Raw genomic sequence first — 288,358 nt, forward strand, 5'->3', positions numbered from 1 at the left:
GGTCTGTATGTCTACAGTATATCTCTCTGTGTGTGTGTGTGTGTGTGTGTGTGAATGGGGGAGAGGGCTCTGGCAGGTTTAGGTCTGTATGTCTACAGTATATCTCTGTGTGTGTGTGTGTGTGAATGGGGGAGAGGGCTTTGGCAGGTTTAGGTCTGTATGTCTACAGTATATCTCTGTGTGTGTGTGTGTGTGTGTGTGTGTGTGTGTGTGTGAATGGGGGGAGAGGGCTTTGGCAGGTTTAGGTCTGTATGTCTACAGTATATCTCTCCGTGTGTGTGTGTGTGTGTGTGTGTGTGAATGGGGGGAGAGGGCTTTGGCAGGTTTAGGTCTATTTGTCTACAGTATATCTCTGTGTGTGTGTGTGTGTGTGTGTGTGTGAATGGGGGAGAGGGCTCTGGCAGGTTTAGTGTGTCTGTCTGTCTGTCTGTCTGTCTGTCTGTCTGTCTGTCTGTCTGTCTGTCTGTCTGTCTGTCTGTCTGTCTGTCTGTCTGTCTGTCTGTCTGTCTGTCTGTCTGTCTGTCTGTCTGTCTGTCTGTCTGTCTGTCTGTATCTCTCTCTCTCTCTCTCTCTCTCTCTCTCTCTGTGTGTGTTTGTGTGTGCGTCTGTCTTTGCACATGTGTGCATTTGTGTGTCCAAAATGGTTTTACTTGTTTATTTATTTTTCCTTTATTTAACTAGGCAAGTCAGTTAAGAATTCTTCAGTTAATAATATTTTTTTTCAATGACGGCCTAGGAACAGTGTGTTAACTGCCTTGTTCAGGGGCAGAACGACAGATTCTTACCTTGTCAGGTCAGGAATTCAATCTTGCAACCTTTTGGTTACTGTCCCAACGCTCTATCCACTAGACCACCTGCCACCCCATTTAAACTTGGAGCAGAGGAAAGGAGGGAGGATGAGTGATAATCATCTTTAATTGGCAGAGAAATATGATGATTCTAAATGTGTTGATGAGGAGATCCTTACCAGGTAAAGCTTGACTCAATCTGCTCCCCAATCAGTTGCAATTCTATTTACAATACATCTCTGTCATGCTGAGTTAACGGTATGCTTCCATCTACAATACAATCTCTACCATGATCCTATCATAATGAGTTCTGGATATATGCACAAACCGTGTATCAACAAACCAATGAAAAGCAAGGACATCAAAACAAAACATCAAAGCAATGTATTTCCATTTTATTAATAGTATTCATAATTGCTCAGACACATGTATATACAAATACAGACCTCTGATAATTTTGTCAGTTTCTCGTTATTGTTTATATACTGGAAAAAAGCAGGTCGGTCAATACTTCTGCCCCCCAAATAGGACCAGAGGAGAGGGGGAGAGCAGGGGGTGGGGGAGAGCAGGGGGTGGGGGTGAGGGGGTGGGCGGTGGTTAATAGCACAAGAGGAGTACGCAGAATGGGATTGGATGCACACACAAATGAGTGGTTCTCAAGACATGGCGATGCGTGGGGAGCTGGTGACAGGAGCAGGCAGAAGTTTGCCATGCTGTCTGATCTAAGACCAGTCAAGCCAGTGTTTAGCGTTTCCCCCCTAATGGTTTAGGTTTAGATAGGGTGAGGGTAAGCTGATCCTAGATCTGTGCCAATGGATAACTTCTACCCCGACCAAGTAGTGACTTAGCTAAGCTAACATACTATGTGGTCTGGCGGCTAGGCTATGGTGAGGAGGCTGGGGGTTCAGATTCCAAAACAGGCAGGGTAGCCTTTGTGCCGCCAGCACCCATTCCACGGCGGGGGAGGGTGACAGGGGATGTATTGAACCCAGATTGTTCTGGCATGGCAGAGGTTTCAGGACTAAGGCATGGGAAAACCGCTTGGTTGCCAAAGAAAGTTGCCGCGTCCCATTCAGTGCGACTATAGTAAATGACACACGAACTCTCTCTCTCACACACACACACACACACTGGAGTACTCGCTCACGCACATTTGATTATACACACTTACTCTCAAACATGCTTGTTTACACAAACATGCACACAAACGAGTTAGCACACATAACCTCTTCCTCTAACACAATGCTGGAAGCTCAATCTCTCTCTCTCTCACACACACACACACACACACACACACACACACACACACACACACACACACACACACACACACACACACACACACACACACACACACACACACACACACACACACACACACACACACACACACACACACACAGTTCCACACTCTCTCATACATACATAAACACACTCACATTAAAGAGGGCATGAATAGTCAGAATGGACCGTCTGTAGCTACTTGGTAGGAATACATAATAAGGTTACCAGAGGATTCATCCTCAAAGTTAGGAGAAAAAAACAATTATCTCAAACGCTAAAATCGCCCCCCCTCTGGAACCCAACCCCCTATGTAACCCCACCCCCCTATGTAACCCCACCCTCCTATGTAACCCCAGCCCCTATCTATAACTCCACCCCCTCTGTAACTCCTTAACAAGCGCTGGTGTTATGTACATGTCATCTGTTTCTGTAGCCACACAGCCTCACAACTGGATGACTTCATTTCAATGGGATGCAAAGCATACAACATGACAGTGGGGAAGAAAAAGACAGAATCCAACGTTCAACAAAGTTCAAAAGAAAAACAAAAGAGAAAAAGAAAAACACATTTTATGTTTCGTTATCAAGTCCATGCGCATGAAACTGGCAAGATCCTTCCAATAAAAAGCCAACCAACAGTCCATCCATGGCAAAACTCTGGGTTGGCCAACATGCTATCAAACATTGAAGGCGAAAAAGCACAAACACTGTTAATCTTGTCCACGTCTATTCTGTTCTCTCTGTCTGTTCTGTATGGATCCTTGTGATGAAGTGGTGACGGTGGCTGTGGATTGGTTGGTTGGAAACATAGTTATGTAACAGGTGAGGCCCCCATTGGCTTTCAGTCCAGCCTGCTGTACACAGGCACGCATAGATGCAAAGGTGAAATCAGGTACACACAAGCACAAGTACACACAGGTAAGCCCAGGTGTGTACAGGTTTCTCAAAGCATCAGTAGGCATTGAAAATGACAGTTCACAATGCACTGTTATTTGCGTGTACACTCCCAAATATCCAGAGATTCTACTGTGTTCATTATTTGTTTGTTTTTAGAAAAGACATACGAATCAAATTAATACTTTAATATCAAACACTATTTACATCAAGTTTTTGCTAATAATAATCACCATCATCATCATCATCATCGTCATCATAACAATAATAACAATAATACAGTTTTTAACAATGAAGTGTCTAATTTTTCCTTTGTCCACCAGAAAGGTAGAAAAACAGTAACTGATCTAACACTACATGTTATATGGTTGACTACCTCAGGATACACGGTATCCAGCTAACAAGTTAATCCTTATTTCCCAAGTTAACGTGTGTACAGAATAAACCATGGTAATAATAGTAGCAATAATGATAAAGAGTAGTACGGGTAATTATAATAAAATAGAATTGAAGCTGGACTTCCCCAAAAAGTGTTGGCTATAACGTTAAGTCGATGACAGGCGGCCATCTCGGATTGAACATGTCACCCATCCCCTGTGATGTTCTGGTGAAAATTAGTACCCCTTTAAATGGTGTCCTCTCCTGTTAACCCCAAAAGCTGAGCTGCTATTCTACTGTAATAGCATTGTTACCATAGTACGAAAACAAATATGGCCGAAAGCACACACAACCCTTCAGGAGAAGAATATACTGTAGAAGGCAGCTGCGAAAAAGCAACAACAAAAAATATATCAAAACAAAACAAAAAGATGCCTTTGGGAAGAATTATATTACTACAAGTAGGTGTGTACTCCATTTTTAGCTAGTGTTTTTAAAAAGGTTGCATTGGGTATTTTTTGTTAGGCACTCCAGTCATATATGCAACTTTTTTCCTCCTACACTTCTTTCTTTCAATCTCTTTCACTCTTTCTTTCTCTCTCCCCTATCTCCTTCACTCTTCAGCCCTCTATAACTGCAAGGTCACTGACGCTTTAAAACCCCCAGGCCTTCCACCATCTATTTTTAACAGCTGAAATAACTCCCCTAACTCCAAAACATGAGGTCTGCATGCCTGTCATTTTGAACCTCATTAAAGAGTCACAGTAGGACCGGTAACTAGATACGCAACCTCTCTCTCTCTCTCTCTCTCTCTCTCTCTCTCTCTCTCTCGCTCTCTCTCTCTCTCTCTCTCTCTCTCCCTCTCTCGCTCTCTCTCTCTCTCTCTCTCTCTCTCTCTCTCTCTCTCTCTCGCTCTCTCTCTCTCTCTCTCTCTCGCTCTCTCTCTCTCTCTCTCTCTCTCTCTCTCTCTCTCTCTCTCTCTCGCTCTCTCTCTCTCTCTCTCTCTCTCTCTCTCTCTCTCTCTCTCTCTCTCTCTCTCTCGCTCTCTCTCGCTCTCTCTCTCTCGCTCTCTCTCTCTCGCTCTCTCTCTCTCTCTCTCTCTCTCTGTCTCTCTCTCTGTCTCTCTCTCTGTCTCTCTCTCTCGCTCTCTCTCTCTGTCTCTCTCTCTCTGTCTCTCTGTCTCTCTCTGTCTCTCTCTGTCTCTCTCTGTCTCTCTCTGTCTCTCTCTGTCTCTCTCTCTCTCTCTCCTCTGAAAGGAGACCTGTATCAACACACCTAATTCATGTATCTGTCCATCCTACTCTGGGAAAGAAAGAACAAAATAACAGTATTTCCATTTACAAATCGCTCCAGCTATGTTAATCTACCATCTGATCCTGTGTGAGTCTAAGGAAGTTGAATGTCATTATACAGCAGTACAATGTATAAATAGGGGCCAATACAAAACGTGGCCAAACTAAACTACTCTGCGCTCCGCCTCGATGTTAAAGTAGATTTTCTCTATTAACATACTCATTGTGAGTTGATTATGATGAGATTGAATTATGCGGTAGTAAAATGAATGGGGAACAGGCAGCCTGCTATAATGGACTGTAGCTACAGCATTTGAATCCGAGGTTATAGTTGAAGCTGTGGTTATACATGAGTGGTAAAGACTTGTGGAAAAATACAGTAAAGCAACACTGTTTCCTAGATGGTGGTGCCTCCTTACTGAGTATGGTAGAAAGCTATGCTGAGGGACGATTCCATATGCCAAGCTCTACAGTACGTCTAAGTGAACTAATGATAAGCAATTGTAGGAAAAATATGTATTTGCCTTGTAGGGAAGTGGTATTATTTCATATTCAAAAAGGGCTGTTTTGTAACATGGTGAGAGAGGCAGCCTCTTCAAATGTTGGTACCTTTCACAGAGGTAGAGGAGCTTTCTTCTCTAAACTGTTGACATAACCTTTGAACAACACAAATCTTCCCCCACTTTGATACATAAATGTCTTTGCCATAATCATAGATGACATTTAAAATATCAGCAAGAGAAGGCAGAGTATGTAAGGTAAAATTCAGTGAAAAGGTTTTATAACAAACTGAATCAAAACTGCCATCAGTGAGGGTTCAGATTGTTATTACTGACAAAGCATTGTCTCACACTAAAGAGCAATTATAGATGAATTAAGTCAGTGAATAAAGTCCAAAATTACCTGCCTGTCTGCCGCTCATAAATTGAGTAATCTTTCAAATATTTGATCTTTCATCCACCAAATGGACTAAATGTTTTTATTTGTCTTTTCTTTGTGTCATGCCAAAAGTCTCCAACCATTCTCTCTACACACAAAGAGGGTACATGACAGCATACCTTAATCAAAGAGGCCAGGGGACTTAATACTTCAACCAACTCAGCTCACTCGTGCCCTTTTCTCTCCTACTAAACATGTTCTACACTGTATCTCAACTGATACCTACGTGGTGTTCCACTATCTGTTACACCCAACAAAGACCCAGCTATCTGTATCCACCTGATGTGGAAAGAGATGAGTCTGTAAAGACTAGGAGAGAGGTGTGAGTACTACCCATCTCTGTTCTATTTTTCTAGATAAGAGCTAAAACACCCCTGACCTGCTGTGTATTGCTGCTTTACAACCTACCAAAGAGCTATTGAAAAACTGTCAGTGTAAAAGTGTGTTTAGGTGTGTGTACCTATATATGTGTGTATGTGAGCGGTGCAATAAATCGGCATGACGTAAAGGGATGTCAGAAGGGAAAACAAGAATCACTAAGTGTCAAAAAATAGGGATTTGGCATCTTAGTTGACAGTTTTAAGGGGGAAACAGTTTCTTCTGCATCCAACATCAACTTTTTCAAACTCACTGACGGAGAAAGACCACTTAAATATCTGGAAAAAATTGTGTTCCGTAAGAAGCCCACTCTCAATACCCCCCCCCCCCCCCCCCCCCCCCCCGCCCATTCTCCCACCCTAGCCCCAGCCTCATCATTGGGTAGATTCAGGCCGCACAGGGTGTAATTCCCCTCCAGTACAGGGGGGCTGGAGGCGCTATAAGGTGAAGAGTGTTGCTAAGCAGATTAGCAGTGCAGCCAGCAGTGGACTGGCTATCCGCAGGTGTGAGGCTGCGCTTGTGGCGTCACTCCTGGACGGTTCGGCAGACTCATGACTTGTATCATCTAGAGGAGGGAGAGAAGATTTAGAAAATACATTTTTCTATCAATCATATAACGAGTTTATCAACACATACACAATGCAAAAAATGGTGATCTTTGGTGACATGTTTTGTCCTATTTTATTTGGAATGCTGATATTCCTATATCCCCATATCTTACAACTCAGAATAAAATGATGAAATAACAAGTTACTGCTACTGCTTCTGTTACATATCAGCCAACCAGCCAGCCAGGCAGCCAACCAGCCAACCAACCAGCGAGGCAGCCCGCAGGTCCCCTCTGCTTGGTGAGTCCCATCCTCTACACGCTTAGAATAAATGGTTCCAAAATGGTTATGCAGGCGTCCTCATAGGAGAACACTTTTTGGTTCCATGTATACCTATTTTGGATTCGAGGTAGAACCCTCTGTGGAAAAGATTCAACATGGAACCCAAAAAGGTTCCACCTGGAACAAAAACAGTTCTACCTTGAACCAAAAGGTGTTCTTCAGAGTGTTCTGCTATGGGGACAACTGAAGAACTCTTTTTTTGTTCTAGATAGCGCCTTTTTTGTAAGAGTGTAGAGCTCAGTGGCATGGCTAGCACCTCCCCAGGTTGACTGGCAGACAGTGTTATCAATGAGCAGCCATGGGCCTGTTTAACAGCACACAGAGGGAGCAAGCTAGGCCATGCACAGCCACACACACACACACACACACACACACACACACACACACACACACACACACACACACACACACACACACACACACACACACACACACACACACACACACACAAAAACACACACAAAAAGGTGGGAAATACGCAGACACAGATAAAAAAAGAGCGATAATGAGGATGGGGTGGGGCTGAGAGAGATAGAGGAAGAGAGTTAGACAGAAGGTAAAGATGCAAAGGTTTGGGATGGCAGGCAGGCAGACAGACAGATGGGAAGACAGGAAGGTGGAGACAGTCTAGGGCTCTGACCTTAATAAATCAAAATGCAACCCCCCCAAGCTTGAACTGCCAAGGAGGTGTGTGTTTGTGAGAGAGAGAAAGAGTGAAAGAGAGAGAGAAAGTGTGTCCGTGTATATATATATATATATGTGTGTGTGTGTGTGTGTGAGAGTGAGAGAGAGAGAGAGCACGTCTGTGTGTGAGAGAGAGAGAGAGCGAGAGAGTGTGTGTGTGTGTGTGTGTGTGTGAGTGAGTGAGTGAGAGAGAGAGAGAGCACGTCTGTGTGTGAGAGAGAGAGAGAGCGAGAGAGAGAGTGTGTGTGTGTGTGTGTGTGTGTGTGTGTGTGTGTGTGTGTGTGTGTGTGTGTGTGTGTGTGTGTGTGTGTGTGTGTGTGTGTGTGTGTGTGTGTGTGTGTGTGTGTGTGTGTGTGTGTGTGTGTGTGTGTGTATCAGATGGGGTGACAACTAGTGATAAATCCTGATCATCAGGGTATGGTGAACGGCTTCCATGAATAAATATGGAAAATGTAATATTCTCCAACTGCGAGACGTAAAGATTCATTTCAGAAAACTGTAATTGCTAATGCGATGACAAATATTATTCCTAAAACTCTGTTTGAAATGACTAATGTGTTACTCAGAGTCAGTGTATGTGTGTTTGGTCTCCTTGGTAAAACAGAGCAGGAATTAGACAGTAATGTAAGCATGAAAGAGAGGATGCAGCTAGTTGACATCGGGTTAGAATCATGAGCATGCTACAATAATATTGCCTATGTTCTGAAAAGGGTGGAATAAAGGGTAGAATAAAGGGTAGATTAAGGGTGGAATAAAGGGCAGAATAAGGGTGGAATAAAGGGTAGAATACGGGTAGAGATGGTGGAATAAAGGGTTGAATAAAGGATAGAATAACTGTGGAATAAGGGGTAAAATAAAGGGTAGAATAAAGGGTAGAATAAGGGTAGAATACGGGTGGAATAAAGGGTAGAATAAAGTGTAGAATAAAGGTTAGAATAAAGTGCAGAATAAGGGTGGAATAAAGGGTAAAATAAAGGGTAGAATAAAGGGTAGGAAAGGGTGGATTAAAGGGTACAATAAAGTGTAGAATAAATGGTAGAATAATGGTGGAATAAAGATTAGAATAAAGGGTAGGATAAAGTGCAGAATATGGGTAGCATAAAGGGTAGAATACAGGGTAGCATAAGGGTAGATCAAATGGTAGAATAAAGGTAGAATAAGGACAGAATAACGGTAGAATAAAGGGCAGAATTTGGGTAGGGTGGATGGTAGAATAAAGGGTATGATGAAAGGGTAGAATAAGGGTAGTTTTAGGGTAGGTTGAAGGGTATAATAAAGGATAGATTAACAGTAGAATAAATTGTAGAATAAGGGTAGAATAAAGGGTGGAATAAGGTTAGCATAACGGGTTGAGTAAGAGCAGAATAAGGTTAGAATAAAGGGCAGAATTAGGGTGGGATGAATGGTAGAATAAAGGGTATGAATAAAGGGTAGAATAAAGTGTAGAATTAAGGTAGGATGAAGGGTAGGATAAAGGGTAGATTAAAGGGTAGAAAAGGGTAGGGTAAAGGGTAGAATAAAGGGAAGAATAAGGGTTGGAAGAAGGATAGAATAAAGGGTAGGATAGAGTGCAGAATATGGGTAGAATAAATGGTAGAATACAGTGTAGAATACGGGTAGATCAAATGGTAGAATAAGGGTAGGAGGAAGGGTAGAATAAAGGATAGAAAATAGTCAATTGAAATGAAGACAAAATGAAAAGACACTAGAAGCAATGGTTTGAATTTCATTAGACTTCAGCATTAATGGGCTCTATTGACATATGTGAATGTAAAATATGTTTTTCAGAGTGAACCTATGTGTACGACAACCTATGTTATGAAACAGCCTACATTATATGTGGTATGAATAGAGAAATATATATTAAAGTAAATTGGAGGAGTACATTGAATCTAGCATCTATAGTAGAGCAGGCAAAAACATAATTTTTGTTCTGACACAAATAGCCTATGTTATATTCTGACATGAGACATGATGATTTAACCAGGTACGACTGCCATGTATGACGTATGACCAGGGCTTGACTTAGACTAAAATAGGTACCAGTACTCATTTTGGGTGGCGGTACAGTACAGGTGCATCACAATACTTTTGAGCTAATATTCTATAAGAGGAACAGGAGCTCAAGCAGTAGAAAATTTGAGGTGCCGGTACTCAGCTCCGGTGAGCTCCTGCCCAAGCCAAGCACTGCGTATGACACATGCAAACATAGACCACATCACCAGCAAAACACAACTAGCAACACAACACAACAACACGGCAGATGCAGCAAACGCATTCTAACATGACAGTCAACAATGCTGGGAGAGGACAGATGGGTCAATCAGTGGACAAACATAGATAAAGAGAGAGGGGGGAGGGATGTGTGTGTCCCAATGGGACAGACAGAGGTCAAGAGGGCATTTGTTAAAAAATAAGGTCATAAAATAATGCAGAAAGCCATACTAACCTCGGGGTTCTAATGAATTGTCTACTTTGTCGTTTACGTCAAAAACACGGTCATGTACACCTATAGTTTTCACACAGCTGTCTAGAGATAGAAATAGAAATGATAGGGATGATTAGAGATAATAAACTCCCCCAACCCCTTAAAACAAAGGTCCCAAGCCCCAAGCTCATGGCAACATTCACAAGACATGTGCAATTCACTTCTTTCAAATCGTTCATTCCTTCACTTGTCTTTGGATAGAAACAATGGTAGCCACTGGTTAACAATAGAGGTGTCATGAGATATGAAACTGACATGTTCAACAGAGAGCAAGAATCATTCAGAAGGCATTCAGCATTTAGCAGACACTCTTAGGCAGAGCAATTAGGGTTAGGTGCCTTGCTTAACGGCACATCAACAGATTTTTCACCTAATCGGGATTCAAACCAGAGACCTTTCGGTTACTGGGCCAATGCTCTAACCGCTTGGCTACCCACTGCCCTGCGTCACTGAGAGTAGTGAAAACACAACATCAGTGTTAAACAGGCTCAGTGTTTCCGTTGCAACTGGAGAGACTTACTTGATGGTCGGACAAAGACTTTGAGTTTCAGGCATGTTCTTCGTCCGTTCTCGGCGATGGTGGAGGCTGGAGAACAGAAACACAGAAACACGGGATCCTTAGACATACTACATCTTATTTTGATACATTTAAAAACACAAACACATCATTTTCCTTGTCTCAAATGACTGCCACATCAGTACAAGTTTGCATCATCACAGAAGAGTGTTACATTTCATCTTCGATTGTGTGTGTGTCTGTGTATGTGTGTGTGTCTGTGTGTGTGTGTTAGGGCACTTACGCAGGATGGCTTTATAAAATAGCCAGCTAGGAAAATGAGGACAATAATTGCAAATTGAAGCAAGAGTAAAACCTCAAGTAAAACTTGAGAAGCAGAGCTCTGATTCCACTAGCACCTGGTGAAGATTAGTACGGAACCGGATTTGCCCCTTAACAAAATATATTCTGAAAATCAAAAACAGTATGACAACTTCTGCTTTTATTAAGTGCTGATGCAGCGGAAGACCAGTGTGTGTGTGTGTGTGTGTGTGTGTGTGTGTGACTGTGTGTGACTGTGTGTGACTGTGTGAGACTGTGTGAGACTGTGTGTGTGCGTGTGTGTGACTGGATGGTGCGGTGTCTGTGCACCAGGTGGTTTCTCCTGTAAAAGGGTTAAACAGGGGTCGTGTCACAGTAACATCCATCACTACCACAAAATAGAGTTAAAAATACATTGTGTGTTCTCATGTCTCAACCCGATGTTGGAAAGAGAGCCTCTTTACCCTTTTAACACATTGCACCTCATATCTTATTACTTTTCTCCACAGAAGAAGAAAATCAAATATACTTCTCAAATGACAAAAGTCTTCCTGCCCAATTCCTTCCACCACAGCCTCCTGTGAGACCTCCAGTAATGGGTCCTCTGGGCAACATTTTGTGTCATCTGAGCATCATTCCCCAGCAGATGAGATGAAGTCAAGCGTATCCCTGGCCACCATTTGGGATCTGTCATCTCCTTACCCTGATCTATCGCTCTCTTTCTTACTATTTATACATTTATCTATCCCCCTCTCTAGATGTGGCCCCTCTCCTTTGCTGTTTTCCTCTCCTCTTTGAACACACAACACACACACACACACACACTAAAATGAGCATTTACACACACATTTCCTGGATCGGTCTCAAAGTCTTGGTCTGCAGTCGCTCTAATAACAATTTAGAGCAGAGCAGAACAGAGCAAAGCACGGAAGAGCAGAACAGGCCAGAATAGGGCAGAGCATGGCAAGGCAAAGCAGGGCAGAACAGGGTAGAGCATGGCAGGGCAGAAGAGGGCAGAGCAGGGCAGAACAGGGCAGAGCTGAGCAGAGCAGGGCAAAGCTGTGCAGGGTATATTCTCTCGAATAAGGGTTTCAAATTTGGGGAAATGACACTGTAATTGTTTTATATTTTTTACATTTTGTCAGGAAATGCAGCTCTATGTCAGGTTCTGCTGTTGTGCAGTGGTCGCACAGCCTTTCCTCTACAGGGAGGAAGGTTTTCCTGTGTCTACCCTTCTCAATGGCAAGGCTGTGCTCACTGAGCCTGTACTTTGTCAAGGTTTTCCTAAAGTTTTGATCAGTAACCATGGTCAAATAGTTAGCGACGGTGTACTGTCGATTTAGGGCCAGATAGCACTGCATTTTGCTTTGTGCTTGTGTTTCCCAATAAGCAATGTAGTTTTGTTTTGACTGTGTTGTAATTTGGTTTATTCTGATTGATTGGATGTTCTGGTCCTGAGGCTTCAGTGTGTTAGCAGAACAGGTTTGTGAACTCAGCTCCAGCACCAGCTGGATGAGGGGACTCTTCTTTGCTCAGCTCTTGGCATTGCAGGGCTCTGCAATGATATGAGAGGGGGTCACGGTATTTTAGATGTTTACAAAACTAAATTGCTCTTTTTTGAGTTTTTATTATTAGTGGATATTAGCCTAATTCTGCCCTGCATGCATTGTTTGTAGTTTTCCTCTGGACATGTACAGTAGGAGAATCTTACAGAAATCTTCATGCAGGGTTTCAATGGGGTGTTTGTCCCATTTAGTGAAATCTTGTTTTGCAAGTGGACACACTGCCATGAAGTGAAATTGGTTGAATGACACATTCAATTAATTTTAGCCAATTTTAATAAGTATTTCAGTTTGAATTTTGAATGGCGTAGAATGCCCTGCATGCTTTCTCTCTCAATACATTCACTGCATCATCAAGGTGTCCAGTTGAGCTTATTTTTAACCTCTCTTGGGTATATTCTAGAAAATATAGTATTTTCACGTCAGGATGAAAAGCATGCCCAGAGTAAACTGCCTGCTACTCAGGCCCAGATGCTAGGATATGCATATTATTAGTAGATTTGGATAGTAAACACTCTGAAGTTTGTAAAACTATTTGGATGATGTCTGTGAGTATGACAGAACTCATATGGCAGGCAAAAACCTGAGAAGAAATCCAACCAGGAAGTGGGAAATCTAAGGTTTTCAACTCTTTGCTTATCCAAGACACAGTGGAAATGGGTCATATTGCACTTCCTAAGGCTTCCACTAGATGTCAACAGTCTTTAGAACCTTGTTTGAGGCTTCTACTGTGAAGTGGGGGTGAATGAGAGGGGAATGAGTCAGAGGTCTGCCAGAGAGCCACGACCTGACCAGGCGCGTTCACGTGAGAGAGTTAGCTTGCATTCCATTGCATTTCTGAAGACAAAGGAATTCTCCGGTTGGAACATTATTGAAGATTTATGTTAAAATCATCCTAAAGATTGATTCTATACATCGTTTGACATGTTTCTACGGACTGTAACGGAACTTTTGACTTTTCGTCTGCACCTAGTGATCGCGCGTCATGAATTTTGATTACTGGGCTAAACGCGCAAACTAAAAGGAGGTATTTGGACATAAATGATGGACTTCATCGAACAAAACAAACATTTATTGTGGAACTGAGATTCCTGGGAGTGCATTCTGATGAAGATCATCAAAGGTAACTGAATATTTATAATGCTATTTCTGACTTCTGCTGACTACACAACATGGCGGATATCTGTTTGTGTTGTGTTGGTCTCTGAGCGCTGTACTCAGATTATTGCATGGTGTGCTTTTTCCGTAAAGTTTTTTTAAATCTGACACAGCGGTTGCATTAATTAAGGAGAAGTGGATCTAAAATTCCATGCATAACAGTTGTATCTATTCATAATGTTTATTATGAGTATTTCTGTAAATTGATGTGGCTCTCTGCAAAATCACCGGATGTTTTGGAACTACTGAACATATCGCGCCAATGTAAACTCAGATTTTAGGAAATAAATATGAACTTTACCGAACAAAACATACATGTATTGTGTAACATGAAGTCCTATGAGTGTCATCTGATGAAGATCATCAAAGGTTAGTGATTCATTTTATCTCTATTTCTGCTTTTTCTGACTCCTCTCTTTGGCTGGAAAAATGGCTGTGTTTTTCTGTGACTTGGCTCTGACCTAACATAATCGTTTGGTGTGCTTTCGTCGTAAAGCCTTTTTGAAATCGGACATTGTGGCTGGATTTACAACAAGTGTATCTTTAAAATTGTGTAAAATACTTGTATGTTTGAGGAATTTTAATTATGGGATTTCTGTTGTTTTGAATTTGGCACCCTGCAGTTTCACTGGCTGTTGACGAGGTACCGTACCACATACCCTAGAGGAGGTTAAACCTAAGTAATTTTAGTGTGCAGTACTCTATATATTTTGTACCAATTGAGAACTTTGGTCAAATTCCTTGAGGTCTGGATCTTCTCTGGAAAATCATAATTTTAGTGTTTTGGGGTTTTACTGCCAGGGCCCAGGTCTGGCAATACTGCTCTTCCAGGTCCAAGCTTTGCTGTAGGCCATGTGCTGTGGGTGACAGTGTCACGACTTCCGCCGAAGTCGGGTCCTCTCCTTGTTTGGGCGGCGCTCGTCGATCCACTTTTCATTTTCCATTTGTTTTGTCTTGTCTTTCCACACCTGGTTTCAATTCCTTCATTTACTTGTTGTGTATTTAACCCTCTTTCCCCCCCATGTCTTTGTGTGGAATTGTTGATTGTAGTGGTTGTGCACATTCCCCGTGAGCATACACAGGTTATTTTTTGTGCCTATTTATCTTGTTATTCTGGATGCCGTTGGTTTTCCTTAATAAATCTCCGGTTATTACCCAGTTCTGCTCTCCTGCGCCTGACTTCTCTGCCGCCAATTACGCACCCAGCTACAGACAGCAGGCATTGGTCATCTGCAAAGAGCAGGCATTTAACCTCTGAATTGTGGAGACTAACACCAGGGGCTGAGGATTTTTCTAGAAAAGTGGCCAATTCGTTGATGTAAATATTGAAGAGTGCAGGGCTCAGAATGCAACCCTGGTGAAGCCCCGCCCCTGGATAAAGAATTATGTTATTTTCTTATCCATTTTGATGCTGTACGTATTGCCAGTATACATTGATTTAATTATGTCATATGCTTTACTCCTACTCCTACTCTACTTTTTAGTGTTCAACTTTTTTTCCTTATAATTTTACAATCTGCATCAAACCAGTTGTCGTCTGTGGTCTTTTTTGTTTCGTTTTTTATTCATTTCAATTGTGCTTTTTTTGCGGTTTGCCTGAATATATTGGTCATGTTCTTTACTGCTAGATTGATGCTTTCTTTACTGTGAGTGAATGTGCTATCCAGAAAGTTATCTAAGAGTGTTTGGATATTTTGATTATTGGTTGCTTTCTGGTATTCTTCTGTAGTGTTTTGGGCCCATCTGTATGAATTTCTGATGTGGTACAGCTTACTGGGCTGTGAACGTGTGGTTGTTTCCATGTCTGTTCTTTTGAGGAACAACGTAATTTGGCTGTGATCAGACAGAGGTGATAGTGGCTTGACAGTGAATGAGCTGAGAGAGAAAGGTTCAATGTCTGTAATCATATAGTCTACTGTGCTGTAGATGAATCTCCTCAAAGAGTCCCCCCGTAACCTACCATTGACAAAGTACAGACCCAGGCTTTGACAGAGCTACAACAGATCACTTCCATTTTTGTTGATGTGGTCTCTCTCTCTCTCTCTTTAATCTGGTTTTGATGTTTTCAGCTCTCTGTTTCTCCTTCCTTCTTGTAGTGTGACACTGTCGGCTCATCAGCTGAATGTAAACGTGTGTAGGAGGAGAGCGGAACTCACATTGAGCCGATGAAGGAGGGAAGAAAATAAAATAAGCAGTGACACCTTACCGAACTTTGCCTGCTCTCCCTCGCCTGCTCACTGGCTCACTCCCTCTCTCTCAGACACACACACATGCATGAACACACACACACACAGCGCCCTGCTGACTCCAGATGTCTTATATTCATCATCATCCTTGTGGGTGGAGTTGAGTCAGGGCTATCCACACCAACCACTTAACTCACACTACAGATCAAACGTGATGAGCTTGATGAAAGTGGCAGAAAACACTGCATTTGGGATTTAAAAGCTATTTTCCACCCACACAAACAGAAAATAATAGAGAAAATATGCAGTACCATCTGTCCTAATACTGGAGATTACAAACAAATTACTTATTTACCTCTAACCACAGCTATGGAAGGATGGAGTTGACATAGTACTTTTTCATCTATCAAGACATTTCATAACTGCGATCCTGATAGAAAGTGGACAAGGAAAGGAAATGTCCTTGCCATGGTTTAGTGTTAAATATGTTTTGGTTGGAAAGGTGTGTGACATTTTAATAAAGGGAAGATTCAGCTGAACCACATTACTTCCTAGTAGCAGCTCTTCATTCTCTGGGCTTGGTGAGGACCCCTTAGCTCTCAGAGCCCGAACCGTCCGCGCCAGTACCCTGTTTATTTTGGGTCACCATGCAGGGCAGGGACAGCTTATTGTTTTTGTCAGGCACTAAAATCAACACCTGCTATTCCGGTGCCCATCAAGCCTAAGCCACGACTGGTGCCTTTGAAGGGCAGAGGCACTGGAAAGTATGCCCCAGAAACAGAGGGCCAGGTTGGGTTACTCCTCAGAGCGATGTCCCCTGGTTGGTAACGGCTGGTCCCCTCAGTACACTGCATAACGCAATGTAAAATTCAAAGGAACCAGAATCCAATTAGGCAAGAACAAACGGGTGGGTTCAGGGTGGATTAAATTAGACATTGACTAGCAACTGTAATGTTATCTGGAAAACATATTTCCTTTAGCGTTTACATTTGGTTGAGTTGTCAACTAACGTGAAGTTAATGTGACATCAACAAAAAATGTCACCATGTTATTGGATGTCGGAAAAAATGTGGGTGACATTATTTTAAAACTTATGTTGATTACTTTTTTCAAATCCAATCAGTTTTCCATGTTGATTCAAAGTCATGACATAGATTTTTGTTGTTGAAATTATATAGAAACAACATTGATTCAACCAGTTTTTGCCCAGTGGGTTACGCACAATACGACACACAACAATGGATGAAAACGTGGCAACATTGTCTTTGGAAAGTCAGGTAGCCCTTCACACTCGTACCATATACGGGCGGAAAATGGCAGATTTGGACAATGATAAATGCCTAAATTGTAACGCAGTGGCTATACAGTAACGTGCTATACATGACGTTAGATCTCTGGCTCTGCGCTTCACTGACAGCCGTTCTGAACTTGAACACATCGCACGACAACAAGTTGCCCCCATCCCCTCGGTAATTGGGAAACTTTTTGTTGTCTGAGTGAGGGAAAATCTGTAAATGAAGAGGACTCAGAGCGATGCATTTTGAAAGATGGAAAAACAATGTATTTTGAAAGACATTGAGGATTATTACTAAACACCACTCTGATATCATACAAGCAAGCCAAATGTGAGCTTCACAATTCCATATCATATAGTGTCAGCGTTTATGCTCACTATATTTGATGTACAATTATAAGATGGGTTGTTCTGTACAGAATGAGCCTGTTAGCTGAACAGTTACTAGATGACATGGTGTCATACCCTGGGTTGTTCTGTACAGAATGAGCCTGTTAGCTGAACAGTTACTAGATGACATGGTGTCATACCCTGGGTTGTTCTGTACAGAATGAGCCTGTTAGCTGAACAGTTATCAGATGACGGTGTCATACCCTGGGTTGTTCTGAACAGAATGAGCCTGTTAGATGTACAGTTACCAGATGACATGGTGTCATACCCTGGGTTGTTCTGAACAGAATGAGCCTGTTAGATGTACAGTTACCAGATGACATGGGGTCATACCCTGGGTTGTTCTGAACAGAATGAGCCTGTTAGATGTACAGTTACCAGATGACATGGGGTCATACCCTGGGTTGTTCTGAACAGAATGAGCCCATGTGTGCCCATTGTGAAGAAAATTTGCCGCGGCACACACATCTGAATGGACTCATGACTCCTTTTAATGCGCACTACAATTATGATCTGTTTCCCTGAATTGCATTGTGAAAGCCTAACACTGTAATGTCATATTTTATAACTTAGCTAGTCATGTTGGAAATATAACAGGCATTCAAATGATGCTTACCTGACCCAGATTGTGATTTATAATGGACAGTTTTTGTGATTTAGTTTTCAACAAATGAAGCAAAAAGCACAGTAAATGTAAAATGCACATACAATAAACAGTGTGTCACGGCCGTCGAATGAAGTAGACCAAGGCTCAGCGTGGTGAGCGTACATATTCCTTTATTTCAAAATGACGCCGACAAAAACAATAAACAATGCCAAACAACCGTGAAGCTTAAGGGCTATGTGCCACAAACAAAGTTAACCTCCCACAAAGACAGGTGGGAAAAAGAGCTACCTAAGTATGGTTCTCAATCAGAGACAATGATAGACAGCTGTCCCTGGTTGAGAACCCTATCTGGCCAAAACATAGAAATACAAATAATAGAACTAAATAACATAGAATACACACCCCAAATCACACCCTGACCAAACCAAATAGAGACATAAAAAGGGCGTGACACAGTGTAATGTTTTGATTCTGTCTTGTGTCAGGTAAACTGTTGTGTACTCTCCGTTGGTCTAATCCCTTTCCCATTATTTCCATTCTGTTCCGTTTCAATTCAAATGCTACCATGTTTATGCGTATGCTTTTCATATTTATTCTGTAAAAAAACATTTACATTTAGCCTTATCCATATTAGCCAATTCTCACGAGTGTAAAGGGTTAATATATTATTGGGTATTATTATGCAACATTATTATCATTACTTTTATGACATAGTTTCTGTATATGTAGCTGAAAAAAGAGTCAAAGCTGTGAGTAAAAGCCAGTCAAAGCGGCTTTGGCAATTATTTCCCTTTATTTCCCTCCTTTATTTCTATCGTAAATTCAAAGTCATTTGAAGGCTTCCATGGCCAGCTTTGGTACTTCCAAATCCTCATCAGAAGATGAACAAGCACAAGGCAGATGACAGGGTTAGAAATCCTATAACTAATATTTGTTTGACAATATTGTAGAGATTCGACATGGCAATAACGTAATTATTTAGACGTATTGCAGTTAGATTTACAGTATACAGCTCTTTTCATTACGTCTACTGTAAAATGATTTATAATGGTATGATCCTACTTCCCATCGACCTCCTACAGCTCTAACCTACAGGATGTGTTTGAACCACCTCTGTTCATTGTTTGGGAGAGAAAACATGCTTAGGGCCTCTGGTTGTTGTCATGCTTTGGTCAAGCACGACACAGCTAGTAATGACAGACTCACACATATGAATAAGGTTTCTGGTTCAGGACCCACTCTAGCTGTTCCCCCTCAATCGCTATACCAGCCTTGTATTAGCTAGCAAGCATCCTCATGTTGCATTAGCTAACTAGTGTCACATTAGCGGGTTAGACTCCTCAATCCTTGCATCGCATTACCATTTTGTTAGCATTTATAGCCAGTGTGTTGGGTCTCCAGCTGGCCTTAATGAGGTCATCCAGAGCCTTTGAATCCAGCTTGATTGTTAGGATGATGGGATGAATAACATCCAATGCTCTCTACAGAGCATTCCTGGCCAGCTAGCCCTGCTAACCCTGCTAGCCCGCTGAATAACTAACACCTCCCCAGAGCCATGTTGTTTCTAATTCGCTAGGATTACTCTGGTTTCCCCGTCTTCTGTGACCCAGTCTGAGTTTGCAGAAAATGGAGAGATAGCATGCACACACACACACACACACACACACACACACACACACACACACACACACACACACACACACACACACACACACACACACACACACACACACATGCCATCGCACACACTCACACACGCCGCAAGCACACACACACACTGTACACACACTGTACACACTGTACACACACACACAAAATAACAAGTAACTCAGCATTCCATGTTTCTTTCAGGAGAGAAAGAATAGAATAAAAACAGAAAGAGAAACACACAACCTGGAGAGGACCCATTAGACTGGCCTGGGAGAGGCCCCTTAGAATGGCCTGGGAGAGGACCCATTAGACTGGCCTGGGAGAGGCCCATTAGACTGGCCTGGGAGAGGACCCATTAGACTGGCCTGGGAGAGGACCCATTAGACTGGCCTGGGAGAGGACCCATTAGACTGGCCTGGGAGAGGCCCCTTAGACTGGCCTGGGAGAGGACCCATTAGACTGGCCTGGGAGAGGCCCCTTAGACTGGCCTGGGAGAGGTCCAATTAGACTGGCCTGGGAGAGGACCCATTAGACTGGCCTGGGAGAGGGCCCTTAGACTGGCCTGGGAGAGGCCCCTTAGACTGGCCTGGGAGAGGACCCATTAGACTGGCCTGGGAGAGGCCCCTTAGACTGGCCTGGGAGAGGACCCATTAGACTGGCCTGGGAGAGGACCCATTAGACTGGCCTGGGAGAGGCCCCTTAGACTGGCCTGGGAGAGGACCCATTAGACTGGCCTGGGAGAGGACCCATTAGACTGGCCTGGGAGAGGACCCATTAGACTGGCCTGGGAGAGGACCCATTACACTGGCCTGGGAGAGGACCCATTACACTGGCCTGGGAGAGGACCCATTAGACTGGCCTGGGAGAGGACCCATTAGACTGGCCTGGGAGAGGACCCATTAGACTGGCCTGGGAGAGGACCCCTTAGACTGGCCTGGGAGAGGCCCCTTAGACTGGCCTGGGAGAGTCCCCATTAGACTGGCCTGGGAGAGGCCCCTTAGACTGGCCCGGGAGAGGACCCATTAGACTGGCCTGGGAGAGGACCCATTAGACTGGCCTGGGAGAGGACCCATTAGACTGGCCCGGGAGAGGACCCATTAGACTGGCCTGGGAGAGGACCCATTAGACTGGCCCGGGAGAGGACCCATTAGACTTGCCCGGGAGAGGACCCATTAGACTGGCCTGGGAGAGGACCCATTAGACTGGCCCGGGAGAGGACAATTAGACTGCCCTGGGAGAGGACCCATTAGACTGGCCCGGGAGAGGACCCATTAGACTGGCCCAGGAGAGGTCCAATTAGACTGGCCTGGGAGAGGACCCATTAGACTGGCCTGGGAGAGGACCCATTAGACACTGGCCCAGGAGAGGTCCAATTAGACTGGCCTGGGAGAGGACCCATTAGACTGGCCCGGGAGAGGATCCATTAGACTGGCCTGGGAGAGGACCCATTAGACTGGCCCAGGAGAGGTCCAATTAGACTGGCCTGGGAGAGGACCCATTAGACTGGCCCGGGAGAGGACCCATTAGACTGGCCTGGGAGAGGACCCATTAGACTGGCCCAGGAGAGGACCAATTAGACTGGCCCGGGAGAGGACCCATTAGACTGGCCCGGGAGATGACCATTAGACTGGCCCGGGAGATGACCATTAGACTGGCCCGGGAGAGGACCCATTAGACTGGCCTGGGAGAGGACCCATTAGACTGGCCCAGGAGAGGTCCAATTAGACTGGCCTGGGAGAGGACCCATTAGACTGGCCCGGGAGAGGACCCATTAGACTGGCCTGGGAGAGGACCCATTAGACTGGCCCAGGAGAGGACCAATTAGACTGGCCCGGGAGAGGACCCATTAGACTGGCCCGGGAGATGACCATTAGACTGGCCCGGGAGATGACCATTAGACTGGCCCGGGAGAGGACCCATTAGACTGGCCTGGGAGAGGACCCATTAGACTGGCCCAGGAGAGGACCAATTAGACTGGCCCGGGAGAGGACCCATTAGACTGGCCTGGGAGAGGACCCATTAGACTGGCCTGGGAGAGGACCCATTAGACTGGCCCAGGAGAGGACCAATTAGACTGTTCCGGGAGAGGACCCATTAGACTGGCCCGGGAGATGACCATTAGACTGGCCCGGGAGATGACCATTAGACACTGGCCCTGGAGAAAACCATTAGACTGGCCTGAGAGAGAATCATTAGAGACTGGCCCCGGAGAGGCCTATTAGACTGTCCCGGGAGAGCACCATTAGAGACTGGCCCGGGATCATTAGAGACTGGCATGGGAGAGGACATTTAGACTGGCCCGAGAGAGAATCATTAGACACTGGTGTCATGATTAGCAAGTCCTGAGATGGAGATTGGGGGTGCCGGCTAGGAACTCCCCACCCACCCTCACCCTCTCCAGGCGGATCCTGGCTGGTATGGCTCTGGCGGATCCTGGCTGGCTGGCTCTGGCGGATCCTGGCTGGCGGATCCTGGCTGGCTGGCGGATCCTGGCTGGTTGGCTCTGGCGGATCCTGGCTGGCTGGCTCTGGCGGATCCTGGCTGGCGGATCCTGGCTGGCTGGCGGATCCTGGCTGGCTGGCTCTGGCGGATCCTGGCTGGCTGGCTCTGGCGGATCCTGGCTGGCTGACGGCTCTGGCTGGTCATGGCTGGCTGACGGCTCTGGCTGGTCATGGCTGGCTGACGGCTCTGGCTGGTCATGGCTGGCTGACGGCTCTGGCTGGCTGACGGCTGGCTGACGGCTCTGACTGGTCATGGCTGGCTGACGGCTCTGGCTGGTCATGGCTGGCTGACGGCTCAGGCTGGTCATGGCTGGCTGACGGCTCTGGCTGGTCATGGCTGGCGGACGGCTCCGGCTGATCCTGTCTGGCGGACGGCTCCGGCTGATCCTGTCTGGCGGACGGCTCCGGCTGATCCTGTCTGGCGGACGGCTCCGGCTGATCCTGTCTGGCGGACGGCTCTGGCTGATCCTGTCTGGCGGACGGTTCTGGCTGATCCTGTCTGGCGGACGGCTCTGGCTGATCCTGTCTGGCGGACGGCTCTAGCGGCTCGGGACAGACGGGCAGCTCTGACGGCTCGGGACAGACGGGCAGCTCTGACGGCTCGGGACAGACGGGCAGCTCTGACGGCTCGGGACAGACGGGCAGCTCTGACGGCTCGGGACAGACGGGCAGCTCTGACGGCTCGGGACAGACGGGCAGCACTGACGGCTCGGGACAGACGGGCAGCTCTGACGGCTCGGGATAGACGGGCAGCTCTGACGGCTCTGGGCAGACGGACAGTGCAGGCGGCACTGGGCAGACGGCAGACTCTGGCCGGCTGAGGCGCACAGTAGGCCTGGTGCGTGGTACCGGAACTGGAAGTACCGGGCTAAGGACACGCACCTCAAGGCTAGTGCGGGGAGCAGCAACAGGACACACAGGACTCTGGAGATGCACAGGAGGCTTGGTGCGTGGTGTAGGCACTGGTGGTAATGGGCTGGAGACACGCACCACAGGGCTAGTGCGTGGAGGAGGAACAGGGCTCTGGAGACGCACAGGAAGCCTGGTGCGTGGTGTAGGCACTGGTGGTACTGGGCTGGGGCGGGGAGGTGGCGCCGGAAATACCGGACCGTGCAGGCGTACTGGCTTTCTTGAGCACTGAGCCTGCCCAACCTTACCTGGTTGTATGCTCCCCGTCGCCCGACCAATGCGGGGAGGTGGAATAACCCACACTGGGCTGTGTAGGCGAACCGGGGACACCATGCGTAAGGCTGGTGCCATGTATGCCGGCCCGAGGAGACGCACTGGAGACCAGACGCGTTGAGCCGGCTTCATGGCACCTGGCTCAATACTCAATCTAGCCCGGCCGATACGAGGAGCTGGTATGTACCGCACCGGGCTATGCACACGTACAGGAGACACCATGCGCTCTACCGCATAACACGGTGTCTGCCCGTACTTTCGCGCTCCACGGTAAGCTCGGGGAGTTGGCGCAGGTCTCCTACCTGACTTCGCCACACTCCCTTGTAGCCTCCCCCCCAAGAATTTTTTTGGGCTGACTCACAGGCTTCCTACCGCGTCGTCGTGCTGCCTCCATTCGCCGGTATCCCTCCTCGCACTGTTCCAGAGAATCCCAGGCGGGCTCCGGCATTCGCCCTGGGTCGATCGCCCACCTGTCGATCTCCTCCCACGTAGTATAGTCCAGAACCTGCTCCCATTGCCATAAATCCTGTGTAGGTTGCTCCTGCTGCTGCTTCACACGCTGCTTGGTCCGAGTTTGGTGGGTAATTCTGTCACGATCGTCTTGAGGATAATGAGTGGACCAAGGCGCAGCGTGTGAAAAATACATATTTTATTAGGAAGACAAAAACGAACGAAAACAAAACAACAAACAGACGAACGTGAAGCTATGAAAGACTAAGTGCTAACATGCAACATAGACATAGACAATTACCCACGAAAGCCTACTGTCTATGGCTGCCTTAAATATGGCTCCCAATCAGAGACAATGAATGACAGCTGTCTCTGATTGAGAACCATTCAGGCAACCATAGACTTGCCTAGACAACTATACTAAACCCAACCCCATACACTCAACAAAACCCCCTATACAATACAACCACCCAAGACGAGACAAATACATACAAAACATCCCCCCTGTCACACCCTGACCTAACCAAAATATTACAGAAACAAAGAATACTAAGGCCAGGGTGTGACAAGGACGCTGGTCCCCACGTTGAAATGGTTACCACTCTATAGACCAAGCAGACTGAGGTGTCAGCCGAATGTTGTAAAACAATTATAAACTCTGAAACTATCGCTCACTACAGATGAAGCAAATCCTAGACGTCGTGTTATCAGTCTGCAGCTGAAAATGTACGTAACCTAGGATAAAAACACTGACAACCTCTGATGCATTCTAACGAGATCAACTCTAAGAACTACTGTAAAGGGTACGTCGAATGAACCATTCTTACCATGACCAGGAGCTCTACCTATGTCATGATCGTCTTCGTGAGAGAAAGTGGAACAAGGCGCAGCGCGTGAAAAATACATCTTCTTTAATGAAGGAAAAAACAACCACTTACAAAATGAACAAAACAAACGATCGTGAAGCTAAACAGAACTAAGTGCACACATGCAACATAGAACATAGACATAGACAACTACCCACAAAAGCCTACTGCCTATGGCTGCCTTAAATATGGCTCCCAATCAGAGACAAATGAATGACAGCTGTCTCTGATTGAGAACCAATCTAGGCAGCCATAGACATAACTAGACAACTATACTCTACTCTGCCCCATACACATACAACACCCCATAGACACTACAAAACACATACATTCCCCATGTCACACCCTGACCTAACTAAAAAACATAAAGAAAACAAAGAATACTAAGGCCAGGGCGTGACAGTACCCCCCCCCCAAAGGTGCGGACTCCGACCGCACAACCTGAACTAGAAAGGGGAGGGTACGGGGTGGGCCCCATCATGGCGGCGGCTCGGGTGCGGGACGTGGCCCCCACTCCACCATTGTCAATACCCGCTTTGGTAGCCTCCTCCAAATGGCCACCCTCCAAATTAACCCCACCGGACTAAGGGGCAGCACCGGACTAAGGGGCAGCACCAGAATGAGGGGCAGCTCCGGACTGAGGGGCAGCTCCGGACTGGCTGGCGGATCCTGGCTGGCTGGCTCTGGCGGATCCTGGCTGGCTGGCTCTGGCGGATCCTGGCTGGCTGGCTCTGGCGGATCCTGGCTGGCTGGCTCTGGCGGATCCTGGCTGGCTGGCTCTGGCGGATCCTGGCTGGATGACGGCTCAATGCTGGATGACGGCTCTGGCTGGTCATGGCTGGATGACGGCTCTGGCTGGTCATGGCTGGATGACGGCTCTGGCTGGTCATGGCTGGATGACGGCTCTGGCTGGTCATGGCTGGATGACGGCTCTGGCTGGTCATGGCTCGCTGACGGCTCTGGCTGGTCATGGCTCGCTGACGGCTCTGACTGGTCATGGCTCGCTGACGGCTCTGGCTGGTCATGGCTCGCTGACGGCTCTGGCTGGTCATGGCTCGCTGACGGCTCTGGCTGGTCATGGCTCGCTGACGGCTCTGGCTGGTCATGGCTGGCGGAAGGCTCTGACTGATCCTGTCTGGCGGAAGGCTCTGGCTGATCCTGTCTGGCGGAAGGCTCTGGCTGATCCTGTCTGGCGGAAGGCTCTGGCTGATCCTGTCTGGCGGAAGGCTCTGGCGGCTCCTGTCTGGCGGAAGGCTCTGGCGGCTCCTGTCTGGCGGAAGGCTCTAGCGGCTCCTGTCTGGCGGAAGGCTCTAGCGGCTCCTGTCTGGCGGACGGCTCTGAAGGCTCATGGCAGACGGGCGGCTTTGAAGGCTCAGTACAGACGGGCAGTTCATGCGGCGCTTGGCAGACGGACAGTTCAGACGGCGTTGGGCAGACGGGCAGTTCAGGCGTCGTTGGGCAGACGGGCAGTTCAGGCGCCGTTGGGCAGACGGGCAGTTCAGGCGCCGCTGGGCAGACGGCAGACTCTGGCCGGCTGAGACGCACTGTAGGCCTGGTACGTGGTACCGGAACTGGAGGTACCGGGCTAAAGACACGCACCTTCAGGCTAGTGCGGGGAACAACAACAGGGCACACTGGACTCTCAAGGCGTACTATAGGCCTAGTGCGTGGTACCGGCACTGGTGGTACCGGGCTGAGGGCACGCACATCAGGGCGAGTACGGGGAGAAGGAACAGTGCGTACAGGGCTCTGGAGACGCACAGGAGGCTTGATGCGTGGTGCCGGAACTGGAGGCACTGGGCTGGATACACGCACCACAGGGAGAGTGCGTGGAGGAGGAACAGGGCTCTGGAGACGCACTGGAAGCCTGGTGCGTGGTGTAGGCACTGGTGGTACTGGGCTGGAGCGGGGAGGTGGCGCCGGAAATACCGGACCGTGCAGGCGTACTGGCTCCCTTGAGCACTGAGCCTGCCCAACCTTACCTGGTTGTATACTCCCCGTCGCTCGACCAGTGCGGGGAGGTGGAATAACCCGCACCGGGCTATGTAGGCGAACCGGGGACACCATGCGTAAGGCTGGTGCCATGTAAGCCGGCCCGAGGAGACGCACTGGTGGCCAGATGCGTTGGGCCGGCTTTATGACATCCGGCTCAACGCTCAATCTAGCCCGGCCGATACGTGGAGCTGGAATGTACCGAACCGGGCTATGCACTTGTACAGGAGACACCATGCGCTCTACTGCGTAACACGGTGTCTGCCCGTACTCTCGCTCTCCACGGTAAGTACAGGGAGTAGGCGCAGGTCTCCTACCTGACTTCGCCACTCTCCCTTTAAGCCCCCCCCCAAGACATTTTTGGGGTTTACTCACAGGCTTCCTTGCTAATCGAGTACCCTCATAACTCCGGTTCCTCTCTCCGGTTGCCTCTGCTCTCCTAATCACCTCCAGCTGTTCCCATGGGAGGCGATCTCTTCCAGCTCGGATCTCCTCCCATGTGTAGCAACCCTTGCCGTCCAAAACATCCTCCCATGTCCACGAGTCCTGGTTTCTTTGCCGCTGTTGTTGGTTCCTCTCACGCTGCTTGATCCATGGTTGGTGGGTAGTTCTGTCACGATCGTCTTCGTGAGAGAAAGTGGACCAAGGCGCAGCGCGTGAAAAATACATCTTCTTTAATGAAGGAAAAAACAACCACTTACAAAATGAACAAAACAAACGATCGTGAAGCTAAACAGAACTAAGTGCACACATGCAACATAGAACATAGACATAGGCAACTACCCACAAAAGCCTACTGCCTATGGCTGCCTTAAATATGGCTCCCAATCAGAGACAAATGAATGACAGCTGTCTCTGATTGAGAACCAATCTAGGCAGCCATAGACATAACTAGACAACTATACTCTACTCTGCCCCATACACATACAACACCCCATAGACACTACAAAACACATACATTCCCCATGTCACACCCTGACCTAACTAAAAAACATAAAGAAAACAAAGAATACTAAGGCCAGGGCGTGACAACCTAAGGACATGGTGATCTCTGGTGGACGATCAAGGACAGCTCAATCGTAAATGTATAAATTGCATTCTCTTTTTCCGAATGAGCGGTTATTAGAGTGCTTAAGATTTTGTATTTTCGTGAGCGTAGCTTTCCAATGTCCAATAGAGTAACTCCTTTGTCTCCCTTCCTCCCCCCTACTCTCTCTGAATTCACCACCGTGTTATAACCAAACTTGTTTTGATGGTCTTCTAGAGACTATTTACTGTATAATGTTAGTGTGTAGTTGTGTATTCTGTAATTGTTTAATTAGAAAATAAATATTTGAGCCAATTTGTGTATTGCTGATTCATCAATAAAGTAGGGTTCGTGCAGACTACAAGAAATGACGACGTTCAGAATGACTGATGAGGTAATACTATAGTAATAAGTGACTGTAATTGATCAGTTCAATTTGGGAAATAGAAACTCTTTAAACAACATCTTCCCGTGGTTCCTAGTTATAGTCATGTTTACATGATTAGTTTAATTACGTAATAATTACACATAGAGAATTGTTGGATAATATAACAGTCTTCACATTAATGAATAGTCCACGTCACGACACTGGCCCGGGAGAGGGCCATTAGACTGGCCCGGGAGAGGACGATCAGAGACTGGCCCGGGAGAGGATCATTTGAGATTGGCCCGGTAGAGAACCATTATAGACTGTCCCAGGAGAGGAACATTAACCAAATGTTGTTATAGTCAACTCACAATGGGAGGTACTGGGGGATGGATGGAGGGAGGATGAGGGATGGAGGGAGGATGAGGGTTGGAGGAGAGAGGGTAGGAGGCAGGGTAAGGCATATAAACTCGCCCCCCGAGGTGGTAAATGGCCTTTCTCTCTTTCCTCACATAATTCAACCGGTGCCAAATATGAACCCAATTCATCACTCATGCTACTGGCTCAGAGGTGCTGAGGTTACGTACAGAGATGGCAGAGAGGGTGGAGGGATGAGAAGGTGGAGAGAGGAGAGAGGATGGGTGAGAAATAGAAAGAGAAAAATGAGAAAGCGAGAGTGAGGATGTATACTGAGCAAAAATATAAATATAACATGCAACAATTTCAACAATTTTACTGAGTTACAGTTCATATAAGGAAATCAGTCAATTGAAATAAATAAATTAGGCACAAATCTATGGATTTCACATGACTGTGCAGGGGAGCAGCCATGGGAGGGCCTAGGAGGGCACATGCTCACCCACTGGGGAGCAAGGCCTGGCCAATCAGAATGAGTTTATAAAGCCCACAAAATAGCTTTATTACAGACATAAATACTCCTCAGTTTCATCAGCTATCCTTCGGATGGCTGGTCTCAGAGGTCCTAGGCTGGCGTGGTTACACATGGACTGCAGTTGTGAGGCCGGTTGGACGTACTGCCAAATTCTCTAAAATGACGTTGGAGGCGGTTTATGGTAGAGAATTTAACATTACATTTACTGGCAACAAGTCTATTGGACATTTCTGCAGTCAGCATGCCAATTGCACACTCCCTCAAAACTTGAGACATCTGTAGCATTGTGTTGTGTGACAAAACTGTACATTTTAGAGTGGCCTTTATTGTTCCCAGCACAAGGTGCACCTGTGCAATGATCATGTTGTTTAATCAGCTTCTTGATATGCCACACCTGTCAGGTGGATGGATTATCTTGGCAAAGGAGAAATGCTCACTAAAAGGGATGTAAACAAATGTGTGCACAACATTTGAGAGAAATAAGCTTTTTGTGCATATGCACTTTTTCTGGGATCTTTTATTTCAGCTCCAGGAACAGGGGACCAACATGTTGCGTTTATATTTTTGTTGAATGTAGTTTTTTCCTTATTTCCTGATTCTGGTGGAAGTTTTGAAGAAGAAAAAACTATTATTTATTGGTGGTGAAATGCTAGTTTGTTGATTAGATATTTTCCTCCCCATCAACAAGTGTTCCATTACTTACCTCACCCCTTTGATTACCTAAGTCTGGCCAGCCTGACAGGCAGGCAGCTCACTGGACGACTGTTTCCTTTTCATTTTTTAAAACAGGGATTCTCACGACTGGGCCATTAGTGGATGTGTAGCAGCAGCCAGGAGAGACTGCAGCAGCCAGGAGAGACTGCAGCAGCCAGGAGAGACTGCAGCAGCCAGGAGAGACTGCAGCAGCCAGGAGAGACTGCAGCATCCAGGAGAGACTGCCCCCAGGGGAGCAGTTGGGTGGCGGCCATTCTCTGGTGGTGTTTGAGGGAGAGAGAGTGTAACGTGCTGTCTGGAGGGCAGGCTCAGCTCAATAGGCTAGTCTCCATGGATAGGAACAGTGACACATTGGGAGGTAAATGAAACAGGATCACAGTGAGAAGAGGAGAGGAGAGGAGAGGAGAGGAGAGGAGAGGAGAGGAGAGGAGAGGAGAGGAGAGGAGAGGAGAGGAGAGGAGAGGAGAGGGTGAAGGGAAATAATCAATCTATCAAAATTCTGATAATGTGTTTGAGTCCAAGGGTTTGTGTGTGTTGACTGTGGTTTCTGTCACATAATTTCATGTTGTTGGGTCATGCCCGAGTGCTGAAGAGGCTGAGTGATTACCAGGTTTCTTTCTAACCCTATGAATGGAACTGCAGCATCTCTGTCACTATTATAAATCCTCCCTGAGTTTAACAATATACACTGAGTGTACAAAACTTTATAAACACCTTCCTAATATTGAGTTGTACCCCCCCCCCCCCCTTTTCCCTCAGAATAGCCTCAATTCGCAGGGGGTATGGACTCTACAAGGTGTCGAACGCATTCCACAGGGATGCTGGCCCATGTTGACTCCAATGCTTCCACAGTTGTGTCAAGTTGGCTGGATGTCGTTTGGGTGGTGGACCATTCTTGATACACACGGGAAACTGTTGAGCATGAAAAACCCAGCAGCGTTGCAGTTCCTGACACAAACCGGTGCGCCTGGCACCTACTTCCATACCACGTTCAAAAGCACTTAAATATTTTGTCTTGCCCATTCACCCTCTCATACACAATCCATGTCTCATTTATCCCCTTCATGATTGAAGTGGATTTAACAGGTTACATCAATAAGGGATCATAGCTTTCACCTGGATTCACCTGGTCAGTCTATGTCATGGAAAGAGCAGGAGTTTATAATGTTTTGTACACTCAGTGAATGCATACTGTAAATTAACCCATATACCATCCATGCCTCAGTTTTATGATATACCTGCTGCCACAGCACAGTGCCTCTACCTACTGTATGAGCTGCATTATGCAAATGAAATATCATAGGATTCTTCAATCAAATGCATCCATCGTCAGACAAACCAAGACAATCCTCTCGAAATGGGTTGGTTTACCACGTATGATCAAGTCATGTCTCTTGTTTCACTTTATAGGTTGTGCTGTACCAAATTATTGTGACATTTGTAAGCATGGCTGATGTGTTTGACCATGGCCTGCTTCTTGCCAGGTCAATCAGACAGTAATAGATCTGTTCTGATCTGTGCTCTTAACCCAGCACCTGAGAACTAATTTCATCCTTGCCCATAGGATAGTAGTGATGGATCACGTTTTTCTGTGTAGTCCAACAAGTCATATGAGCAACATAACTTACTCCTCCCCCCACGTAGTACACACCCAGACCAATCTCCACCTGAGTTATGACACCAACCAGTTTCCCATTCGCCACACATCTCACCGACACACTCATCCCTCTCTCCTCCCTCCTCTCCCCTCCCTCTCTCCATCCCTCTCCACTCTTTCCTCTCCCCTCCCTCGCTTCTCTGATATTGGCTTTCATCCCTCCTCCTCTCAGATAAGAATCGTTCCACAGATTCTCTATATTCTAAAAATATGCTCCCTTCAGCGTTCTGTGATCTAGGGGGTTCACTTAAGACATTAATGCTGGCTGAACTCTGACCTAGGAACCACTCCCCATGCCCTTCTTCATCCCTTCCTTAGCAGCGTCTGTCAGAGCGTCCAACACGTCGCGGCCGTAACTCACTCACAGCTAATATACTATTCTGCTGAATTGCTTGCAGATGTGAGCAACATTAAATTGCTTCCTGCATTTTCCTGGGAGGGGTACATTTTGCATCTGAGGTACCTCTCTTTCTCTCTCTCGTTTATAGAAAGGAAGGAAGCAAGGGAAGAAAAAAGGGTAAAGAAGCTGGTTTTGGCCCAGATACAGTAGGAGATCATGATGTTGTGACTCTCACTCTCACACTGTCTCCCGCTCTCTCCCTCTCTCTCTCTCTCTTTCCATCTTTCTCCCTCGCTCTTTCCCTCTCTCTTTCTCTCTCTCTTTCCCTCTCTCTTTCCCTCTCTCTCCCTCTCTCTTTCCCTCTCTCTCTCCCTCTCCCACTCGCTCCCTCTCTCTCCCTCTTGCTCCCTCTCTCTATCCCTCTCTCTCTGTCTCTCTCTCTGTCTCTCTGTCTCTCTCCATTACCTGATGGGCAATTTAGCTCCTCTAAACTGCTCTCCTAGAGAGCTGCGGCTGACAGCAAAAAAATAGAAAAATGAAGAATTATGGTCTCGATTTGGGTTTATTCCCAGCGACCTGCTAGCGTTGATTAACCTGTTTGTGTTGTTGAAGCGCCTGACAGCAGAACTCTGTCTCCTCTTTGTAATTTTATAAGAGATACAACAAATCAAGCCCTCGCCCGCATTGAACTCAGAGGGCGAAAACACCATTAACAGGCGTTTCTCTGACAGAATATCATTTGACATCTTAATCTTCATCTACGGACCAGATAGTGAATCAATCAATGCTCTGCAGGCGTATTTTCATCCTTTTCTCCCTCAGGTCCTGGGGTTATAGAATGTTATGAGAGCCAAAATAACTATTCATTATCAAACTCAGTCTAAATCATGGTGGTTGCTTTGAGTTCCTCTGTCCATAGTAATGATTATAATACTAATATGAAAAATGATAATGCAAAAATGTGATTACGTTATTACAAATGTCCCAAAAATAAGTGGTAAACCACACATGATATCCCAAACCATATGTATTGTCCATATTTCCAATCCCTAACCACACAACATATCATGTCATGTCCCCTCGTAACGCTGGGCCCCCTATCTAGCTGCCTCTGCCTTCCTAGCTGCTTCCACCTGTTCCCATGGGAGGCGATCCCTTTCGGCCAGGATCTCCTCCCACGTCAAGGATCCTTTGCCGTCTAGGATGTCCCCCCATGTTCAGTCCTCCTTACCACGCTGCTTGGTCCGTTTGTGGTGGGATGTTCTGTAACGCTCGTCAGAAGGATGAGACCAAGGTGCAGCGTTGTACGTGTTCATGCTTCTTAATTTAAAAAAACGAACACCAAACAATACAACAAAAGAACAACGAACGTAATGTCTTGAAGGCTACACAGAGCTAACAAAAACAACATCCCACAACCTAAGGTGGCAAAACATGCTGCCTAAGTATGATTCCCAATCAGAGACAACGATAGACAGCTGTCCCTGATTGAGAACCATACCCGGCCAAAACATAGTAACACAAAACCTAGAAATAACGATCATAGAATGCCCACCCAAATCACACCCTGACCAAACCAAATAGAGACATAAAAAAGGCTCTCCAAGGTCAGGCGTGACAGCTGGAAGCAATATAATCTCTCGTGGAGAGACTACGTAAACATAAATGGGACCATAGATCTGTCTTTATACTATGGGCACCAATTGATAACAAGCAGCCATAGTTTTTGTAACTGGTTATTTGGACAAATCACGATTCTTCAGGTGTATAGCATTTTTCAAATTTCGGAAGGGGAGAGGACATTCAGCCCATAGACTTGCCTGTAACTTGTAAAGAGAGAGGACGGAGCTCCTCGTTTTCGGTTCCGCTCCTCGTTCTAGCATCTCTTAATCTCTTCTCTTAACACTTATGGACCCAGAACTTAAAAACTTCTTGCGACTACAGGGGGTGCTGTTCCGAATTAGCATTTTGTCGTCTCCAAATTAAACTGCCTAGTACTCAATTCTTGCTCGTACAATATGCATATTATTAATTCTATTGGATAGAAAACACTTTCTAGTTTCATACAAAGTTGGAATGATGTCTGTGGGTGACCCAGAACTCTTTCTACAGCGAAATCCATGACAGACAGTGAAAGGTCTGAGAGCGAAGCTCTGGTTTCAGATCAGTTTTTAAGGTCTCTGTCTATCCTATGGAACGACACGAACTGCACCCGCCTTCCCCTGGATGTCAGTAACCAATGAGAAGTGGAATGGGCCTTCTCCGTAGCTCTCAGAGGTTATAAAAGACCAAGGAGTGAGAGTAGCCCCCCTTTCGACGCTCGCCCTTACGCAGGAAGGGACCTCCGGATGCCATTTTCACAGGCTCGGTTATCAACTTGAAATGTATCCGTCTGTAATTTAATTCGATATAGGACTTAGAAACATCATAAGGTAGTTAATTTAAACCGTTTTATAGCAATTTATATCCGTTTAGTGCGATTTTGATGCATTTCTATGTGAAGCACCGGGCACATTTCGGGGTCCCGGTCGAACGTTAGCGGGCATTTAGACGGACAAAGGACATCTTTCGACCAAAAGAAGATTAAACCCAAGAAAGAATACATTGCCCAAGAATCTGATGGAAGAACAGCTCAAAGTAAGCAATATTTAATATGATAAATCGTTGTTCTGTCGAAATATTTTAAACGCATATTTCGCCATTTTGTTTGGTATAGCTTCACTTGGCGAACCCTGTATTGAAAAGTAAGGATAATTTTAAAAATGTAAGTCAGCGGTTGCATTAAGAACTAATTTGTCTTTCGATTCCTGTCAACTCTGTATTTTTTAGTCAAGTATATGATTAGCTTTGGATTAAACTAGATCACTCTGAAAGCTGACGTCCCTCATTTTGATGCTTGAGTTGTGACTATTTCCATTGTATAACCACGGTTTTGTATGGCTAAATATGCACCTTTTCGAACAAACTGTATATGTATGTTGTAAAATGATGTTACAGGAGTGTCATCGGAAGAATTCTGAGAAGGTTAGTGAAAAAATTAATATATTTTGGCGATGATAACGTTATAGCTCCCTTTGCCTTGAATTCATGCTCTACTAACGTTTGTACATGTGGTATGCTAACTTATCGATTTATTGTGTTTTCGCTGAAAAACGCTTAGAAAATCTGAAATATGGTCTGAAATCACAAGAACTGTGTCTTTCCATTGCTATGCTTTGTCTATTTTTATGAAATGTTTTATGATGAGTAAATTGGTCATACACGTTGCTCTATCTAGTAATTCTAGTCGATTTGTGATGGTCGGTGCAATTGTAAACTGTGATTTCTACCTGAAATATGCACTTTTTTCTAACAACACCTATCCTATACCATAAATATGTTATCAGACTGTCATCTGATGAGTTTTTTTCTTGGTTTGTTGCTATCAATATCTTAGTTTAGCCGAATTGGTGATAGCTAGTGGTGGAGAGAGAAAATGGTGGACAAAGAAAGATGGTGTATTTTGCTAACGTGGTTAGCTAATAGATTTACATATTGTGTCTTCCCTGTAAAACATTTTAAAAAACAGAAATGATGGGTTTATTCACAAGATCTGTATCTTTCATCTGGTGTCTTGGACTTGTGATTTAATGATATTTAGATGCTACTATTTACTTGTGAAGCTATGCTAGCGATGCTAATCAGTGTGGGGGGGGTGGGGGGTGATCCCGGATACGGGGTTGATACTCGTGAAAGGTTAATTGAGCAGCTGACCAATTATGCAAGACTTTAGTTCTGGGTTAACTGAGATTATGCTAAATGGTATACTGTATAGTTGAAAATGTCTATATCAAATCAAATCTTGCTTGTCACATGCGCCAAATACAACAGGTGAACATGCGCCGAATACAACCTTACAGTGAAATGCTATGTAATAGGTCTGTACCGTTGTACAGTAGTTACTGAACAGTAGTTACCCCTGTGTTGGCCCGTTTGTGCTGTATGGCAATCTGAAAGTAAGATGCAAGCATTTCTCTTTGTTACAGATGTTCAATCTGGATATTTAAACATCGGGAAATCAAGTCAGTCAACCTCATGGTGGATGACAATATCCGCAGCAGTGGCCAGAGAAGCTGGAATCACTTAGAGAGCAACGACACCGCAGGCCACTAAAGCAATATGCTGTTGTATAGCAGAATGGATGTGTACTGTGGACAACCTATCAGTTGGAGTGTAATTTAATTTAACCCTCTGGTCAGGAATCTTTCAGCAGGAAAAAGGTTGGAAATAAAGACTATGATGAAGGTGTTGCTGCTGCTGATGAGCACACGGAAAGAATTGACAGATTGGGTGGAGCTCCTCGTGTCTAACCTTTCCCTGAGCTTCATCTAACTTCAGTGGTGTGTATTCATGGATGCCAAGGGCAGCCAGGCTTCCCCAAAAAATGTAACAATAAAAAAACATATAAAACAATGTATATTTCGTCCCTCTGTGTTTTGATAATTTTCCCTCAATTTGCAAGAGGCTGAAGGCTTCTCACCAGAGAAAGCATCAGAGCAAGCGAAACAGCCACCCTCTGTCTCTGTATGCGTAGACCATATCTCTGATGCTGTCTGGTCAAAAAGACTATGACATTGTTGCCACCTGTAGCATTGAATGCAAGGGAAGCCAGCGAGTGTTTGGCCTCCCTTGATTAAAAAAAGTATAAAATAATAGCCAATCGGTGTTGAGCTAAACTGAGTTCAGCTGTGAATGGTCCTGGCGCACGGAAGACAGTTTGGATTTATCTTCACTCCTATCACATCACATTGAGAAAAATACGTAATTGACAGACAACTTGAATTGTTGCATCTCGTTCTGTTGTTGTCGTTAGGTGACTAGCTAACTAGCTAAAATTGGCGCTTTCCTAAATTAGCCATGGATGGAGATAGGGATTTTGACTTTTTATTTAATTCTCTGTACTGGCCAGTGATTATAATGGTAATTCTGATCCAACCATAAATGCATTCATTGTGCCCCTGGACTAAGATGATGGAAGTTCAATATGTAGCTAGCTGCAGAAGGCTAATGTTAACCAGCTAATGTTGCCCACAAAAGGAAGTTAGACTCGCTCAGGTAGCCAAGGACAACAACAAATACAAGTGTGTACTGTATGACAGAGTGATAGACTGTTTAGGCAACATGAAAGAGAGTAGGATGGCATTGTCATTTCTCAACATGTTGTTTCTATTTGCACGAACGCACTCACTCACACACACACACACACACACACACACACACACACACACACACACACACACACACACACACACACACACACACACACACACACACACACAAATCAGAACCATGGACAGCCACATCATATTTAGCTAACATTGATTGGACTAAATTGTTTTTGGTATCTTGTAGTTGTCACTGTATTAGACTAAGCATAGGGGATTTGATGATGTTGACATGTTAAAGTTGAAATGGTGCTTGTCACGAATCCCGCCGAGGATGGTGCCTCTTCCTGTTCGGGCGGCGCTCGGCGGTCGTCGTCACCGGCCTACTAGCTGCCATCGATTCTTTTCTTTTTGTTTCTGTTAGTTTGGGCTGATTGGGTGCACCTGTTTTGAGTTTAGTTTGGTGGGTAGGCTATTTAACCTGTTTGGGCTGCAGGGGCAGTATTGAGTAGCCAGATAAAAGGTGCCCATTTCAAACGGCCTCGTACTCAATTCTTGCTCGTACAATATGCATATTATTATTACTATTGGATAGAAAACACTCTCTAGTTTCTAAAACCGTTTGAATTATATCTGTGTCAAACAGAACTCATTTGGCACAAACTTCCTGACCAGGAAGTGGAAAGTCTGAAATCGAGGCTCTGTTCTACTTCCTGCCTATAAATGGGCATGATACGTATGAGTATACATGCATGTCATACACCTTCCCCTGGATGTCAAGAGGCGGTGAGAGAAGAAATTTTGTGTTTATCTTGGTCTGAAGTGGAATACAAGCTCTTTGTATGACGTGTCCCCCATTTCCGGTTTTCTGGAGAGCGCGAGGTGGTACCTGGATTTGCCTTCTGTTTAGCTGCCGTTATAGGCGACTACTATCTCCGGCTTTGATTTTATTTGATACATGTGACCATATCATCGTAAAGTATGTTTTTTCAATATAGTTTAACTTCTTATGGCTGCAGCCCGACACCGGTACACTTATGACAACAGCCAGCTCAAAGTGCAGGGCGCGAAATTCAAAAGATATATTTTTTTAAATATTTAACTTTCACACATTAACAAGTCCAATACAGCATATGAAAGGTACACATCTTGTGAATCAAGCCAACATGTCCGATTTTTAAAATGTTTTACAGGGAAGACACAATATGTAAATCTATTAGCTAACCACGTTAGCAAAAGACACCACTTTTTTTACTCCATCAGTTTTTTACTCCATCAGTAGCTATCACAAATTCGACCAAATAAAGATATAAATAGCCACTAACCAAGAAACAACTTCATCAGATGACAGTCTGATAACATATTTATTGTATAGCATATGTTTTGTTAGAAAATTGTGCATATTTCAGGTATAAATCATAGTTTACCATTGCAGCTACAGTCAGAAATTGCACCGAAAGCAGACAGAAAAATTACAGACACCAACGCCAAATAACTAAATACTCATCATAAAACATTTCTGAAAAATACATAGTGTACAGCAATTGAAAGACAGGCATCTTGTGATTCCAGACAATATTTCCGATTTATCAAGTGTTTTACAGCGAAAACACAATATAGCGTTATATTAGCTTAGCACAATAGCAAACATAACAACAGCATTGATTCAAGGCAAAAATAGCGATAACGTATAAACCACCTAAATATATTAATTTTTTCACTAACCTTCTCAGAATTCTTCAGATGACAGTCCTGTAACATCATATTACACAATGCATATAGAGTTTGTTCGAAAATGTGCATATTTAGCGGCACAAATCGTGCTTATACAATGAAAATAGTGTCCAAATACTCAAGCAATCTGTCCGGCGCCATCTTGGAAAGGCACCTATTCTTATCGAAAACTATTCATAAACTTGACTAAAAAAATACAGGTTGGACAGCAATTGAAAGACAAATTAGTTCTTAATGCAATCGCTGAATTACATTTTTAAAATTAACGTTACTGCGCAATACAGGGTGCGATAAAGCAAGGCTACACTGCAAGTAATGGCGTCTTATGCATTTCACCTTTTCCAACAGAACAATGAATTATCAGCATAAATAGTTCTTACTTTTTGATGAACTCCCATCAGAATCTTGGGAAAGGTGTCCTTTGTCCAAAAGAATCGTTGCTAGGTTGGAGAACGTCGTCTTCAACGTTGCAATTAGCAGTAAACAATAGCCATGTGGGCCAGAGATACCCAACTTCCTACAGCGCCAAGAAAATAAATACCCGAAAATCGCAATATACTGACATAAACTGATATAATTCGGTTTAAAATAACAACATTACGATGTCTTTAACACCTATATCGAATAAAAACAGAGCCGGATATAGCTAGGAGCTAAAACAGGAGCTTCTAACATGACATGCCAAGACCCTCCCTGCGTCAGAGCGAAGAGTGGAAAGATGGGACACTTCGATTCCAAGCAATTTATAACCTTTGGGAACTACGTAGAAACTCCATTTCAAGTCTCCCTATTCGCTGACACCCAGGGGAAGGCGTATGCAGTGCATCTCAACCAATAGAGGACAGGCAAATTAATACACAGGTCTCAGAACAGCCAGCAAAATTCTGCATTCTGACATACACATAGGAAAATTGCTCTAAGTCGAGTTCTGTTTCACCCACAGATATAATTCAAACGGTTTTAGAAACTAGAGAGTGTTTTCTATCCAATAGTAATAATAATATGCATATTGTACGAGCAAGAATTGAGTACGAGGCCTTTTTGAAATGGGCACCTTTTATCTGGCTACTCAATACTGCCCCTTGAGCCCAAACAGGTTAATCAGATTATTGAAATTTTTTCGGGAGTTTTGCCGTGTTCCGTTCTCTGACTTTGTTGACGATGGAGAGATTCGTGCCACTTGGCTAGTGTGCTTGCTAAATCGAGAGGGAAAGTGGCCGTTCTAAATCCAAACAACGATTGTTCCCGACAAAGGACCCCTTGTCCAACATTCTGATGAAAGTTCAGCAAAAGTAAGAAACATTTTATGATGCTATTTCATATATCTGTCGTACATGTGAATTAGTCGTCGGCGCCAAACCTTTGGGTACTCTAGCTATACCGAAGCTGGATGTCGTAATGAAGTTATTTTTTAGAATTCTAACACTGCGATTTCATTAAGAACTAATGGATCTATCATTTCCTATACAACATGTATTTTTTAGTTATGTTTATGAATAGCTATTTGGTCAGAATATGTGTGTCAGAAAAAGTGTCAGAAAAATATCCGGACGTTGTGGGAAATAGTAGCTACGTTAGCACAATGTGTAACCACTGATTTCAGCTCTAAATATGCACATTTTCGAACAAAACATAAGTGTATGTATAACCTGATGTTATAGGACTGTCATCCGATGAAGAATATCAAGGTTAGTCAAAAATTATATATCTTTTACTGGTTTGTCACGATCGCTAACTTTTACTGCTGGGGAAGGGCTTGTGTTTCTGGCTATTGTGGTAAGCTAATATAACGCTATATTGTGTTTTCGCTGTAAAACACTTAATAAATCGGAAATATTGGCTGGAATCACAAGATGCCTGTCTTTCATTTGCTGTACACTATGTATTTTTCAGAAATGTTTTATGATGAGTAATTAAGTATTTGACGTTGGTGTCTGTAATTATTCTGGCTGCTTTCGGTGCAATTTCTGATTGTAGCTGCAATGTAAACTATGATTTATACCTGAAATATGCACATTTTTCGAACAAAACATAGATTTATTGAATAACATGTTATAAGACTGTCATCTGATGAAGTTGTTTGTTGGTTAGTTTGGTTGGTTCTTGGTTAGTTAGGTTGGCTTTGTGCATGCTACCTGTGCTGTGAAAAATGTCTGTCCTTTTTTGTATTTGGTGGTGAGCTAACATAAATATACGTGGTGTTTTCGCTGTAAAACATCTTAAAAATCGGACATGTTGGCTGGATTCACAAGATGTGTGTAACGGTTGTCCTCCTCCTCTTCGGAAGAAGAGGAGGAGTAGGGATTGGACCAAAGCGCAGCGTTGTGATATGACATGATATTTATTAAACAAGACGAAAACTAAACACACTTGAGAATTTACAAAATAATAAACGAAGTCAACAGACCTGCACAAACGAACTTACATATACACGAAGAACGCATGAACAGGTACCGACGACACAAACGAACGAACAAACGAAACAGTCCCGTGTGGTGCACAGACACAGACACGGAAGACAACCACCCACAAACAAACAGTGTGAACAACCTACCTTAATATGGTTCTCAATCAGAGGAAACGTAAAACACCTGTCCCTGATTGAGAACCATATCAGGCTAAATGACAATGAACCTAAACATAGAAACACATAACATAGAATGCCTACCCCAACTCACGCCCTGACCAACTAAACACATACAAAAACAAGAGAAAACAGGTCAGGAACGTGACAATGTGTACCTTTCATATGCTGTATTGGACTTGTTAATGTGTGAAAGTTAAATATTTAAAAAAAATATCTTTTGAATTTCGCGCCCTGCACTTGAGCTGGCTGTTGTCATAAGTGTACCGACGCCGGGCTGCAGCCATAAGAAGTTAACTTCTTATGGCTGCAAGGCAGTGTTGAGTAGCCAGTGAAATCGTGCCCATTTCAAACGGCCTCCTACTCAAATCTTGCTCGTACAATATTAATATTATTATTCTTTTTGGATAGAAAACACTTTCTAGTTTCTAAAACAGTTGGAATTATTTCTCTGAGTGAAACAGAAGTCCTTCTGCAGCACTTTTCCTGACCAGGAAGTGAAATGTCAGAAATCAATGCTCTTTTCAACTTGATGCCTATACATGGTCTTGACACTTAGGAGTCTGCTGACACTCTATACGCCTTCCTATTGGTGTAAAGAGGATGTCAGAGAAGAAATTTTTGTGCTCATCTTGTTCTGTGGTGGAAAAAAACCTATTTCTTTGACTTGACCGTCCACTTCCGGTACTCTGAAGGAAGTGGGACTGACTTCTGTTTTGCCTTCGTAACGAACGGCTAACATCTCCGGCTCAAATTTTTTTTGATACATGTGACCATATCATCGTAATGTATGTTTTTTCAATATAGTTTAATCAGATTATTGAAACTTTATTCGGGAGTTTTGCCGTGTTCCGTCCTCTGACTGTGTTTACGTTGGAGAAATTTATGCCATCGGCTAGTGCCAATGCTAATTGAAGAGGGAAATTTGCCATTCTGAATCGAAACAACGACTCATCTGGACAGAGGACACCTTCTTCAACATTCTGATGAAAGATCAGCAAAAGTAAGACCCATTTTATGATGTTATTTCATATATCTGTCGTGCATGTGAACTGGCCGTGGGCGCCCAATTGTGTCTGTCTATTGTAGCTACGCTAATATAGCGATACATTTTGTTTTCGCTGTAAAACATTTAATAAATCGGAAATATTGTCTGGAATCACAAGATGCCTGTCTTTCAATTGCTGCAGACTATGTATTTTTCAGAAATGTTTTATGATGAGTAATTAGCTATTTGACGTTGGTGTCTGTAAATATTATGGCTGCTTTCGGTGCAATTTCGGATTGTAGCTGAAATGTAAACTATGGTTTATACATGAAATATGCAAATTTTTCGAACAAAACATATGCTATACAATAAATATGTTATCAGACTGTCATCTGATGAATTTGTTTCTTGGTTAGTGGCTATTTATATCTTTATTTGGTCGAATTTGTGATAGCACCTGATGGAGTAAGAAACTGATGGAGTTAGAAAAGTTGTGTCTTTTGCTGACGTGGTTAGCTAATAGATTTACATATTTTGTCTTCCCTGTAAAACATTTTAAAAATCGGACATGTTGGCTTGATTCACAAGATGTGCACCTTTTATCTGGTGTCTTGGACTTGTTAATGTGTGAAAGTTAAATATTTTAAAAAAATAGATTTTGAATTTCGCGCCCTGCACTTTGAGCTGGATGTTGTCATAAGTGTACCGGTGTCGGGCTGCCCCCGTAAAAGGTTAACGCCGTGCGTAATTGGCCGACTCCGACCACGGTAAAGGAGGTGCAGCGGATTTTAGGGTTTGCCAATTACTACCGGAGGTTTATCCGGGGTTTTGGCCAAGTGGCGGCGCCCATTACCTCACCGCTGAAGGGGGGACCGGTGCGTCTACGGTGGTCGGCCGAGGCAGATGGAGCCTTCAACCAGTTGAAGGCAAGGTTTACTGAGGCTCCCGTGTTGGCGCATCCGGACCCTTCGTTAGCGTTCATAGTGGAGGTGGATGCGTCCGAGGCTGGTGTTGGAGCCGTGCTATCACAGCGCTCGGGCACGCCACCGAAGCTCCGTCCCTGTGCTTTCTTCTCTAAGAAGCTGGAACCGGCGGAGCGGAACTATGATGTGGGGGACCGGGAGTTACTAGCTATGGTAAAAGCCCTGAAGGTGTGGAGACACTGGGTTGAGGGGGATAAATACCCTTTTCTCATCTGGATTGACCACCGCAATCTGGAGTATATCCGAGAGGCGAAGAGACTGAATCCGCGTCAAGCTAGGTGGGCCATGTTCTTTACTCGTTTTAGATTTACGATCTCTTACCGACCAGGTTCCCTCAACACTAAGGCCGACGCGCTGTCTCGTCTCTATGACACGGATGACCGGCCCATCGATCCGACTCCCATCCTTCCAGCCTCTTGTCTGGTAGCCCCGGTGGTATGGGAGGTGGACGCGGACATCGAGCGGGCGTTGAGGGTAGAACCTGTGCCGTCCCAGTGTCCGACTGGCCTTAGGTACGTACCGCTTGGTGTTCGTGATCGATTGATTCGGTGGGCTCATACACTACCTTCTTCGGGTCATCCGGGGATTGAGAGGACAGTGCGGGGTCTTAGGGGGAAATACTGGTGGCCCACCTTGGCTAAGGACGTGAGACTCTATGTCTCTTCCTGCTCGGTATGCGCATAGAGTAAGGCTCCTAGGCACCTGCCGAGAGGGAAGTTACAACCCCTCCCGGTTCCACAACGGCCATGGTCTCATTTATCGGTAGATTTCCTGACTGATCTTCCCCCGTCTCAGGGGAACACTACAGTTCTGGTCGTTGTGGATCGGTTTTCTAAGTCCTGTCGTCTCCTTCCATTGCCTGGTCTCCCTACGGCCCTACAGACTGCGGAGGCTCTATTTACCCACGTCTTCCGGCACTACGGGGTGCCGGAGGACATCGTATCTGATCGAGGTCCCCAGTTCACGTCCCGGGTGTGGAGGGCGTTTATGGAGCGTCTGGGGGTCTCGGTCAGCCTTACCTCTGGGTATCACCCCGAAAGTAATGGGCAGGTGGAAAGAGTGAACCAGGAAGTGGGTAGGTTTCTGAGGTCGTATTGCCAGGACCGGCCAGGAGAATGGGCGAGGTACGTCCCGTGGGCAGAGTTGGCCCAGAACTCAGTCCGCCACTCCTCAACTAACATGTCACCATTTGAATGCGTATTGGGGTACCAGCCGGTCCTGGCTCCGTGGCATCAGAGCCAGACCGAAGCTCCTGCGGTGGAGGAGTGGGTACAGCGCTCTAGAGAGACCTGGCGGGCAGTCCAGGACTCTCTCAGGCAGGCCAGTGAACGGCAGAAGAGGAGCGCTGACCGCCACCGCAGTGAGGCCCCTGTGTTCGCACCAGGGGACAGGGTTTGGCTCTCGTCCCGAAACCTGCCCCTCCGCCTGCCCTGCCGGAAGCTGGGGCCGCAGTGTGTGGGGCCATTTAAAGTCCTGAGGAGGATAAACGAGGTGTGTTATAGATTGCAACTCCCTTCTTACTATCGCATTAACCCCTCGTTTCATGTGTCTCTCCTCAGGCCGGTGGTAGCTGGTCCCCTTCAGGAAGGTGAGGTACCGGAGGTCCCTCCGCCCCCTCTGGATATCGAGGGGTCCCCGGCGTACACTGTACGAGCTATTCTGGACTCGAGACGCCGGGTGAGGGGCCTGCAGTACCTCGTTGACTGGGAGGGGTACGGTCCGGAGGAGAGGTGCTGGGTACCGGGGAGAGACATTTTAGATCCTTCCCTCTTGGTTGATTTCCACCGTCGCCACCCGGATTGTCCTGCGCCTCGCCCTCCGGGTCGTCCTCGAGGCCGGGGTCGGCGTGCTGCGGGAGCCGCGCGTCAGAGGGGGGGTACTGTCACGAATCCCGCCGAGGATGGTGCCTCTTCCTGTTCGGGCGGCGCTCGGCGGTCGTCGTCACCGGCCTACTAGCTGCCATCGATTCTTTTCTTTTTGTTTCTGTTAGTTTGGGCTGATTGGGTGCACCTGTTTTGAGTTTAGTTTGGTGGGTAGGCTATTTAAGGGCAGGTAACCCGCTGGCTTTTGTGCGGGCTTGTATTCTGTTATTTGGTGTTGGATTGTGATGTGGATTTTATTTATTTTCTCGGGACAGTTTAGTCCGGTGTTTTTGGACTCGTCTTTTCATGCGCCCGTATGTTTAGGGCATGATCGTTTTCCCTGTCTATTGGAAAATAAATCCACTTTCTTGAAACCCTGCTCTCTGCGCTTGACTCCTCCACCCAGTACTCCTAGCAGCTCTGACAGTGCTGGAATAGTGGAAGCAGCTCCGGATTTTTTTGTGACTAGCGTAACTATCTGTGGTTCTAAATCAATAGTTGTTTAGTAGTTTGAAAATAATGGAAACATTAACTTGGTTGACCATGCTGTACAGTTGCAAAAAAAAGTATGTGAACCTTTTGGAATTACCTGGATTTCTGCATAAATTGGTGAAGAAATGTGATTTGATCTTCCTCTAAGTCACAACAATAGACAAACACAGTGTGCTTAAACTAATAACACACAAATGATTGTATTTTTATCAAATCAAAGTTTATTTGTCACGTGCGCCGAATACAGCAGGTGTAGACCTTACAGTGAAATGCTTACTTACAGGCTCTAACCAATAGTGCAAAAAAGGTATTAAGTGAACAATAGGTAAGTAAAGAAATAAAACAACAGTAAAAAGACAAGCTATATACCGTAGCGAGGCTATAAAAGTAGCGAGGCTACATACAGACACCGGTTAGTCAGGCTGATTGAGGTAGTATGTACATGTAGATATGGTTAAAGTGACTATGCATATATGATGAACAGAGAGTAGCAGTAGCGCGCGTAAAAGAGGGGTTGGCGGGTGGTGGGTGGCGGGACACAATGCAGATAGCCTGGTTAGCCAATGTGCGGGAGCACTGGTTGGTCGGCCCAATTGAGGTAGTATGTACATGAATGTATAGTAAAAGTGACTATGCATATATGATAAACGGAGAATAGCAGCAGCGTAAAAAGAGGGGTTGGGGGCGGGGCACACAATGCAAATAGTCCGGGTAGCCATTTGATAACCTGTTGAGGAGTCTTATGGCTTGGGGGTAAAAACTGTTGAGAATCCTTTTTGTCCTAGACTTGGCACTCCGGTATCGCTTGCCATGCGGTAGTAGAGAGAACAGTCTATGACTGGGGTGGCTGGGGTCTTTGACATTTTTAAGGCCTTCCTCTGACACCGCCTAGTGTAGAGGACCTGGATGGCAGGCAGCTTAGCCCCGGTGATGTACGCACCACCCTCTGTAGTGAATTGCGGTCAGAGAACGTGCAAATGCCTCACCAGGCAGTGATGCAACCAGTCAGATGCTCTCGATGTTTCAGCTGCAAAACCTTTTGAGGATCTCAGGACCCATGCCAAATCTTTTTCGTTTCCTGAGGGGGAATAAGCTTTGTCGTGCCCTCTTCACGACTGTCTTGGTGTGTTCGGACCATTCTAGTTTGTTGTTCATGTGGACACCAAGGAACTTGAAGCTCTCAACCTGCTCCACTACAGCCCCATCGATGAGAATGGGGGCTGACTTGGTCATCCTTTTCCTGTAGTCCACAATCATCTCCTTAGTCTTGGTTACGTTGAGGGATAGGTTGTTATTCTGGCACCACCTGGCCAGGTCTCTGACCTCCTCCCTATAAGCTGTCTCTTCATTGTCGGTGATCAGGCCTACCACTTGTGTGTCGTCTGTAAACTTAACTTCTTGTCGATAGGGGGAGCTGTTAGCACTATTTTTTTCTTGATGTTCCCAAATTAAACTGCCTCGTACTCAATTCTTGCTCGTACAATATGCATATTATTATTACTATTGGATAGAAAACACTCTCTAGTTTCTAAAACCGTTTGAATTATGTCTGTAAGTGAAACAGAACTGGACTTAGAGCAATTTCCCTATGTGGAGTTGAGAATGCATATTTTTCCAACCTGTTCTCAGACCTGTGTATAACTTTGCCTGTCTTCTATTGGTTGAGATGCACTGCATACGCCTTCCCCTGGGTGTCAGCGAATAGAGGGCCTTGAAATGGAGTCTCTAGGCAGATCAGAAAGTCTATAAATTGATTGGAATCGATGTGTCCCTTCTTTTGCTTCTTCGCGTGACGCACTGAGGACCTTGGCATGTCGTTTTAGAAGCTCCCGTTTAAGCTTCTAGTTATATCCGGCTCTGTTTTTATTCAATATAGGCTTTAAAGACATCATAATCTTGTTATTTTGAACCAAATTATATCAGTTTATGTCAGTATATTGCGATTTTCGGGTATTTATTTTCTTGGCGCTGTAGGAAGTTGGGTATCTCTGGCCCACATGGCTAATGTTTACTGCTAATTGCAACGTGGAAGACGACATTCTACAACCTAGCAACGATTCTTTTGGACAAAGGACACCTATCCCAAGATTCTGATGGGAGGTCATCAAAAAGTAAGAACTATTTATGCTGATAATTCATTGTTCTGTTGAAAAAAATCAAATGCATAAGACGCCATTACGTGCAGTGTAGCCTTGCTTTATCGCACCCAGTATTGCGCAGTAACGTTAATTTTAAAAATGTAATTCAGCGATTGCATTAAGAACTAATTTGTCTTTCAATTGCTGTCCAACCTGTATTTTTTTAGTCAAGTTTATGAATAGTTTTCGATAAGAATAGGGGCCTTTCCAAGATGGCGCCGGACAGATTGCTTGAGTATTTGGACACTATTCTCAATGTATAAGCACGATTTGTGCAGCTAAATATGCACATTTTCGAACAAACTCTATATGCATTGTGTAATATGATGTTACAGGACTGTCATCTGAAGAATTCTGAGAAGGTTAGTGAAAAAATTAATATATTTTGGTGGTTTATACGTTATCGCTCTTTTTGCCTTGAATCAATGCTGGGGTGATGTTTGCTATTGTGGTAAGCAAATATAACGCTATATTGTGTTTTCGCTGTAAAACACTTAGAAAATCTAAAATATTGTCTGGATTCACACGATCTGTGTCTTTCATCTGCTGTACGCTGTGTATTTTTAAGAAATGTTTTATGATGAGTAATTAGCTAATACACGATGGTCTCTGTAGTTATACTAGTCGCTTTGGTGAGAGTTGTGATGGGGGCTGCAATGGTAAACTCTGATTTATACCTGAAATATGCACATTTTTCTAACAAAACCTATGCTATACAATAAATATGTTATCAGACTGTCATCTGATGAGGTTGTTTCTTGGTTAGTGGCTATTTATATCTTTATTTGGTCGAATTTGTGATAGCTGCTGATGGAGTAAAAAAAATGGTGGAGTATAGAAGTGGTGTCTTTTGCTAACGTGGTTAGCTAATAGATTTACATATTGTGTCTTCCCTGTAAAACATTTTAAAAATCAGAAATGATGGCTTGATTACCAAGATGTGTATCTTTCATCTGTTGTCTTGGACTTGTGATTTAATGATATTTAGATGCTACTATTTACTTGTGACGCTATGCTAGGCTATGCTAGTAGCTTTTCTACTGATGGGGGTGCTCCCGGATCCGGGTTTGGGAGGTGTTAGAGGTTAATGATGGTGTTGGACTCATGCCTGGCCATGCAGTCGTGGGTGAACAGGAAGTACAGGAGGGGACTGAGCACGCACCCCTGGGGAGCTCCAGTGTTGAGGATCAGCGTGGCAGATGTTTTGCTACCTACCCTCACCACCTGGGGCGGCCCATCAGGAAATCCAGGATCCAGTTGCAGAGGGAGGTGTTTAGTCCCAGGATCCTTAGCTTAGTGATGAGCTTTGAGGGTACTATGGTGTTGAACAATGAGCTGTAGTCAATGAATAGCACTCTCACATAAGTGTTCATTTTGTCCAGGTGGGAAAGGGCAGTGTGGAGTGCAATAGAGATTGCATCATCTGTGGATCTGTTTGGGCGGTATGCAAATTGGAGTGGGTCTAGGGTTTCTGGGATAATGGTGTTGATGTGAGACATTACCAACCTTTCAAAGCACTTCATGGCTATGGACGTGAGTGCTACAGGTCTGTAGTCATTTAGGCATGTTGCTTTTGTGTTCTTGGGCACAGGGACTATGGTAGTCTGCTTGAAACATGTTGGTATTACAGACTCAATCAGGGACATGTTGAAAATGTCAGTGAAGACACTTGCCAGTTGGTCAGCACATGCCCTGAGCACACGTCCTGGTAATCCATCTGGCTCCGCAGCCTTGTGTATTTTGACCTGTTTAAAGGGCTTACTCACGTCGGCTACGGAGAGCGTGATCACACAGTCGTCCAGAACAGCTGATGCGCTCATTCATGCCTCAGTGTTGCTTGCCTCGAAGTGAGCATAGAAGTGATTTAGCTCATCTGGTTGGCTCGTGTCACTGGGCAGCTCGCGACTGTGCTTCCCTTTGTAGTCTGTAATAGTTTGCAAGCCCTGCCACATAAGACGAGCGTCGGAGCCGGTGTAGTATGATTCAATCTTAAACCTGTGCTGACGCTTTGCCTGTTTGATGGTTCGTCGCAGGGCATAGCAGGATTCCTTGTAAGCTTCCGGGTTAGAGTCCCGCACCTTGAAAGAGGCAGCTCTACCCTTTAGCTCTGTGCGAATGTTGCCTGTAAACCATGGCTTCTGGTAGGGGTATGTACGTACAGTCACTGTGGGGACGACGTCCTCGATGCACTTATTGATAAAGCCAGTGACTGATGTGGTGTACTCCTCAATGCCATTGGAAGAATCCCGGAACATGTTCCAGTCTGTGATAGCAAAACAGTCCTGTAGTTTAGCATTTGCTTCATCTGACCACTTTTTCATAGACCGAGTCACTGGCGCTTCCTGCTTTGATTTTTGCTGTAAGCAGGAATCAGGAGGATAGAGTTGTGGTCGGATTTACAAAATGGAGGGCGAGGGAGAGCTTTGTACGCGTCTCTGTGTGTGGAGTACAGGTGATCTAGGATTTTTTCCCCTCTGGTTGCACATTTAACATGTTGATAGAAATGTGGTATAACTGATTTCAGTTTCCCTGCATTGAAGTGTTCGGCCACTAGGAGCGCCGCCTCTAGGTGAGTGGTTTCCTGTTTGCTTATTTCCTTATACAGTTGACTGAGTGCGGTCTTAGTGCCAGCATCTGTCAGTGGTGGTAAATAAACAGCCACGAAAAGTATAGCTGAAAACTCTCTAGGCAAGTAGTGTGGCCTGCAATTTATCACAATATATTCTACTTCAGGCGAGAAAAATCTAGAGACTTCCTTAGACCGCCCCACCTCGTCTTACCGGAGTGTGCTGTTCTATCTTGCCGGTGCAGCGTATATCCCGCTAGCTGAATATCCATGTCGTCATTCAGCCACGATTCCGTGGAACATAGGATACTACAGTTTTTGATGTCCCATTGGTAGGATATTCGTGATCGTACCTCGTCTAATTTATTGTCCAATGATTGCACGTTGGCAAGTAGTATTGACGGTAACGGCAGCTTCCCCACTCGTCTTCTCCGGGTCCTGACAAGGCATCCGGCTCTTTGTCCTCTGTACCTGCGTCGCTTCCTCATGCAAATAACGGGGATGTTGGCACTGTGGGGTGTTTGGAGAATGTCTTGTGCGTCCTCCTTGTTTTAGAAAAATGATTTGTCTAATCCGAGGTGAGTGATCGTTGTCCTGATATCCAGAAGCTCTTTTTTGTAATAAGTTACAAAAAACGTGAAAAACCCCCACATAATAACACAATTGGTAGGGCGCCCGGAAAACTGCTGCCATTTCTTCTGAAGCCATTTTTTTTTATATATTGTCTATGTTGAATACATATTTTAGACATTCACAGTGTAGGCTGGAATAAGTATGTGACTTCTCCAAAAGCTAATTGGAGTCAGGAGTCAGCTAACCTGGAGTCCAATCAATGACACGAGATTGGAGATGCTGGCTAGAGCTGCCCTGCAATGTAAAAAACACTCACAAAATATGATTTTGCTATTCACATGAAGTATTGCCTGATGTGAACCATGCCACGAACAAAAGAGATCTAAGAAGACCTAAGATTAAGAATTGTTGACTAGCATAAAGCTGGATAGGTTTACAAAAGTATCTCTAACAGACTTGATGTTCATCAGTCCACAGTAAGACAAATGTTCTATAAATTGAGAAAGTGCAGCACTGTTGCTACTCTCCCTAGGAGTGGCCGTCCTGCAAAGACGACTGCAAGAGCACAGCGCAGGAAGGCTCAATGAGGTTAAGAAGAATCCTAGAGTGTCAGCTAAAGAAATCTCTGGAACATGCTAACATCTCTGTTGACGAGTCTACGATATGTAAAACTCTAAACAAGAATGGTGTTCATGGGAGGACACCACGGAAGAAGTCACTGCTGTCCAAATACGCCTTCTGGAGTGGCCCAGTCAAAGTCCTGACCTCAACCCGATTGAGATGCTGTGGCATGACCTTGAGAACGGTTCACACCAGACATCCCAGGAATATTGCTGAACTGAAACAGTTTTGTAAAGAGGAATGGTCCAAAATTCCTCCTGACCGTTGTGCAGGTCTGATCCACAACTATAGAAAATGTTTGGTTGAGAATATTGCTGCCAAAGGAGGGTCAACCAGTTATTAAATCCAAGGGTTCACATACTTTTCCCACCCTGCACTGTGCATGTTTACACGGTGTGTTCAACAAAGACATAAAAACGTATACTTTTTGTGTGTTATTAGATTAAGCAGACTGTGTTTGTCTATTGTTGAAGATCAGATCAAATTATATGACACATTTATGCAGAAATCCAGGTAATTCCAAAGGGTTCACATACATTGTCTTGCCACTGTAGGTCATGTTTGTAACATGCAATATGCTTTGTTGACTTCACTAGACAGATGTTGCCCCCCAGTTTTGTGATGAAACAAAGGTGTGGTTGAATTTACTCTGCCAATGTGTCTTCTTATTGTCTCAGCCTTAGGCCTATATATGACGGTGCCAAGGCATATGAACTAACAGGTTATAGAGAAAATTATCACAATTATCACAACACATAGATTGTAATATGGCTTTTTTGGGGGGGGGGCTTGGCTTCCCCAGTGATTTTACCCACGCAACGCCACTGTCAACCTCCAACTTTGAAGACCCTTTTTCCTTCCCTCTCCCTTCAGCCGTTTCTCCTGTGATCTTCATCTCTATCAGGGCTGACAAGGCAAGCTGTAACAGAAAACTCTCCTAAGAAACTTCTGACCCACTGTCATTAGGCTTAATAACACTGTCATTTAAAAGGCATATGAGACATAAGAGCAATATATAAGAATGGCAGCTGGTGGAGGCCAATGACAACTACCATAAACAGGCAGGTCGTTATTTAGGCAAGAGTTTTTGGCAAGCAGTGTGCCTAACCAATTAGCTGGCTCAAACATTGGTTAGTGTCATGCTGACAATGGCCATCATTCAGGAGGTTTGGAAATGTTGTATTCCATTCACTCCACCTTGACTGAATCGGGAGGAAAGAAAGAAACAGGTGGCTAGAATAAAGGAGAGAGAGACGTCCCTGGTTGGCTGTCAGGTTAATAAAGGAGAGAGAGACGTTCCTGGTTGGCTGTCAGGTTAATAAAGGAGAGAGAGACGTCCCTGGTTGGCTGTCAGGTTAATAAAGGAGAGAGAGACGTTCCTGGTTGGCTGTCAGGTTAATAAAGGAGAGAGAGAAGTCGCTGGTTGGCTGTCAGGTTAATAAAGGAGAGAGAGACGTTCCTGGTTGGCTGTCAGGTTAATAAAGGAGAGAGAGACGTTCCTGGTTGGCTGTCAGGTTAATAAAGGAGAGAGAGATGTCCCTGGTTGGCTGTCAGGTTAATAAAGGAGAGAGAGACGTTCCTGGTTGGCTGTCAGGTTAATAAAGGAGAGAGAAACGTCCCTGGTTGACTGTCAGGTTAAGAAAGGAGAGACAGACGTTCCTGGTTGGCTGTCAGGTTAATAAAGGAGAGAGAGACGTTCCTGGTTGGCTGTCAGGTTAATAAAGGAGAGAGAGATGTCCCTGGTTGGCTGTCAGGTTAATAAAGGAGAGAGAGACGTTCCTGGTTGGCTGTCAGGTTAATAAAGGAGAGAGAGATGTCCCTGGTTGGCTGTCAGGTTAATAAAGGAGAGAGAGACGTTCCTGGTTGGCTGTCAGGTTAATAAAGGAGAGAGAGACGTTCCTGGTTGGCTGTCAGGTTAATAAAGGAGAGAGAGACGTTCCTGGTTGGCTGTCAGGTTAATAAAGGAGAGAGAGACGTTCCTGGTTGGCTGTCAGGTTAATAAAGGAGAGAGAGATGTCCCTGGTTGGCTGTCAGGTTAATAAAGGAGAGAGAGACGTTCCTGGTTGGCTGTCAGGTTAATAAAGGAGAGAGAGACGTTCCTGGTTGGCTGTCAGGTTAATAAAGGAGAGAGAGATGTCCCTGGTTGGCTGTCAGGTTAATAAAGGAGAGAGAGACGTTCCTGGTTGGCTGTCAGGTTAATAAAGGAGAGAGAGACGTCCCTGGTTGGCTGTCAGGTTAATAAAGGAGAGACAGACGTTCCTGGTTGGCTGTCAGGTTAATAAAGGAGAGAGAGAAGTCGCTGGTTGGCTGTCAGGTTAATAAAGGAGAGAGAGAAGTCACTGGTGGGTTTCAGGTTAAAAAAGGAGAGAGAAGTCACACTTCTTTGGGGTCCCTTCTTCTCAATTTCCCGCCTAAAGACATACCCTAATCTAACTGCCTGTAGCTCAGGCCCAGAAGCAAGGATATGCATATTCTTGGTATCATTTCAAAGGAAACACTCTGAATTTCGTGGAAATGTGAATTGAATGTAGTAGAATATAACACAATAGATCTGGTAGAAGAAAATACAAGGAAATAAACATACATTTTCTGTTTTTTATTGTTGCTGCATCATCTTTCAAATGACGAAGAACAGCCAAACATACAGATAGGATGCTGTGGATGATTTGAATGAAGAACATAAGATGGCAACAATAGCTGAGCAAAGTTTTAGACAGATAACTTAAAAAATGAGTGAGCTACATGACATTGAGCATGAAGTCACCCAGGTGTCCAACACAAATGTACCCAAATGTACCCAAGTGGCCGAATTGGTACAGTGATACATTTTGAAGGAAATAACTAAATACAAAATACATAAATGCTATTCTAACACACCCCCCCCCAAAAAAAAAATATATATATGAAAAAAATTATAAAATAAATAAATAATAATAAACAAACAAATAACAAGGGTAACTATTTACACATTTTCTATTTACAATATTGTGAAGACCCTCAGTCCCCTACACAATATTGTGCTGCTGGTGCCATGGCCCATAGCAGTCTCTTTCTGCTGTAAAGCAGAGGCTTACTGAACAGGTGGTGCAGGTGATGGGGCATTTCCTGTGACAAAGGGCTCAACGACATCTCCCTACTGTGCCCTTTTTGCCCTGAGGCACATTCATGCCTGCAGAGATGAATCTGGGCACGTGAACACCACTGGTTGGAGCAGAAGGTGCTGTAGTGGACTTGCTGTAGCTAGCAAGCTCCTGGATGAGCAGCTTCCTGAAGGCTAGCTGTGAGATGGGGGGCTGTCTCTATCAATTTCCTCTATAATTTGGGTTAAATCTGTATACCTAGACTTTGTTTGAGCTTTTCCTGATTTATTCGCCATCATTTAAATATATAAACTTGTTGAAAATGCTACTGAATATGTACTGCTATGCGTAACACTCGTGGCTCCGTCAAGTAGGATTGCAATGGCGAATGAACCTCTTTTACGCCAGAGTTTACGACAAAGGCTGGTCTTCGAACGTATAACCATTACATATTGCCATTTACCTCAGCTCATTGGCTATCTTCCAAGCTAGATTTCAAGACGATCAGTGGTCATTGGGCCAAAATACAGTCAATCAACGATAGACCGGTCCTACCATTGGTGCGCAATGAGGTCATTGATTGGTGTCTTCAAATCGGTTTGTTTCGGTCAATACGTCACGGGAAAAGAACCATCATGTATGGTTGTGTTAGTAACAACCAGAGGATTGCAATGAAACCAACCATTACTGGATAAACGTTTGTTTAGTGTGTATAATTACCACGAACGCTTCGTAAAAAGTTGAATGAGACGGAAATCACGACGCAACCGTTTTACAAATGTTTCGTGTTAGGCTATAAAAATAGATTTTATCAAACAAAACGAACATTCACTGTGTAGTTAGGACACTTGGCATTGCCACCAGAGGAAGATCTTCAATGGTAAGCAATTTATTTTATTGTTATTTCTGACTTTCGTGACGCTAATGCTTGGTTGGAAAATGCTAGTAATACTTGTGTGTGTGGGGCGCCGTCCTCAGAAAATCGCATGTTTGCTTTTGCAGTAAACCTTTTTGAAATCTGACACAGCGGCTGGATTAATAAGACGTTCATCTTTTAAATGATGTAAGATACATGTATTCACAAGAATGTTTAATACAACGAATGGTGTATTTAAAATGTTAGCTCTCTGCAGTTTCACCGGATGTTGGCCTGGTGGGACGTTAGCGTCTCACCTACCCTAGAGAAGTTAATAAAGGAGAGAGAGAGAAGTCACTGGTTGTCTGTCAGGCTAATAAAGGAGAGAAGTCACTGGTTGTCTGTCGGGTTAAAACCTTTTACTGCTGTGGGTTAAATCAAGGTCACACAGAGTGTTTCTTGGTTCTGATTTGTTTTACTTATAAAATAAAGTAAGTGCCTTACACTCGGGGCTCCCGGGTGGTACGTTGGTCTACGGCACTGCATCTCAGTGCCAGAAGCGTCACTACAGACCCTGGTTGAAGAAGAAGGCAGACGTGTTACGTGTCCCCAACCGATTGTGTTTTTTATGTTTGTTTATTTGCGTTGTTTGTAACTTATTTGTATACTTATTTTGTACATAATGTTGCCGTTACCGTCTCCTATGACCGAAAAAACACTTCTGGACATCAGGACTGCGATCCCTCAACAGGGACTTTCACGAGCATGACGAGCCAAACGTGAATGATATACTGCTTTCTCGTGAACAGGCCCAGATCCCTGTGATTTGCGTGAAGATGAGGTGGAGAAAAAGGGGCCAAAGGGCCTTCTGAAAATTCGTAGACAATCAAATAAACCCAACTTCCTTCCATTCTGCTAGCAAACGTGCAATCTTTGGAAAATTATATCGATGACCTACGCGCAAGATTAAACTACCAACGGGACATTCAAAACTGTAATATCTTATACTTCACAGTCATGGCTGAACAACGACACTATCAACATACAGCTGGCTGGTTATACACTGTACACGCAGGATAGAACAGCAGCGTCTGGTAAGACAAGGAGCGGCGGACTATGTATTTTTGTAAATAACCGCTAGTGCACAATATCTAAGGAAGTCTTGAGCTATTGCTCGCCCGAGGTAGAGTATCTCATGATAAGCTGTAGACCACACAATCTACCTAGAGAGTTTTCATCTGTATTTGTCGTAGCTGTTTACATACCACCACAGTCAGAGGCTGGCACTAAGACAGCATTGAATGAGCTGTAATCCGTCATAAGCAAACAAGAAAACGTACACCCAGAGGTGACGCTCAGAGTGGCCGGGGACTTCAATGAAGGGAAAATTAAATCTGTTTACCAAATGTCTATCAGCATGTTAAATGTGCAACCAGAGGGGAAAAAAAACTCTGGACCACCTTTACTCCACACACAAAGACGCATAAAAAGCTCTCACTTACCCTCCATTTGGCAAATCTGACCATAATTCTGTCCTCCTGATTCCTGCTTACGAGCAACAATTTAAACAGGAAGCACAAGTGACTAGATCAATAAAAAAGTGGTCAGATGAAGCAGATGCTACGCCACAGGACTGTCTTGCTATCACAGACTGGAATATGTTCCAGGATTCCTCAATAAGTGCATCGATGATGTCATCCCCACAGTAACTGTACGTACATACCCCAAGCAGAAGCCATGGATTACAGGCAACATCCGCACAGAGCTAAAGGCTAGAACTGCCACTTTCAAGAAGCGGGACTCTAACACGGAAGATTATAAGAAATCCCGCTATGTCCTCCGACGAACCATCAAACAGGCAAAGTGTCAATACAGGACTAAGTTCAAATCATACTACACTGGCTTTGATGCTTGTTGGATGTGGCAGGGCTTGCAAACCATTACAGACTACAAAGGGAAGCACAGCTGAGAGCTGCCCAGTGACACAAGCCTACCAGACGAGCTAAACTCCTTCTATACTCGCATCGAGGCAAATAACACTGAAACATGCATGAGAGCACCAGCTGTTCCGGAAGACTGTGTAATCACACTCTATGCAGCCGATGTGAGTAAGACTTTTAAACAGGTCAACATTCACAAGGCCAAAGGGCCAGACGGATTACCAGGACTTGTACTGCGAGCATGCGCTGACCAACTGGCAAGAGTCTTCACTGACATTTTCAACCTCTCCCTGTCCGAGTCTGTAATACCAACATGTTTTAAGCAGACCACCATAGTGCCTGTGTCCAAGAACACTAAGGCAACCTGCTTAAATGACTACCGAACCGTAGCACTCACATCTGTCACCATGAAGTGCTTTGAAAGGCTGGTCATGGCTCACATCAACACCATTATCCCAAAAACCCTAGACCCACTCCAATTTGCATACCGCACCAACAGATCCACAGAGGATGCAATCTCTATTGCACTCCACACTGCCCTTTCTCACCTGGACAAAAGGAACACTTATGTGAGAATGCTGTTCATTGACTACAGCTCAGCGTTCAACATCATAGTGCCCTCAAAGCTCATCAATAAGCTAAGGACCCTGGAACTAAACACCTCCCTCTGCAACTGGATCCTGGACTTGCTGATGATCCGCCCCCAGGTGGTAAGGGTAGGTAACGACACATCTGCCACGCTGATCCTCAACACAGGGGCCCCTCAGGGGTGCATGATCAGTCCCCTCCAGCACTTCCTGTTCACTCATGACTGCACAGCCAGGCACGACGCCAACACCATCATTAAGTTTTCCAATGACACAACAGTGGTAGGCCTTATCATCAACAACGATGAGACAGCATATAGGGAGGAGGTCAGAGACCTGGCCGGGTGGTGCCAGGACAACAACCTCTCCCTAAACGTGATCAAGACAAAGGAGAAATGTGTTAACTACAGGAAAAATAGAATCGAACACGCCCCCATTCTCATCGACGGGGCTGCGGTGGAGCAGGTTGGGAGCTTCAAGTTCCTTGGTGTCCACGTCACCAACAAACTAACATTGTCCAAGCACACCAAAACAGTTGTGAAGAAGGCACGACCAAACCTATTCCCCCTCAGGAGACTGAAAAGATTTGGCATGGGTCCTCAGATCCTCAAAAGGTTCTACAGCTGCACCATCGAGAGCAACCTGACTGGTTGCATCACTGCCTGGTATGGCAACTGCTCGGCCTCCGACCGCAAGGCACTACAGAGGGTAGTAAGAACAGCCCAGTACAGCACTGGGGCCAAGCTTCCTGCCATACAGGACCTCTGTACCAGGTGGTGTCAGAGGAAGGCACTAAAAATTGTAAAAGACTCCAGCCACCCTAGTCATAGACTATTCTTTCTGCTACTGCACGGCAAGCGGTACCGGAGCGCCAAGTCTAGGTCAAAGAGGATTCTTAACAGCTTCTACTCCCAAGCCATAACACTCCTGAGCACCTAATCAAATGGCTACCCAGACTATTTGTATTACCCCCCCCTTCCTCTCCCCCTCTTTTACACCGCTGCTACTCTCTGTTATCATATATGCATAGTAACTTTAATAACTCCACCTGCATGTACATATTACCTCAACTAACCGGTGCCCCCGCACATTGACTCTGTACCGGTACCCCCTGTATATAGTCTCGCTACTGTTATTTTACTGCTGCTCTTTAATTACTTGTTACTTTTTTTTCTTATTCTTATCCCAACATTTTTTAACTGCATTGTTAGTTAAGGGCTTGTAAGTAAGCATTTCACTGTAAGGTCTACACCTGTTGTATTCGGCGCATGTCACTAATAACATTTTATTTGCTTGATTTGGTTCGATTCCAGGCTGTATCACAACCGGACGTGATTGGGAGTCCCATAGTGCGGCGCACAATTGGCCCAGCGTCATCCGGGTTTGGCCGTCATTGTAAATAAGAATTTGTTCTTAACTGACTTACTTAGTTAAATAAAGGTTCAATAAAATAAATACAAATAAAATGGAGACACCTGTATCATGTCAGATATAGAGTTGAGAGAGAGGATCAACTCATACAGTATACTCTAACCACACACAAATGTTGAACCCATACAGAATCAACTCATACAGTACACAAACAATAGACTGAAGTGAAATGCAAGTCACTCCATCAACAGATACATTGGTGTCAGAGTATGTGGTTTCAGACACAACAGTGACCCAATGAGACTAACCAGAAGCATATTGCAGCAGAAGCAAAGGGACACTATCACCCAGCTTTGATAAAACTGATTTCCCTCGGGTGGCAGATTCAGATGAACTCTCACACACTCTGACACACACTCCTCTCCACTGCCACAGACATGAAACAGGCAACACCAGCACCTCCGGGCTGTTTAACCTCACATTGTAACATGAAGAGGGACCACTCTCTCTCTCTGTCATTCTTTATAAAATATGGGGTACTATTCTGCAGTGGGAAGACTTCTAATGTCCTCGCTGTCTTATTCGGCGTCCCAGAGGATCCCATTCCCTTTTTAGGGAAGAACATTCCAGGAGTGATATGTTCTAAATGATAAGCTGCAGTGAAACGTGAGTCTGCTAGTGTCTCCTCTAATCATCTCAATACCGCTCTGAAGGAGCAGAGGTAAGGTTGTAAAAACATGGGGTTATGGTCGGGGCTGTTACAGGCTGTTCTCTCCCAAACATACGCACAAACACACACCACATTTCCTGTGTGTTCTGTGTAACCATGCAGAAAATGGATAGAGGATATATCCTACAAGGCCCAAAGAGAAGATGGTCAGTCTAAGAGTTCTAGAGAATACTGTAGTGTGTTGTTTTTGAATGACTCGCTTTGCCAAGACTTCCAAACAACTGGATCAATTTGAAATATCCTATGTGACCGACTGGCTCGATTCGGTATTATGTAGTAAAATTGAAATTTTGTTTTTTTACATTGGATAAAAGTAGAGACTCAGAGCTAGAATATTGTATATCATACACTATAGTTGAGGAACAATGGGAAAGTAATTCTGCTTTGAATGTTGTTAAACTTGTAACCCCATTTTTGAGAAAATAGCCCTTGAACGTTTTGGTACACGTACTGGAGAGCTCTTCTTTGTCTTCACTAGGGCTGTTGCGTTGACCGTATTACAGCCACACCAGTGGTCACGAGTCAAGAAGGCAGTCAAATTCCTCATGACCATTTAGTCACGGTAATTAGGCTTCTCCAAGCTCTGATGCTGCTGATGGTTATTAGTAGCCTACAAAACTTGCTAACTGCCTGGTACTCAGTACTCTATTGTCCCTCTAATCACTCTGACATCATTGCAAATGTATTCAAAAATATAATCAAACACTTAATGAGAGCCCATGAGCTCATGTTGCGCAACATTTCAATAGGCTGTGCATTTGACCAGGAAAACAGAGTGACGGCCTGTACTAAAAAGAGGAGGACCAGCTTTCTATAGGCTAGGCCTACTATATACATTTTTTTACTTTTATTTTATTAATCACAATGCTTATATTTCCAACAGGAGTTTAGCCTACCTGCATGGCATGAAAATAAACCACAGGGAAAAGCATCCTCCTTTCGCTATTTAAGTAAATAGATGCCATGTCTTTTTTTCTGCCCCTGTTGCCTCTGTTTCCATACAGGTCCATTCTAAATCAAAACCAATTTCACACATATATTATTTAGTATATGTGAAGACAAGATTAAATCAAGAATAGTCGGATGGGTGACAATATTAGCCTATCACTTGTGAATTACATATTATCACTTGTGAATGATGCCCAGCATAAGAAACAATGCAATTTTTCTGACTTTTCAAGTTTGGGGAAGATAATTTTCACCCATAAAAATGCAGTTTTATAATAAAAGCATTACGTGCATAATTGCATTTGCGGTCACTTTTGATAATGGTGTTTTCTGCTAATGAAACATTTGCGCATATAGCCTACTACCATGTGCGCATTGTTGCGCGTATAATGTGAAGAAATAGCCTAATAGTTTATCAACATTTCAAGCTAAAAGTTCTGATCTGTCACGTCAGGCACAATGTTTAAAAAAGTATTTTTGATGCTAGTGGTTGTATTAATTTGGGATCTATCGCATCCCACAACTGTCTCAGACTATGTTTGAAATATTTATTTTTCGCACAGAATAGAATAGGTAAACTTTTGTACTATGGGGGATAGTAGATTGACATAGGCTAGTGCTTTTGCTGTTCGTTAGGCCTACTCATCTCGTTGGCTGAAGAAAAGTAAATGTGGACAGTTCTTCCAACATCTTCAATATACGCCTTGGAATTGGACAAGGACGCACGCAGTTGCGTCCCCGATGTGTCTGTCTTCACTTGTAGCCTGTGAGAAAGACTCGATCATATGATGGAGTGCACAGCACTCAGGGAGAAGGGCACACCGACCAGTGGCCGCAAAAGGCATGGATTTTTTTTGTGTGCATTACGGCCACACAAAGGGGATGCCACTGTGAAATTCTAGGCATTATCAAGTGCTTGTCAAATTGTGCATGACTGATGTAGTGTGTATTGCCTACGCAAGAAACAAAGCAGAGCTCATGCCTTTCAAGCTACCTTTTCAAATGATCATTAGAGTCACATCATGCTGCCTTACAATGTATTAAAAATCAAAACATACAGCCCAACGTTTGTAGAACAACTAAGGTTACATTAATAACTCTAAATTAAAACTTCTTAAGGCTAGAAGGCAGTATTTTGACGTCCGGATGAAAAGCGTGCCCAAAGTAAACTGCCTGGGTCAGCATCAGTGGCTTGTAGGCTATGTGTGGAAGTCAGGAGATGCTAAATGTGTTTACGTTAATTAACAGCGCCCCCCCTATTGACAAGAAGTTAACCTGTTGGGGATGAGGGCGCTGTTTAGGCTATTTATGCTAATTGGGTACTTTTTTTAAACGGCTTCCCACAAAATCCTTGATCGTACAATATGCATATTATTATTATTATTGGATAGAAAACAGTCTATAGTTTCTATAGGAGTTGAAATTTTGTCTCTAAGTGGAACAGAGCCCATTCTACAGCAATTTCCCTGACATGGATTCAGATTTCAGAAATGTTGGCCACTGTTCTGAAGTCAGTTAAAAGGGCACTGATTTTGCTATGACTATACGGACACTTCTTACGTCTTCCCCTGGATGCCTTTACGTGATGACGATTCCAATGGGGTCGATTGCGCGTTCACAGGCCCTACAAATGAAAAAACCCTGAAGCTAGTCATTCTTTTGGAGCTGCGTCATGCGCCTAGAGGACACCGGCCCGCACCTTTTCCAAGCATTAGTGAAGGGGGTAATATTACTCGGGTCATGTTTCTACTCGTTATGGGAGTTAAAAACATCATAAGGTAGTTAATTTAAAGCGTTTTATAGCAATTTATATCCGTTTAGTGCGATTTTGGGACATTTATTTTTGCAACGATGTGAATAGTTGGGCACGCTTTTCAGTTCATCCCGAACGCCGTTGGCATTTCCACATGGCAAGAGGACAGCTTTCCACCAAAAGACGATTTCTCCCAAGAAAGGATCCTTTGCCCAAGATACTGATGGAAGAACAGCTCAAGGTAGGACATTTTTATTATGATAAATCGTGTTTCTGTCGAAACATTTTAGTGGCTTAGGACGCCATGTTTTTTGACGTAGCTTCGCTTGGCGCAAACTGTATTGAAAAGTAAGGATAAATTAAAAAATGTAATAACGCAATTGTATTAAGAATTAAATTGTCTATCAATCCCTGTCCACCCTATATTTTTTAGTCACGTTTATGAGTATTTATGTATAAGAGTAGATCACTGTCTAAGTGGCGCAAGGAAATTTTCTGACCAGCTGAGCTAAATTTCACATTGTATAACCATGATTTTGGTGGCTAAATATAAACATTTGCGATCAAACTGTATATGCATGTTGTAATGTGATGTTACAGGAGTGTCATCGGAAGAATTCTGAGAAGGTTAGTGAAAAAATTAATATCTTTTGGCGATGTTGACTTTTATCGCTCACTTTGGCTAGAATCAATGCTGGGCTGCTATGTGGTATGTGCTATGCTAATATAACGATTTATTGTGTTTTCGCTGTAAGACACTTAGAAAATCTGAAATATTGTCTGTATTCACAGGATCTGTGTCTTTCGATTCGTGTATGCTGTGTATTTTTACGAAATGTTTGATGATTAGTAAGTAGGTAAACACGTTGCTCTAAGTAGTTTTTCTATTCCATTTGTGACGGTGGGTGCAATTGTAACCTATGCCATCTACCTGAAATATGCACTTTTTTCTAACAAAACCTATCCCATACCATAAATATGTTATCAGACTGTCATCTAATGAGTTTTTTTGTTGGTTAGGGGCTATAAATATCTTAGTTTAGCCGAATTGGTGATGGCTACTGGTGTTGGTGGACAAATAAAAGATGGTGGATTATGCTAATGTGTTTTTAGGTAATAGATGTACATCTTTACATATTGTGTCTTCCCTGTAAAACATTTTAAAAATCGGACATGTTGACTGGATTCACAAGATCTGTGTCTTTCATTAGCTGTATTGGACTTTAATGTGTGAAAGTTAAATATTTTAAAAAAATATTTTTTTTGAATTTCGCGGCACTGGTTTTTCAGTGGGGGGGGGGGGGAGTGCCGCTAGCGGCACACTCATCCTAGAAAGGTTAAGAACCAGTGTATCTTTCATTTGCATACAACAAGTATTTTTATGTAAAGTTTATGATGAGTTATTTGGTTAGATTAGGTGACTGTCCAAAATATCTCCGGACATTTTGGTGAATTGTTGCTACGTATTCACAATGTATAACCACGATTTGCAGCTCTAAATATGCACATTTTCGAACAAAACATAAATGTATTGTATAACATGATGTTATAAGACTGTCATCTGATGAAGTTGTTCAAGGTTAGTGATTAATTTTATCTCTATTTTGTCGGTTTTGTGCAAGCTATTTTGGCGGGGAGTAAATTGCGTTGTGTGTTTGGCTACTGTAGTGAGCTAATAGAAATATATATTGTGTTTTCGCTGTAAAACACTTAAAGAATCGGAAATATTGGCTGGATTCACAAGATGTTTATCTTTCATTTGCTGTACAAGATGTATTTTTCATAAATGTTTTATGATGAGTATTTAGGTATTTCACGTTGCTCTCTGTAATTATTCTGGCTGCTTTGGTGCTATTTGTGATGATGGCTGCAATGTAAAACTATGATTTATACCTCAAATATGCACATTTTCGAACAAAACATAAATGTATTGTATAACATGTTATAAGACTGTCATCTGATGAAGTTGTTCAAGGTTAGTGATTAATTTTATCTCTATTTTGTTGGTTTTGTGAAAGCTACCTATGCGGTGGAAACATGGTGAAAATGTGCCGTTGTGTGTTTGGCTATTGTGGTTAGCTAATAGAAATACATATTGTGTTTTCGCTGTAAAACATTTTAAAAATCGGAAATGATGGCTGGATTCACAAGATGTTTATCTTTCATTTGCTGTATTGGACTTGTGATTTCATGAAATTATATGATATCCCTGTCCCGTTAGGCTAGGCTATGCTAGTCAGCTTTTTTGATGAGGAGGATCCCGGATCCGGGAGAGAGAAGCGGTAGAGGTTAACGCAACCGCTGTGTTAGATTTTTTAAAATAACTTTACTACAACATACAGCATGCATTATTGTGAGACAGCGCTCACCTATTCTCCGCCGTGTTGGAGCCAACATATTACACAAAAATACGAAATAACATCATAAATATTCTCTTACTTTTGCTGATCTTCCATCAGAATGTTGTGCAAGGAGTCCTAGGTCCAGAATAAATCGTTGTTTGGTTTTAGAATGTCCATTTCTTCTGTCGAATTAGCAACTTTGGCTAGCCATGCGGAGCTCACGTGTCCAAGAAATCTTGGCGCATGGAACGAAAAATTCCAAAATTCCCAATAAACGTCGAATAAACTGGTCAAACTCGGTTGAAAATCATACTTTATGATGTTCTTCTCATATGTATCCAATAAAATCAGAGCCGGAGCAATTTGTAGTGTATACCGAACGCTTTTCAGAAGACAATGTGAGGTTCCCCCCCATATGCATATTGTATGATCTAGAACAGAGTACGAGGCCGTTTAATTTGGGCACGATTTTTTCCAAAGTGAAAACAGCGCCCCCCTATTAAGAAGAAGTTAACAGAACTCATATGGCAGGCAAAAACCTGAGAAGTTCCACTTCCTGTTTGTATTTTTTCTGGGGGTGCCATATTTTCAACCAAGCTCTTATTCAAAATACAGAGACATATGGATGAGTTTTCACTTCCTACGGCTTCCACTAGATGTCAGCAGTCAACAGAACTAAGTCTGATGACTCTCATGTGAAGGGGGGTCGAAGGAGACAGAATTTAGTATGAGGTCCCATGAGGTGACCATGCATTCAACACGCGCGTTCACGTGAGAGGCAGCTCCGTTCCATCTCTCAATTGAAGTCGATGTAGTTCTCCGGTTGGAACGTTATTCAAGATGTATGTTTTAACTTCATTCTAAAGATTGATTCAGTACATCGTTTGCCATGTTTCTACTGACTGTAACGGAACGTTTGGACATTTCGTCACGTTATAGTGGTCGCGCTTTGAGACTTTGGTTAGGGTTTTGGTAAACAATTCGAAAGTAGCTAATTTGACATAAATAACGGACATGAACGAACAAATCAAGCATTTATTGTGGACCTGGGATTCCTAGGACTGCATTCTGATGAATTCCTCAGAGGTAAGGAAACATTTATCATGTATTTTCTGGTTTCTGTTGAGTCCAACATGGTGGCTAATTTGGCTAATCACCTGAGCTCCGTCTCAGATTATTGCATGGTTTATATTTCCGTAAAGTTTTTTTTAAATCTGACACAGCGGTTGCATTAACCTGTCTGGCACCGGGGTTTCGCTAGCGGAACTCCTCCCACATTCCACTGAAAAGGCAGAGCGCGAAATTCCAAAAATATTTTTGAGAAATATTAAACTTTCACACATTAACAAGTCCAATACAGCAAATGAAAGATACACATCTTGTGAATCCAGTCAACATGTCCGATTTTTTAAATGTTTTACAGCGAAAACACCACATATATTTATGTTAGCTCACCACCAAATACAAAAAAGGACAGACATTTTTCACAGCACAGGTAGCATGCACAAAGCCAACCTAACTAACCAAGAACCAACCAAACTAACCAAGAAACAACTTCATCAGATGACAGTCTTATAACATGTTATACAATAAATCTATGTTTTGTTCGAAAAATGTGCATATTTGAGGTATAAATCAGTTTTACATTGCAGCTACCATCACAGCTACCGTCAGAAATAGCACTGAAGCAGCCAGAGTAATTACAGACACCAACGTCAAATACCTAAATACTCATAATAAAACATTTCTGAAAAATCGATGGTGTACAGCAAATTAAAGACAAACATCTTGTAATCCAGCAAATATTTCCGATTTTTTAAGTGTTTTACAGCGAAAACACAATATAGCATTATATTAGCTTACTACAATAGCCTACCACACTACCGCATTCATTCATCAAGGCACGTTAGCGATAGCAATAGGCACGTTAGCGATAGGGAATAAACCAGCAAAGGTTTTAATTTTCACTAACCTTCATAAACCTTCATCAGATGACAGTCCTATAACATCAGGTTATACATACACTTATGTTTTGTTCGAAAATGTGCATATTTAGAGCTGAAATCAGTGGTTATACATTGTGCTAACGAAGCATCTTTTTCCCAGAATGTGCAGATATTTTTATGACACTCAACTATTCTGACCAAATAACTATTCATAAACGTTACTAGAAAATACATGTTGTATAGGAAATGATAGATACACTAGTTCTTAATGCAATCGCCGTGTTAGAATTCTGAAAATAACTTCATTACGACATCCAGCTTAGTTATAGCGAGAGCGTGCCCAAAATCTGCGCGCAAACTACTAGTACAACATGTTCGACAGATATATGAAATAGCATCATAAAATGGGTCCTACTTTTGATGATCTTCCATCAGAATGTTGTACAAGGGGTCCTTTGTCCAGAACAATCGTTGTTTGGTTTTAGAATGTCCTCTTCTCCAGTCAATTAGCACGGAAAGCTAGCAAAGTAGCGCGAAGCTCTCCTTCCTGAACAAAGGCACACAACGCAACACGCCTAACGTCCCGAATAAATTTCAATAATCAATATATTCAATATAAAACTATATTGAAAAAACATACTTTACGATGATATTGTCACATTTATCAAATAAAATCAAAGCCGGAGATATTAGTCGTCTATAACGACAGCCTTTCAGAAGGCAATACCAGGTCCCTTCACGCACGCTCCAGAAAACAGGAAACTGGTGACACGTCATACAAAGAGCTTTTATTCGACCCCAGATCAAGTTATACACTCCATTTCTTCTCTCACTGCCTGTCGACATCTAGTGGAAGACGTATGAAGTGCATGTATACTAATAAATATCAAGGACATTTATAGGCAGGCCCTAGAACAGAGCATCGATTTCAGATTTTCCACTTCCTGTCAGGAAGTTTGCTGCAAAATGAGTTCTGTTTTACTCACAGATATAATTCAAACGGTTTTAGAAACTAGAGAGTGTTTTCTATCCAATAGTAATAATAATATGCATATTGTACGAGCAAGAATTGAGTACGAGGCCGTTTAAATTGGGCACGATTTTCCCCCAAAGTGAAAACAGCGCCCTCTGTCCTCAACAGGTTAAGGAGAGGTATATCTATAATTCCATGTGTATATATGTATTATCATCTATATTTATGATGAGTATTTCTGTTGAAACGATGTGGCTATGCAAAGTCACTTGATGTTTTTGCCACTAGTGAATCTAGTCGCCTCAATGTAAACTCAGATTTTTTGATATAAATATGAATTTAATCAAACAAAACATGCATGTATTGTGTAACATGAAGTCCTATGTGTGTCATCTGATGAAAATAATCGAAGGTTAGTGATTAATTTTATCTCTATTCTGGTTTTTGTGAAGCTATCTTTAGCTGGAAAAAATGGCTGTGATTATTGTGGTTTTGTGGTGACCTAACATAATCGTTTGTAGTGCTTTCGCTGAAAAGCCTATTTGAAATCGGACACTTTGGTGGGATTAACAACAAGATTACCTTTAAAATGATATAAGACACATGAATGTCTGAGGAATTTTAATTATGAGATTTCTGTTTTTTGAACTTCGACTGGCTGTTGTCATATCGATCCCGTTAACGGGACTTCAGCCATAAGAAGTTTTAAGCACTTCCCAATTGTTTGTGCAGTTCAAGACTGCAGACATTTGCGCATCTCCCGTCAGAACAGAATCTGCACACATGTGTTCACATTTTCTGTCTGTTGCCCGCATCGCAGTCATTGTTGTTTTCATTACTAATAATAACTTTGGAAATGTGTGCATTTCTATCAAAGTAAGTGCCTTATTACGTTATAAAAGTTCCTGTATGTCGTGTCATGTTGTTTCTACTGTAGCTCACTCTTTGTATGGAACATAATATATTTGTGTATATTCCTTATAACCGTGGACACGTGAGCTAACGTTACTAATTTCATAACCTTTATGGTGTTATATTCAATGATTAGGTAGCTAGCTACATTCTTCTATTAGCTCTGTAAAACAATGGTAATTGCGTCAGAGAAGTATTAGCTTGTGTTGTATTTTGAAGCTACCCTGGCCTTATGACTCCCAAGTGGCGCAGCGGTCTAAGGCACAGCATCTCGGTGCCAGAGACGTTACTACAGACACCCTGGTTCAAATCCAGGCTGCGTAAGTGCCTTGTTATGTTATAATAGTTTCTGTATGTGAACTGTATGTCCAACAAAACGTGTTCAGTAATCATCTCACCTGTTAGTTGGTGGCCATTGAGGGCAGTGTCGATCAGATGGATAAATATCTTGGTCGTTTTTCCGAGTGCATTCCACAAAGCTGTTTATTATCTCCGCCTTATCTATTGCCCCCATTATGAGGTTATAGTCAAGCACATAGTCTGGTTAGATTTTTCTCTCTCCCGTCAGGTGGTCCACCTTCCCTGTGGCTGACATGGTTGCTGTATGGACAGTGGAGAGGACATGGACGTCTCGTTTGTCATGTCATTTTACTGCCAGCTGTTGACCGTTCTCCTTGAACTTCACCTGCCCTCTCTGCATCTTCCTGCATCCGAATGCCGGAATCCCCTTCCTGTTCGACCTGACTGTGCCACAGGCCCCTGTGCTGTTGGAGAGCAGATGCTGGAAGAGTGTGGGACTGCTGTAACAATTGTCCACATACAAAGTGTGTCCCTTGCTGAGATGAGGAGCCAGCATGGTCATCACCACGGACCCGGACACCCCAAGCCCCTCGTAATGTTGGATGTCAGTGGTGGACCCTGTGTAAACTATAATGTCCTGGACAAATCCTGTCTTCACGTCGCACATGACAAAGAACTTGACCTCAAACCTGTGCCTTTTGGAGGGAATATATTGACGGAACACCAGCCTACCTTTCCATAACATCAGGGTCTAATCAATGCACAGGTCCTTGTATAGCACAAAGACCCGACCAAATGCTGATGTCAGGCTGGTTAGAACATTTCTTATTTTGTATAACCTAGGAAGTGGTCTTGGGAAAAGAGGGTGGCAAAGAAGGGAGTTGCAAACATTGGATCTGTGCTCCGGTACTCTCTTAGGGAGTTCTTCTTTACTATCCCCATGAGAAGTTATACATTTCACTAATTGTGGTTGTCACCCATTTAGCGAGTTTCTCCCTCACTCCTGGCTCTCTCTTCTCCTTTAGCTCCAAGGCATAGTGATTGGTCTCCTCTAATATGTCTCCCTCCAGCTCCGCTGTCGGAAACAACTTGAAGCTCTTTGCCTCAGATGGAAATGGTAAGGGGCGTTGCACTCCAGACTGGGACTCATCAAAGAAAACAGCAGGGCCAGGAGGGATGAAATGGCTGGCGGCCTTCCAGCTACCACAGAATTCCTGTACTTCATCCACTGTCGGTCTGCCTCCATCACCACCAGCAACTTCAAAGGGACCTGGGACTTCGTCAGTGGACAAGGAGTCCTCAGATTCAGGGTTCTCAATGGCTACAAGATTGGGGGGCAGCTCCTCACTGTCACTGTCAGAATCTGATTCCTGACTTTCATACTCAGACTCATTGTCAGAATTAAAAGAATCTCCAGAATTTCCACATTTGTGAGTGGTGTCCTTTTGAAAGACATTGCTAATGATACAGCTTATCTCACTAGCTACATACATAAACATACATAAATAACAACACTGAATAGCTCAGAGTGGGAGTGAGAGGTTACGTGATTGACTGCCGGCACGCGCCACTTGCATCAATAAATCACTATCAGAAAATGTTTTGTGTGGTAATTATTGATATATTTACTGTTTTATTCACATGTTTTCAAGCACTATTTACAAATCATGCATTCCGATTATTGCATACGTTTTTGAAGGTTGTACAAATTATGATGTGCTAAGCTAATTCCAGCTATGTGTGGAGCCCTTTTTGTTGACATACAATGCATCCTGGGTGTCACATAATCGTCTATCGGACCTAAGATTTTATAACAAAATGAGGTGAGTAAGGGTTCATTCATTTTTTGAGAACTTCCGGAAGTGATTGGTGGGATGTGAATGATGGTAGACGACACACCCCCTTCAACATGCATGCAATAAACAGACCAAACTCATCTTGTCTTCTCTTAATATCTTTAGTTTCTGTGAGAGAAAAAATAATGGCGGCATGCAGAAACTACCCATTGTCGGATTACTTTCGATTTCTAGAAAGTGTTTTACTCAATTATTTCGATCAATGGTGAGCTCGCCCGTGATGTGATTAATTATAATAGAAATTGCTATTAGCTAATTCATATTGTAGTTTATGTCAGCCGAGAGTTATACAAATATGACCGCTTGTGTTACGTCAATCTTTCCTCAGTTAGCGCTAGGACAAATGCAGCCAACATTTTTCCGGTTTGGATGATTGTGTTATGCTGTAGATACTTCTGTGAATGTCTGAACATTGCATCAAAAAATAAACTGCTCACATTCTGGACATTACTTTTTAAGGACTGTGTTTGTGCAAAATGTTTCTGAAAAAACATGTGTGGCCAGCTCAAATGCTGATTGTTGCGTCATTCAAAAATGGCTGTTCTAAATAAGCACTCTAAATAAGCGTTCTAATCACACAGGTTTGATGGTATGCTACATGGACCACTGTAGAATGATCACACCCATGTGTGTGAAAAGGTTAAATTAGCTGGCTAGCCAGTTCAAATAATGACCACATCATATAGCTGACAATGTCTTAACTTGAGCTAATTTGTATTCATTATTACAGGAAAATAAACTCACAACAAGATCATTATTTACAAGTTAATGGCAAGCTAATTATAGGAAAATACCTTACGGTTGTGAGTGTGACGAAATAAAAGCAGGGCATTCTAACTGAGATTTTTAGAACTTGGACATCGTCTCTTTGGCCTAACGTTCTATCCTAATTTTACTTTGGTGCAGATCATGTTGTTCTTCACATTACCGTCTCTGGTTAACAAATACTATACGAAATAAAAGCAATATTTATTCGTCATATTCTCAAGATACAGAAGGTGTAAACGGTAGTGAGAAATAGTACCTTGCATAGTGGAGTCTTTTGTTTAGACGTGTAGCTAGCTAGCTAGCTAGCTAAGCAATTAACTATAATCCCAACTCATAACGTTACTACCCTGTATGAATCAGCAGGCAGCTAACCAACTAGATTCAATGATAGCTAGCTAGTTAACATTAGGCTATAACTATCAATGCCAATGGCTCTGAGATACGAATGATATTACTACACAGATCATACACATAGCATCAGCTAGCGAGCCAGCCAGCTAACGTTGGCTACCTAGCTAACAGTACGCTTTAACTTGCAATGAAAATGACTTTCTGACAACATTTGAAATGTATAATATCTGAAAATGTAGCTAGCTAGACTCTCTTACCTGGATGAACATGGATGAACACTTCTCCCTCTCTGTCACATATGGCATGGTTGCCCTTAGTTTGAAGATGTAATCCGGAGACAGGTGTTTTATACAGCAGCCTTCTGTGTGTTTTATTTTTAACTCCCTCCGCATATTTGCAATCAAATGCCAGAATGTTCTCCATCTCCTTAGCTATCATACTCTGCTTCCACTGGGCATTCCACTGATTTAAAAACCCTGTCCTTCAGAAAGTGGAGAGCAACACTTTTGCAGTTATTTGTGATATCTTAAAAAAAAGAAAGAATACCTACACATACTGAGCAGCCATTGTTATAGACAGAAGCGTGCTACATGGCAGACCAATCTGAACTCATCTCTTGGCATGTCCAGCCCATCTTATCTCAGCCAATCATGCCTAGCGGGAAGGTTCATGCATTTTGATAAAAAATATATATTTGTTCAAATGCCTCTCCTGTGAAGTAGTGACGTGTGACATATGCCTAGTTTCCTGAAACGAGTCACATATTCTTCCAATGCAAACTTGGATGTGAAATGGTTGTTCTTCTGATGCAACTGAATACAATTATAAACATGTTAAGGGCTGCATCTGCCGTCCACTCTGACATCAGACTGACTTCAACACACATGACTTCAACACATAACAGTGCTCTCTATTACTCTCACATACAATATATGGTGATATACGTCAATACTCACAGATGTAGTAGTACTCTCTGCCCGGTCTGAACTCGAAGCCCAGAGAGAAGGGGGTGAAGAGCTGGAACTTCTCGGAGAACTTGAGTGGTCCATTGGGGGAGTGAGGCCTGTTACACTCCCAGCGTTTGAAGCCCTTGGCGGTGTGGTCACACGTACTGTAGCCGTCGTAGTTGACCATGTAGAGGACGTAACGCTCCGTCCGCTCCTCCGGCACCGTGTCTTCATAGTGGGGACAGAACACGTCCAGGTAGTCGTTTATACACACGTCAATGTGGTAGTCTCCACGGTGGAACCTGATTGGACAGAAGACAAGGAAGAGAACGTTAGTGTTTGGAAGACTGATGAAGGGCTTCAGTTACAGATGGAATGGAAGATAAAATCAGCTGTTAGTCAGAATGACTTGATTCCCCAATAACAGTCGTACACCATTGAAAGTGCCTCAAAAACTTTACGTTTAAAAAAATGTTTTAGGGAGAGGGAAGGAGGGAGGGATAGAAAAAGAGAGGGAAGGAGGGAGAGAAACAAAGAGTTTGAAAGTGCCTCAAAATCTTTACAATTATTTATCAATTACCAACAACAGTGCATTACATAACAGCCCCAAGAATTTAAAAAGGAAGTGATTTTACTCTGCACACCCTGATTTAGTAGTACCTTAAAAGTAAAAGTAACATTCATGGTCCTAAACACGTTTCTGCAGTACACAGTGTTCTGGACATTGAAGTCAATGTGACTTGATGAGTACACTCCCACTCCATGTCCACTTCAGTTCATATCAACAAGATCACTGAAGACAACTTAAACATCCTCAATTATAAAACTCACACACATCTGCATGTGTGAGTGCGCATGCGCACACACGACAGTCATGGTAACATTTTCTCAATGTTATACAGTATGTTGATTTATTTGTTTAGATGCTTATGAGCGCAGGTTGGATCTTTCAACATTCTTCAGATATCCCTCAGAAATGTGCAAGCAATCGTTGTTAACATTTGGCTTTAGTAAACGAGGAGGTTTGTCTATAAATCCATCCCAGGAAATGTATGCACACCACTTCTCTACAACATGATGTATCACACACTAAAGAATCCAACTTGGACAAAATACATCTCTTTTGGATGCCAGAAAGTGCTGCGAAAAAGTACTTTCTCCTTATTTACTTCTAGCATTTTGAAAACTCAGAGAAGAAAAATTCAGACATCAGACGGTTCCAGAGTCCACAGGGAGGTGTGAGATAGTTGAGGCTGTAAATGTCAAACGATACCAAAATACAGCGTGTGTTTTCCCCCAGAAGGCTGTGCATAGAGGCATGTTTATAACTCCACTGATCCACAACATACTACACAGGGTCATGATGTTCTAATTCCCTCATCTGAACATACACACACACACGCACAGGCACACGCATACACAGACACAAACAGACACACACAGAGTTGGGTAGGTTACTCTCTAAATGTAATATGTTACAGTTAATAGTTACCTGTCCAAAATTGTAATCAGTAACGTAACTTTTGGATTACCACAAACTCAGTAATGTAATCGGATTACTTTCAGTTACTTTGCGATTGCTTAAGTGGCATTGGAAGAAGACAAACATTTATATTACCAATTGAACTACTGCCAGATAAATCAATGTTAGAGCTCACATAATTGGCCATAAATGCATTTTACTTTATGGGTTAAGTAGGCTTCTAACCCATTGCATCCTACTTCTAATAGAGATAATACAATTATTGGGCTACATATGTACATTAAAAAACAAAGTTTGACAGATTTCCAGTCTTTCCAATTAGGTAAATACCCCTTGAACATCAAGAATAGGACAATAATCTGGAAATATACTGTATATTAGTCTATTTCTTTTACCTCAATATAACCCCAAAACAAAGGACATATTAGTCTGCTATGTTGTTTAGGTTGTTGTCATGGAGAGCTGATTGGGCTCATTGCTTCAAAACATGGTTGAAATATAAATGCTCCTCTAATGGAATGGCATTCTTCCAATTCTACCGAAATGTGCTATTTGCTTAACGTGAAATAATGAATTCTATAATACATACTATGGATAGGTCTATTGTTTACATTTTTGTTGATGATACCACATAATTAAGAACTAGAACACTAAATTCATTTCAAATAAGATTTATATGCGTGAAACTTTGATATCTCCATAATTTGCAGCTGTTGAAGTCTTTCAAAAGTGTACAAGTTTAAGCATATGTTCATTAGGCCTTTGGAATTGTTATTTTATCGGTACGAATAGGATTGAGCAATCAAAGCCCACTCATGGTCTTCATAAATTAAACTTGTTTTCGACAGTATGTGTGGAGGACCTCCCTCAAACTATTATTCCACAGGTTGGGATCCACTCTATGTAGCTGCAAGAGCACACTTCTCACTGGCTGTCCACGGGTCGCATAAACAGTGATTGATAGGCAGCTTAGCCTACACTTCTTAAATTCAATCATTTTTGGGGTATAATACACCTATACATTTGTGATCAGTCATCCACAACCATATAATTGAGAGAGCAGCAGCGTGATGCATATCATTGCTATGCAGATATCAATAATAGGCCCATAGACTACAACGCCCCTGTCGTCCTTACCTCCAAGCGTTTAATCAAGTTGGTCGTATAATCTTTGATGCCGACAGCAGTTATATCATTGGAAGACATGGGCTGGACTGTAGGGCACAAAAGCCTATTCCTGCTCTTTTCCCACGATCCATCAAACACATTTGTGTGTCATCATAGTGGTCTCTGATGTGGTCAGACTCACTCAGGCAGAACAAACTTAAACTTGCACCTTTTTTCAATGCTGAATTGAATGTCATTGAGAAAACAGAAAAGTGTCATTAAGTATTTTTTCGAAAACAATCTTTCTGAATTTCAAAGTAATCCAAGAAGTTATCATCTAGTTTTTCAAAAGTTACTGGTAATCTGATTACAATTTTTTATCTGGTAACGTAACAGATTACAGTTTGTAATCCGTTAATCCCCAACCCTGGACACACATGCACATGCACATACAACTACACAGGCACACACACACAAGCTTGCACACACACACACACACACTCACACACACACACACTAATGCACACATAGGCTCAGGTCCGAATTCCTCTTTGATTTGTCTGCTAACAACTGTCTGACCATGCCTCAGAGCAATTCGTGTGAATGTCGTTAGAGCAGTTGGCTGAGGGGTGGATCTGGGGCAAGCTGACTCTAACTTCAGGTTGCTGACCCTAACTCAACACTGAAAATCAAATCAAATCTAATTTATTTTTTCAAATCAAATCAAATGTATTTATATAGCCCTTCGTACATCAGCTAATATCTCAAAGTGCTGTACAGAAACCCAGCCTAAAACCCCAAACAGCAAGCAATGCAGGTGTAGAAGCAGAATGAAAGAGACTTTCATTCTCTACCTAACCTTTGCTATGTCTGGACCTGAGAAGAGGTCGATTTTTAATTGAAAACCTCTCTGCCTTGTACATGGGACTTAGACAGCACTTAGCACACTGCCCTTCCTCTCATCTATACTTCATCCTCTCCTCCTCATCTCTCCTTTTTCCAATTATTCTTCTCCCCTCCCCACACAAACTCTCTCTCTCTCTCTTTCCCCTTGTCTCTCTTCTTTTTTAACTTTACCTCACTCCCTCTCTCCTCCCTCTCTCCTTTTTCCCTCTCTCCCCTACCTACTTATCTCCTCCTTCCTCCCTCTCTCCTCCCTCCTTCCTTCTCTCCTCTCTCCCTCTCTCTCATCCCTCCTTCTCTCCTCCCTCCCTCCCTCCCTCCTCCAACATTCTCTCCTCCCTCTGACAGAGTTGGCTCTGCAGCCAAGGAAAGCAGACCGCCTATGATGTTACGATGATAAAGGTGGTCTGGGCGCATTATTAATCACACTCTGATGGGGACAATACACACACACACACACACACACACACACACACACACACACACACACACACACACACACACACACACACACACACACACACACACACACACACACACACACACACACAGCTGCTTCATTCCTCCCCAGTTGTTAGTGGACAGGGAGAGGGGGAGAATTGCGTTTGATAGTCCATCTCTCTTTGTGGAGTATCACGTTCTATTTGGAAGCCTTCACTAACACAATGTTAATATTGGAGAGTGGGCTAGCTTGAAGACTCTGTGACTGACACCATCTGTTCGGTGTGTGTGTGTGTGTGTGTGTGTGTGTGTGTGTGTGTGTGTGTGGTGTGTGTGTGTGTGTAACATCTGTGTATGTACGGTTGTGTGATGTTTATGCTAGCGTCTAATGCTGCTTTCCTGTGTTTACTCATTCAGAATAAATAGCTGAGTGAAACTGTTTACCTTTCGGGCAGCATTTCATGTGTAACATCTCATTTAAAACATGTCATTGCAAGTAATACATCTCCTCTGGCTTAAATGTCACTGACTTAATAATCACATCCTCTCACAACACACATTTCCGCTGCTCAGCCTCTCTGCTGTGTGTGTACATGGGTTTGTTTGTGTGTACACATTATGGTTTCCCTTCACCCCAGACTACTTCCTGTGTGTGTGTGAGTGTGTGTGCACGTGTGTGTGTGTGTGTGTGTGTGTGTGTGTGTGTGTGTGTGTGTGTGTGTGTGTGTGTGTGTGTGTGTGTGTGTGTGTGTGTGTGTGCGTTTGTGCATGTGTGTGTGGGTTGGTGGATCTCATAGTTTCCCTTTGAAATTCAACTTTATCATGGATGAACGTCTATTTTTGACATATTAATTCCACGTGGTTACAGGGTTAATTCCGCGTGGTTACAGGGTTAATTCCGAGTGGTTACAGGGTTAATTCCGCATGGTTACAGGGTTAATTCCGCGTGGTTACAGGGTTAATTCCGCATGGTTACAGGGTTAATTCCGCATGGTTACAGGGTTAATTCAGCATGGTTACAGGGTTAATTCCATGTGGTTACAGGGTTAATTCCGCATGGTTACAGGGTTAATTCCACGTGGTTACAGGGTTAATTCCGCATGGTTACAGGGTTAATTCTGCATGGTTACAGGGTTAATTCCGCGTGGTTACAGGGTTAATTCCGCGTGGTTACAGGGTTAATTCTGCATGGTTACAGGGTTAATTCAGCATGGTTACAGGGTTAATTCTGCATGGTTACAGGGTTAATTCCATGTGGTTACAGGGTTAATTCAGCATGGTTACAGGGTTAATTCCATGTGGTTACAGGGTTAATTCCGCATGGTTACAGGGTTAATTCCGCATGGTTACAGGGTTAATTCCGCGTGGTTACAGGGTTAATTCCGCGTGGTTACAGGGTTAATTCAGCATGGTTACAGGGTTAATTCCGCATGGTTACAGGGTTAATTCCACGTGGTTACAGGGTTAATTCCGCATGGTTACAGGGTTAATTCTGCATGGTTACAGGGTTAATTCCGCGTGGTTACAGGGTTAATTCTGCATGGTTACAGGGTTAATTCAGCATGGTTACAGGGTTAATTCAGCATGGTTACAGGGTTAATTCCATGTGGTTACAGGGTTAATTCAGCATGGTTACAGGGTTAATTCAGCATGGTTACAGGGTTAATTCCGCATGGTTACAGGGTTAATTCCACGTGGTTACAGGGTTAATTCCACGTGGTTACAGGGTTAATTCCGCATGGTTACAGGGTTAATTCCGCATGGTTACAGGGTTAATTCCGCATGGTTACAGGGTTAATTCCACGTGGTTACAGGGTTAATTCCGCATGGTTACAGGGTTAATTCTGCATGGTTACAGGGTTAATTCCGCGTGGTTACAGGGTTAATTCTGCATGGTTACAGGGTTAATTCAGCATGGTTACAGGGTTAATTCCATGTGGTTACAGGGTTAATTCAGCATGGTTACAGGGTTAATTCAGCATGGTTACAGGGTTAATTCCATGTGGTTACAGGGTTAATTCCGCATGGTTACAGGGTTAATTCCGCATGGTTACAGGGTTAATTCCGCGTGGTTACAGGGTTAATTCCGCATGGTTACAGGGTTAATTCCGCATGGTTACAGGGTTAATTCCATGTGGTTACAGGGTTAATTCAGCATGGTTACAGGGTTAATTCCATGTGGTTACAGGGTTAATTCCGCATGGTTACAGGGTTAATTCCACGTGGTTACAGGGTTAATTCCATGTGGTTACAGGGTTAATTCAGCATGGTTACAGGGTTAATTCCATGTGGTTACAGGGTTAATTCAGCATGGTTACAGGGTTAATTCCATGTGGTTACAGGGTTAATTCAGCATGGTTACAGGGTTAATTCCATGTGGTTACAGGGTTAATTCCATGTGGTTACAGGGTTAATTCCGCGTGGTTACAGGGTTAATTCCGCGTGGTTACAGGGTTAATTCCACATGGTTACAGGGTTAATTCCGCGTGGTTACAGGGTTAATTCCGCGTGGTTACAGGGTTAATTCCGCGTGGTTACAGGGTTAATTCCGCGTGGTTACAGGGTTAATTCCGCGTGGTTACAGGGTTAATTCCGCGTGGTTACAGGGTTAATTCCGCGTGGTTACAGGGTTAATTCCGCGTGGTTACAGGGTTAATTCAGCATGGTTACAGGGTTAATTCCATGTGGTTACAGGGTTAATTCCGTGTGGTTACAGGGTTAATTCCGCGTGGTTACAGGGTTAATTCAGCATGGTTACAGGGTTAATTCCATGTGGTTACAGGGTTAATTCCGTGTGGTTACAGGGTTAATTCCGCGTGGTTACAGGGTTAATTCCGCGTGGTTACAGGGTTAATTCCGCGTGGTTACAGGGTTAATTCCGCGTGGTTACAGGGTTAATTCCGCGTGGTTACAGGGTTAATTCCGCGTGGTTACAGGGTTAATTCCGCGTGGTTACAGGGTTAATTCCGCGTGGTTACAGGGTTAATTCCGCGTGGTTACAGGGTTAATTCCATGTGGTTACAGGGTTAATTCCATGTGGTTACAGGGTTAATTCCGTGTGGTTACAGGGTTAATTCCGCGTGGTTACAGGGTTAATTCCACATGGTTACAGGGTTAATTCCGCGTGGTTACAGGGTTAATTCCGCGTGGTTACAGGGTTAATTCCGCGTGGTTACAGGGTTAATTCCACATGGTTACAGGGTTAAAACAGAAACAACTCAAAGGGTTAAGTTCAGATATTAATTGCGATTGGTTGGGGCTATGGTTTGGGGAAGGCTTAAAGTGCTGATAGTGCCACTCATTACAAAGCCAGGCAGCTGTGGGCTAGTGTCCTCAGCCAAAGTCAATCTACACATAGCCTACTAGTTCAACATCTTAGAGACAGATTGTTGTACCTATGTGTACCAGGGAGTAAAACATCAAATATCTGATTAACCCTTTACACCCGTGGGAATTGGCCTGCATGAATATGGCTAAATTGAAATGTTTCTTACAGAAGAAATATAAAAAGCATATTCACAACCATGGTGGCAATTGAAAGGGAACATTTTTGAGATTATGTGGAAATAATTAGAACAAAGGTGAGAGGACACAACAGTTCACCTGACAAGACTCCAAACATCACACTGTTGATTTTATGTGCATTTTACATTTACTGTAATTTTGACCGCCTTTGTTGATAAGGAAATGCATCTGAACACACTCTGGATACATTCAGTATATGATAAGAATATACCTGGAAAATGTCGGGTAGGTGCAATATAAGACAAAACAAATGACACGGGTCTGACTGAGAAGACTAACTAGTGTCTCCAAGTGGCCACAATCAAGAGACTTCAACTATAAGGTGCTTTTTGGAGCTCTCCTAGCTCTCCGTTGAGGAAGTGGAACAAGCAAACTTGTAGTTGTTTTGTTTGCAACACAAGCCTGCATCCCCATCTTCACACAATCACTGTTGCTGTTTGAAAAGCCTGTTCTATTGTCAACATGATTAGCTAAATTATAAAATATGATATTACAGAGTTAGGCTTTCATGATGCAATTCAGGGAAAAATATCATCATTTGGGTGCGCATTGAAAAGAGTCATGAGTCCATTCAGATGTGTGTGCCGCGGCTAATTTGATTCACAATGGACAAGCATAGGCTCATTCTGTTCAGAACAACCCAGGGTATGACACCATGTCATCTAGTAACTGTTCAGCTAACAGGCTCATTCTGTTCAGAACAACCCAGGGTATGACACCATGTCATCTAGTAACTGTTCAGCTAACAGGCTCATTCTGTTCAGAACAACCCAGGGTATGACACCGTCATCTGATAACTGTACATCTAACACAGGGATCATAAAAGTTGGCTCTGTACATGACATGGAAATGTGAAGCGCACATTTGGCTTGTTTGTATGACATCAAAGCGGTATTTATTATAATCCTCAACGTCTAATTTTTCAAAATAACTGTACATCTAACAGGCTCATTCTGTTCAGAACAACCCAGGGTATGACACCATGTCATCTGGTAACTGTACATCTAACAGGCTCATTCTGTTCAGAACAACCCAGGGTATGACTCCGTCATCTGATAACTGTACATCTAACAGGCTCATTCTGTTCAGAACAACCCAGGGTATGACACCATGTCATCTGATACCTGTACATCTAACAGGCTCATTCTGTTCAGAACAACCCAGGGTATGACACCATGTCATCTGGTAACTGTACATCTAACAGGCTCATTCTGTTCAGAACAACCCAGGGTATGACACCGTCATCTGATAACTTTACATCTAACAGGCTCATTCTGTTCAGAACAACCCAGGGTATGACACCGTCATCTGATAACTGTACATCTAACAGGCTCATTCTGTTCAGAACAACCCAGGGTATGACACCATGTCATCTGGTAACTGTACATCTAACAGGCTCATTCTGTTCAGAACAACCCAGGGTATGACACCATGTCATCTGATAACTGATAAGATAGACATTGAGTCTTCTTAATTTACAGCATTTCCCTCACTCATTTGCAAAAGTTGCCCAATCAGAGGGAGGGATGGGGGAAACTTCTTTTTGCGCGAGGTGCTCAAGTTCAGAACGTCTGTCAGTCAAAACCCATACAGCACTGTGAAGCGCAGAGACAGAGTTCTGAAGTCATGTATAGCACGTTAGTGTAGAGTTATACCGTTACAATTTAGGCGTTTATCATTGTCCACATCTGCCACATAAAAGGTTACAGGTAGAACAAAAAGATTGTTCATGTTTTTTAATGGTCTTAACGTCTTGGTGTTTATCAATACCAGACACGACTGACCTGCATTTTTTAAAACAATGCTGGAATTCACCATCAAAATGAAACCATTATTCACTACAGAATGGACATGCAATCAAAACAAAGGAGGGATGGATGAATAAAGGAGGTGGGAGGGAGGGAGGGAAGCATGGGGCTAGTGGAGGAGAAGGATGTAATGAAAAGCTATTTTCCCTTTTCATTACACAGGTAGGATAGCCTCTCTTTCTTTCTCCCTCTCTCATATTCTCTCTGGCCCTTCCATTGTATGATTTCACTTTCAATAAATATATCCTTTTATCTTAAAGTAGTTGGATTGACTCTCTCGATCTCTCACTCCTACCTGCATGTGTGTGCGTGTGTGTGTGTGTGTGTGTGTGTGTGTGTGTGTGTGTGTGTGTGTGTGTGTGTGTGTGTGTGTGTGTGTGTTTGTGACTTTGACATCTTCTCTACCAAATTGATCCGGCAGTAGAAGAGATACACACTCCCAAGAAAAATACCTCCCTGTTGAGTGACACACACACACACACACACACACACACACACACACACACACACACACACACACACACACACACACACACACACACACACACACACACACACACACACACACACACACACACACACACACACACACACACACACACACACTCCACTGGTAAAGTAGAAAACCTGACCAGTCCTTGATGCCCTGATCATTTAGCAGGGTAATTAACCCAACAGTGGATGGCAGGCTAATTGTCAAACCAATATAATGACATGTATTTGTTATGCTACAGCTGTTACCAGAGAGATCCAGATAACCACACAGTGCCGGGGAGGAAATGGGCTCGTAATCACCCTGGCTGTGTGTGTGTGTGTGTGTGTGTGTGTGTGTGTGTGTGTGTGTGTGTCTGTGTGTGTGTGTGTGTGTGTGTGTGTGTGTGTGTGTGTGTGTGTGTGTGTGTGTGTGTGTGTGTGTGTGTGTGTGTGTGTGTGTGTGTGTGTGTTGTTTAGACATTTTATTACCAGCTGATTACACTGCTCACACACATCCCCCTCGGCAGGGCCGAAAACCATCCTAGCCACTTCGTACGAACACACAAACACTCTCTGAGAGTTGGGAGAGCTGGAACAGTAAGGTGCATGCAGGGTAAGGTACCGTGCCACACCAGTCCCTGATTGGCTTATTTCCATTTCAATTACACAGTCCATTGACACACACACACACCTCACCCAAATGAATTCCCATCAGCCTCTGCTCAAGAGCTCAGCTCAGCTCCAGCCGCTGGATAGATAGAGCGAGGACGACAAAAAGAGGGGGAAGGAAGGAGAAAAAGCGAGAGGGAAGGAGTGGGAGATAGAGAGAGGGAAGGAGGGAGAGAGAGAGAGTAAGGAAGGAAGGAGAGAAAGAGAGAGGGTAGGAGTGAGAGAAAGAGAGAGATTCAAACCAACCACTTTAAGATAAAAGGAAGATATATTTATTGAAAGTGAAATCATACAATGGAAGGGCCAGAGAGAATGTGAGAGAGAGAACGAGAGAGGCTATCCTACCTGTGTAATGAAAAGGGAGAATAGATTTTCATTACATCCTTCTCCCCCACCAGCCCCATGCCTCCCTCCCTACTCCTCTCTTCCTCCCTCTCACCTCCTTCTCTATCCCTCCCTCTTTCCCTCCTTCACACCTCCTTTATTCATCCCTCCCTCTCTCTCTTTTTATTCATCGTTATATTGTAATATACCTACAGACTCACACAGTAGTCCCAAACTACTGTCAATGCATATTACCGTATGCATGTCAAGGATATTCAAAGGCCACTCAAATATACACAAACACATAAACACACTTGTACATGTAAAGGTACACATGCATATTATACACACATACACACACAAACACAGCGGCTCATAACCCCAGATAAGTGCTCCAGCCGCTGGCGGGTACACAGAGCTGACAGATTCATTTGTTCAAGCCCCAGTGTGTGTGTGTGTGTGTGTGTGTGTGTGTGTGTGTGTGTGTGTGTGTGTGTGTGTGTGTGTGTGTGTGTGTGTGTGTGTGTGTATGTGTGTGTGTGTGTGTGTGTGTGTGTGTGTGTGTGTGTGTGTGTGTGTGTGTGTGTGTGTGTGTATCATACAACCTAGAGTAAAGGATGACTTGTTGATCTGAATCGACAGTGAATGTGTTTAGCCGAGGGCAGCTGAACTTTCTCTGACCCCGGCTACAGCACGCGCACACACACACACACACACACACACACACACACACACACACACACACATACACACACACACACACACACTAGGCAACAGGAGTTAGAGCAGTTGGCTAATTCTGGTGGGAGAGTTGGTTTGTAGGGAGAATGAAAGAGAGGGGAAAAGGAGGTGTAGTGTTAAGAGGAAAGACAGTCAGATAAGCTGTTGCATTGGCAGAATTGATGTCCCTTAAATAGCATTAACCATGAAGCCCACATGGATTTGGATGTGACTCTGACAAGGATGAAAAAAAATACACTCTTAGAAAAAAAAGGTGTTATCTAGAACCTAAAAGGGTTCCACGGCTGTCCCCATAGGAGAACAATTTGCATAACCCTTTTTGGTTAGGGGTTCAACATGCAACCCAAAAGGGTTCTACCTATAACCAAAAAGGGTTCTCCTATGGGGACAACTGAAGAACCCTTCAGCAACCATTTCTTTCAAAGAGTGTAGAGGATGACTTCATTTCCTCCCTCCCTCGATATAGACGAGAGAAACAACTGTACAACACAAGGCAGAGCCGGTGAAACATTCCCACAACGCTTTGGAAACCTTCCCCAGCGTTGCTCTGCCAGTCACTGGAGAATGTGACAGGGCCATTTATGATGTGAGAGCCAGCTACATTCCCTGCTGTTTAACTGGCCTACTGATAGACAGGGAGAGGGTAGAATTAGACACATAGGGTTACCATATTACCTTCGCTGGGGTCGTTTGCGCACACACAAACACACACTGAGTTTTACTGAGGACATGTGTTTCTCATATCTAGATGGTACTCCTGGATCGCAGCAGGTGTGCAGGCTTGTATATTATACTGGAGAGAGAATAGCAAGAAAGGCAGCTAATGGATTCTCTCTCTCTCTCTCTCTCTCTCTCTCTCTCTCTCTCTCTCTCTCTCTCTCCCTCTCTCCCTCTCCCTCATTTAGGGGGGTTAGGTCTGGAACTTGGCAGCTGTCACTTGTACAGAGGGGATGTGCTGTTAGGGTATATAGATATTGATGACGTACCTTAGGAAGTTTTAAGATGTAGTATTTCCCTATATAAAGCTCATTGTCTAAGTCAAGAGTATGTGTGTGTCCAGTTTTATCTCCAGCTGGTGTTGATTGACATATACTGTTTCGTTGGGCATGGGAACATGTATGTTTTATAATAACAAATAGTTTAGCGACAAAAACGTCAGCTCTCTGCTTTATTTTGCTCTACTCAAAGATGAGGGGATGTAGAGAGAGAGGATGGGGGAGAGAGAAAGAGATATGGGGATAGAGAGAGAAGGACAGGGATATGTACAGTATAGAGAGAGCGATAGAGAGAGCGACAGAGAGGGACAGATATCAAATCAAATCAAATTTGAATGGTCGCATACACATATTTTGCAGATGTTATCGCAGGTGCAGTGAAATACTTGTGTTCCTAGCTCCAACATTGCAGTAACACCTAACAATGCAAACAGTACACGCATATTGCGAAAAAGAAAAAGAAAGAAATTAAGAAATATCACAATGAGCAATGTCAGAGTCTGGAATATAAATACATATACTGTATATGTACATAATGGTGTGTATAGACAGTATGGACAGTATATGAATAGAAAATGTTCAGGCAGGGTACTGGGCGGAGGCCGGCTAGTGGTGACAATTTAACAGTCTGATGGCCTGGAGATAGAAGCTGTTTCTCAGTCTCTCGGTCCCAGGTTTGATGCACCTGTACTGTCTCTGCCTTCTAGATGGTAGCGGGGTGAACAGGCTGTGACTCGGGTGGTTGTTGTCCTTGATGATATTTTTGGCCTTCCTGTGACACCGGGTACTATAGCTGTCCTGGAGGGCAGGCAGTGTGCCCCCGATGATGCGATGGGATGGCAGCATCACCCTCTGTAGAGCCCTGTGGTTGCGGATGGTGCAATTGCTGTACCAGGCGGTGATACAGCCCGATAGGAAGCTCTCAATGGTACATCTGTATACATTCTTGAGGGTCTTAGGGCCAAGCCGTATATCTTCAGCCTCCTGAGGTTGAAGAGTCACTTGAGGGAACTTGATGCTTTTCACCCTCTCCAGCCCCGTTGATGTGATGGGGGCGTGCTCTCTCTGCTGTCTCCTGAAGTCCACAATCAGCTCCTTCATTTTGTTGCTGTTGAGGGAGAGGTTATTTTCCTGGCACCACTCTGCCAGGGCACTCACCTCCTCCCTGTAGGCTATTTTGTCGTTGTTGGTAATCAGGCCGAACCACTGTTGTGTCAATAGCAAACTTGATGATTAAATTGGAGATGTGCGTGGCCAAGCAGTCATGGGTGAACAGGGAGTACAGGAGGGGGCTGATCACGCACCCCTGTGGGGCCTCCGTGTTGAGGATCAGCGTGGCGGAGGTGTTGTTGCCTACCTTCACCACATGGGGTCAACCCTTCAAGAAGTCCAGGACCTAGTTGCACAGGGAGGGTATCAGACCAAGCGCGCGAGCTTAGCGATGAGCTTATAGGGCACTATGGTGTTTGAAGGCTGAGCTGTTGTCGATGAACAGCATTCTTACATAGGTATTCCTCTTGTCTAGATGGGATAGGGCAGTGTGCAATGCGATGGTGATTGCATCATAGGGAATAGAGAGAGAGAGAGAGAGAGAGAGAGAGAGAGAGAGAGAGAGAGAGAGAGAGAGAGAGAGAGAGAGAGAGAGAGAGAGAGAGAGAGAGAGAGAGCCTGCAGTGACATTGTCTCCTGCTTTATAATCTGATGGAGGCTCTTTGCCTGTGAGAGCATTGTGGGTATTAGACTTCTGTTGCATATCGATTTGCCCATATCACACATGGAGGAAGAGAGACAGCGTAATCTTAAGGATGTCCCAGGACACACACATACAGTAGCATGAAAGGTCCAGGCTATTTGCAGGAGAAAAACAGAGAGCCCAACCAACAGTTTACAACAATTAAGGGAGTTCAAGCCCCTGGGTGTGTGTGTGTTTGTATGTGTGTGTGTGTGCATGTGTGTTTGTGTGCATGTGTGTCTGTATATATTTAAATATGTGTCATTGTAAACTCATCCTGGTCTCTCGATCACTGTTGACACTGTTTCACCAGAACTGAAGTGGGAATGACCAATTTAAGGCATCATCAACTATAAAGCGTTTCAACCTCAGTTAGTTTACTTATGTAACTAGTCCAAACATGTCTCTAGCTGAGATAGATGTGTGGTAACAATTTGTTTAGATTGTCCGTACATGGTCCATCTGTAGATGCTCTACGGACTATCAGTAACATTCAACTAACTCTGTGGCCAGATGTGTCTTGAGTTTTAGATGAGTGGTGAAAAGGACAAACATTTCCAGGTACCTTTTGTATCTAAACACTGGGAAGTAGCAAATCACTCTGTGTTCCATACTAGTGCTGTTTCCTAATAATCACACATTAGCATCTACTGTTTCATAAACTTCTTGGAAAGCGTGCGATTCTTGTAGAAATACCTTGATTCAAATGTTCTAAGAATATCTGAATATGGAAAAATATTTTAAAACAAGACCTGAATAACTCAAAGTCAGGTAAGATAGAGAGATGAATGCAGTGTTTATGATTGGCAGGTTAACCGTGTTACAAGTCAGTATTTGACGTCCATCCATGTCTGAGAACGTCAGGAGATGACGTGGAAAAGCCACTAGGGGCAACAGTGAGTGCTAGAGTGGATGTTAACATCTGCCTCGGGTTAAGAAGGTTTCATGTTTGAAATCAGCGATAAAAGGTTGTTGTTTTGAAAGCCTTTCCCAAACGTTAACACTTACCTTAACAATTCTGAATTAATGCCTAACATTAAGAATTCAGAGATAATGCCTAAACTTAACCCTAACCTTAAAAATGCATAGTTAATGCCTAAACTTAACCCTAACCTTAAAAATGCATAGTTAATGCCTAAACTTAACCCTAACCTTAAAAATGCATAGTTAATGCCTAAACTTAACCCTAACCTTAAAAATGCATAGTTAATGCCTAAACTTAACCTTGAAATCTTTGAAATTTGACATTTGGAACAACTCCGAAATTTGACACTTGAGAAACATGGAACCTCTTATTCTGACTTGAGACGGTGAGATACTTTATAAAGAGGACTGTTCTCATTCAAATTACACCTACACAGGTCTGGTTGCTGACACATACTGTAAAAAGGTAATGTAATCAGTTCCTCACCCCTCTCTCCCTTTGTCTTTCTTTCTTTCCAGCTACACCTGTAGCCCACTTGCTCTGAGAGTCCATCTTACACACAGGAATACACCTGCCCTGTCTCTCAGCTTGTTCTCTCTCTCTCTCTCTTTCTCTCAGCTCGTTCTCTCTCACTCTCTCTCTCAGCTCTCTCAGCTCATTCTCTCTCTCAGCTCGTTCTCTCTCTCAGCTCGTTCTCTCTCGCTCTCAGATGTTCTCTCTCTCTTTCTCAGCTCGTTATCTCTCTCTCTCAGCTCGTTCTCAACTCGTTCTCTCTCACTCTCTCTCTCAGCTAGGTCTCTCTCTCTCAGCTAGGTCTCTCTCTCTCAGCTCGTTCTCTCTCTCTCTCACACTCTCTCTCTCTCTCACACTCTCTCTCTCTCAGCTCGTTCTCTCACTCTCTCTCAGATCGTTCTCTTTCACTCTCTCTCTCTCACTCTCTCTCTCTCTCTCTCTCTCTCAGCTCGTTCTCTCTCACTCTCACTCTCTCTCTCAGCTCGTTTTCTCTCACTCTCTCTCTCTCTCTCTCTCAGCTCGTTCTCTCTCACTCTCACTCTCACTCTCTCTCTCAGCTCGTTCTCTCTCACTCTCTCTCTCTCACTCTCTCTCTCTCAGCTTGTTCTCTCTCTCTCTCTCAGCTTGTTCTCTCCCTCTCTCAGCTCGTTCTCTCTCTCTCCCTCTCACTCTCTCTCTCTCACTCTCTCTCTCACTCTCTCTCTCAGCTCGTTCTCTCTCACTCTCACTCTCTCTCTCTCTTTCTCTCTCTCTCTCTCTCAGCTCGTCCTCTCTCTCTCAGCTCGTTCTCTGGCTCTCTCAGAAGAAGTAAAGAGGAACAGAAGGAGGTATTGAGGTGATGCTGAGAGAGTCGGAGGGCGGGAGGTAGAGATACAGGGGGAGAGAGAATGTGTTGGAGTGGATAAAAAGAGAAAAGATGGAAAGACAGAGCAGTGACAACTACTGAACACACACAAAAAAACACACACACACAGACACACACACACACTGACCTTCAGAGCTGTTTGCCACGGAGCTGTGTCAGGATGTTATAATGTCACAACTTTCATAAAACCTAACCCCTTTCACAGTTCACGTGTGTGTGTGTGTGTGTGTGTGTGTGTGTGTGTGTGTGTGTGTGTGTGTGTGTGTGTGTGTGTGTGTGTGTGTGTGTGTGTGTGTGTGTGTGTGTGTGTGTGTGTGTGTGTGTGTGTGTGTGTGCCGGATTTTGTTATAGGCTACTGCCGCCATATAACACTTGAAGAGAGAGCCAAAACAAATGTTTGACAGTTATGTGTTCATGGGTGAGGCCATATCATTGATTTAAAGCTGACATACTCTGGCTGTGTCCAGCCTATCTACCTCCCACCTCCTACCAAATGTTGTGCGCATAAGTGTTGCTCTCCACTTACAGTGTTGACCCTTCTTTTTCAATACCTCTGCAATCCGCCCTGGCAGGCTGTCAATTAACTTCTGGGCCACATCCTGACTGATGGCAGCCCATTCTTGCATAATCAATGCTTGGAGTTTGTCAGAATTTGTGGGTTTTTGTTTTGGATTAAGGTCTGGGGCGTTTCCTGGCCATGGACCCAAAATCTCGATGTTTTATTCCCCGAGCCACTTAGTTATCACTTTTGCCTTATGGCAAGGTGCTCCATCATGCTGGAAAAGGCATTGTTCGTCACCAAACCTTTCCTGGATGGTTGGGAGAAGTTGCTCTCGGAGGATGTGTTTGTACCATTCTTTATTCATGGCTGTGTTCTTAGGCAAAATTGTGAGTGAGCCCACTCCCTTGGCTGAGAAGCAACCCCACACACGAATGGTCTCAGGATGCTTTACTGTTGGCATGACACAGGACTGATGGTAGCGCTCACCTTGTCTTCTCTGGACAAGCTTTTTTCCGGATGCCCCAAACAATCGGAAAGGGGATTCATCAGAGAAAAATACTTCACCCCAGTCCTCAGCAGTCCAATCCCTGTACCTTTTGCAGAATATCAGTCTGTCCCTGACGTTTTTCCTGGAGAGAAGTGGCTTATTTGCTTCCCTTCTAGACACCAGGCCATCCTCCAAAAGTCTTCGCCTCACTGTGCGTGCAAATGCACTCACACCTGCCTGCTGCCAGTCCTGAGCAAGCTCTGTACTGGTGGTGCCCCGAACCCGCAGCTGAATCAACTTTAGGAGACGGTCCTGGCGCTTGCTGGACTTTCTTGGGCGCCCTGAAGCCTTCTTCACAACAATTGAACCGCTCTCCTTGAAGTTCTTGATGATCGATAAATGGTTGATTTAGGTGCAATCTTACTCACAGCAATATCCTTGCCTGTGAAGCCCTTTTTGTGGAAAGCAATGATGATGGCACGTGTTTCCTTGCAGGTAACCATGATTAACAGAGGAAGAACAATGATTCCAAGCACCACTCTCCTTTTGAAGCTTCCAGTCTGTTATTCGAGCTCAATCAGCATGACAGAGTGATCTCCAGCCTTGTCCTCATCAACACTCACACTTGTGTTAACGAGAGAATCACTGACATGATGTCAGCTGGTCCTTTTGTGGCAGGGTTGATTTGCAGTGGATTTTTTGGGGGGGATTCAGTTCATTTGCATGGCAAATAGGGCCTTTGCAGTTAAATGCAATTCATCTGATCACTCTTCATAACATTCTGGAGTATATTTTTAAATTGCCATCATACAAACTGAGGCAGCAGACTTCGTGAAAATTAATATTTGTGTCATTCTCAAAACTTTTGGCCAAGAATGTACTGTTAGCTAGCTAGCTAATGTTAGTTGGCTGGGCTGCTAGCAAACGTTACGTGTATGATGTTATTATTTGTATCTCAGAGCCATTTGCTTTGCTATTTATAGCCTAATGTTAGCTAGCGAACATTGATCCTGTTTGATTATCTACCTGCAGATTCATGCAGGGTAGTAACTTCAGAAATTGGGATTATGGTTCATTGTTTACCTAGCTAGCAAGCTACATGTCTTAACAAAAGACTCCATCCACCAAGCAAGTAACCATTTCAATGGAATGTCACTGCAACAACTGTTGATAGACGTAGCTGGTAAATTTGCTCTGGCTATCTACTCTGATTTCAGAACACTGTCGTCTGAGTGTGCCAGAGCGCAGAATAACTGACGAATTTATGAACGCTCAACACCCGTTGAATATAGCTGGTGTCAGTAAACCTTGGCAAAAAACAATAATTGTTGCCAGCAGCACAGTTACAGTCACCAACACTCTGGATAATATAAAAACAGCCTAACCAACTCTGCTAGTGCAAGTAAAATGGTAGGTGAACGGTTCTCTCATGTTAGCCAGTCACTAGTCACTTTAAATAATGCCACTTCATATAATGTTTACATACCCTACATTACTCACCTCATATATATTTATTGTACTCTATACCATCTAATGCATCTTGCCTATGCCGCATGGCCATCGCTCATCCATATATATATATATATATATATATATATATATATATATATATATATATATATGGATATATATATATAGCACAAGCACTTCGCTACACTCACATTAACATCTGCTAACCATGTGTATGTGACAAATAACATTTGATTTGATTTGATTTGAAACATTCAAAGACCATTTTCTCAAAAGTGAATTTTCAAGTTAATCAACTTTCAAAGCAGAATTACTTTCCCTTTGTTGCTCAAATGCAGTGTATGATATACAATTGTGTCACTCTGTGTCTCTGCCTTTATCCAATGTAAAAATAGAAAATGTTGCTACATATGACTGAATCAAGGCAGTTGGTCACATATATCCACCTCCTACGAAACGTTGTGTGGAGGTTGGTCATTCAGCAGCAACTCACACTCAACACAACTGAACTGCTCCTACTGAGTCCAAATGGACAAGTGTGGTAGTGAAGCTGTTTGACGAATAACAGAAGTTAAGCAATCTGAATGACTAAAGACAAAACGGGAACCATGATCTACTGGCTACACCAATAGATCATTTACATTACATTTAAGTCATTTAGCAGACGCTCTTATCCAGAGCGACTTACAAATTGGAAAATTGATTTCCTGGCGAAACCCGGGATCGAACCAGGGACATTTAGATCTTCAGTCTAACGCTCTCCCAACTGAGCTATTTCGGCTGCGATGAACACTTTAGATGAACACTTACATTGAGTGTACAAAATATTAAAAACAACTTATTGATGTCACTTGTTAAATCCATTTCAATCAGTGTAGATGAAGGGGAGGAGGCAGGTTAAAGAAGGAATTTTAAGCCTTGAGACAATTGAGACATGGATTGTGTGTGTGTGCCATTCAGAGGGTGAGTGGGCAGTTCCTCAGTGATGCTGGCCCATGTTGACTCCAATGCTTCCCACAGTTGTGTCATGTTGGCTGGATGTCCTTTTCGTCGTGGACCATTCTTGATACACACAGGAAACTGTTCAAGCCCAGCAGCGTTGCAGTTCTTGACACAAACCGGTGTGCCTGGCACCTACTACCATACCCCGTTCAAAGGCACTTAAATAATTGTTCTTGCCCACTCACCCTCTGAATGGCACACATACAAAATGTCTCAATTGTCTCAAGGCTTAAAATTCCTTCTTTAACATGTCTCCTCCCCTTCATCTACACTGATTGAAGTTGATTTAACAAGTGACATCAATAACGGATCATAGCTTTCACCTGGATTCACCTAGTCATGTCATGGACCGAGCAGTTGTTCCTAATGTTTTGTACACTCAGTGTATAAGACTGTCACCCGACATGACAAATCAACAAAGCCTTCAAATCCACTACTATGCCACAACTTAGCTTGGCACAAAGACACAACTACAGGCAGAGCTAACTTCCCTGGCATATGTTGAGTGTTCAAGAGCAGTCTTTGTAAAAAGCATTTAAAGATTTAAAGATGATGAAAGTGGTTGGTAACTGTAGCACTGGTTTCTATAGACACGGCAGCACCGTCTGGAAATGCACCACTGTGTCTGCTCCCAGGATGTCTCATCTGGCTGTGTGTGTGTCCGTATGTTTGTACTCCTTCCTGAGAGAGGCACAGTGAGTAAATGCATATAGGTAGTATGGTGAGCATTGGCGTACCACAGACCCATGCAGCCCCCGCAAGGCAGGGGGGGCCATGGTCTCTCAAAATGTATAAAAGTATATTTATATTCTAGGGAGGTTGGGCCCCCCCTGGGGGTTCACATTCCTGTCTTTGCCCTATGGCAATATGTGTAGAATAGCAGGACATTAGCTTTAAACAATCAAAATGATCTCAGTTTCATTGCAAAATGTGTAGAATTGCATGAGATTAGCTATACAACTGCTCAGACCTTGCGATACGCAACTGATTATGAGAGCACTGTCTGCTCAAAACAGCTGTGGAACACCACCAGAGAGAAAGGGAGAGAGAGAGAGAGAGAGACAGAGGAGAGAGAGAGAGAGAGAGAGAGAGAGAGAGAGAGAGAGAGAGAGAGAGAGAGAGAGAGAGAGAGAGAGAGGACCTGATGAAGGACAGATGTAGAGCTGGACAGAGAAGGATTGAGGGTGGCATTGAGAGTTTAACACAAGAACCACCATAGGCCAATTACCACTGACAATTGATTTTGTAAATAAAATAAATATGCCCCCCAAAAAGCGATGTCCTGCTCCTTCTGACTTTTCCTAAGTGTTTGTATTTTACACTGCTCATTTGTCAGAATTTTGAAATCTAAAATAGAAAAGTAGTTAGAGCCTTTTTATCTGTTTTCTTCACACCTATTCCTAACTTAACCTGCCAAGACAATGTGCTGTAGGACATTGGTACCCAGCCAGGCGCTAATGGGTCTCTCTCTCCTCACTGAATGAATGAAAAATGGATGAATGGGCGATAAACGTGCACCTTAATTCACAATTGAATTTAAATTTGGCCTAACTGAATGGTGAGGAGGGTGAAGAGGTTGGTTTTAATTAAGAAAGACAATAGTGCAATGATACGTTTGTGTTATGCCTATTTATCAGCAGCACATCATTTGACCGCACACCTTGCTGTTGATATCATTCTCTTCTACGAGGCGCAGCTCTTTATCCAAATTTCAGTTTTTCCAAGAATATCCATGCTGTCCATGCATTCAGCACATGACTACTTGCACAGCAGCATTGCTCCGGCTACTATAATCAAAAACTAGTAACATAATACATGTAAAATGACTGCTAGAAACCAGACAGAAACTGATGTGACTTCAGTTAAGTTTTGGTTAGCCGCCGATGTCGAAACCAAGTTCTTGCTCAAGGGCTTTCCATATCAGGAGAAAGATGAAACCAGGCCAGTGGTTGAGCGACTGTATGAGACTGTGGTGACTTACATGGGCAAAGGCAGGAATGTGACCATAGACAACTTCTTCACATCAATTTCCCTGGTAGACAAGTTCATTGCAAAGAAGCCTAGCATAATCGGTACAAATCAAATCAAACTTTATTTTTCACATGCGCCAAATACAAGTGACTATGCATAGCTAATAAACAGTGAGTAGCAGCAGTCTTATGGCTTGGGGGTAGAAGCTGTTAAAGAGCCTTTAGGTCCTAGACTTGACGCTCCGGTACCACTTGACGTGCGGTAGCAGAGAAAACAGTCTATGACTTGGGTGGCTGGAGTCTTTGACAATTTTATGGGCGTTCCTCTGACAAGCTTATTATTTACAGTATGTCCCAGATGGCAGGAAGCTTGGCCCCAGTGATGCACTAGGCCGTAGGCAATACCCTCTGTAGTGCCTTACGGTCAGATGACGAGCAATTGACATACAAGGCGGTGATGCAACCGGTCAGAATGCTTTCAATGGTACAGCGGTAGAAATCTTTGAAGATCTGGGGACCCATGCCAAATCTTTTCAGTCTCCTGAGGGGGAAAAGGTTTTGTCGTGCCCTTTTCACGACTGTCTTGGTGTGTTTGGACCATGATAGTTTGTTGGTGATGTGGACACCAAGGAACTTGAAACTCTCGACTCGCCACAATTTGATGTTATTGGGGGCCTGTTCGGCCCGCCTTTTCCTGCAGTCCACGATCAGCTCCTTTGACTTGCTCACATAGAGGATGAGGTTCTTGTTCTGCCACCACACTGCCAGTTCTCTGACCTCCTCCCTATAGGCTGTCTCATCGTTGTCGGTGATCAGGCCTACCACTGCTGTGTCATCAGCAAACTTAATGATGGTGTTTGGGTCGTGTTTGGCCATGCAGTCGTGGGTGAACACGGAGTACAGGAGGGGACTAAGTACACACCCCTGTAGGGACCCAGTATTGAGGGTCAGCGTGGCAGATGTGTTGTTGCCTATCCTTTTGCCTGTTGCCTATTGCGTCATCTGCGGATCTGTTGGTGCGGTATGCGAATTGGAGTGGGTCTAGGTATCCAGGAGGATGTTGTTGATGTGAGCCATGACCAGCCTTTCAAAGCACTCCATGACTACTGACTCGAGTGCTATAGGGCGGTAATCATTTAGGCAGGTTACAGTCTGCTTGAAACATGTAGGAACAACAGACTCGGTCAAGGAGAGGTTGAAAATGTCAGTGAAGACACTTGCCACTTGGTCCGCGCATGCTTTGAGAACACGTCCTCATAATCCGTCTAGCCCTGCTACTTTGTGAATGTTGACCTGTTTCACTTCTTATGGATAGGGGGCAGCATTTTCACGTTTGGATGAAAAGCGTGCCCAGAGTAAACTGCCTCCTACTCAGTCCCAGATGCTAATATATGCATATTATTAGTAGTATTGGATAGAAACCACTCTGAAGATTCTAAAACTGTTTGAATGATGTCTGTGAGTATAACAGAACTCATATGGCAGGCAAAAACCTGAGAAAAAATCCAACCAGGAAGTGGGAAATCTGAGGTTTGTAGTTTTCAACTCAGCCCCTATTGAATATACAGTGGGATATGGGTCATCTTTTACTTCCTACGGCTTCCACTAGATGTCAACAGTCTTTAGAACCATGTCTGATGCTTCTACTGTGAAGTGGGGCCGAATGAGAGGGGAATGAGTCAGAGGTCTGCCAGCAGCCACGAGCTGACCATGGGCGTTCACATGAGAGGTAGCTCCTGTTCCATTTGCTTTTCTGAAGACAAATGAATTCTCCGGTTGGAACATTATTGAAGATTTATGATAAAAAGATCCTATAGTTTGATTCTATACATCGTTTGATTTGTTTCTACGACCAGTAATATAACTTTTTGGAATTTTCGTCCGACATTTCCGCTGGACTTGCCTCGTGAGTTTCGATTTGTTTACTAAACGCCATAACAAAAGGAGGAATTTGGACATAAATTATGGACTTTATGGAACAAATCATACATTTATTGTGGAACTGGGATTCCTGGGAGTGCATTCTGACAAAGGTAAGTGAATATTTATAATGCTATTTCTGACTTCTGTTGACTGCATAATATGGCCGCTATATTTGTGTCTTGATTGGGCTCTGAGCGCCGACTCAGATTATTGCATGGGTTGCTTTTTTTGTAAAGCTTCTTTGAAATCTGACACAGCGGTTGCATTAAGACATTTTAATAACTTCTTCGGGGTAGGGTGCAGTATTCGGATGTTTGGATGAATGAGGTTCCAAAAGTAAACTGCCTGTTACTCAGGCCCAGAAAGATATGCATGTAATTGGTAGTATTGGATATAAAACACTCTAAAGTTTCTAAAACTGTTAAAATAATGTCTATGAGTATAACAGAACTGATATTTTTGTTGTTGTGGAGCTCACCATTGATTATAATGGCTCTCTATGGGAATATAAAAGGAATACCTCCCAGATTGCAGTTCCTAGGGCTTCCACTAGATGTCAACAGTCTTTAGAAAGAGTTTCAGGCTTGTTTTTTGAAAAATGAGCTAGAATTTATAGTTTTTGTAAGTGGCTCCCATTTTGGCTATAGTGTTTTCACGTGCGCGGATGAGAGCACGCACTTCGTTATTTATCTCCGGTAATGAACATGCTATTCTCCGTCTTACATTTTATCGTTTATTTACATATTAAAGGTCTTGCTCACATCGGCTACCGAGATCGTTATCACACAGTCATCCAGAACAGCTGGTGCTCTCGTGCATGGCTCAGTGTTGCTTGCCTCGAAGCGAGCATAAAAGGCATTTATTTTGTCTGGTAGGCTCACGTCACTGAGAAGCTCGCATCTGGGTTTCCCTTTGTAGTCCGTAATAATTTTCAAGCCCTGCCATATCCGACGAGCGTCAGAGTTGGTGTAGTAAAAATTCAATCTTAATCCGGTATTGACGCGTTGCAGTGAACATACAAAGGCAGGAGCTGCCCCCCTTTGCACAAAACAATGTACCATTGGAGCTGTACTCCACATCAGTGATGGAGAGTTGTAAATCAACACTCACGGTGTACAGGTGCAAAAGAAATAAGAGTGTTTGCATCCTCAGCACCATGCATCCCACTGAATCTGGCAGGTCAGAACCACGTGAATGCCAAGAAAGAAGCTACAGCCGCCAAGCTGGCCGCCAAGGCAGCAGGTCCTGATCTCCCTCTTCCCCAACCACCACAGATCGCACTCAGGAAAAATAAGACACAACGTCAAGTCGGCAGAGTGTGCAGTGCAAGCGATTTGTTTCCGGTGCTTGCTCACCCAAATCCCTGAAGCTTTGTGCTGACTGTGGACCCGAAGCATAAAGAGAAGACGACATTGATTCATATGTAAGGGCACAATACAGTGTCTGATACAATCAACAAATGACTGTTTTTATATATTGTTATGAATATATTCCCATGAATATGTATTTTTACAATTAATCATTCGCAATTGTTCATGTACTGGTGCTTTTGTTTAGGAATACAGCAAATCATTTCACCTGTTCACCTGGTTGGTTATATTTTTATTATCATCTTTTTTTATCTACTTTGTCAAAAGAAGCTGGAACTGAGCTTTATTAATTACTATAATGCTATTACTAATCAAATCTACAAATAAAAGTTGATCAAATGGATTACACTGTAATGTTTTTATTGGAAGGGAAATTAAACTAGGCTATAGGCCTATATTGTTTATTGGACTTTGTAGAATTATACACAACATATCCTTGAAAAATGGTATAGAATCAGCTTGTATAGAATCTGTCGAAGACGCTTGGACCTTCTTTTTTTAGATTTTCAGTGGTATTGTTAACAAACACACACCAATAAAGAAAAGGGAAATTAAAAACAGGTTCAGCCCCTGGTTCGACCGTGATCTTGCAGATTTACTCCACCTTAAGAATTGCATTTTGCGAAAGGCTCGGCACACGCATACTCTGACTGACTCTCGTTCAGGCAAATGAGAAATAAGTGCACTCAGGCCATGACAGCGCAATACACAAGGGGTGGAACAGTGGCAAAGGTACCCACAGGACAAACATAATAATATTAGTCTGAGGAGAGATGAAATAGCATTAATACAACAAAAATAATTCTAAACACACCACACCTGGAAGGCCAATGTTAGTTACTTTAAGGAGCAGTTTTCTCTATGTGGATCAAACCACAAAAAGTTCTGGAAAACGGTTAACCTGTCTGGCACCGGGGTTCCGCTAGCGGAACTCCTCCCACATTCCACTGAAAAGGCAGAGCGCGAAATTCAAAAAATATTTTTGAGAAATATTTAACTTTCACACATTAACCAACCAAGTCCAATACAGCAAAGGAAAGATACACATCTTGTGAATCCAGTCAACATGTCCGATTTTTTAAATGTTTTACAGCGAAAACACCACATATATTTATGTTAGCTCACCTCCAAATACAAAAAAGGACAGACATTTTTCACAGCACAGGTAGCATGCACAAAGCCAACCTAACTAACCAAGAACCAACCAAACTAACCAAGAAACAACTTCATCAGATGACAGTCTTATAACATGTTATACAATAAATCTATGTTTTGTTCGAAAAATGTGCATATTTGAGGTATAAATCAGTTTTACATTGCAGCTACCATCACAGCTACCGTCAGAAATAGCACCGAAGCAGCCAGAGTAATTACAGACACCAACGTCAAATACCTAAATACTCATCATAAAACATTTCTGAAAAATCGATGGTGTACAGCAAATTAAAGACAAACATCTTGTGAATCCAGCCAATATTTCCGATTTTTTAAGTGTTTTACAGCGAAAACACAATATAGCATTATATTAGCTTACTACAATAGCCTACCACACTACCGCATTCATTCATCAAGGCACGTTAGCGATAGCAATAGGCACGTTAGCGATAGCGAATAAACCAGCAAAATATATTAATTTTCACTAACCTTCATAAACCTTCATCAGATGACAGTCCTATAACATCAGGTTATACATACACTTATGTTTTGTTCGAAAATGTGCATATTTAGAGCTGAAATCAGTGGTTATACATTGTGCTAACGTAGCATCTTTTTCCCAGAATGTGCAGATATTTTTATGACACTCAACTATTCTGACCAAATAACTATTCATAAACGTTACTAGAAAATACATGTTGTATAGGAAATGATAGATACACTAGTTCTTAATGCAATCGCCGTGTTAGAATTCTAAAAATAACTTCATTACGACATCCAGCTTAGTTATAGCGAGAGAGTGCACAAAATCTGGGCGCAAACTACTATTTCACATGTTCGACAGATATATGAAATAGCATCATAAAATGCGTCCTACTTTTGATGATCTTCCATCAGAATGTTGTACAAGGGGTCCTTTGTCCAGAACAATCGTTGTTTGGTTTTAGAATGTCCTCTTCTCCAGTCAATTAGCACGGAAAGCTAGCAAAGTAGCGCGAAGCTCTCCTTCCTGAACAAAGGCACACAACGCAACACGCCTAACGTCCCGAATAAATTTCAATAATCAATATATTCAATATAAAACTATATTGAAAAAACATACTTTACGATGATATTGTCACATTTATCAAATAAAATCAAAGCCGGAGATATTAGTCGTCTATAACGACAGCCTTTCAGAAGGCAATACCAGGTCCCTTCACGCACGCTCCAGAAAACAGGAAACTGGTGACACGTCATACAAAGAGCTTTTATTCGACCCCAGATCAAGTTATACACTCCATTTCTTCTCTCACTGCCTGTCGACATCTAGTGGAAGACGTATGAAGTGCATGTATACTAATAAATATCAAGGACATTTATAGGCAGGCCCTAGAACAGAGCATCGATTTCAGATTTTCCACTTCCTGTCAGGAAGTTTGCTGCAAAATGAGTTCTGTTTTACTCACAGATATAATTCAAACGGTTTTAGAAACTAGAGAGTGTTTTCTATCCAATAGTAATAATAATATGCATATTGTACGAGCAAGAATTGAGTACGAGGCCGTTTAAATTGGGCACGATTTTCCCCCAAAGTGAAAAAAGCGCCCTCTGTCCTCAACAGGTTTAAAGACCTGGGGAATAAACCCTCCTTCTCACAGCTGCCCATGTCCCTTAAAGTTGATGATGTAGTTGTTACTGACAAGAAGCACATGGCTGAGCACTTTAATCACTACTTCATTAACACCTCTAGGGAAGGGGGCAGCATTCGGAATTTTGGATGAAATGCATGCCCAAATTAAACTGCCTGCTTCTCGGACCCAGAAGATATGATATGCATATAACTGGTAGATCTGGATAGAAAACACTCTAACGTTTCCAAAACTGTTACAATAGTGTCTGTGAGTATAACAGAACTGATTTGGCAGGCAAAAACCTGAGAAAATCCATTCAGGAATTCGTTTTTGTTTTGTTTTGTAGTTTTCTATTCAATGCCATTACAGTATCCATTGACGTAGGACTCAAATTGCAGTTCCCATGCCTTCCACTAGATGTCAACAGTCTTTATAAATTGTTTCAGGCTTGTATTCTGAAAAATGAGGAAGTAAGAGCAGTCTGAATGAGTGGACCCTAAAGTGTCACAGAGCTTTTCATGCGCGAGACCGAGAGAGTGCCTTTCTTATTTACCTTATGGCTGCAAGGGGCAGTATTGAGTAGCCAGTTAAATCGTGCCCATTTCAAACGGCCTCGTACTCAATTCTTGCTCGTACAATATGCATATTATTATTACTATTGGATAGAAAACACTCTCTAGTTTCTAAAACCGTTTGAATTATTTCTCTGAGTGAAACAGAAGTCATTCCGCAGCACACTTCCTGACCAGGAAGTGGAATGTCAGAAATCGATGCTCTGTTCAACTTCATGCCTATACATGGGCGTGATACGTAAGAGTCTACATACACTTCATACACCTTCCCCTGGTTGTCAAGAGGCGGTGAGAGAAAACATTTCGTGTTTATCTTGGTCTGAGGTGGAATTAAAGCTCTTTGTTTGACGTGACCGTCCACTTCCTGTTTCTGGAGCGCGCGAAAGAGGACATGGATTTGGCTTCTATTTTGCTCTCGTTATGGACGACTAACATCTCCGTCTTAGATTTTATTTGATACATGTGACCATATCATCGTAACGTATGTTTTTTCAATATAGTTTAATCAGATTATTGAAATTTTTTCGGGAGTTTTGCCGTGTTCCGTTCTCTGACTTTGTTGACGTTGGAGAGATCTGTAGCACTTGGCAAGTGCCCATGCTAAATGAAGAGGGAAATGTGCCGTTCCAGATCCAAACAACGACTGTTCTGGACAAAGGACACCTTGTCCAACATTCTGACAGAAGATCACCAAAAGTAAGAAACATTTTATGATGCTATTTCTAATATCTGTCGTGCATGTGAACTGGCCGTCGGCGCCCAAGTGTTTCTGGCTATTGTGGCTATGCTAATATAACGCTACATTTTGTTTTCGCTGTAAAACATTTAATAAATCGGAAATATTGTCTGGAATCACAAGATGTGTAACGGAATTCCTCCTCCTCTTCATACGAAGAGGAGGAGTAGTGATTCGACCAAAGTGCAGCGGGGTGTGAATTCATAATGATTTATTTAGACAAGACAACAAACGAACTAACTTGAATAACTAACAAAATAACAAAACGACGTAGACAGACCTGAACGAGAGAACTATACATAAAACATGAAGAACGCACGAACAGGAACAGACTACATATACTAACGACAACGAAACAGTCCCGTGTGGTGCGAACATACACTGACACGGAAGACAACCACCCACAAACAAACAGTGTGAAAACACCTACCTTAATATGACTCTCAATCAGAGGAAATGAAAACCACCTGCCTCTAATTGAGAGCCATATTAGGTCACCCTTTAAACCAACATAGAAACAGAAAACATAGACTGCCCACCCAAACTCACGTCCTGACCAACTAACACATACAAAACTAACAGAAAACAGGTCAGGAACGTGACATAACCCCCCCCTTAAGGTGCGAACTCCGGGCGCACCAGCACAAAGTCTAGGGGAGGGTCAGGGTGGGCATCTGACCACGGTGGTGGCTCAGGCTCTGGGCGAGGTCCCCACCCCACCATAGTCAATCCCAGCTTACGTCTCTCCCTCAGAATGACCACCCTCTTACTCCACCCACCTAATATACCGGGTAACATCAAAATAAGGGACAGCTCCGGGACAAGGTAGCTCAGGACAGATAGGTAGTTCAGGATAGAGAGGTAGCTCAGGATAGAGAGGTAGCTCAGGATAGAGAGGTAGCTCAGGATAGAGGGGCAACTCCGGACTGAAGGGCAGCTCCGGACAGAGAGACAGCTCTGGACTGAGGGGCAGTTCTGGATACATGGCAGCTCTGGACTGAGGGACAGCTCATGGTTGGCTGACGGCTCTGGACGCTCATGGCTAGCTGACGGCTCTGGACGCTCATGGCTAGCTGACGGCTCTGGACGCTCATGGCTGGCTGACGGCTCTGGACGCTCATGGCTGGCTGACGGCTCTGGACGCTCACGGCTCGCTGACGTCTCTGGACGCTCATGGCTAGCTGACGGCTCTGGCTGATCCGGTCTGGCGGAAGGCTTTGGCTGATCCGGTCTGGCGGAAGGCTCTGGCTGATCCGGTCTGGCGGAAGGCTCTGGCTGATCCGGTCTGGCGGAAGGCTCTGGCTGATCCGGTCTGGCGGAAGGCTCTGGCTGATCCGGTCTGGCGGAAGGCTCTAGCGGCTCCTGTCTGGCGGAAGGCTCTAGCGGCTCCTGTCTGGCAGACGGCTCTGTAGGCTCATGGCAGACGGGCGGCTTTGCAGGCTCATGGCAGACGGGCGGCTTTGAAGGCTCAATACAGACGGGCAGTTCAGGCGCCGCTTGACAGACGGGCAGTTCAGGCGCCGCTTGGCAGACGGGCAGTTCAGGCGCCGCTTGGCAGACGGGCAGTTCAGGCGCCGCTTGGCAGACGGGCAGTTCAGGCGCTGCTTGGCAGACGGGCAGTTCAGGCGCCGCTGGACAGACGGCAGACTCTGACCGGCTGAGACGCACTGTAGGCCTGGTGCGTGGTACCGGAACTGGTGGTACCGGACTGGAGACACGCACCTCAGAATGAGTGCGGGGAGAAGGAACAGTGCGTACAGGACTCTGGAGACGCACAGGTGGCTTATTGCGTGGTGCCGGAACTGGAGGCACTGGGCTGGGGCGGGGAGGTAGCGCCGGAAATACCGGACCGTGCAGGCGTACTGGCTCCCTTGAGCATTGAGCCTGCCCAACCTTACCTGGTTGAATGCTCCCCGTCGCCCGACCAGTGCGGGGAGGTGGAATAACCCGCACCGGGCTATGTAGGCGAACCGGGGACACCATGCGTAAGGCTGGTGCCATGTAAGCCGGCCCAAGGAGACGTACTGGTGGCCAGATATGTAGGGCCGGCTTCATGACATCCGGCTCAACGCTCAATCTAGCCCTACCAGTGCGGGGAGGTGGAATAACCCGCACCGGGCTATGCACACATACAGGAGACACCGTGCGCTCTACTGCGTAACACGGTGTCTGCCCGTACTCCCGCTCTCCACGGTTAGCCTGGGAAGTGGGCGCAGGTCTCCTACCTGCCCTTGGCCCACTACCTCTTAGCCCCCCCCCAAGAAATTTTTGGGGTTTCTTCACGTGCTTCCGTGCTAGCTGCGTACCTTCATAAATCCGGTCTCGAGCTTGATTCTCCGGCTTCCATCCACGTCTCCTTGCTGCCTCCTCATACCACCGCTGTTGGGCTCTCGCTGCCTCCATCTCCTCACGAGCGCGGCGATATTCCCCAATGTGCGCCCAGTGTCCTTTTCCCTCTAATACTTCCTCCCAAGTCCATGAGTCCTGATTTCTTGGCCGCTGCTCGAACTCACGCTGCTTGGTTCTGGATCGGTGGGTGGTTCTGTAACGGTTCTCCTCCTCCTCTTCATCCGAAGAGGAGGAGCATGGATTGAACCAAGACGCAGCGTGATATTTCGACATGATATTTATTAGACACGACAAAACAACGAAGACAAAAAACGAACTATACTTGAATTAACTAACAAAATAACAAAACGCATGTAGACAAAACCTGGACGTAAGAACTTACATGTAACACGAAGAACGCACGAACAGGAACAGACTACATATACTAACGACAACGAAACAGTCCCGTGTGGTGCGAACATACACTGACACGGAAGACAACCACCCACAAACAAACAGTGTGAAAACACCTACCTTAATATGACTCTCAATCAGAGGAAATGAAAACCACCTGCCTCTAATTGAGAGCCATATTAGGTCACCCTTTAAACCAACATAGAAACAGAAAACATAGACTGCCCACCCAAACTCACGTCCTGACCAACTAACACATACAAAACTAACAGAAAACAGGTCAGGAACGTGACAAGATGCCTGTCTTTCAATTGCTGTACACTATGTATTTTTCAGAAATGTTTTATGATGAGTAATTAGGTATTTGACGTTGGTGTCTGTAAATATTATGGCTGCTTTCGGTGCAATTTCTGATTGTAGCTGAAATGTAAACTATGATTTATACCTGAAATATGCACATTTTTCGAACAAAACATATGCTATACAATAAATATGTTATCAGACTGTCATCTGATGAAGTTGTTTCTTGGTTAGTGGCTATTTATATCTTTATTTGGTCGAATTTGTGATAGCTACTGATGGAGTAAAAAACTGATGGAGTAAGAATAGTGGTGTCTTTTGCTAACGTGGTTAGCTAATAGATTTACATATTGTGTCTTCCCTGTAAAACATTTTAAAAATCGGACATGTTGGCTTGATTCACAAGATGTGTACCTTTCATCTGGTGTCTTGGACTTGTTAATGTGTGAAAGTTAAATATTTAAAAAAAATATATTTTGAATTTCGCGCCCTGCACTTGAGCTGGATGTTGTCATAAGTGTACCGGTGTCGGGCTGCACCCCAAACAGGTTAAAATTGACGACGTTATTGTCCAGTTGAAATATTATCGATTATTTAGGCTAAACACAACCTGAGGATTGAATATAAACATCGTTTGACATGTTTCTATGAACTTTACGGATACAATTTGGATTTTTTTGTCTGCCTGTTTTGACTGCGTTTGAGCCTGTGGATTACTGAAGAAAACGAGCGAACAAAACGGACGTTTTTGGATATAAAGAGACTTTATCGAACAAAAGGAACATTTATTGAGTAAATGAATGTCTGCTGAGTGCAACCATATGAAGATCATCAAAGGTAAGGGATTAATTTTATCTCTATTTCTGACTTGTGTAACTCTTCTACTTGGCTGGTTACTGCAATGATTTGTCTGCTGGGCTATGTTCTCAAATAATCGTAAGGTATGCTTTCGCCGTAAAGCATTTTAAAATCTGACACCTTGGTTGGATTCACAAGAAGTTCATCTTTAAAACTATGTAAAATATGTTTTGTTTTCTGAATTTTTATAATGAGTATTTCTGTATTTGAATTTGGCGCCCAGCAGTTTCACTGGCTGTTGAAGAGGTGGGACGCTAACGTCTCACGTACCCAAGAGAGGTTATTAAGTCAGGATTCCTATTTGACTCAGCCATGCCTCCTTTCCCGCCCAACATTTCCTCATCTCCCACCCCTTCTAATGCGACTATCCCTGATGCTTCTCCCTCTTTTTCCCCTGCCCTGCTAATGGAGCTCCTGAAACTTGACCCCAAAAAACCGTCTGGGTCAGATGTGCTGCTATTTTTATTGACTTGGCCAAGCTTTCGATACGGTAGAACATTCCATTCTTGTGGGCCGGCTAAGGAGTATTGGTGTCTCTGAGATTTTTTGGGGCCTGGTTTGCTAACTACATCTCTCAAAGAGTGCAGTGAATAAAGTCAGAAAATCTGCCGTCTCAGCCACTGCCTGTCACCACGGGAGTACACCAAGGCTCAATCCTAGGCCCCAAGCTCTTCTCAATTTACTTCAACAACATAGCTCAGGCTGTAGGAAGCTCTCTCATCCATGTATATGCAGATGATACAGTCTTATACTCAGCTGGCCCCTCCCAGATTTTGTGTTAAATGCTCAACAACAAAGCTTTCTTAGTGTCAAACAAGCTTTCTTTACCCTAAACCTTATTCTGAACACTCCCAAATCAAAGATAATGTGGTTTGGTAAGAAGAATGCCCCTCTCCCCATAGGTGTGATTACTACCTCGGTAGACTGTCCCTCTCTCAGCACATATCAAAGCTGCAGGCTAAAGTTAAATCTAGACTTGGTCTCCTCTATTGTAATCACTCCTCTTTCACACCAGCTGCCAAACTAACCCTGATTCAGATGACCATCCTACCCATGCTAGATTACGGATACAAAATTTATAAATTTGCAGGTAAGGGTGCTCTCGAGATGCTAGATGTTCTTTACCATTTGGCCATCAGATTTTCCACCAATGCTCCTTATGGGACACATCACTGCACTCTACACTCCTCTGTAAACTGGTCATCTCTGTATATCCGTCGCAAGACCCACTGGTTGATGTTTATTTATAAAACCCTCTTAGGCCTCACTCCCCCCTATCTGAGATATCTACTGCAGCCCTCATTCTCCACATACAACAGCCATTCTGCCAGTAACATTCTGTTAAAGGTCCCCAAAGCACACATATCCCTGGGTCGCTTGTCTTTTCAGTTCACTGCAGCCAGTGACTGGAACGAGCTGCAACAAACACTCAAACTGGACAGTTTTATCTCAATCTCTTTATTCAAAGACTCAATCATGGACACTCTTACTGACAGTTGTGGCTGCTTGCGTGATATATCTCTACCTTCTTGCCCTTTGTGCTGTTGTCTGTGCCCAATAATGTTTGTACCATGTGTTGTGCTGCTACCATGTTGTGTTGCTACCATGTTGTTGTCCTGTTGTGTTGCCACCATGAAGCAGATAGCTCTGTTTGGTACCGCAGAGAGAAGGAAAAGCAGCCAACAAGTGTTCAACATATGTGGGAACTCCTTCAAGAATAGCATTCCTCATTAAGCTTGTTGAGATAATGCCAAGAGTGTGCAAAGCTGTTATCAAGGCAAAGGGTAGCTACTTTGAAGAATCTCAAATATAAAATATATTTTGAAATTATTTGTTTGTTTCTATTTGTTTAGCACTTTTTTGGTTACTACATGATTCCATATGTGTTATTTCATAGTTTTAATGTCTTCACTATTCTTCTACAATGTAGAAAATAGTACAAATAAAGAAAACCCCTTGAATGAGTAGGTGTGTCCAAACCTTTGACTGGTACTGTATATATATATATATATTGTATATACATACTGTATATATACTGTATATATACTGTATATATATTTAGAAAATATATTTTCCTTTATCATGTTCCGCTAACACTACCACCACTCCCCTAATTGGAGTAAACTAACGGACAACACGTAGGCTTCTACTTCCAGCTTATACATACTATATATATTTTATGGACGCAACATATTTTTTGATAGTTTTCTTTTTTTGGTTTTTAAATCTCATCCTTCCACTTCCCTCAACCCCTCCCATCTATATCTGAAGACCATCCAGTTTCTATTTCCCATATATTTTTAACTGTGCTGTTTCACAAAAGTTCTGAACCTATATACATTTTACGAATAAGGTATATTTTACATTAGTTATCTTGTTGTTGTTTTCTTTTTTCTTTTAATTTACAAGGGAAGTCAGTTAAGAAAAAATCTTATTTACAATGATGGCCTAGGAACAGTGGGTTAACTGCCTGTTCAGGGGCAGAACGACAGATTTGTACCTTGTCAGCTCGGGGATTTGAACTTGCAACCTTTCGGTTACTAGTCCAACGCTCTAACCACTAGGCTACCCTGCCGCCATTTGTGCTTGCATGTGTTAAATGAAGAGTGTACTTTGACATTTAAGGTCACCCCCCTGAGGAGCCTGCCATGTTTGTATGTGGTGGGTTAAGTGATGAGTTACAGTAGGGCTGTAGTTGTGTGTGTGTGTGTGTGTGTGTGTGTGTGTGTGTGTGTGTGTGTGTGTGTGTGTGTGTGTGTGTGTGTGTGTGTGTGTGTGTGTGTGTGTGTGTCTGTGTGTGTGTGTGTGTGTGTGTGTGTGTGTGTGTGTGTGTGTGTGTGTGTGTGAGTGAGTGTGTGGGGGGGTTAACAATTAGCTCTCACAGTCTCAAGACTTTGAGAGCCAGGTTTCTCAAATGTCAAGTTGTGTTGCAAAGGTCAACTTTTAAATGTTTAAGGTTAACTTTAGGCATTAACTCTGAATTTAAGGTTAGGGTTAAGTTTAGGCAATAACTCCGAAGTCTTATGGTTAGGCAATAACTGCCAATTGGTTAAGGTAAAGGTAAAAGTTTAGGATAGCCTTAAAACATCAATCTCAAAAACAGCTTTCTATCTCTGGATTCAAACTTGCAACTTTTGGAATCAGAACAGATGCTTATGCCTATCCGCCATCCCTGTTCAAAACGCCCTAGCACAACAGAAACCTACCTGAAGTTAACAGTGCTCACTGTTGCCTCTAGTGGCTGATTTCCACGTCATCTCCCGACGTCCTCGCAGGTGACATGGCTGGGGGTTAAATTGTGAGTTAGGGCTCTAGTTGTGTGTTATGAAGGTGTTATGCCTTCATATAAGGTAGGGATCATCAACTAGATTCCGCCGCGGGACGATTATTTCTTGAGCGGATTACAAATAATTTGTAGACTGCAAATTGACCACAAGAACCCCAAACAGATATAATATTTGACTAAAACATCATAATTTCATAATCGTGTTAGTGTTAGTGTGTGTGTGTGTGTGTGTGTGTGTGTGTGTGTGTGTGTGTGTGTGTGTGTGTGTGTGTGTGTGTGTGTGTGTGTGTGTGTGTGTGTGTGTGTGTGTGTGTGTGTGTGTGTGTGTGTGACCCCACTGATTTTCACTATACTCTGTTCTGTTGGCCTTGTACCGCCCTCATTGATCGAGAAAAAAATTCCATTCAAAAGTCTCTAGAATCTCCCCACAGCACTCAATACATGACCTCAATGACAACCAGCCCTGATTGGCTCTTGTGATCAAAAGCTAGTAATTGGCCTGGTTCAGATCAGACACCAGGGGAAGGAGAGGGAAGGAGGGTGCTAGGTCAGGTCTTGGAGGGCACAAATTACAATCTGTTCCCATCTTATTCTGTTAGGTCGTGAACTTCTGAACTTTTGCCAGCTAGGTCTAGAGATGGAGATATTTTTGTCATGTTCACCTCTGTGTTTTTGGCGGTCTGGACATGTGAGGTGTAAAGTTAGCGCATCCTTCCATCGCCTTGTTCTGTCGTTAACACACTCCTTCCAGCTGCTCTGAAGCCTTGGTCAGGGAGAGCTGTCAGAGCCTGCGTCTCAACCCAACGCGCTGCATGTTCAATGCATACAAGGCCACACACTCACTCAGTAGAGTCACACAGGCTGACTTCACTCAGTAACTCTCTCTCACTCAAATTCAAAGGGCTTTGTTGGCATGGGAAACATGTTTAAAGCACTTGCCAAAGCAAGTGGAATAGATAGAACAGTCTCTCTCTCTCTCTCTCTCTCTCTCTCTCTCTCTCTCTCTCTCTCTCTCCCTCTCTCTCTCTCTCTCTCCCTCTCCCTCTCTCCCTCAGATGTCAGTGTGTGTCAGGCCAGTATGTTGAAAGTCTAACTGGTGTGTTATTGATGCCCCCATTAGAACACAGCCGAGGCCCCTTGTGTGTGTGAGTCTGTGTGAACACGAGTGTTTGTGTGAAGTTGAGGCACATCTACTCAACAGTGTGCTGAGTTACAAGAGCTGGGTCTGCATCCACAGGGGCTACAGGTCAACCCTGAGACAAATCACCTTGATGCATATCCAAAACTCCTTTTGGTTGGTGTGTGTGTGTGTGTGCGTCAGGTCCAAATGGCTGCTTGTTTTACAGAATTAAAGACAGAAAGATGTGAGCGGTAAAAGCCACATGGACATTCTTCATAACCTCCCTCAGAGAGTCAGTGGAGGAGAACAAGAGACAGGCAGACTGAGGAATATACCCAGTGGAGGAGAACAAGAGACAGGCAGACTGAGGAATATACCCCGTGGAGGAGAACAAGAGACAGGCAGACTGAGGAATATACCCCGTGGAGGAGAACAAGAGACAGGCAGACTGAGGAATATACCCAGTGGAGGAGAACAAGAGACAGGCAGACTGAGGAATATACCCAGTGGAGGAGAACAAGAGACAGGCAGACTGAGGAATATACCCCGTGGAGGAGAACAAGAGACAGGCAGACTGAGGAATATACCCAGTGGAGGAGAACAAGAGACAGGCAGACTGAGGAATATACCCCGTGGAGGAGAACAAGAGACAGGCAGACTGAGGAATATAACCCGTGGAGGAGAACAAGAGACAGGCAGACTGAGGAATATACCCAGTGGAGGAGAACAAGAGACAGGCAGACTGAGGAATATACCCAGTGGAGGAGAACAAGAGACAGGCAGACTGAGGAATATACCCCGTGGAGGAGAACAAGAGACAGGCAGACTGAGGAATATACCCAGTGGAGGAGAACAAGAGACAGGCAGACTGAGGAATATACCCCGTGGAGGAGAACAAGAGACAGGCAGACTGAGGAATATACCCAGTGGAGGAGAACAAGAGACAGGCAGACTGAGGAATATACCCAGTGGAGGAGAACAAGAGACAGGCAGACTGAGGAATATACCCAGTGGAGGAGAACAAGAGACAGGCAGACTGAGGAATATACCCCGTGGAGGAGAACAAGAGACAGGCAGACTGAGGAATATACCCCGTGGAGGAGAACAAGAGACAGGCAGACTGAGGAATATACCCCGTGGAGGAGAACAAGAGACAGGCAGACTGAGGAATATACCCAGTGGAGGAGAAAATGAGGCAGATGGATGTATCTAATTGACCATCTACTGTATGCACCTCACTGCATCAGCCCACAGAATCAGTCATAACCAAGGAACGCTTAATTACAACACAAGTTATTTCATTGCTTCATGAGAAAATAGGCTTTCATAACACACAGCACATTCCCAGCTAATACCAACAGTCTAATCATTAGAAATAGACTTTGATTTTGGACGTTTGAAAAGATCCTGAGAACGTTGATATATGCCTTTCTCGGCGATCAACAAAAAAATGTAATACTATCGTCCGGTACTGGCACGACCTCAAGATGCTAGGAGCCGAAGAGTGCTGCTCAGACTGAAGCGTGCTGCTCTGACCACTGCACCAAGGCAGTTAATGCTGTATCAAGCCATGAGACTTTACGATACTTGATGGAAACAGTGCATTGTTTAAAAAAAATCATTTTAAGCCTTCCCCAAACCATTGCCCTAACTTTAACCACTTGGAATTAATAGCTAAATGTAACCCTTTGAATGAAACATGTACCGACACAGAATTAATGCATAGAAAATAGACGTTTAACCATAATACGTTGAAGTTCTAAATGAAACTATAAGATCTTGTTGAATACTAAAGGCTTCTGGAGGAATAAAGGATTTAGATTTATATAATTGCTGAGACAAATGACAAATGGCAACGATTACTAGAAACAATCTGTCAACAACATGCTACAAAACGGAAGGTGGGGGCATCATACAAAATATATTATATTCAATAGGAACAACATTTAAAACATCTCCATTCATGAAAAGGTTATCTATGTTCATATTATGTTATAAAAAGTAATATAAAATTACCTCATCAATTAAAAAGAGACATCAAATAACATACAGTAGACACTACCATACATGGTTTACATGCTCATAGACTATAACATTCCTATAAGGAGCAGATTCGGAATCAAAAGCTAGGTGGGAATTCTGGGATTTATGGGTCGGAAGAAGTGATTTATCAGGAAGAGATGGGGGTTCTGGAATTTATGGGTCAGAAGAAGTGATTTATCAGGAAGAGATGGGAGTTCTGGAATTTATGGGTCAGAAGAAGTGATTTATCAGGAAGAGAGCAGGGTTCTGAGATGGTCGTTACTACCACAGCCTCAAAGTCGCTCGACCAATCAGATGAGGGAGAGTATGTCGACCGGCTTGCAGGGGCAAACAAGAGACATTTGATCTACTGATCCAACAAGGAAATGGTTATTTATTAGATATAGTAAAACCTAATCGTGCTAATCGGATGTCTTATTCAAACTCAGCTTGCAAGCTTATGATGATATTTGCACAAACTCAGAGTTACTTGTCTTAACCGAAAATAGGTTTACTCCAATATCTGCATTGTTTTCTAAATTGCATGTTGACAAATAAATTGACATATCTTGAGTTTAGATATTTATTTTCAAAATCCACAACTAATCCAAAAGCAAAATGTAAACAGTTTCACAGAAATGTTCACATGAATCCATATTTGAAATTGGCATATTTTGGGGCTGATTTAAGATGAAATCTTCAACCCTGTTACTTGATGTGGCATTTGTGTACTTAATATAGTTATTTATTTTCTTAACTTAACATAGCCTTCCCGTCCACCTTTTTGGTATTTTGTACTAGTTTCCATCTGTACAATGGCATGGTCTTCAAAGCATTTAATAATAATAATAATAATAATTGATTTACACTTTTCTAGACACCAAACACTCTTTACAGTGTAATGGAAAAATCACCATCCAATCCCAACCCTATACAGGGGAAACTCACCACCTAACCCCACTCTATACAGGGGAAACTCACCACCCTAACCCTACTCTATACAGGGGAAACTCACCACCTAACCCTACTCTATACAGGGGAAACTCACCACCCTAACCCTACTCTATACAGGGAAACTCACCACCCTAACCCCACTCTATACAGGGAAACTCACCACCCTCAACCCACTCTATACAGGGGAAACTCACCACCCTAACCCTACTCTATACAGGGAAACTCACCACCCTAACCCTACTCTATACAGGGAAACTCACCACCCTAACCCCACTCTATACAGGGGAAACTCACCACCCTAACCCTACTCTATACAGGGAAACTCACCACCCTAACCCTACTCTATACAGGGAAACTCACCACCCTAACCCCACTCTATACAGGGGAAACTCACCACCCTAACCCCACTCTATACAGGGAAACTCACCACCCTAACCCCACTCTATACAGGGGAACCTCACTACCCTAACCCCACTCTATACAGGGGAAACTCACCACCCTAACCCCATCCTATACAGGGGAAACTCACTACCCTAACCCCACTGTATACAGGGGAAATTCACCACCCTAACCCCACCCTATACAGGGGAAACTCACCACCCTAACCCCACTCTATACAGGGAAACTCACCACCCTAACCCCACCCTATACAGGGGAAACTCACCACCCTAACCCCACTCTATACAGGGAAACTCACCACCCTAACCCTACTCTATACAGGGGACAATCACCAGCCTAACCCCACTCTATACAGGGGAAACTCACCACCCTAACCCCACTCTATACAGGGAAACTCACCACCCTAACCCCACTCTATACAGGGGAAACTCACCACCCTAACCCTACTCTATACAGGGAAACTCACCACCCTAACCCTACTCTATACAGGGAAACTCACCACCCTAACCCCACTCTATACAGGGGAAACTCACCACCCTAACCCTACTCTATACAGGGGAAACTCACCACCCTAACCCCACTCTATACAGTGGACACTCACCACCCTACCCCCACCCTATACAGGGGAAACTCACCACCCTAACCCCATTCTATACAGTGGACACTCACCACCCTAACCCTACTCTATACAGGGAAACTCACCACCCTAACCCTACTCTATACAGGGAAACTCACCACCCTAACCCCACTCTATACAGGGAAACTCACCACCCTAATCCCACTCTATACAGGGGAAACTCACCACCCTAACCCTACTCTATACAGGGGAAACTCACCACCCTAACCCTACTCTATACAGGGAAACTCACCACCCTAACCCTACTCTATACAGGGAAACTCACCACCCTAACCCCACTCTATACAGGGAAACTCACCACCCTAACCCCACTCTATACAGGGAAACTCACCACCCTAACCCTACTCTATACAGGGGAAACTCACCACCCTAACCCTACTCTATACAGGGGAACACCCTCTCCACCCTAACCCTACTCTATACAGGGGAACACCCTCTCCACCCATCCCCCCATGAGCTCTTTAGTGATCACAGAGTTGGGACACCCGTTTCAAGTCCCATCTTCTTACATTTTATTGAGGAGCATTCCATTGTTAGTTAGTACTTTAACATTATCAAAATGAAATTAATGTTTTAAAAGTAAATGGTATAAATGACAGTGACCCGTCTTTGAACTTACTCTCTTCTTGTTCATTTCAGCAGCATATTTCTCTTTGGCTTTTGTTTGTCTGCTGGTGGCATTCAGACGTCTTTTTGCACACAACTTGAAAGGGAACACCATTTAATGGGAGACTTTTACTCTCCACACTGAGTTGTTTTCCTGCCAAAGGCAGTGCATCTGTTGCAGGTCAACAATATGATGTATTACTATTAGAAGGGCTTGTAGGGGAACTAAGAATGTTGCTCTATCAAATATTATAACTCCTCTTTGCTTGGAATGCCCAAAACGTTTGTCCTTTTTCAATGTTATGAATTTTAGTGATGTTGCAAATTCTTGCTCCTGAATGTGTTTAGTTATTTGGTCCTCAAACTTGGTCCTCACACTCCCTCATCTAATTGGTTTGGTAGACAGGCTTTTTGAGCTGGCATACGCATCATCACACTCCTTCATCTTACTGGTTGAGTAGGTGAGCCTTCTGACTTTGTCGCTGTGGTAACTAGTGACGACCTTCTGGGATTTAGTTACCGGGATTGTGGGTAATATCCCCACATCCTCCCCTGGTCAAGGTTGACTAGCCTTAAATTAAACCAGCATCACACACCAACACAACAAACACACACACACACACACACACACAACACACACACAACACACACACACACACACACACACACACACACACACACACACACACACACACACACACACACACACCTTGAAAGAAAAGCACTGTGTTGCATAAAACATCAGACAGTGAGATTGTAGGCCTAAGTGTTTTAAGTGCTCCTATTCTAATCTAGAGAGAGCAATAACACTTCCACTGCCTAGCCTCAGAGAGTGTCCATTTATCCGTCCAGCTGAAAGCACATCCACTGATCAATGGACTAGCTCGTTAATATGCTGTCTGACACATTATGACAAATGAGGGTGGGCTGTAAGAAGGTCAGGGTGGGCTGTAAGAGAGTAAGGATGAGCTGTAATAGGGTCAGGGTGGGCTGTCAGGGTGGGCTGTAAGAGGGTCAGTGTGGACTGCAAGAGGGTCAGCGTGGGCTGTAAGAGGGTCAGCGTGGACTGCAAGAGGGTCAGGGTGGGCTGCGAGAGGGTCAGCGTGGGCTGCAAGAGGGTCAGCTTGGACTGCAAGAGGGTCAGCGTGGGCTGCAAGAGGGTCAGCGTGGGCTGCAAGAGGGTCAGGGTGGGCTGTAAGAGGGTCAGTGTGGACTGCAAGAGGGTCAGTGTGGACTGCAAGAGGGTCAGCGTGGGCTGTAAGAGGGTCAGCGTGGGCTGCAAGAGGGTCAGCGTGGGCTGCAAGAGGGTCAGGTTCGGCTGTAAGAGGGTCAGGGTGGGCTGTCAGGGTGGGCTGTAAGAGGGTCAGGGTGGGCTGTCAGGGTGGGCTGTAAGAGGGTCAGGGTGGGCTGTAAGAGGGTCAGGGGGGGCTGTAATACGGTCAGGGTGGGCTGTAAGAGGGTCAGTGTGGACTGCAAGAGGGTCAGCGTGGGCTGCAAGAGGGTCAGCGTGGGCTGCAAGAGGGTCAGGGTGGGCTGTAATAGGGTCAGGGTGGGCTGCAAGAGGGTCAGGGTCAGCTGTAAAAGGGTCAGGGTGGGCTGTAAGAGCGTCAGGGTGGGCAGTAAGAGGGTCAGGGTGGGCTGTCAGGGTGGGCTGTAAGATAGTCAGTGTGGGCAGTAAGAGGGTCAGGGTGGGCAGTAAGAGGGTTTGGGTGGGCTGTCAGGGTAGGCTGTAAGAGGGTCAGGGTGGGCAGTAAGGGGGTCAGGGTGGGCGGTAAGAGGGTCAGTGTGGACTGCAAGAGGGTCAGGATCGGCTGTAAAAGGGTCAGGGTGGGCTGTAAGAGGGTCAGGGTGGGCTGTAAGAGCGTCAGGGTGGGCAGTAAGAGGTTCAGGGAGGGCAGTAAGAGGGTCAGGGTGGGCAGTAAGGGGGTCAGGGTGGGCTGTTAGGGTGGGCTGTAAGAGGATCAGGATGGGCTTTCAGGGTGGGGTGTAAGAGGATCAGGGTTGGCAGTAAGAGGGTCAGGGTGGGCTTTCAGGGTGGGCTGTAAGAGGGTCAAGGTTGGCAGTAAGAGGGTCAGGATGGGCTGTAAGAGGGTCAGGGTGGGCTGTCAGGGTGGGCTGTAAGAGAGTCAGGGTGGGCAGTAAGAGGGTTGGGGTGGGCTGTCAGGGTAGGCTGTAAGAGGGTCAGGGTGGGCAGTAAGGGGGTTGGGGTGGGCTGTCAGGGTGGTCTGTAAGAGGGTCAGGGTGGGCTGCAAGAGGGTCAGCGTGGGCTGCAAGAGGGTCAGGGTGGGCTGTAAGAGGGTCAGGGTCGGCTGTAATAGGGTCAGGTTGGGCTGTCAGAGGGTCAGGGTGGGCTGTAAGAGGGTCAGGGTGGGCTGTAAGAGGATCAGGGTGGGATTTCAGGGTGGGCTGTAAGAGGGTCAGGGTGGGCAGTAAGAGGGTTAGGGTGGGCAGTAAGAGGGTCAGGGTGGGCAGTAAGAGGGTCAGGGTGGGCAGTAAGAGGGTCAGGGTGGGCTGTCAGGGTGGGCTGTAAGAGGATCAGGGTGGGCTTTCAGGGTGGGCTGTAAGAGGATCAGGGTGGGCAGTAAGAGGGTCAGGGTGGGCTTTCAGGTAGGGCTGTAAGAGGGTCAAGGTTGGCAGTAAGAGGGTCAGGATGGGCTGTAAGAGGGTCAGGGTGGGCTGTCAGGGTGGGCTGTAAGAGAATCATGGTGGGAAGTAAGAGGGTCAGGGTGGGCAGTAAGAGGGTCAGGGTGGGCTTTTAGGGTGGGCTGGAAGAGGGTCAGGGTGGGCAGTAAGAGGGTCAGGGTGGGCTGTAAGATGGTCAGGGTGGGCTGTAAGATGGTCAGGATGGGCTGTAAGAGGGTCAGGGTGGGCTGTCAGGGTGGGCTGTAAGAGTGTCAGGGTGGGCAGTAAGGGGGTCAGGGTGGGCAGTAAGAGGGTTGGGGTGGGCTGTCAGGGTAGGCTGTAAGAGGGTCAGGGTGGGCAGTAAGGGGGTCAGGTTGGGCAGTAAGGGGGTCAGGGTGGGCAGTAAGAGGGTTGGGGTGGGCTGTCAGGGTAGGCTGTAAGAGGGTCAGGGTGTGATTTAAGAGTTTCAGGGTGGGCAGTAAGAGGGTTGGGGTGGGCTGTAAGAGGGTCAGGGTGGGCTGTAAGAGGGTCAGGGTGGGCTGTAAGAGGGTCAGAATGGGCAGTAAGAGGATCAGGGTGGGTTGTAAGAGGGTCAGGGTGGGCTGTAAGAGGGTCAGGGTGGGTTGTAAGAGGGTCAGAGTGGGCAGTAAGAGGGTCAAGGTGGGTTGTAAGAGGGTCAGGGTGGGCTGTAAGAGGGTCAGGGTGGGCAGTAAGAGGGTCAGGGTGGGTTGTAAGAGGGTCAGGGTGGGCTGTAAGAGGGTCAGGGTGGGCAGTAAGAGGGTCAGTGTGGGCAGTAAGAGGGTCAGGGTGGGCTGTCAGGGTGGGCTGTAAGAGGGTCAGGGTGGGCAGTAAGATGGTCAGGGTGGGTTGTAAGAGGGTCAGGGTGGGCTGTAAGAGGGTCAGAATGGGCAGTAAGAGGATCAGGGTGGGTTGTAAGAGGGTCAGGGTGGGCTGTAAGAGGGTCAGGGTGGGTTGTAAGAGGGTCAGAGTGGGCAGTAAGAGGGTCAAGGTGGGTTGTAAGAGGGTCAGGGTGGGCTGTAAGAGGGTCAGGGTGGGCAGTAAGAGGGTCAGGGTGGGTTGTAAGAGGGTCAGGGTGGGCTGTAAGAGGGTCAGGGTGGGCAGTAAGAGGGTCAGTGTGGGCAGTAAGAGGGTCAGGGTGGGCTGTTAGGGTGGGCTGTAAGAGGATCAGGATGGGCTTTCAGGGTGGGCTGTAAGAGGATCAGGGTTGGCAGTAAGAGGGTCAGGGTGGGCTTTCAGGGTGGGCTGTAAGAGGGTCAAGGTTGGCAGTAAGAGGGTCAGGATGGGCTGTAAGAGGGTCAGGGTGGGCTGTCAGGGTGGGCTGTAAGAGAGTCAGGGTGGGCAGTAAGAGGGTCAGGGTGGGCAGTAAGAGGTTTTGGGTGGGCTGTCAGGGTAGGCTGTAAGAGGGTCAGGTTGGGCAGTAAGGGGGTCAGGGTGGGCAGTAAGAGGGTTGGGGTGGGCTGTCAGGGTGGTCTGTAAGAGGGTCAGGGTGGGCTGTAAGAGGGTCAGGGTCGGCTGTAATAGGGTCAGGTTGGGCTGTCAGAGTGTTAAACGTGGGCTGTAAGAGGGTCAGTGTGGTCTGCAAGAGGTTCAGCGTGGGCTGCAAGAGGGTCAGGGTCGGCTGTAAAAGGGTCAGGGTGGGCAGTAAGAGGGTCAGGGTGGGCTGTAAGAGGGTCAGGGTGGGCTGTAAGAGGGTCAGGATGGGCTGTAAGAGGGTCAGGGTGGGCTGTCAGGGTGAGCTGTAAGAGAGTCAGGGTGGGCAGTAAGAGGGTCAGGGTGGGCAGTAAGAGGTTTTGGGTGGGCTGTCAGGGTAGGCTGTAAGAGGGTCAGGTTGGGCAGTAAGGGGGTCAGGGTGGGCAGTAAGAGGGTTGGGGTGGGCTGTCAGGGTGGTCTGTAAGAGGGTCAGGGTGGGCTGCAAGAGGGTCAGCGTGGGCTGCAAGAGGGTCAGGGTGGGCTGTAATAGGGTCAGGGTCGGCTGTAATAGGGTCAGGTTGGGCTGTCAGAGTGTTAAACGTGGGCTGTAAGAGGGTCAGTGTGGTCTGCAAGAGGTTCAGCGTGGGCTGCAAGAGGGTCAGGGTCGGCTGTAAAAGGGTCAGGGTGGGCAGTAAGAGGGTCAGGGTGGGCTGTAAGAGGGTCAGGGTGGGCTGTAAGAGGATCAGGGTGGGATTTCAGGGTGGGCTGTAAGAGGGTCAGGGTGGGCAGTAAGAGGGTTAGGGTGGGCAGTAAGAGGGTCAGGGTGGGCAGTAAGAGGGTCAGGGTGGGCTGTCAGGGTGGGCTGTAAGAGGATCAGGGTGGGCTTTCAGGGTGGGCTGTAAGAGGATCAGGTTGGGCAGTAAGAGGGTCAGGGTGGGCTTTCAGGGAGGGCTGTAAGAGGGTCAAGGTTGGCAGTAAGAGGGTCAGGATGGGCTGTAAGAGGGTCAGGGTGGGCTGTCAGGGTGGGCTGTAAGAGAGTCATGGTGGGAAGTAAGAGGGTCAGGGTGGGCAGTAAGAGGGTTGGGGTGGGCTGTCAGGGTAGGCTGTAAGAGGGTCAGAGTGGGCAGTAAGGGGGTCAGGGTGGGCAGTAAGAGGGTTGGGGTGGGCTGTAAGAGGGTCAGGATGGGCTGTAAGAGGGTCAGGGTGGGCTTTTAGGTCGGGCTGGAAGAGGGTCAGGTTGGGCAGTAAGAGGGTCAGGGTGGGCTGTCAGGGTGGGCTATAAGATGGTCAGGGTGGGCTGTAAGAGGGTCAGGATGGGCTGTAAGAGGGTCAGGGTGGGCTGTCAGGGTGGGCTGTAAGAGGGTCAGGGTGGGCAGTAAGGGGGTCAGGGTGGGCAGTAAGAGGGTTGGGGTGGGCTGTCAGGGTAGGCTGTAAGAGGGTCAGGGTGGGCAGTAAGGGGGTCAGGTTGGGCAGAAAGGGGGTCAGGGTGGGCAGTAAGAGGGTTGGGGTGGGCTGTCAGGGTAGGCTGTAAGAGGGTCAGGGTGGGATTTAGGAGAGTCAGGGTGGGCTGTCAGGGTGGGCAGTAAGAGGGTCAGGGTGGGCAGTAAGAGGGTCAGTGTGGGTTGTAAGAGGGTCAGGTTGGGCTGTAAGAGGGTCAGGGTGGGCAGTAAGAGGATCAGGGGGGGTTGTAAGAGGGTAAGGGTGGGCTGTAAGAGGGTCAGGGTGGGTTGTAAGAGGGTCAGGGTGGGCAGTAAGAGGGTCAGGGTGGGTTGTAAGAGGGTCAGGGTGGGCTGTAAGAGGGTCAGGGTGGGCAGTAAGAGGGTCAGGGTGGGTTGTAAGACGGTCAGGGTGGGCTGTAAGAGGGTCAGGGTGGGCAGTAAGAGGGTTGGGGTGGGCTGTCAGGGTAGGCTGTAAGAGGGTCAGGGTGTGATTTAAGAGTTTCAGGGTGGGCAGTAAGAGGGTTGGGGTGGGCTGTAAGAGGGTCAGGGTGGGCTGTAAGAGGGTCAGGGTGGGCTGTAAGAGGGTCAGAATGGGCAGTAAGAGGATCAGGGTGGGTTGTAAGAGGGTCAGGGTGGGCTGTAAGAGGGTCAGGGTGGGTTGTAAGAGGGTCAGAGTGGGCAGTAAGAGGGTCAAGGTGGGTTGTAAGAGGGTCAGGGTGGGCTGTAAGAGGGTCAGGGTGGGCAGTAAGAGGGTCAGGGTGGGTTGTAAGAGGGTCAGGGTGGGCTGTAAGAGGGTCAGGGTGGGCAGTAAGAGGGTCAGTGTGGGCAGTAAGAGGGTCAGGGTGGGCTGTCAGGGTGGGCTGTAAGAGGGTCAGGGTGGGCAGTAAGATGGTCAGGGTGGGTTGTAAGAGGGTCAGGGTGGGCTGTAAGAGGGTCAGAATGGGCAGTAAGAGGATCAGGGTGGGTTGTAAGAGGGTCAGGGTGGGCTGTAAGAGGGTCAGGGTGGGTTGTAAGAGGGTCAGAGTGGGCAGTAAGAGGGTCAAGGTGGGTTGTAAGAGGGTCAGGGTGGGCTGTAAGAGGGTCAGGGTGGGCAGTAAGAGGGTCAGGGTGGGTTGTAAGAGGGTCAGGGTGGGCTGTAAGAGGGTCAGGGTGGGCAGTAAGAGGGTCAGTGTGGGCAGTAAGAGGGTCAGGGTGGGCTGTTAGGGTGGGCTGTAAGAGGATCAGGATGGGCTTTCAGGGTGGGCTGTAAGAGGATCAGGGTTGGCAGTAAGAGGGTCAGGGTGGGCTTTCAGGGTGGGCTGTAAGAGGGTCAAGGTTGGCAGTAAGAGGGTCAGGATGGGCTGTAAGAGGGTCAGGGTGGGCTGTCAGGGTGGGCTGTAAGAGAGTCAGGGTGGGCAGTAAGAGGGTCAGGGTGGGCAGTAAGAGGTTTTGGGTGGGCTGTCAGGGTAGGCTGTAAGAGGGTCAGGTTGGGCAGTAAGGGGGTCAGGGTGGGCAGTAAGAGGGTTGGGGTGGGCTGTCAGGGTGGTCTGTAAGAGGGTCAGGGTGGGCTGTAAGAGGGTCAGGGTCGGCTGTAATAGGGTCAGGTTGGGCTGTCAGAGTGTTAAACGTGGGCTGTAAGAGGGTCAGTGTGGTCTGCAAGAGGTTCAGCGTGGGCTGCAAGAGGGTCAGGGTCGGCTGTAAAAGGGTCAGGGTGGGCAGTAAGAGGGTCAGGGTGGGCTGTAAGAGGGTCAGGGTGGGCTGTAAGAGGGTCAGGATGGGCTGTAAGAGGGTCAGGGTGGGCTGTCAGGGTGAGCTGTAAGAGAGTCAGGGTGGGCAGTAAGAGGGTCAGGGTGGGCAGTAAGAGGTTTTGGGTGGGCTGTCAGGGTAGGCTGTAAGAGGGTCAGGTTGGGCAGTAGGGGGGTCAGGGTGGGCAGTAAGAGGGTTGGGGTGGGCTGTCAGGGTGGTCTGTAAGAGGGTCAGGGTGGGCTGCAAGAGGGTCAGCGTGGGCTGCAAGAGGGTCAGGGTGGGCTGTAATAGGGTCAGGGTCGGCTGTAATAGGGTCAGGTTGGGCTGTCAGAGTGTTAAACGTGGGCTGTAAGAGGGTCAGTGTGGTCTGCAAGAGGTTCAGCGTGGGCTGCAAGAGGGTCAGGGTCGGCTGTAAAAGGGTCAGGGTGGGCAGTAAGAGGGTCAGGGTGGGCTGTAAGAGGGTCAGGGTGGGCTGTAAGAGGATCAGGGTGGGATTTCAGGGTGGGCTGTAAGAGGGTCAGGGTGGGCAGTAAGAGGGTTAGGGTGGGCAGTAAGAGGGTCAGGGTGGGCAGTAAGAGGGTCAGGGTGGGCTGTCAGGGTGGGCTGTAAGAGGATCAGGGTGGGCTTTCAGGGTGGGCTGTAAGAGGATCAGGTTGGGCAGTAAGAGGGTCAGGGTGGGCTTTCAGGGAGGGCTGTAAGAGGGTCAAGGTTGGCAGTAAGAGGGTCAGGATGGGCTGTAAGAGGGTCAGGGTGGGCTGTCAGGGTGGGCTGTAAGAGAGTCATGGTGGGAAGTAAGAGGGTCAGGGTGGGCAGTAAGAGGGTTGGGGTGGGCTGTCAGGGTAGGCTGTAAGAGGGTCAGAGTGGGCAGTAAGGGGGTCAGGGTGGGCAGTAAGAGGGTTGGGGTGGGCTGTAAGAGGGTCAGGATGGGCTGTAAGAGGGTCAGGGTGGGCTTTTAGGTCGGGCTGGAAGAGGGTCAGGTTGGGCAGTAAGAGGGTCAGGGTGGGCTGTCAGGGTGGGCTATAAGATGGTCAGGGTGGGCTGTAAGAGGGTCAGGATGGGCTGTAAGAGGGTCAGGGTGGGCTGTCAGGGTGGGCTGTAAGAGGGTCAGGGTGGGCAGTAAGGGGGTCAGGGTGGGCAGTAAGAGGGTTGGGGTGGGCTGTCAGGGTAGGCTGTAAGAGGGTCAGGGTGGGCAGTAAGGGGGTCAGGTTGGGCAGAAAGGGGGTCAGGGTGGGCAGTAAGAGGGTTGGGGTGGGCTGTCAGGGTAGGCTGTAAGAGGGTCAGGGTGGGATTTAGGAGAGTCAGGGTGGGCTGTCAGGGTGGGCAGTAAGAGGGTCAGGGTGGGCAGTAAGAGGGTCAGTGTGGGTTGTAAGAGGGTCAGGTTGGGCTGTAAGAGGGTCAGGGTGGGCAGTAAGAGGATCAGGGTGGGTTGTAAGAGGGTCAGGGTGGGCTGTAAGAGGGTCAGGGTGGGTTGTAAGAGGGTCAGGGTGGGCAGTAAGAGGGTCAGGGTGGGTTGTAAGAGGGTCAGGGTGGGCTGTAAGAGGGTCAGGGTGGGCAGTAAGAGGGTCAGGGTGGGTTGTAAGACGGTCAGGGTGGGCTGTAAGAGGGTCAGGGTGGGCAGTAAGAGGGTCAGTGTGGGCAGTAAGAGGGCCAGCGTGGGCTGTAAGAGAGTCAGTGTAGGCAGTACGAGGGTCAGGGTGGGCTGTAAGAGGGTCAGGGTGGGCTGTCAGGGTGGGCTGTAAGAGGGTCAGGGTGGGCAGTACGAGGGTCAGGGTGGGTTGTAAGAGGGTCAGGGTGGGCTGTAAGAGGGTCAGGGTGGGCAGTATGAGGATCAGGGTGGGTTGTAAGAGGGTCAGGGTGGGCTGTCAGGGTGGGCTGTAAGAGGGTCAGGGTGGGCAGTAAGAGGGTCAGGGTGGGTTGTAAAAGGGTCAGGGTGGGCTGTAAGAGGGTCAGCGTGGGCAGTAAGAGGATCAGGGTGGGCTGTACGAGGGTCAGGGTGGGTTGTAAGAGGGTCAGGGTGGGCTGTAAGAGGGTCAGCGTGGGCAGTAAGAGGGTCAGGGTGGGCTGTACGAGGGTCAGGGTGGGTTGTAAGAGGGTCAGGGTGGGCTGTAAGAGTTTCAGGGTGGGCAGTAAGAGGGTCAGGGTGGGCTGTAAGGGTGGGCTGTAAGAGGGTCAGGGTGGGCTGTAAGAGGGTCAGGGTGGGCTGTAAGAGGGTCAGGGTGGGCTGTAAGAGGTTCAGGGTGGGCTGTAAGAGGGTCAGGGTGGGCAGTAAGAGGGTCAGGGTGGGCAGTAAGAGGGTCAGGGTGGGCAGTAAGAGGGTTAGGGTGGGCAGTAAGAGGGTTAGGGTGGGTTGTCAGGGTGGGCTGTAAGAGTGTCAGGGTGGGCAGTAAGAGGGTTAGGGTGGGCAGTAAGAGGGTCAGTGTAGGTTTTGATGACCTTACACACACATATATTTTCAGGATCCAACAAAAGCCTCAATCTTTGATGGAATCTTAACATTGGTTGTGTGTGTGTGTGTGCGTGCGCGTGCATGTGTGTGTGTGTGGGTGGGTGGGTGCGACAAAGCCTGGTCCTCTCCTCACCTCAGAGGGTGGAAGAGATGGAGGGATTAAGAAAATGGAATGAGTGAGTGAGTCAGGGAGAGATTGGGGTAAAGAGATTGAAAGGGAAATTGAAAGTAGATGAAATTGCTGCTGAGTAAAAGAGACTCTCTAGTCTCCACCCCATGTTTCCTTTTATGAGCTGCAGAATATTGCAGGCAAAATAAAAAATATAGAAAGAAACAGAAATAGCGAGAGAGAGAGGGAGAGAGGGAGATAGAGAAAGAGAGGTAGAGAGAGAAACAGAGAGAAAGAGTGATACCAAGATAGATAGAGAGATAGTGTTTGTGAGTAATGAAGAGAAGAAGTGGTGAGGTCACATATGGAATCCCATTTGAGGTTACAGCAATGCAGTACAGGTGAGAAAAGTACAGGTGAGAAATGATTTCTTTGCCAGAGGCAAACCGTCAAAGCTCTTGCTCCACTCTCACCAGTATGTACACCTACACACAGCTCTGCCATTCACAACTCTTGGTGAAATTACATTCAGTATAGATCCTTCCCCCTTCTCTCCCTCCTTCTCCCTTCCTTCCCTCTTCCCCCCTTCATTCAATCTTCTCTCCTTCCCTCTCCTGTTCAGTGGACTGGCCCATCTTCCTCTACTCTCTTCCTCTCTCTCCAGCTTTCCACCCTTTCTGTGTCTTTCCATCTCCTGAATCTATATAATGTGTGCACACACACAAATTGCTAAATGAATGTGCTATCCTGCATGCGTGCATACAGAAGACATGAACACAGACAGACCATTAGAAAGTCAAAGAAAAGACAGTTGGGCTGTAACAGGATGAGGAGAACTGCTGAGAACCAGACACTTTGATAAACAGAGAGAGAGAGACAGACAGACAGACAGACAGACAGACAGACAGACAGACAGACAGACAGACAGACAGACAGACAGACAGACAGACAGACAGACAGACAGACAGACAGACAGACAGACAGACAGACAGACAGACAGACAGACAGACAGACAGACAGACAGAAGAGGAAGGCCAGGGACAACAAGGAGGAGAGATTGTGTGAGGAGAGTGGGAGGAAGAGGAGAAAGAGCAGAGCGTACTGTTACATATTAACTGAACATAAGTTTCAGCAGGAAAGGGTTTAATTGTTGACAGTAATAACAGTTTAGATCCCCGCCCTTATTAAAGAAAGACTATTTATCCACTCACAGATATAAGGGCAATCGCAGCAAAATGACAAACACACACACAAATGCATGCTCGCACACACACGCACATGCACATGCACACACACACACACGTGCTGGTGTTCCGCATGGGGATGTGTGAAACGTACTCCTCATCCTGAAGTGTCTCGTTTGCATCTCCTCATTTGCTAGCCTTTTGAGGTGACGCGATCGGCAAAGACGCTTGAAGGAGGACGGTTCCGTGTGTTTGTGAGGCAGTGGTCCCGAGTCCTGCCAGGTATGGGCCGAATTGGGAGGAAGTGGTACTCGCTAAGCAAGCAGCGTGACGTCCTTTACACTGACAGGGGAAGTGGCTTTAAGGCAATATTGCTCTAGAATATACATTTTCTGTTGAAGACCTTCTTTGGTTGGTGATAGAAGTACCAAGTCATCAGCATATAGCAGGTATTTCACCTCTGTGTCAAATAGTGTGAGTCCTGGGGCTGGAGAATGGTCCAACATGTCTGCTAATTCATTGATATAAATGTTGAAAAGATTTGAACTCAAACTGCAGCCTTGTCTCACACCTCGACATTGTGAAAAGAATTCTGTTCTTTGTTTTTTAATTTTTATTGCACACTTGTTTTCTGTGTACATGCATTTTATTAAGTCATACACCTTACCACCAAGCCCACTTTTGAGAATTTTGTAGAATAGCCCTTCGTGCCAAATAGAATCAAATGCTTTTTTAAAGTCAATAAAGCAAGCAAAGATTTTGCCCTCTTTTTTTGGTGGATGTGTTTATTAATTAGTGAGTGTAAGGTGTATATATGGTCAGTAGTGCGATGGTTCGGGAGAAAGCCAATTTGACATTTAGTTATTACATTTTTTTCTGGAAGAAAAGTTTGAATTCTTGAATTCAAAATGCTACAGAAAACCTTTCCCAAGTTACTGTTTACACAAATTCCCCTGTAATTATTGGGGTCTGATTTGTCTCCACTTTTGTGGATAGGGAAGATGAGCCCCTGGTTACAGACATCAGGGAAGCAGCCAGAAGTTAAAACCATGTTGAACAATTTAAGCACAGCATTTTGCAACTCAGGTGTGCTGTTTTTCAGCATTTCATTTCTGATGTTGTCTAGACCACAAGCCTTCTTTGATTTAATAGATTTGAGCTTTTCATTTAGTTCTTGTTGGGTTATTGGGTAATCTAATGGATTTTGGTTGTTTTTAATGGCTGATTCAAGGATGTTAAATTTTTATTTAATTTCTAATTGGTTCTGTTGTAAGTCTTTTTGTGGGATGTTTTTGTATAGATTATCAAAATAAGTTTTCCAAATTCCTACATCTTGTACGGCTAATTCTTGTGGCTTTGTTGTGCTTAAATTGTTCCACATGTCCCAGAACTGATTTTGGTCAATTGCGTTTTCAATTTCATCAAGTGTCTTGTTGGTATAATTCAATTTCTTGCGTTTCAGTGTATGTTTATACTGTTTCAGAGTTTCAAAGTATTCATATCGTAGCTCTGGGTTGTTTTGCTGCTTATGTTTTTTGTTTGACATTTGTCTTAGGTGTTTTCTAATTGTTTTACATTCATTATCAAACCATTTGTCAGAAACATTTTCTTTTTTGTTTCTGATGTTGCATTTCTTTGGTTTTCTCAAATTTGCTTTCGATGCTGCTTCTTGGAATATGCAGTTCATGTTTTGAGTAGCCGAATTGACACCATCTTTATTGTTTTGGTATTGTGAGTTATTGAAAAACTGTATAGAGTTCATCATTTCATTTGAGTTCAATGTTTCAATGAATCTCTCTGCACTGTTTTGACCCCATCTGTACGATTAGTTTATGTTGTAGAGTGTATTGGGCTGTTTTTTGGAATGAATACTGCCGGTTAATTTCTTCAGAAACACGTTGATCTCTCTCTCTCTCTCTCTCTCTCTCTCTCTCTCTCTCTCTCTCTCTCTGTCTGTGTGTGTGTATCTCTCTCTCTCTGTGTGTGTCTCTCTCTCTGTGTGTGTCTCTCTCTGTGTGTGTGTGTGTGTGTGTGTGTGTGTCCGTGTGTGTCTCTCTCCCTGTGTATGTGTGTGTGTGTGTGTGTGTGTGTCTCTCTCTCTGTGTGTCTCTCTCTGTGTGTGTGTATGTCCGTGTCTCTCTCTCTCTCTCTCTCTCTCTGTGTATGTATCTCTCTGTGTGTGTCTCTCTCTCTGTGTGTGTCTCTCTCTCTGTGTGTGTGTGTGTCTCTCTGTGTGTGTCCATGTGTGGCTCTGTGTGTGTGTGTGTGTGTGTGTGTGTGTGTGTGTGTTTCTCTGTGTGTGTGTCTCTCTCTCTGTGTGTGTATGTGTTTCTCTGTGTGTCTCTATCTCTGTGTGTGTGTCTCTCTCTGTGTGTGTGTCTCTCGCTCTGTGTGTGTGTCTCTCTCTGTGTATCTGTGTGTGTGTGTGTGTCTCTCTGTGTGTGTGTGTGTGTGTGTGTGTGTGTGTCTCTGTGTGTGTGTCTCTCTCTCTCTCTGTGTGTGTGTGTCTCTCTCTCTCTCTCTCTCTCTCTCTCTCTCTCTCTCTCACTGTGTGTGTGTGTCTGTGTGTGTGTGTGTTTGTGTGTGTCTCTCTCTCTGTGAGGAGATTAGAATGAGATGACCCAATAATGGCAGGACAATCACACTGTCTGTATAAACTGTTCTGTTTGAAGGACACACACACCTGTGTAATGACTGTGTCACCGTTCCCCAGTTATGAACTGAATCAGCATAATCCCTTCACACTCCGTTAATCACAAGCAAAGGCAGGCTATGACTGTGGAGACTGTGCGTGTGTGTGTGTGTGTCAGAGACAGAGAGCGAGAGAGAGAAACACACACACAGACTCACACACAGACACACACCGTGACAAATACTGTATACCTGTGTGGTCTGCTACTTTCTCTGACAGCAGTGAAATATTTTCTCAATGAGCTAGTTTACATCAGTTTACGTCAGTCTACTGAGCTCATTCAACCACAAGACAATTCACACAGACTCGACAGGTAGAGGACTGTTGTATATCTCTGCAGATCTCACACAACGGGAATGTCTGTGTTGTAAGATAACTCAAGCAGTTGTGCCACACGCAGGTAGAGATGTCGAACTAGTGAAGTCTCTGTCTGGAAACATCGGTTGATAAGTCTGCAGTCCGATACAGAATAATCTGGGGTCTTATCATCGGCCTAAAGATAAGCCACCACATAGAGACGCCAATCACTGAAAGGAAGGAAGACACACACTCAAAATAACACACAAATGAACACATTAACACACTGTTGCCTCATAGTCTTTAGTGTGGTGTGTGTGTTTGTCAGTAGCCACCAATAGCTCACACACTGTGGGCAGGAGAGCTGTGAGCAGGAGAGCTGTCAGCTCATGTATAGTGATTGATGTGTTAGTAAAACACTGATAAACACATGCATACCTTATCAACTCTCATATATAAATATTATCTTAGCTTAACACACGCGCACCCCCCCCCCCCCCCCCCCCCCCCCCACACACACACACGATTTCAGGTACAGCTCATCTCTAAGCCAGAGATTTCCTGCCCAAGCTGCTGAAGTTGCCAGACATGGAATATCTTACTCATGTAATTGACTGTGGGAGCATTCTAAAATAAATATATATATTTCTTTTTTCAAGCTTAATTACTGGAATAAAAGTGTATTTTCAAACAGTGACCAGATGTGTTGAGCTAATCTTCAGATCACCCAGAGAGAGAAAGTGCGAGAGAAGGAGAGAGACAACAACAGAGAGAGATTTGCTATCCTTTCATCTGCCGTGAAAAGATAAACACTGAGGAAGAATAAACGAAGCAGGCAGAAGAAGAAAAAGGGCACACAAACGAGTGAAGTCTCTCTCCCTCCTTACCTTTCCATCTGGACCTCCTCAGAAAGAAAGGAAGAGTTGTGCCAATAAAGGGAGGAGAGGAATGATGCGTCAAAACACAGCCAACCTAATGCTCCTCAGAGAGAGAACAATGCTTGAATGTAAGGCAGTGGGGAACCAATGACAGTACCTGATGCATTTCTTCCAGGCCTTTTCCCTCCCAGCTGGCACAGTGAGGTCATCCATGTTAGTGGTGAGCAGCAAGCCAACACACAAAGGACACTGCACACACGACACCGGTGAAAGTTGCTATTGAAAGGTCATCCATTCAAGTCCACACAAAGTATAGTGTACAAGACGTGTGTGTTGTGTATTGTTCTCAAAACACAACATGTCTGGCTCCCTCAGATGAACTGGCATGTGTTGTGTAAACAGTGTTGGGGATCCAGACAATATCAGGTATTCAGACGCTGTAGGGTGTAACCTTTTAACGTTGCAGAGCATCAGGAATTCTAGCTATTGTCATTGACACGTACTATAACAGACCATATGAAAGAAGATTTGACAACTTTTGAGAACACCTCACAAGTTTGCACAACCACAACCACAGACGCCAAGACACTCACACACACACACACACACACACACACACACACACACACACACACACACACACACACACACACACACACACACACACACACACACACACACACACACACACACACACACACGCTTTTGTTCTCAAAGTCTCATTTAGAGTCCAGATTCCCACTGGTAGACACACACACACAATTCACTCACCGGGCTGCAATTAAAAGGTAGAACTCCGCCAGAATGTTCAGAATGAGACAGCACGCACCCGAGACCAGAGAAAAGGTAGCATCGGGGCAGCATTTTCACTTTTGGAAAAATAGCATGCCAAAATTCAACTGCCTGCTACTCATCCCCAGAATATAAGATATGCATATTATTAGTAGATTTGGATAGAAACACTCTGACGTTTCTAAAACTGTTTGAATCATATCTGTGAGAAAAACAGAACTTATGTAGCAGGCAAAACCCTGAGGACAAACCATTCAGAATTTTTATTTTTTTGATGTCACTCTCTTTTCAATGAGCTTTCTTAGAGACACCAGATTTCTAAGGGACTTGCTTGCAGTTCCTACCGCTTCCACTGGATGTCACCAGTCCTTGGAAATCGGTTGAGGTTTTTCCTTTGAGAAATGAAGAAGTGGCCATGTTCAGAATGAGGCTCCAGTGAAGTGTACTGTTTGTTAGCGGCGCGTGACCAGAAAGCATGCTACGCATTGTTTTCCTCCGGTATTGAACACAGAATATCCCGTCTTCAATTTTATCGATTATTTACGTAAAAAAATACCTAAAGTTGTATTACTAAAGTAGTTTGAAATGTTTGGACAAAGCTTACAGGTAACTTTTTAGATATTTTGTAGTCACGTTGTGTAAGTTGGAACCGGTGTTTTTCTGGATCAACGCGCCAAATAAATGGACATTTTGGATATATATCGACGGAATTAATCGAACAAAAGGACCATTTGTGATGTTTATGGGACATATTGGAGTGCCAACAGAAGAAGCTCGTCAAAGGTAAGACATGAATTATATCTTTATTTCTGCGTTTTGTGTCGCGTCTGGTGGGTTGAAATATGATGGTCTGTGATTATTAGCTGGGGTGCTATCCTCAGATAATAGCATTGTTTGCTTTCGCCGAAATCTGACACGTTGGCTGGATTCACAACAAGCATAGATTTAATTTGGTATATTGAATGTGTGATTTCATGAAAGTTTAACTTTTATAGTAATTTATTTGAATTTGGCGCTCTGCATTTTCACTGGATGTTGGCCAGGTGGGACGCTACAGTCCCACATATCCCAGAGAGGTTTTAATAGATGCTTGTAATATCTGGATTCTGTCAGTGTTCCTTGTTGGCCACAAAGCATATCTTTATGATGGTTAAAAAAAAAATGTTAGAATTCCTACATTGACCTTTGTGACAAATTATTTGTGAAGCCTTTATGTTGTATGGAAGTCCAGGTCGACCCATTAATTTGTGTAATCGAAGGCACAGTGAGCAGAGAATATGTCAACCATGTGTAAAAGGGCTACAGTAGGGCTACACATGTGTAAAAGGGCTACAGTAGGGCTACAGTAGGGCTACACATGTGTAAAAGGGCTACAGTAGGGCTACACATGTGTAAAAGGGCTACAGTAGGGCTACACATGTGTAAAAGGGCTACAGTAGGGCTACACATGTGTAAAAGGGCTACAGTAGGGCTACACATGTGTAAAAGGGCTACAGTAGGGCTACACATGTGTAAAAGGGCTACAGTAGGGAAGGCCTCTGCTAAAGGAACAGCCACCATAAAGGAAACTGCTGGGCCTCCTAATTTGTTCATCACTCGTAATAACTGGGAGAGGCTCTGTCACACACACCAAACTCCGGAAACGCACACACACACACATACACACACAGTCCCCTGAGGGCCAATTATCTCCGGGAGCTCAGAGCCAACGCAAGGTAACTTTACCCTACCAACTCCCCTATGCCGCTTTAATCCACTTTACAGTACAGACCTTCAACCATTAGAAAAGACATGCCATGGATCAAAAACACACACAACAGCACGCACGCACACACACACACACACACACACACACACACACAATGCAGAAAAATATACAACCCTAGTTGTTAAATTATCTATAATTTACCGGTATTTACCATCCCATATATACCCCATTTAAATATAACAACAGGCGGTCTAAAAGGTATGATATCACTTGATGGACACAGACACACACCAGGCCAACACTATTCCATGTGTACACTGCAGGAGGGGTTTGATAATTGGAGGCCATTCTCTGATTCATCCTCCATTTATTTCAGTCTGATCTGCTTTTCCTCACTCTCTCTGTCTTTCTCTCTCACCCCCTCTCTCTCTCTCTCTCTTTCTATCTTTCACTCTTTAGAGACAAATTGGATATGAGAGGATTGAACACAGGCTAGTCTACTGTGGACTCCAGTACCTGATTCCTGCTCTCTCTCTGAACATTCCTTCTTGGTGTTTGAGCTATAATTACAGCAGACATTTACATTACAAGCTCTCACATACTCACTGCAGAATCAGACATTTTTGCACTCTCCAAAAGTAACATTTCAAAAGTTTCTCCAAAAGTCAAATGTCTACGTGTTTTTGACTCCCTGGGTTGTTCCTTCTGCTCAGCATCCTTCCGTTTCTCCAAAAGTCAAATGTCTAAGTGTTTTTAATTTAAGGGTTAAAAAAATTTATATAGTGTCTACCACTGGGACTGAACACGCGACCTCCGGATCTGGAGTCATGGGGTTATGCCCATCTGCCACCCCCATCCACAAAGCCAAGCCCACCTGATGTAATAGCTTTCACTGTTTCCCCTAGTGGCCAGTTTTTTATGGATTTCCTGACGTCCTCATGGACAGACGTCCAATTTTGAAGTCAATCTTGAGTGATCTTGCTGCATTTAATGGTATGTAGTGGTTAACACACACACACACACACACACACACACACACACACACACACACACACACACACACACACACACACACACACACACACACACACACACACACACACAGTGGGAGCATGTACACTATAATTATGTCCAATAAGTAATACATGTTTTGCATCTCCTATCCATTCCCTGAATGACAGTCCAACTAGACAATTACAATCTGATTTACCCATTTAATAAAATAAAAATAGATAGAAAACAGCCAGGCAACATTTACCCGACAGTGTGTGCGTGTGCGTGTGCGTGTGCGTGTGTGTGTGCGCGCATGCGTGCGTGTGTGTGTAAAACACCAATTCCCACCACATTCCATATGAGATTTCCGCTCATTAGAAACCCACAAAGAGACATCTGGTTCTGTGTAAAGAATGTGCAAAAAAACACACACGCACACACACACCTCCCTTTCTCACATGGTAGGCAGTGCCTCCTATACACACGTGTGTGTGAGGCTGAAATTCAATATGTGTAAAACAGCTTCCCTCATGGCCAAGCAGTTGTGTGTAAAATGTAAAAGATATTCTCTCTCGCATTTTCCATTCCTTAACCAATATGGGCTGTCTCTTCAATTAGTATTGTGTTTCCAAATACAATTATAAATGGACACACTCTAATTTAATTCTGGAATTCATACTGCCTTTCTCCAGCTTCTGTTAAGACTCCTGAATAAGCCTGGAGAGATGCAGCCTACAATGTTCTCTAAATGAATGCACTCCTGGCTTTAAACAGAGGGGAGTTGGGCTTTCTGTGTGAATATGAAGGATGACTGTTGAACTCTCCCTGGCAGGAATGTATAGCTTGGCTCTGGAGGATTACTATGTATGCTGTTGATCTGGTGAAAGCAGTTGAAAGGCTGGTAGAGAGATAGGAAATAAGGATTAGCTGAACCCCCAGATTCATTAGCATACTGTACATACAGATGCCGTATCTTCATTTGATCATCCTGTTGATGAAGGAATTTTCCTGCAGAGCAAGAAAGGCAAATTTGTAGTGTATTTGAGCTTTAAAAAGGCTTCTTAAGTTTGTAATTACAGACTTGATTTGCCCTAGGGAAAAATGTATCAACCCCTACAAAAAAATTCCATTAATAACATTTCACATTTTCCTACTCTGTGAAACTCGTTCAAATGAAGATGCAGATCTGTACAAACAAATACACAGATGCAAATTGGGCCCTGCTTTTTCCTCCAGTCTACAATATTCACACATGCACACATATTGACACACACAGACACATTGACACACATACAAACATTGACACACATACAGATATTGACACACATACACATATTCACACACACACGTGTATAAACTGAAACACATTATTCATCATACAGTAGCCAAAAAAATAACACAAATTGATAGGTGAGCAGTAAAAAAAGATGCAATGTTCGTTCTCCATAAGTCAAGTCCAACAGAGCCCAGAAAACATTATAACACCTGCTCTTTCCTTGACATAGACTGACCAGGTGAATCCAGGTGAAAGCTATGATCCCTTATTGATGTCACCTGTTAAATCCATTCAATCAGTGTAAATTAAGGGGAGGAGACAGGTTCAAGAAGGATTTTTAAGAGACATGGATTGTGTATGTATGCCATTCAGAGTGAATGGGCAAGGCAAAAGATCAAGAACTTCAACGCTGCTGGGTTTTTCACGTTCAATAGTTTGTATCAAGAATGGTCCCCCACACAAAGGACATCCAGCCAACTTGATACAACTGTGGGAAGAATTGGAGTCAACATGGGCCAGCATCCCTGTGGAATGCTTTCGACACCTTGTAGAGTCCATGCCCCAACGAATTGAGGCTGTTCTGAGGGCAAAAGGGTATGCAACTCAATATTAGGAAGGTGTTCCTAATGTTTTATACAATCAGTGGACATCTATACAACAAACACACACGTCTGTACCCGTGTGCAGGAGATTGGTGGCACCTGGGGTGAACAGGCTCGTGTTAATGGCTGGAGTGGAAGACGTGGAATTTTATAATTTTATCAAATACATCAAACACATTGGTTTCCATGGTTTCCATGTGTTTGATGCCATTTCATTTGCTCTGTTCCAGCCATTATTATGAGCCGTCCTCCCCTCAGCAGCCTCCACTGGTGTGCATGTCATGTGACATGAGAGGACAGGAGAGGTGAGTTGGGTACATGGGTACATTCCAGAGTAATGGCTCTGTTTGGGGTAAACACCATCAAGCCTTTCATCTGCTCTCTGTTCTTCTCCTCTCTATTACCTTGGGGTGGGTTTACCTTGGGGTGGATTTACCTTGGGGTGGTATACCTTGGGGTGGTATACCTTGGGGTGGGTTGACCTTGGGGTGGGTTGACCTTGGGGTGGTTTTACCTTGGGGTGGGTTGACCTTGGGGTGGTTTATCTTGGGGTGGTTTTACCTTGGGGTGGTTTTATCTTGGGGTGGTTTTACCTTGGGGTGGTTTTACCTTGGGGTGGGTTTACCTTGGGGTGGGTTTACCTTGGGGTGGGTTGACCTTGGGGTGGTTTTTACCTTGGGGTGGTTTTTACCTTGGGGTGGTTTTTACCTTGGGGTGGGTTGACCTTGGGGTGGGTTGACCTTGGGGTGGGTTGACCTTGGGGTGGGTTGACCTTGGGGTGGTTTTTACCTTGGGGTGGTTTTTACCTTGGGGTGGTTTTTACCTTGGGGTGGTTTTTACCTTGGGGTGGGTTGATTCTGGCTTTACAAGCCACATGCATTTTATCACACCCACACATACACAGACACACACACAGACACACACACAGACACAGACACAGACACGCACACATACATACACACATACACAATATCATAGTGACACACACAATCTCATAGACGCATATACTTGGACATCTGTCAGTCATGACAGCCTGCCCAGGTAAGCTGTCAGCCAGGTCCCCCATGATACAAGTCAGTATTCAACGTCCATCCATGTCTGAGGACGTCGGGAGATGACAGTGAGGAAAGGTGTTGTGGACGGGATGGAGGATGGGCATAAGCATCTGATTCCAATGGTTGCAATTTCGAATCCAGCAATAGAAAGTTGTTTTTGAGATTTTTGTTGTAAGCCTATCCCAAATTATAACCTTTACCTTAACCATTCAGACTTAATGCCTAAACTTCACCTTGAACATTTTACGTTTGAGAAACATGGATGAACGTCTTATTCTGATGTGAGACTGTGAGAGCTAGTTGGAAGCTGGACCAGGTGTGTGTGTATGCGTCTGTGTGTGTTTGAGAGAGTGTGTATGTTTGCGCTTGTATGAGAATGTGACAGATTCCCCTGAGAGGCATAGCGCTCTTCAGGTGTCAGGATCTTGTTATTCCAGCATGAGAGCCATGCTGGATCCAGACATATTTGCTAGTTGCCTGGGGCTAGACTGAATGGGGCTGTATGAGGGGGAAACTGCTCACATCTTTGAACTAACCTCAAGCCAAGATGGAGAGTCGAGAGCCTGTTCTGAACACATGCAAGCTATAGTAGATGTATTTATTTATTCTATGGTGAGTTGGCATAAATGAGGCGTGGGTGAGTATTTCATAAACACAGGGGGCTGACGCAGGCATACACACACACAATTCTGACTTCATATAGGCTGTAGAGCATTGTCCACAGTGTTTACATTGTAATGGAGGATGCTAGTGGTTTGTGAGGTGTGTGTGTGTGTGTGTGTATGGCAGGGGGAATATTCTCCTGTTAACTGACTACACCTTGAGAGACCTTACTGACTTTATTGTCCCCATGGGGAAATGTTGTTGCAGTGTCATGTACACATTTAAAGTGGCGTTTAAATACAAAACAAAAATGACAATACAACTAGAGGGGTTACCCACATTTTCTTGGCACGGTCTTTTAGCAATTTCAAGAAAAAGCTAACAAACAAAATAACCAAAGGTTTCTCTTACGACAGACGTTCTGTAATTGGCATGTAAGGTGTGAGACTCTGTGTTAATATACACACAGAACACAATCTACTGCACATACACAAACACACATGGGGTGACAAAGCAGGATGAGTCAGAATCATTAACCTTCACCCTCTCTCTCTCTCTCTCTCTCTCTCTCTCTCTCTCTCCTACGAGAATTCGTTTTAATGAAAGCCATTGGTTCAGAGATGTTTAATTACCTTAACAAAAGGATGACAACACAGCAAATAGGCTTTGTTTACAGATACATATCTCCCACATCCTTCCCTCTGTTTCTGCCTTTTCTCTCTTCCTCTTCTCAGATATTACCAGACAGACCCATGGACAAGAGAAAAGCAGTGGCAGTCCAGTACTTTGTGGCAGGTGGGACTTTCAGTGATCTACATACAAGGACATGAGAACAATAAATCCAGGACTGTTAGGCCAAGAGAATAGAAAAGCACTGATCACACAGAGACAATTAGGAGGTGAGGAGGGGGAATCGGAGACATCCTTCTAGGGTGTCGGGCCTGCTCAGAATTTCATTCCTTTGCAATGCGACATCAAGATGAAATGAGATGAGAAGAGACATTAAACACAGAGAACAAACAGAATGGGAGATGGGGTACAGCTGGGGGCTAGTGTGTGTGTGTGTGTGTGTATGTGTGTGTGTGTGTCCATCACAAAGGATAGCCTTGAAAGTAAAGGGAGCACAACCCAAGGGGTCAAATGTAAGCTTCCTCTATGCGGGACACAGAGGAATGCTTCATTCATTGTGAATTCTATCCATGCATTCTTATCCATTCCCCTCTATTCCCCCAGGATTATGAAACACACACACACACACATACATACACATACACACACGCACGAGACCGACAGACAGACAGCTGGTTCTCTTCAGCTCATGCCTCAGATGATTTCATTGGATCACACAGAGCGTCTAAAGCATACACCGGAAAAAAAGAAACACACACATACACAAATACCACCATTTATTCAAGCCCCTCTTCTCAGCTAAACACAATCTGAGGTTTGTCAAACCTGATGGGAAAATAGCAGGCGGAGAAAACTGCTAGTTAGATCCTGACAGTTTGTTAAGAAGCCGTGGCAGCAACCTGAAGCCCCATTTTCCTGTCACAATGACACTTTCTATTTTTGGACAGGGAAGAAGGGGAGAAGAAGCAAGGAGGGACGTTTGTGAATGAAAAAAGGGTTTGTGCGAGAAGGGTTTCAAGGAACCCATATTTGCTCTAGATATTCTCTCTCTTGCTCTCCCTGCATTTCCTGGAACAGGTAGTCCGAGAGGCTCATGGGAAATAGAGCGGACCTATAACCTGAGTGTCTGTTTCAATTGGCTCTCACAAAGACCACTGACTGAAGTGTCTCTGCCTTTCTTCTTTCTCTATGTTATCTCTGTGTTTCCTCAGTGTCTTGCTTAAAGGTCCTCAATAAGATGTCTGACCTACATACCTGTTGTTAAGCTGCTCCTCGTCAGTCCTGAGACACGTCCAGAACTGAAACCCGTGAAAGGTGACGTGTGTGTGTGTTTCTCTGTCTCTCTCTTAAAAGTGAGATAGTGTCATAGCGGTGACCATTTTTAGATGTCTCTACTATGTGATGGTTCTTTGGCTTGCAGCACCCCTCTACACCCCTCGACAAGTGTTTATTGAAGAAACTAGAGTTGAGTGTGTCCCACCCTCATCCGTCTATGATGTACTGTACAAGCTACACCAGGCCTATTATCATGCTGCTATTAGGAATAAACTGCCATCAGTGAACACAGCCACGCATGACACTGTGGACAGCTATTTCACTGGTAAACAGAAACATATGGGGATGTGATGGTATAATCACCATTCATCCATAATGTTCAGTAAAGTGTTGCATGACTGCCTATAGTGGCTTGCAAAAGTATTCACCCACCTTGGAATTTTTCCTATTTTGTTGCCTTACAACCTGGAATTAAAATAGATTTTTTGAGGGTTTGTATAATTTGATTTACACAACATGCCTACCACTTTGAAGATGCAAAATATTTTTTATTGTGGAACAAACAAGAAATACAGACAAAAAAACATCAAACTTGAGCGTGCATAACTATTCACCCCCCTAAGTCAATACTTTGTAAAGCCATCTTTTGCAGCAATTACAGCTGCAAGTCTCTTGGGGTATGTCTCTATAAGCTTGGCACATCTAGCCACTGGGATCTTTGCCCATTCTTCAAGGCAAAACTGCTCCAGCTCCTTCAAGCTGGATGGGTTCCGCTGGTGTACAGCTATCTTTAAGTCATACCACAGATTCTCAATTGGATTGAGGTCTGGGCTTTGACTAGGCCATTCCAAGACATTTAAATGTTTCCCCTTAAACCACTCAAGTGTTGCTTTAGCAGTATGCTTGGGGTCATTGTCCTGCTGGAAGGTGAACCTCTGTCCCAGTCTCAAATCTCTTTAACCTCTTTGGGCTAGGGGGCAGTATTTTGACGTCTGGATGAAAAGTGTGCCCAAAGTAAACTGCCTGTTACTCAGCCTCAGAAGCTAGGATAAGCATATATAAAGTTTATAAAACTGTTAAAATAATGTCTGTGAGTATAACAGAACTGATATGGCAGGAGAAAACCCGAAGACAAACCATCCAAGAAAATAAATAATTCAGCCTACCACTGTTTCCAATGGCTGTCATGTTTATTATGAGGCGGAAACCTCCCAGATTGCAGTTCCTAGGGCTTCCACTAGATGTCAACAGTCTTTAGAAAGAGTTTCAGGCTTGTTTTTGGAAAAATTTGCGAGAATTTGTAGTTTTTCTAAGTGGCTCCCATTTTGGCTGTAATGTTTTCATGCGCGTTCTTTGATGTTTATCTCCAGTAAAGGCATTAACGATTCTCCGTCTTAAATTGTATTGTTTATTTACATATTAGGGTACCTGAGGTTTGATTATAAACATTGTTTGACTTGTTTGGAGAAGTTTATTGGTAACGTTTGGGATTCATTTTGTATGCATTTTGAAGGAGGGAAACCAGTGGATTATTGAATGAAGCGCGCCAGCTAAACTGAGTTTTTCGATATAAAGAAGGACTTTATTGAACAAAAGGACCATCTGTGATGTAGCTGGGACAGAAGATCTTCAAAGGTAAGGCATTTATTATATCGCTATTTCTGACTTCACCTGCCTGGTTGAAAAATGTTTTTCATGCTTTAATATGCGGGGCGCTGTCCTCAGATAATCACATGGTGTGCTTTCGCCGTAAAGCCTTTTTGAAATCTGACACAGTGGCTGAATTAACAAGACGTTAAGCTTTATTTTGATGTATGACACTTGTATTTTCATGAATGTTAAATATTGGCTCATGAATGTTAAATATATTTTGCACTCTGCGAAATTTTACCGGATGTTGTCGAGGTGGGTCGCTAGCGGAACGCCTGCGCCAGAAAGGTTCATTAAGACTGAAACAGATTTCCCTCAACAATTTCCCTGTATTTAGCGCCGTCCATCATTCCTTCAATTCTGAAGGAATTGACTCCCAGTCCCTGCTGATGAAAAACATACCCAAAGCATGATGCTGCCACCACCATGCTTCACTGTGGGGATGGTGTTCTCGGGGTGATGAGAGGTGTTGGGTTTGCGCCAGACATTAGTTTTCCTTTATGGCCAAAAAGCAACATTTTAGTCTCATCTAACCAGAATACCTTCTTCCATATGCCTTTTGGGGAACACCAAACGTGTTTGCTTATTTTTTTCTTTAACTTCTCTAGGGTAGGGGGCAGCATTTTCACATTTGGATGAAAAGCATACCCAAATTCAACTGCCAGTTACTCATCCCCAGGAGATAAGATATGCATATTATTAGTAGATTTGGATAGAAACACTCTGAAGTGTCTAAAACTGTTTGAATCATGTCTGTGAGTATAACAGAACGTATTTAGCAGGTGAAACCCTGAGGACAAACCATTCAGATTTCTTTTTTTTTAGGTCACTGTCTTTTCAATGAGTTTTCATTGGGAAACCAGATTTCTAAGTGAATTGCTTGCAGTTCCACTAGATGTCAACAGTCATGAGAAATAGGTTGAGGTTATTCCTTTGTGTAATGAAGAAATACGGCCATCTTGAAGTCGAGGCACTCCAGGTGTCCTGGACATGCGCTTCAATCAAACAAAAGGCATGCTACATATCGTTTTAATCCTGTATTGAACACATATCATCCCGTCATCAATTTAATCGATTATTAACGTTAAAAAATACCTAAAGTTGTATTACAAAAGCAGTTTGACATTTTTTGGCAAAGTTTACAGGTAACTTTTGAGATATTTTGTCGTCACGTTTGAGCAAATTGGAACGGGTGTTTTTCTGGATCAAACGCGCCAAATAAATGGACATTTTGGATATATATCGACGGAATTAATCGAACAAAAGGACTATTTGTGATGTTTATGGGACATATTGGAGTGCCAACAACAGAAGCTCGTCAAAGGTAAGGCATGAATTATATTTTTATTTCTGCGTTTTGTGTCGCGCCTGCTGGTTTGAAATGTTTTCTCTCTTTTGTTGACTATGGTGCTATGCTCAGATAATAGCATCGTATGCTTTCGCTGAAAAGCTTATTTGAATTCTGACATGTTGGCTGGATTCACAACCAGTGTAGCTTTAATTTGGTATCTTTCATGTGTGATTTAATGAAAGTTTGATTTTATAGTAATTTTCATAGTTTTTAATTTGGCGCTCTGCATTTTCTCAGGCTTTTTGCCAAGTGATACAGTAGTGTCTTGCCTAAACTCAGATTTTTGGATATAAATATGAACATTACCGAACAAAAAATACATGTATTGTGTAACATGAAGGCCTATGAGTGTCATCTGATGAAGATTATCAAAGGTTAGTGATGAATTTTATCTCTTTCTGCTTTTTATTACTGCTCTCTTTAGCTGGAAAAATGGCTGTCTTTTTCTGTGACTTGGCTCATACCTAACATAATCGTTTGGTTTGCTTTCTTCGTAAAACCTTTTTGAAATCGGACACTTTGGCTGGATTTACAACAAGTGTAGCTTTAAAAAAGTGTAAAATACTTGTCTGTTTGAGTTATTTAAATTATGGGATTTCTGTTTTGAATTTGGCGCACTGCAGTTTCACTGGCTGTTGACGAGGTGGGACGCTACCGTCCCACATACGCTAGAGAGGTTAAGCAATGGCTTTTTTTCTAGCCACTCTTCCGTAAAGCCCAGCTCTGTGGAGTGTACGGCTTAAAGTGGTCCTATGGACAGATACTCCAATCTGCTGTGGAGCTTTGCAGCTCCTTCAGGGTTATCTTTGGTCTCTTTGTTGCCTCTCTGATTAATGCCCTCCTTGCCTGGTCCGTGAGTTTCGGTGGTTGGCCCTCTCTTGGCAGGTTTGTTGTGGTGCCATATTCTTAAATATTTTTAATAATGGATTTAATGGTGCTCCGTGGGATGTTCAAAGTTTCTGATATTTTTTTTGTAACCCAACACTGATCTGTACTTCTCCACAACTTTGTCCCTGACCTGTTTGGAGAGCTCTTTGGTCTTCATGGTGCCACTTGCTTGGTGGTGCCCCTTGCTTAGTGGTGTTGCAGACTCTGGGGCCTTTCAGAACAGGTGTATATATACTGAGATCATGTGACAGATCATGTGACACTTAGATTGCACACAGGTGGACTTTATTCAACTAACTATGTGACTTCTGAAGGTAATTGATTGCACCAGATCGTATTTAGGAACCTTCATAGCATAGGGGGTGAATACATATGCACGCACCACTTTTCCTTTTAAATTTTTTTATTTCACCTAACCAATTTTGACTATTTTATGTATGTCCATTACATGAAATCCAAATAAAAATCTATTTAAATTGCAGGTTGTAATGCAACAAAATAGGAAGAATGCCAAAGGGGGGTGAATACTTTTGCAAGGCACTGTAACCCTCACAGTCCCCAGAGCACAGACTAGCAGACAAGATTTCACCCAAAATATGAAGAGCAGGCGTTCTGACTAACTATGACATGCAGGAATTGAATCTTTCCTACCGCACTAATGACATGCAACACTGACAGACTGATGGACACCTGAGAGAGGGGGGTAATAGAGTCTTGGCTTCAAGCTGTCTATTCCTCTCCCTTCCGTCTTTCCCATTATGCCTAATTCTATAAATCAATATCTCTCTCTCTTTCTCTTCACTTTCGTTCTCACCCCCCGTCTCTTCACGCCAGTCTCTTCCGAGCCGGGGACTTTCAGTTTGCAGTTTATTAACACTTCTTAAAGTTCTCTACCAACTGCAGAGAATACTAACCTTACTCTTCTTTTGTCCCTCAAGTCCTTTTAAAGAAATCAAATAAACAAATAAGTAGTAGAGGAAGAGAGATGGAGAGAAAAAAGAAGGGGATAAAATGTCACTCCTCGGAACATCGCTGAGGCCCGTTGCTAGGTAACGCAGTGTCTGTCCCAACCAACCATTCACCGGTTTTATTTATGTCCCCCCCTTTCTCCCTATCTATCACTCTATCGTTCTATCATTCTATCAACATATTGTTTTATAGCACCCACTAAAAGAGCAGAAGCAGTAAATTAATAACAGATATTTCAGTGGTCATTTTCTCCCAACAGTAGTCAGGGCTAAGGTATCTCTCACAAAGAAGAAGCAAACAAGGGACAACAAGAGATAAAGCAGAAGAGCCCTATTAAACATGCAGCCCCCCTCCCCCTCCCGCCACACACACTGTCCAGGGTTGATGCCTGGCCTGTGGTGTCAGTGCTGGCAGAGTTTATCTGTTTAGAGGCTGCTGGATGACGTAGTGTCTGGAGGCTGTTTGGAGGGCCTATGGGGGGCGAGGGGGCATTAAAGCCTTGGGGCCGAGGGGGTATAATACACCCTATTTGTAGTGTCCCATCACCTCAGCAAAAAGAGATTAAGTGTGGACTTTCCTCTCGGCATGTCGGAAGCCATTAGCAAGACATCATTCTCTGAATAACTTATCTCAACTAACATGAATGCAAGCACGCACACGCACACACACACACGCACACACACACACACACACACACAATCACCTGCGTGTGAACAAACACACAGTCTCACACTAACCCTAGAGAATTCTTCACAAATGGTTGTCGAAGTAAACATTCTGTACATGGTTAGTGATGTTTGACCGGTTAGAGGTGGGAAGTCAAACAGCTTTTTACCGTTCCTGAAGTTTAGTGTGAGTCCTACACACACACACACTGGGAAAGCAAACACACACACACACACACACATGAATGTGTGTACAATATCATGTGTGCATCCTGTACGTTAACTGATCCCACAGCGTAATGTTCATGTCAACACTCACCATCTACGTGTTCTACATGTTAGCACACCACCTGATTAAGGGCCCAGACATACCAGTAGTGTTTTCTGGCCCAGAGTACTGAGCACCTCTGAACATAATTTGCGAACTGAGTGTGCAACAACTTTACATGTAGAATCGCGTGAACATTTTTGTCAGCCAGACGTTTACAGCGGGTGGTCCCTAAAACACAGCACTCTGAAAGAACGCTAGATCCACATTCAGTGTGATGTGTGCGAGCCTTTAGTGTGTTCATTGCAGTCTGGAAAGGAAGGGGTCTTATCTGAGTCTGACAATCATTAGAAGCATCCCATGTGGACTGGATGGGATCGCTGATCCGATAGACTCATCAGTAGTGTACACATGAGAGCCTCTTTAATGACATTTGAATATGCTTTTGTGTGTGTGTGTGTGTGTTAATCAACGCCCTCTTGAGAATCAGGGGATGTGAGCACAGCCAGAGTAGAGATGGAATACACTGTGCACAACACACACTCACAAACACACACACACACACACACACACACACACACACACACACAAGCATATTCAAATGTCATTAAAGAGGCTCTCATGTGTACACTACTGATGAGAAAAGGAGGAGGAGGAGGAGAGAAAAGGAAAAAAGAAAAGGCTCTTTTAGGGTGCCAGCTCTGGTTCAGGAGTGTTGAGTATGAGAAGAAAACCTTGTTATGTTCTGTAGCAGAACACAGAATGTGGAACTTAGAATACTGGGCATGTCCACAAAGCACCCTGTCTATAGCAGTCACACACGCAGAGAGAGAGACTGCTGTTGTCATACGATCACAGTGCTGACAGCGTTCCATGACCTCATCCATTTATCAGATGTTCAGCTCATAGGAGGAAAGCAGGAGGAAAGAGAGACACCTGTCGGTCCACTATGCACATGTTTTTTCTACTTCAAAGCATTACAGAACAGGGAGCATCAGATAATTGTCAACAGAACATATTTGGAGAGGTGATTTGGCAGCGTCACCTGGATCTTTAAACACAAAGCAAACACTCTGACACACCTGACCCAACCTTCAGAGAGGGGTATGAAGACAACGGAAAAAAGGTTGTAGTTTCCAACGTGTAACAGAAGAGATCTCTAATGACAGCTGTGTGTGTGTGTGTGTGTGTGTGTGTGTGTGTGTGTGTGTGTGTGTGTGTGTGTGTGTGTGTGTGTGTGTGTGTGTGTGTGTGTGTGTTATTGAAGGGAATACCAAAGGTTGAAAACACCTTTCCCTTCCCACAAAATTACTACTGAGAGAGGGAGACAGAAAGAGAAATAGAGAGAGGCCAGAGGGAGATGGAGGGAGAGTGAAAACTGAGAGATCAAAAATATATTTGTTTACTCTTACTAGAAAAGCAAATCTCTAGCTGTTTTCTCATTCCTCCACTGATTGTCTGTTCTCCTTTCTGCCCGGTGTAGTCTGTGTGCTAGGGGGAAATCAAGCAGTCAATCAAGACAGACACATATAATATCTAAAAGGGGCATTCTGGGATTCAAGAATCAATGGCTATATATAATTAATTTGTATGTCCAAAAATGGATGTTCCAATCCCATATTATACCTTTAACATCCATGGATGGTGAAGCATTAGATGCAAGTCCTGATCAAGTGTATTATATTACCCTTCGAGTTCGATAAACACCGTGTATATCTGTCTTCACTCCATCCCTCAGGTTGGCTCGGATACTCACCACGTTTCCCCTTCCGATTCTGATTCACTAAACATTGGCTTTAGAGAAAGAAGAGCAAGATGGATTGGATAATGAAGCTGCTTCTGACCCAGTTCACACACACACACACACACACACACACACACACACACACACACACACACACACAAACAGAGAGAAGAGCAAGATGGATTGGATAATGAAGCTGCTTCTGACCCTGTTCACTTATGATCTATTATCCAAATGGACACCACTCTCTCGCCTATTGATCACATCCCTCTCTTTCTCCTTCTTTCACTCCTCCTTCACTCCTGTCGTTTTTCATCTCGTTAGCACTCCGCTCATCTGCGTCGCTCTGCTGATGGTTGCCGTGTCGGCTGATGGGACCATAAATCAGACATCGCCAGGGACACGCGTAGCGATTATCACTACGGTGATGAGGGAAGTTCAACCGTCACCCCATCCCACCCAGACTGTCCTCCTCCAGAGTCGGGATGAGACAAGACAGACAGAGACAGAGACAGACAGACAGAACACAGACAGAACACAGACAGAACACAGACAGAACACAGACAGAACACAGACAGACACAACCATCCTTCATGGGGGTCTGGAGTAAAGCACCCCAGAAGAGGAAGAGGGGCCCAGGGAGCCAATAGGGTTAGGGATGAACGGCCGAGTGTGTGAGACACGTCCTCTCCCATTATTCCAGACTTGAACACCGGTGGTAACCGGGAATGTGATAGGAAGAAGGGAGAGAGATGGACATGTCCTGGTGACATGAGATAGAATAGGATTGATTCCTCCCAGTTCTCCTTAGTAATACTTCATATAAAGTCACATATGGATGGATAGGGGAAAGCAACCTCTGCAACCTCCCTTACAGTTTGATGCAAACGAAAACATGACTGGAGTTCACCATGGTTTTTCTACACACAGTCCTTTGAATCTTTAGGGCTACTATGTTGAGAATCACTATCACAGATAGTGTGTGTAGGGACACATACAGAACGAAAACCCATTAGATATGTCCTTCTCTCCCTCTCAGTTTGAGAGGAAAGAAGAGAGGAAAGAACAGAGTGATCCGTCTAAGGCATAGCTGAACAGCATACTTCAAGGATCATCCACAAGGTCTCAGACGATGATGTTTCATTCTGGAACTGCTTCACACACACACACACAACCCCCCCCCCCCCCCCCCCCCCCCCACACACACACACACACAACCCCCCCCCCCCCCCCCACACACACACACACACACACACACACACACACACACACACACACACACCCCCCCCCCCCCCCCCACACAAACACACATACATATAGGCACACACGTTCACATGCATGCATGAAGTCTTGCATTTATACATAAACACACCCTCAAACACACTGGAGCACAGACCGTGGAAGAGACTAGAGGAAGAGGGGATAGGATAGGATCAGCAGATAGGATCAGATGTGATCAGATAAGAGTGTCTGGCATCTTTAGCTCCTTAATAATCACAAACACAACTTGGATCAAGACTGAATGGCCTCTTAGGGATCTCTCTCTCTCTACTCCACACAATGTAGTTTTCATCACTGTGTGTGTGTGTGTGTGTGTGTGTGTGTGTGTGTGTGCGCGATGTGGTACATATAACATAATGAGTGAATTATGAATGCTCTCAGGGTAGGGAGATGATACAAGGCTCATTCAGAGACTTGTCAGCTGTGAAAATGTCACCGGTGATCTAGCGAGGCTGCTGCGGCTTTATGACATCATCAGTGTGCTGCCATGGTGGTGGTAGACGCAAAGAGACAAAGCATTTCCACGTGGGACTCACAGCAGATACAGTAATACCATCTGAAATCACCCAGCAGGGCTATTTGCATTGCTCCAGGTAAATGTTGCAATTCTTCAGCCATTCCTGAACCTGCGACCAAAAACGACATATGGACAGAACCAAAACAAATGATCTAATGATTCTGTCTCTTAGCAGCAAAATCTGCAGGGCTGGTTGTATCCGCCATATACACTACTGTTCAAGAATTAGGGGTCACTTAGAAATGTCCTTGTTTTTGAAAGAAAAGCGAATGTTTTGTCCATTAAAATAACATTTATCAGAAACACAGTGTAGATACTTAATGTTGTAAATGAGTTTTATGGAATATCTACATAGGCGTACAGAGGCCCATTATCAGCAATGGCACGTTGTGTTAGCTAATCCAAGTTTATCATTTTAAAAGGCAGCTTCATTAAATTGTCCCCGCAAAACACCAGTCTCAACGTCAACAGTGAAGAGGCGACTCCGGGATGCTGGCCTTCTAGGCAGAGTTGCAAAGAAAAAGCCATATCTCAGGCTGGCCAATAAAAATTAAATATTAAGATGGGCAAAGAAGGCCAGCATCCCGGAGTCGCCTCTTCACTGTTGACGTTGAGACTGGTGTTTTGCGGGTACTATTTAATGAAGCTGCCAGTGAGAAACAGATGCCTCACAAGTCCTCAAAACTAGAAACTCTAATGTACTTGTCCTCTTGCTCAGTTGTGCACCGGGGCCTCCCACTCCTCTTTCTATTCTGGTTGGAGCCATGTTTGCGCTGTTCTGTGAAGGGAGTAGTACACAGCGTTGTACTAGATCTTCAGTTTCTTGTCAATTTCTCGCATGGAATAGCCTTCATTTCTCAGAACAAGAATAGACTGACGAGTTTGAGGAAAGTTCTTTGCTTCTGGCAATTTTGAGCCTAGTCTAAAGAAGGCCAGTTTTGTTGCTTCTTTAAATCAGGACAACTGTTTTCAGCTGTGCTAACATAATTGCAAAAGGGTTTTCTAATGATCAATTAGCCTTTTAAAATTATAAACTTGGATTAGCTAACACAACGTGCCATTGGAACACAGGAGTGATGGTTACTGATAATGGGCCTCTGTACGCCTATGTATGTATTCCATGAAAGAAATTGTCGTTTCCAGCTACAATAGTCATTTACAACATTAACAATGTCTAAACTGTATTTCTGATCAATTTGATGTTATTTTAATGGATAGAAAATGAGCTTTTCTTTCAAAAACAAGGACATTTCTAACTGACCCCAAATTTTTGACGGTAGAGTATATAACATTCAATTGGTAGCAATCATTTTGTATAATTTAAATAGAAAAAATCTAAGTTTTGATACTCTTCGCTGATGAGTAGCGGTTTGTCTCACATGGGGTGATGGTCAGATTTGCGTTTATTGTCGAAGGAATGAGCGTTACACCGAGACCTGTACTCTGGAGAGGGATGGATTTGGAGGTGGAGGGTCTGTTATGGACTGGGCGGTGTGTCAGAGCATCATCGGACTAAGCTTGTTGTCACTGCAGGCAATCTCAACGCTGCGCGTTACATGGTAACATCCTCCTTCATGTGGTACCCTTCCTGCAGGCTCATCCTGACATGACCCTCAAGCATGACAATGCCACCAGCCATACTGCTCGTTCTGTGCGTGACTTCCAGCAAGACAGGAATGTCAGTGTTCTGCCATGGCCAGCGAAGAGCCCAGATCTCAATCCCATTGAGCACGTCTGGGACCTGTTGGATCAGAGGTTGAGGGCTAGGGCCATTCCCCCTAGAAATGTCTGGGTACTTGCAGGTGCCTTGGTGGAAGAGTGGGGTAACATCGCACAGCAAGAACTGGCAAATCTGGTTCTGTCCATGAGGAGGAGATGCACTGCAGTACTTAATGCAGCTAGTGGCCACACCAGATACTGACTGTTACTTTTGATTTTGACCCCCTTTGTTCAGGGATACATTATTCCATTTCTGTTAGTCACATGTCTGTAGAACTTGTTCAGTTTATGTCTCAGTTGTTGAATCTTTTTATGGTCATACAAATATTTACACATGTTAAGTTTGCTGAAAATAAACGCAGTTGACAGTGAGAGGACGTTTCTTTTTTTGCCGAGTTTAGGTAAACTGGGATATGACTAAAGAGTTAATCAGGGTGATTTTTCACAAATAGACAGGTATTGTCCTTTCCACAGTAGCAAGATCTTATCTATTTTTGGCAACTTTCTATAAGAATGTATTGTAGTGAGAGTTTCTTTCTTTCGGGATATGAACACCGAGTATGTTCACTTCACCGTCAAATGATTTTATTGGCGAACTAAAAAGTTGTATTTTTTTGTGATCCAAAATGTAACATAGTACATTTATCATAATTAGGTTGTAATCCAGAGAGGTTAGAAAAAATATCAAAACAAATCAAATCAAATTGTATTTTTCACATGCGCCGTATACAACACCTTACAGTGAAATGCTACTTACAAGCCCTTAACCAACAATGCAGTTTTAATAAAATACCTAAAAAAGTAAGATATACAAATAACAAATAATTAAAGAGCAGCAGTAAAATAACAATAGCGGGGCTATATAGAGGGGGTTTCTGTACAGAGTCAATGTGCGAGGGCAGCGGTGTCGAGGTAATTGAGGTAATATGTATATGTAGGTAGAGTTATTAAAGTAACTATGCATAGATAATAACAGCGAGTAACAGCAGCGTAGAAGAGGAGGGGTGGGGGCAATAGTCTGGGTAGACATTTGATTGGATGTTCAGGAGTCTTATGGCTTGGGGGTAGAAGCTGTTTAGAAGCCTCGTGGACCTAGACTTGGCACTCCGGTACCGCTTGCTATGCTGTAGGAGAGAGAACAGTCTATGTATCAGGATAAGGTAAAACCCAGATGCAGACCGTGTCGAAGTAACAATGTGTATTACAGCAACAGAGGCAAAGGTACAGGACGGCAGGCAGGCTCAGGGTCAGGTCAGGCAGAGGTCGGAAATCCAGATAGTGGCAAAGGTACAGGACGACAGACAGGCTCAGGGTCAGGCAGAGTGGTAAGGCGGGCAGGTTCAGGGTCAGGACAGGCAAGGGTCAAAAACCAGGAGGACGAGAAAAAGAGAGGCTGGGAAAAAACAGGAGCTTACAGGACAAACGCTGAGCAGCTTGACAAAGAAGACGAACTGGCAACAGACAAACAGAAAACACAGGTATAAGTACAAAGGAGATAATGGGGAAGATGGGTGACACCTGGAGGGGGGTGGAGACAAGCACAAAGACAGGTGAAACAGATCAGGGCGTGACACTATGACTAGGGTGGCTGGAGTCTTTGACAATATTTAGGGCCTTCCTCTGACACCTCCTGGTATAGAGGTCCTGGATGGCAGGAAGCTTGGCCCCGGTGATGTACTGGGCCGAACGCACTACCCTCTGTAGTGCCTTGCGGTCGGAGGCCGAGCAGTTGCCACACCAGGCAGTGATGCAACCCAGCAGGATGCTCTTGATGGTGCAGCTGTAAAACCTTTTGAGGATCTGAGGACCCATGACCCATCTAGATCCTCTATGAGGCTTTGGAGGGATCCAAATTGTGGATTTAAAAGAAAACATGAATCATCAGTGTACAATGACACCTTTGTTTTTAAGCCCTGGATTTCTAAACCCTTGATATTATTGTTATATTATTGTTGGATCTGATTTTAATAGCTAACATTTCGATGGCCATAATAAATAGATATGCCGATAGTGGACAACCTTGTTTTACTCCTCTTGACAGTTGAATACTTTCTGAGAAGTAGCCATTATTTACTATTTTACACCTTGCATTACTATACATAACTCTAACCCATTGTATAAGAGATTCTCCAAAATATAAATATTCCAGGCATAGAAATTCCAGTCGTACTTTATCAAAAGCCTTTTCAAGTTCAGCTATGAATACCAGGCCTGGTTTCCAAGATTTGTCATAGTGTTCTATTGTTTCCAATACTTGTCTTATATTATCTCCAATGTATCGTCCATGGAAATGTGTGTTCTTGGTAAGAGAGGCAGACACTGGATTTGTCCATTTAGGCTGGTATTTACACAGTGGCAGAGGGATGGGTTGTGTAGTCATGTTTGACAATGTCTCTTAGAGCCAAGCCAAGCAAACAGGACAGGGTGTAATCAGAACGACACTACATTCAGGGAGAGAATTCATATCTAAACACAACCTCAACGCCGCTGCATGCTGTAACATACACGCACACACAAAGAATCCTCTGGAGCGGGGATCTCCACACCCAAGCCCCTGATTTGCCAACATGTCTGTATACTGTACATTTCTCCCAGTTGTAACGTGAGAGTGTGAGCTTATGGAAATGATGTTTCACAGTCTGTCAGAGGACCAATGAAAATACATGTTCTCACAAAAAGGCCATGCACTCCACACTGGTACATGTGGTGGTGATGGAAACTATAATAAATACACAGCTAAATGTAGGACATGCAGTATATACCAGATCATTAGATATCTGAATAGCCTACAGGGAGGGGGTGAATCCAAAACCCAATGGAATGGAAGTGTGTGTGTGTGTGTGTGTGTGTGTGTGTGTGTGGTGTGTGTGTGTGTGTGTGTGTGTGTGTGTGTGTGTGCCTGTGCGTGTGCGTTTGCGTGTGCATACACAGAATTTTCCTTTCATGGAAAAATGAAAAGTTGGAAATTAGATCTTTTTTAACACCCTACACATCAAATCAAATAAAATGTTATTGGTCACATACACATGGTTAGCAGATGTTAATGCGAGTGTAGCGAAATGCTTGTGCTTCTAGTTCCGACAGTGCAGTAATATCTAACAAATAATCGAACAATTCCCGAACAACTACCTAATACACACAAATCTTATGGGGTGAATGAGAATATGTATATGTAAGCATATGGATGAGCGATGGCCGAGCGGCATAGGCAAGGTGCAACAGGTGGTATAAAATGCAGTATATACTGTACATGTGATATGAGTAATGTAAGATATGTAAACATTATTTAAGTGGGATTATTTAGAGTGCATTGTATAAAGTGACTATTTATTGATCCATTTATTAACCTTTTGTCAATAGGGGGTGCTATTTGCACTTTGTAATAATTTCTTTCCCAAATTAAACTGCCTCGTACTCAATTCTTGCTCATACAATATGCATATTATTATTACTATTGGATAGAAAACACTCTCTAGTTTCTAAAACCGTTTGAATTATATCTGTGAGTGAAACAGAACTGGAGCTGGAGGAATTTTCCTATGAGGATGTGAGAATGCTGAATTCTACAAGCTGTTCCCAGGTCACTTTATTAATTTGCCTGTCTTCTATTGGTTGAGATGCACTGCATACGTCTTCCCCTGGGTGTCAGCGAATAGTGAGAATTGAAATGGAGTTGCTAGGCAGAACTGGGAGGTTATAAATAGCCTGGGAACTTAGGGTCCGGTCTTTGTTCACTTCGCTCTGACGCAGGAAGGACCTCTGGCTGTGGCTGTAGAACGCTCCGGTTATAGGCCTTAGATATATCCGGCTGTGTTTTTATTCGTTATAGGTGTTAGAGACATCATAATGTTGTTATATTAAACCGAGTTATATCAGTTTATATCGGTATATTGCGGTTTTCGGATATTCATTTGTCCTGCGTTTTAGTGAGTCGGACACGTCTTGCCACATGGCTAATGTTTACAGCTTATTCCAACGTTGAAGGCGACAATCTACAACCGAGCAACGATTCTTTTGGACTAAGGACACCTTGCCCAAGATTCTGATGGGAGTTCATCAAAAAGTAAGAACTATATATGATGTTAATTCGGTGTTCTGTTGAAAAATGTAGAACTATTATTCTGCTATGAATCTAGTCGCGGTCTCGCTTTAACGCACGCTGTATGTTGTAGTAACGTTAATTTTAAAAATCTAACACAGCGATTGCATTAAGAACTAATGTATCTTTCATTTGCTGTCCAACCTGTATTTTTTAGTCAAGTTTATGATTAGTTATCGATTAGAATAGGTGCCTCTCCCAAGATTTCTCCCGACATTTTCTTTGCAGCTTGGCTACTTTTCTCATTGTATAACCACGATTTGTGCCGCTAAATATGCACATTTTCGAACAAACTCTATATGTATTGTGTAATATGATGTTATAGGACTGTCAACGAAAGAAGTTTGAGAAGGTTAGTGAAAAAATTTATATATTTTGCTGGTTTATACGTTATCGCTATTTTTGGCTTGAATCAATGCTGTTGTGTGTTTGGCTATTGTAGTAAGCTAATATAATGCTATATTGTGTTTTCGCTGTAAAACACTTAAAAAATCTGAAATATTGGCTGGATTCACAAGATGTTTGTCTTTCATTTGCTGTACGCTGTGTATTTTTCAGAAATGTTTTATGATGAGTATTTAGGTAATTCACGTTGCTCTCTGTAGTTATTCTAGTCGCTTTGGTGAGAGTTGTGATGGTGGCTGCAATGGTAAACTATGATTTATACCTGAAATATGCAATTTTTTCTAACAAAACATATGCTATACAATAAATATGTTATCAGACTGTCATCTGATGAAGTTGTTTCTTGGTTAGTGGCTATTTATATCTTTATTTGGTCGAATTTGTGATAGCTACCTATGCAGGAAAAAATGTAAAAAAAGTGGTGTCTTTTGCTAACGTGGTTAGCTAATAGATTTACATATTGTGTCTAAAAATCAGAAATGATGGCTGGATTCACAAGATGTGTATCTTTCATCTGGTGTCTTGGACTTGTGATTTAATGATATTTAGATGCTAGTATTTACTTGTGACGCTATGCTAGGCTATGCTAGTCAGCTTTTTTACTGATGGGGGTGCTCCCGGATCCGGGTTTGGGAGGAACTAGAAGTTAAAGTGGCCAGTGATTGGGTCTCAATGTAGGCAGCAGCCTCTCTGAGTTAGTGATTGCTGTTTAGCAGTCTGATGGCCTTGAGATAGAAGCTGTTTTTCCAGTCTCTCGATCCCAGCTTTGATGCTCCTGTACTGACCTCGCCTTCTGGATGGTAGCAGTGTGAACAGGGAGTGGTTTGGGTGGTTGTTGTCCTTGATGATCTTTTTGGCCTTTTTGTGACATTGGGTGCTGTAGGTGTCATGGAGGGAAGGTAGTTTGCCCCCGGTGATGCGTTGTGTAGACCGCACCACCCTCTGGAAAGCCGTGCAGCTGAGGGTGGTGCAGTTGCCGTACTAGGCTGCGATACAGCCCGACAGGATGCTCTCCATTGTGCATCTGTAAAAGTTTGTCAGAGTTTTGGGTGACAAGCCAAATTTCTTCAGCCTCCTGAGGTTGAAGAGGCACTGCTGCGCCTTCTTCACCACTCTGTCTGTGTGAGCGGACCATTCTCACTTCGTCTGTGATGTGTACGCCGAGGAACTTAAAACGTTCCACCTTCTCCACTGCTGTCCCTTCGATGTCGATAGGGGGGTGCTCCCTCTGCTGTTTCCTGAAGTCCGCAATCATCTCCTTTGTTTTGTTGATGTTGAATGAGAGGTTGTTTTCCTGACACCACACTCCGAGTGCCCTCACCCCCTCCCTGTAGGCTGTCTCGTCATTGTTGGTAATCAAGCCCACTACTGTTGTGTCGTCTGCAAACTTGATGACTGATTTGGAGGCATGCAGTGCCATGCAGTCGTGGGTGGACTGAGGTGAGCTGAGCACGCACCCTTGTGGGGCCCCAGTGTTGAGAGTCAGCGAAGTGGAGATGTTGTTTCCTAACTTCACCACCTGGGGGCGGCCCGTCAGAAAGTCCAGGACCCAATTGCACAGGGCGGGGTTGAGACAAACGGCCTCCAGCTTGATGATGAGCTTGTAGGGTACTATGGTGTTGAATGTAGTCAATGAACAGCAATGAACAGCATTCTTAGACACAGTTGAAGTCAGAAGTTACCATACATTTAGGTTGGAGTCATTAAAACTTGTTTTTCAACCACTCCACAAATTTCTTCGCAAGTCGGTTAGGACATCTACTTTGTGCATGACACAAGGAATGTTTTCAACAATTGTTTACAGACAGATTATTTCACTTATAATTCACTGTATCACAATTCCAGTGGGTCAGAAGATTACATAAACTAAATTGACTGTGCTTTTAAACAGCTTGGAAAATCCCATAAAATTATGTCATGGCTTTAGAAGCTTTTGATCGTTCATCTGTACAAACAATAGTACGCAAGTATAAACACCATGGGATCACGCAGCCGTCATACCGCTCAGGGAAGGAGACACATTCTGTCTCTTAGAGATTAACCTACTTTGGTGCAAAAGTGCAAATCAATCCCAGAACAACAGCAAAGGACCTTGTGAAGATGCGGGAGGAAACAGGTAGAAAAGTATCTATATCCACAGTAAAGCGAGTCCTATATCAACATAACCCAGCAAGGAAGAAGCCACTGCTCCAAAACCGCCATTAAAAAGTCAGACTACGGTTTGCAACTGCATATGGGGACAAAGAGAGTACTTTTTTGAGAAATGTCCTCTGGTCTGATGAAAAAAAAAATAGAACTGTTTGGCCATAATGACCATCGTTATGTTTGGAGGAAAAAGGGGGAGGCTTGAAAGCCGGAGAACACCATTCCAACCGTGAAGCACGGGGGTGGCAGCATCATGTTGTGGGGGTGCTTTGCTGCAGGAAGGACTGGTGCACTTCACAAAATAGATGGCATCATGAGGCAGAAGAATTATGTGGATATATTGAAGCAGCATCTCAAGACATCAGTCAGGAAGATAAAGCTTGGTTGCAAATGGGTCTTCCAAATGGACAATGACCCCAAGCATACTTCCAAAGCTGTGGCAAAATGGCTTAAAACCTCTTGACGCTAGGGGTCAGATTTTTTTTCTTCTTTTAAATAACGTTCCCAAGGTAAACAGACTATTTCTCAGGTCCAGATCGTAGAATATGCATATAATTTACAGATTAGGATAGAAAACACTCCAAAGTTTCCAAAACTGTCAAAATATTGTCTGTGAGTATAACAAAACTGATTCTGCAGGCGAAAACCTGAGAAAATCTAACCCGGAAGTGATATATATATTTTTTTAATCTGTGTTTCCTAGCCAGTCTTTCTTCCATTTAAAGGGGTATCAACTAGATTCCTTTTCCAATGGCTTGCTCGGGCTGTGAACAGGCTTTAGACATAGTTTCAGGCTTTTATTTTGAAAAATGAGCGAGATTTTTCAAAAGTAGTCAGGTGTCCTCTGAATAGTGCCTGCGCGCGAGAGGGGAGCTCTCCATTTTCTTTTTCTCTCTTATTGAATAGGATACGGTCCGGTTGAAATATTATCGATTATGTTTGTTAAAAACAACCTGAGGATTGATTATAAAAAACATTTGACATGTTTCTACGACCATTACGGATACTTTTTGGAATTTTCGTCGAACGGAACGAGGATTTGGATTTCTGAACGTAACGCGCAACCCAAATGGTGTTTTTTTGTTATAAAAGTAATATTTATCGAACAAAAATAACATTTGTTGTGTAACTTGGAGTCTCGTGAGTGCAAACATCCGAAGATTATCAAAGGTAAGCGATTCATTTTATTGCTTTTCTGACTTTCGTGACCATGCTAATTTGGGGCTAGCTGTTCTAGCATTGATTGATACACTCACAAAAGCTTGGATATCTTTCTCTGTAAAGCATATTTTCAAAATCTGACACGATAGGTGGATTAACAACAAGCTAAGCTGTGTTTTGGTATATTTCACTTGTGATTGCATGATTATAAATATTTTTTGTAATATTTTGCGCCCTGCAATTCAGAAGTTGTTTAGGAAAATGATCCCATAAAAGGGATCCGTAGCGCAGAGAAGTTAAGGACAATAAAGTCAAGGTATTGGAGTGGCCATCACAAACCCTGACCTCAATCCTATATAACATTTGTGGGGAGAACTGAAAAAGTGTGTGCGAGCAAGGAGGCCTACAAACCTGACTCAGTTACACCAGCTCTGTCAGGAGGAATTTACCAAAATTCACCCAACTTATTGTGGGAAGCTTTTGGAAGGAAGCAATGCTACCAAATACTAATTGATTGTATGTAATCTTCTAACCCACTGGGAATGTGATGAAAGAAATAAAAGCTGAAATAAATTGTTCTTTCTACTATTATTCTGACATTTCACATTCTTAAAATAAAGTGGTGATCCTAACTGACATAAGACAGTGAATGTTTACTAGGATTAAATGTCAGGAATTGTGAAAAACTGAGTTCAAATGTATTTGGCTAAGGTGTATGTAAACTTCAGACTTCAAATGTAGGTATTCCTTTTGTCCAGATGGGATAGGGCAGTGTGGACATTGGCTTTTTAGACTGGACATTGGCTAGTAGTGTACTCGGGAGCGGTGTGCGATGTGCACATCTACGGAGCCTGGCCAGGTGGCCGCTTCGTCTGCCCCTTCTGTGGCGTCGTTGTTTTGGATCGCCTACTGGAATTAGCTCCATTGTCCTGGGTAGTGGTCCGAACAGAGGATCCGCTTCGGGAAAGTCATATTCCTGGTCGTAATGTTGGTAAGTTGACGTTGCACATATATCCAATAGTTCTTCCCGGCTGTATGTAATAAGACTTAAGATTTCCTGGGGTAACAATGTAAAAAAGTATACATAAAAAAGCAAAATACTGCATAGTTTCCTAAGAACTTGAAGCGAGGCGACCATCTCTGTCGGCGCCATTCTTTGCATACACTTAGAATGCTGAGATCTGAAACTGCAACCTTGTATGTGGAGAAAGAGAGAAAGAAAGAGAGAGAATATTTACAGAGAGAGAGGGATAGAAGAGAAAGAAAGTGAATATGGAGGGAGGGAGAGAAACATGATCCTCTACTGGGTGATACGAGACTTCACAGAGGCTCTTATTCAACATAATTAGTGTCACACACACACACTCTCTTTCTGTCTTGTTTATTTCATCAGCTGCCACTTTTGCGTGGAGATAAGAAAATATTGAGAAATCAATAAGTAAAAGTTTATATTCATTGGAAAGCGTACATATACTACTGTGATATCCCACGGGCCTGACTATTTCCATATGTCTGGTTTTATTGCTGGTTTCCTGCCTCGCTAATATGGATTTTATCAACTCAGCATGTGGATATAAAACTTTTTATATTTATCTTCTTTAGATGTTGGAGCAAAAACTTATGTTTCCTTTTTTAAACTTTCCATCTTACCCCTGTGACCTGACTATCAAGAGGTGAGATGAATATAGATGCTTACGCACTCGCTCTCGTGTTCAAGTTAATTCACACACACATCCAAGTTTTTGGGGGGTAAAATAAATCACCCCTAGATCTTACAGTGCCCGTCAACTCTTTAACTCTTTAACTCTCTCTCTCTCTCTCTCTCTCTCTCTCTCTCTCTCTCTCTCTCTCTCTCTCTCTCTCTCTCTCTCTCTCTCTCTCTCTCTCTCTCTCTCCTCTCTCTCTCTCCTCTCTCTCTCTCTCTCTCTCTCTCTCTCTCTCTCCTCTCTCTCTCTCTCTCTCTCTCTCTCTCTCTCTCTCTCCTCTCTCTCTCTCCTCTCTCTCTCTCTCTCTCTCTCTCTCTCTCTCTCTCTCTCTCTCTCTCAGCAAGTGAAGTAGTTAAATAAGATAAATATGGGTTTTATTTACAATGGTGTTTGTTTTTCACTGGTTGCCCTTTTCTTGTGGCAACATGTCACACATCTTGCTGCTGTGATTGTACACTATTTTGTCTCTCTCTCCCTCTCTCTCCCTTTCTCAGTACCTCCCTCTCTCCGTCCCTCCGTCCCTCCATCCATCCGTCCCTCCCTCCATCCGTCCCTCCCTCCATCCGTCCCTCTCTTTAGGGACCAAAGCTCAACAAGCGTAACAACTCTCGACATCTCCTATTTCTTATTTTATTCCTTGACTATAAGACGGCCAGACTAACAGTCCCAGAGGCCAAACCCCCAGTCAGTCAGGTAGTAAACTCAGGTGTTAAGAGATATAATATAATCCAGCTAGCAGTTTAACAGTCCAAAGCCCCGAGAGCTCAAGACTTTATAATCCTACCTTCAGATTACATTACATCTCTGCAGCTTTTTAACAAGTAGTAGTGAAATGTGGTTGCTGAAATAGTTGGAGCATTATACTGACAACACCATGATTACTGCAGGGGCCACTGAGTGTACTGAATATATGTTTTCATTGTAAATTCATTGGGATAGAAATTATGATAATTGACTGTATCATTATCATATTGATCTTGGTCACATGTACATAATGTCAGCTGCTCACCATACTCCACACCCCACTCACCACCTCAACCCCTCCCCATGACCCGCTGTCATTTTAGACAGCTGTGGGCCCCTAACAGCGTTTGAACCCTGACCTTGTCACGTTTCAGTGGATGGGGGTATAGGGGTCTGGGGGGCTTGAACATTGGGGTCAGAGAGAGGGGTCCTGGGACAAAAGCCCTGCTTGTGGTGGGTGTATGCGGGTTCCCTTGGGTCACGGAGCATCACCCCTCTCCTCTCCACATCACCCCACTCTCCTCTCTGCAGAGACGTTAAGAGGGACAATGGTTTGTTTCTGCCCCACACAGCCCGGTGCTTGGGATGCATACTGAACAGAGCCATGTGTGCTATCACTTCAGACTGGATCACTTCTCTCTTTCTCTTTTAATCACTAGTCTCTACATCCTGTACTCTTCTCACTCCTTCATCCTTCCCTCTTCTTCCCTCCATCATATGCCTCCTATTCCCTTCTTCAGTGTGCTTCTAAGGGCAGACTCCCCAGCTTGTCCTTCTAGCTGACCTCTGAACTCATAGCTCAGTTAGAAACCCTCACTCTCTCACACACACACACACACACACACACACACACACACACACACACACACACACACACACACACATACACACACACACACACACACACACACGCCACAATCTCTACCGCTGCCATCGCTGCAAGAATGCCAGCAAGATAAATTAGTGGTGGAACGAGACAAAAAGCGACAGCATTGTCCTTCTTTCAACTAGGGGTTCAACAAGAGTTAAAGAGAAAGGGGGAGCAATGGAAAAATGTCAGCCATGTTCCTCAATTCAACTAAGGGTTAGATCCGAGTGTTTCCCCCTGTACTTCTGTCAGTCTTCCATTTTGTTTGTGACTGACCCCTCTGGTCCTCCAGTTGCACCTCAGCGAGGGGACTCTCTGTGAAGTGGCAGCCATTATGTGTCCAAATGTGATTAACTTGCAGCATTCACTGGATTGTTCGCTTACACAATACAGATGGACTGGCTAGGAGTCCACTAACAAACCCCACAAGCCAAAGGGCCCCAGTCCCAGCCACTTGACAAGAACCTGGGGGTCACACAACTACTGCTAAAAAGAGTTCCTGTTGTCAAGAAGTGCTTGTGTATGTAGTGTTTGTATGGGTGTGTGCACTGACTTTCAAGTTACTTTAGTACACCAGGTTGCAGAGGAAAAAGTGAATTATTAGTGAAGTTTACCTCCTCACCGAAGATATACTGGTAACAAAGTTGTTTATCTATTGTTTTGACCTTACTTACCCTCACCCTTACTTTTCTGTAAACAGAGATACTCTGTTAGAGAGAGAGAGAGAGAGAGAGAGAGAGAGAAGAGAGAGAAGAGAGAGAGAAGAGAGAGAAGAGAGAGAGAGAGAGAGAGAGAGAGAGAGAGAGAGAGAGAGAGAGAGAGAGAGAGAGAGAGAGAGAGAGAGAGAGAGAGAGAGAGAGAGAGAGAGAGAGAGAGAGAGAGAGAGAGAGAGAGAGAGAGAGAGAGAGAGAGAGAGAGGCAAGGGGGAGAGAGAGAGGCAAGGGGGAAAGAGAGGCGAGAGAGAGAGAGACAATGTCATAATTAGTCTTGATTGATGTAGTATATTAAACAGAAAACAATTAGCATACATAATGCTGCTCCAGCCATATGAGCGTTGTTGGATACACTGGACTTACGTCCAAACAGTCACACCATGGGAACTTTGATGCTTGTTTTTTTTTGGCAAACATACCAAATCAATTAGTGCCCTGAAAGGCTGCAGTGTCTTGTGGGTAATTGTGACACCGGTTTCTTTTGGGCTTCAACTGGAGGGTTGTGAAAGCCCTCTCCCTCCACCTCTCCCTTATTGATAGTTTGCCTTTTTCTATGCATGACTAAGGTTATCATTAGTTATATTTTTGGTAGAATTAAGTACACTGTATTTCTTGTTGGAATTGCCCTGGTTTTGGCGTGGATGGCGACCCACATGGGGACACCGTCCCTGTCACTACGGCACGGCTTTAGGTGTGTTACTGATGCCACTGTCACTGTGGAGGAGTTTCTGGTCGTCGTAGGAGAGAAGGTATGCTATGAGAATGTTGCTTATGCGTCACAAATGAATAAAGCGGTGGTGGTTTTTCTTAAAGAAGAGCGTCTTGTTGATTGGATGGTTGAGCATGGTGTACTTCTTAAAATAATGTTTATTCAAGTTACGCCTCTTTTTCTCCGTCAACAAGGGTAAATATTTTGAATGTACCGCCGTTTATTCCCAATGAAGCATTGGAGTGCGAGTTATTGCGGTTTGGGAAGTTTACAAGTTCAATTAAGATTGTCCCGTTGTTTCAAATACCCGGCTCTGAAACAGGTTATGTCATTTCAAATACCCGGCTCTGAAACAGGTTATGTCGTTTCAAATACCCGGCTCTGAAACAGGTTATGTCGTTTCAAATACCCGGCTCTGAAACAGGTTATGTCGTTTCAAATACCCAGCTCTGAAACAGGTTATGTCGTTTCAAATACCCGGCTCTGAAACAGGTTATGTCATTTCGTTGGGTTGCAAACACCCGGCTCTGAAACAGGTTATGTCATTTCGTTGGGTTGCAAACACCCGGCTCTGAAACAGGTTATGTCATTTCGTTGGGTTGCAAATACCCGGCTCTGAAACAGGTTATGTCATTTCGTTGGGTTGCAAACACCCGGCTCTGAAACAGGTTATGTCGTTTCAAACACCCGGCTCTGAAACAGGTTATGTCATTTCGTTGGGTTGCAAACACCCGGCTCTGAAACAGGTTATGTCATTTCGTTGGGTTGCAAACACCCGGCTCTGAAACAGGTTATGTCATTTCGTTGGGTTGCAAACACCCGGCTCTGAAACAGGTTATGTCGTTTCGGCAACAGGTGTAGTGTTTTTGGACTCACCGGAGCACACTTTGGAGTTATCTTTTAAAGTCAAGTAAGACAACAGACTGTATATGGCTTATGCTAGTACGGGTAGTCAACTGTGTTTTGAGTGTGGGGATGTTGGCCATAAGCAACATGCTTGCCCGCAAAGGGAGAAGGCAGAGGGAGGGGCGCAGGTGGTCCTCGTAACACCTGGGAAAACTGAGGTGGGCCGACAGTGGTAGAGCAGCCACAAGCACCTGTTGCTGAGGAACAATTTGTCCAGGTTGAGGCTACTGAGATGCAGCTTGTACCAGAGCGGAACATAGCATCTGTTATGCAGCAGAAAAATATAGTTTTAGGAGGTAAGGACGGATTTGGGGAGCCATTTCCTCAGACTGGTGAGGAGATGCCCAGTCCGAGTGATGGGGTACAGGAGGGGGTTCAGGTGGAACTAGTCTCCCAGGCAGTGGAGGAGATGCCCGGTACAGAAGGGGTTTCAGGTGGAACTAGTCTCCCAGGTACTGGAGGAGATGCCCGGTACGAGTGATGGGGTTCAAGTGGGGAGTCTCTTCTGTTGAGGTACACATTGGAAACTACAACCTTTTTTTCCGTTCTCTTCATACCCCTCTCTGAAGGTTGGGTCAGGTGTGTCAGAGTGTTTGCATTGTGTTTAAAGATCCAGGTGACGCTGCCAAATCACCTCTCCAAATCTGTTCTCTGTTGAAAATTATCTGATGCTTCCTGTTCTTTAATGCTTTAAAGTAGAAAAAAAATGTGCATAGTGGACCGACATAGTTCTCTTTTTTGGGGGTAAAATAAATCACCCCTAGATCTTACAGTGCCCGTCAACTCTCTCTCTCTCTCTCTCTCTCTCTCTCTCTCTCTCTCTCTTTTTCTTTCTTTCTTTCTTTCTTTCTTTCTTTTTTGTTGTTGTGCTGAACCCCTGGGTTTAGGCCTCCAGAGTGTACATCCATACCAGGGTTAACCCCTCCACCCCAGCCCTGGGCTCTCTGTCTGAAGTTCCCTGGGCTGTTGGAGACAAGGAGGAGGAAACAGGTAGATTTTAGGACCCCTGGGAGGAGAACAGAGGGAGGAGATAGAAGTTAACCTCTTTGGGCTGCAGGGGCAGTATTGAGTAGCCTGGATAAAAGGTGCCCATTTCAAACGGCCTCGTACTCAATTCTTGCTCGTACAATATGCATATTATTATTACTATTGGATAGAAAACACTCTCTAGTTTCTAAAACCGTTTGAATTATATCTGTGAGTAAAACAGAACTCATTTTGCAGCAAACTTCCTGACAGGAAGTGGAAAATCTGAAATCGATGCTCTGTTCTAGGGCCTGCCTATAAATGTCCTTGATATTTATTAGAATACATGCACTTCATACGTCTTCCACTAGATGTCGACAGGCAGTGAGAGAAGAAATTGAGTGTATAACTTGATCTGGGGTCGAATAAAAGCTCTTTGTATGACGTGTCACCAGTTTCCTGTTTTCTGGAGAGCGCGTGAAGGGACCTGGTTTTGCCTTCTGATAAGCTGTCGTTATAGACGACTAATATCTCCGGCTTTGATTTTATTTGATACATGTGACAATATCATCGTAAAGTATGTTTTTTCAATATAGTTTTATTAGATTATTGAAATTTTTTCGGGACGTTAGGCGTGTTGCTTTGTCTGCGTATGTTCAGGAAGGAGAGCTTCGCGCCACTTTGCTAGCTTTCCGTGCTAATTGACTGGAGAAGAGGACATTCTAAATCCAAACAACGATTGTTCTGGACAAAGGACCCCTTGTACAACATTCTGATGGAAGATCAGCAAAAGTAGGACCCATTTTATGATGCTATTTCATATATCTGTCAACATGTTGTACTAGTAGTTTGCGCCCAGATTTTGGGCACCTTCTCGCTATAACTAAGCTGGATGTCGTAATGAAGTTATTTTTAGAATTCTAACACGGCGATTGCATTAAGAACTAGTGTATCTATCATTTCCTATACAACATGTATTTTTTAGTAATGTTTATGAATAGTTATTTGGTCAGAATATGTGAGTGTCTGAAAAATATCCGGACGTTGTGGGAAAAAGATGCTACGTTAGCACAATGTATAACCACTGATTTCAGCTCTAAATATGCACATTTTCGAACAAAACATAAGTGTATGTATAACCTGATGTTATAGGACTGTCATCTGATGAAGCTTATCAAGGTTAGTCAAAAATTATATATCTTTTGCTGGTTTGTTACGATCGCAAACTTTTGCTGCTTGTAAATGGCTTGTGTTTCTGGCTATTGTGGTAAGCTAATATAATGCTATATTGTGTTTTCGCTGTAAAACACTTAAGAAATCGGAAATATTGGCTGGAATCACAAGATGCCTGTCTTTCATTTGCTATACACCATGTATTTTTCAGAAATGTTTTATGATGAGTATTTAGGTATTTGACGTTGGTGTCTGTAATTACTCTGGCTGCTTCGGTCCTATTTGTGACGGTAGCTGTGATGGTAGCTGCAATGTAAAACTGATTTATACCTCAAATATGCACATTTTTCGAACAAAACATAGATTTATTGTATAACATGTTATAAGACTGTCATCTGATGAAGTTGTTTCTTGGTTATTTTGGTTGGTTCTTGGTTAGTTAGGTTGGCTTTGTGCATGCTACCTGTGCTGTGAAAAATGTATGTCCTTTTTTGTATTTGGTGGTGAGCTAACATAAATATATGTGGTGTTTTCGCTGTAAAACATTAAAAAAATCGGACATGTTGGCTGGATTCACAAGATGTTTATCTTTCATATGCTGTATTGGACTTGTTAATGTGTGAAAGTTAAATATTTCGAAAAAATATATTTTGAATTTCGCGCCCTGCACTTGAAGTGGCTGTTGTCATATTGTGCCCGGCTTCGGGCTTGCAGCCCAAAGAAGTTAAAGAGGGGACAGAGTGAAATTAAGTGACAGAGCGAAGGAAAGGGAGAAAGAGAGAGGGGGGATTAGAGGGCTGTAAAAGAGCTAGTAAATGACAGAGAAGGAGAGAGGTACACTCCCTCTCTCTTTCTTTCCTTCCGCCCTCAACTTCCGGACTTGTATCTGTGCTGTTGTGCTTTTTGTTGCTAACTGGCTAACTTCCGAACTTAACAGTTTTTACTTTTAATACATTTACTAACGTCTTAACTTTTTTCATTCAACTTTTCACTCCGGACGCTTTTTCTGGACATGGTTCTACAGGACCTCCACCAGCCGAAAAAGCTAAGTAGTAACATTAACACTATGCCATCTAATTGCAGTTGCTGTTCTCATAAAATACAGGAAAACTATCACCTCCTGGTGAGGATAGCAAAGTTGCAAGCACAGCTTCAGGTGCAATCGTTAGGCAATTGCAATTTACGTTTAGGAAAGGATGAAACAATGTCTGTGCCACCAGTAAGTACAGTTAGTAGTATAAATCCTCCCGCACAGTTCCCACAGCCGGACAACTTTATCAAGGCTTCTGGAAAGAAATACTATCGGCATGCTCAACAGGTGTCGCTCATTCAGCCGACAGAAACTTTCAACCGGTTCTCCCCATTAAGCAGCGAGTCGGAGTCAGACTTCTAGCCTTCTCAGGTCTCTCCTCCACTCATTACAGGGTCTGAGCCGCCGAAGCCTCCCACCATTAGCTCGGACAAATTGAAAACCCTAGTCATTGGTGACTCCATTACCCGCAATATTAGACTTAAAAAGAATCATCCAGTGATCATACACTGTTTACCAGGGTGCAGGGCTACCGACGTTAAGGCTAATCTGAAGAGGGTGCTGGCTAAGGCTAAAACCGGCGAGTGTAGAGAGTATAGGGATATTGTCACCCACGTCGGCACCAACGATGTTAGGATGAAACAGTCAGATGTCACCAAGCGCAACATAGCTTCAGCATGCAATCAGCTAGAAAGATGTGTCGGCATCGAGTAATTGTCTCGGGCCCCCTCCCAGTTAGGGGGAGTGATGAGCTCTATAGCAGTGTCTTACAACTCAATCACTGATTGAAAACTGTTTTCAGCCCCTCCCAAAATCTAGAATGTGTAGATAATTGACCCTCTTTCTGGGACTCACCCTAAACAGGAAAAAGTCTGGACTGCTGAGGAGTGACGGACTCCATCCTAGCTGGAGGGGTGCTCTCATCTTATTTATGAACATAGACAGGGCTCTAACTCCTCTAGCTCCACAATGAAATAGGGTGCAGGCCAGGCAGCAGGCTGTTAGCCAGCCTGCCAGCTTAGTGGAGTCCGCAACTAACACAGTCAGTGTAATCAGCTCAGCTATCCCCATTGAGACCTTGTCTGTGCCTCGATCTAGGTTGAGCAAAACAAAACATGGCGGTGTTCGCCTTAGCAATCTCACTGGAATAAAGACCTCCTCCATTCCTGTCATTGTTGAAAGAGATTGTGAAAAATAGGGTTACTTAATGTTAGATCCCTCAATTCCAAGGCATTCATAGTCAATAAACTAATCACTGATCAAAATCTTGATGTGATTGGCCTGACTAAAACATGGCTCAAGCCTGATTAATTTACTGTGTTAAATCAGGCCTCCTCCTGGTTACACTAGTGACCATATCCCATGCAATCCCGCAAAGGTGTAGGTGTTGCTAATAATTATGACAGGAAATTTCAATTTACAAAAACAAAAAAGACTGAGTTTTCGACTTTTGAGCTTCTAGTCATGAAATTATAGCTGTTTACAGGCCTCTTGGGCCGTATACAGTGTTCCTCACTGAGTTTCCGGAATTCCTATCGGACCTTGTAGTCATGGCAGATCATATTCGAATTTTTGGTGACTTTAATTTTCACATGGAAAAGTCCACAGACCCACTCCAAAAGGCTTTCGGAGCCATCATCGACTCAGTGGGTTTTGTCCAACATGTCTCTGGACGTACTCATTTCCACAGTCATACCCTGGATCTAGTTTTGTCCATACCCTGGAACTAGTTTTGTCGGACCACCATCTTATGTTTGCAATCGCAACAAATAATCTACTCAGACCCCAACCAAGGATCATCAAAAGCTGTGCAAATAATTCTCGAAACAACACAAAGATTCCTAGATGCCCTTCCAGACTCCCTCCACCTACCCAAGGATATCGGAGTACAAAAATTGGATAACCACCTTACTGAGTGTCTAAATGTAACCTTATGTAACACACTAGATGCAGTCGCACCCCTAAAAACATTTGTCACAAGACATTTGCTCCCTGGTATACAGAAAATACCCGAGCCTTGAAGCAAGCTTCCAGAAAATTGGACAGAAATTGCTCTCCACCAAACTGGAAGTCTTCCGACTAGCTTGGAAAGACAGTATTGTGCAGTATTGAAGAGCCCTCACTGCTGCTCGATCATGCTATTTTTCCAACCTAATTGAGGAGAATAAGAACAATCCAACATTTATATTTGATACTGTCGCAAAGCTAACTAAATTGCAGCATTCAACAAGAGAGGATAGCTTCCATTTCAACAGTGATAAATTCATGAACTTTTTCAATGTAAAGATCATGATCGTTAGAAAGCAAATTACGGACTCCTCTTTGAAACTGCATATTTCTCCAGAGCTCAGTTGTCCTGAGTCTGTACAGAACTGCAAGGACCTAGAATCAATGGATACACTCAAGTTTTTTAATCCTGTATCTCTTGACACATTCATGAAAATAGTCATGTCCTCTAAACTATCAAGCTGCATACTGGACCCTATTCCAACTAAACTACTGAAAGAGCTACTTCCTGTGCTTGGCTCTCCTATGTTGAACATAATAAATGGCTCCTTATCCACCAGATGTGTACCAAACTCCCTAAAAGTGGCAGTAATAAACACTCTCTTGAAGAAGCCAAACCTTGACCCGTAAAATGTAAAAAACTATCGGCCTTTATATCGAATCTCCCATTCCTCCCCAAAAAATGTAAGGCTGTTGTGTAGCAACTCCCGAGGGCTCCTGAGTGGCGCAGTGGTCTAAGGCACTGCATCTCAGTGCAAAAGGTGTCACTGCAGTTCCTGGTTTGAATTGGCCCAGTGTCGTCTGGCTTTGGCCGGGGTAGCCCGTCATTGTAAATAAGAATTTGTTCTTAACTGACTTGACTTCTTAACTCACGGCCTTCCTGAAGACAAATAATGTATACGAAACGCTTCAGTCTGGTTTTAGACCCCATCATAGCACTGAGAATGCACTCGTGAAGGTGGTAAATTACCTTTTAATGGCATCAGACCAAGGCTCTGCATCTGTCCTCGTGCTCCAAGACCTAAGTGCTGCTTTTGACACCATCAATCACCACATTCTTTTAGAGAGATTAGAAACCCTAATTGGTCTACACAGACAAGTTCTTGGCTGGGTTAGATCTTATCTGTCGGAAAGACATCAGTTAGTCTCTGTGGATGGTTTGTCCTCTAACAAATCAATTGTAAGTTTCGGTGATCCTCAAGGTTCTGTTTTAAGAGCACTATTGTTTTCACTATATATATCTCTTGGTGATGTCATTCGGAAACACAATGTCAACATTCACTGCTACGCAGACAACACACAGCTGTACATTTTGATGAAACATGGTGAAGCCCCAAAATTGCCTACCCTGGAAGCCTGTGTTTCAGACATAAGGAAGTGGATGACAGAAAATGTTCTACTTTTAAACTGCTAGAATGCTGACTAGAACCAAAAAATGTCATCATATTACTCCAGTGCTAGCCTCTCTATATACGCTTCCTGTTAAGGCTAGGGCTGATTTCAAGGTTTTACTGCTGACCTACAAAGAATTACATGGGTTTGCTCCTACCTATCCCTCCGATTTGGTCCTGCTGAACATACCTACATGTACACTAAGTTCACAAAACGCAGGCCTCCTTATTGTCCCTAGAATTTCTAAGCAATGTAATGAGTGGCCTGCTCAGGTCAGGTTATCGTGGACCACAATCCTACAGAGAGATCTCTCACACCCACCAGAGGGGAAGCGATCGAGATGTATGGGGGGGGGGGGGGGATTTATGACACATCGCCCATTGTAAATCTAAGGCAGCAGACAAAAATCCTTTGTCCTCTCAATATGGAGAACCAGATCAGAACATCAACATGCAATAAATTGATTTTGGGACAATACGTTTCGTCAGCCACAATTCAAGTGGGTCAGAAGTTTACATACACTAAGTTGACTGTGCCTTTGAACAGCTTGGAAAATTCCAGAAAATCATGTCATGACTTTAGAAGACTTTAGAAGAACTGACAACATTTGAGTCAATTGGAGGTTTACCTGTGGATGTATTTCAAGGCCTACCTTCAAACTCAGTGCCTCTTTGCTTGACTGACATCATGGGAAAATCAAAAAATTTCAGCCAAGACCTCAGAAAACAAGTCTGGTTCATCCTTGGGAGCAATTTCCAAATGCCTGAAGCTACCACGTTCATCTGTACAAACAATAGTACGCAAGTATAAACACCATGGGACCACACAGCCGTCATACCACTCAGGAAGGAGACGCGTTCTGTCTCCTAGAGAAGAACGTACTTTGGTGCGAAAACTGCAAATCAATTCCAGAACAACAGCAAAGGACCTTGTGAAGATGCTGGAGGAAACGGGTACAAAATAATCTATATCCACAGTAAAACAAGTGCTATATCAACATAACCTGAAAGGCCGCTCAGCAAGGAAGAAGCCACTGTTACAAAACCACCATAAAAAAGTCAGACTACGGTTTGCAACTGCACATGGGGACAAAGAGAGTACCTTTTGGAAAAATGTCCTCTGGTCTGATGAAAAAAAATAGAACTGTTTGGCCATAATGACCATCGTTATGTTTGGAGGAAAAAGGGGGCTTGCAAGCCGGAGAACACCATCCCAACCTTGAAGCACAGGGGTGGCAGCATCATGTTGTGGGGGTGCTTTGCTGCAGGAGGGAGTGGTGCACTTCACAAAATAGATGGCATCAAGAGGAGGAAAATGATGTGGACATATTGAAGCAACATCTTAAGACATCAGTCAGGAAGTTAACTTCTTTGATATAGGGGGCAGCATTTTCACTTTTGGATAAATTGCGTGCCCATAGTGAACTGCCTCCTACTCTGTCCCAGATGCTAATATATGCATATTATTATTACTATTGGATAGAAAACACTCTGAAGTTTCTAAAACGGTTTGAATGATGTCTGTGAGTATAACAGAACTCATATGGCAGGCAAAAACCTGAGAAAAAATCCAAACAGGAAGTGAGAATTCTGAGAGTGTTCGATGTTAAAGTCATCGCCTATTCAATTCCCTGTAATATATGGATCTGTTTGCACTTCCTACGCCTTCCACTAGATGTCAACACTCAGTAGAACGTGGAATGAAGCTTATGCTGTGCTGTGGGATCGGATGGGAGGTGTTTGAGTCAGTGGTCTGGCAGAGTGCCAGTTCTTGGTCACGCACTTTCCTCATGATATCGTCATGCGTTCCATTACTTATAGAGACTGAAAAGAATGCTCCGGTTGGAACGTTATTGGAAATATATGATAACAACATTCTGAAGATTGATTCTCTACTAAGTTTGACCAGTTTATTCAACTTGTAATATAACTTTTTGAAGTTTTCGTCCGACGTTTGCCTGCACCTGCGCGAGCGTTTGGACATGTGTACTACACATGCTAGCAAAATTAGCTAATTGGACATAAGTAATGGACATTATTGAACAAAACAACGATGTATTGTGGAACTAGGATTCCTGGCACTGCATTCTGATGAAGATAATCAAAGGTAAGGGAATATTTATGATGTAATTTCGTATTTCTGTTGACTCCAACATGGCAGAGAAATGTTGTTAAATCTGAGCGCCGTCTCAGATTATTGCATGGTGTGCTTTTTACAAAAGTTTTTTTTTTAATCTGACACAGCGGTTGCATTAAGAACAAGTGTATCTTTAGTTATATGTAAAACAAGTATCTTTCATCAAAGTTTATGATGAGTATTTCTGTTATTTGACGTGGATCTCTGTAATTACTCCGGATATTTTGAAGGCATTTCTGAACATGGCGCCAATGTAAACCGAGATTTGTGGATATAAATATGCACATTATCGAACAAAACATAAATGTATTGTGTAACAAGATGTTCAAAGGTTAGTGATTCATTTTATCTCTTTCTGCTTTTTGTTACTACTATATTTTGCTGGGAAAATGGCAGTGTTTTTCTGTGGCTATGTACTGAGCTAACATAATTGTTTGGTGTGCTTTCCCCGTAAATCCTTTTTGAAATCAGACATGTTGGCTGGAATCACAACGTGTAGCTTTAATTTGTGTGATTTCATGAAAGATTGATTTTTATAGTAATATATTTGAATTTGGCGCACTACATTTTTTCTGGATTTTGGCCAAGTGGGACGCTACCGTCCCAAATATCCCAGAGAAGTTAAAGCGTTGTCGCAAATGGGTCTTCCAAATGGACAATGACCCCAAGCATACTTCCAAAGTTGTGGCTTAAGGACAACAAAGTCAAGGTATTGGAGTGGCAAAGCTCTGAACTCAATCCCATAGAAAATTTGTGGGCAGAACTGAAAAAGCGTGTGCGAGAAAGGAGGCCTACAAACCTGACTCCGTTACACCAGCTGGGCCAAAATTCACCAAACGTTTTGTGGGAAGCTTGTGGAAGGCTACCCGAAACGTTTGACCCAAGTTAAACAATTTAAAGGCAATGCTACCAAATACTAATTGAGTTTGTCATTTTCTTACCCACTGGTAATGTGATGAAATAAATCAAATCTGAAATAAATCACTCTCTTCTATTATTCTGACATTTCACATTCTTAAAATAAAGTGGTGATCCTAACTGACCTAAAACAGGGAATTTTTACTGCTATTTAATGTCAGGAATTGTAAAAAGCTGAGTTTAAATGTATTTGGCTAAGGTGTATGTACACTTCCGACTTCAACTGTATGTGTATCTTATATTACCATTTTGCTTGTTAGTAAATAAATAATCAACACAATTGGTGTGGTACGGACTCATTGGTGGGACTCCGGTTTTTGCAGATTAACGACTTTTGTAAAATCGATATTCTGATATTCTTTGAGTTCATTTGGGAAATGGAACTCAGTAAAACCAAACTTTCCCATGGTGCCCCAGGTCAATGTGTTAATAATTACCTGATTCACTTAATCATGTAATTAAAAAACGTTAATAATTCGATGAGCAGCAGTCGTCATATTAACCAATACAACGTCACGAAAGCAAACAGCTGGAGGCAGGGCTTTCTCCTATAGAGCTCCATTTTTATGGAATGGTCTGCGTATCCATGTGAGACACAGACTCGGTCTCGACCTTTAAGTCATTACTGGAGACTCATCTCTTCACTAGGTCCTATGATTGAGTGTAGTTTGTCCCAGGGGTGCGAAGGTGAACGGCAAGGCACTGGAGCGACGAACCTCCCTTGCTGTCTCTGCCTGGGCGGCTCCTCTCTCTCCACTGGGATTCTCTGCCTCTAACCGTATTACGGGTTGCCCCCACGCCTGAGTCACTGGCTTACTAGTGCTCTTCCATGCCGTCCCTAGGAGGGGTGCATCACTTGAGTGGGTTGAGTCACAGGCGTGATTTTCCTGTCCGGTTTTGCATCCCCTCGGGCTCGTGCGGTGGAGGAGATCTTCATGGGCTATATTCAGCCTTGTCTCAGAGTAGTAAGTTGGTGGTCTGTTGATATCCCTCTAGCTCTGTGGGGGCTGTGCTTTGGCAAAGCGGGTGGGGTTATATCCTGCCTGGTTGGCCCTGTCCGGGGGAATCGTCAGATGGGGCCACAGTGTCCCCCGACCTACCCCTCTCTGTCTCCAGTATCTATGCAGCAATAGCCTATATGCCGGGGGGCTAGGGTCAGTCTGTTATATCTGGTGTAATTCTTCTGTCTTATCTGGTGTCCTGTGTGAATTTAAGTATGCTCCCTCTAATCCTCTCTCCCTCTCTCCCTCCCCTCCCGGAGGACCTGAGCCCTAGAATCATGCCTCAGGACTACCTGGCCTGATGACTCCTGGTTGTCCCCAGTCCACCTGGTCGTGCTGCTGCTCCAGTTTCAACTGTTCTGCCTGTGGCTAGGGAACACTGACCTGTTCACTGGAGGTAGTACCTTGTCCCGGACCTGCTGTTTTCAACTCTCTCTCTCTCTACCGCACCTGCTGTCTCAACCTCTGAATGCTCGGCTATGAAAAGCCAACTGACATTTACTCCTGAGGTACTGACCTGTTGCACCCTCTACAACCACTGATTATTATTTGACCCTGCTGGTCATCTATGAACAGTTGAACATCTTGAAGAACAATCTGTCCGTAATTGCCCATATACTCTTATAATCTCCACCTGGCACAGCAAGAAGAGGACTGGTCACCCCTCAGAGACTGCTTCCCCTCTAGGTTTTTTCCTAGCTTCCTGCCTTTCTAGGGAGTTTTTCCTAGCCACTCTGCTTCTACATCTGCATTGCTTGATGTTTGGGGTTTTAGGCTGGGTTTCTGTGTAGCACTTTGTGACATCTGCTGATGTAAAAAGGGCTTTATAAATAAATGTGATTGATTTGATTGAAGAGAAGTATAGAGAAGAAGAAGAGAAGTAGATACAAGAAGGAGAGCGGAAGAGAGAGAAGAGAGGTAGAGAGAGAAGAGGTAGAGAGGTAGAGAGAGAAGAGGGGAAGAGAGGTAGAGAAAGAAGAGAGGAAGAGAGAAGAAGAGAGGTAGAGAGAGAAGAGAGGTAGAGAGAAGGAGAGAGAAGAGAGGAAGAGAGAAGAGAGGAAGAGAGAAGAGAGGAAGAGAGAAGAAGAGAGGAAGAGAGAGAAGAGAGAAGAAGAGAGAAGAGAGAAGAAGAGAGAAGAGAGGTAGAGAGAAGAAGAGAGGTAGAGTGAAGAAGAGAGGTAGAGAGAAGAATAAGAGAGGTAGAAAGAAGAAGGAGAGCGGAAGAGAGAAGAGAGGTAGAGAGAGAAGAGAGGTAGAGAGAGAAGAGAGGTAGAGAGAGAAGAGAGGTAGAGAGAGAAGAGAGGTAGAGAGAGAAGAGAGGTAGAGAGAGAAGAGAGGTAGAGAGAGAAGAGAGGTAGAGAGAGAAGAGGTAGAGAGAGAAGAGGTAGAGAGAGAAGAGGTAGAGAGAGAAGAGGTAGAGAGAGAAGAGGTAGAGAGAGAAGAGGTAGAGAGAGAAGAGGTAGAGAGAGAAGAGGTAGAGAGAGAAGAGGTAGAGAGAGAAGAGGTAGAGAGAGAAGAGGTAGAGAGAGAAGAGGTAGAGAGAGAAGAGGTAGAGAGAGAAGAGAGGTAGAGAGAGAAGAGAGGTAGGGAGAGAAGAGAGGTAGAGAGAGAAGAGGGGAAGAGAGGTAGAGAGAGAAGAGGGGAAGAGAGGTAGAGAGAGAAGAGGGGAAGAGAGGTAGAGAGAGAAGAGGGGAAGAGAGGTAGAGAGAGAAGAGGGGAAGAGAGGTAGAGAGAGAAGAGGGGAAGAGAGGTAGAGAGAGAAGAGGGGAAGAGAGGTAGAGAGAGAAGAGAGGTAGAGAGAGAAGAGAGGTAGAGAGAGAAGAGGGGTAGAGAGAAGGAGAGAGTCTTTGTTGGTCTCTAACCATGGATAGAAATGGCCAGATAGTTGTGTAGCCCCCTTAGATCATTTTCTTTACTTCTCTGTTTCATCTTAGAGTGAGGTGAAGCTGTCCACCTACAGACTATTTCTCATATAAACACTCTCTCTCTCGCTCTCAAACACACACACACATACACATAATACACACACACAATACACAGACACACACACACACACATAGATAAACACAGACACACACACACACATAGATAAACACACACACACAAACACAAACACATACAGACACAAACAGTCACACACAAACACAAACACATACAGACACACACACACACACACACACACACACACACACACACACAGTCACACACAAACACATACAGACACACACACACACACACACACACACACACACACACACACACACACACACACACACACACACACACATAGATAAACACAGACACAGTCACACACAAACACATACAGACACACACTCACACCACACACACACACACACATAGATAAACACAGACACAAACAGTCACACACAAACACAAACACATACAGACACACACACACACACACACACACACACACACACACACACACACACACAGACACACACACACACACACACACACACACACACACACACACACACACACACACACATAGATAAACAAAGACACAGTCACACACAAACACATACAGACACACACTCACACCACACACACACACACACATAGATAAACACAGACACAAACAGTCACACACAAACACAAACACATACACACACAAACACAAACACATACACACACACACACACACACACACACACACACACACACACACACACACACACATAGATAAACACAGACACACACAGTCACACACAAACACAAACACATACAGACACACACACACACTCACACCACACACAGACACACACATAGATAAACACAGACACACACAAACACAAACACATACAGACACACACACACACACAGAAACACACAGGCTGCCTACCTCAGTTAAGAGCCCCGGCTCTTAGTTAAACAGCAGGGGGGGTATACTCCTTTACTCCTGTTAACAGAAGAGGTCAAACTCTTCAACATCACACACAGCTCCGAGTCACCACCCACATTACACCACAATAACCCTCTCACACACTGCACCTCAGGACCGTTCTCTCTTTTTCACTCTCTCCCTCCCTTTCCTCTCCCTTCCTTCTCCTTATCCAGGTCCTCTCCCTCAGATTTCACACATTCTCATGGAATGATACCCCCCCCCCCCCGAGGGAGAGCAGGTTAGGCGCCCCATCCAGTTGCACAGAAACACATTCTCAACCACAATGGCACAATCTCTTTTCTTTATTAAGGTCTTACAATAAGCTGTGGCCCTGCATGACCCTTTGGGCCCCCTCTCACGTGGCCAAACCTTATGAATGTGATAAAGCAGTAGTGTGAAAACACAGACACACACACACACACATGCACATACTGTAAGTACACATGTACACCCACACAGCCAGTCGTCAGTGGTATGAATATGATTTACCATTAAGAGAGTGAAGAATGTGTAAAGTTTACATGAGGGACATGACCTGTACCAGCCAACCCCTGACCTAAACATTTCTCCAGATGGCTTCAGATTAGACCTTTAATCTTTCGCTCCTCCACCTCTCCATCCCGTCTTCATTCCCCCTCCATCCCGTCTTCATTCCCCCTCCATCCCGTCTTCATTCCCCCTCCATCCCGTCTTCATTCCCCCTCCATCCCTCCTCCTCTTTTCTCTCTCGTGAATCGACTGGCTTTCAAGCTGGGGTTAATAAGTGTTGACTCAACTATACAAACCTTAACAGCAAAATGTGGAATTTAAAGGAAAATAGAGAGAGAGAGATGTATTCAGACATGATTTTACAGTGTAAAAGAGTATATGCCCCTCAAATTCAACTCTGGACCTAGAGGCCAATACCACTGCTTTTTCTAATTCTTCCCCTCTAATCAGGGACTGATTGTGACCTGGAACACCAGGTGGGTGAAATGAATTATCACTAGAATGGAAAATCAACAATACTCCGGACCTCATAGGTTGAATACCCCTGGTCTATGCCCTAATAACTAAGTCTTAAGAGTACAGTGTTAATGAGAGCCTGTAACAGTATGTAGCCGCCTCTCTACTTTGACATACAACTTCTTCATGCAGTACAGTTGACCATGTCTCCATTTGTTTGCAGTGAAATGATTGTCATGGGCTTAGAATGTCTTCAAAGACACTGTTAATTGGCCTGTATGTTTTAAAGTATGTCCTCCTATCCTTCGCTCGTCTACACTCCCTTATTTCAATGAATGCAGAGATGAAATGGTCCAATTTCCCTGCAAATTGAGGATTTTCTGATTGCTGAAACATTAAAGGCCCAGCGCAGTCAAAAACGTGGCATTCATGTGTTTTATATTTATGTTCACACCATGAGGTTGGAATAATATTGTGAAACTGTGACAATTATGATAATACACTTTTAGTGCAAGAGCTGTTTAAAAAGACTGCCTGAAATTTCAGCCTGTTTTGGTGGGATGGAGTTTTTGCCTGCCTGGTGACATCACAGGCGTTAAATTAGTTAACCTGTTTGGGCTGCAAGGGGCAGTATTGAGTAGCCAGATAAAAGGTGTCCATTTCAAACGGCCTCGTACTCAATTCTTGCTCGTACAATATGCATATTATTATTACTATTGGATAGAAAACACTATCTAGTTTCTAAAACCGTTTGAATTATTTCTCTGAGTGAAACAGAACTCATTCTGCAGCACATTTCCTGACCAGGAAGTGGAATGTCTGAAATCGATGCTCTGTTCTTCTTCCTGCCTATAAATGGGCACAAGACCTATTAGTATACATGCACGTCATACACCTTCCTCTGGGTGTCAAGAGGCTGTGAGAGAAGAAATGAGGTGATTATCTTGGTCTGAGATGGAACACATCATCTTGGAATGACATGTCCCCCATTTTCGGTACTCTGAAGAGCGCGAGCTGGACAGTGGGGTTGCCTTTTGTTTAGCTGCCGTAATAGGCGACTACAATCGCCGGCTTTGATTTTATTTGATACATGTCACCATATCATCGTAAAGTATGTTTTTTCAATATAGTTTCATCAGATTATTGAAATTTTTTCGGGAGTTTTGCCGTGTTCCGTTCTCTTCCGTTTGTTGACATGGAGAGTGTCGTGCCACCCGGCTAGCGCGCTTGCTAAATGAAGAGGGAAAGTTGCCGTTCTGAATCCAAACAACGACTGTTCTGGACAAAGGACACCTTGTCCAACATTCTGATGAAAGATCAGCAAAAGTAAGACCCATTTTATGATGTTATTTCATATATCTGTCGTAGTCGCCGGCGCCCAAGTGTTTCTGGCTATTGTGCTAAGCTAATATAACGCTACATTTTTTTCCCGCTGTAAAACACTTAATAAATCGGAAATATTGGCTGGAATCACAAGATGCCTGTCTTTCATTTGCTGTACACTATGTATTTTTCAGAAATGTTTTATGATGAGTAATTAGGTATTTGACGTTGGTGCCTGTAATTATTATGGCTGCTTTCGGTGCAATTTCTGACTGTAGCTGCAATGTAAACTATGATTTATACCTGAAATATGCACATTTTTCTAACAAAACATATGCTATACAATAAATATGTTATCAGACTGTCATCTGATGAAGTTGTTTCTTGGTTAGTGGCTATTTATATCTTTATTTGGTCGAATTTGTGATAGCTACTGATGGAGTAAAAAACTGATGGAGTAAAAAAAGTGGTGTCTTTTGCTAACGTGGTTAGCTAATAGATTTACATATTGTGTCTTCCCTGTAAAACATTTTAAAAATCGGACATGTTGGCTTGATTCACAAGATGTGTACCTTTCATATGCTGTATTGGACTTGTTAATGTGTGAAAGTTAAATATTTTAAAAAATATATATTTTGAATTTCGCGCCCTGCACTTTGAGCTGGCTGTTGTCATAAGTGTACCGACGTCGGGCTGCAGCCATAAGAAGTTTTAATAGACCAATAAGAAAGAGTTCCAAACCTCTCTGCCATTAACAGCTCCCCCACTCAGACCCCTCCCAGACAGTTCTAGCAAGAATTTCACAATTTTTATTGAAAACGATCACAGTAACATACTTCATTATTTGCCCAGAAATGATTTGATATTGAGATAAAAACGTCCACATTAGACCTTTAATGGGAAAAGGCATGCAGCACCAGGATCAAATACAGCCAGTTCAAGCTAAACCTTCAAAAATAAAAACATAAATAAATATTGTACATTGAAATAACTGCCCTCTGTGAATTAATTGTGCAGAGATTGAATAAAGAAGACAAGTTGTCATTGTGTGCTGAAAGCTGTCGCCAAAGCTGGCTCTTTTTTCAGCTGAATCATCCTCTCTAAAACCATGCAGTATGCTAAAGGTCTGTCTCACACAGCATACAGTATATTATCCCAGGGGAGTGTCAAATTGTGTTTCTGAGCACAAAGCTGTGCCCTTTCTTCTTCTTCACTAATGATAGAGGGAGTGTTTCTGAGTGACAACATGCGTGGCTCTGCATTGTTTATTTCTTTGACCACCACAACTGTCCTGCACATACACACACACACACACACACGCACACACGCACACCCACACATACATACCGCTTCCCTGAATGTAGTAAAGTAAAGCAGTGTGTGTCTTCATTAGCAGTAGTGCTGATTCAAAACCTAGCACCAGTAGCAGATAAATTAGGACTCATTTTGAAGCTGGCTAGTCTTTTAGCCACATCCACCATCATCTGGCCTCCAGCAACTTAGTGGAAAATCACCTGTCCATCTTCTTTAACAGGCTTCCAGCTCCTTCTGTGCTGCAGAAAATGATGCTGAATCCAAAGGGCTGTTAAATATGATTGATCTAATCATCATTTCAGAAGAGGATGCGACCACTTCATCATATCTGACTTGAAGAGGAGAGACAGTCTGTTTGAATTAAAAACTCTCTGTGCTGAAGGAATCTGCTCACTGGCTCCATATACCATCTCTGCTCTGTGTATGATTGTGTGTGTGTGTGTGTGTGTGTGTGTGTGTGTGTGTGTGTGTGTGTGTGTGTGTGTGTGTGTGTGTGTGTGTGTGTGTGTGTGTGTGTGTGTGTGTGTGTGTGTGTGTGTGTGTGTGTGTGTGTGTGTGTGTGTTGGCCCACTGCGCACACACCCCTGCAATCCCCATGGAGGTCAGACCCCTCGGATAGCATCATAAGCCATGAAATATTTTTTGTGAATTACAGGAAATTAGCTCAAACTACAACATATTCTCTCAGCCTCATGGAAAAACGTGTAGAATAGCAGGAAATTAGCTCAGGGAATCCTTGTCCGGAATCTAAACTTAAAATATACATTTAGGGGAACTTTATAAGGAAACATATTTGATTTAGGAATTTTCTAAATACTTTCAATATTATTAATGTCCTTTTCGGCTCTACGCCTGGAAATGCCCTTGTCCGTCCGCAGCAAAGGATCACAATTTCAAACTCTCAAAAAAGTGTTAAAAATGTTTTAATACAAATTTTTAAAAATGGTAATAATGGATATTAACCTCTTAAATGTAATCAAAAATGTAATCTACGTAATCCCCAAAAGTAATTACACAATAACAGTAATGCTGAATACTCCAAGAAAGGTTAACATCGCACCTTTCTGGTAAAAATAGTTATAAATTGCGGAGGTGTAGTCACTTTTGAGGACACAAGCTTAAGTACACAATAAAAAATATGATAAAAATATGAAAATATGAAAGATTTTAAATGATGTACTTCCTATTCAACAAAACTGTGTGAATAAGGCTTGAAATCACTTATATCTGTTCAAAATATAGTATAGTCCATTTATGAAATGACTAACTATGAGATTTTACCTTCCTTATAACTGAAAAATACATATTTGTATATTTATTGTTAGAGAAAAGGTCTCTCTTGATCAAAATGTTTGCACCCTTCGATGTGAACATCACACAGAGCTCTAGCTTGGCTTCCTGAACTTGTTAGGAACTCGCCTTTCATATCTTATCAAACAGAAAGTGTTTTTTGAACATGCCATACAAATAAAAACATTTTAATTAATTATATTATTAGATACATTTTGATGACCAATTTACCCCTTTTACCAATGAGCACCTTCTGTCTACCAAAACCTACTGTTGTGTACCTTAGCAGCACTTCCCTTCCTTCTTCTTTTCTAGAAAGTGTTTTTTGTTTAAAATCTATGAGTTATTTTAGATGAATGGCTATAAATCAATCTCTGAATGATGCAAGGATTCTAGGCATATGCGTTGTTAGTGGCTGTGACATAGGGTTCAGCCAGAAGTATATGGACAGTCAGAAGAACGAATGAAATGGTAGGAGGGACATCCCGGCTTCAAGTGGTGTCAGATTTCACATCCTGCTTCGCACAGGCAGAACAGGCTGTGTCTGTGAAAATCAGCGCTCAATGCAAGACATTTCGATATATGATGTCCACAAATCAATTTATAAGTGAAAATGTCGGTAGGAATCGGTTCCAGAACCACACAGGTCCTCAAAACAGGGAACTTTACATCTAAAAATGATTGTATGTAGTTTTTGCAATAGCCCTCTGCGACTTTGAAGAATATTTTTCTAAAAACTTTGATTCCTAAAAGATGTGTGAGGAGATTGTTAACTCCATCAGATTTGTCTAAAATCCTAAATGAGTCAGGAATGAGCAGGGTCAACTATACCATAAGGACCCCTTGTTCATGTCCTCATCACATGTAGTGCAATAAGACCACTCATGGTCTGCAATGTTCTCTACTTTTGATAGGTTTGGACAAACAATATTGGAATCATCATGGTCACAACCGTAAAATGTCAACTCCATCTTCCTGATTAAAATAGAATATGAATTTTGTTTCAAATATGTTACATTTAATTAGGTTATAGAGTCATAAATCAACTGAAAAACAAAATGGCTACTGTGTATACCACTTGAATGAAGAAGAAAAATATAATTTGTCAACTCTGTAAAACTAATTCTGTCAGACTGCTGATAAATCTGATAGAATGGTTATGTTTTTATTGGGGATTTTCAAATCAATTATTTTCCATATTTTACAAATGATTGTTTTGAACTTTAGAGACAAAAATAGGTCTGTTTTGTGTATCTGTTGTCAACTCCGTCATTAATGGCACATTTTTTGGTCAATATTCTACGAAAATATTGTATTCACTGTACTGCAACATATGCTTAAACAATGTAAGTATTTGCTGTGCTAGAGCTAAGGGATAATGTTAGCTTTATAAATGTTGTTTAATATTGTAAATCTAGAAAAACATGCAAAACATGCTAACGGAATTAGTCCTGGAGCATTTAATAGTACTATAAAACATAACAAAAAAGAGTTTGGAGATTTGTATTACATATTTGAGTGTTAGAATTAAATAAGGCCTTTAACTTCTTATGGCTGCAAGCCCGAAGCCGGGCACAATATGACAACAGCCACTTCAAGTGCAGGGCGCGAAATTCAAAATATATTTTTTAGAAATATTTAACTTTCACACATTAACAAGTCCAATACAGCATTTGAAAGATAAACATCTTGTGAATCCAGCCAACATGTCCGATTTTTTAAATGTTTTACAGCGAAAACACCACGTATATTTATGTTAGCTCACCACCAAATACAAATAAGGACAGACATTTTTCACAGCACAGGTAGCATGCACAAAGCCAACCTAACTAACCAAGAACCAACCAAACTAACCAAGAAACAACTTCATCAGATGACAGTCTTATAACATGTTATTCAATAAATCTATGTTTTGTTCGAAAAATGTGCATATTTGAGCTATAAATCAGTTTTACATTGCAGCTACCATCACAGCTACCGTCAAAAATGGCACCGAAGCAGCCAGAGTAATTACAGACACCAACGTCAAATACCTAAATACTCATCATAAAACATTTCTGAAAAATACATGGTGTACAGCAAATGAAAGACAGGCATCTTGTGATTCCAGCCAATATTTCCGATTTCTTAAGTGTTTTACAGCGAAAACACAATATAGCATTATATTAGCTTACCACAATAGCCAGAAACACAAGCCATTCCCCAGCAGCAAAAGTTAGCGATCGTAACAAACCAGCAAAAGATATATAATTTTTGACTAACCTTGATAAGCTTCATCAGATGACAGTCCTATAACATCAGGTTATACATACACTTATGTTTTGTTCGAAAATGTGCATATTTAGAGCTGAAATCAGTGGTTATACATTGTGCTAACGTAGCATCTTTTTCCCACAACGTCCGGATATTTTTCTGGCACTCACATATTCTGACCAAATAACTATTCATAAACATAACTAAAAAATACATGTTGTATAGGAAATGATAGATACACTAGTTCTTAATGCAATCGCCGTGTTAGAATTCTAAAAATAACTTCATTACGACATCCAGCTTAGGTATAGCGAGAGAGTACCCAAAAGCTGGGCGCAAACGACTAGCACAACATGTTCGACAGATATATGAAATAGCATCATAAAATGGGTCCTACTTTTGCTGATCTTTCATCAGAATGTTGTACAAGGGGTCCTTTGTCGGGAACAATCGTTGTTTGGATTTAGAACGGCCTTTTTCCCTCTCGATTTAGCAAGCACACTTGCCAAGTGGCGCGAATCTCTCCATCGTCAACAAACTCAGAGAACGGAACACGGCAAAACTCCCGAAAAAATTTCAATAATCTGATTAAACTATATTGAAAAAACATACTTTACGATGATATTGTCACATGTATCAAATAAAATCAAAGCCGGAGATATTAGTCGTCCATAACGACAGCTTATCAGAAGGCAAATCCAGGTCCCTGCTCTCACTCTCCAGAAAACAGGAAACTGGTGACACGTCATGCCAAGAGCTATAATTCGAGCCCAGATCACACTCAATTTCTTCTCTCACTGCTTGTCGACATCTAGTGGAAGACGTATGAAGTGCATCTAAACTAATAAATATCAAGGACTTTAACCTGTTTGGGCTGCAGGGGCAGTATTGAGTAGCCAGATAAAAGGTGCCCATTTCAAACGGCCTCGTACTCAATTCTTGCTCGTACAATATGCATATTATTATTACTATTGGATAGAAAACACTCTCTAGTTTCTAAAACCGTTTGAATTATATCTGTGAGTAAAACAGAACTCATTTGGCACAAACTTCCTGACCAGGAAGTGGAAAGTCTGAAAACTATGCTCTGTTCTAGGTCCTGCCTATAAATGGGCATGATACGTATTAGTATACATGCACGTCATACACCTTCCCCTAGATGTCAAGAGGCAGTGAGAGAAGAAATGAGGTGTTTATCTTGGTCTGAGTTGGAATAAATCCTCTTGGAATGACGTGTCACCCATTTCCTGTTTTCAGGAAGGCGCGAGAAGGAACCGGGGATTGCCTTCTGAAAAGCTGTCGTTATAGGCGACTACTATCTCCGGCTTTGATTTTATTTGATACATGTGACAATATCATCGTAAAGTATGTTTTTTCAATATAGTTTTATTAGACTATTGAAATTTATTCGGGACGTTAGGCGTGTTGCGTTGTGTGCCTTTGTTCAGGAAGGAGAGCTTCGCGCCACTTGGCTAGTGCGCTTGCTAATTCAAGAGGGAAAAAGGACGTTCTAAATCCAAACAACGATTGTTCTTGACAAAGGACCTCTTGTACAACATTCTGATGGAAGCTCATCAAAAGTAGGACCCATTTTATGATGCTATTTCATATATCTGTCGAACTGTGTACTATTAGTTTTGCGCCCAGGTTTTGGGCACTCGCTCGCCATAACGTAAGCCTTATGTCGTAATGAAGTTATTTTTAGAATTCTAACACGGCGATTGCATTAAGAACTAGTGTATCTATCATTTCCTATACAACATGTATTTTTTAGTTATGTTTATGAATAGCTATTTGGTCAGAATATGTGTGTCAGAAAAAGTGTCAGAAAAATATCCGGACGTTGTGGGAAAAAGTAGCTACGTTAGCACAATGTATAACCACTGATTTCAGCTCTAAATATGCACATTTTCGAACAAAACATAAGTGTATGTATAACCTGATGTTATAGGACTGTCATCTGATGAAGCATATCAAGGTTAGTCAAAAATTATATATCTTTTGCTGGTTTGTTACGATCGCTAACTTTTGCTGCTGGGAAATGGCTTGTGTTTCTGGCTATTGTGGTAAGCTAATATAACGCTATATTGTGTTTTCGCTGTAAAACACTTAAGAAATCGGAAATATTGTCTGGAATCACAAGATGCCTGTCTTTCATTTGCTGTTCACTGTATTTTTCAGAAGTGTTTTATGATGAGTATTTAGGTATTTGACGTTGGTGTCTGTAATTATTCTGTCTGCTTTCGGTGCAATTTCTGATTGTAGCTGCAATGTAAACTATGATTTATACCTGAAATATGCACATTTTTCGAACAAAACATAGATTTATTGAATAACATGTTATAAGACTGTCATCTGATGAAGTTGTTTGTTGGTTAGTTTGGTTGGTTCTTGGTTAGTTAGGTTGGCTTTGTGCATGCTACCTGTGCTGTGAAAAATGTCTGTCCTTTTTTGTATTTGGTGGTGAGCTAACATAAATATACGTGCTGTTTTCGCTGTAAAACATTTTAAAAATCGGACATGTTGGCTGGATTCACAAGATGTTTACCTTTCATTTGCTGTATTGGACTTGTTAATGTGTGAAAGTTAAATATTTCTAAAAAATATATTTTGAATTTTGCGCCCTGCACTTGAAGTGGCTGTTGTCATATTGTGCCCGGCATCGGGCTTGCAGCCATAAGAAGTTAAGCAATGGTTTTTTTCTGGCCACTTCCGTAAATCCCAGGTCTGTGGAGTGTAGGGCTTAAAGTGGTCCTATGGACAGATACTCCAATCTCCACTGTGGAGCTTTGCAGCTCCTTCAGGGTTATCTTTGGTCTCTTTGTTGCCTCTCTGATTAGTTCCCCCCTTGCTTGGTCTGTGGCAGGTTGTGGTGCCATATTCTTAATTTTTTTATAATGAATTTAATGGTGCTCCATTGGATGTTCAAAATTTCTGATATTTTTTTATAACTCAACCATGATCTGTACTTCTCCACAACTTTGTCCCTGACCTGTTTGGAGGGCTCCTTGGTCTTTATTGTGTCAATTGCTTGGTGGTGCCCCTTGCTTAGTGGTGTTGCAGAATCTGGGGACTTTCAGAACAGGTGTATATATACTGAGATCATGTGACACTTAGATTGCACACAGGTGGACTTTATTTAACTAATTATGTGACTTCTGAAGGTAATTGGTTGCACATACACATACATAAGCAAGCACTACTTTTCAGTTTTTTGATTTTTTTGAAACAAGATATATTTTTAATTTCACTTCACCAATTTGGAATATTGTGTGTATGTCTATTACATGAAATCCAAATAAATATCCATTTAAATTACAGGTTGCAATGCAACAATATAGGAAAAACACCAAGGGAGATGTATACTTTTGCAAGGCACTGTACTTCCAGACACAAATGAGAGAACAGCTTCCTCTAAAAATTTTACTCACCCTAGCAGAGCTGGTTAAGATGTTTTTATGTTATCCAGAGCGTTGGTGACTGTAACTGTGCCACTGGCAACAATTTAATAACCTTTTTTAGCCAACGTTCACTGACATTGGCCATATTCAACAGGTGTTGAGCATTAGTCAATTTGTCAGTTATTCTGCGGTCTGGCACACTCAGATGTGAGTGCTCTGAAATCGGAGTAGATAGCCAGAGTGAATTTATCAGCTACGTCTATCAACAGTTGTCACAGTGACATCATGAACATTCTATTGAAATGGTTACTTGCATAGTGAAGTATTTTTTGTTTAGACATGTAGCTAGCTAGCTAAACAATGAACCATAATCCCAACTCATAACTTTACTACCCTTCATGAATCTGCAGGTAGCTAACCAACCAGGTTCAATGTAAGCTAGCTAATATTAGGCTATAACTAGCAATGCAAATGGCTCTGAGATACGAATAATATTACTACACAGACTTTCTGACAAAATTTGAAACCTGTAACATCTGAAAATGTAGTTAGCTAGACTATCTTACCCATATACATGGATGGATGCTTCAACCTCTCTGTCAAGAATGCTGTGGTTGCCCTTAGTTTGAAGATGTAATCCGGATACAGGTGTTTTATACTACAGCCTGTTGTGTGTTCTCTTTCCGACTCTGTCTGCATAATTGCAATCAAACGCCAGACTTTTCTCCATCTCTTTAGCTATCATACTCTAATTCCACTGATTTCAGAACTTGGTTCTCCAGAAAGTAAAGAGCAACACTTATGCAGTTCTACTACGTGATGTCTTTCAAAAAAGCAGCATTATAAAGGATTACCTACACATACTAACCAGCTTTGACAGAAGTCTGCTACATGGCAGACCAATCCGAACTCATCTCTCAGCATGTCCAGCCTACTTACTATCTCACCCAATCATGGCTAGCGGGAAGGTTGCTGGCTTTTTCTGTGGCTAAACCAACTATTTTAATCGGTATTACCAGATGGCATAGACATTTGCTATTAAGGCACATGAAAGTTCACATGTTCCAGAAGGCATTTCTGCCCCCCAAAAAAATGCATTTTGATTTGATTTTGAAAGTTTACATTTAAAAGCCTCTCCTGTGAAGTAGTGACGTGCAACATACGCCTAGTTTCCTGAAGCGAGTCACAAATGCTAAAAATACGAAATATGAAAACATTTGTGGTTGGGTGGTGTGTGTGTGTGTGTGTGTGTGTGTGTGTGTGTGTGTGTGTGTGTGTGTGTGTGTGTGTGTGTGTGTGTGTGTGTGTGTGTTGGCCCACTGTGCACATTTTAGGCGGCAGCCTACAATGAGTTTGTAGGAAAGGGATAGTTTGCTTGATTCCCCCACCTGTCTGTGAGAGAGAGAGAGTTTGCCAGAAAGCCTAAATCTGATTCTTACCACTGGTTATTACAGTGTAACACCATGGCATTACCATAATACTACACTTAAGCAATAAGGCCCGAGGAGGTGTGGTATATGGCCAATATACCACTGCTAAGGGCTGTTTTATGCACGACGCAAAGCAGAGTGCCTGGATACAGCCCTTAGCCGTGGTATATTGGCCATATATCACAAACCCCCAAGGTGCCTTATTGCTATTATAAACTGGTTACCAACGTAATTTGAGTAGAAACATTTTTTTCCGGTCATACCCGTGGTATACGGTCTGATATACCACGGCTGTCAGCCAATCAGCATTCAGGGCTCGATCCACCCAGTTTATAATCGGGCATAATCACTAGGCCTTACACAGAGGAAGAATGTAGAGCAGGTGACATGTTATTAAAGAAAATTGATGAGTTGAGTAATCTAATACACACAAATATACACTTATACAAACACATCTCTAGTCAAGAAATGAGCACGTTTCTTCTAAGCATTCTATTTCTGTTTTATATCATCCATACATATATTCATACTAGTCCAACAGAGAGCCTGAACTGTCATTTATGAGTATACATTATGAGTATAGCCTATAACCTGCTTCAGATGTCCACTATCATCCCTGTGTCCAAGAAAGGGAAAGTAACTGAACTGAATGACTACCGACCAGTAGCCCTCACTTCCGTCATCATGAAGTGCTTCGAGAGGCTAGTCAAAGACCATATCACCGCCCTGACAATGCCCTTATCCACCTGGACAAAATAAATGCATATGTGAGGATGCTGTTCATCAACTACAGCTCGGCCTTCAATACCATAGTGCCCTATAAGCTTATTACAAAGCTCACAGCCCTGGGTTTGAACTTCTCCCTATGCAACTGGCTCCTGGACTTCCTGACGGGGCGCCCCCAGGTGGTGAAGGTAGGCAACATAAACCAACATGTTGGAGCTCGAAGCCTAAGATTTTCACTGTACCCTGCAATCACACCTGCAACCCTGTACATATGACTATTACACAATCTGAATCTGAGTCTGACCTATTCTGAGTGTGCGTAAGGCCTTCAACAGTAACATAGAGTCTACCACAGGTCAACCCCATTACTACTGCGTAGGACTCATATTTACCTTCTAATGAATGAGTGTGTGTATGCGTGTACATACATACGTGTGTTGGCGTGCTATATGTGTGTGCGTTTGCTGACTATGTTCATTAAAAGAGCAGCTCGATCTCATTTCATCAGAGTTAGCAGCAGGAGTCCTCTTGGGGTCTCATTTTGCTGTTTCAGAGAAACTCTTGATTGACATTGATTGGAGAAGATTAGACAGGATTGCAGACTACAGTTTTCCCTTTTTGTACTGGGGTTTGTGGCTTTCAAATGAGCACGTCTGAAACAGAAATAGATATTTTCATTTATTTTCTCCTCTTTCCTATGTGACCTCCATGGCCATGCAGTGGGCTGCTGTGGAGCAGTGTGCCCTGCGAGGGCAGGGTGTCCTGGGCTGCCTGTCCACCATCAGGCACCAACGACCAAAGTCTCCACACACGAATACAAGTGAGGGCAGAGGTTAAAAGAAGCAAATGGTGAATGACTCTCCCTCATCGGCCACCTAGAGGAACATGTAATAAAATCCACATAACAAGAGCAACACAGGAGAGTGAATCCATAAAAGAGGTATGGAGTAATGGAGAGATATAGGGATATTGGAATAAATGGTTTTGATGAGTGACGTCTCGCCTACAGAGTCAGCCCTGACCTTAAGAACACAGCCGCCGAACCCTGAACCCTGGGAGGACTGAAGAAAAAGAAACACCACATACACACCACTTCTTTTAAACTCTTGACACACAGAAAGAAAGAAAGAAAGAAAGAAAGAAAGAAAGAAAGAAAGAGAAAGGAAGGAAGGAAGGAAGGAAGGAAGGAAGGAAGGAAGGAAGGAAGGAAGGAAGGAAGGAAGGAAGGAAGGAAAACACACATTCAGAGCCTTTGGACTTTTCACATTTTGTTATGCTGCAGCCTTATTCTAAAATGGATTACAAAAATAAAATAATCCTCAGCAATCTACACACAATACCCCATGATGCAGCAAAACTGTTTTTTAGATTTTTTTGCAAACGTATTAAAAATAAAAACAAAAATATCTTATTTACATAAGTATTCAGACCCCTTGCTATGAGACTCGAAATTGAACTGCATCCTGTTTCCATTGATCATCCTTGAGGTGTTTCTACAACTTGATTGGAGTCCACCTGTGGTAAATTCAATTGTTTGGACATGATTTGGAAAGGCACACACCTGTCTATATAAGGTCCCACAGTTGACAGTGCATAACAGAGCAAAAATCAAGCCATGAATTCGAAGGAATTGTCCGTAGAGCTCCGAGACAGGACTGTGTTGAGGCACAGATCTGGGGAAGGGTACCAAAACATTTCTGCAGCATTCAAGGTCCCCAAGAACACAGTGTTCTCCATCACTCTTAAATGGAAAAACGTTGTAACCACCAAGACTCTTCCTAGAGCTGGCCACTTGGCCAAACTGAGCAATCGGGGAGAAGGGCCTTGGTCAGAGAGGTGACCAAGAACCCGGTGGTCACTCTGACAGAGCTCTAGAGTTCCTCTGTGGAGATGGGAGAACCTTCAGAAGGACAACCATCTCTGCAGCACTCCACCAATCAGACCTTTATGGGAAAGTGGCCAGACGGTAAAAGGTACATGAAGCTTGGAGTTTGCCAAAAGGCCCCTAAAGACTCTCAGACCATGAGAAACACGATTCTCTGGTCTGATGAAACCGAGATTGAACTCCATGGCCTGAATGCCAAGTGTCACATCTGGAGGAAACCAGGCACCATCTCTACGGTGAAGCATTGTGGTGGCAGCATCATGCTGTGGGGATGTTTTTCAGCAGCAGGGACTGGGACACTAGTCAGGATCGAGATAAAGATGAACAGAGCAAAGTACAGAGAGATCCTTGATGAAAACCTGCTTGAATCCGATTGAACATCTCTGGAGAGATCTGAAAATAGCTGTTTAGCAACGTTCCCCATCCAATCTGACAGAACTTGAGACGATCTGCAGTGAAGAATGAGAGAAACTCTCCAAATACAGGTGTGCCAAGCTTTTAGCGTCAAACCCAAGAAGACCGAAGGCTGTAATCGCTGCCAAAGGTGCTTCAACAAAGTACACAGTAAAGGGTCTGAATACTTATGTCAATGTGATATTTCAGTTTTTCATTTTAATACATTTGCAAACATTCAAAAAAACATTTTTTTATTTGTCATTATGGGGTATTGTATGTAGATTGATGAGGGACAAAAATAATTTAATACATTTTAGAATAAGGCTGTGACGTAACAAAATATGGAAAAAGCCAAATGGGTCTGAATAGTTTCTGAATGCGCTGTACACACTGTTTTCTTCACACAAGAGGTATAGAGTTGACATACAGCAGCCTTTATACCATGGGAGAAAGAAAGACTGTCTTAGTCAGTTGTGTAGGCAGACAGAGCTTGGCAGACATTCTGTGGCAGTAACCTTGAGCGTTCATATTCAGTAGTATTGTGATGAAACTGGCAGATTAATGGTACATTCAAGACTAAGCCAACTAAGATGGGAACATTTTCTGTTTCAACACTCTGCCAGTGGCTCCAGATGATGTGTGAATGGGAGAATGTGTGTGAGAGAGATATAGGGAAACATAGGAAAAGAGAGGGGGGGCTAGAGAGGGAGGAGGGGGTATCTCTATTAACAGTCTTTCACACTCCCACACAAGTCGCAAGGGGAGTGTGAGAGAGAGGACGAGGGAAAGAGAGAGAGAGAGAGAGAGAGGACGAGGACGAGGGAAAGAGAGAGGACGAGGGAAAGAGAGAGAGAGAGAGGACGAGGGAAAGAGAGAGAGAGGACGAGAGAGAGAGAGAGGACGAGAGAGAGAGAGAGAGGACGAGAGAGAGAGAGAGAGGACGAGAGAGAGAGAGAGAGAGAGAGAGAGAGAGGACGAGGGAAAGAGAGAGAGAGAGGACGAGGGAAAGAGAGAGAGAGAGAGAGAGAGAGAGAGAGAGGACGAGGGAAAGAGAGAGAGAGAGAGAGAGAGAGAGAGAGAGAGAGAGAGAGAGAGAGAGAGAGAGAGAGAGAGAGAGAGAGAGAGAGAGAGAGAGAGAGAGAGAGAGAGAGAGAGAGAGAGAGAGAGAGAGGACGAGGGAGAGAGAGAGAGAGAGAGGACGAGGGAAAGAGAGAGAGAGGACGAGGGAAAGAGAGAGAGAGAGAGAGAGAGAGGACGAGGGAAAGAGAGAGAGAGAGAGAGAGAGAGGACGAGGGAAAGAGAGAGAGAGAGAGAGAGGGAAAGAGAGAGAGAGAGAGAGAGGGAAAGAGAGAGAGAGAGAGAGAGAGGACGAGGGAAAGAGAGAGAGAGAGGACGAGGGAAAGAGAGAGAGAGGGAAAGAGAGAGAGAGAGAGAGAGAGGACGAGGGAAAGAGAGAGGACGAGGGAAAGAGAGAGAGAGAGAGGACGAGAGGACCATTCTATATTATTATTTGTCATTGTTTATAATTTTATTACAATGTATATTGTATACATTGTTGCTTTGGCAATATTGACACAATGTTTTTCATGCCAATAAAGCAGCTTGAATTTGAATTTGAATTTGAGAGGACGAGGGAAAGAGAGAGGACGAGGGAAAGAGAGAGAGGACGAGGGAAAGAGAGAGAGGACGAGGGAAAGAGAGAGAGGACGAGGGAAAGAGAGAGAGAGAGAGGACGAGGGAAAGAGAGAGAGAGAGAGAGGACGAGGGAAAGAGAGAGAGAGAGAGAGAGAGGACGAGGGAAAGAGAGAGAGAGAGGACGAGAGAGGACGAGAGAGAGAGAGAGAGAGAGAGAGAGAGAACGAGGGAGAGAGAGAGAGAGAGAGAGAGGACGAGGGAGAGAGAGAGAGAGAGGACGAGGGAGAGAGAGAGAGAGAGAGAGAGAGAGGGGACGAGGGAAAGAGAGAGAGAGGACGAGGGAAAGAGAGAGAGAGAGAGGACGAGGGAAAGAGAGAGAGAGAGAGAGAGAGGGAAAGAGAGAGAGAGAGAGAGAGGGAAAGAGAGAGAGAGAGAGAGAGAGAGAGAGAGAGAGGACGAGGGAAAGAGAGAGAGAGAGAGAGAGAGGGAAAGAGAGAGAGAGAGAGAGAGAGGGAAAGAGAGAGAGAGAGAGAGAGAGAGAGGACGAGGGAAAGAGAGAGAGAGAGGACGAGGGAAAGAGAGAGAGAGAGAGAGAGAGAGAGAGGACGAGGGAAAGAGAGAGAGAGAGAGAGAGAGGGAAAGAGAGAGAGAGAGAGAGAGAGAGAGGACGAGGGAAAGAGAGAGAGAGAGAGAGGACGAGAGGACCATTCTATATTATTATTTGTCATTGTTTATAATTTTATTACAATGTATATTGTATACATTGTTGCTTTGGCAATATTGACACAATGTTTTTCATGTCAATAAAGCAGCTTGAATTTGAATTTGGGAGGACGAGGGAAAGAGAGAGAGGACGAGGGAAAGAGAGAGAGGACGAGGGAAAGAGAGAGAGGACGAGGGAAAGAGAGAGAGGACGAGGGAAAGAGAGAGAGGACGAGGGAAAGAGAGAGAGGACGAGGGAAAGAGAGAGAGAGAGAGAGAGAGAGAGGACGAGGGAAAGAGAGAGAGAGAGAGAGAGGGAAAGAGAGAGAGAGAGAGAGAGAGAGAGGACGAGGGAAAGAGAGAGAGAGAGGACGAGGGAAGAGAGAGAGAGGGAAGAGAGAGAGAGAGAGAGAGAGAGAGAGAGAGAGAGAGAGAGAGAGAGAGAGAGAGAGAGGACGAGGGAAAGAGAGAGAGGACGAGGGAAAGAGAGAGAGGACGAGGACGAGAGAGAGAGAGAGAGAGAGAGAGAGAGAGAGAGAGAGAGAGAGAGAGAGAGAGAGAGAGAGAGAGAGAGAGAGAGAGAGAGAGAGAGAGAGAGGACGAGAGAGAGAGAGAGGACGAGGGAAAGAGAGAGAGAGAGAGAGAGAGAGAGAGAGAGGACGAGAGAGAGAGAGAGAGAGAGAGAGAGAGAGAGAGGACGAGGGAAAGAGAGAGGACGAGAGAGAGAGAGAGAGAGGACGAGGGAAAGAGAGAGGACGAGGGAAAGAGAGAGAGAGAGGACGAGAGAGAGAGAGAGAGAGGACGAGGGAAAGAGAGAGAGAGAGAGAGAGAGAGAGAGGACGAGGGAAAGAGAGAGAGAGAGAGAGAGAGAGAGAGGACGAGGGAAAGAGAGAGAGAGAGGACGAGGGAAAGAGAGAGAGAGAGAGAGAGAGAGATGGAGGGATTGAGGGAAACAGGGAGGGCACCGAGGGAAGGTGTTGCGCCACTCACCAGATGGGTTCTAATCTAAACGGGCACCCCTGGACCATCATGGGTAACGGAACAGAGTCAGACTCAACAGCCTAGATCACCGCAACGACCACACCCTGCTGAAAGACAGCCTCTCTTTCTCTCTCAATTCAATTTCAATTGAAGGACTTTATTGGCATGGGAAACATATGTTAACATTGCCAAAGCAAGTAAAATAGATAATAAACAAAAGTGAAATAAACAATAAAAATCAACAGTAAACATTACAATCACAAAAGTTCCAAAAGAATAAAGACATTTCAAATGTCATATTATGTGCAAATAGTAAAAGTACAAAAGGGAAAATAAATAAAAAACATAAAAATGGTTTGTTTTTACAACAGTGTTTGTTCTTCACTGGTTGCCCTTTTCTTGTGGCAACAGGTTACAAATCTTGCTGCTGAGATGGCACACTGTGGTATTTCACCCAATAGCTATGGGAGTTTATCAAAATTAGGTTTGTTTTCTAATTCTTTGTAGATCTGTGTAATCTGAGGGAAATATGTGTCTCTAATATGGTCATACATTTGGCAGGAGGTTAGGAAGTGCAGCTCAGTGTCCACCTCATTTTGTGGGCAGTGTGCGCAAAGCCTGTCTTCTCTTGAGAGCCAGGTCTGCCTACGGCGGCCTTTCTTAAATAGCAAGGCTATGCTCACTGAGTCTGTACATAGTCAAAGCTTTCCTTAAGTTTGGGTCAGTCACAGTGGTCAGGTATTGTGCCACTGTGTACTCTGTTTAGGGCCAAATAGCATTCTAGTTTGCTCTGTTTTTTTGTTAATTCTTTCCAATGTGTCAAATAATTCTCTTTTTGTTTCCTCATGATTTGGTTGGATTGAATCGTGATGCTGTCCTGGGGCTATGTGGGGTCTCTCTCTCTCTCATTGGAGTGCATGCTGGGAGTGATTCGGGAAGCAGGAGTGATTGTTGGAGCGACTGGAATTCTTTTCACTCTATTGGGTTTCGGTGTGTATAAATATACATGTAGTTTAGTTGTTTTAAGGTTATATGTGTCTCACTGTCACTAAGCACATATAGGGGTGGTGGGAGAGTTGAGGTTGTTTTTCTCGAGGGCGTAACCAGTCGGGAGGGGCTGGTTTCAATGGCCATTCGTGGAGGTTTGAAATTTGAAAAACGGCATGGGGTAAAGATTCCAGGATGTTCGGTGGAAGAATGTAGCTTAGCAGTGGGTGCTATCATTGGGCATGAGAGCATAAAATCAGCCTCAAAGATGAATAACACCGTAGTGATATTCTTAGATTCCATTGAAAAGGTGAATACGACAGTTGAGAGTGGTGTTGTGTTGCGGGAGACAGACGTCGGGATTTCCTCGTCATGGTCAACTTTTATCTACAATAAAGAAGGTTATTTTTGGACGCAAATCTCCTTTGCTGAAACATGTCGTATCTCATAGGAGACAAGTGCACATTATTTTAAGAAGGATACTGACGAACTGAATTTAGCGTTCAGTTTTAAGATGATGGATTTGATTATGTGTTCTACGCTTCTACTGAATCAATTAAATGCTTTGGTTGTGGAATAGAGGGGCATTTGGTACGTTATTGTCCAGAGAACGAGCACGCAGAGCCCGGTAGCAGCTCTAGCGCTGGTACCGCTAAAGCACCACCGAGAAGGGATGAACAGGCTAAGGGTTCAGGGGAAGGGAGAAGGTGGGCAGATGTGGTGGGAAAAGTAGGAAACGAAAGCAGTGTGGCTAAGGGGGCAATTGTGGTAGATCAGGAAAAAGTAGGGAGGGGGCAGTCGGTGAGACTGCGATTGAGGTCGCTGAGGAGGTGCTGGTAAATTAAATGGGAGTTCAAGAGGAGAGTGAAATAATGGAAAATGAAGCAGCTGTTTTCAAAGTACCGAGGAGTAAGAGGAAGAATTTAAGGGGTGACGAGGGTTCTAATTCTAACAGGAAGTAGAGATTGATAAATCAGTTGAGGATAAACAGGTTGTAGAAATGGTGGAGTTTTCTTCTGGGGACGATAGCGATAGTGAGGCATCTGATGCGTCACGACAACATAGTGAGAGATGGGGTTGAAGGGAGGTACGGGATTGAGAAGGTACGCATATTTCTGAATTTGAAAAAAGGGAAGAAATATATGTAGGATTATAAGGATTTTTTTTCCTGAAAGTGAATTGTTTATTGAATCAGCAATGTTTCTGATGTAAAAAAATAACGGGGGAGGTTTGACAAGCCCTGAAATCGCTAGACTCAAGAAAATGGTCACCAGACTGACAAGTGATTAAAATTCTATAGGAAATGAAAGAGGTCAGTCGCAGCCTTAACTCTGTAAAGAAATGTGTTTTCTGTCTCTTACTCTGTATTTTATTTAGCCATAAGCAGTTTTAAGATTTCTTTAAACGTAAATGGGGCGAGCGATGTTAAAAAAGAGCCATAGTGTATGAGTTAATAAAAGGAAAGGGAAGTGACATACGTTTTCTACAAGAAACGCATCCTTGGAGGGTAAAACTGGGCATTGATGACAAGGTAAAGCTAGCATGGAGAGCACTGTACAAGCCACCGTTACAAAAGGATACTGGTGACATGCAATGGAGGGTGATACATGGCATCATTGCAGTTAATGTTTTTGTTTCTGTCATTAACTCAGATGTTGGAGATGGACGTCCTTTTTGTAATTTAAGAGAAAAATGTTTCACTGTTTTATGGAGCGTGAGAGGATAAAGCCTCTCTTTGAAATACTAGAGGCTTTGTTTACAGCTGTAGGGGGATTTTCAATAACACTGTTTTTATTTTGGGCTTTCAATATAGTAAGCAACAGAAAAGAATATGTCAACTGTTACATTTTATTTTGGCACAAGCTAAGATGACAATTTCTCTGAGTAGGAAACATAAGATAGACAAGGGACATGGTGAGGATGTAAGATGTGTTATTCTCAAAGCCAGAATAAAAGTTGATTTTGAGTTCTTCTCGGCTGTGAAAGATCTCCCATTGTTTGAGGAAGACTGGGCTTACAAAGGAGCGGTATGCTTCGTTTATAAAATAAGTTGAATGTAAATGCTTTTTTATATTTTATTTACATTTTTTATGATTTTTTTAATGTTTATTTAAGAATTACACATTTGTTATAAAATAATGACACATTCAGTTATACAAACTCAAAGACTATCTCTCTCTCTCTGTTTGGTAATAAACTCATCCCTACAAACAGTTTGACTCACTTCAGAACTGACGCGAGTCACAGACAATGGAACAACACAGACACAAAGAGTGTGTGTGTGTGTGTATGTGTGTGTGTGTGTGTGTGCGTGCATATGCATGTGTGCATGCTTTAACTTATCTAGGGTAGGGGGCAGCATTCGGAATTTTGGATGAAATGCATGCCCAAATTAAACTGCCTGCTTCTCGGGCCCAGAAGATATGATATGCATATAACTGGTAGATTTGGATAGAAAACACTCTAAAGTTTCCAAAACCGTTAACTTCTCTGGGATATGTGGGACGGTAGCGTCCCACTTGGCTAAAAGCCAGAAAAAATGTAGTGCGCCAAATTCAAATAAATTACTGTAAAAATCAATCTTTCATGAAATCACACATGAAAGACACCAAATTAAAGCTACACATGTTGTGATTCCAGCCAACATGTCTGATTTCAAAAAGGATTTACGGGGAAAGCACACCAAACAATTATGTTAGCTCAGTACATAGCCACAGAAAAACAGCCATTTTCCCAGCAACAGATAGTAGTAACAAAAACCAGAAATAGAGATAAAATGAATCACTAATCTTTGAACATCTTCATCAGATGACACTCATATGACATCATGTTACACAATACATTTATGTTTTGTTCGATAATGTGCATATTTATATCCACAAATCTCGGTTTACATTGGCGCCATGTTCAGAAATGCCTCCAAAATATCCGGAGTAATTACAGAGAGCAATGTCAAATAACAGAAATACTCATCATAAACTTTGATGAAAGATACATGTTTTACATATAATTAAAGCTACACTCGTTGTGAATCCAGCCAACATGTCAGATTTCAAAAAGGCTTTTCGGCGAAAGCATAAGATGCTATTATCTGATGATACCACAACAGTAAACAAAGAGAGTGTAGCATATTTCAACCCTGCAGGCACAACACAAAACGCAGAAATAAAATATAAATCATGCCTTACCTTTGACGAGCATCTTTTGTTGGCACTCCAATATGTCCCATAAACATCACAAATGGTCCTTTTGTTCAATTAATTCCGTCCATATATATACAAAATGTAAATTTATTTGGCGCGTTTGATCCAGAAAAAAACAGCTTCCAATTTGCGCAACGTCACTACAAAATATCTCAATAGTTACGTGTAAACTTTACCAAAACATTTCAAACTACTTTTGTAATACAACTGTAGGTATTTTTAAACGTTAATAATCGATCAAATTATAGACGGGACTATCTGTGTTCAATACAGGAAGACAACAAACTAACGCTACTTTCCGAGTCATGCGCCTCTCTCAAAAAGTACACTTCAAGTGACCCACGTTCAAGATGGCCGTACTTCTTCAATACACAAAGGAATAACCTCAATCAATTTCCAAAGACTGGTGACATCCAGTGGAAGCGGTAGGAACTGCAAACAAGTCAATTAGAAATCTAGTATCCCAATGAAACCTCATTGAACAGTCAGTAACTTAAAAAAAAAAGAATCTGAATGGTTTGTCCTCAGGGTTTTGCCTGCTACATAAGTTATGTTATACTCACAGACATGATTCAAACAGTTTTAGAAACTTCAGAGTGTTTTCTATCCAAATCTACTAATAATATGCATATCTTATATTCTGGGGATGAGTAGAAGGAAGTTGAAATTGGGCACGCTATTTATCCAAAAGTGAAAATGCTGCCCCCTATCCTAGAGAAGTTAAAATAGTGTCTGTGAGTATAACAGAACTGATTTGAGAAAAATCTATTCAGGAAGTATTTTTTTGGGGGGTTTTGTAGTTTTCTATCCAATGCCATTACAGTATCCATTGACTTAGGACTCAAATTGCAGTTTCTATGCCTTCCACTAGATGTCAACAGTCTTTAGAAATAGTTTCAGGCTTGTATTCTGAAAAATGAGGAAGTAAGAGCAGTCTGAATGAGTGGACCCTAAAGTGTCACAGAGCTTTTTCATGCGCATGACCGAAAGAGAGCCTTTCTTGTTTACATTTTATATTGACGACGTTATTGTCCGGTTGAAATATTATCGATTATTTAGGCTAAAAACAACCTGAGGATTGAATATAAACATCGTTTGACATGTTTCTATGAACTTTACGGATACAATTTGGATTTTTTTGTCTTCCTGTTTTGACTGCGTTTGAGCCTGTGGATTACTGAAGAAAACGCGAACAAAACGGAGGTTTTTGGATATTAAGAGACGTTATCGAACAAAAGGAACATTTGTTGAGTCAATTAATGTCTGCTGAGTGCAACCATATGAAGATCATCAAAGGTAAGGGATTCATTTTATCTCTATTTCTGACTTGTGTAACTGTTCTACTTGGCTGGTTACTGTTTGTAATGATTTGTCTAGTGGGCTATGTTTTTAAATAATCGTAAGGTATGCTTTCGCCGTAAAGCATTGTTTAAATCTGACACCGTGGTTGGATTCACAAGAAGTTCATCTTTAAACCTATGTAAAATATGTTTTGTTTCAGAATTTTTATAATGAGTATTTCTGTATTTGAATTTGGCGCCCAGCAGTTTCACTGGCTGTTGAAGAGGTGCGACGCTAACGTCTCACGTACCCAAGAGAGGTTAAAGAGTGGGCGTCAGGACATATAATATTATTCATAAATGTCCTACTTCATATCTTATCACCACTCAATCATTCAATATTCTATCACATCTCAATATGGGTCATTCTATACATTCTCTAGTTCCGTTGCTTCCTCCGTTCACCCCCTCTCCTCTCCTCATCCTTTTTTTCCCAATTCTTCCTATACAGCGAGTATGATCCAGAGACCAGGATTGTTTGTCATCCAGAGGAGAGAGGAAACAGCACGCCCAGCATAGGCTCACCACAACCCCCCCTCCCGCCATCCACAAATACAGTGTGTGTATGCTTGTCTATTTACTAATACAGTATCAATCTCTCCATCTCTTATAAGGGCAGTATGAGTATCACAAGGTGAAGTATACAACACAGGAGGATCTCCTCTTTCCATCTACAATATATTGTAACTTTCCCTAGAGGTCAAAGGTCATAATGGACACCGTCCTGCCATGCCACGTTTGTTATCTTTCACCACCACCTCTTACAGACGCCACTCACGCACAACCAGGTTATCAGACACTCATTAAACACATACACACACAAACATACACATGCGCACACACACACATAAACAGACACTCCGACTCTCATTACACCTCGAGCAGGGCAGGGCTGGGGGACGGGAGCAGAGCTAATCTGTAAATGCATTCTCAATCTCTTAACTTCCTCACATTACATATTTTTACATTTAGGAAGGAAGGAAGGGAGGGGTAAAGGGAGAGAGGGAGAGAGTCAGGGATGGGAACAGGGAGGGAGGGACAGAAGAAGCAAAGGGAGGGTGAGAGAGAAGGCAGGGTAGAAGGCAGGAGGGAGGGAGACAGAGAAAAAAAGGAGGGAGAATAAGGTATAGAGGAGAGAAAATGAGAGGGGAGGCAGGCTAAGGGCCAATCCAGTAGCAACACCCGTATATGTTTTCCTCCCCATACAGATGCAGATGTTGTATTGATTGGTGCTCTGAGAGGCAGGTGATGGCACAAGGGTATTGCAACAAGAAGGGGGGGAATCAATTATCTCTGCTTTAATAGGAGCCAGTCCTCTCCCTTTACAGGCAAGAAGAGAAGAGAAGAGAAGAGAAGAGAAGAGAAGAGAAGAGAAGAGAAGAGAGGGAAAAGAGAGGAGAGGGAAAAGAGAGGAGAGGGAAAAGAGGGGAGAGGAAAAGAGGGGAGAGGAAAAGAGGGGAGAGGAAAAGAGAGGAGAGGAAAAGAGAGGAGAGGAGAGGAAAAGACAGGAGAGGGAAGAAGGAAAAAGGGGAGGAGAGGAGATGAAAAAGAGGGGAGAGGAAAAAATGGGAAATGAAAGAGAGGAGAGGAGAGGAAAAGAGGGGAGAGGAAAAAGAGGCGAGGAAAAGAGGGGAGTGGAAAAGAGAGGAGAGGAGAGAAAAAGACGGGAGTGGAAAAGACGGGAGTGGAAAAGAGAGGAGTGGAAAAGAGAGGAGTGGAAAAGAGAGGAGTGGAAAAGAGAGGAGTGGAAAAGAGAGGAGTGGAAAAGAGAGGAGTGGAAAAGAGAGGAGTGGAAAAGAGAGGAGTGGAAAAGAGAGGAGTGGAAAAGAGAGGAGAGGAAAAGAGAGGAGAGGAGAGGAGAGGAAAAGAGGGGAGAGGAAAAGAGAGGAGGGGAGAGGTAAAAAGAGGAGAGGAGAGAAAAAGAGAGGAGAGGAGAAGAGGAGAGGAAAAGAAGGGAATGGAAAGACAGGGAGAGGGGGTAAAGGAAACAATTAGGAGAGGAGAGAAAAAGAGGGGAGAGGAAAAGAGGGGAGAGGAAAAAAGAGGCGAGGAAAAGAGGGGAGTGGAAAAGAGAGGAGAGGAGAGAAAAAGAGGGGAGTGGAACAGAGAGGAGAGGAGAGGAGAGGAGAGGAGGAGGAGGAGAGGAGAGGAAAAGAGAGGAGAGGGAATAAAAGGAGAGGAAAAGAAGGGAGAGGAAAAGAGGGGAGAGAAAGAGAGGAAAAGAAAAGAGAGGAGAGGATAGGAAAAGAGAGGAGAGGACAGGAAAAGAGATGAGAGGAAAAGACAGGAGAGGAAAGAAGGAAAAGACAGGAGAGGGAAGAAGGAAAAAGGGGAGGAGAGGAGATGAAAAAGAGGGGAGAGGAAAAGAAAGGAGGGGATGGGAGAAGGAAAAAAGAGGAGGAGATGAAAAAGAGGAGAGGAAAAAATGGGAAAGGAAAGAGAGGAGAGGAGGGGAGAGAAGTGATGAGAGGAAAGGAGAGGAGAGGAGAGGAAAAGAGGAAGAGACAGGAGATGGGAGAAGGAAAAAAGAGGAGGAGATGAAAAAATGGGAAAGGAAAGAGAGGAGAGGAAAAGAGGGGAGAGGAAAAGAGAGCAGAGGATGAGGAGGAAAAAAGAGGAGAGGAGAAGAAAAAAGGGATAGGAAAAGAGAGGAGAGGAGAAGAGAGGAAAGGAAGGGAGTGGCAAAGAGAGGAGAGGAAAATAAGGGAGAGGAGAGAAAAGGAGAGGAGAGGAGAGGAAAAGAGGGTAGAGGAAAGACAGGAGAGGGGAGAAGGGAAAAAAGAGGAGATGAAAGGAAAAAAAGAGGAGAGGAGAGGAAAAGAGGGGAGAGGAATATAGAGGAAAGTAGAGGAAAAGAGGGGAGAGGAGAAAAAAGAGGGGAGAGGAAAGGAGAGGAGAGCAGAGGAAAAGAGGGGAGAGGAAAAAAGAGGAGAGGAGAGAGAAAGAGGGGAGTGGAAAGGAGAGGAGAGGAAAAAGGGAGGAGGGAGAGGAAAAGAAGGGAATAGAAAGACAGGGAGAGGGGAAAAGGAAACAATTAGGAGAGGAGAGAAAAAGAGGGGAGAGGGAAAGAGAGGAGAGGAAAAGAGGGGAGAGGAAAAAAGAGGCGAGGGAAAGAGGGGAGTGGAAAAGAGAGGGGAGGAGAGAAAGAGGGGAGTGGAAAGGAGAGGAGTGGAAAGGAGAGGAGAGGAAAAGAAAGGAATGGAAAGACAGGGAGAGGGGGGAAAGGAAAAAATTAGGAGAGGAGAGGAAAAGAGAGGAGAGGAGAGGAACAGAGGGGAGAGGAAAGACAGGAGAGGGGAGAAGGAAAAAAAGAGGAGATGAAAGGAAAAAAGAGCAGAGGAGAGGAAAAGAGGGGAGAGGAAAAAGAGGAGAGGAGATAAAAAAGAGGGGAGAGGAAAAAAGAGGAGAGGAGAGGAAAAAAGAGAGGAGAGGAAAGGAGAGGAGAGGAAAAAAGAGAGGAGAGGAGAGGAGAGGAAAAGAGAGAAGAGGAGAGGAAAAGAAGGAAATGGAAAGACAGGGAGAGGGGGGAAAGGAAACAATTAGGAGAGGAGAGAAAAAGAGGGGAGAGGAAAAGAGAGGAGAGGAAAAGAGGGGAGAGGAAAAAAGAGGGGAGGAAAAGAGGGGAGTGGAAAAGAGAGGAGAGGGAAAAAAGGGGAGTGGAACAGAGAGGAGAGGAAAAGAGAGGAGAGGAAAAGAGAGAAGAGGAGAGGAAAAGAGGGGAAGAGAGGAAAAGAGGGGAGAGGCAAGACAGGAGAGAGGAGAAGGAAAAAAAGAGGAGATGAAAGGAAAAAAGAGGAGAGGAGAGGAAAAGAGGGGAGTGGAAAGGAGAGGAGAGTAGAGGAAAAGAGGGGAGAGGAAAAAGAGGAGAGGAGAGAAAAAGAGGAGAGTGGATAGGAGAGGAGAGGAAAAGAGAGAAGAGGAGAGGAAAAGAATGGAATGGAAAGACAGGGAAAGGGGGGAAAGGAAACAATTAGGAGATGAGAGAAAAAGAGAGGAGAGGAAAAGAGAGGAGAGGAAAAGAGGGGAGAGGAAAAAAGAGGTGAGGAAAAGAGGGGAGTGGAAAAGAGAGGAGAGGAGAGAAAAAGAGGGGAGTGGAAAAGAGAGGAGAGGAAAAGAGAGGAGATGAAAAGAGAGAAGAAGAGAGGAGAGGAGAGGTGAGGAGAGTAGAGGAAAGGAGATGAGGGGAGAGGAAAAGAGAGGAGCGGAGAGGAGAGGAAAAGAAGGAGAGGAAAGGACAGGAGAGGGGAGAAGGAAAAAAGAGGAGAGGAGAGGCAAAGAGAGGAGAGGTAAAGAGGGGAGAGGAAAGGAGAGGAGGGGAAAGAAACAAAGTGGAAAGGAGAGGAAAAGAGGGGAGAGGAAAAGAGAAGAGAAGAGAGGAGAGGAAGGGAAAAGAGAGGAGAGCAGAGGAAAAGAGAGGAAAGAGGGAAGAGGAAAGAGGGGAGTGGAAAAGAGGGGAGAGGAAAAGAGGGGAGAGGGGAGAAGGAAAAAAAGAGGAGATGAAAGGAAAAAAGAGGAGGAGAGGAAAAGAGGGGAGTGGAAAGGAGAGGAGAGTAGAGGAAAAGAGGGGAGAGGAAAAAAGAGGAGAGGAGAGAAAAAGAGGGGAGAGGAAAAGAAGGGAATGGAAAGACAGGGAGAGGGGGGAAAGGAAACAATTAGGAGATGAGAGAAAAAGAGGGGAGAGGAAAAGAGGGGAGAGGAAAAAAGAGGCGAGGAAAAGAGGGGAGTGGAAAAGAGAGGAGAGGAGAGAAAGGGAGGGGAGTGGAAAAGAGAGGAGATGAAAAGAGAGAAAGGGAGAGGAGAGGAAAAGAAGGAGAGGAAAGGACAGGAGAGGGGAGAAGGAAAAAAGAGGAAAGGAGAGGAAAAGAGAGGAGAGGAAAAGAGGGGAGAGGAAAGGAGAGGAGAAGATAGGAGAGGAAGGGAAAAGAGAGGAGAGCAGAGGAAAAGAGAGGAAAGAGGGAAGAGGAAAAGAGGGGAGATGAAAAGAGAGGAGATGAGAGGAAAAGAGAGGAGAGGAGAGGAAAAGAGAGGAGAGGAGAGGAAAAGAGAGGAGAGGAGAGGAAAAGAGTGGAGAGGAAAAGAGAGTGGAAAAAAGAGAGGAGGCAAGGAAAGGAGAGGAAAAGAGAGGAGAGGAAAAGAGAGGAGAGGAAAAGAGAGGAGAGGCAAAGGGAAAGGAGTAGACTACAATCCAGCCATAATCACGAGACCTGGTCTAGCTCTGGTCACCGTACCCCGGGGTGTCACACTGTTCTCCCCTCTCTCCCTCCACCTCTCCTTTCATCCCACTCTCCTATCCTTCCATAGCCTTGCTCTGATCAGCAATTTTTTTCCTTTGTCTGCAGAACCTTCACCTCTACCTCTCCTGTCGCTTGCTCTATTACCATACAGAGGTGAAGGGACCAGACTGGACACACACACACACAGACACAGAGAGACACAGAGAAACACAGAGACAGAAAGACACAGACACACAGCCACTGAAACAGCAGGGAGGGCAGACTTGTCTTTATCACACATACATACACACTGCCATAGAAGGAACTGGTATTTGGGAATTAAAAACCAAAACAAACATTCAACTGATTAAAGAGAAATACTCAACGAACAAAAGACTGAGCTCACTAGATGATGAGTAGGACTCAGCATCTAAGACATGAGAGAGACATTATGTGAAAAGGGGGCAGAACCTGATTTAAGTCCTCCCAGATCAGATCCTATAGGTTCTACATGGTCACAGGGGGCACAGAAGGAGCAACGCAATGTTTCTATTGGCTCCCATCTTAACTCCCGTTCAGAGGTGGGTTGTGTGTGTGTGTGTGTGTGTGTGTGTGTGTGTGTGTGTGTGTGTGTGTGTGTGTGTGTGTGTGTGTGTGTGTGTGTGTGTGTGTGTGTGTGTGTGTGTGTGTGTGATATGAGAGAGAGTGTGCACATATGCTCTCAGCATCGCGTGCCAAGAAACATCCAGGGAAATCTCTCCAGGGCCCACGTGACGGAGTCAGATCCAGCCATAGTCTCAGACATCGAGCACTTATCTACCCACCACCACCCTCCACTCGCCACCCTCCTCCGCCCTGCACCCAAAACCCATCAACGCTAGCTATACGCCACAGGCCCATGGAAGCGTGAGAGAGGGTCCAGTGACAGACATGAAATCTGGCATGAAATGAGCAGGGGTGGGCCCTTAGACAAACACACACCCCAACACACACCCATGGCCCTCCAATCCTGGCTATGGTTAACTGTACAGCCCTGAGTACAGACACATAACCATGGCCCTCCAATCCTGGCTATGGTTAACTGTACAGCCCTGAGTACAGACACACAACCATGGCCCTCCAATCCTGGCTATGGTTAACTGTACAGCCCTGAGTACAGACACACAACCATGGCCCTCCAATCCTGGCTATGGTTAACTGTACAGCCCTGAGTACAGACACACAACCATGGCCCTCCAATCCTGGCTATGGTTAACTGTACAGCCCTGAGTACAGACACACAACCATGGCCCTCCAATCCTGGCTATGGTTAACTGTACAGCCCTGAGTACAGACACACAACCATGGCCCTCCAATCCTGGCTATGGTTAACTGTACAGCCCTGAGTACAGACACACAACCATGGCCCTCCAATCCTGGCTATGGTTAACTGTACAGCCCTGAGTACAGACACACAACCATGGCCCTCCAATCCTGGCTATGGTTAACTGTACAGCCCTGAGTACAGACACACAACCATGGCCCTCCAATCCTGGCTATGGTTAACTGTACAGCCCTGAGTACAGACACACAAACATGGCCCTCCAATCCTGGCTATGGTTAACTGTACAGCCCTGAGTACAGACACACAACCATGGCCCTCCAATCCTGGCTATGGTTAACTGTACAGCCCTGAGTACAGACACACAACCATGGCCCTCCAATCCTGGCTATGGTTAACTGTACAGCCCTGAGTACAGACACACAACCATGGCCCTCCAATCCTGGCTATGGTTAACTGTACAGCCCTGAGTACAGACACACAACCATGGCCCTCCAATCCTGGCTATGGTTAACTGTACAGCCCTGAGTACAGACACACAACCATGGCCCTCCAATCCTGGCTATGGTTAACTGTACAGCCCTGAGTACAGACACACAACCATGGCCCTCCAATCCTGGCTATGGTTAACTGTACAGCCCTGAGTACAGACACACAACCATGGCCCTCCAATCCTGGCTATGGTTAACTGTACAGCCCTGAGTACAGACACACAACCATGGCCCTCCAATCCTGGCTATGGTTAACTGTACAGCCCTGAGTACAGACACACAACCATGGCCCTCCAATCCTGGCTATGGTTAACTGTACAGCCCTGAGTACAGACACACAACCATGGCCCTCCAATCCTGGCTATGGTTAACTGTACAGCCCTGAGTACAGACACACAACCATGGCCCTCCAATCCTGGCTATGGTTAACTGTACAGCCCTGAGTACAGACACACAACCATGGCCCTCCAATCCTGGCTATGGTTAACTCCTGGGGTGCTGTAGACACACACCGCCGCACTGTGCTAAGTTCAGCTGCTCTGGTAAAGAAAATGCTGGAGAAAGATCAGATGACTGAAAAGGGCATTCTTACATTTCTAGGAAAGCTAAGACAGAGTGACCTTGACAAAGAAACAGCTAACCTTTTACTTAGCTTTTCCTGTTGTATCACTAATCATTTATGAAATTCTACATGTTATGATTTAAAAAAATGTATAACACAACTACGTTCCTATAAATACACAATAATATGTCAGTGTTAATTAATTAACTAACATATGTTGCCATGTACACTACCAATCAAAAGTTTGGGGTCACTAAAAAATGTCCTTGTTTTTGAAAGAAAAACACATTTTTTGTCCATTAAAATAACATCAAATTGATCTGAAATACAGTGTCGACATTGTTAATGTTAACTCCCTTCTCAGAACAGCGCACACTGCCTCTAACCAGAATAGAAAGAGGAGTGGGAGGCCCCTGTGCACAACTGAGCAAGATGACAAGTACATTAGAGTGTCTAGTTTGAGAAACAGACACCTCACAAATCCTCAACTTGCTGCTTCATTAAATAGTACCCACAAAACACCAGTCTCAACGTCAACAATGAAGAGGCGACTCTGGGATGCTGGCCTTCTAGGCAGAGTTGCAAAGAAAAATCCATATCTCAGAACGGCCATTAAAAATAAAACAGTAATATGGGCAAAAGAACACAGACACTGGACAGAGGAACTCAAATTTCTCAAATGGAATAGCCTACATTTCTCAGAACAAGAATACACTGCCGAGTTTCTGTAAGGATCTGGGTGTAGCTGGTGCAGAGGAGTCAGGCGCAGGACAGCAGAGATGAGTAACAAAAGGAACTTTACTCAAAAATTCTAAATACATGAAGTAACACCAAGCCCACAAACATCAGACCGAACAAACAAGCACAAAAACCATGGGGAAAACAGAGGCTTAAATAATGAACATGTAATTGGGGAATTGAAACCAGGTTTGTAAAACAAAGACAAAACAAATGGAAATGAAAAGTTGATCGCGATGGGTAGAAGGCCGGTGACGTCGACCGCCGAACGCCTGCCGAACAAGGAGAGGGACCGACTTCGGCGGAAGTCTTGACAGTTTCAGAAGAAAGTTAATTGTTTCTGGCCATTTTGAGCCTGTAATCGAACCCACAAATGCTGATGCTCCAGATACTCAACTAGTCTAAAGAAGGCCAGTTTTATTGCTTCTCTAATTAGCACAACAGTTTTCAGCTGTGCTAGCATAATTGCAAAACGGTTTTCTAATGATCAATTAGCCTTTTAAAATTATAAACTTGTATTAGCTAACACAATGTGCCATTGGAACACAGGAGTGATGGTTGCTGATAATGGGCCTCTGTACACCTATGTAAATATTCCGTTAAAAATGAGTTGTTTCCAGCTACAATAGTCATTTACAACTTTAACAATGTGTACACTGTACTTCTGATCAATTTTATGTTATTTTAATGGACAAAAAATAGCTTTTCTTTCAAAAACAAAAACATTTCTAAGTGACCCCAAACTTTTTAACAGTAGTGTATACATTTCTCATGTAAAATGAACTGTGTTGTATGATAATGCATTATAACCCTAGGACTAATACCAGGAAGGCACATTAATCCTAAAAAATGACATCTCATGATGGAATGTTTTTTCTCTCTCTTTGGGTCGAGTTTGGATAACCTTTAAATCTCCAGTAAGCGGGTGATTTCCTGGACCCTGTGTTACGCTGAAACACGTCCCCCTGACCTTCCAATTAGAGCTCACTGCCGAACAGGGGGCAAGACTCTAAATCTTCCCCCCCTGCTGCACGTTTGGACACTCGTATAAAACAACCGGATATAAAATAAATCACTGGGTAATAAAACACAGGAAAAATACACAATAATTTTTATTATACAAAGGGTGGTTTGGAATTCCCATTGTTAGAGCTTCGCCTGCCCATGCTATGACCACATCACAACCATGATAAACATGTCATAACACAGGGCGTCATGTATTATTGCTTAATTAACAGACGTGTGGAGAGACAGAAAAACAAATCTATCCTGGGCTCAGATAAAATAAAACATTTACACAACACATTTCATAACTCCCAATGTCATTGTCTCACAGCGACATTCTCCAGCTGAGGACTTTTATGAGAAAATATCTGCATTGTATTATTGGAATAGTTAGTCATATATAACAAATAAAAAAATCTACTATCAACTGAATGTATAAAACGGTGTGTGTATTGACAGTTCTGTATACATAGCTTCTATATGAGGAGGCATTGACAGTGTAAATAAGTCAACAGTTTTATTCCTAATAACGGTATCACTGTGATCACCAGCAGATATGTGATCACCATCATTAATAGACTGATTGATAAACAGTTGTAAATGCATAGCATCAGTCTATACACGATCGCATACTAAAATTGACATTAGCGCTTCCAATATCCCCCATGTCAGGAATGGAATGAAATGTCTGGCATACACATGAGCATTGACATTTACACTAGGCCAATATGTTGTTTTGATAAAAACCGCACTAGCTCAGCTAAATGTTAGGGTGTTACTTAATAAGGCATATAGAGTGAGAAAATGAAAAGAATCAATTAAATATATGTCATTGTAAATTACATACATGTATATGTTAATTTCTAATGTAATGTAAATATGCAAAGCAAACGATTAGTGGAGTAATTATTATAAAATCATGTAACATATGTAACTATGTACTATACAATCAAATTAGTGATAGTATAATGAACCATTATATCTTGTTAATGACATTACATAACCATCCCACTGGGAAAGGAAGGAGTAGCCTACAGTGTGAAAGGTCAGGACATATTATTATCTGAGACTCTCATCTGGAGTAGAGGGGAATACTACAGTCAAATTAAAAGTGAAACTGTGTATCGCTTTTTAAAATGGATGCTGCCGCTGCATGTAGATTGAGGGTGAACCCAAACCGCTGTGGGTGGAAGATTCCCTCAATTAACTTCACAGCGAGGGAGAGGGGAACTAATCTATACCTGCTAACGGCGATAGCATTCCAGCCCCATGCAGCATAGTGAGCCAAGCTGTAAATAAACAAGCGTGCTGGCCCTTTTCACACTTTCTCATTTATGTTTGGAGAGGACTACAGGCTGTTGACTCCATTGTTGTCAGTGACAAGCAGAGAAATGTTGTGTGCTTGCTACAGGTCAGTGACAAGCAGAGAAATGTTGTGTGCTTGCTACAGGTCAGTGACAAGCAGAGAAATGTTGTGTGCTTGCTACAGGTCAGTGACAAGCAGAGAAATGTTGTGTGCTTGCTACAGGTCAGTGACAAGCAGAGAAATGTTGTGTGCTTGCTACAGGTCAGTGACAAGCAGATAAATGTTGTGTGCTTGCTACAAGTCAGTGACAAGCAGAGAAATGTTGTGTGCTTGCTACAGGTCAGTGACAAGCAGAGAAATGTTGTGTGCTTGCTATAGGTCAGTGACAAGCAGAGAAATGTTGTGTGCTTGCTACAGGTCAGTGACAAGCAGAGAAATGTTGTGTGCTTGCTACAGGTCAGTGACAAGCAGATAAATGTTGTGTGCTTGCTACAAGTCAGTGACAAGCAGAGAAAGGTTGTGTGCTTGCTACAGGTCAGTGACAAGCAGAGAAATGTTGTGTGCTTGCTACAGGTCAGTGACAAGCAGAGAAAGGTTGTGTGCTTGCTACAGGTCAGTGACAAGCAGAGAAATGTTGTGTGCTTGCTACAGGTCAGTGACAAGCAGAGAAATGTTGTGTGCTTGCTACAGGTCAGTGACAAGCAGAGAAATGTTGTGTGCTTGCTACAGGTCAGTGGAGTAGTTCATGATAAGGATGGTGGATCTTGATTTTTCTGTTAGTTAAACTTAATCTATTTGTATTTGCGACAGCCAGGCATCTGCAATATTGTAGTCTTGTCTTTAAATAATCACTCTTAGCCACTGTTATATAGAATAGATTTTTGACCGTTCCATATGTGTCCAAAAGACATTGATGAATATAAAATGTTTACATACTGTAAATGTGTCTGACTGTTATGCTTGACAACAAATAAAATAATGTAATCAAATAGATTAACACATGGAATAAAATAGATGTACATATATAATCTAAAATATATACATTTTATTTTAGTATCTTGTGCATAAGAGTTTCATTTGGTATGGTTTTAGATTTCCCTTCCAGTATATCATCATGTGGCCATTTTAATTAACATATTCATGAACGTGGTATTCTGTAAATTTGCCAGTACTTTAACTGGACCTGCAAAATATATCATAATACAACAAAATGGGTGATCATTTAAAGCTAATTTGAGCATTTATCGATTTTCTTCCACATTGGTTTTAAAATAGGGTAATTTGGGAGAGTTTGGTGCAATCTCTGTCTGCATCTTTCCAGAATGGCTCCGGTAGGTGCATGGCCCTTAAGTGCACTCGTAAATCGGCTTTATGAGTTTTCCAGACATATCGCTGCTAATGTTTCCATCGGACGGCTTTATGGGCACATTGTAGTGACTCCAGTGAAAGATCCGTTCTAATATATTATAAAAGTGTTGTTGAAAAAAATATATAAGCTTGGACAGAGTGCTTGCTTTTAAACTATAATGGTACAGCTATCAAAGACAATTTATTGTTCCTCTCCGCTGAAGGTATATGGGTACTCATACTGTGCAATAAATATAAAAAAGTTTCAACTGAAATCCTTTAAGATCGGCACAAACATAACTGTGAAGCAATCACACTTGTCAAATTTGTGATTTCATTTTGGCACTCAAAATATCTACATGAGTAAATTAGTTGCAATTGATGTATAGCCTGCATTGGTTTCCAGGGGTTTTATGTGTCCACAACTTGTCTATAAAGAAGACTTTCTCAGAGATAATACCATATGGGAAAAGTGTGTGGATGTACTGTACACATGATTAGACACGTCATGTAAACAAATCAAATGACATTTTATTGGTCACATACACATGGTTAGCAGATGTTAATGTGAGTGTAGCGAAATGCTTGTGCTTCTAGTTCTGACAGTGCAGTAATATCTAACAAGTAATCTTGCATGCCTTTGATACTTAGTGTGTGTTATGTATTGATCTCCAGATGTTCTCTTTTACAGATCAAATCAAATTTTATTTGTCACATAAGCTGAATACAACAGGTGTAGTAGACCTTACAGTGAAGTGCTTACTTACAAGCCCTTAACCAATAATGCAGTTTTAAGAAAATACCGGAAAAAAGTAAGAGGAAAGTAACAAATAACTAGAGCAGCAGTAAAATAACAGTAGAGAGGCTGTATACAGGGGATACCGGTACAGAGTCAATCTGCGGTGGCACCGGTGACGAGGTAATTGAGGTAATATGTACATGTAGGTAGAGTTATTAAAGTGAGTATGCACAGATAATAACGGAGAGCACAGACCTCTTCAGTGTCCATTTCCACAATCCCCAGTCTTCCAGGTCACTACCAACTGATCTCCACATCAAAGCAGGCCACTTTACAAAGCATGATCCATGTGTGTAGTGTGTTTCGTGCAGAGGATGAAACATTCCCCACCAACCTCTGATATGAACACTATCTCAGGTTACCACTGAAGCTCACAGCCTGTGGGTTATTGCCAGCTAAAGCTCTTTGTTATCGAGTACAAAGGCAGTGTTCGGTAGCTAGGCAGTGGTATTTGTTAAGGGTCAGCAAGGTGTAAAATAGGTTACAACTGGGGCCATGTTTACGGTTTCCATCTGAAAATCCCGTGGCCAGGGATACCGATTCACACTGACTGTGGAGAGAGGGAAATATAAAAGGGCACTATTCTTGAGAGTTTCTTATAGAAAATCTTAAGCCCACATACAGTAGTCTTACAATAGACACTGGTGAAATAGATGAAGGGCCTAAAGAGAGGCAGATTAGGATAGAAAGAGGCAGATTAGGATAGAAGGAGGCAGGTACGGTCAATTAAGTGGAAGACTGTACTGTAACTGTCAGCAATTTTTCCTAGATGGGAATTGTTGGAATTGTTGTCTTCAAAACTCTGGAGTCCTCACCCCCGCGGAAATTGAATTGGCATAATTAAAAACTCAACACGTGTCAGTTTCAGATAGAGATATGTTTGTTTTGCATGGGCTGTGTCTCAATCCACCTCAAGCTGCATACTGGACCCTATTCTAACTAAACTACTGAAAGAGCTGCTTCCTGTGCTTGGCCCTCCTATGTTGAACATAATAAACGGCTCTCTATCATCGGATGTGTACCAAACTCACTAAAAGTGGCAGTAATAAAGCCTCTCTTGAAAAAGCCAAACCTTGACCCAGAAAATATAAAAAACTATCGGCCTATATCGAATCTTCCATTCCTCTCAAAATGTTTTGAAAAAGCTGTTGTGCAGCAATTCACTGCCTTTCTGAAGACAAACAATGTATACGAAATGCTTCAGTCTGGTTTTAGGCCCTATCATAGCACTGAGACTGCACTTGTGAAGGTGGTGAATTACCTATTAATGGCGTCAGACCGAGGCTCTGCATCTGTCCTCGTGCTCCTAGACCTTCGTGCTGCTTTTGATACCATTGATCACCACATTCTTTTGGAGAGATTGGAAACCCTAAATTGGTCTACACGGACAAGTTCTGGCCTGGTTTAGATCTTATCTGTCGGAAAGATATCAGTTTGTCTCTGTGAATGGTTTGTCCACTGACAAATCAACTGTAAATTTCGGTGATCCTCAAGGTTCCGTTTTAGGACCACTATTGTTTTCACTATATATTTTACCTCTTGGGGATGTCATTCGAAAACATAATGTTAACTTTCACTGCTATGCGGATGACACACAGCTGTACATTTCAATGAAACATGGTGAAGCCCCAAAATTGCCATCGCTAGAAGCCTGTGTTTCAGACATAAGGAAGTGGATGGCTGCAAATGTTCTACTTTTAAACTCGGACAAAACAGAGATGCTTGTTCTAGGTCCCAAGAAACAAAGAGATCTTCTGTTGAATCTGACAATTAATCTTGATGGTTGTACTGTCGTATCAAATAAAACTGAAGGACCTCGGCGTTACTCTGGACCCTGATCTCTCTTTTGACGAACATATCAAGACTGTTTCAAGGACTGCTTTTTTCCATCTACGTAACATTGCAAAAATCTGAAACTTTCTGTCCAAAAATGATGCAGAAAAATGTATCCATGCTTTGTTACTTCTAGGTTAGACTACTGCAATGCTCTACTTTCCGGCTACCCGGATAAAGCACTAAATAAACTTCAGTTAGTCTTAAACACGGCTGCTAGAATCTTGACTAGAACCAAAAAATGTGATCATATTTTTCCAGTGCTAGCCTCTCTACACTGGCTTCCTGTTAAGGCAAGGGCTGATTTCAAGGTTTTACTGCTAACTTACAAAGCATTACATGGGCTTGCTCCTACCTATCTTTCCGATTTGGTCCCGCCGTACATACCTACACGTACGCTACGGTCACAAGACGCAGGCCTCCTAATTGTCCCTAGAATTTCTAAGCAAACAGCTGGAGGCAGGGCTTTCTCCTATAGAGCTCAATTTTTATGGAATGGTCTGCCTACCCATGTGGAGAGACACAGACTCGGTCTCAACCTTTAAGTCTTCACTGAAGACTCATCTCTTGAGTGGGTCATATGATTGAGTGTAGTCTGGCCCTGGAGTGTGAAGGTGAACGGAAAGGCTCTGGAGCAACGAACTGCCCTTGCTGTCTCTGGCTGGCCGGTTCCCCTCTCTCCACTGGGATTCTCTGCCTCTAACCCTATTACAGGAGCTGAGTCACTGGCTTACTGGTGCTCTTCCATGCCGTCCCTAGGAGGGGTGCGTCACTTGAGTGGGTTGAGTCACTGACGTGATCTTCCTGTCTGGGTTGGAGCCCCCCCTTGGGTTGTGCCGTGGCGGAGATCTTTGTGGGCTATACTCAGCCTTGTCTCAGGATGGTAAGTTGGTGGTTGAAGTTTTCCCTTTAGTGGTGTGGGGGCTGTGCTTTGGCAAAGTGGGTGAGGTTATATCCTGCCTGTTTGACCCTGTACGGGGGTATCATCGGATGGGGCCACAGTGTCTCCTGACCCCTCCTGTCTCAGCCTCCAGTATTTATGCTACAGTAGTTTATGTGTCGGGGGGCTAGGGTCAGTCTTTTATATCTGGAGTATTTCTCCATTCTTATCCTGTGTCCTGTGTGAATTTAAGTATACTCTCTCTAATTCTCTCTTTCTTTCTCTCTCTCGGAGGACCTGAGCCCTAGGACCATGCCTCAGGACTACCTGGCATGATGACTCCTTGCTGTCCCCAGTCCACCTGGCCATGCTGCTGCTCCAGTTTCAACTGTTCTGCCTGCGGCTATGGAACCCTGACCTGTTCACCGGACGTGCTACCTGTCCCAGACCTGCTGTTTTCAACTCTCTAGAGACAGCAGGAGTGGTAGAGATACTCTTAATGATCGGCTATGAAAAGCCAACTGACATTTACTCCTGAGGTGCTGAATTGTTGCACCCTCGACAACTACTGTGATTATTATTATTTGACCATGCTGGTCATTTATGAACATTTGAACATCTTGGCCACGTTCTGTTATAATCTCCACCCGGCACAGCCAGAAGAGGACTGGCCACCCCTCATAGCCTGGTTCCTCTCTAGGTTTCTTCCTAGGTTTTGGCCTTTCTAGGGAGTTTTTCCTAGCCACCGTGCTTCTACACCTGCATTGCTTGCTGTTTGGGGTTTAAGGCTGGGTTTCTGTACAGCACTTTGAGATATCAGCTGATGTAAGAAGGGGTATATAAATACATTTGATTTGATTTGATGCGTGGATGTCGGCCTTCCGCATCTGCTTGTTAAACCAGGAGACATCCCGAAAATGTCTATAGCGTCAGAACGGTTTGGCCTATTAAACCAATATGGTTTGACCCCACCCCCTCTGATGTACATGTCGGTGGATTTTCCCTAGAACGCCCACAAGCCTCATATGAAGGTAGCCCGGTACCCGTTACTTTTTTAATGAAAGTACTTGTGTGGGCAACAGAAAGAAACAAAATGGTACAGTTTGAGGCCATATGGCGGAGAGTGATGTGGGTGCTGGAGATTTTTATTTGACCTTTATTTAACTAGGCAAGTCAGTTAGTCAGTTATGAACAAATTCTTATTTACAATGACGGCCTACCCGGCATACCCGGGTCAAACCCTAACCGGGACGACACCGGGCCAATTGTGCGCCACCATACGGGACTCCCAATCACGCATGGTTGGGATATCGCCTGGAATCGAATCAAGGCCTGTAGTGCCACCTCTAGCACTGAGATGCAGTGCCACTGGGGAGCAGCGGTCTAAGATGGGGTCGACTGGGGTGTGAGCCGGTGGGTCTGGGAACGTGTGGCGTCGTTGATGTTTATGTTTTCTATTGTTTAAAAAAATAACAAATATATAATAATAATAATATATATAAATGTATATATATATATATACACACACACAGTATAAAAAGGAAGTACTTTAGTTGCAAAAATAGGTGTTAAATATGGGTAAAAAAAAACAAATCAATATTTTCCGGATCTTTCTTATATCTCTCAGATATAGACACCTCAAAACACACTTCCTTTTGATGTATCTGTTTTGCCATGTATGAAGATGTTGTTCAATGCTTACTATGGGCTAATTCAATGTTTCATCAAATATATACACATATACAGTCTATACATTCATATATATATTTTGTTTTGTTTTTATTATTATCTCTTTTCTATTTGAATTATTATTATTATTATTGACACTTTCAGGGGTCCTAACCCTCCCCTTTTACAGTAAGATAAATTGAACACCCTCCCCCCTCATAGAATGAACTCAAAATAATGTTTACAACCACAAATAACAATCACTGTAGCGACCCTGTGATTATAAACGTGGACATCGACTTTGCCACTTCAGCATGCTTTTGTGGCCCAGTCGATGTCACGCAGGGCTACGGGCCAGAAGGATGAGGGTTCACAGACCACCACAGAGGAGCTCACTCTCCCTGCCTGTTTCATTACACTACGATCAGAGCCGTCTGCAGACAATGATCAGGATGGAGAAATCAGATTTTCAACATTTTGATGTCATATTTATAATAAAATATATGCAACACATTTTCCACCAACAGGTTTCTGTGCCAATGCACCACACAACCAATAAGCAAATCATACCGACTTTGGCCACTTCAATAACATGGTTTGGGTTTTCAACACCACAATAAAAAGACTATGATTGATTGATTTTATTTGTCAGTAAAAAAAATACATATGCACAAATATTGTTTTAAGTGCCCGGGATTGCACAATAAAGTACGGCATTCATTTCCATTGTGATCCCTATTTTTTACATAAATACATATACAATTACAGAGATACAGACACATTAAATAGATAGAGACACATTACAGAGACACAGACACATTACAGAGATACAGACACATTACAGAGACACAGACACATTAAAGAGACACAGACACATTAAAGAGACACAGACACATTACAGAGACACAGACACATTACAGAGACACAGACACATTACAGAGACACAGACACAGACACATTACAGAGACACAGACACAGACACATTACAGAGACACAGACACATTACAAAGATAGAGGTGAAAAAATGCTCAACCTCCAGATAAGTATGAGGGGGGAATTTAAGTACAATTCTTACAAGCTCGTTTGGCTGGAAGCTTATTCTTTAGATGTTTGGGGCTGCTGGTGAACAATGATGTGCAGGCATAATCAAAGAGACACTGGACTAGCACACTTGACAGAGTCTTTAGGGTGTCTATAGCTAAGTTTCCATCTAATTGGCAACAGATTTTCATGTGAATACAGTGCCTTGCAAAAGTATTCATCCCTTTGGCGTTTTTCCTATTTTGTTGCATTACAATCTGCAATTTAAATGGATTTTATTTTGGATTTCATGTAATGGACATACACAAAATAGTCCAAATTGGTGAAGTGAAATGAAAGAAATTACAAAAAAAAATGTTAAATGGAAAAGTGGTGTGCGCAAATGTGTTCACCCCCTTTACTATGAAGCCCCTAAATAAGATATGGTGCAATCAATTACCTTCAGAAGTCACATAATTAGTTAAATAAAGTCCACCTGTGTGCAATCTAAGTGTCACATGATTTGTCACATGATCTCAGACTATATACATCAGTTCTGAAAAACCAGAGAGTCTACAACACCACTAAGCAAGAGGCACCACCAAGCAGGCGGCACCATGAAGACTAAGGAGCTCTCCAAACAGGTCAGGGACAAAGTTGTGGAGAAGTACAGATCAGGGTTGGGTTATAAAAAAATCTGAAACTTTCAACATCCCACGGAGCACAATTAAATCCATCATTAAAAAAATGTAAGAATATGGCACCACAACAAACCTGGCAACAGAGAGCCGCCCACCCAAACTCACAGACCAGGCAAGGAGGGCATCAATCAGAGAGTCAACAAAGAGACCAAAGATAACCCAGAAGGAGCTGCAAAGCTCCACAGGGGAGATTGGAGTATCTGTCGATAGGACCACTTTAAGCCGTACACTCCACAGAGCTGGGCTTTACGGAAGAGTGGCCAGAAAAAAAAAACGTTGCTTAAAGAATAAAATAAGCAAACATGTTTGGTGTTCGCCAAAAGGCATCTGGGAGAGTCCCCAAAAATATTGAAGAAGGTACTCTGGTCAGATGAGACTAAAATTGAGTTTTTTGGCCATTAAGGAAAATGCTATGTCTGGCGCAAACCGAACACCTCTCATCACCCCAAGAAGAACATCCCCACAGTGAATCATGGTGGTGGCAGCATCATGCTGTGGGGATGTTTTTCATCGGCAGGGACTGGGAAACTGGTCGGAATTGAAGGAATGATGGATGGTGCTAAATACAGGGAAATTCTTGAGGGAAACCCGTTTCAGTCTTCCAGAGATTTGAGACTGGGACGGAGGTTCAACTTCCAGCAGGAAAATGACCCTAAGCATACTGCTAAAGCAACACTCGAGTGGTTTATGGAGAAATATTTAAATGTCTTGGAATGGCCTAGTCAAAGCCCAGACCTCAATCCAATTGACAATCTGTGGTATGACTTAAAGATTGCTGTACACCAGCGGAACCCATCCAACTTGAAGGAGCTGGAGCAGTTTTGCCTTGAAGAATGGGCAAAGATCCCAGTGGCTCGATATGCTAAACTTATAGAGACATACCCCAAGAGATTTGCAGCTGTAATTGCTGCAAAAGGTGGCTCTACCAAAGTATTGACTTAGGGGGGTGAATAGTTATGCATGCTCAAGTTTCAGTTTTTTTGTTTCACAATCAAAAATATTTTGCATCTTCAAAGTGGCAGGCATGTTGTGTAAATCAAATGATACAAGCCCCCCAAAAAATCAATTTTATTTCCAGGTTGAAGGCAACAAAATAGGAAAAATGCCAAGGGGAGTGAATACTTACACAAGCAACTGTATTCTAAAATCTTCATAAAAACAATATGCCTTTTCAAATCAAATCAAATTTTATTGGTCACATACACATGGTTAGCAGATGTTAATGCGAGTGTAGCGAAATGCTTGTGCTTCTAGTTCCGACAATGCAGTAATAACCAACGAGTAATCTAACCTAACAATTCCACAACTACTACCTTAAACACACAAGTGTAAAGGGATAAAGAATATGTACATAAAGATATATGAATGAGTGATGGTACAGAACAGCATAGGCAAGATGCAGTAGATGGTATAGAGTACAGTATATACATATGAGATGAGTAATGTAGGGTATATAAACATAAAGTGGCATAGTTTAAAGTGGCTAGTGATACATGTATTACATAAAGATGGCAAGATGCAGTAGATGATATAGAGTACAGTATATACATATACATATGAGATGAGTAATGTAGGGTATGTAAACATTATATTAAGTGGCATTGTTTAAAGTGGCTAGTGATCCATTTTTACATACATTTCCATCAATTCCCATTATTAAAGTGGCTGGAGTTGAGTCAGTATGTTGGCAGCGGCCACTAAATGTTAGTGGTGGCTGTTTAACAGTCTGATGGCCTTGAGATAGAAGCTGTTTTTCAGTCTCTCGGTCCCTGCTTTTTCAGAGTTTCCTTCAGGAAAATTTGGCGGCGGAAAAAAATGACAGGGAAGATTTTAATTTCTGGACATTTGAGAAATGTGATGGACATAAGTGGAGGCTGCTGAGGGGAGGACGGCTCATAATAAAGGCTGGAACGGAGCGAATGGACTGGCATCAGCCAGCGCCATCAGTCTACGGGGGATGTTGGCCAAATAAGCAACATTTAAGTGTCCTTAAAAAGAGCCTATAACAAATTACAAAAACACTATTCCTTGTGTTTTGATGTGTAGCATATGCAAAACTTTACAGACTATTTTTGGGGGGGAGGGGGGGGTTAAGCTACTTTCCTAAAACAACAATTGTCCACCCTACGGTTCAGCTGTCAGAGACATGAGCACTAAAAGGCTTAGCTTTCCACTGTATATCTCACTGGTCACCATAACAACACTCACCCATAGCACGCGCTCCAGCAGGTATATTTCACTGGTCATCCCCAAAGCCAACACCTCCTTTGGCCGCCTTTCCTTCCAGTTCTCTGCTGCCAATGACTGGAATGAATTGCAAAAATGGCTGAAGCTGGAGACTTATACTTCCCTTTCTAACTTTAAACATCAGCTATCCGAGCAGCTAACCGATGGCTGCAGCTGTACACAGCCCATCTGTAAATAGCCCATCCAATCTACCTACCCCATCCCTATATTGTTTTTATTTACTTTTCTGCTCTTTTGCACACCAGTATTTCTACTTGCACATCTTCATCTGCACATCTATCACTCCAGTGTTAATTTGCTGAATTGTAATTACTTGCTACTATGGCCTATGTATTGCCTTACCTCCTCACGCCATTTGCACAAACTGTGTATAGACGTTCTTTTTTTTCTATTGTGTTATTGACTGTACGCTTGTTTATTCCATGTGTAACTCTGTGTTGTTGTTTGTGTCGCACTGCTTTGCGTAAATGAGAACTTGTTCTCAACTAGCCTACCTGGTTAAATAAAGGTGAAAATTAAAAAAATTAAAAAGTATGATATTCATATTTTTTATTTATACATATATAGAGAGTACCAGTCAAAGGTTTGAACACGCCTACTCGTTCAAGGGTTTTACTTTATTTTTTACTATTTTCTACATTGTAAAATAATAGTGAAGACATCAAAACTATGAAATAACACATATGAACCCAAAAAAGTGTTAAACAAATAAAAATTTATTTTACATTTGAGATTCTTCAAAGTAGCAAACCTTTGCCTTGATGACAGCTTTGCACACTTGTAACTCTTTAGCATTCAAACGCTCCAGTTACATCTAAACCCAAACCGTTCCAGACTGGTGTATGTATGAAGGGATGTAAAAGAGGGAAGCATGCTGAGTCCAGCCCAGAACTTCAATCTAACTCTGTGGAGAGACGACATTCTACCCCAGCTCAGCGTCAACACTAGTTACACAGGATCCCCTTCTCTTCCCCCTCCTCCCTGCCATCTCAGGCTGGCCTACACACGCCATCCTCACGCTAGCCCCAGCTAAGACTGATAAAGGCTAACACAACCTCCCTGTCTCCAACACTTCCCACTTCTCCTCCAATCCCCCTTTCTACTCTTGCTGCCGCCTGACTAAACTTTCGCTTCGCATTACTTCTGCCATTCTAACTTCTCCACTTCTGAGCACTATCAATTATGCACTAGAATAACAGTGTGTCCTGGGCCGGGCCGGGCTAGGCGGTGGGACATAAAGGCCGATTATGAGCGTGAATAATTCAGCCTGATGCCGTGCCATGTCCCTCGTACCACTGATACAGGCAGGGAAACTCTGCTCTGCCGTTAATGTACCACAGAGGGAGGTAATATGTACCACGTAGGAAAGCAATCTGAACCACGGAGAGAGGTCATCTGAACCACGGACAGAGGTAATCTGAACCACGGACAGAGGTAATCTGAACCACGGACAGAGGTCATCTGAACAACGGACAGAGGTCATCTGAACCACGGACAGAGGTCATCTGAACCACGGACAGAGGTCATCTGAACCACGGACAGAGGTAATCTGAACCACGGACAGAGGTAATCTGAACCACGGACAGAGGTAATCTGAACCACGGAAAGAGGTCATCTGAACCACGGACAGAGGTAATCTGAACCACGGACAGAGGTCATCTGAACCACGGACAGAGGTCATCTGAACCACGGACAGAGGTCATCTGAACCACGGACAGAGGTCATCTGAACCACGGACAGAGGTCATCTGAACCACGGACAGAGGTCATCTGAACCACAAACAGAGGTCATCTGAACCACGGACAGGGGTCATCTGAACCACGGACAGAGGTAATATGAACCACGGACAGAGGTAATATGAACCACGGACAGAGGTAATATGAACCACGGACAGAGGTAATATGAACCACGGACAAAGGTAATATGAACCACGGACAGAGGTCATCTGAACCACGGACAGAGGTCATCTGAACCACGGACAGAGGTCATCTGAACCACGGACAGAGGTCATCTGAACCACGGACAGAGGTCATATGAACCACGGACAGAGGTCATATGAACCACTGACAGAGGTCATATGAACCACGGACAGAGGTCATCTGAACCACGGACAGGGGTCATCTGAACCACGGACAGGGGTCATCTGAACCACGGACAGAGGTCATCTGAACCACGGACAGAGGTCATCTGAACCACGGACAGAGGTCATCTGAACCACGGACAGGGGTCATCTGAACCACGGACAGGGGTCATCTGAACCACGGACAGGGGTCATCTGAACCACGGACAGAGGTAATCTGAACCACGGACAGAGGTAATCTGAACAGGCCCTAATGTAAGAACGCTTCTCCCCGTCACAGAAAGAGGGGGAGATGGAGGGATGAGGGGAAAGGGGAAAGGGGAAAGGGATACCTAGCCAGTTGCACAACTGACTGCGTTCAACTGAAATGTGTCTTCCGCATTTAACCCAACCCTTCTGAATCAGAGAGGTGCAGGCTGCCTTAATCGAATACTGCATTATTAAAGATCAGATTACTCCCCTGCTTCTCTGCTTATTATCAGATTGGGTTGGAGGATATGTCGAAGGATTGAGCAACTGACACCTGTCGAAGAGAGGTGAAATCACAGACAGACACATTTGACCTCAGAATTTGATGCAGTAAAACAGCATGTGAGATGCCTCTTGTTTGGTGATGTCAAGTATATTGTCTATTCATTACTTGGTCATCATGTTATTGTTATCTGGGAAATTTAGGACTTTTGAAAACAAAAAAGATGTCAGCAGAAATGATTCATATAAAATGGAGTTAGTTTTGAATATGGCACGTCTCACTATACAGTTAGTACTAAGCTAAGGGTAGGAACTACCACTCATTCAAAGACATCCGAACAGTAAAGTTCATCCGAAAAACATGTTCAAACAGGAACACTCAATACGTCACCTTGACCAGTCAGAAAACTGATTCAAATATAATTATTGAACATAATATGTATCATAAAGTAAGTAAAGTTAAAACCACATGACAAACAGAGGACCTGAGACTGCCTTGCCGCCTTGATCTCTGTAGCTCAGTTGATGGAGCAAGATGTTTACTATGTCAGGATAGTAGGTTAAATTCCCCTGACCACCCATCCTTAAAATGTATGCGCTCAGGACTGTAAATCGCTTTGGATAAAAGTGTCTGCTAAATGGCATATATTATACAGTATATTATATATATCATATACACTCAGCCAATGAGATGAGTAGGCCTAACGAACAGCAAAGACACTAGCCTGTCAATCTACAATCCCCCATAGTACAAAAGTTGATCTATTCTATTCTGTGAGATAAATAAATATTCCTAACATAGTCTGGGACAGTTGTGGGATGCGATAGATCCCAAATTAATACAAGCACTGAGCATTCCAAAAACCTTTTTACACAGTGTGGCTAACACAACAGATCAGAACGTTTAGCTTAAAATGTTGATAAACTATTAGGCTATTTCTTCACATTATAAGCGCAACAATGTGCACATGGCAGTAGGCTACACGCGTGACTGTTCCATTAGCGGGAAACGCCATTTACAAAAGTGACCGCAAATGTGATTATGCATAATGCTTTTATTATAAAAAGGTGAATTTTTATGGTGAAAATGATCTTCCCCAAACTTAAAACTCACGCGCTGCTTATATATGCCAGTTAGGCTCTACACCCTTTATAAAGCAGATTAATGTGCTTAATTTTAAGAACTTATTTGGCCACTTTAGTTGTGATACAAACCTTATCAAACATATAGGCCTATGGGCTAGGCTACATGAGGTGTGCGACTATGATTCAAAAAAGTCACCAAAAAAAGGCATTGTTTCTTGCCTTATTCTGGCATCATTACCAAGTGATAATATATAATTCACAAGTGATAGGCTAATATTGTCACCCATCCGACTATTCTTGATTTAATCTTGTCTTCACATATACTAAATAATATATGTGTGAAATTGGTTTTGATTTAGAATGGACCTGTATGGAAACAAGGGCAACAGGGGCAGAAAAAAAGACATGGCATCTATTTAGTTAAATAGCAAAAGGAGGACGCTTTTCCCTGTGGTTTATTTTCATGCCATGCAGGTAGGCTAAACTCCTGTTGGAAATATAAGCATTGTGCTTAATATTAGGAAAGGTGAGATAAATATAGTAGGCCTAGTCTATAGAAAGCTGATGGTATCTGCCTATTTTTAAGTGGCCATCAGCAGCATCAGAGCTTAGAGAAGCCTAATTACCGTGACTAAATGGTCACGTGGAATTTGACTGCCTTCAAGACTCATGACTGCCGTTGTGGCTGCCCTTGGTGCAAAAAACAAAAAACAGTCCTGTGGACAAAAACGGGGCTGTTTTTTTGATGAGAGGTCGAAGGAGAATGGCAAGAATCACAAAGGCAAATAACGGCACAGTACAACAGTGGTGTGCAGAACGGCATCTCGGAACACACAACTCGTCGGTCCTTGTCACAGATGGGCTATTGCAGCAGACGACCACACCAGGTTGCACTCCTATCAGCTAAAAACAAGAAGAAGCAGCTCCAGTGGGCATGCGATCACCAACACTGGACAACTGAGGATTGGAAGAACATTGCCTGGTCCGACAAATCCTGGTTCCTGTTGCGTCATGCTGACGGCAGAGTCAGGATTGGCGTAAGCAGCATGAGTCCCTGGCCCCATCCTGCCTGGTGTCAACGGTACATGCTGGAGGCAGTGGTGTAATGGTGTGGGGAACATCTTTCTGACACATGTTAGGCCCTTTGATAGCAATTGAGCAACGTTTCCCATGCCCTCAAAAATTCTAGCTGTTCTGGTGGCAAAGGGGGTTCCGACCCGGTACTAGATGGGTGTACCTAATAAACTGTATATTATAGCATATAGTTGTATACCAGTAATATGAATGTATTGTTGTGTTCAAAAATATATATACACTACAACAAATTAAACACATTTCATAATAAAAATTAAAAGGATATTTTTTTTAAACAGTGTGAATAACAAATAGTATTTTTTGTTTTACATAAATCTCTCAAAAAATAAGAACAAAAATAAATTTGAAAACATTTAATTTAGGTAAAATAATAAAATAAGACATTGAAATACAATTCCAGTCAAAAAAACACACAACGCAAAAACATAGTTTCTCAAATGCTTCCTATCCATTAAACTAAGTTCTCATTGATCTGTATTTCAAAACATTGATCCTATTATATGAATAACAACAGGAACAGAGCAGCATAAATTAAGACCCTAGCACTAGTGAGGCAAACAACGCTGTTCCAACATTGTTAATTCCTGGGAAAATTAAAAACCTCCTGCAAACTCCCCCATCTAATCCTGGCTGGAATGTCTCCGGTCGTGTTCTAGGAATGACATGAAGTTCTGACACTAAGGAGTACAGAGCACAGCAGGTGAGACGGAACTCTGGAACTATGGTAACTCTGAAACACTGGAACACTGGATGGAGTGTTCTGTGTGTTCCGTGTTCTATGGAACTTGAGCCGGCCCACTGTATATTCCAACAAGACCTTTTCAAAACCAAAAGCCAACCACACAGAGAGAAAAACACTACTCCTAACGTTATGTCTGAAACAAGAATGTGTGCCTATTCATTGCCACAAGAAAATGTTTAGAGCAGTACAGCTGCAGACATTTAAATCAAATAAAGTCTGAATGCCCTTGTTTTGTTATCCAATTGGATTCTTTCATGTGTCTCATGGCTATTTCTGCTCTGTGACTGACCCACCTCCATCTGGTGAAATATTGGCATAATCACAGATTCATTTGAGATTATTTTATATTCTCAGGAAGTCTACCCTCCGCACAGTTCCTTTAATCACACATCTGTTATTTCGGGCCATTTTATATACAGTTGAAAATTCTAAAATCTCTTGTCATGTATGGCTGTATAGTTTGGCTCAAAAATTGCTGCCAGCATTACCCCTTTGTATATGTCTGCTCGAAAGGCTGGCGCAACATTTGTATTTCTCCTCACTTAACCTCCATATTTTTTGCTCACGTGGCTCTGTCTCACTCACTCACTCACTTGCACGCGCATACGCACAGGCACACACACACACACACAGAGATACAGTTGCGTATTAGCCAGTCGTCAGTCAGCAAGGCCAGCCACAACACTGGGCCTAACCCTAACACAGTGCATGCTGGGTCACCCCAGCAGGATCCCCCAAAACCCAAGACTTATTACTGACACATCTACTAGTAATCTCTGGGAGAGAGACAGAGACACAGGGAGAGAGAAAGAGAGAGAGACAGACAGAGAAAGAGACAGAGTTAGAGAGAGACAGACAGAGAAAGAGACAGAGTTAGAGAGAGAGAGACAAACAGAGCGAGAGAGCGAGAGAGAGACAGAGCGAGAGAGCGAGAGAGAGACAGAGCGAGAGAGCGAGAGATAGAGAGATAGAGAGATAGAGAGATAGAGAGATAGAGATGAAGAGGGGGAAAGAGAGATAGAGAGGAGAGACTGGGGAAAGAAAAAGACATGTTTCTCAAACACCTCACAAACAACCAGATCAAGTCTCAACATCAATGATCTATTCCCCCAAACATCATGCCACCACCACACCACAGCACACCACCATTTTCCCCAAAAAATATTTTTTGAAAAAATGCTTTATTGCATTTCACAATTCTGACTGGAGTTTTGTACCAAACAAAGAGCTTTGAAAACGGAAGTGTGTAGTGATCCTTAAAGAAACTGTAGCCCCAGACCCCGTTCATCACCTCTGTTTATCCAGGGGGCTTAGGGCACTTTGGGGTCTCCCCTTAAGTCTGTCTTATCTCATTAGCCTTTAAAACTGATTAATATGAATGCCCGGGCTTTCTAAGAAAGGAGGGAAGGAGGGAGTAGAGGAAGAATAGAAAGATGGGGGAATTTGAGAGGAAGAGGTTTTGTGTCTCAGGACAAAGAGCTGATGGCTTTTTAATCCTCTCAGTGACTCCATGTTCATACCCTGGGCAGCAGCAGCAGCTATGGGACAGGCGGGGACAGGCTGCATTGCTTTACAATGCCTGGGTATAGGGGCTTCACTCCACACTCACTCTGAAGAGATTTTGGGTGTAAAAAATGTACATAGAAAATAAAGCTCCACAACTTGAGCTCCTCAAAAAAATATGAACTCTACTTGTTAAAAATAGCAACGCCGTTGTTGAATGTGTGTGTGGTATGTTCTGCGTATGTGTGGGTACGCTCATGTTCCGTTGTGATGTCATATTTGGTTATCTGGGATAATGTTTTGCATTATCCAGCCAACCAAAGCCGAGCCATGAGCAGCTGAGAGGAGAGGGTGAGGATGGAATCCAACACACATTCCATGGATCAATTGCTTTCCCTGTATGGTAAAACACACACTCACACACACGCAAACGCACACGCACACGCACACGCACACACACACGAGGGCTATCCCCCTCTATTTCAACGGAGAAAGCAGCGAGGTATACATTTGGTTAAAAAAAACAGAGGTTCAGAGCAGGGGTCAGGTAAGGATAACAACACACACACACACACTTTGTCTCAACCCTCAAACCCTTATCAAACCGAGGGGTGAGGGAGACACAGCTAAGATTCCTTCCTATAGTATCCATTTTTAAACAGGATTTGAGGATTTGACAGGATTTTTCCATACAGAGGATTAAACAATGGTTGAAGAAAAGAATGAAAGAAATACATGGTATTAAGTGGAATTCATTCCACACTCTCCTCTCTCTCACACACACAAGCATGCACACACAAACGCACACACACAAACACACACACTGTGTGGGAGTGTTGTCAGCTAAAGGTAGACAAAGCACGGGTCCTGAACCCGGAGAAGGGTTCATCCTTTCTTAATAAATGTATTTTTTGTATTTTTTTTTTCTCCCCAATTTCATAATATCTAATTGCTATATGGATGGCTGGTCCCCTGAAAAGCAGAGGACCAACCATCCAACCACCTTCCAGCCAGTCACACAGCCAAGCACTTCTGTAACCTTTTGGCAAGGACAGACAGAGATGGAGGGCATGGAGAAGGGGGGGGGGGGGGGCGAGGAGGCAAAAATAAGGCAATTAGTGAAGAGAGGCAGAAAGGGCGGGAAACTGAGGTGTGAAACAAGTGATAAGGGGGGGGGGGGGGGCAAATAGAACGGTGTGAGGGGTATACAGCAGCCTGATAAGACTTCAAATTCGGATATTTCAAAAGGTTGAGAACATAGATATATGCCTTCATCTGCAAAAAATGTTGATAAAAGAAACGATTGCCGGGCACAAACTCGTGATGCTCAGAGCCAAAGTGCATTGCTTAGACCACTAGCATACTTGATGATACTTGATGGTAATAGCACGTCGTTTTTTATTATTTTGTTTTAAGCCTTCCCCAAACCATATCCCTAATCTTAACCACTCGAAATGAATGCCTAAACTCTTAATATTTGAGTTGTTCTTGTTTTAACCTGTAACCACATGGAATTAACCCTGTAACCACGCAGATTGAATGAGTAAAAAATAGACGTTCATCCATAATACGTTACATTTCGAAGGGAAACTATGAGATATTGTTGTATATAGAGCCACCTCCAAAACACTCTCCTCAGCCTCAGTTATAACACTCTGCCTTCCCCCATCTCCTCCTCTTCTCTCTTCCTCTCCTCAGTGAATGTGCTACAACTTCAGCTGTGGCCCCCACTCCTGCCTCATCAACCCTTCCAACTGCTCCATCTCCCTTCTCTCCCTCCTTTTCTCCCTCCGTTTTAAGGGCATGCCTACTTTCAGCCGAGAGAGAGAGGACAGAGAGGAGAACAATGACTGCCTTTCAGCCTGTCAGAACCCGGCCAGAGAGAGAGACCCGATCGCTGCTGCGCGCGCACATATGTGTGTAGGTTGTACTCGGAGGGAGTTTGGAAGCGGCTTAACTGTTTTGTGGTGCCTCTCTCCAGTTCAAGCAGCGGGGGCTGAGCGAGGTGAAAGCGGTGTTTATGTGTTTGGGGACATGGAATTGAGAGGGGAGATATGAAGGGGTGTTCATATTCAAAACAATGTCTGGTCCATCGACTGATATGCCAACACCCGCATTATCTACGCTAGACTGAAGCAGACACACAGACCAACATCCTGCTTCCAAAACCCACACGCTGAGACTGGGCTTTCAGTGGCTCTGACTGACTGTATACATGTGTGGAGGTGGATATACTCTGTGACAAAGGTACAGTAAGATAAAAACAGTATATTCCCTTAACACTTTGTGGAGCAACGACGTATTCAGCATTTAGATTTAGGCACCTGGAACTACAGTACTATAAGATGTTTTAGCGTTTCCTTCTTGAATGTAATATTCTTCCCATATAGAAGCAGTACTCAGTAATGCATGGGCTCTACTCATGGAGATGGACGTTTGGGAATAAACCCAGCAGACTATTACAGTCAGACTGAGGAGAAGGGAAACCATGACCAAGGCTGCTGGCTGTTCTAACGGTGGTGACTTTTCATTCTTTAAAACACGTGTCTCTCTCTCCCTTGTCATTTACGAAGGCCTACACTGTCAATGAGGTATTTGTTCTGGAGATGTGACGTCTTCTAGGATACATTCTCCACACTGCTCCCCAACCCAGCTAGAACAACATCACTCCCCCGCACCGCCAAGCCAGTCAGCCCCCAAGTTAAATAAGGAACATGTCTGTGAATGTCCGAGGTCAGTGTACCATGAAAGGAATTATCTGTGGAAAATGGGTCTGGCAAAACCCAGGGTCTCAAATGGTTGGACTCGGCCCGTCACATTTTCCAATTGCACAGAAAAGGGTGACGACAAAAAGAAAACCAATCATTCAATCATTCTGGTCTTTTCATGCAAATGTTGTTATTGTGTCAAAATGCAATTGAACTTTGAGTGTAAATGAGTTTAACAGCGGAACACAGAAAACAAATGAAGCAAGACTAAATGAGCTTGTTGACATCAAATAAATGAATAAAGAATTGTACTACACTTGATCAAAAACAAAAAAAAATTTAATCACAAAGAAATGTGTTTTTCTTGACGTCAATTAAAAAAAATATATATGTCTATGCACCTGACCTCAGCATAAATGTAATATGTCCAAAATAGACACAGAACATAAATGTCTCTATGTTGACACAGGGCATAAAGAACTGCTGCCATGGCAATGTTGAGTTTCTGCAAGTTCCAGTCAACCCGTTCTCAGTCAAAACTGAAACAATGCATTGAGCCATACAATCACCCTACACTCAACAGGAAGAAGAGGAGCAGTGTGGCCAGGAAGGAAAGGATTGGAGGGGTGGAGGGCAGGAGTGTCCATGTCTGAGAAATTCCTCACAGGTTGGGGTTTGGAGTATGGGGGGGGGGGGGGGGGGGGGGGGGGGGGGGGAGCAAGCCGCACAATAGCACCCACATCTGGTCTGGGAAGGTAGATCACTCCATGCCACTACCAGCTGCTTCCAGACCTCCCCCTCAAAAAATGTGTGTGTGGGGGGGGGGGGGGGGGGGGTACTCTGCTAGGCAGGGAGGAGGGTGGGGGGTGAACTCTGCTAGGGAGGGTAGAGGTTGGGGGCGTGTACTCTGCTGGTGGAGGGGGGGAGACCAAGGGTAGGGGCAAGGACTGGGGGCGAGGGCCTCTACAGCTCCAGACAAAGGCATAATGCCCACAGACATATAACGCATAGAATAGACATATTCCTAAAATTGTAATTCAGAGCTCTAGAGAAACAGGGAAAAAAGACAGCATGCGTTAACGATAAACTGCATCTAACATCTACCCCTGAGAACTGGTCCAGATTCATTTGTAGTCTTTAGAGCTATAGGTAATGGTTAGAGCTGGGATAGGGAGATCTGGTCCAGAATCCATTTTGAAAGAGTACACCAAAGACCTTTAAAATGATCCCCTCTCTCCTATACCTCAGAGAACCCTGAAACACAGAAACTATACTCAGACCTGGGGGAAATAAAGACAAAACTCAGGGAAACCGGACAGGGAAAAGTTATTTTTATCATTGTTGTGACAGAATTTTATAAAAGTATAGTATACGATCGGACACATGTGGGTGTTGCGTAAGCTGGTTAATACTTTCTTGTTTCTAAGTAAAGCTATAGTGTTGCTGTGAAAGCTGGGGATTAGTGGGCAGCTGAATGGAGATGGGCCGGCCGATAGTGGAGTTTCAGCACTGCACATGACATTGGAGTGATTAAACCTCAAAACAAAGTAAAAAGCTGGACATTGAAATGAGTTAGGGCCACAGTACAGTACAGCCATCTATATATAGCCTACCAGTGCAACAACAACCCAAACCCCCAAATGGTAGAACTTTTGTTAAATAATTTGGGGAAATATTTCCTGCTCTCTTAGATGTATATGACTTTTTAACTGGGACAGTAATGTATCAGAATTAACTTCCACATAAAAATCAACCAACACAAAATTAACAAAAACAAATCAAATTTGCAAATAAAAAAATCTAAAAGTGTAGCTTTTTTAGTGAAATGCATGTTTTCCACAATGATATACAAGATAATCTAACCTCCAAGGAGTGAAAGACATCCACAGACCCCGGTGAAGCTGCGTGTTCTGCCCGCTGCTCGGCGTCTCTAACAGGGTCAAAACCGAGAGGCCTTCCCCTCTGTTCTAGACTAGCGCTCACTGAAGAACAGCTGATCCACCCACACTTATTTTACTGAGCTATGTTCTCCTCTCTCTAACATTATAACAGCCCACCATGGATACACTTCAGAGGTAGAACATGAAGCTGTTGTTATGACCACATAATAAGTTCAGTCAAAAATACACAGAGGTTACTTGTTCAAACACTTTGTTCAGTTTTCTCAAAAGGCTCTTTAGTTTGGAAAGATATTAGGATGGCTTGTATGAATACGGAATTCAAATAGTAGGCACTACGGAACAAAATGTAATTCAGGAAAAGTTAACACTCATTAATGTATTGGGTCAATATATTTGTCAAATTAAAATGAACTGTGTTAACAGGCTTTGTCCAAAAGCAGTAAATGCTATTTAGCCTGAAAAAAGTCCTTCACATTCATATCACAAAGGATCCTCTTCTCAGGTCATGTTTTTTCATGAATCATTCAGGCAACTGTTTGATTTAATAATATGTCACACCTTGTACGTTGTATCTCTACTGCTCTCTCCCTCCAACGCCCGCTCTTTCCCTTCTCTCTCGCTTTCTCTTTCCATTTCTGTTGAGTCTACCCTGCTGTTGCGGACGCTGCAGGGATGAAATAACGGCAGAGCAAGAGGTCATTAACGAGAACTAATCAGCCTTCGGTGAGAGAGAGAGAGAGAGAGAGACAGAGAGAAAACCAACTGATGGAAAATAAGTCTGAGGGTATAGAAAAAGAACAACAGGGCAGAGGAGAGTGAATGTGTGTTCAGCATTGAGGTCAAATTCATTTAAAACTCAACTAAAATCCACTATTACATTGGACATGGAATTTTATCTAAAATCGTTCATGTAAGTAAATATGCTATTAAATAAGACAAGGAATTGTAATCTAAAAATATAAGTAATGTAAATAAACAAGGACGTTTTGGGTTTTGAACCCTGGACGAGTCTCCTGGATACGGCTACGGTAGAGACCACGGGGTGTGGAGACCGGTTTTCCCTCTACAGTCTGAATATGTACTGTGTCTGTGTTAGTGCACAGTCAGCACACACACAGCGACAGATAGTTTGTTACGTCCCGTGGCTCAGTGATAGGTAATGAGAAGTCCAACCGGGAGAGACGTAATTATGAGAGGTTTGCGAGAGTGTGGAGGAGAGGGACCAAGCCCCTGGTGACCTCCTGGCCCATTCTTCACATAGCACAGAGACATGCACAGAGCGGCCTGAAAGCTATGAGTGAGGCCAGCAGATCGGGTTTGGAGTCAATACCATTTTAGTTCAGTCCATTCAGTCCAAATGTACTTTTGTAAATCTCTCTCACACACACACACACACACCTCAAAGTTCTCTGGCAGACTCAGGCTAGCTCTGTGCTGTATTATTTATCTCTGTGTGTGTGTGTGTGTGTGTGTGTGTGTGTGTGTGTGTGTGTGTGTGTGTGTGTGTGTGTGTGTGTGTGTGCCTGCGGGTCTCTGTGAGTGTGTGCGTGCGTGACCTCTCTAGCTAGCACTAGTTGGGTCCATGGAGGGACTCCTGAAATATCTAATTGTATTCATTCATTTTCTGGTCACCAGTGTGGGAGAGAGAGACAGAGTGGCCTACAGCTACGGGGGAGAGGGGAGAGTTGAAGGAAGAGCTCTCACCAGCAGGACAGCAGGAACCTCCTTAGAGAAAACAAAGTGACTAAATACTCAAGGTACTGAGATAAAGAAAGATAGATAGAAAAACAGTGAATAATAGGTAGAATCCTTGGAGAAAAACACTTTCCATCAAGGACATTAGAAATAATCACAGGGAATGAGAGAGAGAGAGAGAGAGAGAGAGAGAGAGAGAGAGAGAGAGAGAGAGAGAGAGAGAGAGAGAGAGAGAGAGAGAGAGAGAGAGAGAGAGAGAGAGAGAGAGAGAGAGAGAGAGAGAGAGAGAGAGAGAGAGAGAGAGAGAGAGAGAGAGAGAGAGAGAGAGAGAGAGAGAGAGAGAGAGAGAGAGAGAAAAGAGAGAGAGAAAAGAGAGAGAGAAAAAAGAGAGAGAAAAAAGAGAAGAGAGAGAGCGTATATAGACATGTTTATTTATCTATTTCACTTGCTTTGGCAATGTTAACATATGTTTCCCATTCCAATAAAGCCCTTAAATTGAAATGGAATTGAGCGAGAGAGAGATTCAGCAGAGTAATTAAGCAGTTTCAAGGTTCCCGGTCTCCTGCCCAAGGTGTGAAGTATCTAAATGCTTTCTTCACTTTGAGTCAACAGACCTTGTAGGAGAGCCTCCAGTCTGCTACCATGCACCACTGAACTGTACTTTCAGTCATGTGAAGAAGAAACATCTCCACTAGTAGATAACAAAGGACTATGATTTCTGGGGACTAATATTTGATTGTTTTCTGTTTGTGAATCTGGTTGACCATCAGCCTACTGGTGATTGGGATCTTCATAGAGCTTTGATGGAGAGGTAAATACACTTCATATACACCCTACAACACAGCCGGCTCATACAGATATAGAGAATACATATTTATTTACTGAGTCATCTGTAACAAAACGTTTGCTCTCCTGTCCTCTCTTTCCGGGCGTTCTAGTTTTCTGACTCTGCCCTACAGGGTTTGCTAATGTAACTTGCTTGCAAGAGAAAGTTTCATGGTTACAGCAGAGACAATCAATCCCCTCCTGGATCAAGATCCCTGCATCCTAAAAAAAAAATGGGGGAAAGGAATAGCGGCCTTTGTGTGCACTGCCAGTAAGAGCATACCCTGGTATGCTACAGGAACCGTATGAAGGTGTGAACCTCTGGATACCACCCAACACTAGTTGAGAGTCAAACAAACTTGATTAGTGTAAGTAGAAGAAGATGACTAACATTATTAAAGCCTGTTTCCTGTCCTCAGGCTAGTCAGGAGTTCAGAAACAAGACGAGGGAAACAACCTATTACTCCATTTCACAAGTTCAACACTATTGGAGCTAGCTCACGTCTCCACAGAGTTCTGTTTTGCTTTCCTTCAATTTCAACTCGAGATTTACAGTAAGTTTACTCAAACGTTTTAATTTCTGTAGCTTCATTTTTTCTTCCACTGGAAGTAAGCAAACTGTCAGCACATCTGGAGTAAATCAAGCGGTCCACAGAGCCGCCAGTCAAAGTCTTTGTGAAAAATGTGCACCCTAATGAAACTGTGTCTATCAGCGTAATACATCAGATTGAGCTCAAATTTGTGTTACTTCTGTTGAACAAAGTGGCACACAAATAAACAACTGGCTTAAGCTGGAGTGTAGAGCTGGACCACAACGGTCATGATGGAATGTATCAGCACTAGGGATACCTAGTCTAAGGCTAGAACAGCCCCAGCTCAACTAGGTCCCTACGCTTGTACCCTGACCACTAATTGCTTTCATCATTAATCTTTTTTCAGAAACTTCCAAATGAATATAAATAGTTATAAAATAATGTCTAAGTAGCTATAATAAAATACTTTGTATGATTTTGGAGAATAAGCTTAGGTGATCCATTCAGCAAATACTAAATCATTTTGGCAGTTGAGTGAGTGAAAAGCAAAAACTTAATTGGAAAAATTCAGACTAGGGTTAATATATAGTCATACGGAAAGTAAAATACTGTTTTGCAATTAGAATAACACATGAAATAAGCTAAATATGACAAGTAAATACACTTTTGACTATGTGAAGTATGATTGGCTGCTGTTAAGTTTTCCAGAAAATGTGATATGACATGTACAGTATGACCCTCTGTATTTGGAAAATGTCAAAAGCTACACTTTGTATGCTATGGCCTCAAGGAAATGTAAAAGTCACCCTCCGCTGACCTTATTCTCACTATGTAAAACTAATACATGGGTGCTTCATTGTACCCTACAACTCAATATATTTTCAAGAATATGATTAAGAATAGACACCACGTTTTAATCCTATACTAGATAACTATGTGAAACTTGCCCACATGCAGTCTGTTTTCTCTCTCAATCAACTTCAAAGCTATTTTAAATTATTCAATCCCAAAAAAATTAAATTCCACATAAAACATATGTATTTTTCACAATGCTTGATGATATCAACTACTTTGTGGAAAAGTTTTAGAATATAATGTATCATAACGTAGGCTACATGTCCAACATCCTTATTCAATATTCAAGAAAATAAAGTTATTTAAATAATGTGATATCTAATAAATCAATTAAGTGGGTTTAGTTGTGGCAAAATGTGGGCATTGGTTTGTTTACGAATTTGTCCTTCAATGTAAACGATCAATGTTTCACGGTTGCCAAACTATTCTGGTCATGGGCTAATAAGTCTGTGTATACGTTCTACATTTCATATATTGATTATCAACTTGTTTTAATGTTTGACTGTATGACTGTATGACAATACCTACATTGTATGCTATGCTCACACGAAGTAGATGACTTTAGCGCAGCAACAATTGCTGCTTTCACAACCGGTCAACCTCCTATTGAATTACAGTATGTTCATATTAATGAAATATCAATGATTTAACCATTTAAACCTATGAATCATAATAATTGCATAATTATGTAATTCAAAGTCGGTGAGAACATTTTCGGGAAACATTACAGAGGAGCTTTTTCACTGGATTAAAACATGTTTTCCGAATAAGAACAACAAGTGGATTGGATAGATCCCTTGTGAACAGCGCATATCATGATCAAATTAAAAGACAAGAGATTAAACGACTAAATTAAGTGCAACCTATCAGCATAGCGAGGCTTTATTCCTGGTTAAGTAGGCCTATTATTGATTTCTTATAAGCTTCTGAATTGGAAGAGCGACCCACAAATGTGCCCATGGCCTACAACTAGTGACAAAACATACGCCGTACAGACTTCAGCGCTTCCCGCTCATATGCAACATCTAAATTGTAATATTTTCGCGCGCTTGCTGTTCTCGGAAATAGGAAATATGGGTTAATCATGGTGCCATTTTATCCGTGAAATGACAGCACTTGCTGAGTTGAATTCCGCTCATTCAAAGATGAGAGATGTAGGCTACAGATACGTTGTAGGCCTAAGCCATACAAGCAATGCAATGGTCCACGCATTATTCTACATACTCCAACGGTAGGCTTTAATACAAATCCATTCGAATTAACCCACAAATAATGTTCCATGATTTAACCCGGGGTATATTCAAAGACAGGCACTAGAGCCCAATCGATTCACAAACACGGAATGCAGACACTGGAACACGCAAAAGATTACTCTCCAACCGTGCGCTTTTCGGGTGACCCATCTCATAGGCTTATTATAACAATATTCTGGATTTGATCAACTTGACTTGATTACGGTTGACTGAAAACAATTCAGTGTAGACTGTCTCCAAAATAGGTTAGCCTATATTCAACCTGTGCGCACAGGTTGTGTTCTGTTGTACCAATAGCCTACCCACATTTCTGGGAAATAGAACTATATCCCATCAGAGAGAACTGTTCAATAAGCATTACTCTATACCTTAAATAAAAGACACCGTGCCATTTGTCTATACACATTTGATCGTTCGAAACGTATTGATCCCTACGAGCCGCCCCGGCCAGTGTGAAGATCACAGAGACAACATCGACTCCCTTCGGCCCCACTGGCCGCTCTGAGTGGCACCTACCTGGGGTTGGTTCGGTTCCAGAAGACGGCATACCGGTCGGCCACCACCTTGGAGCTGGGCTCCTGGCTGAATACACACATCCATAGCACCAGAAAGACAAATAGCACCATCTCCACTTTCAACATCACAACAGCAAAGTTCGGCACGTATTCCTCTTCGATGCGGGGTGACTGCACGATCTGTCAGTTCTAGGTACACTTCAGCTGGAGAGATGCCTTCTTTCCTTTACATTTGTGTGCCTTTTCTTTCCTCTGTCGCAGTTTATGGATGACAGAAATAGGCAGGACAATTCAATACAACAGAATATCGCTGTCTCCTACACCCCTACGTGCGAAGGGCTTTGATAGCGCAACCTGCGATATAGATGACGCCTTGCTGGTCACTTGGTTAAAATTAATGGTCGACGGTAGCAGGTGAAGTTATCAAATGCTAGTGTCGCTGTGTGTAGTGCATCTCGCTCAGGTTCAGTGTCCGGGTCCAGTTTTATGTGCTCATGGGACGTCAGCTTTGACGGCTCCAGGATACGTAAAAATCACTCCTTGGGCAGACACTTTTTTCACACAAATGTACAAAAAGGGATATTAATACATGCAGTCAGATGTATAAAACGTTGATTAGAATGACCATCTAATACAGCAGTCTCTGTAAGGTCATGGCATGCGCTGAGCTGGATCCGTGTCAGGACTGTTCGCTGGGAATCAACAGCGCAGAGGGTAGGTCCAAGTCCAATAATGAGAAACGAAAAGAAGCAATGTCGCGCTTTAGCTCGAGTCTGTCACATGTCAACGTTTTCAGAGATGGAACTTTGGAAAGCCATATAGCAACCCCCGGCTGCAGTGAAGTCGTTTATACGTAACTCTGTCTCACTGCTCTGTTCGCAGACTGGCCGAAAAGGGCTGCTATCCTTTCTCAGCGCTGTCTTGAAAGTGTCACGGGTAGGTGGGGAGGAGTCCGTCCTCGAGCCTCTCTCATGCGCTGCTGCTGCTGGGTGACAGTAGGGCAGCTTGTTTGCCCGGAACCCAAATGGCAGCATTCCACAGCATTCTCTTCATATATAACCATTGGAGAGAAAAAATAAAACACACTTGATTCATGTGCTTCTTTCACCTGATGTTTAGATTCAACCGGACGAGACGAGACTGAAGGTGAGAGCAAAGGCAGTTCGTTGCTGACTGCCAGAGAGTGGGTTCGGTTACAGCCGACCGGAGGATAGTCCCATTGGTTAGAATTTTGAATGGGCGTCACACTAACAAAACAAGATCCCTCCCCTCCCAACCGAACTAATTCAATTACTGTGTGGCAGCTGAATGCATCGGTTGCACGGAGAGAAGGAGCCCGGGACAGGGACCGAGAGATACACTGTCAGATCACACTGATAAACGCACTGAGCAGGCTATTTAATTACCGAGCAAACGGACAGAGACCGAGAATCGAGTTACAATCTGGACCAACTGTGTGTGTGTGTGTGTGTGTGTGTGTGTGTGTGTGTGTGTGTGTGTGTGTGTGTGTGTGTGTGTGTGTGTGTGTGTGTGTGTGTGTGTGTACTTTCTCAGAATATAATTAGAATGAACAAAATACATATTGTTTGTCACGTTTGTAGCCCTGCGCATACATGATTTTGAAGATAATAGATTTTTAAGCATACTTTTTTCATTATGACATGACCCTCAGCAGCGGATGGACATCCAACTTGTTGCGGACAATGCAGCGCCCAGACGCCCCGTAGTGGAGACCAGGCAAACCAGCCTACAACAGGAACAAAGAAGTCATACTGGACCCAAGAGGCTATGAAAACATCTTATGGCAAATACCCTCGAGATATTTATTTTAGAGGGAGTATAGAACACAATTAGATACTATTAAATGTTAGAAAGTGACCTCAATCATACCTAGTGAACTGTGCATATGGGGAAATTCAGACCCGAGATATGCGCGCGTATATGGAACTTTTCTCTCTATACATATTCTTGAATTTACGCATGTGCCAGAGCATGTGCCAGCCAAATATTCTTTAGGGGTGGAGATCAGAAAAATTGAGGTGTGGCAGAGGTGTGTATACAGATATACTGTATTCTGACCTTGACTTCATTCCCTCGTAATCGATTAATTAGTCTGAGCAACCTGTCAGTTCCAAGTGGAACAAAATCTAATACATTTTTTCCTGATATAAATAACGCCATTCTCCATGCACTGTAATTTCCAGATGTATAAAAGCTATTGATAAGGTAAATTAGTAATCCGTTTGGATAAGGGGATTGTTTTAGATCTATTTACCTTATGATCGCTGGAGACAAACATCGAAAGCATGGTACTATAAGGTTCTATCTGCAAAAATATGAAATCTTTCTGAAATCATTGACTTTAAAGTTGCGAATCCTCATTTGTTTGAAAGTGTCCGCATTTTTTAGATTGTATTCTTTTGAACTTAACATGAATTTGGGTATTTAGAGCACTATATAGGTAGAACACATTGAACAGGCTGATCCACAGGGGTTGGGTTAAATGGGGAAGACACATTGCGGTTGAATGCAGCTGTACATTGTACATTGTAGAGCTGACTAGGTATCTCATTTCTCTATGTCAATAACTACATTTCTACATAAATAACTCCATAGTTCCAAGCTCTCAACATCTGAAACTATTACTTCATTTAGCAGACGCTCTTATCCAGAGCGACTTAAATTAGTTAGTTCATATATTTTCATACTGGTCCCCTGTGGGAATCGAACCCACTACCCTAGCGTTGTAAGCACCATACTCTACCAACTGAGCCTCACGAGACCCGAACACAGTCACATGTCAGCAAAACTGAACCCTATCAACATATCAACTTTCTGACAGTGAAGATGATGAAATGCTGTGCTATTATGCAGAATTAAAATTGTATGGACTTTTTCGCAATGAGTCACGCCAAATGAAACCTTTTGGCGCCCTCGAATGTTTAGCCAACATAGACCTACCCTGACTTTCCCCGTTTCCTATTTCTATTAGTATCGACCATTAGTAGGCCTAATGATAACACATTTAACTGCATATTTACTAGTTAATTCCCTTCAGTTGGTATAATACTGTATATGTTTCATATCATTCCATTTAATTACATTGTTTCGTTTACCTTTGCTTCCTCTGTACGCCTTCACAGAGGTGTGGTTATTGGTGAGGATCAAACCGTTCATGTATACAAAAACACAGTTCCATTGTCAGTGCTGGCAATAGACCAGGATATACTATTGTACACTATTCTCCCCATTATAATCACATGTCATGTACACTAATAATCCAACATTACCATGGGCTGAAGAACTGAATGTGGCAATCTTCACAACGAATCAAACACTGTTTTTTTAAATGTCCTGCATAAACACATATTCACAAGTGATAGGGTTCAACTAAAACTTCCCTTAACATACATAGCCTATTGTGAAATATCGGAATGTTTTTAAATCTATGCATGAATTCTGAAACGGAGATCAATACGCATATGTTTTGATGACTATCTTTCATTGATCTCCATTCTGAAGGCATTCTCCATAGGCTACATTTTAAGATTGTGCCGATCACGTTCAAATTGAAGTTAAAATTGAAGTTACTCGGTATTTAAAGGGATTGCTTTAGATAAATGAACAGGAAAAACTAATTTAAAACAGGAAAAACTAATTTAACAAAAACTCCCTGATGAAATTGGGTGTGGTGTTTTCTGGGGTGTCTGGCAGCATTTGGAACTGCCCGATCTGATGTCAAGAACGCCTATGCTGCCCTTCAGTCCCTTGACTTTATAGCCCTAACGGAGACATGGATCACCCCAAAGAACACCGCTACTCCAGCTGCTCTTTCTTCATCTGATTATGTTTTCTCTCATAGTCTGAGAGCATCTGGTCATCGTGGTAGAGATTTTCTATTTTCTCCCTCTCTCACCTGTCCATATCCTAATTTGAATTCCATGCTGTCACTGTCACTTGTCCATTTAAGCTTAACATTGTTGTCATCTGTCGCCCACCAGGTGCCCTTGGAGAGTTCCTCAATGAGCTTGACACCTTGATGAGCTAATTTCCTGACGATGGCTCACCGCTCTTCGTACTTGGCGACATCAATCTCCGACTTCTGCCTTCGATTCATTTATTTCCAAATCTCTCTTTCCCCTCCTTGCCACTTTTGACCTCACCCTTTCCCAATCCCCTCCAACTCACAAGACACGCTTGACCTCATCTTTACTAGAGGCTGCTCGCCTACTAATCTCACTGCAAACCCCCTCCAGGTCTCTGATCACTACTTTGGTTACTTTTCTGTCTCCTTTTCCTCCAACCCTAACCACTCAGCCCCTACCCAGATGGTCATGCACCATTGCAGTCTTCACTCTCTCACCCACTACGCTCTCCTTCTCTGTCCTATCATCTCCCCCTTCTGCTAAATCCTATTCCCTCCTGTCCCCTGATTCTGCCTCTTCGACCCTACTCTCCTCCCTTTCCGCATCCTATGACTCACATTGAGGAAAACTAAACTTCCGTAGGACCGATCATCCTTTCACTCCCTCCTCTCTAACTTCTCTTCCTCTGTATCCACTGCTAAGCAACTTTCTAGCACTCAAAATTGCAAGCCTCTGCTTCTAACCCTAGGAAACTATTTTTCACCTTCTCCTCCCTCCTTAGTCCTCCACCCCCTCCCTTGTCTCTCTCTGCGGACGATTTTGTTACCCACTTTGAAAAAAAGGTTGACGACATCCAGTACTCATTCACTGCCTATTGAGTCCACTGGTCTCACTCACACAGAACTACTCTACGCTTTGACCTCTTTCTCCCCTCTCTCTGCAGGTGACATCCTGCGACTAGTGAGGTCTGGCCGAACGACAACCTGCCTGCTTGACCCCATCCCCTCCTCCCTTCTCCAGACTATCTCTGGAGACCTTTTCCCATTCCTCACTTCCCTCATTAACTCATCCCTGACAACTGGCTGTGTCCCCTCTGACTTCAAAATGGCCCGAGTTCCTCCCCTCCTCAAGAAACCAACACTCAACTCATCTGACTTCAAAAACTATCCCTTCTTTCTTTTCCTTCCAAAACACTTGACCCTAACCAGTCAGGCTTTAAGACGAGTCACTCAACCGAGACTGCTCTTCTCTGTGTCACGGAGGCTCTCCGCACTGCCAAAGCTGACTCTCTCCTCTGTTGTCATCCTCCCAGATCTATCCACTGCCTTCGATACTGTGAACCATCAGATCTTCCTCTCCACTCTCTCAGGGCTGGTTGTCTCAGGCTCTGCACACTCTTGGATTGCATCCTACCTGGCAGGCTGCTCCTACCAGGTGACGTAGAGAGGATCTGTGCCTGCATCACATGCTCTCACTACTGGTGTCCCCCAGGGCTCGGTTCTAGGCCCTCTCCTCTTCTCTCTATACACCAAGTCACTTGGCTCCGTCATATCCTCACCTGGTCTCTCCTATCACTGCTATGCAGATGACACTCAACTACTTTGCTTCTTCCCCCCTTCTGACACCCAGGTGGCGACACGCATCTCTGTGTGGTTGGCAGCTACCTCAACTTGGATGTTTGCCCACCACCTCAAGCTCAACCTTGAGAAGAAGGAACTGTTCTTCCTCCCAGGGAAAGCCGCCCACTCAAAGACCTCTCCATCACAGTTGACAACTCCACAGTGTCGCCCTTCCAAAGTGCAAAGAACCTTGGCATGACCCTGGACAACACCCTGTCGTTCTCTGTAAAACATCAAAGCAGTGACCCGCTCCTGCAGGTTCATGCTCTAAAACATCCGTAGAGTACGACCCTACCTCACACAGGAAGCGGTGCAGGTCCTAATCCAGGTACTTATCCCCTCCCGTCTGGACTACTGCAACCCGCTCTTGGCTGGGCTCCCCGCTTGTGCCATCAAACCCCTGCAACTTATCCAGAATGCTGCAGCCCGTCTGGTTTTCAACCTTCCCAAGTTCTCTAATGTCACAGCCGCTCCTCCTCACACTCCACTGGCTTCCAGTCAAACCTCACATCCACTATTAGACTATGGTGCTTACACATGGAACAGCAAGAGGAACTGCCCCTCCCTACCTTCAGGCTATGCTCCAACCCTACACCCCAAGCCGAGAAATCCGTTCTGCCACCTTGGGTCTCTTGGTACTCACACCGCTACAGGATGGCAGCTCCTGCTCAGCCCAGTCCAAGCTCTTCTTTGTCCTGGCACCATCTTCCAAAAACATCTGAAACCCTACCTCTTCAAACAGTATCTTAAATAATCCTCCTCCTCACCTCGACCCCCCCCCCCCCGAAAAAAAACAACCTTAACTAGCACTTGCACTTGCTAGCACTCCCCCCTTCTAGCTCTGACTCTAATGATAGCTACGATGTTGAGGGAAAATGTACTTTCTAAGTCTGTGATATGTGGTTGTCCCACCAGCTATCTTAAGATGAATGACTAAAATGTAAAAGTATTGTGGGAGGCTATTTTTAACCAATCATCAGGGTGTTTTTGTTTGACCAACCAAGAATGTGAACAAAGTCTTGACTGAAACCGGAACCAATTTGGCCACAATTCAGTTTATGTCAAAAGCATAGTTCTATAATCCCATGGCAGAGAGACAGGCCAAAATATAATCAAATGTTCTTTATTATAAATTCAGCTTTTACAACATTGACAACAGCTGTCTCAAGTGAATGTAGTCCATGCCAGTCTGGGAGATCACAGCACACCACGCAAGTAAACAAATAGTTCATGCAATTGAATTTCACACGTGAGAATATCAGAAATTAAGTAAAAGGTAATCGTTGTAAAGACACAGCACAAGTGATTAAAAGGCACTCATAAATAGGCATGATATAAAATAATAAGACCTGCTGATACTTAACATAAAAATAATGGCACTCTACTGTATTAAGTCAGTGTCACTTGTGAGATATACAGTGGATATGTACAAATTAATGTGATATTTGAGGCTCATTCTCTCACCAATTGATTGTGCAATGTACACACATATATTTTCAGTTTGTGAGTGTATGATATGGGGGATGGAGAAATGTTTATTCAACATTTTATAAAGGTTCCGTTTTAGGTTCCGTTTTAGGACCACTATTGTTTTCACTATATATTTTACCTCTTGGTGATGTCATTCGGAAACATAATGGTAACTTTCACTGCTATGCGGATAACACACAGCTGTACATTTCGATGAAACATGGTGTAACCCCAAAATTGCCCTCGCTGGAAGCCTGTGTTTCAGACATAAGGAAGTGGATGGCTGCAAATGTTCTACTTTTAAACTCGGACAAAACAGAGATGCTTGTTCTAGGTCCCAAGAAACAATGAGATCTTCTGTCGAATCTGACAATTAATCTTGATGGTTGTACAGTCGTCTCAAATAAAACTGTGAAGGACCTCGGCGTTACTCTGGACCCTGATCTTTCCTTTGACAAACATATCAAGACTGTTTCAAGGACAGCTTTTTTCCATCTTTGTAACATTGCAAAAATCAGAAACTTTCTGTCCAAAAATGATGCAGAAAAAATGTATCCATGTCTTTGTCACTTCTAGGTTAGACTACTGCAATGCTCTACTTTCCGGCTACCCGGAGAAAGCACTAAATAAACTTCAGTTAGTCTTAAACACAGCTGCTAGAATCTTGACTAGAACCAAAAAATGTGATCATATTTTTCCAGTGCTAGCCTCTCTACACTGGCTTCCTGTTAAGGCAAGGGCTGATTTCAAGGTTTTACTGCTAACTTACAAAGCATTACATGGGCTTGCTCCTACCTATCTTTCCGATTTGTTCCTGCCGTACATACCTGTAACGCTCTGGGTGTCGGGAGTGTGAAGTCAGGCGCAGGAACAACAGAGAGTTCAATATAGTGCTTTTAATGCACACACGGTAAACAACGGCCCCACGAAAACACTGGGTGAACAAACAAATGCCCCATACACGGGGGACGAAAAAACAGTCCAATACACTCTACGAACGAATAAACAATACGTTCGTCTACTCCCGTACCAAGGTACACAATGATCAATCCCGCACAAAGAAACGGGCAGGCTGGCTGACTAATAAAGCCCAACTAATTACAATCACCTCAACACAGGTGTAACAAATAAACACATAAGGAGGGGTAGGAAAAGAGTCAGTGGTAGCTAGTAGGCCGGCGACGACGACCGCCGAGCGCCACCCGAACGGGAAGGGGAGTCACCTTCGGTCGGAGTCGTGACAATACCTACACGTACGCTATGGTCACAAGACGCAGGCCTCCTAACTGTCCCTAGAATTTCTAAGCAAACAGCTGGAGGCAGGGCTTTCTCCTATAGAGCTCCATTTTTATGGAATGGTCTGCCTACCCATGTGAGACGCAGACTCGGTCTCAACCTTTAAGTCTTTATTGAAGATTCGTCTTTTCAGTAGGTCCTATGATTGAGTGTAGTCTGGCCCAGGAGTGTTAACGGTGAACGGAAAGGCACTGGAGCAACGAATTGCCCATGCTGTCTCTGGCTGGCCGGTTCCCCTCTCTCCACTGGAATTCTCTGGCTCTAACCCTATTACAGGGGCTGAGTCACTGGCTTACTGGTGCTCTTCCATGCCGTCCCTAGGAGGGGTGCGTCACTTGAGTGGGTTGAGTCACTGATGTTATCTTCCTGTCTGGGTTGGCGCCCCCCTTGGGTTGGGCCGTGTCTGAGATCTTTGTTGGCTATTCTCGGACCCCCCATCCCGGATCCGGGATCATCCTCATCAGAGACGCTGACTAGCATAGCCTAGCCTAGCGCCACAGGGATATCATATAATATAATTTCATGAAATCACAAGTCCAATACAGCAAATGAAAGATAAACATCTTGTGAATCCAGCCAACATGTCCGATTTTTAAAATGTTTTACAGCGAAAGCACAACATATATTTATGTTAGCTCACCACAATAGCCCAACACACAGCGCCATTTTCTCACCGCAAAGATAGCTTTCACAAAACCCACAAATAGAGATAAAATTAATCACTAACCTTTGAACAACTTCATCAGATGACAGTCTTATGACATGATGTTATACAATACATTTATGTTTTGTTAGAAAATGTGCATATTTATAGCTACAAATCGGGGTTTTACATTGCACCCATGGTCACAAATGCCACCAAAATGTCCGGAGAAATTTTAGACAGCCACGTAATCTAACAGAAAAACTCATCATAAACTTTGCTGAAAATACACGTTGCACATATAATTAAAGATACACTGGTTCTTAATGCAACAGCTGTGTTAGATTTAAAAAAATAACTTTAGTACAAAGCACAGCATGCAATAATCTGAGACAGCGCTCAGCCATTCTCCGCCATGTTGGAGTCCAAAGAGTCCACAAAAATACAAAATAATATCATAAATATTCCCTTACCTTTGATGAACTTTCATCAGAATGCAGTGCCAGGAATCCTAGTTCCACAATAAATCGTTGTTTTGTTTTAGAATGTCCATTTCTTCTGTCGAATTAGCAACTTTGGCTAGCATGGTGTAGCGCACGTGTCCATGAAGATTTTACGCATGAACGAAAAATTCAAAAAGTGATAATAAAAGTCGAATAAACTGGTCAAACTCAGTTGAGAATCCATCTTTAGGATGTTTTTCACAAATATATCCAATAACGTCCCAGACGGAGCATTTCTTTGTGTCTACCTAACGCATTGCAGGCAACGATATGACAAACCTAAGTGCGTAGCCGAATACTGCCAATATGGCTGACCTGTCACTCCAAAGGCTCTCATTCGGTCCCAGGGAAGGCTAGACACTTCATTCCACGTTCTACTGCCTGTTGACATCTAGTGGATGGCGTATGAAGTGCATACAGATCCATAAATACAAGGCAATTGAATAGGCGATGCCTTTCACAGAGACCCATTTCAGAATTTTCACTTCTTGTTTGGAAGTTTGCCTGCCAAATGAGTTCTGTTTTACTCACAGATATAATTCAAACAGTTTTAGAAACTTCAGAGTGTTTTCTATCCAATAGTAATAATAATATGCATATCATATGACCTAGGACAGAGTACGAGGCCGTTTAAATTGGGCACAATTTTATCCAGAAGTGAAAAGGGCGCCCCCTATTTCCAAGAGGTTAAAACCAGATACTTTTAGACTTTTACTCAGGTAGTATTTTGCTGGATGACTTTCAAAGTATCTTTACTTTTACTCAAGTATGACAATTGAGTGCATTTTCCACACCTGGGTGGGGGACCGTTGAGCGACACGAGCATGGTCGAGGGAGCTAAACAGGGCGGGCCTAAAGTTGGGGAAAGCTGAACTTTATTAAAATCCTTAACGATATATATATATTTTTTTTTCACTCACTTTGCAAGTGACCAATTGAGGCTCACTATAGTTTCCAAACTCTACTGGATTGGCTGACAATGGCTGTTGAAACGTAGCACTATCTAGCTTGCTTGCTGGCTTGTTAGCACCCACATGTGGGCGAGGCTAGCGTGGCTAGGCGAGTGATCCTTGTATAGTGTAAACGAACGGCGTACCTTTCCTAAGACTGAATCGGCCCCATGGAGATTAGGCTACAGCAATTAAGTTCCTCATTTTAACTACTCTCTGTAGGTTATTTCAATAAGTCTAAGTATCATGTATACCACAAGAGTTATACATTTGCGGCCAAATATATTGGCACTGTTGTACTTTTTCTGAAATAATTCCCTATTTCTTCTAAAATATGTTAAATTTTAGATTTTTTTTTTTGGGTCACCACACCTTGATATTGGATTTTCAACATTGCAGAACCAATTTTATTTCTGTAAAGACAAAGGGCATAGACAAAATTATTTGCACCCTGGAGCTAGTACATGGTTGCACAGCCTTAGGCCAAGATAACTGCAGACAAATGCTTCTTATAGCCATCAGTGAGCTTGCCGTACCTTTCTACTGATCATTTTGCCCACTTTTCAGCAGCAAATTACTCCAAATCGTAAATATTTGAGGGGTGACCACTAAAAAAAGGGTTACCCACATGCCATAGTCTTTCCTTCAACCATTAGGTCAAATGTGGAGCTGGGTCAGGGGAGGAATGGGAGGATGGGAGCGAGGGAGGAAAGGAGAGATGGTGGTGGGGAGTAGGTTAAAAGGGTCACAGCTCATAGTTTAAGATAATCCTTTTGACCTCGTCCTGGTAGCTGGTGTATATTCAAGAAACACACGTGGACACACACACAGAGATTAGGACTCAGGCCACTGACAGCTAGAGGTCATTTTCACAGCCATAACGGCATTCCTTTCCTACTAGGTGGGTCTCTCTCTCTCTCTCACCCTGTTTCTCCCTCTCTCTCGCTCGCTCTCTTTCTTTCTGTGTCTCTCTCCCTCTCGCTCTCTCCACACACACACACACACACACACACACACACACACACACACACACACACACACACACACACACACACACACACACACACACACACACACACACACACACACACACACACACTCTCTTCAGTAAGGCCATTCTACTACCGATGTTTGTCTATGGAGATTGCATGGCGGTGTGCTCGATGTTATACACCTGTCAGCAATGGGTGTGGCTGAAAAAGCCGAATCCACTAGTTTGAAGTGGTATCCACATACTTTTGTATATATAGTGTACTTCAGTCCGTGAAAGGAAGATTAGGCCATTGTGTATGAAGATCCCCTACTACAGTACCTCCATATGGGAGTTGATCAAAATTGGATGTGTTTTCTAATTTCTTTGTGGGTCTGTGTAATCTGAAGAAAATATGTCTCTCTAATATGGTCATACTCTTTCGCTCGCTCGCTCTCTTTCTCTCTCCACACACACACACACACAACACAGACACTAAAACACTCACACACACACTTATGTCGGTCCGTAAAAAGAAGATTGGGCCGCTGTGTATGAGGATCCCCTACTTCCTCCAATTCTCTACATCAGGGAAACAGCTATTTTCCCTGTCCCCTCTTTAACCCTCACCCCCCCCCCCCCCCCAACACACACACACACACACACACACACACACACACACACACACACACACACACACACACACACACACACACACACACACACACACACACACACACACACACACACACACACACACACACACACAGCTTTTCTCCCAGTTCCCCTCTTTACCTGCAGTCCCTATCACAATGAGTGGCTGTGATTACCTCTGCTACAGGCCTATTTTCTTTCTCAGACAAGGCAGGCCCATCCACACGTTCTCCATGGCATGGATAAATGACAAGGAGCGCAAACTCCATTTCCAAGAAAATACTTTGTTTTTCCATTTTATTGATTGGAGTTGAAAAAGCCAGTTTCAACAAAGAAGATTGCAACAGCAGTCGGTTATGATTTTCAAGGTTTATGCAGAAATTGCAAAAGTGTCCGAAATCATATTTTGGTTTATAACCCACACACAAAACTGTATAAAGAGCAATATAGTTGAAGCACCCTGAGTTTTAGACATTGGATAATACATCTCTCTCTCTTCCTGCTCTCTCTCTCCTCCTCCTGCTCTCTCTCCCTCCTCCTGCTCTCTCCCTCCTCCTGCTCTCTCCCTCCTTCTGCTCTCTCTCCCTCCTCCTGCTCTCTCTCCCTCCTCCTGCTCTCTCTCTCCTCCTGCTATCTCTCTCCTCCTGCTCTCTCTCTCTCCTCCTGCTCTCTCTCCACCTGCACTCTCTCTCTTCCTGCTCCCTCTCTCCCTCCTCCTGCTCACTCTCTCCTCCTGCTCTCTCTCTCCTCCTGCTCTCTCTCTCTCCTCCTGCACTCCATCTCCTCCTGCTCTCTCTGTCTCTCTTCTTGTTCTCTCTCTCTCCTCCTGCTCCTGCTCTTTGTTTTTCTAACTATCTACTTATTCTATCATTCTCATTCTCTCTCTTTCAGTCTTTCGCTCTTTTATTCTCTCTCCCTCCCTCCCTCTCTTCACTATCACTTCACACAGGAAGCCTTGAGTGTGTCTAATCCATGTACTCACAACATACCAGGGGGGAATTTAACGCTCTCTCCCAGGGTCAAACCAACACAGATCAGACACACACACACACACATACACTCAGACAGAGTGGGTGGCTGCATGTTCATGGTGTAGTGTTCTTGTTGGTTAGCCAGAGGGATTATTAGAGAGCATACGGTATCAGACAATGGTGTTGGACCTGTGACATCCACTTGTATTGATCATATCTTCACTAATGCTGCATAGCTGTACTCTAAAGCAATATCAGTTCCCATTGGCTGTAGTGACCATCACATTGTATCAATAACAAGCAAAGCCAAAGTGCCAAAGGATGGGCCTAAAGTCATTCATAAGAGATCAAGTGTTTTCTCAGGACTCTTTTTGTTGAAGATGTAAGAAATGTATGTTGGTCTGATGTGTATGACGAAGTGAATCCAAATGCAGCACTGGAAGTATTTGTTGACAAGCACCTGTTACGAAACTACGTAACAGTGAGAACTGTTAGAGCCCCCTGGATTGATGATGAATTTTTCAAATTTATGGTTCAAGTAAATTATGTTTAAGAGGTGGCTGACTGGTTGACATGCCTTTCTGACTAAACGTAACAAAAAGAAGAATACATCATATTATCAAACCAAGATAAATGACATAAAACACAATGGAAAAATACTTTGGAGTGCCTTAAATGATATAATGGGCAGAAAACCCAATTCCTCTCCGTCCTTCATTTAAGTTGATGGGTCATTTATATAAAAGCCTTTTGATAATGCCAATCATGTCAATTACTATTTCACGAGTAAAGTGGAAAAACTCAGAAGTGAAATGACAACATTGAACAGTGAACCATCACAGTTTTTCTACAAAATATTGAATGAAAGACTGTTTCGAAATTGGTGTGGGAGAGGTGGAAAAATTATTGTCATCAATCAATATTGATAAACAACCAGGTATAGACATCCTAGATAGGAAAATATTGAGAATGGCAGGTGACTGTATACCCTATTTGCTACGTGTACAGTGCCTTGGGAAAGTATTCAGACCCCTTGACTTTTTTCCACATTTTGTTACATTACAGCCTACTTCAAAAATGTATTAAATATTTGTTCCCTCATCAATCTACACACAATACCGTATAATGACAAAGAAAAAACACGTTTTTAGAAAGTATTACAAATGTATAAAAAAACTGAAATATCACATTCAGACCCTTTACTCAGTACTTTGTTGAAGCACCTTTGTAAGCGATTACAGCATCGCATCTTCTTGGGTATGACGCTACAAGCTTGGCACACCTGTATTTGGGGAGTTTCTCCCGTTCTTCTCTGCAGATCCTCTCAAGCTCTGTCAGGTTGGATGGGGAGCGTTGCTGCACAGTTATTTTCAGGTCTCTCCAGAGATGTTCGATTGGGCTCAAGTCCGGGCTCTGGCTGGGCCACTCAAGGACATTCAGAGACTTGTCACGAAACCACTCCTATGTTGTCTTGGCTGTGTGCTTAGGGTCGTTGTCCTGTTGGAAGGTGAACCTTCGCCCCAGTCTGAGATCTTGAGTGCTCAGGAGCAGGTTTTCATCAAGCATCTGTCTATACTTTGCTCCGTTCATCTTTCCCTCAATCCTGACTAATCTCCCAGTCCCTGCCGCTGAAAAACATCCCCACAGCATGATGCTGCCACTACCATGCTTCACCGTAGGGATGGTGCCAGGTTTCCTCCAGACGTGACGCTTGGCATTCAGGCCAAATAGTTAAATCTTGGTTTTGTCAGACCAGAGAATCTTGTTTATCATGGTCTGAGAGTCTTTAGGGGCCTTTTGGCAAACTCCAAGTGGGCTGTCATGTGCCTTTTACTGAGTAGTTTCCATCTGACCACTCTACCATAAAGGCCTGATTGGTGGAGTGCTGCAGAGATGGTTGTCCTTCTGGAAGGTTCTCCCATCTACACAGAGGAACTCTAGAGCTCTCTCAGAGTGACCATTGGGTTCTTGGTCACCTCCCTGAGGAAGACCCTTCACTCTGAGTCTTGGTGGTTCCAAACTTCTTCCATTTAAGAATGATGGAGGCCACAGTGTTCTTGGGGACCTTCAATGCTCCAGAAATGTTTTGGTACACTTTCCCAGATCTGTGCCTCAACACAATCCTGTCTCAGACATCAACGGACAATTATTCGACCTCATGGCTTGGTTTTCACTCTGACTTGCACTGTCAACTGTGGGACCATATATAGACAGGTGTGTGCCTTTCCAAAGTTGTAGAAACATCTCAAGGATGATCAATGGAAACAGGATGCACCTGAGCTCAATGTTTAGTTTCATAGCGAAGGGTCTGAATGCTTATGTAAATAAGGTATTTCTGTTTTGAATCTTTTATGAATTAGCAAACATTTCTAAAAACCTGTTTTCGCTTTGTCATTGTGTGTAGATTGCTGAGGATTTGTATTTATTTAATACATTTTAGAATAAGGCTGTAACTTAACAACATTTTGAAAAAGTCAATGCTTTCCTAAGGCACTGTATGTTTGTAAACTTACCATTAAAAAGTACCATATAGCTTTACCATGGTATTTGTACTGTTACAGAGTAAACCTCCAATTGTGCTCCACTATTCCACATGCTAAAACCTCCCCCCATCCCAAGTTGGATTGTCATCCCAATGGCTGGCAGACCACCCCTGCCCACCTGTATCCCAGAGTGTTTAAGAGGTTGGGACCCATCCTTTAAAAATAATTCCCAACGCACTCACCTCAAGTGTATTGTTAATAGTTATTTAAAAAAATGTGACCCGATTCAGGAAACTAGCTGTATGTCACAAGTCACAAATGCACAAAATGCGTTTTCTGGCAGAAATGCCTTCTCGAAAATGTGATCTTTCATGTGCCTTAATATCAAACTTGTATGCCATCTGTAAATACAAATAAAATAGTTAAATTACGAGCCGAGTTGGTTTAGCCACAGAAAAAGTGAGCCACCTTCCCACTAGCCATGATTGGCTGAGATAATGAGTGGGCTGGACATGCTGAGAGATGAGTTTGGATTGGTCTACCATATAGCATGTGTCTGTCTATTGGAACTGGTAAGTATGTTTTGGTAATTCTGTCGAACGCTGCTTTCCCCAAAATTATTGTCACTTTGTAAAACTGCATAAATCTAATGTCAAGTTAAAGTGTACCTTTAGCTAGCTAACTTTAGCTGGCTGGCTCACTAGCTAACTTTATGTGTATGCTCTCCACTTTCTGGAGGACCGAGTTTTGAAATCAGTGGAATTCGAGTATGATAGCTAAGAAGATGGAGAAAACACCATTCTGCAATACATCGTCAAAATAAGGCAACCATGCATGGCATCAGACAGGAGACACGTCCAACCATGATGTATACTGGTAAGATTTTCAGATATGACACATTTCAAATATTGACAGAAAGTGGTTTCATTTTAAGTGTTCTGTTAGCTATCTAACGTTAGCTGGCTGTGTCGCTAGCTAACGTTATGTGTATGATCTTATTCTCCGTATCTCAGACACATTTGCTTGACTAGTTATAGCCATAGACCCTGGTGGTTAGCTACTTGCAGATTCATGCAGGGTAGTAACATCATGAGTTGTGATTATGGTCCGTTGTTTAGCTACCTAGCTAAATGTCTTAACAAAAGACTCCACTCTAATTTTGACAAAGTATTTCCATTTCAAGTTAAAGTGGCTCGCTAAGTAACGTTACGTCATGCTTTGGGATTCACTGTTTACCTAGCTATCTATCTAGCTACATTTCTTAACAAAAGACTCTCGTCTTAGTATGTCAGAGCGCAGAATAACTGATGCATTTTTGAACGCTCAACAGCCGTTGAATACGTCCGGTGTCGGCAAACTTCGGCAACAAAGCTTCATTCAATTATTGTCAGCATCACAGGTACAGTCACCAACACTCGGGATAAAGGGAAAAAAGCCTAACCAGCTCTGCTAGGGCGAGTAAAATGGTCAGAATGGGGTGTCCTCTCATTATGTGTCTGGAAGTAGCTAGCCAATGTTTGCCAGTTAGCTTGGGTGCTTGACTGTAGTTGTTGGTCAAAGCGTACTTATTGGCCAGAGCATCCAGTGTGCGCTCTGAACGCAAAACCACATATAGAGCGATAGAGCGAGTAATGTTCTGTGAGCTGTTCTCTCTCCCTTAGATGTCAGGAAGTAGCTGGAAAATGTGTACAGAATGCACAGATCAACCCTTAAAGAGATAGGTAGGGCAAAGCCTTAAGAGGGTGTGAACAATGCTGAATGGGTGTAGACAAAGAAGTGCTCTCCAATACGGTTTTCTCAAGTGAGTTTACAAGTTGATCAAGTGTCAAGTCAAAATTACTTTCCCATTGTTTCCTCAAATGCAGTGTATGATATACCATTTTGTAGCCCTGAGTCTCTACTTTTATCCAATGTAAAAAAGACTGAATCCAAGTGGTGAGTCACAAATATACAGTTGATGTCGGAAGTTTACATACACTTAGGTTGGAGTCATTAAAACTCGTTTTTCAACCACTCCACAAATTTCTTGTAAACAAACTATAGTTTTGGCAAGTCAGTTAAGACATCTACTTTGTGCATGACACAAGTAATTTTTCCAACAATTGTTAATGCAACCGCTGTGTTAGATTTAAAAATACAGATTATTTCACTTATAATTCACTGTATCACAATTCCAGTGGGTAAGAAGTTTACATCAAATCAAAGTTTATTTGTCACGTGCGCCGAATACAACAGATATTTTCACCTTACAGTGAAATGCTTACTTAACCAATAGTGCGTAAAAAAGTTGTGTGTGTGTGTGTGTGTGTGTGTGTGTGTGTGTGTGTGTGTGTGTGTGTGTGTGTGTGTGTGTGTGTGTGTGTGTGTGTGTGTGTGTGTAGGTAAGTAAAGAAATTAAACAACAGTAAAAATACATTTGAATATAAGAGTAGCAAGGCTGTATACAGACACCGGTTAGTCAGGTTTATTGAGGTAGTATGTACATGTAGATATGGTTAAAGTGACTATGCATATATGATGAACAGAGAGTAGCAGTAGCGTTAAAGGAGGGGTTGGCGTGAGGTGGGACACAATGCAGATAGCCCAGTTAGCCAATGTGCGGGAGCACTGGTTGGTCGGGCCAATTGAGGTAGTATGTACATGGATGTATGGTTAAAGTGACTATGCATATAAGATAAACAGAGAGTAGCAGCAGCGTAAAAAGAGGGGTCGGGGGGGGGGGGGGGGGGGGGGGCACACCATGTAAATAGTCCGGGTAACCATTGGTTTCCTGTTCAGAAGTCTCAACCTTTGAAGCTCTCAACCTGCTCCACTACAGCCCCGTCGATGAGAATGGGGACGTGCTCGGTGCTTCTTTTCCTGTAGTCCACAATCATCTCCTTTGTCTTGGTTACGTTGAGGGGTAGGTTGCTATTCTGGCAACACCCGGCCAGGTCTCTGACCTCCTCCCTATAGGCTGTCTCGTCGTTGTCGGTGATCAGGCCTACCACTGTTGTGTCGTCTGCAAACTTAATGATGGTGTTGGACTCGTGCCTGGCCATGCAGTCATGGGTGAACAGGGAGTACAGGAGGGGACTGAGCACGCACCCCTGGGGAGCTCCAGTGTTGAGGATCAGTGTGGCAGATGTGTTGCTACCTACCCTCACCACCTGGGGGCGACCCGTCAGGAAGTCCAGGATCCAGTTGCAGAGGGAGGTGTTTAGTCCCAGGTTCCTTAGCTTAGTGATGAGCTTTGAGGGTACTATAGTGTTGAACGCTGAGCTGTAGTCAATGAATAGCATTCTCACATAGGTGTTCCTTTTGTCCAGGTGGGAAAGGGTAGTGTGGAGTGCAATAGATATTGCATCATCTGTGGATCTGTTTGGGCGGTATGCAAATTGGAGTGGGTCTAGGGTTTCTCAGATAATGGTGTTGATGTGAGCCATTACCAGCCTTTCAAAGCACTTCATGGCTACAGACATGAGTGCTACGGGTCTGTAGTCATTTAGGCAGGTTGCCTTTGTGTTCTTGGGCACAGGGACTATGGTGGTCTGCTAGTTGATCAGCATATGCCCGGAGCACACGTCCTGGTAATCCATCTGGCTCCGCAGCCTTGTGGATGTTGACCTGTTTAAACGTCTTACTCACGTCGGCTACGGAGAGCGTGAACACATAGTCGTCCGGAACAGCTGATGCTCTGCCTCAGTGTTGCTTGCCTCGAAGTGAGCATAGAAGTGATTTAGCTCGTCTGGTAGGCTCGTGTCACTGGGCAGCTCGCGGCTGTGCTTCCCTTTGTAGTCTGTAATAGTTTGCAAGCCCTGCCACATCCGACGAGCGTCGGAGCCGGTGTAGTATGATTCAATCTTAGCCCTGTATTGACGCTTTGCCTGTTTGATGGTTCGTAGCAGGGCATAGCGGGATTTCTTGTAAGCTTCCGGGTTAGAGTCCCGCACCTTGAAAGCGGCAGCTCTACTCTTTAGCTCAGTACGAATGTTGCCTGTAATCCATGGCTTCTGGTTGGGGTATGTACGTACAGTCACTGAGCGGACGACATCCTCAATGCACTTATTGATAAAGCCAGTGACTGATGTAATGTATTCCTCAATGTCATCAGAAGAATCCCGGAACATGTTCCAGTCTGTGATAGCAAAACAGTCCTGTAGTTTAGCATCTGCTTCATCTGACACTTTTTTTTATAGACCGAGTCACTGGTGCTCCCTGCTTTAATTTTTGCTTGTAAGCAGGAATCAGGAGGATAGAGTTGTGGTCAGATTTTCCAAATGGAGGGCGAGGGAGAGCTTTGTAGGCGTCTCTGTGTGTGGAGTACAGGTGATCTAGAATTTTTTCCCATCTAGTTGCACATTTAACATGTTGATAGAGATTTGGTAGAACTGATTTAAGTTTCCCTGCATTAAAGTCTCCGGCCTCTAGGAGCGCCGCCTCTGGGTGAGTGGTTTCCTGTTTGCTTATTTCCTTATACAGCTGACTGAGTGCGGTCTTAGTGCCCGCATCTGATTGTGGTGGTAAATAAACAGCCAGAAAAAGTATAGCTGAGAACTCTCTAGGCAAGTAGTGTGGCCTGCAATTTATCACAATATACTCTACTTCAGGCGAGCAAAATACTTCCTTAGATTTTGTGCACCAGCTGTTGTTTACAAATATGCACAGTAAGTTGACTGTGCCTTTAAACAGCTTGGAAAATTCCAGAAAATGATGTCAATGCTTTAGAAGCTTCTAATAGGCTAATTGACATAATTTGAGTCAATTGGATGTGTACCTCTGGATGTATTTCAAGGCTTACCTTCAAACTCAATGCCTCTTAACTTGACATCATGGGGAAATCAAAAGAAATCAGCTTAGACCTCAGAAAAAAAATTGTAGACCTTGTAGACAGTCTGGTTCATCCTTGGGAGCAATTTCCGAACGCCTGAAGGTACCACGCTCATCTGTACGAACAATAGTATGCAAGTATAAACACCATGTGACCATGCAGCCGTCATTCCACTCAGGAAGGAGACACGTTCTGTCTCCTAGAGATGAACGTACTTTGGTGTGAAAAGTGCAAATCAATCCCATAACAACAGCAAAGGACCTTGTGAAGATGCTGGAGGAAACAGGTATAAAAGTATCTATATCCACAGTAAAACGATTCCTATATCAACATAACCTGAAAGGCCGCTCAGCAAGGAAGAAGCCACTGCTCCAAAGCCGCAATAAAAAAGCCAGACTATGGTTTGCAACTGCACATGGGGACAAAGATTGTACTATTTGGAGAAATGTCCTCTGGTCTGATGAAACAAAAATAGAACTGTTTGGCCATAATGACCATCGTTATGTTTGGAGGAAAAAGGGGGAGGCTTGTCATCTGACGACACCATCCCAACGGTGAAGCACGGGGGTGGCAACATGTGGATGCTTTGCTGTAGGAGGGACTGGTGCACTTCACAAAATAGATGGCATCATGATTTAGGAAAATTGTGTGGGTACATTGAAGCAACATCTCAAGACATCAGTCAGGAAGTTAAAGCTTGGTCGCAAATGGGTCTTCCAAATGGACAATGACCCCAAGCATACTTCCAAAGTTGTGGCAAAATAGCTTAAGGACAAAAAAGTCAAGGTATTGGAATGGCCATCACAAAGCCCTGACCTCAATCCTATAGAACATTTCTGGCCAGAACTGAAAAAGCATGTGCGAGTAAGGAGGCTTACAAAGCTGACTCAGTTACACCAGCTCTGTCAGGAGGAATGGGCCAAAATTCACCCAACTTATTGTGGGAAGCTTGTGGAAGGCTACCTGAAACGTTTGACCCAAGTTAAACAATTGACAGGCAATGGTACCAAATACTAATTGAGTGTATGTAAACTTCTGTCCCACTGGGAAAGTGATGAAAGAAATTAAAGCTGAAATGAATCATTCTCTCTACTATTATTCTGACATTTCACATTCTTAAAATAAAGTGATGATCCTAACTGACCTAAGACGAGGAATTTTTACTAGGATTAAATGTCAGGATTTGTGAAAAACTGAGTTCAAATGTATTTGGCTAAGGTGTATGTAAACTTCCGACTTCAACTGTATCTCCTGTCAAATCAAATCAAGTTAAATTGTATTAGTCACATGCGCTGAATACAACAGGTTCACCTTATAGTGAAATGTTTACTTACAAGCCCCTAACCAACAATGGAGTTTCAAAAATACGTATAGGAATAAGAAATAAAAGGAAGGAAGAGAGGCTCAGACATGGACTATGTGTGATGTGTGCAGACAGCGTCTCATTGGTATACAGCTCACACACACATTAATATGATGCCCTCTCATTAGCCTAGACAATGGAGTCATTGTTAGTTAGCATCACACAGTGAACGCTGCACATACAGTATGCTCCTGCGGCATACAGAGAGACGCTGGTAGGGTATATCAGAGAATAGGCATTGAGTAGAACAACTTCAATGAGGGGATTGAATGTTATAGTTATGCTGGTCAATTGATATGAATAAATACATAGAATGTGTATGATGTTTTTTGTGCTATTTTTACATTATGCACCCATGTGTCTACTCACAGTTCAACACGACAGTGTCTATCAACCTGTTTTTCCTAAGCTAAGCAATAGTCCTCCTCCTTGACTGAAAATTGACATTTCAGAGGTCATATATAGAGTACCAGTCAAAGTTTGGACACACCTACTCATTCAATGGTTTTTCTTATTTTTTACTATTTTCTACATTGTAGAAAAATAGTGAAGAGATCAAAACTATGAAATAACACATATGGAATCATGTAGTAACCAAAAAAGATTTAAACAAATTGTCACGCCCTGGTCTTAGTATTCTTTGTTTCCTTTATTATTTTAGTTAGGTCAGGGTGTGACATGGGGAAGGTATGTGTTTTTGTATATCTAGGGTGGTTGTATGGTTTAGGGGGTTAAGTAGAGTAGATGGGTTTGTGTTTAGTGTAGGTGTCTAGCTGTGTCTATGGTTGCCTGAATGGTTCTCAATCAGAGACAGATGTCATTAATTGTCTCTGATTGGGAGCCATATTTAAGACAGCCATAGGCACTAGGTTAATGTGGGTAATTGTCTATGTTGTACGTTTGTAGCTTGTGTGTGCACTTACGTCTATAGCTTCACGATCGTTTGTTGTTTTGTTTCAGTTTGTTAAAGTGTTCGTTGCGTGTTTTTTCCTTTCTCTAAAAATAAAAGAGAATGTATTTTGCACACGCTGCGCCTTGGTCCACTCTCTCTCAGCAAGACGATCGTGACAGAATTACCCACCAGAATCGGACCAAGCGGTGTGTAAAGCAGCAACAGGAGCAATACACAAAGGATTCATGGACATGGGAGGAGATACTGGATGGAAAGGGTCCTTGGGCACAGCCGGGAGAATATCGCCTCCCTCGTGAAGAGCTGGAGGCAGCTAAAGCCGAGAGGAGGCGATATGAGGAGGCAGCACGGAAGCAAGGCTGGAAGCCCGCGAGTACAACCCAAACATTTCTTGGGGGGGGCTAAAAGGGAGTGTGGCGAAGTCAGGTAGGAGACCTGCGCATACTCCCTGTACTTACAGTGGAGAGCGAGAGTACGGGCAGACACCGTGTTACGCAGTAGAGCGCATGGTGTCTCCTGTACGTGTTCATAGCCCGGTGCGGGTTATTCCACCTCCCCGCACTGGCAGGGCTAGATTGAGGATTGAGCCGGATGTCATGAAGCCGGCCCAACGCATCTGGCCACCAGTGCGTCTCCTCGGGCCGGCTTACATGGCACCAGCCTTACGCATGGTGTCCCCGGTTCGCCTACATAGCCCGGTGCGGGTTATTCCACCTCCCCGCACTGGTCGGGCGACGGGGAGCATACAACCAGGTAAGGTTGGGCAGGCTCAGTGCTCAAGGGAGCCAGTACGCCTGCACGGTATTTCCGGCGCCACCTCCCCGCCCCAGCCTAGTACCACCAGTGCCTACACCACGCACCAGGCTTCCAGTGTGTCTCCAGAGCCCTGTTGCTGCTCCCCGCACTAGCCCTGAGATGCGTGTCCCCAGCCCGGTACCACCAGTTCCGGCACCACGCACTAGGCCTAATGTGCATCTCCAGGGTCCAGTATGCCCTGTTCCTTCTCCCCGCACTAGCCTTCAGGTGCGTGTCCCCAGCCCGGTACCACCAGTTCCGGCACCACGCACCAGGCCTACAGTGCGCCTCAGCCGGCCAGAGTCTGCCGTCTGCCCAGCGGCGCCTGAACTGCCCGTCTGCCAAGCACCGTCTGAGCTGCCCGTCTGCCAAGCACCGTCTGAGCTGCCCGTCTGCCAAGCACCGTCTGAGCTGCCCGTCTGCCAAGCACCGTCTGAGCTGCCCGTCTGCCAAGCACCGTCTGAGCTGCCCGTCTGCCAAGCACCGTCTGAGCTGCCCGTCTGCCAAGCACCGTCTGAGCTGCCCGTCTGCCAAGCACCGTCTGAGCTGCCGGTCTGCCAAGCACCGTCAGAGCTGCCCGTCTGTCCCGAGCCGCTAGAGCCGTCCGCCAGACAGGATCAGCCAGAGCCGTCCGCCAGACAGGATCAGCCCGAGCCGTCCGCCAGACAGGATCAGCCCGAGCCGTCCGCCAGACAGGATCAGCCCGAGCCGTCCGCCAGACAGGATCAGCCCGAGCCGTCCGCCAGACAGGATCAGCCCGAGCCGTCCGCCAGACAGGATCAGCCCGAGCCGTCCGCCAGACAGGATCAGCCCCGAGCCGTCCGCCAGCCATGAGCAGCCCGAGCCGTCAGCCAGCCATGAGCAGCCAGATCCGTCAGCCAGCCATGAGCAGCCAGATCCGTCAGCCAGCCATGAGCAGCCAGATCCGTCAGCCAGCCATGAGCAGCCAGATCCGTCAGCCAGCCATGAGCAGCCAGATCCGTCAGCCAGCCATGAGCAGCCAGATCCGTCAGCCAGCCATGAGCTGCCGTCCCTCAGTCCGGAGCTGCCGTCCCTCAGTCCGGAGCTGCCGTCCCTCAGTCCGGAGCTGCAGTCCCTCAGTCCGGAGCTGCCGTCCCTCAGTCCGGAGCTGCCGTCCCTCAGTCCGGAGCTGCCGTCCCTCAGTCCGGAGCTGCCGTCCCTCAGTCCGGAGCTGCCGTCCCTCAGTCCGGAGCTGCTTTCCAGTCATGAGCTGCCCTCCAGTCATGAGCTGCCCTCCAGTCATGAGCTGCCCTCCAGGCAGGAGCTGCCCTCCAGGCAGGAGCTGCCCTCCAGGCAGGAGCTGCCCATCAGTCTGGAGCTACCCCTCAGTCCGGAGCTACCCCTCAGTCCGGAGCTACCCCTCAGTCCGGAGCTACCCATCCGTCCGGTGGCGCCCTCTGGGATGGTCTTCAGTCCGGGACTTGCTACAAGGGTCGCCGCTTCAGAGGCGCCACCAAAGCGGGTATTGACAATGGTGGATTTGGGGCCTCGTCCCGCGCCCGAGCCGCCGCCATGATGGGGGCCACCCCGGACCCTCCCCTTCTGTTTCAGGTTCTGCGGCCGGAGTCCGCACCTTTGGGGGGGGGGGTACTGTCACGCCCTGGCCTTAGTATTCTTTGTTTCCTTTATTATTTTAGTTAGGTCAGGGTGTGACATGGGGAAGGTATGTGTTTTTGTATTGTCTAGGGTGGTTGTATGGTTTAGGGGGTTAAGTAGAGTATATGGGTTTGTGTTTAGTGTAGGTGTCTAGCTGTGTCTATGGTTGCCTGAATGGTTCTCAATCAGAGACAGATGTCATTAATTGTCTCTGATTGGGAGCCATATTTAAGACAGCCATAGGCACTAGGTTAATGTGGGTAATTGTCTATGTTGTACGTTTGTAGCTTGTGTGTGCACTTACGTCTATAGCTTCACGATCGTTTGTTGTTTTGTTTCAGTTTGTTAAAGTGTTCGTTGCGTGTTTTTTCCTTTCTCTAAAAATAAAAGAGAATGTATTTTGCACACGCTGCGCCTTGGTCCACTCTCTCTCAGCAAGACGATCGTGACACAAATCAAAATATATTTTACATTTTAGATTCTTCAAAGTAGCCACCATTTGCCTTGATGACAACTTTGCAGACTCTTGGCATTCTCTCAACCAGCTTCATGTGGTAGTCACCTGGAATGCATTTCAATTAACGGGTGTGCTTTGTTAAAAGTTAATTTGATGCATTTCTTTCCTCCTTAATTCATTTGAGCCAATCAGTTGTGTTGTGACAATGTTGGGTTGGTATACAGAAGATAGCCATATTTGGTAAAAATTTAAGTCCATATTATGGCAAGAACAGCTCAAATAAGCAAAGAGAAATGACAGTCCATAATTACTTTAAGACATGAAGATCAGTCAATCCAAGTGCAGTCGCAAAAACCATCAAGTCTATGATGAAACTGGCTCTCATGAGGACCCCAACAGGAAAGGAAGACCCAGAGTTACCTCTGCTGCAGAGGATAAGTTCATTAGAGTTACCAGCCTCAGAAATTGCAGCCCACAAAAATGCTTCACTGAGTTCAAGTAACAGACACATCTCAAAATCAACTGTTCAGAGGAGACTGCGTGAATCAGGCCTTCATGGTACAATTACTGCAAAGAAAACACTACTAAATGACTCCAATAAGAAGAAGTGACTTGCATGATTTATTTAGAATTTAAGGCATGCCACAGCATTCTGCAGCGATGCGCCATCCCATCTGGTTTGCGCTTAGTGGGACTATCATTTGTTTTTCAACAGGACAAGGACTCAACCAGCATGGCTACCACAGCATTCTGCAGCGATGTGCCATCCCATCTGGTTTGCGCTTAGTGGGACTATCATTTGTTTTTCAACAGGACAATGACTCAATACACCTCCAGGCTGTGTAAGACCAAGAAGGAGAGTGATGGAGTGCTGCATCAGATGACCTGGCCTCCACAATCACCCTACCTCAACCCAATTGAGATGGTTTGGGATGAGTTGGACTGCAGGCTGAAGGTAAAGCAGCCAACAAGTGCTACTTCAAGACTGTTGGAAAACCATTCCAGGTGAAGCTGGTTGATAGAATGCCAAGAGTGTGCAAAGCTCTCATCAAGGCAAAGGGTGGCTACTTTGAAGAATCTAAAATCTAAAATACATTTTAATTTGTTTAACACTTTTTTACTACATGATTCCTTATGTGTTATTTCATAGTTTTGAATTCTTCACTATTATTCTACATTGTAGAAAATAGTAAAATAAAGAAAAATCCTTGAATTAGTAGGTGTGTCCCAACTTTTGACTGGTACTGTATAGGTCATGATATGTCACTGCATCTCCTGGATGTGACCTTGTATTGGGGGAATCATGAAGTTGTGATTTAGTACGCTTAATTTGAATCCATAGACACTTTCAGAGAGTGGGCAAACTACTCCTGCACTCAACAACCTCCACCATGTGACAAATGTTCTTATCATTATTAATGATCCATTCCACTGCATTGTTCCCCCTCCGTCTCTGGGTCCTCTCTGGGTCCTCTCTGGGTCCTCTCTTTAGACTGCATATTAGATTAGGGCTTTTATTGTCACATTCAATGCACTTAGAGCTTTAGCAAAGCAGATCACTCAGAGTGTCTGTGTCATAGAGAAGACACCTTGGGTTGACGGACGCATGAAATGCAGACAGGAATCAATAGGGAGGACTAATCGGATATATTTGCTGAGACGGGCTCTGCCCTGAATGTCAATGATGGAGAGGGGATGGGGACTGATGCTGTCATTAGTATACACTCTGTAGCCCTGTTTATACCTGGTTCTAAAGTGCAGCCTTTGTCCTGATCTTGTTCACATTCTGATTGTGCCCACAAGTGTAGATGAATAAACAACGTATTGTGCTCAGATCTTATAAGTAAGTGTAAACAGACAGGATCAGTACCAGATCAGGACGAATGATGCATGTTAACGGTAGGTATAAACAGGGCTTATGGAGCAGACAAGTGTAGGTGGGAGAAAACAGGGCCAGTCCGTCTAGCCAATAAAGAGTAATATAGTGTGTTTCGCAGGCCTGGCCCGCTGAGGGAGAGTTTTCCTGCATGAGTGAAACAGGGGCCGTGTGTTTTGTGTGTGTGCGTGCCTCCGTGTGTACGTGCATACATACATGTGTGTGTTGAGAGAAATAATGTATGTCTGTGGTGTGTATTAGAATCACAAAGGGAGCCCGTCTTCTTGTTATGTAAGGGGGCTAGTCAAAATAAACATTATCTTCCCCCTGACTGTCCTATCTCAATGTAAACATTATGAATACTCACTTTTTGTCTCTAAGATGTCTCTAAGTGAAAACGACCATGTCACGCTGGTCTGGTCTACAGGGGGCAGTTGGAAGTAAACGATAGAGAATGAATAAGAAATTTTTTTATCAGTAGGGTCAGTATCAGCATGTGAAAACATCTGTCCTGTGTCAGCTACACACATCGCCTATCAGCTGTACAGATAGCAATTTTCTCTGTTCCTGCCCATTTTAAATCATCCATCATCGTTCCTGTACCTAAGAAATAGAAAGTATCCTTCTTGAATCACTACAGAGCTGTATCACTTACCAAAGTCATAATGAAGTCTTTCGATCACCTAATCCTGTCCTACCTCAAAGACATCACTGAAGCCCTCCTTGACCCCCTGCAGTTCACTTACAGAGCCAGGAGGTCTGTGGATGACGCTGTAAACATGGGCCTCCACTACATCCTTCAGCACCTCGACAACCCAAGGACACACGCAAAGATATTGTTTGTGAACTTCAGCTTTTCAACACAATCATCCTAGAGCTGCTGCAGGACAGATTTACCCAGCTGAACACACATGTATCTGACTCCATCTGTCAGTGTATCACTGACCTGACCAACAGGACACAATATGTGAAGCTGGGGAAACATCTCTCAGACTCTCTGTCCTTCAGCACGGGAGCACCGCAGGGCTGTGCTCTCCCCTTCCCTCTCATCTCCTCACCCTACACCAATGACTGCACCTCCAACGACACGTCTGTCAAGCTACTTAAGTTTGCAGATGACACCACCCTGGTCAGCCTTATCTCCAATGGTGACGAGTCCATGTCCATATACCAGAGAGAGGTTGATCGGATGGTGGCCTGGTGCATTCACAATAACCTGGAGCCAGTGGCGTCATGCCCATAGGTGGCACAAAGGCATGGTCCCCCTTAGATTTGACCTGTTTGTAAATACTAAACTTCATTTTTAAGGCCACCTTTTATCTTAATTATTTACAAAGAGTTCTGTCAGCTATATTTTGTGAAGGAGGCACACTGACTGGACCAGGCAAAGAGTAATTAAAGAGGTATGTTTGTAAATGAATTTGATTGAGCAATGTAGCCTATTGGTGGCGCCCTCCCGGGTGGCGCAGTGGTCTAGGGCACTGCATCGCAGTGCTAGCTGCGCCACCAGAGTCTCTGGGTTCGCGCCCAGGCTGTGTCGCAGCCGGCCGCAACCGGGAGGTCCGTGGGGCGACGCACAATTGGCATAGCGTCGTCCGGGTTAGGGAGGGTTTGGCCGGTAGGGATATCCTTGTCTTAGTATGTAAAATGTAATAAAATGTATGCGCTCTGGATAAGAGCGTCTGCTAAATGACTAAAATGTAAAAAAAAAAAATGTAAAAAAATGTATTGATTCCTTCTTGATGAATAAATAAAATGAAGATGTTTTGTTGTTTCTCTGTATTACTAGCCACCTAGCAATTTTATGAAGTTGGCTTTAGCTAGCCAGCAAGATAGGTTCCCAGTCTATGGCTCTAGACTGCAGGAAAAATACATCATGCAGGTCCATCCCCATGTACTTTGTGCCCCCTCTAAAATAATGAGTGCATGACGCCCCTGCCTGGAGCTGATCACTCTCAAAACCGTGGAGATGGTGATTGACATAAGGAAGCATCCCTCACCATCTCTCCCTCTTGAAATCAATGGCTCAGATGTAAGAACGGCAGAGACATTCAAATTCCTGGGGGCCATGATCTCCCACAACCGTAAGTGGGAGGACAACATCACAGTAAAGAAATTCTAACTCTCATGGACAACGCTGATTAGGTTCTACACAACCATCATCGAGTCCATCCTCACGTCCTCGATCACTGTCTAGTTTTGAATGCGTCTTCCCTGTCCAATGGCAAACTGCAAGGGCATGTCCAGTCTGCTGAGAGGGTCGTTGGCTACCGCCTGCCTTCCATCGAGGTCCTGCACAACTCCAGGGCAAGGAAGTGCGCAGGAAAGATCATCGCTGACCCCTTCCACCCTTTCTTCAAAAGACTCCCCTCTGGAAAACGGTTCAGGTAAATCACAAGCACAACCTCCAGCCACCTGAACAGCTTCTTCCCCCGCTCCGTGGCCCTCATGAACCGGCCACCTGGCCCACGATTATCTTCTCATTCATGGACTATTCACTTTGCACCACTCATCCACAAACTATGCACCTTGCACTATCATCAATGAACAATGCACCATGCACTATCATCCATGAACTTCACATTGCTCTTTGCACTCTCTGTACATGCTCATATGCACCCCGTCCTGTGAAATAATTTTTATTTACTCATCTCTACATACATAATGTATAATGTAGCTTAATGTTCATAGTGAAGATTGTAGTTCTTAGCTTGCAGTGTACATAGTGTAAATACCCCATGTGTATTTGTCTAAACTCTGCTTCTACATATGTTGTCTGTATATCCTGTTTATCGTCTATATATCCTGTTTATCGTCTATATCCTGTTTATTGTCTGTATATCATGTTTATTGTCTCTCTGTATATCCTGTTTATTGTCTGTATATCATGTTTATTGTCTCTCTGTATATCCTGTTTATTGTCTGTATATCCTGTATATCCTGTTTATTGTCTGTATATCCTGTATATCCTGTTTATCGTCTATATATCCTGTTTATTATCTATATATCATGTTTATTGTCTCTCTGTATATCCTGTTTATTGTCTGTATATCCTGTATATCCTGTTTATCGTCTATATATCCTGTTTATTATCTATATATCATGTTTATTGTCTCTCTGTATATCTTGTTTATCATCTGTATATCCTGCATATTGTGTTTATTATCTGTATATCATGGTTATTGTCTCTCTGTATATCTTGTTTATCATCTGTATAACATGTTTATTGTCTGTCTGTATATCCTGTTTATCGTCTGTATATCATGTTTAATGTCTCTCTGTATATCCTGTTTATTGTCTGTATATCATGTTTATTGTCTGTCTGTATATCCTGTTTATCGTCTGTATATCCTGTTTATTGTCTGCATATTCTGTTTATCATCTCTCTCTATATCCTGTTTATCGTCTCTCTGTATATACTTTGTTTATCATCTGTATATTCTGTTTATTGTGTGTATATCCTGTTTATTGTCTGTATATCCTGTTAATCATCTCTCTGTATATCCTGTTTATCGTCTGTTTATCCTGTTTATCGTCTGTATATCATTTTTATCATCTGTATATCATGTTTATCATCTGTATATCCTGTTTATCGTCTCTCTGTATATCCTGTTCATCATCTGTATATCCTGTTTATTGTCTGTATATAATTTTTATCATCTGTATATCGTTTTTATCATCTGTATATCATGTTTATCATCTGTATATCCTGTTTATCGTCTCTCTGTATATCCTGTTCATCATCTGTATATCCTGTTTATTGTCTGTATATAATTTTTATCATCTGTATATCGTTTTTATCATCTGTATATCCTGTTTATCTTCTCCCTGTTTATCCTGTTCATCATCTGTCTGTATATCCTGTTTATCATCTGTATATTCTGTTTATCATCTCTCTGTATATCCAGTTTATCATCTGTATATTCTGTTTATCATCTGTCTGTATATCCAGTTTATCATCTGTATATCCTGTTTATCATCTCTCTGTTTATCCTGTTTATCATCTGTATATTCTGTTTATCATCTGTCTGTATATCCTGTTTATGGTCTGTATATCCTGTTCATCATCTGTCTATGTGTGGAGCAGGGGGTGTGGTGCGCTCTAATCAAATCAAATGTATTTATATAGCCCATCTTACATCAGCTTATATCTCAAAGTGCTGTACAGAAACCAAGCCTAAAACCCCAAACAGCAAGCAATGCAGGTGTAGAAGCACAGTGGCTAGGAAAAACTCCCTAGAAAGGCCAAAACCTAGGAAGAATATATCTGTCTGTGGAACACAGTGTCAAACAGAGACTCTGCAGCCTAAATGGAGGCACAAAGGGTGTCATCATAATTATCATTGACATTTGTTGACAGAGGTCAAGTGAAGTCTGTGTGTGTGTGTGTGTGTGTGCATGTTTCATTCTTAGCTTCAGCAAAACCTCAACAGGCCTCTAAGCTGCTCTATATGGTTAAACCCAGCCCTAAAAATGTCTAATATCTACAGACAATTGTTTTGTTTTTCTTCTTATGACTATTATAATAGACTATTATGACCCAAAGCGGGGAGGAGAAAAGGCTTACCAATGTTGAATATCTTTGTATGTTGTACTCTTTCATTATAGAAATGAATGTAAAAAGACTTTGATATGATCTGAATATACTACAGTAGTCATTCTGGTCCATGGGGATCTGCCTTCTTTGAAGTCCCTGAATGAAATGGATTTTCCACTTTCGTTTATTCCAATTCTGTAGAAATGACTAAACACATTCTGATCCACAGGCAAGCACAGAATGAATGTGGAGCCTTACTCAAGCAAAATGTAAATAAAGGAATATTAGCCTTGTGTCAGTAGTATTCACAGGAAGATGAATCTTCTATTAATGCCAGTTTATTCTTCCCCTGCAAACCACATTCTCTCTCATTCTCTGTCCTATTGCTCAAAGTGAAGGGTCACAATTGAGCTCAGCCATACGTCATTGATCACAGTACAATAACATTAGTGTGTGCTTAGCATGTTAATTAGCATTAGCACTATGGAGCGGCGTTTGTAATTCCACTCAATCATGATGGGATGAGCTGAGATCCAAGTTCACCAGAGGGTCTGTGACTCTGATTAAATTAAGACGATGACAGCCCAATGGGATACTTAAAAATAGGGAGAGAGTTGGCATACTGAACGTGACAAAGTATTTACACTGGTGGCTTAAAACAGATTCCAATAGAAGTTACCACAGAGGAACTAAGACGAATCAACAGGTTCCTTCCGGATATTCACTTTATTCCACCCCCTTTTTCATCAGGATACTAGGATTTGGGGTCCCCTCAGTTATCTCCTTACTTCAGGCACTGACAGCAATAACCAATCAAAGTCAAAACCAATGGTCATCTTGCAAAGATAAACTCAAACATCTATATTCTTGTAAGTTAATCTTATTTTTGACAAACGCTTATTATATGTACATTTGAGTGAGTCATGAGGATGGAAAAAAGCTTTCTAACATGTCGTTTCTAACATGCTGTTAGTAGGAACTGACATGACTGAAGGGCCCAGATTCATACATTTCCTTATTAGTAAGGGTCTCCATTGAGTAAGGTCTGCATTTCTCCATGGTTGTTTAAGGGGGCACAGTTTTCGCTTTTGGCTAAAAAGGCGTACCCATTTGAAACTGCCTATTTCTCAGCCCCCGAAACTAGAATATGCATATAATAGATTAGGATAGAAAACACTCTGAAGTTTCCAAAACTGTACATTTTTTGTCTGTGAGTTAAACAGAACTGATATTGCAGGCTAAAACCTGAGGAAAATCCAACCAGGAAGTGGCCCTGTTTTTGAGACCTCTCTGTTCCCATGCATACCTATTGCCCATTGAAAGGGATATCAACCAGACTTCTTGTCTTCCCTAAGGTGTCAACAGCCTTTAGACATAGTTTCAGGCTTTTATTTTGAAGGATAAGCGTGAACGACCACATTGCGTAAGTGGATAGGTGGGGGCTCTCCGAGAGATTTTTGCGCAAAAGTGAAAGGCAGCCATTGTTTCTCTCGGTCCTAGTGAAAAGCCAACTGTCCCGGTTGATATATTATCGAATAGATATTTGAAAAACACCCTGAAGATGGATTATAAACAACGTTTGACATGTTTCTGTGGACATTATGGATATAATTTGGAATTTTTTCCGGCGTTGTCGCGAACGCTCTTTCCGGTGGATTCCTGGGCATAACGCAGCAAACAAACGGAGGTATTTGGATATAAAAAATATCTTTATGGAACAAAAGGAACATTTGCTGTCTAACTGGGAGTCTCGTGAGTGAAACCATCCGAAGATCATCAAAGGTAAACGGTTAATTTGATTGCTTTTCTGATTTTCGTGACCAAGTTACCTGACGCTAGGTGTTCTTATTGTTTTGTCGAGCGATCGATACATTTACACAAATGCAAGTATTGCTTGCGCTGTAAAGCATCATTTCAAAATCTGAGACGACAGATGGATTAACTTCTTGGAACTATAGGGGGTGCTGTTCCGCATTAGCATATTTTGGTCTCCAAATTAAACTGCCTCGTGCTAAATTCTTGATCGTACAATATGCATATTATTGTTATTATTGGATAGAAAACACTTTCTAGTTTCTATAGCCGTTGGAATTTTGTCTCTGAGTGGTACAGAACTATATCTACAGCACTTTTCATGACAGGGGTCAGATTTCAGAAATTTTTACCCCTGATCTGGAGTCTGTTTTTAAGGTGACAGTGAATGCTATGAAGAAACCGACACTGCCTACGTCTTCCTCTGGGTGTCTGTACGTCATCACGTTTTGAATGGAGTCGATTGCACAATCACAGCCACTATAAAAGAACAAAACGTGGAGGTACCTCCCTTTCTCGTCGCGCGCCTGAAGCGTGAAGGACATCGGACTTGCCTCATTCCAAATCGTTGTTTAGCCAGCAATATTTCTCTGGTCATGTTTTTACTCGTTATAGTTGTTAAAAACATCATAATGTAGTTAATTTGAACCGTTTTATAGCAATTTATATCCGTTTAGTGCGATTCTGAGGAATTTCTTTGTCGTGCACTTTCTAGCTTTGGGAACGTTTCGGGGTCTCGGTCGTTGTTAGTGGACATTTCGAAGGACAGAGGACATCTATCGACCAAAAGAAGATTACAACATAGAAAGGATACATTGCCCAAGAATCTGATGGAAGAACAGCTCAAAGTAAGCAATATTTAATATGATAAATCGTTGTTCTGTCGAAATATTTTAAACGCATATTTCGCCATTTTGTTTGTTATCGCGTCACTTGGCGAACCCTGTATTGAAAAGTAAGGATAATTTTAAAAATGTAAGTCAGCGGTTGCATTAAGAACTAATTTGTCTTTCGATTCCTGTCAACCCTGTATTTTTTAGTCAAGTATATGATTAGCTTTCGATTAAACTAGATCACTCTGAAAGCTGACGTCCCTCATTTTGATGCTTGAGTTGCTACTATTTTCATTGTATAACCACGGTTTTGTATGGCTAAATATGCACATTTTCGAACAAACTGTATATGTATGTTGTAAAATGATGTTACAGGAGTGTCATCGGAAGAATTCTGAGAAGGTTAGTGAAAAAATTAATATATTTTGGCGGTGATTACGTTATAGCGCTCTTTGGCTGGAATCGATGCTCTGGTAACGTTTTCACATGTGGTATGCTAACTTATCGATTTATTGTGTTTTCGCTGTAAAACGCTTAGAAAATCTGAAATATTGTCTGGAATCACAAGATCTGGGTCTTTCCATTGCTATGCTTTGTCTATTCTTATGAAATGTTTTATTAAGAGTAAATTGGTCATACACGTTGCTCTCTATAGTAATTCTAGTCGTCTTGTGATGGTCGGTGCAATTGTAAACTGTGATTTCTACCTGAAATATGCACTTTTTTCTAACAAAACCTATCCTATACCATAAATATGTTATCAGACTGTCATCTGAAGAGGTTTTTTCTTGGTTAGTGGCTATCAATATCTTAGTTTAGCCGAATTGGTGATAGCACCTGAAGTAGTAAGAAACTGATGGAGTTAGAAAAGTGGTGTATTTTGCTAACGTGTTTAGCTAATAGATTTACATATTTTGTCTTCCCTGTAAAACATTTTAAAAATCTGAAATGGTGGCTTTATTCACAAGATCTGTATCTTTCATCTGGTGTCTTGGACTTGTGATTTAATGATATTTAGATGCTACTATCTACTTGTGAAGCTATGCTAGCTATGCTAATCAGTGTGTGGGGGGGTGGGGGGTGATCCCGGACCCGGGGTAGAGGCTCGTTAGAGGTTAACAAAAGGCTAAACTGTGTTTTGCAATATTGCACTTGTGATTTCATGAAATTATATTTCATTATATACCGTTCGCGCTAGGCTAGGCTATGCTAGTCAGCGTTTCTGATGACAATTATCCCGGATCCGGGATGGGTGGTTCAGAAAGGTTAACCTTTCTCGCCCAGGGGTTCCGCTAGCGGAACGCCCATAACATTCCGCTGAAAAGGCAGCGCGTGAAATTCAAAAATATTTTTTAGAAATATTTAACTTTCACACATTAACAAGTCCAATACAGCAAATGAAAGATAAACATCTTGTGAATCCAGCCAACGTGTCCGATTTTTTTAATGTTTTACAGCGAAAACACAACATATATTTATGTTAGCTCACCACCAAATCCAAAAAAGCACAGACATTTTTCCACAGCAAAGATAGCTTTCACAAAACCCACAAATAGAGATAAAATGAATCACTAACCTTTGAACATCTTCGTCAGATGAGTCATATGACATCATGTTACACAATACATTTATGTTTTGTTCGATAATGTGCATATATATATATTTAAAAAATCTCAGTTTACATTGGCGCGTTACGTGCAGTAATGTTTTGATTCCAAAACATCCGGTGATTTTGCAGAAATACTCATAATAAACATTGATAAAAGATGAATTAAAGATAAACGTATCCTCTATGCAACCGCTGTGTCAGATTTCAAAATAAACTTTACAGAAAAAGAATAATCTGAGAATGGCGCTCAGAGCACAATCCAGCCAAAGAAATAGTCGCCATTTTGGCGTCAACAGAAGCTACAAAAACACTATAAATATGCACTTACCTTCGAATAACTTCATCAGAAGGCACTCCCAGGATTCCCAGTTCGACAATAAATGACTGAAAAGTTCCATAAAGCCCATCATTTAGCCACTTGTTGTTAGCATGTTCAGCCCACGAATCCATTTTCATGACGCACGAGCAATCCCTCCAGACAAAAACTCAAAAAGTTCCGTTACAGGTCGTAGAAACAAGTCAAATGATGTATGCAATCCATATTTAGGATGTGTTTAACATTAATCATCAATAAGGATCCAACCGGAGAATTTCATTGTCTGAAGAAAGAGCATTGGAATGAGAGCACTCTCTCTCGCTCGCGCGCAAAATGAGACTGAGAATTTCTGAAGGCCACTCAGTAAAATAGCTCCTATGAGCCCCTCCTTTATAGTAGAATCATATAACCAAAATCTAAAGACGGTGACATCTAGTGGAAGCCCTAGGAAGTGTTTGCTTATCCATAACTATATGGGGTATCATTTGGCACTGTTTTGAAAATCGAGTTCTCACTTCCTGTTTGGAAGTCTTCTCAGGTTTTTGTCTGCCAAATGAGTTCTGTTATACTTACAGACATAATTCAAACAGTTTTAGAAACTTCAGAGTGTTTTCTATACAATAGTAATAATAATAATAATATGCATGTATTACCTTCTGGGGCAGAGTAGGAGGAAATTCCGTTTGGGTACGCAATTCGTTCAAAGTGGAAATGCTGCCCCCTGTCCATAACATGTTTTAATGTGAGAACATTCATAGAGCCTGAAGCCATAGAAATTCTACTTCTATAGATATCCCTGTGTCCCTGATAGCATTATTACTAATTTGTCATGTTTAATGGGAGGATTTAAAAAAACTGGTTTTTAGAAATGTTTGCTAATTTATTAAAAATAAAAAACTGAAATATGACATTCACGTAAGTATTCAGACCCTTTACTCAATACTTTGCTGAAACAACTTTGGCAGTGATTACAGCCACGAGTCTTCTTGGGTATGACACTACACACTTGGCACACCTGTATTTGGGGAGTTTCTACCATTCTTCTTTGCAGATCCTCTCAAGCTCTGTCAGGTTGGATGGGGAGCATCGCTGCACAGCTATTGTCAGGTCTCTCCAGAGATGTTCGATCAGATTCAAGTCTGGGCTCTGACTGGGCCACTCAAGGACAATCAGAGACTGATCCTGAGGCCACTCCTGCATTGTCTTGGCTATGTGCTGAGGGTCGTTGTCCTGTTTGAAGGTGAACCTTTGCCCCAGTCTGAGGTCCTGAGCGCTCTGGAGCAGGTTTTCATCAAGGATCTCTCTGTACTTTCTCCATTCATCTTTGCCTTGATCCTGACTAGTCTCCCAGTCCCTGCCGCTGTAAAACATTCTGACAGAATGCTTCACTGTAGGGATGGTGCCAGGTTTCCTCCAGACATAACGCTTGGCATTCAGGCCAAAGAGTTCAATCTTGGTTTCATCAGACCAGAGAATCTTGTTTCTCATGGTCTGAGAGTCTTAAGGTGCCTTTTGGCAAACTCCAAAAGGGCTGTCATGTGCCTTTAACTGAGGAGTGGCTTCCGTCTGGCCACTCTACCATAAAGGCCTGATTGGTGGAGTGGTGCAGAGATGGTTGTCCTTCTGGGAGGTTTTCCCATCTACACAGAGGAACTCTAGAGCTCTGTCAGAATGGCCATCAGGTTCTTGGTCACCTCCCTGTCAAAGGCCCTTCTCCCCCGATTGCTCAGTTTGGCCGGGCGACCAGCTCTAGGAAGAGTCTTGATGGAGGCCACTGTGTTCTTGGGGACCTTCAATGCTGTACCCTTCCCCAGATCTGTGCCTCGACACAGTCCTGTCTCTGAGCTCTACGGACAATTCCTTCGACCTCATGGCTTGGTTTTTGCTCTGATATGCCCTGTCAGCTGTGGGACCTTATATAGATGTGTGTGCCTTTCCAAATCATGTCCAATCAATTGAATTCACCACAGGTGGACTCCAATGTAGAAACCTCTCAAGGATGACCAATGGAAACAGGACACACCTGAGCTCAATTTCGAGTCTCATAGCAAGGGTCTGAATACGGTATAAATAAGGTATTTCTGTTTTTTATTTTCATACATTTGTCATTATGGGGTACTGTGTGTAGATTGCTGAGAGAAAAATGTAGATTTCAGCCATTTTAGAATAAGGCTGTCATGTGACAAAATGTGGACAAAGTCAAGTGGTCTGTATACTCCGAAGGCACTGTATATATACAGCATCTGTACCTGGAGAACCACAAGAGATTAGCATCCTCCATCATAGAAGTATTTACTGAATATATGAGATTATTACTTGGTAGTACTCTGTAATATTTGAACAATGTTGTTCCTATTAATTATAACCTGGAACAATGTTGCCCTGAGTAAGTATAACCTGGAACAATGTTGTTCCTATTAATTTTAACCTGGAACAATGTTGGCCCTAGTAATTATAACCTAGAACAATGTTGTTCCTAGTAAATATAACCTAGAACAATGTTGCCCCTAGTAATTATAACTGGAGCAATGTTGGTCCTAGTAATTATAACCTGGAACAATGACCCTGGGGTTTTCTCTGGGGTCATGCAGTCAGGAAAAAGTCAACATTACAGAACAGGCCTACCAATGAAGGTTATACTCTATATAGTGTCAGGAGATACATGTGGTGCCTCACTAAACTGCAACAATATGCCCTTAATGCCAAAATGTCAACACCATGTATCCAACCGGGACACAGGATATTGGAGCAATTACCTGCAGCCTCAGGACAGCTGTCTCCTAGGAGCAGGGTACTTTGTGATATATCTGTCTGTGGAACACAGTGTCAAACAGAGACTCTAAATGGAGGCTCGAAGGGTGTCATAATTAGCATTGACATTTTCTGACAGAGAGGTCAAGTCACGTCCACGTGTGTGTGTTACACAGACAGGTCTGTAAAGCCTTGTTCACACTGGAAGTTGGAAATTACTCAAATCCAATTTTTTTCAAATCCGATTAAAGTCTGTTCTTTTGCTGCCTTCTGAAAGTCCAAAGAGCACATGGAATCAGATATTTTGAGACACATTTCAAACAACCTTCATAGGTGGTATGAAATCAGATATAAATCTGATTCCTGTTCATGCGACTTGCATCTGGAGAGTCAAATCTGATTTATTTGCCCTCAAGTGTTTTTTTGCTTGCTATCTACTCAGTTTGACAAGAACAGGAGGGAGCTAATTAGCTTGTTAATTGTTTACAAACAAATGGGTAAAATTACTCAAAATAAAACAGCTAAACAGCTACCTAGCTAGCTAGTTGACTGCTGTGGCTAGCCAAAAAGGATTTGTTTTGTAAGTTGGATCATCTTATCGTTTGAGGCTTTAAAAGTGTTCTTGCTCTATGCTTTTGAACATTCAAATTAAATGGGAATGTCCATGGCAGGCATTGTTGTCACCTTAGCTTGCTACATAACTTCTGAGTGATAGGAAGCATGGGCACCACCACCAATCAGCCTACACCACTGCGAACACACCCTACGTTACTATGACAACTAGCATAGCCATGTCAGCAAATGACTGCTGTCTGAACACCAACAGATCCGACTTTGTCACTTGTAACTTGCTGATTGGACAGTCAGTATTCCATAAAGGATTTGAAAAATAAAACTGATTTGAGGCCTGCAGTGTGAACAAGCCTTTAGAGAAAGGTCTCTGGCTGTGCTAGATGGATGTCATTGCCTCAGGGACTGGTGCTATTCAGCACTTTCCACCACAATCAATTGCATCATAAACAGCCACTTTTGATGTTTCTAATTTGGTGAAACCCGAAACACTGTTTTATGTGCTGTAAGTTACTGAACTGCTTTAGAATCAGACATTTATTTAATTATATGAAAAGGGTTTTTAGAAAGCCTCACTCTGAAGTGATCTCTCGCCACAGAACATGAAACCCTTCTCTTTGTTTAAATTTTCACTCTAAACAATATCTATTTTTGTTGTTATTCAAACACTTCACAACAAAACAGACAAAACCAAAAAAGGTTTTGGAATTTGCCCTTCTGACTGTTTTTAAACAGTAGTAAAGGAAACGATTCAAGTATCGCAGCAGCTGACGACAGTTAGGAACAGTCGGGTGGGAAGCAGTGAGTGCTAATGATCCGCCCCTAGGGGATCGAGGCGCAGCTCCTCTCCGTTTCAAGTCTTTAACTATCTCCCCCGCCTGATCAAACACAGCCAGCACCACAGGTGAAGCGCTACAAATCAGATTTTAGCGAGCATGGCCCGGTCTGTAGTATCTGGTGACTGGAGTGAGCCATGAGAGAAGTATTGTCCTGCTGGACCAGTGATTTACGTGCTGATATGATTGGGCTTGTGTTACACTGCATGGGTACATTGACAGTGCTACCAGGAGTGAACAAATAATGGTTCTATGGAGAAAGAGGAGAAAAGAGAGAGGGAGGAAGGGGTGGTAGGAGAAAGGAGACGATGTGATTGAGATTGTGTTACGCAGTGTGGCACCCATACTGGCTGCTACTTGGAGAGAGGGAGGAGAGGACACAGAGGAAGGAGAGGACACAGAGGAAGGAGAGTACACAGGGAAGAGAGGGCATAGGGAAGAGAGGGCATATGAGGAGAGGAAATGGAGAAAGGAAAGGACATAGGGAGGAGAGGACACAGGGAGGCGAGGACACAGAGGGAGGCGAGGACACAGGGAAGAGAGGGCATAGGGAAGAGAGGGCATATGAGGAGAGGACATGGAGAAAGGAAAGGACATAGGGAGGAGAGGACATAGGGAGGAGAGGACACAGGGAGGCGAGGACACAGAGGGAGGAGAGTACACAGGGAAGAGAAGAGTTGTGTTACACATTGTTTGACCTATATACACGGCTACCATCACAAGGGGAATGTTAGAGGAGAGAGGGAGGATGTGGAGAGAGGGAGAGGGAGAGGGAGGAGAAGAGAGGGAAGAGAGGAGAGAAAGGATATGGACGAGGGATCAGAAAGGCAAGGAGAAGAGGAGGAGAGGAAGAGGGGAGGTAGGTTATAAAAGTCACCCGTCCATTCCTGAACAGATGTGCTACAAAACAAGGATTGGATCCATGTAGCATATAAATTGACCCCAAGACCTTTCTGCAGAATTGCAAGCAGTATGCAGACAGTAAGTGTATGAATAAGCACAAACACAGCAGACATTAGCGTATGAATATGCACAAACACAGCAAAAACCAAAGCATCAGATGAAGGACTCCAGTAACGAAATGGCATTAAAAAAACAGCAACAGCAACACTCAAAACCATAAACCAAATGTATTTTCATTTATATTGGTTATAGCCAGCAATCAAAGCAACTCAAAAGTCAATAGTCAATTCAATAGTCCAGATTTAAAGGCAACATTTCCAAAATGAGATTCAGTTCTACCAACATGAATTAACTTGCTTATATCCAAGATCCCAAACACAAATACAATTCTGTTCAATTCTATTCCTTCTGAACAATAGACTTGATAATTCAATAGCCAGTCAATCAACAAAACCAATCTGATATACTCACCACTCCTTCGATCTATACACGTAAGAAAATACCAAGACCTCATTTTCATCTAGCATGGTTAAAGTTAAGGTCAAGTATTGACTCAGATACACAGATACATCCAGAGTAAACAGCATGAACAGTTTTCTCATCCGTGAAGTAAACAGTTTGTTTTTGTGTGGATGTGTTCACATGGGTTTGCTCTAAACAACATATCTCCATCTACCTGTAAATACATGCATGCGTAAATAACAGAACTTTATGTACACTGAGGAAGAATGTCAATGACATGCATGTCAGTCTCTCCTGGCTCAAATTTGAGGAGAGATTAACTGCATCACTATTGGTCTTTGTGCGATGTGTTGATGTGTTGAAGGTACCGAAGTGTCTGTTCAAGTAGTTGGCACACAGTTCGGACACTCATCGGTACAACACAAGACATGCAACAAGAGGTCTCTTCACAGTCCCCAGATCCAGAAGAGTGGCTGGGAAATGCACAGTACTAAATAGAGCCATGACTACATGGAACTCTTTACCACCCCATATAACTCAAGCTACCAATAATCCCAGATTAAAAAAAACAGATAAAAGAACACTTTACGGCACGACAGGGACTGTGAAGAGCACAGGAGGCTGCTGAGTGGAGGACGGCTCAAAATAATGTCAGGAACGGAGCCAATGGAATGGCAACAAACACATAGAAACCACGTTTGTCATGTATTTGATACCATTCCATTGTATTATGTAATGTATTATGTATGTGATATGTGGTTGGGATATGACTGTAATATGGGTAGCTCTGGTTGGGAGTGTCTGCTAAATGTCTCAATTGTAATGAAAATGTAGTGCTATGTATATTTATGTATATTATGTGTTCTATTTGTTGTTCCTGTTTGGAACCCTCGGCAGCAGCTAATTGGGGATCCTAATAAATACCAAATACTAAAATATGGTATTATACGCTGATGTATACATACACATCCCCCATGCAGTATATTTACATAAACCCCACAATTACAATACACACAAGAACATGGTTGAACACTTTTCGCAGGTAATATATACAATACATGTTTTGACCTCTCCAGTACATTAACGTTTTCACAAATGCCTTAACTTCTTTGGGGTAGGGGGCAGTATTTTCACGTCCGGATGAAATGCATATCCAGAGTAAACGGCCTGCTACAAAGCCATAAAAGCTAGAATATGCATATTATTAGGAGACTTGGATAGGAAACACTCTGAAGTTTCTAAAACTGTTTGAATGATGTCTGTGAGTAAAACAGAACTCATATGGCAGGCAAAAACCTGAGAAAAAATCCAACCAGGAAGTGAGAAATCTGAGGTTGGTCGATTTTCAACTCAGCTCCTATTGAAGATACAGTGGGATATTGGTAATGTTGCACTTCCTAAGGCTTCCACTAGATGTCAACAGTCTTTAGAACCTTGTCGGATGCTTCTGGTGTGAAGTGGGGCTGAATGAGAGTGGAATGAGACAGAGGTCTGCCAGCAGCCACGAGCTGACCATGCACGTTAACATGAGAGTTTGCTCCCGTTCCATTTGCTTTTCTGAAGACAAAGGAATTCTCCGGTTGGAACATTATTGAAGAATTATGTTAAAAACATCCTAAAGATTGATTCAATACATCGTTTGACATGTTTCTACTGACTGTTACGGAACTTTTTGACATTTCGTCTGCTTTTAGCGAACACGCTTCGTGACTGGATTTGTTTACCAAACGCGCTAACAAAAGTAACTATTTGGACATAAATGATGGACATTACCGAACAAAACGAAAAATTTTTGTGGAAGTGGGAGTCCTGGGAGTGCATTCCGACGAAGATCAGCAAAGGTAAGTGAAGATTTATAATGCTATTTATGACTTTTGTTGACTGCATAATATGGCAGATATATTTGTGTCTTGATTGGGCTCTGAGCGCCGACTCAGATTATTGCATGGTTTGCTTTTTCCGTAAAGCTTTTTTGAAATCTGACACAGCGGTTGCATTAAGGAGAAGTGCATCTAAAATTCCATGCATAACAGTTGTATCTTTTAGCAATGTTTATTATGAGTATTCCTGTAAATTGATGTGGCTCTCTGCAAAATCAAAGGATGTTTTGTGACTTCTGAACGTAAGGCGCCAATGTAAACTCAAGTTTTTTGGATATAAATATGAACTTTACCGAACAAAACATACATGTATTGTGTAACATGAAGTCCTATGAGTGTCATCTGATGAAGATCATCAAAGGTTAGTGATTAATTTTATCTATATTTCTGCTTTTTGTGAATCCTCTTTTTGGCTGGAAAAATGGCTGTGTTATTCTGTGAATAGGCACTCACCTAACATAATCGTTTGGTTTGCTTTCGTTGTAAAGCCTTTTTGAAATCGGACACTGTGGCTGGATTTACAACAAGTGTATCTTTAAAATGGTATAAAATACATGTATGTTTGAGGAATTTTAATTATGGGATTTCTGTTGTTTTGAATTTGGCGCCCTGCAGTTTCACTGGCTGTTGAAGAGGTGGGACGCTACCGTCTCACGTACCCTAGAGAGGTTTTAGTATATGTAATTCCCAAACATTCTAAGAATTTATGAAAACATGAAAATTGCCATATCTAAGTGATCGCGTGTCATATTCTTCCTGGGGTTGTATATGAACAAATTTCAATAAGATTTCATTTAGCTAAAATGATATCATTTCCACTTTAAACTACAAGTGCATACAAGTGTAACTAACATGCATTTGTGTTGTAGGAAATGTACACTATACACCCCATGGAGTATATTGTATGTACACGTACATAATTCATGTAATAACTTAGGGTATGTTAACAGAAATGTCTAATGTAGCCTATTAAACACAAAAACAATGTTTTAAATGAGAATTATGCAGTTCTGATACTGTCACGACTTCCGCCGAGGTCGGCTCCTCTCCTTGTTCGGGCGGCGTTTGGCGGTCGACGTCACCGGCTTTCTAGCCATCGCCACTCCATTTTTTCATTGTTCCATTTGTTTTGTCTTGTTCCCTGCACACCTGGTTTACATTCCCTAATCACATTGCATGTATTTATTTCTCTGTTCCCCCCCATGTCTTTGTGTGGAATTGTTTTTGTTACGTGTTTCATGCTACGCGCAAGGCTGGTTTTTCCCCTGTATTCCGTGGTATTTCACGAAGGATGTTCAATTGTTAAACATTTGCTTATTTTTGTGACTGTTTCGCACCTTGCACTTTTTACCTTTGGCTGGAGGTTTTGACGCAGTGGCGTCTGTCTGTTTTATTGCCTCTGCCTAAATAAAGTGTGCGCCTGTTCACAACTCTCTGCTCTCCTGCACCTGACTTCTCCACCAGTAGCGTACAACCTTGACAGATACTGAAAAATAAAGGGAATTATTGCCTACTTCGCCCATATTTAATTTAATTCTTGTTGTTAGTTACACCGCTACAGTAAATGGCAAAAAAAAGTATGCAACTACTGAAAACACTACCTAGATTTGAATGAAGTTCAACTACCACTAAGCTACTGTAAAATGTATTTGAATTACTAGTTGAACTACTTGTATTTCACTACTCCCCAACACTGTCCCCAATCTACAAGCACATACAGGCATGAATAACATACGTTCTTGTAGTGTGATCCACATCTTGGCAGCTAAAAGCCAAAACACATCATTCTCAACCACATCTCTGCACTAGTGAATATTTGTGTCAATTGCAATCACAATTACATCCACAGGAATCAGGGGATGGAACATGGGGATGAATCATGTTGAGAAAACGTTGATAAAAGAGTGCCCATACTTGCTCAAACAATGTCGATGTCTCTCTCTCTGTCTCTCTCGGTCTCTCTCAGTCTCTCTCAGTCTCTCTCTCTCTCTCTCTCTCTCTCTCTCTCTCTCTCTCTCTCTCTCTCTCTCTCTCTCTCTCTCTCTCTCTCTCTCTTTCTCTTTCTCTTTCTCTTTCTCTTTCTCTCTCTCTCTCTCTCTCTCTCTCTCTCACTCCCTCTAGCCCCAGGCCAGACATACAGGCAGGCAGCAAGACAGGGGAACACCTGCCATGGGTGTGCAGGAATACAGGCAGTGATGACAGCCCTCTGATGGGTTTAACATGCTAGTACAGGACCTCCTGGGTGATGGGGAGAGCGAGAGGGAAAGAGGGAGAGAGAGAAAAAATGGCACTTGATAGAAAGAGGGAGGTGGGGAGTTTGGAAAAGGGATATAGGGAGCAAGGGAGAACTGGAGAGAGAGTTTGATGAAATACCCAAATATGACACATTACATGCATAGTATTCTCTTAACTGTGATTTGTAAATCCAATATAGCTGTCATCCATTGCAGTGTCAGCTAGCCATCTTCTCTCTCCAACCCCCTCCTCACAGGCCTGTGCCACAGAGACATGGTCCAACAAACCTAATAGAGATTTAGCATCTGTTCCATTACAAAGCGAACATAGGACATGGCTCTCTCTCTCTCTCTCTCTGTCAATTCAATTGAGGGGGCTTTATTGGCATGGGAAACATATGTTAACATTGCCAAAGCAAGTGAATTAGATAATATACAAAAGTGAAATAAACAATAAAAATGAACAGTAAACATTACACTCACAGAAGTTCCAAAAGAATAAAGACATTATAAATGTCATATTATGTATATGTACAGTGTTGTAATGATGTGCAAATGGTTAAAGTACAAAAGTGAAAATAAATAACCATAAATATGGGTTGTATATACAATGGTGTTTGTTCTTCACAGATTGCCCTTTTCCTGTGGCAACAGGTCACAAATCTTGCTGCTGTGATGGCACACTGTGGAATTTCACCCAGTAGATATGGGAGTTTATCAAAATCGGTTTGTTTTCGAATTCTTTGTGGATCTGTGTAATCTGAGGGAAATATGTGTCTCTAATATGGTCATACATTTGGCAGGAGGTTTAAGAAGTGCAGCTCAGTTTCCAACTAATTTTGTGGGCAGTGTGCACATAGGCAGACCTGGCTCTCAAGAGAAGACAGGCCTTTTTTTAATAGCAAGGCTATGCTCACTGAGTCTGTACATAGTCAAAGCTTTCCTTAAGTTTGGGTCAGTCACAGTGGTCAGATATTCTGCCACTGTGTACTCTCTGTTTAGGGCCATAAAGCATTCTAGTTTGCTAAAAAATGTTGTTATTTCTTTCCAATGTGTCAAGTAATTATCTTTTTGTTTTCTCATAATTTGGTTGGGTCTAATTGTGTTGCTGTCCTGGGGTTCTGTGGGTCTGTTTGTGTTTGAACAGAGCACCAGGACCAGCTTCCTTAGGGGACGCTTCTCCAGGTTAATTTATCTGTAGGTCCTGGCTTTGTTATGGAAGGTTTGGGAATCGTTTCCATTTAGGTGGTTGTAGAATTTAACGTCTCTTTTCTGGATATTGATAGTTAGCGGGTATCGGCCTAATTCTGCTCTGCATGCATTATTTGGTGTTTTACGTTGTACACAGGGGATATTTTTGCAGAATTCTGCATGTAGAGTCTCAATTTGGTGTTTGTCCCATTTTGTGAATTCTTTGTTGGTGAGCGGACCCCAGACCTCACAACCATAAATGGCAATGGGTTCTATAACTGATTCAAGTATTTTTTGCCAGATCCTAATTGGTATGTCGAATTTTGTGTTCCTTTTGATGGTATAGATATAGAATAACTAACTTCAAAGTAATGACTTTGGACGTCAGGTTTGAAATGAAAGCTTCTTCTTGTAATAATACTTGTTCAAGTTACATTTAACAACTTCAGATTCTACAAAACAATAAAATAAAGTTGCTAGGTAAAGTCAGGATAATCACTTGTACATACAGTGGGGCAAAAAAGTATTTAGTCAGCCACCAATTGTGCAAGTTCTCCCACTTAAAAAGATGAGAGAGGCCTGTAATTTTCATCATAGGTACACTTCCACATTGTAGGATTTTTAATGAATTTATTTGCAAATTATGGTGGAAAATAAGTAGGTCCGCCAAGAGTTGGGGCTCTTCGATTGCCTTCCACAGCTCTTTCAAGTCCTGATCAGCTCTCTTGAATGTTTTTGCATTGTCTGAGTAGATTACCTTGCATAAAACTCTCCTTGAGATGAATATTTTTAGCTAACAGAAATGTTTCTGTTGACTGATCTGAGACCAGTTCCAAATGCACTGCTCTGGTTACAGCACAAGTGAACAGTGCAACGTATGACTTCTTCACAGAACCATTTTCTTCCACGTAGAGCGGTCCTGCAAAATCCACACCTGTGACTTTGAATGGTGGGGATTCAGTTATTCTGTCTTTTGGTAAATGTGCAGTGAGCTGCTGTCCGGCCCTTGCCTTGAATCTCTTGCACACTATACATCTTGTCACTGTGCTCTTGACTAGCTGCCTAGTACACAAGATCCAGTATCGCTCTCTGATTTGTACTAAAGTGTCTCTTGCTCCAGAATGCATTACCTTCTCATTGTGGTACTGTATCAGCATTTCTGAGTATCTGTGCTTGTTTGGCAGAACCCATGAGTGCTGCTCTCTGAATGTGAAGTTGGACTGTTGCAGTCTTCCTCCTACACTGAGACGTTCGTGTTTGTTCAGGAACGGTTTCAGTTCTCTGATTTTACAGTCATTGTTTAGGATTTTTCCTGCCTTCAGTAGTTTGATCTCCTGACTGAAACTCTGTTGTTGTGTTACCTTAATCCATTACTTTTCTGCATCGAAACAGTTCGTCAGCAGTCAGTTCACCTTATTTTATAATGTCGTATGTTTTTCCCGCAACACCACTTTCCATCAATTTGTATAGCAGACCCTCATGCCAAATTGAGTCGATGGATGTTTTTGAAATCAACAAAGCATAAGAAGACTTTGCCTTTGCCTTTGGTTTGTTTGTTTGTCAATTAGGGTGTGCAGGGTGAACACATGATCTGTCGTATGATATTTTGGTAAAAAGCCAATTTGACATTTGTGCAGTACAATGTTTTCACTGAGGAAATGTACGAGTCTGCTGTTATTGATAATGCAGAGGATTTTCCAAAGGTTGCTGTTGACACATATCCCACGGTAGTTATTGGGGTCAAATTTGTCTCCACCTTTGTGGAAAAGGGTGGTTCTAAATATTGTGGAAGATGCCAGGTCTAAGAATGATGTTAAAGAGTTTAAGTATTGCCAATTGGAATTTGTTGTCTGTATATTTGATAATTTCATTGAGGATACCATCAACACCACAGGCCTTTTTGGGTTGTAGGGTTTTATTTTGTCCTCTA

At 43.5% G+C, this 288,358-nt stretch overlaps 1 protein-coding gene and 1 non-coding gene across 2 annotated transcripts; both read right to left on the reverse strand.

Moving 5' to 3' along the window:
- Positions 1-6,338: 6,338 nt before the first annotated feature.
- LOC120062749 (ephrin-A5-like) lies at positions 6,339-240,113 on the reverse strand. Its single transcript, XM_039012812.1, has 5 exons — positions 239,243-240,113; positions 73,022-73,314; positions 10,536-10,601; positions 9,977-10,057; positions 6,339-6,518 (listed from the first exon to the last, which is right to left on the reverse strand). The coding sequence occupies exons 1-5, from the start codon at positions 239,365-239,367 to the stop codon at positions 6,391-6,393; spliced, it is 693 nt and encodes a 230-aa protein (XP_038868740.1). The 5' UTR covers positions 239,368-240,113; the 3' UTR covers positions 6,339-6,390.
- trnaf-gaa lies at positions 92,685-92,757 on the reverse strand. Its single transcript has one exon. It is a non-coding gene; the product is annotated as a tRNA-Phe (tRNA).
- Positions 240,114-288,358: the final 48,245 nt, after the last annotated feature.

The sequence above is a fragment of the Salvelinus namaycush genome, chromosome 18 (assembly GCF_016432855.1).
Source record: "Salvelinus namaycush isolate Seneca chromosome 18, SaNama_1.0, whole genome shotgun sequence".
NCBI classification, from domain to species: Eukaryota; Metazoa; Chordata; class Actinopteri; order Salmoniformes; family Salmonidae; genus Salvelinus; species Salvelinus namaycush.

Bases quoted from the DNA above. Each gene is read 5' to 3' on its own strand.
- LOC120062749 (XM_039012812.1), bottom strand. From the start codon at position 239,367: ATGTTGAAAGTGGAGATGGTGCTATTTGTCTTTCTGGTGCTATGGATG. The intron at 73,315-239,242 runs GTAGGTGCCACT...CTGTCCAATCAG, and splicing joins TGGAACCGAACCAACCCCAG to GTTCCACCGTGGAGACTACC. The intron at 10,058-10,535 runs GTAAGTCTCTCC...TTCTATCTCTAG, and splicing joins AGTCTTTGTCCGACCATCAA to ACAGCTGTGTGAAAACTATA.